This window comes from Simochromis diagramma, unplaced genomic scaffold (genome assembly GCF_900408965.1).
Source record: "Simochromis diagramma unplaced genomic scaffold, fSimDia1.1 OVJJ01000304.1, whole genome shotgun sequence".
NCBI classification, from domain to species: Eukaryota; Metazoa; Chordata; class Actinopteri; order Cichliformes; family Cichlidae; genus Simochromis; species Simochromis diagramma.
The window spans coordinates 14,786,078-15,037,448 of NW_024387030.1; the positions used below are offsets into that span (position 1 = coordinate 14,786,078).

General features: G+C 41.4%; 11 protein-coding genes and 2 long non-coding RNA genes across 20 annotated transcripts; 8 read left to right on the forward strand and 5 right to left on the reverse strand.

The window, feature by feature from the left end:
• Nucleotides 1-6,516: 6,516 nt before the first annotated feature.
• On the reverse strand, nt 6,517-10,282 carry LOC120740476. Of its 2 annotated transcripts, none has more exons than XR_005697382.1 (3): nt 10,169-10,282; nt 8,216-8,386; nt 6,517-6,944 (listed from the first exon to the last, which is right to left on the reverse strand). It is a non-coding gene; the product is annotated as an uncharacterized LOC120740476 (long non-coding RNA). The 2 variants fall into 2 exon arrangements; XR_005697383.1 differs by having other exon boundaries at nt 6,837-6,944; nt 8,276-8,386.
• LOC120740475 lies at nt 7,721-9,014 on the forward strand. The gene is made up of 4 exons (XR_005697381.1): nt 7,721-8,007; nt 8,193-8,454; nt 8,555-8,715; nt 8,795-9,014. It is a non-coding gene; the product is annotated as an uncharacterized LOC120740475 (long non-coding RNA).
• A 277-nt stretch (nt 10,283-10,559) lies between the features above and the next one.
• On the forward strand, nt 10,560-16,472 carry angel1 (angel homolog 1 (Drosophila)). The gene is made up of 9 exons (XM_040042867.1): nt 10,560-11,072; nt 11,180-11,409; nt 11,495-11,564; nt 11,657-12,099; nt 12,187-12,322; nt 12,447-12,557; nt 12,669-12,702; nt 15,598-15,758; nt 15,862-16,472. The coding sequence occupies exons 1-9, from the start codon at nt 10,583-10,585 to the stop codon at nt 16,020-16,022; spliced, it is 1,836 nt and encodes a 611-aa protein (XP_039898801.1). The 5' UTR covers nt 10,560-10,582; the 3' UTR covers nt 16,023-16,472.
• Nucleotides 16,473-17,859: 1,387 nt separating this feature from the next.
• On the reverse strand, nt 17,860-23,926 carry vash1 (vasohibin 1). The gene is made up of 7 exons (XM_040042870.1): nt 22,879-23,926; nt 22,571-22,659; nt 22,140-22,196; nt 21,700-21,774; nt 20,675-21,056; nt 20,165-20,274; nt 17,860-20,003 (listed from the first exon to the last, which is right to left on the reverse strand). The coding sequence occupies exons 1-7, from the start codon at nt 23,098-23,100 to the stop codon at nt 19,931-19,933; spliced, it is 1,008 nt and encodes a 335-aa protein (XP_039898804.1). The 5' UTR covers nt 23,101-23,926; the 3' UTR covers nt 17,860-19,930.
• Nucleotides 23,927-24,048: 122 nt separating this feature from the next.
• LOC120740474 (rRNA-processing protein FCF1 homolog) lies at nt 24,049-27,780 on the reverse strand. 2 transcript variants are annotated; one of them, XM_040042871.1, is made up of 8 exons: nt 27,762-27,780; nt 27,112-27,176; nt 26,929-27,000; nt 26,691-26,839; nt 26,488-26,560; nt 26,303-26,390; nt 24,689-24,783; nt 24,049-24,548 (listed from the first exon to the last, which is right to left on the reverse strand). In XM_040042871.1, the coding sequence occupies exons 1-8, from the start codon at nt 27,771-27,773 to the stop codon at nt 24,500-24,502; spliced, it is 603 nt and encodes a 200-aa protein (XP_039898805.1). In that variant the 5' UTR covers nt 27,774-27,780; the 3' UTR covers nt 24,049-24,499. The 2 variants fall into 2 exon arrangements, with proteins under 2 accessions (XP_039898805.1, XP_039898806.1); XM_040042872.1 differs by lacking the exon at nt 27,762-27,780 and adding an exon at nt 27,511-27,627.
• On the forward strand, nt 27,544-40,220 carry arel1 (apoptosis resistant E3 ubiquitin protein ligase 1). Of its 2 annotated transcripts, none has more exons than XM_040042865.1 (22): nt 27,544-27,654; nt 28,345-28,565; nt 28,971-29,139; nt 30,991-31,211; nt 31,727-31,798; nt 32,037-32,263; nt 32,369-32,606; nt 32,698-32,867; nt 33,035-33,215; nt 33,300-33,544; nt 33,818-33,895; nt 33,997-34,138; nt 34,239-34,360; nt 35,063-35,138; nt 35,248-35,357; nt 35,451-35,630; nt 35,969-36,094; nt 36,597-36,726; nt 36,849-36,907; nt 36,986-37,075; nt 37,169-37,344; nt 37,907-40,220. In XM_040042865.1, exons 2-22 carry the CDS (start codon nt 28,418-28,420, stop codon nt 38,007-38,009), a joined length of 3,063 nt encoding a protein of 1,020 aa, XP_039898799.1. In that variant the 5' UTR covers nt 27,544-27,654; nt 28,345-28,417; the 3' UTR covers nt 38,010-40,220. The 2 variants fall into 2 exon arrangements, with proteins under 2 accessions (XP_039898799.1, XP_039898800.1); XM_040042866.1 differs by lacking the exon at nt 27,544-27,654 and adding an exon at nt 27,783-28,152.
• An 18,937-nt stretch (nt 40,221-59,157) lies between these two features.
• LOC120740466 (latent-transforming growth factor beta-binding protein 2-like) lies at nt 59,158-148,022 on the forward strand. 3 transcript variants are annotated; one of them, XM_040042863.1, is made up of 41 exons: nt 59,158-60,108; nt 62,717-62,790; nt 74,505-74,775; nt 93,600-93,859; nt 94,772-94,945; nt 97,793-97,993; nt 99,382-99,665; nt 100,718-100,820; nt 109,696-109,770; nt 114,490-114,612; nt 114,707-114,871; nt 116,298-116,618; nt 117,779-117,798; nt 118,027-118,063; nt 118,537-118,611; nt 119,473-119,598; nt 120,051-120,179; nt 120,358-120,477; nt 120,800-120,919; nt 124,372-124,491; nt 124,674-124,796; nt 124,908-125,033; nt 125,151-125,276; nt 125,461-125,586; nt 125,705-125,830; nt 126,334-126,459; nt 127,421-127,546; nt 127,805-127,924; nt 128,060-128,185; nt 129,862-129,984; nt 130,632-130,760; nt 136,311-136,439; nt 138,029-138,163; nt 139,232-139,429; nt 139,529-139,624; nt 140,228-140,356; nt 140,507-140,647; nt 140,815-140,985; nt 141,144-141,413; nt 143,095-143,244; nt 144,710-148,022. In XM_040042863.1, the coding sequence occupies exons 1-41, from the start codon at nt 59,639-59,641 to the stop codon at nt 144,883-144,885; spliced, it is 6,240 nt and encodes a 2,079-aa protein (XP_039898797.1). In that variant the 5' UTR covers nt 59,158-59,638; the 3' UTR covers nt 144,886-148,022. The 3 variants fall into 3 exon arrangements, with proteins under 3 accessions (XP_039898797.1, XP_039898798.1, XP_039898796.1); XM_040042862.1 differs by having other exon boundaries at nt 59,159-60,108; nt 140,812-140,985; XM_040042864.1 differs by lacking the exon at nt 124,372-124,491 and having other exon boundaries at nt 140,812-140,985.
• Nucleotides 148,023-149,616: 1,594 nt separating this feature from the next.
• On the forward strand, nt 149,617-157,793 carry pomt2 (protein-O-mannosyltransferase 2). The gene is made up of 21 exons (XM_040042267.1): nt 149,617-150,552; nt 150,628-150,712; nt 150,798-150,902; nt 151,674-151,782; nt 152,003-152,111; nt 152,227-152,386; nt 152,482-152,588; nt 152,677-152,759; nt 154,155-154,264; nt 154,366-154,432; nt 154,557-154,617; nt 154,716-154,794; nt 154,933-155,084; nt 155,171-155,262; nt 155,352-155,428; nt 155,518-155,589; nt 155,662-155,721; nt 155,802-155,907; nt 155,986-156,126; nt 156,394-156,505; nt 157,087-157,793. The coding sequence occupies exons 1-21, from the start codon at nt 150,260-150,262 to the stop codon at nt 157,190-157,192; spliced, it is 2,286 nt and encodes a 761-aa protein (XP_039898201.1). The 5' UTR covers nt 149,617-150,259; the 3' UTR covers nt 157,193-157,793.
• Nucleotides 157,794-158,313: 520 nt separating this feature from the next.
• lin52 (lin-52 DREAM MuvB core complex component) lies at nt 158,314-170,432 on the forward strand. The gene is made up of 6 exons (XM_040042268.1): nt 158,314-158,406; nt 160,434-160,508; nt 160,594-160,631; nt 160,731-160,797; nt 160,987-161,070; nt 170,045-170,432. The coding sequence occupies exons 1-6, from the start codon at nt 158,388-158,390 to the stop codon at nt 170,098-170,100; spliced, it is 339 nt and encodes a 112-aa protein (XP_039898202.1). The 5' UTR covers nt 158,314-158,387; the 3' UTR covers nt 170,101-170,432.
• Nucleotides 170,433-174,035: 3,603 nt separating this feature from the next.
• On the forward strand, nt 174,036-179,981 carry vsx2 (visual system homeobox 2). The gene is made up of 5 exons (XM_040042715.1): nt 174,036-175,007; nt 175,338-175,422; nt 175,909-176,032; nt 178,471-178,651; nt 179,027-179,981. Exons 1-5 carry the CDS (start codon nt 174,590-174,592, stop codon nt 179,404-179,406), a joined length of 1,188 nt encoding a protein of 395 aa, XP_039898649.1. The 5' UTR covers nt 174,036-174,589; the 3' UTR covers nt 179,407-179,981.
• Nucleotides 179,982-192,264: 12,283 nt separating this feature from the next.
• LOC120740374 (synapse differentiation-inducing gene protein 1-like) lies at nt 192,265-199,557 on the reverse strand. The gene is made up of 4 exons (XM_040042703.1): nt 198,905-199,557; nt 196,702-197,190; nt 193,816-193,953; nt 192,265-193,117 (listed from the first exon to the last, which is right to left on the reverse strand). The coding sequence occupies exons 2-4, from the start codon at nt 197,122-197,124 to the stop codon at nt 192,959-192,961; spliced, it is 720 nt and encodes a 239-aa protein (XP_039898637.1). The 5' UTR covers nt 197,125-197,190; nt 198,905-199,557; the 3' UTR covers nt 192,265-192,958.
• Nucleotides 199,558-215,440: 15,883 nt separating this feature from the next.
• LOC120740018 (RAS guanyl-releasing protein 1-like) lies at nt 215,441-233,499 on the reverse strand. 3 transcript variants are annotated; one of them, XM_040042082.1, is made up of 17 exons: nt 233,206-233,499; nt 232,422-232,597; nt 227,819-227,924; nt 226,331-226,393; nt 226,112-226,243; nt 223,681-223,834; nt 223,300-223,473; nt 222,389-222,505; nt 222,007-222,282; nt 221,529-221,609; nt 220,784-220,888; nt 220,530-220,639; nt 219,940-220,084; nt 219,792-219,828; nt 219,278-219,409; nt 216,711-217,015; nt 215,441-216,627 (listed from the first exon to the last, which is right to left on the reverse strand). In XM_040042082.1, exons 1-17 carry the CDS (start codon nt 233,337-233,339, stop codon nt 216,493-216,495), a joined length of 2,382 nt encoding a protein of 793 aa, XP_039898016.1. In that variant the 5' UTR covers nt 233,340-233,499; the 3' UTR covers nt 215,441-216,492. The 3 variants fall into 3 exon arrangements, with proteins under 3 accessions (XP_039898016.1, XP_039898017.1, XP_039898018.1); XM_040042083.1 differs by having other exon boundaries at nt 233,123-233,321; XM_040042084.1 differs by lacking the exons at nt 232,422-232,597; nt 233,206-233,499 and adding an exon at nt 228,706-230,578.
• Nucleotides 228,717-240,991, forward strand: exd1 (exonuclease 3'-5' domain containing 1). Its single transcript, XM_040042085.1, has 12 exons — nt 228,717-228,727; nt 236,501-236,693; nt 236,820-236,885; nt 236,999-237,032; nt 237,123-237,200; nt 237,780-237,853; nt 237,935-238,021; nt 238,110-238,214; nt 238,301-238,381; nt 238,519-238,662; nt 238,746-238,937; nt 240,081-240,991. Exons 3-12 carry the CDS (start codon nt 236,883-236,885, stop codon nt 240,684-240,686), a joined length of 1,404 nt encoding a protein of 467 aa, XP_039898019.1. The 5' UTR covers nt 228,717-228,727; nt 236,501-236,693; nt 236,820-236,882; the 3' UTR covers nt 240,687-240,991.
• The last annotated feature ends 10,380 nt before the right edge of the window (nt 240,992-251,371 follow it).

Below are 251,371 nucleotides of genomic sequence, written 5' to 3' on the forward strand. Positions count from 1 at the left end.
AGGCTGCAGAGTGCAGCTGTCTTCATTATGCTAAAAATGAATCTTTATCTTTGAACAGGAACTTGTTACTTTGTTAAATACATGTGTTTAAAAAACATGCAAACAATGAAACCTTTATTGTTTAATAAAATGTAAACAAAAACCCCTAAATTAATTAAAATGTTATTGAGCAGCATGGAACGAATATGGTGAAGAAAAGTCCAAATGTATTATTTTTGAGGGCGTCGAATCTCAGGAGGCTATTTTTTTTTTTCATATACAAATAAATGCGTTTTAAGGAGTTTGTCACGGCTGGGATAGCTGTTTGCAGAAGGAGGACTCAAGTTGCAGACACAAAGCAGTGATGAGAATTACAAAGTAAACTGAACTGGGAAAGCCAGTAAGCTGACCTAAAAACATAACACAAAGGGAAGACATGAGGCGAGAAACAGAGAGACACGGAGAAACACTAAAATAACACAGACGAACCGACAATGAGCACAGACCGACACCCAGGCTATACACACACACGCACACACACGCGCACACACAGAGACACAAGGTAATTAGGAAATGACACAGAGGGGGGAAGCACAGCTGATCCTAATCACAAGATGACGGGGAAACACAAGCTAAACACAGTTAAGTCACACACGGATCTACAAAGTAAAACAGGAAGTTTCCAGACAGAATACAAAATCAGAATAAAACTAGAACACGAGAAAAATAATCAAAACAAAACCACTGCGTGTGCAGACTCAGGACCATGACAGAGTTACTTAAATACAATGAAACAATAATCTTTTTCATGTTTATTCAGAATAAAATTGTTAATTTAAAAATTAAATACCGTATAAAAGCTTCTAATCTACTGGTTGTGAAACAGAGGCTTCTCTATTGGGTTTTGGAGGTGAACATAGGCCTCAAAACACACAACAAAGGATAAAGGGAGACTGACACAGATGTAGCAATGGAACAACAGGTGGGAAGACAGCTGAAACTAATCACAGATTAAAGAGACAGGGGAACCAAAACTGAACAAAACACACAGGGGAAAAGGGAATATTAAACAGGATACCTGGCAAACATTAACAAAAAATGTAAGAATATTTAACGATATCCAGAATACATTTAAGCTGGAATCACTGCCTCGTGGTTCTTTGCATCAGCCAAATTGTTAAGTTGTGGTTTAAATTCTTGTCTGTCGAATCATGTCTAGAGTCACTTCTGGCCAAATACCAAATGGCATTTATGTCATCAATGAAGCCGAGACAACATTTATCCTAGATTAACACTGTAGGACCTCTACCTTGCAATTTGAAGCAATAGAGATGAGTTTTTGACAGTTAAGCGGTGCTAAATGAAAATAAAATAAAAATAAAATAAATAAAACTGAACAGATCTAAAGGTGTTCCCGTAATTTGGGTTTATTAGAATAAAAGATCGATGAGGAAATTTAAAAAAAAATATATGAGTTGGGTCAGTCATATACTCTGAATAAGTTCACTACATGTCTTAAAACTGAAACAAGATTATCTGATGAGGGTATTTCCAAGCTTTGTGAGGCGGTCAAGGGATCCACATATGTCAGGTGAGCAATCAGCTGAGTCTTCATCAGATGTACTGTGTGACATTAGTGATGGTAAGATATTCAAAGTAGTTCTTTTTTTTTTTTTTTAACCAAAATCCATTATGTTTCAAACTACTGCTATACCAAGATGCCTTTGAAGTTGTTAATCCTTTAGGTTATGGAAATAAATAGATAAAACTGTAGTTAAAGGGACCATGTTTTGTATGCTGTAGATAATTTGGGCTCACATTGCACTGGTGGCTTCTGCTTTAGTCGTACACTTCATTTCTGTAGATATTGTTTAATGATGCAATCTGTTTTTCAGGGTGGTCCAAATCAGTGTGGGGCAGAATGCACCATAGAGATGTACAACTCTCCTGTTGAACACCTCAAGACTGAAGGTACACCAGATATAGGAGGAGTAAAGTTTGAGTCAGTTTTCAACTGTTTAAAATATTTTCACATCTGTCAGCCAGGTTTGCCATTTTGATTAGGACACAAGATTTTTATGGCATTTTGTCATATGATGTTGTGCTGTTTCTTAAATTTTTTTGTGAAGAAAAAGAATGGTTCGCCTACTCCATTCTGAATTGGAGCATTAAACAGTTTAAATACTCTGACTCTGATACCTCTTCAAAGCCGTGTGAGGTCAGTCCTCAACAAATTCTCAGCACAAACAAAACTGGAACTTTTTAAGGCTGTTGCCTCTCATAATTGGTGACAGAGTGGAAGATGGAACAGATGACTTTTACCCCACTGCATCCAGACTGCAAATAAATCGCGCATGTGCGAAGGCACTGCTGGCATGTGATGCGCAACAGCAGAAGAAAAGAACCTGTGAGGCTCAGTAACAGAGATTTTATTAGAAAACTAAAGACATTTTGCACCGAAAAATATTATTTTTTTCCCCAATGCATCATGATAACTTCATTTCAGGTTTTTTCTTTTCATCAACAAATAAAGGAGGTTACATATAAGCTACTTTTTTTTATTGCTCAAAACTTGTCTGTACACAGGCTGCACGTGTTGGTCCACTGTGATGTATGTGGCTGACGAAAACAAATTGTACAACCTAAAAATAGCAGCAGTCCTGATCAAAAGTTTTAGACCATTTGAAAAATGGCAAAAAATCATATTTTGCATGGTTGGATCTTAACAAGGTTCCAAGTAGAGCTTCAACATGCAACAAGAAGAAATAGGAGTAAGGCAAAACATTTTTTGAGCATGCAATTTATTAAAAACAACGCTTAAACTGAAACAGGCTGTTTTACAGCTGATCAAAAGTTTAGGACCACACCTCCAAAAAACATGGGTAAACCCCCCAAATAGAAAGTTCCAAACTTGAACTCAGTAATTAATTGGTCCACTGTTATTGTTGATCACTTCATGCAAGCGTTTCCATGAGGTGAGTGGGAACATTTCTCCAAGTGGTGAAGATGGCCACACGAAGGGTGTCTACTGTCTGGAACTGTTGTCCATTCTCAGTTGGATTTAGATCAGGGAAAGACGCAGGATGGTCCAAAAGAGTGATGTTATTCTCCTGGAAGAAGTCCCTTGTCCTACGGGCACTGTGTACCGTAGCGTTGTCCTGTTGAAACACCCAGTCGTTACTGATGCTTACAGAACTTTTATTTTGAAAGGTCGAATGTAAGGCGGAAGGAGGAGATATAAAAAAGGAGACAACAGAAAACGGTAGATGAACAAGTTAGCGCTGCAGACTGTGTTGCCGCTGCAAGCCTGAGAATTAAAGAATGGAACTGAGAAATACTGAAGGTGTCATCATTGATGTTTGAGGCATGCAAACATTACAGTTACCACACAGATGAGGGCCCTCAGTCATGAGGAATGCTCTCTGCATCATCTGGACATAGCCAGCAGCCTTTTGACACTCCTGCACCTCCTGAAGCTCCATTGTTCCACTGAAGGAAAAAGCATCTCCCCAACCATTGTGGCACATCTCAGGTGGGATGTGCTTGTCATGCCAGTAAGGTTGGAAGCCATCAGGACCATCAAGGTTGCATTTTTTCACAGGAGAAAAAAAAAAGGTTATATTTTTTTCTCATCAGAGAATTTTTTTTTTGAAGCTCTTCACCACTAATGGCCTTAATTTGGGTTGAGGATTTTTTAGGTCTTCCACTTCACGTTTTTGTTCCATAACCCCCAGGATTAGTTAGGAAATGACCGTCTTAACTGCATCCCACCTCAGCAGCGATGGTGCGTTGTGAGCAACCCTACTTATGCAGTTCAACAAGTCGACCATGTTCAAAAAGGAAATAATTTTTTGCTTTTGCCATCAGAACATCCTGACAGTCTGACTACCTGACAGAAAATGACAATGAATCCACAGTTTTGCACAGATTTGGCCTTTTAAAGGCAAGTGGTCCTAAACATTTGATCAGCTGTAAAACAGCCTGTCCCAGTTTAAGTTTGTTAAATGTAAGTTAAATGTTTTGTCTCACTCCCAGTTCTACTTGTTGCATGTTGTTGGAACCTTGTTAAGATCCAACCATGCAAAAGATGATTTTTTGCCATTTTTCAAGTGGTCTTAAACTTTTGATCGGGACCGTATTTAATAATCAATTAGTTTCTTCTGAATGGATTAAGAATGCTTTATGTCCGCATTGCAATGCATCACAATTGTAAATCATTACACGATTAATTGTGTCAGCTCTATTAGATGTAAGATTGTATATTTGCTTTTGAAATGGGCAGTTTGGTTTATTGTGCTTTGTATTTGCTTTCATACTGCAAGGAAAGAACGCTAATCTACACCAAGCATCTGAAGAACAACATGCAAGTCCTCCAGCACATTGAATCCAAGACCTGTTCCAGTTCCTCAGACACCGTCAGAGACTGTTTTGAAACCCCTCTACTATCAATCTGGATAAAAAGAAACTTTGCCAACCACTGCAAGTATCAAGTGTTTTAAATTTTGTTTGACTGTTTATTATGTACTTATTTGTTTTTGGTTGTATTAAGTTTGATATTAATTAGATCAGTGCCTTTTTAGTCATTAATTTGATTATTAAATATAAACTGTTTAGGGCAGCACAGTGGCACGGTGGTTAGCACTGTTGCTGCACAGCAAGAAGGTCCTGAGTTCAATTCCACCATCAGGCCAGGGTCTTTCTTTGTGGAGTTTGCATGGGTAATTGATTAATCCAAATTGCATAGGTGTAAATGTGAGTGCGAATGGTTGTCTGTCCCTGTGTGTTAGCCCTGTGACAGACTGGCAACCTGTCTAGGGTGTACTCCGCCTCTCGCCCTATGAAAGCTGGGATAGGCTCCAGCACAACCCTGAAAAAGGATAAGCGGATGGATGGATATTAACTGTTTAATTTAATCATTGTCTCTACTGGTTTTTATTAATGTTTCTAGCAAATTATGACAAAAAGTCAAAGAATGTAAGTTTTATGCCTATTAGCCCTATTGTGTTTATTACCTCATTTGTTGGACCTTAATCTTTTTAGACAACATTCTGGCTGCAACAGCTGCCAATAATTTCGTGTAAATATGAACTTTTGAATAAAAAGGCATGTTTTGTATTATACAGCTCTTCTGTGCTTTGTCAATAGGAGACGGTAAACAAGCTTATTAAAATGTATTTTAACTGGTTTACTTTATATTAGTTTTTTATTTCTATGTAATAATTGTACAAAAACCAAAGTTCACTGTGAATTTTACATTTATCAACAAGTATACCGTTATGTATTCTGTATTATCACTATATTTTCTACGGTGAAATTTTGGCAACCACATCAGCCAGTAATTTACCGTAATATTCAACTTTTTAGGTATGATACCATATTATTTTATACAGTTTCACTATATTTAACAAAGTAAGACTGTAATCAGGTTAACGGAATGTCTGTTGTTTTCACATGAATTTATGTTTAAAAGTTAAAAGTTAGGGTTTTTTTTTTGTTGCTCTTGTTTACTTTTAAGCCAAAAATAAAATAAATAAAGCTACAAGGTAGGGCTGGGCGATATAATTTGAAGCATGTGCGGTAACGATATATATCACGATATATATTCTTTTCTTCTGTATAACCACACAAAAAATCCTTTAATTTTCTCAAAAATCGAGAGTGTGCCTTATGTATGAATTCTGGTTGTGCTTACTGACCACGAACCGATTTCTGCGTACAGCAATCTGTTAAAAATGTTTTAGTACAACTTTGGTAAGCCGCACTGCTTGATGGATCGTCAGAGCATTACGGCTGCCGTAGTGAGGAGCTTCGTGGAGTAATCTGGGTCCAAAACTCCGTGGGCTTCAGGTCCCAAAGTCAAACGAACACTGAGAGTTAAAAACGGTCTAAATTCTTTCATCTTTAATAAAATCATCAGCGTTGCTGCTTTATCGGGTGTAACAATTACGTTTAACATCCAGGCATCCATGAAAACAGAATTTATTAAATTTAAAGGAGTTAGAAGTTAACAGGAAGTTAGCTGCTAGTTTACACCTAAACATTTCATACCATGTTCTGACTGAGAGATTTTTTTTAAACTAATTCAAAGGTACAGCTCTGCTACAACTTCCAACATAAATGAAGACAGAAAACTAAACAGCAGTGGCGTTTGCAGGGTTACTGAAGTTGGACTACCTGCTATATAATGTTGTGCTACGTGATTGCTAGCGACACAGCTATGTTAGCATATCATTAGCACAGTGAAGCTGGAGGATGAACGCCAACTTTTTTTCCACTCGATAAAAGTTAACGTGAGGGATTCTGGTGGTCAGGGACAAATGCAATCGCATAGCAGGATGCCAAACTTCAGTCAGGAGAACAACTGAGATCATTCATCCACAATAAGAGGTTAGTTATTAATATACTGCAACAACATGGGAACAGAACAGCTGCGAGAGAATTCAACATTAATGAATCAATGTTACGGAAGTGGAGGAAGTGCAGTTTTTGGCTTTCCCCATATTTCAAAAGTGCTTCATCTCTTTGCTATGACTGTCGCCCAGCATAATTTGCAGATGATAATGGTTTTAGCTGCAGGATGCTTTCGACCAAAACAGGCGCAGCTTGATGACATCATCAACATGCGCTATCGGATAGAGCGTTATAGTCAAAATCGCTATCGTTGGCCAAATTTATATCGTTTCTATCGTATATCGTTTATATCGCCCACCCCTACTACAAGGTTTAATATTGAGAAACTTGAGGTGGAAAATGACTTGAGCATTGTATAATTCAAGTAACATACATTGAACATACCATCAAAAAATAAAATAAATCATAACATTAAACTCACCTTGCTAAGTTGATCAGGCTTTTTCTTCATCCCCTGAGACCAGCTGCACTGAATCATCACCAGCTTTCCTCATCTTTTTCGCTCAGTGAGGTCTTTCCTTTCCTTGGCCATTCCTCTGCCAGCTGCCTTTGCACTGGAAAACCAAAGTGTGTGATCACAGGTGAAGTAAGGGATATTTTTTCCAGTGCAGGGTTTAGAGTAGTGATGGTAAATTTGATTCTTTTTACTGAATCGAGTTTTAATGAGTCACTCACCAAAGTGAATCGGTTTTTTTGAGCCATTTGATTCACTGAGTCAGTTGACCAGAGAGTGCAAAAAATATACATTTTCACTCAAACTTAATTTGTTTCTCTTTTCATGTAAACCCCACTGCTAAGATGAACGATTCTAAAAAAAACAACCCAACTATTTTATGGAGCATAAAAGAGCAAAAACATTTCTAAAATTAAGCAATTTCCTATCAAAATTGCTTAATAAACATTTATTTTGTTTATTTTTATTTTATTAGTATTTTCCTTAAATGTGTTAAATATATATTTTCTCATCTAAATATCCACTGAGCTGTGAGCCAGGGGGCGGTAATGCGCCTTAACATTGGTTGCCAACCAAGAAGAAGAAGAAGCTGTGAGCCAGGAGGGAGGGGGTGAGTGAGTGAGTGATTCGTTCGCTGGCTCTATGATTCAGCACAGGAGGGAGGGGGTGAGTAGCTCAAATGTGTTGTTAGCATGTTAGCAGAGCGATGCTACTGTGAACCGAGGAGCTATTTTCTTGATGTGAGCTTCTACTCAGGGTTTTTTCTTCCAGTTCAGAGCAGAAATGCTTTTGTTAAGAAACTAGCTGTTGTTTTTTCCCCCCGCAATTTTAATTATAAGCTAGATATATTTCTACTAAGCGAATTAGTTTGCTAACAGAAACAGGGATGAGTCAGTGAGTCAGTTGGGCTTGTGAATCATGATTCACGAGTCAGTAAAGTGATTCTCGAGTATTGAACGATTCGTTCACGAATCGAACATCACTAGTTTAGAGTGCTCCATTTGGTGATAGCTGTTGAACAACATTTCTAAGGATGTTGAAAAAGACAAATATTTCTGTTTACTATTAGGCAAAATCATCACATAAATCACATTTTCAACAAAAGTTAGAGCGAAGGCACAATTACAGGGAAAATGTGTCTGTCTGTGACTAAATGTACTGAGGTGAGTAATTTGCTGTCAGCCTGCTTATTGATTCATTGTACTGATGCTACAATGATTTGTACAAATCTTGGAAATTTACAATAACATTTCTAAATAAAACTGATGATGTACAATGTTGTCAAACCACCTGATTTATAATATTGTTACTTAAGAATAAGAAAAGTAACAGTCTTCAACAATTGCAGATAACAAACTCACAGATTCTCACCTCACGCTCGATGATACCGAACGCATCAGCAAAGAGCTCATCAACCTCCAGGATACTTACAAGACTGCAGTAGAAACCATGAAGGATGCCAGGAAAGCAGGTGGACAGTGAGATGAGCCGTCAGACACAAACCAACTGGGAGCTTGAACACCAGACAAAACGAAGCAATGACTATAAAAGTCAGATGGAAAAAATCACAAAGGAAATTGAAGTCATGAGAACACGCTTATCAATGCTTAGTAAGACCGGTTTCATTGTTTCTGTATATGATAAAATTGTAAAAGCATAATGATTTGTTTCATTATTTTCTATAATGGAGGTATTTTCTTTTGGAAACAGGCGATGGCTGCAAACACTGTCCTGCAGGATGGATTTTAATGAACTCTGTATGTTACTACTTCCCCTTGAAGTCAAATGAATTCAAAACATGGAAGGAATCCAGAGATTTCTGTCAGCTGCAGGGAGGAGATCTTATAATCATAGACAGCCAAGATGAAGAGGTTTGTTAGTATTTCTGTGCAGCGGTGTTCATGCAGATTTCTGAAAATTTATCTTTGGTTTTGTTTCTTTTTTGGTTAGAACTCAACAGTCAATTATTTGAGAAATCAGCTACTTCCGTGCAACTGATATAAGATGCGGTAAGCTGAACACAGCTTCAACCGTCTGTTTGTTGAAAAATAGTAATGGACTGCATTTTCTTGTGAGTAACTGTAACGGCGTTGTAACAATAGGAATAGTAATTAGATTACTCGTTACTGAAAAAAGTAACGGCGTTTCTTGTAACGCCGTTATTCCCATCACTGGTCTTTCCTCATCATAAAATTTAGATTTTGTGGTAACAAACACATTGATGGCTTACATAATTGGGATAAAGAAGTTAAAAATATGTACAGCTTCTGAATTTAATGTAATTAAAAGATAAAATTCACAATATGCCCGCTCAAGTATTCACCAGAGAAAGAGAAAATGAATTAATTCATTTACTATGTCCCAGATTTAGGGGCTTCAACACAGGACTTGGCCAACTGGAAATCAGGCCGAGAAGGCAAAAATACTTTTAAAATTAAAATAGTGTTTACATTTATTAGTCAAGTTTGACTTTATATCGAGACTTAATGAGATAAAGGCAGGTTTCAGATCAAGTAGACATGTCAGGTGTGTGTTTGAATCAATGCCTTTAGAAAATGTCTGTTTGCTCCACTCATTGCAATGAAATGTTTGTAAAGCATTTTAAAAATATATAAATATTTTCCCGTTTTTTTCCAGACCAGATTATCGCAAAGTAACAACTGAAAGTAACACACTGGAAAAACAAAACACAAAAAACGTGACTTTTGCCTTCAGGCCCCTACCCTCCCACAGCTATCACCAAATTCGGAGTGCGCATGCGTTGATTTTTGTACCGCAACATGATTGGCAGTCTGATGTTTTATGTGCTCTACTATTTATCACGGTACCTGACCGTTCGACCCTCAGGTAAATCTAACAGTGGATTTGCAAACGTGTCTGAACTTATGATTGTCGGCTGAGCAAATACGGACTGAAAAAAAAAAAACTACGTATGTATTTCCCCACACACGCTGCCTGGAGCTAATAGTGCTAAAGTTTAGTTAGCACTTTTCTTGCTGTCTGCTTCACCGGCATGAGGTTCTTGGTAATGTTTCCCGTTATAAGCTCAGTGTGACACACGTTGTGGTGTCCCCAATTTGCCAAAAGTTTCCTCTTTGTGAAAACGGTAACGAAGAACATATTTAGCGGTTGCAGTGTAGCTAACTTTATGAAGTGCTACATGAGTTAGCTTGCACCTGTTCTTGAGGTCTTGACGCCCCCTTGTGACGCAAAGACGCTATCACATGACTTTTATGGTGTTGTTTATGTTCCGTAAGCACGTCTGTGTTTTCATGGGTTGTCGTTGACCTCTTAAAGTATAAGGTTTAGTAACTTTTAGCATACCTGCTTTCTTACTGTATTCTTGGCTTACAGGGGCCTCAAAAAAGGGCCTCCCTCCTGCCGTGGTTAATGACAAAGCTGCGTGGGATGCCAAAACCCGGAGGTTCACCGATTTGCAGACAGAGCAGCTGGAGCAGCGGCTCCGCCCAACCGGTGGTTCGAAGGGAGAAACGAAAGAAAGGGTAAAAGATCCAAGCCCGGAAGAGGAAAAAACTACAAGGAGCAACATGGACAAAGAACCTTCAACGGCTGTCCCGGATAAAGATACAATGAGTGACGGAAACTCAAACATTACTTCAGAAGTACCATCTGAAGTAAAAGAGGAAGAAGCTGGGAAGAGACATGGAGCAAATCAGGAGAACCTTCAAGATTCAAAACAGGAGGATAGAGAAATAATTACCCCATAAGGTGCTGCATATGGATGCAGAGAATGGGGGAATCTCACCAGCAAAGGAGATGATGCCAGAGCAAGCACTCGAGGAACAGTTAAAGTGTCTGCAGACAGAGGACAGCATAAAAGATACTACATCTCAAGTACAGAAACAAGCCATGGGAGAGTCTGGATCTCCAGCTAAGAAGAGCACACCGGAAATGACCAGCTCAGCAGAAGACCAAATCCAAATACCATACACGGAAAAGTTAGAGACTACTTTTGAAGAGTGCTGGGATGAATACATAGTCCCAGCTGCAGATGAGCCACATGGTGGAGTCAGCATTTCCGAGACGGTGTTTCCCTCCCTTCTCTCTCATCCTCAGGCCCACTTTAAGCTCAGTGAGCAGCACCATGCACAAACCAGCTGGCACTTCCCTGCAGGACCTGGTCTCACAGAAGAGGTGCAGTGCCCACTTATAACTTTTCCTTCTATGAGCTATTACCCTCCTGTAGAGCCAGCACTTCCCTTGGAAGGTGAGGATGAAGGCTATATTTTGTTTTTAATTTAATATTTTTACTTTTTTTTAAAAACTAATTTACAGTTCAGTAACCCGCTCCATGTATATCTGTCCTTCTTCCAGTGATGTGGAGAGTCTGGGTAGAGATGGATGAGAGTGCTGCTTCAGCAGAGCCTGCCCTCATACCCTTCACAAATGCCACTATGGACTTCACTGTAATGTCCTACAACATCCTTGCTCAGGACTTACTAGAAGCCAACCAGCAACTGTACACACACTGCCCCCTGGAGGTGCTGGATTGGCATTACCGATGTAACCTGCTTTTAAAGGAAATAGAACAATGGCTACCAGACGTGAGTCATGTCAAATTCATGTTTCTGAAATTTAACCTGCAAAATTTTATATCTAATGTTAGGTGTCCGCTAATACTCTGTGTAGATTTTGTGTCTTCAAGAGGTTCAGGAGAACCACTACCATGAACAGCTGCATCCTGCCCTGTCTCAGATGGGTAGGTCAGCTGAGACAAAACAGTGGAAGAGTCCTGTTGGGGGATGTTTTGACAAAGATGTTACACATATTCTGTTCATGTTGTTGATCCAGGCTACACTTGTGTGTACAAGAGGCGTACGGGAACCAAGACAGATGGATGTGCTACTTGCTTTCTTGCTACCAGCTTCTCTCAAGTGGTTGCCACTCACCTGGAGTTCTTCAAGCCTGAGACGGAGCTGTTAGACCGGCACAATGTGGGCATTGTTTTGCTTCTTCGGCCACTGGTCAACCGGGGTTCACAAGTGAAGGAGGTGGGCTCGCCGCTCTGTGTAGCCAACACCCACCTGCTTTTCAACCCCAGGAGGGGGGACGTGAAGTTGGCTCAGTTAGCAATATTGCTGGCTGAAATTGACAGCGTGATCAAGTCCTGTAAGGCTAAAGGTGAACACTGTAACGTAATAATGTGTGGAGACTTTAACTCTGTCCCACACATGCCTCTGTACCAGCTGATCACTACCAGCCAACTCTACTACCAAAACCTGCCAGCATGGATGGTAAGAAAATATAAACTAATTAAGTAACGCCTTGTCTCGATTTTTATTTATTCATGCCTCAGTAAGAGTTTCTGTATTCACTGACAGGTATCAGGTCAAGAAGATCTGTCATATAAGGCCAATTGCCACAGACTGTTGGCGCCACTTTGGCCCAGCTCTCTGGGAATCACTGGCAGCTGCCAGTACACTACTGCCAATGAGATATTTGAGAGACAGAAATCAGGTAAGGTTAAGTCAAGTGCACTGTTACTATAGTAATATTGATCCATAGCGCATGTCTCATTCTTCAGTGGTATCTTTTCTCCATAATTTCTATTGATGCTTGATGATTTCTTCTTCTTGCGTAGGGAAATGTCAGTACAGCCACGACTTCATGCTGCAGCTGCGCTACTGTCCAGCTGCTTGTGTCCGTCCTCGGGGCCTGGAAGAGATTCCAGGGGTGACTGACATCACACCAGGTAGTACAAAAATACAATACAGAAACTGCACTCGCATTTTCATTTAAAGCTCCTGATTTCCTTACCATGATATGTTGATTCTCTGTTCATTTTTTTTCTTATTGTGCACAGATGCTTCAAGGGCAAATCATCTTGATGATAAAAGGTCAGTTTACCACAGAAGCAACAGACAATAAACAACATAATATTAAAGTTACTGTAACTGAATTCTTTCTACCATTTAGAAAGTTACATATCACACATGGAGCTAATGTATGATGTACAATATTATCAAGCTTACGCTGATTTTTAGCTCCATGTTTTTAGTTTTAGACTCTCCTATGGTAGCTTTACATGGTTTAAAAAGCCCTTATTTATGTTGAAGTGAACCTCGGTGGAGAGCTCTGCATCATCCGCTGTCTGAAAAAAGTAGTTTTAGCTCCTGTCACTTTGAGGCCACCTTACCTTTAAGCCCTTTGTTCTGTTTGCTGCCCTTTGTAAACAAAACATTACGTAGCAGATGTATGGTGCTGCTGTTTACCTGGTATCTAGTCGTTTACCTGGGATGACAATATTAAGGATGCCCACACTGAGCCCAAGCTTTTGGGTCACACGGATCACATTTCAGTACTGTGTAAGCCTCTTTACATTTCTTTATATTTCACCAGGAACTTGGGAAATGCAGAGATTTATTGAAATGCATACAAAGATACAAAGTTTGTTCAATTCTAATGAGCTTTTAAAGTCAATAGTTGGTATTCTTCAGCACTCTATTAGGCAACTTTATTGTAATTTATTTAAGTGGTCTTTATAAATGGATCTTCAGGTGTTTTGAAGGACATTCAAAGCTCTTCTTTGGATGTTGCCTTTTATCTCATTCTCTGTCAAGATGATCCCACAGTGCTTCAGTGTTTTTCTTCATATCCAGGTATGCTCATACTGCATTGGTACTATGTTTGGGGCTGTCTTGCAGAAAATTCTAGCTTTTGTCAATCAGTTGCCTTCAGATAAGTGAGGCACAGTGGGTGAAAACTTCACAGTATTTTTATACATGCATAATTCCATTGTTTTGACAAGATCCCCCAACACCACTGGCTGAAATCCCACGACAGAGCCTTCCTGTATTTTACAGACTGCTTTAGAGGCCGTTTGTACCGCTCTTCTCCCTCCTCTGTGCATATTAATAATGGTTGGGGTGAGAAATTTCAAATTTGGATTCTCATCCCACAGCGTCATGGTGGTTAGGACTGTTGCCTCACAGCAAGAAGGTCCTGAGTTCAATTTCACCATCAGGCTGGGGTCTTTCTGTGTGTACTCCAGCTTCCTCCCACAGTTCAAAGACATGTAGTTAGCCAAGTTAGGTTAATTGGTAACTCTATAGTTAATTGCCCATAGTGAGTGCGAATGGTTGTCTGTCTCTATCTGTTATCCCTGTGACAGACTGGGTATACCCTAAGACAGCTGGGATAGACAAAGATAAGTGGAAGAGAATGGATGGATGGATTCTCATCCCACAAGACCTGCTACCACTGACTTTCAGTCCAGTTCTTGTGTAATTTGTCATTCTTCATCCTTTTGGTATGGTAGCTACCCTTCCAGTAATTGTTTCTGATGAGGCTTTAGCAATAAGGATCAGCTGAAGGGCCATCTAGAATTTTTTATTTTTTTTTTTCCTATTTCTTACCAAAATAATTTTCAAATACTGTCCATTTTCTGTTGATAGTTTCTTTTTGACTTGTTATTGCATCTTTTTTTCTGCACTTGTGCCGTTATCCTATTTTCTTTTTAACGACACACTGCACACTCTGCCAAGTTTTAGGCTAATAGCTTTTTGAAACTTTGCAAAAATACAGTACTATGCCTGTCAGACTTGTTATCACTGGCACTTTTTGTAGATTCAGCTAAAGAAAGTACACCTAATTATGTTTTATGTGACAGACTGCTAGCAACAAGGTGCCTAAAGAAACATCCCTTGAGTTTTTATGCTTCAGGGATCCATGGGTCAGTGTGAAGTGGCTTAATAAAGACCAAAAGATATTTATCTGAAAATGGTCTGTTTCAAGGACTGGACTAAAATGAGTAAAAAGCAGCCAATGTCCAAGTAAGAACTTTTTTTTGTTTTTTTGTTATTACTTTATTCTGAACAAAACGAGACAGCAACTTAGAAGAGACAGATCCAGGACAAGGACATAGATGACTTAAAAACACGGACGATACAATAATTGAAACACGGGGGATATAGGAGCGAGTGTAGAATTTATAATGTGCAAGGAACCTCAATGTGAGAAGTGTCTTTAACCAGAATCTGTCAGTGATCAGGTGAAAGATGGTGGGATGTGGCAGCCCAGCAAGTAAGACAGCTGTGCAGTAATCTGGGTCCAAAAGGGCTTCATGTAGGTGCAGAGCCTGATTGCATCTCGGGGTGTTCTGAGAGCGCTGTATGCAAGTATCGGTGTCGCTAAATCCAATTTTGCAAAGGTGATGCCAAGAGTGAGATGAGTAATTCTTTTTTTTTTCTTTCCAAATAGTTGAATTGAACAAGCTATAATTGAATACAAAGTCTGGGTTATTGAAGATTAGTGACTTAGATTAGTGGATGGTCTAACTACAGAGTGTGTGATCTGATATGCATCCCACCAGAGTTGACGCTATTGTTATACTTTGGAAGCATTTATGTTTTTTAAGAGGCTGGGTGATAAGCGGTAGGTCTGACAAATGTATATCTTTACAAAGTACTTGTTTGGTATCTAACCAGGTGGTTTCATGTTGGGAGTGCAAATATAACTTTGAAAGACCTTCAGAAAGCTTGGAGAACTACTGCTCAAGAACACTTTAAAAACACGAAAGTGTCATTTGAAGCAAGATATCCAGAAAGGAGGGGGTGGCTCAAGACTTTTGCACAGAACAGTACATATGTTGACCTAATTGCATCTTTGGCCAAAACTAATGAGCATCCACCACTGTAACAGGATAGACAGATGAAAGATGATAAGTAAAAGCAAAATATGTCCACTGGAAGTATAAATAAGATCTATTAATCATTAATTCTATGGTTTTGCAGGTTCAGACACACAGTCTGCCATCGGTTAAACCTAGAGTCGGTTTATAAGCACATTCTCCCAGGTTCTGGAAATCCAGAAGTGACAACCCTGCATTCGGAGGTCGGACATACAGTCGACTACATCTTCTATTCTCCAAAACATGTTCTTACTGGTCGACAAGGTATGAGGATGTCTGACACGAAGAATATTTAAGATGTTCAAGCTCTAAATGAATTATTTGTGACATTAAATATATTGTGTTGTTTATTGTTTCTTTTCCCTAGCTTGTGCTAGCTTTCTGAACGATGGCCTGAAACTCATCGGGTCTCTTTCTCTTCTGTCTGAGGATGTCTTGTGGTCAATGAATGGCCTTCCCAATCACATGTTCCCCTCAGACCATCTCAGTCTTCTCGCTAAATTTCAGCTGGACCTCAGTAGTGCTTGACGGGAAGAACTGTGATTGAATGTTGGAACATATTTTCTTTCCAACTGTTCATTTATACAGGTTTTTGTTATAAATACATTTTTTCTGCTTCACTTCTGGCAACAAAATCATAGTTTTGCAACTGAATAGACCTTAATTTATTTTCCCAAATAGCACCGTAAATAATGGACACCATTTTTCAGTCTACTTTTTTTGTGCTTTTCATTAGATAAATACTGAAATGTCACAATTCTTTAATGATGCTTTAACAGTTTCTTTTAAAAAATGCAGCCATTGATTGCTTTGTTGCTGGTGTGGAAACTACATGGACCTGTTCATGTTGCTGTTGGTGAATGTTGTTTTGTTTGGGGTGGGATTTTTTTCTTTTTTCTTTTAAATTTAGTTTAGAAACTATGAATATTTTTTAGATTGTTAATAATGCTGAATAAATATATTCCCTAAATGTGTGCATCTCCCTGTGTTTACTGTCTGGTGATGTCTGGATGACATGAATTAATATTTGTGTGGTGTTGATTTGTTAATGCATGATGAATCTTAGTGTGAAAGGGTAAAATGTAGAGTGTGTCATCACCCCTGTCAGTATGCTGTTTAGATATATAGGTTTATGATGAAGGAAAACCTCTGCTGGTATGATTTTGTTTACTTTGTGTGAATTGCAGTTAAAGTTCAGTTCATCATTAATTAGTGCACCCCCTCGATTAACCCACTGTTTGAGACGAGCCATTTTAAGATAACATACTTTATTTCTCCTTAAGTTAGGACATTCCCTTGCCCTGCTAGCTGCTTGTCCTGTGTGAGCGCACCATGATTATGATTTCTACTAGGAGTAAAACTATAAATAGATTATTCAGTTTGGGCATGGTCTTACTTTTTCAGCAGTTTTTCCAATTTGAAGGTATTCTGAAATCTAAAAGTCCAGTATGTTGAACTCTGCCATCGCAGTATGACAGTGCTTTAGTTTGCTGAGGCTTGTGTTTCCCCTGTTATAGAAGTGTTTGCTTTGTATAGTAGTCCTGACAGAGATGGTGTTTAGAGAGCTCAGTGTGCTCTTCTTATGTGCCTCTGTTCTGGAAGGATCTGCAGTGCTCATTATGAACTGCTGATAGATAGAAAACCAAAAAATTCCCTGCCTGGCACAAAGACACCAAATTACAGTTTGGCTCCTTGTTAAGTATAGAGTTTATGATCTTGTTAAGGATTAGCAGACATTTTAACCTTTTTTAAGCAAGGTGTTGCGTAATCTCCAGGCATTCAAAGTTTTTTCTTTGGTCATTTGCTGCTTTTCACAAATTTTCAGTCCAGTCCTTGTACCTGACCCGTTTCCTAAACCACATAACACTGACCTATGACTTATTCAAAGCATAAAAAAGGCACGTAATTCAAGCAACGAACCTGTCTTGTGTTTACACATTATAGAAAGCTGAGCAAAGAACCAATTTTAAATTCTATATTTAGAAACTTTGTTACTAGAAGCCTGTCACAAAAGCAAGTTTGTTTCCAGTTCTTCGGTTAAATCAAGGAAAACAACAAAAACTTGGGATATCTCAGTATAGCATACAGTGTGTTCTTAAAAAGTCTGAGGAACCTGGACAAGTAGAAGACCAAAGACGTGTCAGGCCTAAAACCGTATCTACAGCAGATAAGCACCATCTGAAATTCCTTTAAAAAATTGGACAAATTCAACAAAGACTTAACCAGGGTCCAAGAGACCCATCTAGTGTCATAAAACTGTCCACAACTTGCAGTTATCACTAAAAAATAGATATACAAACACACTAAACCACTGCCTTAACTTTCTTGTTGGAGGTAATAAAAAAAAAACATAAAGATGTGTTGCCATAATCAACGTGACTCTTTATTGTGATTCTGCAAATCAACAGTTTTTGATACAAAACAACCGTGTTATAAGACATGAGAATGGACAACACCTACTGTAGAGATAAAAACGTTGGCTGCAGCAACATTTGAAACAGGGTGATAAACAATAAGTATTTACGGGTGATCGTCAACAACGAGGGTATAAAATGACGGCATTTCCAATAAAAAAATACAAAATGCAGGTAAAAGTGCTGTAAACAAACTGCTATACACTTTTGTTTAAATGGAAGTCAGTTACTTAGGTTACCACTTAAGGCAAGTGAAACATTTGATAAAGTTGCTACAAATAAAAGTACAGTTCACACAAACTCGCCTCGTTGTTACTTTACAATAAATGCAGCTGCATTACCCATCGGCTGTAACTCATGTGAAAGATGTTATATTTATCAGTTAGAATAACTGATGACACGTGTGTTTATGTTATAGTGATTCAGACGGGCAGAGCTGCTTTGTGTTTAGTCGGGCGATAAGAATAATGGGTTAGATGTTTTAAAAAAAGTGTTTATCCTCCTCTTTGAATTATCACACAAGGCACGAGAGAAGTGGTTTGCAAACTAGTCACTACACAAGTAATGGTTGCCCAGCAGAGTCTAAGTGGATATATACTACATGACATTTATTTGCACACTTACAGTACAACTAGACAGATTGCAGACGAGCCTCGAGAGCTTCTGTAGACAGCACAGGGACCTGTGATATGTCCAGCAGCTGAGCCGGTACTTTTTGTCCAGCTTTAGCTTCTTCGCTTTGTTTTACCAAAACTTTTTCAGTCATTTATAATGTTTACATATTACTGCACTTGTGCCCCGGCTCTGTTTTATGTTGGGAGCACTGCCAGCACCAATTTCTATGCACAGTAACTGCTACAGAAAAATACTGTAACAACACAGGGAAGCTGAATGAGGCGTTTGTTTGCGAGGAGTTGCTGGTAATCTATTCAACACTGAATCCTGTGAACGGGCCAGTGTGTACAAAAAAATAAACCTTAGGTTAAATCACTGGCCCCTGGAAAATATCAGATTCACGTCATATGACATGTAACACATTAACCGCCACTTCCATGATCTAAATCTAAATCTGTGGGCACAAATTCAATGAGCAGCGTTGGAATCTGTGAGCGAGAAACAAAACAAAAGGGTAGGGAGGCATAGAGGGGTACCTGTGTGTACAAAGCTCAGATCAGCCCCAAGCATGAGGGAAATTTACACACAAGTCAACTCTGCTTAAAAAAAAGAAATTCTGCTTCTGCTTCTCTCATGACCTGATTCGAGGGTTAGAAATCTCTCGGCCCTACTGTGATTGGTCACCGTAAACACAGTCATACCCACATGGAGATTCTTGTACTGTCACTGACAGCTAATGTTACAGGAAGTCCAGAGTTAATGGAGACTCCAAATTAAGGGTCCACATAACAAATTCAAGTAAAAACATTTTTGTCAAGTAACATATAAACATTGTAAAACTGGCAGGGAAAAAGTGCATTGTAAGATTTTCTTTAGCCTATCCAAATGAACAGCATTCCTTAACTGTTTTTAAGCCTGAATAGGTAAGGCTACACAGTGGGTATAACTGTTTTGCAGCAAAACACTCAACTCACACGGTCTGCCCTTTGTTCCTGATTGGATCATTAAATTGAAATTTAATAGAAGTGAAAACATCAGAGCAGGCGTTTTTCTTTTAACCAAAACACATTTGAAAGATGATGTCACTTCACAGCTTTAGCTGTGCCGTAGCATTAACCTGTATGAGCACGTGTGTCCTCCAGCACCAAGCAGAAACGCTCTCAGACACATGTCCCATTCTTTGCCTCTCCCTGTGTTTTTTGTTTCCAGCTTGCAGCTGCATCCCGGTCATTGAATTTGTGCATGAGGACTTGTGAGTGGGTGGCAGTTAATATGTGCACGTGTGGAAATAATCAAATTTTCTAATGAACGTGTTCTGTTACGCTCGTATTCTATGGCAAAATCTAACACCCTGTGTGGCGCTTTGAAATCTGCTAATTATCTAAAAAAAATAAAATAAAATCTTCCTCAGACTCGAATCTGGTATCCGTTCATATCTGTGGAGGATTTTTGTTCCAAAACCTTCTTGTCTCCAGAGGGGCTGCAAAAAAATAAATAAATAAATGTTAGAAACAACAACGAGGTTTATTCATATAAGAAGCAAACTGTGACGAATTTAGAAGCTCCTTCTTTTTGCCTTCGATCATAAGACATCTCCAGCACAAATACTGAGAACTATGCAGAGCATGTGATTAATCATACCGCCTCTCAACACGGCTGATCCTCCGTATGGGGCTGCCTGGTCCTCTGAGGGGTGAACCCATGCTGTTCCTCCTATCTTTGGTGGGAGATGGAGGTGCAGGCTTTCCTATCTGCAAAACCACAAAAGAACATAAGAGCGTCATTCACTTGAAAACATCATGAGTGAGCTACCAGTGCTTTCACCATTACTCTGAGTGTCAGTGGCTGAAGTATGTCTCTGTCTTTAATGTGATTGTGTAATGCACTGAGTGCACAAGATCAGCTACTGATGGACAGAGCCACCCTTGAGTAAAGCACTGCAGAGCAGCGTCGAGTCATTAGTTTTATTATACACCGAGCTCAGCATCCAGGCTGCCTTCATTATATGAGCATCACAGATGATGAGAGAACAGCATTTGAGAGAGATTGCTCTTCAAACAGCAGTTCAAATCAGTGTCACCACGCATGAAGAGAGAGCACGTCAAAGGGAATTTGATAAGCAGAAAGGGCAGTCCATCTGCGCCACTCTACCTTTAGCCTCATGTCTCGAGTATGTCTCTCCAGCTCCTTCCGTAGCTCCTCCTTGGTGAGCTTGTCCACATCAAGTATCGAATGTTTCCACTCTATCTGCTCCACGCTGTGAGGATCGTGGGAAACGTACTGGCCAATCTTGACTTTTCGTAAGGTGTGCCAGTAGCCCCTGTATGCTCCTTCAAACTCCTGGACCAAGTCCAGTAGTGTTCGAAATTCCAGGGGCTTAAACATGAGGTCCTCTCTTCGGCTCATGCCCAGCGCTCCGAAGCGCCCCCCGCTGTGGACTCCCAGCACAATGTGGTGGAAGTGGTTCCCTGAGAACTGAGATTTAAAGCTGAGGGGGAAGCGCTCCACGGCAGGCATGTTGTTGGTGAGGTAACTGCATCAAGCTGAGTCAAGGAAACGTACAACTGACCTTCAAATCCTAAGTCTAAAAAACGTCTGTACAAATTGATCTAAAACCGGGCATATAATGGTGAAGCCTGCTGCTTCTTATTATGTAGAAAATCCATCTGTTTTGTTCCGCTATACTAGATAATATCTGAAGCCAAAATTTGATGAGAAAACATACGGTAGATCTGCCAAAAACAAATTTATGAATCCATTTGTCAACCCATTCTGTCAGGCTCCACTGGAGTGAAGCAGAAAACAAAACAGTAACACTTTATAATACGGCCGTGACTAAAGGTGCAATTCCATAGCAATTAAATGGAATTTCATTGAATTTTATGCATATGTATTGATGTATCCATTAATGTTTTAAAATTACTGTTTGTTTTTTCACTAAACTACCAGGAAATTATGCAGTACTTAAATTTACATACAGTATAATTATTTCTTGTTTACCTACCCTTAAGTATTTGTGTAGAAATATAATTACATTGTAATTTTAAATAAAATTAATTGAAATTTAATTTAATTACAGGGTAATTACGCCCTTAGTCTCAGGCTGCATTGTAAAGTGCTGCCAACAAAACAATAAATTAAGACCTGCACCACGTCCTCTGTGGTCATAAAGATACATTCCCAAGATCACTGCCTCCAGACATTTGATTGGCAGAGCCTCCCGCGTCATCTCCTTAGCGATGTCCATTAACCTGCGCAAAACAAACGAAAAACAAGAGTACCATTTAATGTCATTCTGAGTTAGGAGACAGCAGCCTACTGCACTACCAGTTACAGGAACACATTGTTATTGATTTCATGAAAACAAAAGCATTGTCATTGAGCCAGGGAAATAATGTTGGCGCTACTAAATCTAATAAAGTGAGGTCAGGGAAAGTGTTTTCCAGCCCTGTGCTGATTGACACACACTCCTACACACAAAGCCCTGAAGTAAACCAGAGAGATCCATATGCATGCACTCACAGCAACACTGGGTAAATATTAAGAAATCAAAGACCCTCATCCCAGACATCCTGTGATTGCTGCTGTAAATATCTGTGACTGAAGAACTCCTTACGCAGTAAGAGGGCGGCTTTTCTTTATTTCAAAAAACTGCGTTCCTGTGTGATTGTACCTGTAAAGCACAGTTAAGGTCATACTGCGAGAAGGCAACATGACAAATGTTTTAAGAGAAAGGAAAAGGCAGCTCCTTAAAGTGCTCTGTGGGAGTCATAGGCTGTTGGTTAATAATGGATGAAATCCTTCTCTGGCTGGAAATCAAGCTTTCACCTAATATAGCATCTGTGGTGGCCTACATTATATTTCAGCTGTCTGGCCCATATTTTAAACTGTGAAAAAAACAGTGGGTCAGTGGGATTCTGCACTTTAACATCCACATTTCCTATGATCGGTGTGTAAAATCTATAAACAATCTATATAGTCTCAAAATCATTTTAAATGCACCCTGTTATCACTGATTTAGTTCTAACCGGCTTGCTCAAAGGATACTGCAATTCCCTGATGTACTTCTGTATGGCTTCCAGGCGCTGTGGGATAGTGGTGGTAGGCTGGTATGTAGGCACACTTGGTATTGGAATCTGTGGGACAGAGCATCCGAACATCTGCATTACCATAACACAATCCCAATATTCATTGCAGCTGGTGAATGTAGCATTGTTTGACCTCTGTGCTCTTCTGTTTTGTATAACTAATAGCAAAAGTAGCAAAATAGAAATTTCCTGTGCAGGGAAGTTTGCACAAAACACACATTATATATTCAGTGCTGTGTGAGCAGCTGCATTTCCTTCGGGCTTTACCTTGGGCAGGTCAGTGGCACCTCTTATCTCCTTCGCCAATGCTTCACCGCTGGGATGGATTCGAGCCACATGGCGCCACATCCTCTCCCAAGTCTCCTCATCCACCGGGAAGCCACTTCTGTTCACATAGAAAGGCACCCCTCCATCCCTCAACTCTTCGTCGCCTTCATCCTCCGGCTCCTCGTCTCTCTCCTCCAATGAGCCAACTGTGGCCAAGAGCATCCCCTCCTTTACCAGGAAGCCCAGCAGAGTTCTGGCACAGAAACGTCCTGACTGATGCCTTTAAATCCTTACACCTTGATTAATCTGCTTGCAGGTTTAAGTAGGTGTCCACGACAGATGGCCAACTCATGACACCGAGTGGATTATGGCATCAGTATTTCATAAAAGAAAAGCTGATCTGCTATAATTAATATTCGCCTGTGTCACAGCACGTAAATATGAGGCAGTGGTTTAATAACGTGTATTAAAATCGTACTGCAATAAGTATTAGACACTTTGAAATAAACAATAGTAGAATAAAGGCATTCAATGACCAGAAATTGAAATAAATCGAGACAATAAGGCTACTTAAGGTATAAAATGCTTGGCCTTGCTGTTAATGTTCATCAACAACCAAACACAGGCCAGCCAACATTAACACTCTCGATGCGAGGATTGACTTTGCAGACAGCAAAGTATAAATTCCTAATTCCCCCTTTCGTTAGAGGTCATTCACGCCACAGACATCCAGCAAATCGCCGCTCTCCTGCATTTCCATCTCCCCGGCGCTGCTCACACGTCCGCTTTGTCCGTTTCACCAAACGATTTCCGTCCAAGTCCGCCGGTTCATTGTTCATGCAGATGCTCTTCTTGGCTTCAGCGTCTGCGGTTATTCACATCCAACGAGCTACTCAGACACTCCCCAAATCTCTTCTCCTGCGCATGCTCCCCACTTAGCGGATGATCTCAGCAGGGGTACGATGATGCATTTAGGTGCTCCTCGTAAGCTGTCAACCTGAGGTCTGCTTTAGCTTATATTTCAATTTTCCAATTTAACAGTATACTACAAGTAGAAAATAAGGAAATGTACTTCTTGATTATAAAATGTCACATTACTGTTAAATGTTAAATTAGCTCTGAGTAAACATCACTTTACACATTTAACATGGAAAAATGAAACAGAAGATATTTCAATAACACGTTTATTCAATGAAAAAAAAAAATTGTAACAAAATGTTTCAAGAACAAATCACTCAATTAAATTATTTTGCTGTTTGAAATGTGATCAAATACACCCCATCCTCACTAAATGAAACTTCAATCCATTCAAGGCTTATCTAATCCAGCTGACACTGGGTGAGAGGAAGGATACACGCCAGACAGGTCACCAGCTTATCACAGGGGGTGATCATCACAATCATTCACACTCAAACTCACCCATACTGTCAAACCACAATCCCCAGTTAATGTGTTTGTTATATTAACCTAACATGTACGTGTCTCTGGACTGTACAAGGAAGCCGGAGTATCCAGAGAAAACAAAATAAGCCTCAATCCTCAATATTTTTTAATACAAATGAAAGGAATAATCAACAAGAAACTTCAGTCTATTTACACTTCTTGGTCAGCTGTAGATACATTAAAATCTTGGAGCACCGTAGTCATCAGGCATCCGCTCAATGTTATACCTGTTTTTAGAATCAGAACAAATTGATTTCAAAGTTAGCAATAACATTATTTTAATTTTATATTTGAAAAACACTTGGAAAATAAAATAGCTACAATCAAAGCTGCCATATATTTTAATTAAAATGCAGAACCCTGCTACCTGTGGTTTGAGATGTACATGATGGGCACTCCAGGGATCTTCCTGACCCTTCTCTTCAGATCTCGGTCAACAGTGGCCAGGATGTAACACTTGTGCTGCGGAAATATTTTTACATAATTTACATCTCCCCTTAGCAACATAGCCAGCGTTAGAAAATGGACATTTATACACATCACAGTTACTATTTGGCAATTTGCCTTTTATCAGAGAACTGTTCCAGAAAGCAGGATTAGTGTAAACTTTGAACTCTATCACACTCCTCTTCTTACTGACTGGTTTTCTTTAATAAACCTGAACTGCTTATTTGATTCCTTCTACAAATACACACATACATACATATATATTTTATCCTGTTTATTTACCAACATTTTTAGTTTTTATGTTTTGTACCTCAGAAAATGTTTAATAAGATTGCCTTCTTTGCATATAATTTAGTTGCACTTTTACTTTTGTATAATGACAAAGATTCTGAATATATGTGCTTTGATATCAAGGCATCCATAAAGGAAAATTCAAATCAAGAGTAAATAATAAAAGAGTGGAACACACAAAATAAAATGCAATTCCTGTTTTCTAATTAATTTGATCATCCTGTTTTTTGTTGTTGTTTGTTTAAATACCACATATCACTAATATAATATACTCGGAACATATCACAACCTGAACTCAGAGTGATAACACAGAATTAACTGATCTAACTACAATCAGCTGTTCTGGAAACTGAGACTCTGAGGTGATTTTTGCACATGAGACCTGGACGATCTTGAGAAAAATCTGGTTTTAACTTTGTCTGAAAGTGTCCTTTCTCACATGTAGCACACAGCAAAACACTAATCGCTTCAGCTGGGTTCTCACTATTGGAACTACTCTGTTTAATTTCAGCCTGAGTACAGGGTAACCACTCGCCTCATCAAATCTGCAATCGGTGTCTGCAAAGTCAGACTTAAGAGATGCAGCATCATACCTATGTTTTATCAGAATCAGAATCAGACAGATAGACATTAGATATCTGACATTGCCATTTCCGGAAAGCTGACAATGAGCTGGCTAAACAACAGCAGCTGATTATAAGCTAACATTATTCCAGCTACTGTTAGGCTAAAGTGTCCTAAAAATCAATTTTCCATCTGTTGAACAGTTTTATTACATTGTCGCATTTTATGAAAGTTAATTCAGTAAGTTTCTAAGTCCAACAATGTTTGTTCCACTTCAAAGAAAGTCTTACTAACACCACTAACAGCGGCAAAAACGGCAGCACTTAAAACCATCAGTGTCACTGTCATCAGACAGAAGTGAGCTCATATACTCATATCAGATTCCTTTCACAATATTTTATAGCGTTCTCCACAGTAAATGCACAAGGACACCAGCTGAGGTAAACAGCAGACAGCAGACCTTTTCTCTACATCCTTTACCTAATTTCTTTGTTTAGGGAATAGCTGCAAAGACTCCACTCTAAAGAGTTTTGGAGTTGGTTACGTAGTTCCTTTATTTTCTGTGGTCAATTTTTAAGGCTACCTAATTGTGTTATCTTACTGTTCAGCTCTTGTGTGTGCTGACAAGCAAACAGCTGGTGCAAATAAATTAACACTGACATTTAATTGCATATATTACCTGTGTTACTCGTTGGACTAAACAGTCATCGGCATAAGTTCCCTTGTGTGTGCAAGGCAGACGCTCAAATCTTGGATCTTTTGCTATCCTACAAAAAATAAACGAGGTGAAGACTGTTTCAATAACAAACATAACTTTAAATGCATTCAAGTTTGAAACACTTATTTACATCAAGCAGCCTTTACCTGAGTGCGACTCTGTATTTCATTCCAAGCTTTTCAATCTCCGCCATTACACAGTCTGTAATATATGGTATACCTGGATGGGATGGAATTTATTTAAAAAATTAATATAAACTTTCTGTTTTATTGGATGCTGATATAAAACAAGTGACATACAGCAACTTTATTATTTTCATAAAAAATTCCCACTGAGCACTAATACTTACATTTGGCATAAAGGCAGTCCATCATAGACTGAACAATGTCCAGTTTGGCCTTGATGGAGAAGTTTATAAAGTTTGTGTCAACCAGAATGTGGTATGGTGGGCCAAGCTGAGTGTTGTATTGAAAAAAGAGGCACGATGGGTACTTAGCCCTGCACAAAAATCAAAGAAATTAAACCAAATTCATGATCAAACACTTTTTAACGATCCAATGCGTATTTCTGTTTCGTGGCTAACTTACACTTCTCTCTCCTTCAGCTGCGAAGGGTCTTTCTTCTTTTTCTCTTTTGCTTTGGCTCGGTCTGTCTCTTTTCTACAAAACAAACGATGAGTTGTGGCAGCTTTTTACGTGGGAAGTGGGTGAAGCAATGAATCACATGGCTCTAAATAAAGCAGAGACGCAGAAAGCACTGCCGAAACTTACATTCTTTGGTCCTTGAGACTGATCATTCTTTTCATCGCTGCATATCTCTTCGTTTTCTGCTTCCCCTGCATTGATGAAGCCCAAAATTGATCACAACCAACACTTAACAGCAGAAACTTCAACTGTGTTAATATCCAATTTCTCTAAATAGAGTGACAAAACCTACTAAAAACATTTTGAAACGTTAACGCTCGTTAAAAAAAGATACCGTTCACTGTTTAACCTTTAAAACGTCGCGACTAAAGATCCGATGTGGAAACATTGCATTAGCATTAGCATGTTAGCTTAACGGTAAATCTGCCAAAACTTTCTAACCTTCAAGTTTAAAAAAAAAAGAAGTTATCTAACAACAATTGTTAAGTCGGTGATGTTACTCTGATACAGTGAGAAACTACGTACCATTTCAAATTTCAGTGACTGAACCCACAGACCGGCTACAAGTACGACTTACTACCCTCGTGTTAGCAATGCGCAGACGTAATCAAAAATCGACGCCCGTTCTGCGCATTTTCCGGTGGCTACGCTAGCGCCTCGCAGACGAAGGTAACTGCAGTGTTTAATAATAGTTTGGCTATATTACAATATTGCATTTGTTCAGTTTTGTTTTGTGTAGTCGTGGTTTTGCAAAAGGCACCTGTGACGATATGCACCTTAATAACCATTTTGGGGCAGGCGACGAGATTTCTGAAAGGACGCTGACATTCAGGGCTAACTCTGCTAGCTGTTAGCGTTGTGTTGTCTGGTCGGAGTGCTACTGTAGCAGTTGTTAAGGGTAGCCTTCCCACTGTGTCAACAGACCAGAGAGAATTGATGATGTTGCAGTTAACCTTCCGAGGCTTTTGACCTTCCCAATAAATTCTAGTTAAGCTTTCTGTTTGAATGTGTTATTTCTTTAGCTAGCAGATAGTGTGAAAACGTGCTGGCAGCTGAGCTAGCGAGACCAGAATGGTTATCAATATCTGTCATAATCAGTAGCTGCACTGTTGGTCTCTCATTGGATTTGACTTGCATATCTTTGACCCTGTTTGTCCTTACTAAAAGGTTTGTCAGAGCCTCGTTTTTCATACATATTTCAATGCCACGGGTTTCGTATTATTCTGGACATTTAAATATTCATGCTTTGTTGACAGAACAGTCTACAGCCGGGCTCCTTGGTGTTTCCATCTACTGCTTATTTGAGCAACTTTTTCTTTAAAATCCCATCTGGCTAAACTCGTTTTTCCTCTGTTGTAGGAGATTTGAATAACTCGGTGGTGTTTGGTGTTTGAGCACGGAGAAGTCTGAGTGAAGGCTGAAAGATGGTCTGATGGACCGCCGTTTCTTCCTGACCTTCCTCTTCTGCTCACTGTCGTGGATCTTTTTCTGGGAAGTGCGCTGGAAGAAAGGAAAAGAGAGTCAGATCGAGGAATGGCTCAAAGGACATAACCTCTCTCAATACAGAAACTTATTTGAAGGTCAGTGGATCACCTTTGACTTCAATCCTACCTGACCAAAACAATACAGATATTTAGCTGATTTCTTTTAAAGAGCAAGCTGATGTTAGTGATATGTGTGAGAAGACTTGAGTTTTTGCAGAAATAACAGAGGCAAAAGTATCACTTTCAACTGGATTTACTATGGGTTTATTTCAGAGAGATTGCATTACCTCTAGGTTTGACTCTGATGATATTTTTGTTTTGATCAGTAAACATTCAGACTAAATTGATGCCAGTGGCATGCACATACAAACAGCACAGGCTTAAGCTTTCATTATAGTAGGTTTTAATGAGGATATAGACATTTCGGGTCATTATACTGATGTGGATTTACTGGCAAGTATGAGTATTGGAGATTTTATATGCTGTTCATGTGCCATCCAGATGTACACACACTTGAAGAACTGAGTCTGAGTGTTCTTAGTCGTTTGGAAGAGGTGGTGAAGGAACAGCAGCGCTGGAGGGAGATTGCAGAGGCTCACATCCAGCTGCTCCGAGACTTTGCCTTCCAGGAGTGGCTTTGCTCCCAGAACCTGGAGCACTATTATCATACGTAAGCTATGAAAAGTCTTAACTTGAACATTTCTACTAATCTGGTATGAGCAGCAACCCTTTGATGTAATCAATTACTTTTTGCCTTGTCATAAATATAGATTATTCCAGGTGATTTCTAAGATTTTGTTTATTTTTTTTTAACGCTTTTTAAGTTGTTTCATGTTGGTTAACACACACTAGGTTTATTTATGTCCACTTGAGGGCACCCTCTCCATTCACGGCTAGCTGAGTCTGCTGACACTGAGCTGTGTAGGCTGCAGTGTTTTGGAGGGTCACTGCAGTAAAAAGCATTCTTTAGAGACTGCATTTGTGAGACCCTGCAGTAATGCAGATGTTTCTGTATATGTGTTGGGTGCTTTATTCTGATTCAAACAGAACCAGCTATGATTAGTATTAGTTATTGCGCTATCAAAACAATAAGTGTGCTGGGATTCTTTTTTGAGTAAACTGTTATGTTTCTAGAGGTCAGCTTTGTTTCGGAAACATGGAAAATACTGTTTGTTAGGAAGATTCCTGACATTTTTAGTGGGATACAGTGTCACATTTCTGAAGGTCATGGCTGCAACACTATAGCTGCCTCCACTGCTGTTGGCTTTTATGTAAGCCTTCATTGCCCACATCATTTTTTTCTGTGCTTTTGGTTCAGTAAAGAACTGAAAAAGCCAAAGTTAATTATTAATTTTTTTTATCAAAATATAGTGTAAGTGGGGATTTAAAGTTGCTTTTAGTATTAGTTGTACCATTATTGTCAGTATGTACATATTAAACTGAGACAGCATCGCGCATGCTGATTAACAAAGGATAGAAAAGGCAGTCTTACAGTTGATTTGATTTTAGTTATTCAGATAATATTTTATACTAATCTCTATTTTTGCCCATAAAGATCATGCTGTGAAAGCGTAATTAGAAAGTGTACTTTATTGATCCCTGTGGGGAAATTCCTCTCTGCATTTAACCCATTCACTCAGTGAAGCAGTGGGCAGCCACTGGGCGCCCGGGGAGCAGTGTGTAGGGACGGTACCTTGCTCAGGGGTACCTCAGGGTAGCTGTTCAGGGGAATCGAACCCCCGACCTTCCAGTCATGGGGCCACCACTCTGAGCTATCCCTTTTCCCTGCATGGTCTCGGTGTCAGCTGACACAGAGACAGTATGAACATTTGTTTTAGAGGATTAAAGGTCTTCTTTGTATTTATTAATACACTGTATTTATCCAGTCCATTGTTGCTGATCTGATTTCGAGCTAATGTTGTCAGGAGGATTTTATAGGATGCCTCTAGCTAGTAAAAAAGTGTATGAGGGATCATTTGTGCCAGATGCAATTAGTGATGCTGTGATGTTTTTTCTGAAGTTTTCTGTTGTATATTTATTAATGTGTGCTGATAATTATCAGTATATTTATTTATTATTGATTTGTGACTTGGTGAACCAAAGATGATTTTCCATTAATCTGGACAGTAGAGTTATTATAATTCTAATAATCTTTTGCTGTTGGCTCATCCAGTATTTTCCTCCTCCACGTACACCACAGGAATTAGATTTTTTTTTTTCCTTCATTTTATTTTATTTATTTTGAAAAAGGCTTGTTGGAACATGTCATCCGATGTAGCTTTTGCAATACTGGAGTAGTTTAGGAGATAAGATTGAGGCTCCTGGCCTGAATTGTACTTAAACCAGATTTTGTTAAGCATGCCGGACGGGTTGTGTGTGGTTGGAACTGCATTCTTGTTTAACAGACCTTGAGTTAAAGTTAGGTTTCAGTCCCGAAGCCTAAAAGAAAGGCGGTTGCTTAATGCTAGATTCATTTCTATTACCTGCTTGACATACTTTCACTTTTTGTTTTACACTGCAGACTGAAGACCTTGGGTTGTATGAATTTGGATGATCTCTCTCAGTTTGACAGTCAGCTGCAGCTTTCTTTAGCTGCCTGGGGCTACTACTACGAAGACTACATAAAGTTGTCTACAGGCATCAAGATCCTCCAGACCTCCAGGGGGAGTCGTGACCAGGACTACGAGATCCGGCTGGTGCACAGCCTCGCTGAGAGACGTCTGAATGAGAAGTGGTCATTTGGTGAGACCCTGATCACGTTTTTATTGTTGCCTTTAAAGAATGTTAGTTGTGGTTGCGTTCCCCAGCTGCAAAGTATCAACAGGCATTCAGATACAAGATATAAACCGAAGTACTGTTTGCTTAGTCTTTTCAAGGGTTTTCACAAATGTTACTCAAAGAAGCATAGATCATTTGAAAGTAGCTCAAACTCTCTAATGGAGAAGTTATGTGTTACTTCATCTGTTTGACAACAAAACAACTCTCTACCTTACCAGCTTTCCTGTTGTTTAACAGGGTGTGGTTTTTCATACTAAAGGACAAAGCTGGACATTTTTGTCACACCCTTTCTTTGCATTTGATTTAAAAATAAATTTAGTGGTATGGAAGACCTACCCGAATTTACATAATAAGAAAACTATGTGCTAGAGACAAAGGAAAGTGCAAGCATTGACACTGAGTCTGCAGACAAGGAAGAGGAAGTGAGTAGTTTGTACAATTGAAGTAATCAATAGTGCATTGTGTTACTGTCTTCTCAGCGGGAGCTCTCATATTTGGCTGTAGTGTGGCACTGTGCTTCTTGATAAGGGACCTCATGTTTTACGTGATTGGTGAGTACAACATTATCTGGTAGTGTAAGAGTTGATATGGTTGGTGTTTACTTGTATGTGACAGATTTTTATTCCTGCTCACACTTTGGCTTTAGTTGGTGCTGCTGTTCTTTGTTTTTGTTTTGTTTTTTAAATAGTTGGTGATGAAACGTTGCTTAAACTTTAGTTATTTTAATACTGAAATGTTTTTTTGCAAACATGAGTTCCAACTCTTGTGATTCTTTCCTTCTCGTGGCAGGTGGAATTACTGTTTCCATCATAGCGTTTGTCTTTACCATCAAGTTCCTCTGTGAGCTTGCGGCAAGGGTGGTCAGCTTCCTGCAGAATGAGGATCCAGGGCGACGCGGTGATCGTAGCATCTACGACTATGTCCGGGGAAACTACCTGGACCCACGTTCCTGCAAAGTGTCGTGGGACTGGAAGGAACCACAGGAAGTGGGACAGACTATGAGTTTCAGAGTCCAGGTGACACTAGATTCTAGATGTTGAGAAAGGAAAAAGAGATGATAATAAAATCTCATTTCAGTATTAAATGGCACTTTTTTTATTTTTCTATTTTCGCCTTTTCAGCTGTTCTATAAGAATGGTCAGCCTTTCCCAGCACATCGGCCTGTGGGGCTGAGGGTCAACATTACCCACATTGAACTGGCCCTGGACATCCCTGTCACACAGGAAGTCCTGCAAGACCCAGAGTCCAATGTAGTCAAAGTGGCTTTTACAGTACGCAAGGCTGGACGCTATGAGGTTGCAGTCAAGCTGGGTGGACTGAATGTGGCCTATAGCCCTTATTACAAGATATTCCAGCCAGGTAGATGCATAAAATGTTTTCCTGCAGTTTACATGTCAAAACAAAGTCTTTATTTTGGATGACTATATTTCTGTTCTCTTTTTCACTTCAGGTACAGTTGTTCCATCCAAAACCAAGATAGCCTACCATTTCTCCACCCTGGTGCTAACAAACGGACAGCGGCACACTTTACAAATTGAGCCCAGAGACGAGTATGGAAACCCTACTAGTAACTCCACATCTCTGACAGATGAAGCAAACTACAGTGTCCATGTGCACTCTGTAAGCGAGTGAAACTCCTGTTCCTTTACCCATTAAACTGAGATTATTTTCTTGATGATGACGAGTATAAAACCTAGGATTAGTTTTTATTCTTAAGTTGCACAATTGCACAACCATTAGCTTTAGAACTAAGCTTGGATTCATTTGTAGTCTTTCTGCTCTTTCAGCTAGGCACAGCAGATGATGACAGTCTGGAGGGCCTCTACAGCAAATCTGTTTCAGTCAACAAGCAGCAGTGCCAGGTTCTGTTGAGACTGACCCTGAAGAAGACTGGTTGTTTCAGGGCTCGCATCTCCTACAAGGATCAGCCGCTCAGCAATGGGGAATTTGACATAATTGTTCTCAGTGGTGAGCAGCTTGTACATGCTGAAGAGAAATGTATTAGCTACTGTTTTCATAGCCTAATGCTCCTCTTTGCATGTCACATTGCAGAGAATGAAAAGGCCTGCGTGGAGAAGAATGTATCCACTCCTGGCATAAGCATCTACTTTGAGGCATACCTTTACAGTAGTGGGAACTACAGCAGTTCATCGTGGCAGTTACCAGCCTCCTCTTTGTTGGCTCCCCAGAGGAGGCCCTCCATGGGAGAAGAGGAGGATGAACATGACTCTCCTGTGGAGGGACAACCTGAGAAGGTCAAGAAACCAAAAAAGGTCTACTGTTACATATCGCCAAAGGTAAGTGACCGGTGGCAATATAATGGTTAGGTATTGGAACCAGAATCACCTTTACTGTCCTCGTCCTCTAGATCAGTGCCCACATACATACAGACCTATTTACACAAAAGCTTTAATACCTGGATTATATTTTATGAAGTAATAATTGAAACACTTCAGTTGTTCTTGTATGCTTATTGTCTCTTCCAATTTATTTATTTGTTTTAAATTCAGAGATTTTAAAACTGCCGGTATGAAAATATGAGGGCATTGAACCTGAGTTTTTTCAAACAGCAATTATCCGTGAAGGAATTCTACCTGAAAATTATTCCATGGCGCCTTTTCACCTTTCGAGTATGTCCAGGAACAAAGGTAAGCAGAACTAATGTTAGACAATCCTGGAGAATCGGTATATATTTTTAGATCGCTTTGATTTATACGTGGTTAATGTTTAATTGAATTATTTTCTTTAGTTTACCTATTATGGTCCTGACCCAGTTCACAAGTACCTAACTCTAGTAGTGGATGATGGGATACAGCCTCCTGTGGAGCTAAGCTGCAAGGATAGGAACATCATGGCTGCCACCTTCATTCGCTTCCTGCACAAGAATATTGGTTTGTTTGAGTGGAACGCCGTTACTTTTGCACCATCTGCACTTAGCAAATACCGTCTCTTTGGAAAACTGTAGTAGTAATTTAATAATGTTGTTTTTAGGCGGCTCTGAAACGTTCCAAGACAAGGTGAATTTCTTTCAGCGTGAACTCAGGCACATCCATTCCAAGAGACCTCGCACCAAGACCTGCCTAAAAGTCAGCCGACACGCCATTCTGGATTCAGTAAGTCTTACGCCGTATGTTATTCTTTCTAGTGGAAAAGCAGAAGAATAGACATAATTTGTCTAATCCAGTGTGTAATATGTGGTATGTAATTTATTTCTCCAAAACAGTGCACCAGAATGACGTTAAGCATTAAAGTCTGAGGTTTATTAACAAAAACATTTATTACCAATGTTTTCTGATTTAAAAAAAAAAAAAAAAAAAAAAAAGGTTTAGAGGAAAGCCTTTTTAAATATCAGCTCACATGTCACTCTGACCTTTTTCCAAAATGTTTTTTTCTACGATGCCAAACACGGTGAAACAGTGCTCCCTTTTGTCTCCGTGTGTGTAGTACACATGTCTGATATATTCCTGTATAAGAGTTGAACTTGGCTGGAGTTACAGGATTTTGCATTAACCAAATGGTGCGTGTTAATCTGAGGCATGATTTCACCATCTGAGTATGAGCCAGACACACACACACACACACACACACACACACACACACACACACACACACACACACACACACACACGTCAGTCCTCTGAGATTTCAGTTTCCAAGTGTTTTTTGCTTTACATTTAGGACGTTCTATTTACTCAGATTTGTTTTATTTTTTTTATTATAAGCTATGTTTTAAGACCACAGGTGTAATCATAACAGTGACGTGACCATTATGATCACAGAGACTGTTTCAATTGTCGTTTTTGTTCTTTGTTCAGTCATTGAAGGCCACGAGGAACTTCTCAGTGTCTGACTGGAGTAAAAACTTTGAGGTCGTGTTTCAGGACGAGGAAGGTAAACGCACAATCAACACGAGGCCTATTGGAGAAATGACATTTTGCCTCAAGCACTTCACTTAAAATCAGAAAAGGATTTAAGGTGCGTTAAAATCTTTCCTCTGCAGCTCTGGACTGGGGCGGTCCACGCAGGGAGTGGTTTGAACTGATTTGCAAGACCCTCTTTGACACATCGAATCAATTGTTCACCCGCTTCAGTGACAACAACCAGGGCCTTGTGAGTTTCTGTTTTCAACCCTTTGTATATTCTGTATACACCATCAACACTTAGTTTTGAAACTCACAGAGAGTATTCGTCTTCATTTTCCAGGTACACCCAAATCCCGAGAGGCCACCCCACTTGCGCCTAAAGATGTATGAGTTTGCGGGTCGCGTCGTAGGGAAATGTCTGTATGAGTCTGCTCTGGGTGGAGCCTACAAACAGCTGGTTCGAGCTCGCTTTACACGTTCCTTCTTGGCCCAAATCATTGGCCTGAGAATGAACTACAAGGTATGGAACGCAGTGCATTCCAATTAAAGAGACACTTTGCTCAGAAGTTGGAAGGTCACATCTCTATTGTTTATCCTCTAGTGTCAACTGTTCTATCTCATCACTTAAACATTCCTGACAAAGCCAAGAAACCTCATTTCTTTCTTGGCATTATTTATTTAACAGAAAACTACCCAATGTGTTTGGCTGTTTATCCAAATAACTTCACTTTCAAAGTTGAGAACTCCAGTCCACCCAGTCATCTTTTTATCCTTCCCTGCTAGAAGATGAAGCACCGTGTTTATTTAAAAATTTAATTTTTTTTTTTCCTGGGTTTTCGTTTGGTTTTCCACATGCAGTACTTTGAGACGGACGACCAGGAGTTCTACAAAACTAAAGTGTGCTTCATCCTAAACAATGACGTGAGTGAAATGGACCTGGTGTTTGCCGAGGAGAAGTATAGCAAGTCGGGACAGCTGGAGAAGGTGAGGCAACACTTTGGAAAGGAACCTCCCCTTATTTTTATTTTTTTTTAAAGTACTGATGTAGGAGATCCCAGGAGATCGAAGCAGTAAACCAAGCAAAACAAACCATATTGCTTGTTTGGCTAGAGCCTCAATTTTTCTTAAAAGAGGAAGATTGGTGAGTTTATATAAAAGGATGGACGAGTAGAGTTTGGCATTCTTTATAAACTTTGTTGTTCACTTGTAAAATATCACCCAAATAGCTGGCTGCATAAATCTGTGATGAAACAGAGCTCAGACTCGCAGATTTTTAATTAAATAACGATGTTACTTCATCAAATTGTTTCTTTAACATTAAAATGAATTGCCCAAATATTTATAAATTAGCTGAGAAGTAATGTGACATTTTTCAACAGGGTTTCTGGTCTTATATGTACTAATTCTTTCCTCTGGTTCTTGCTGTTACTTGCCAGTTTTCAACATACCTTAAATGTCATTTTCACCCCGTCGTCCTCTCCTCCAGGTGGTGGAGCTTATATCTGGTGGAGCTCAAATTGCTGTGACCAATGAAAACAAGATGCATTATCTTAACCTGCTGGCCCAGTATAGACTGGCCAGTCAGGTAAGAGATGAGGTGGAACATTTCCTTAAAGGTAAGGAAATGAAGCTAGCACACAGCTGCATTTTTGCATTTGTATTTTTCTTGCCAGTTCCTCTCATTTGAGATCTCTGGTAATGTGCACATAATTGGTGCATTTTTCCTGATCAATTGCAGGTTTGAATGAACTGGTTCCAGAAAACCTGCTAGCCATATTTGATGAGAACGAGTTGGAGGTATGTGCGATGTATTGTAATTAAGTCCTGCTGACATTTTAATCAACACCGGATATTTATGGATTTTTGTGCTTCTAGCTGCTGATGTGTGGCACTGGTGACATAAACGTACAGGACTTCAAGGCCCACGCTGTGATTGTTGGTGGATCATGGCACTTCCGAGAGAAGGTACGTCACGGACGCTTTTCTTATCTTGCCTTCTTCCCTAGCAGCTGGTGGAAATGTCTGATCGTGTTTGCTTTTCCTTTTTCCTTCCCTCAGGTGATGAAGTGGTTCTGGGCGGTGGTGTCCAGCTTCACGCAGGAAGAACTGGCTCGTCTTCTGCAGTTCACCACTGGCTCCTCTCAGCTACCCCACGGCGGCTTCAACACTCTTTGCCCCTCGTTCCAGATCATCGCTGCCCCCACACATAGCACTTTGCCCACTGCACACACCTGGTGAGTAGAAGCACACATACTGAGGAAAGAAAACATGCCTCAACAGTGCTGCTATGTGTTTTTCTGACTGCTGCCAAATCCCGCATCATGTCTAAAACCAACAGTCTTCTCACTGATGATATAAATCTTTAAGACCAGATCACACGTACAGTAAAAATCTTTAATTGTACAAAAAATGTTATTCAAACGGGAGAAAATGGCACATTTCTGTGGAACAGCTTCAGTGGCTTATTTATACATACTAATGAGTTTTTTATGGCAGCAACAGGATGGCATACATGGGACTGAGTCAAAATAAACTGTGTGAGAGAGTGAAAAAAAAATCCCCCACTGCAACACCATGGCTCACTGATATGTTTTTAATAGTTGTTGGAAACAATAGAGCTCTGTGATGGTGTGTTTTGCTGTATCACGTCTGGAAATGTTTAAAATCATTTCCGTTTTTGGTCTTTTAATTTGATTTTTTTTTTCTCTATACATAAGAAATAATGTAATATCAGCCCGTTCTCCTTTTCAAATCAACAATAGTTCAACCACATGCTGACTCTCTGTGTCTGTCTAGTTTTAACCAGCTGTGCCTCCCTACCTACGACTCCTACGAGGAGCTGCACAAGATGCTGAAGCTGGCCATCAGCGAGGGCAGTGAGGGTTTTGGCATGCTCTGACTCTTCCATCAACTGGCACTGTGGTTTCACACATACAAGAGACCAGCACTGCTCCACTGCCCTGGTTTCCTGCATTCGTTCACATTTAACGGGTGGACTTGTTGGCACTCTCACCCTCTCTAATAAATACCCTCTCTCAAGATGAGCGAGCGTTTCAGGAAGTCCCAGGAGGCTGTAGTGAATCTCGTATGAACTCTAGTGCTACTGTATATAAAATATTCCACTTTTGTATAAGGAAAAAAAGACAAAAATGACAAAATTCCAACTGCTGAAAAAGGGTGTTTGGACAATTTTTATTTCCTGATGCTAAAGTTTGCTTAGTTTTATATGCTTGAGAGACGAGTAATACTAGAGCAAAAGCCTTGAGTATAACTGTATAACTGCTTCTTTGGCATTTTGCAAACTGAGGAACACTTAAGTGCAACAGCAGCCTACATGTGACGTGGGTGACACGTGCATCTACAGCACTTTGGCCTTAATCGATCAGGGACTGATGTGTGTATGTAAATATTATAATATCACTCTTTAATTTGTACATACTAGCGCGTATACAAATGTTTTCATCTTGTTACTTTTTGATTTAATATTTAAGGAGAAGGGATTTACTTTACTGTTGCACGTCTGATGGGTTGAGATTTAATATAATTTCTACAAGTTGTTGTTTTTGTTTTTTTCTATCTGAGCAGAAGTGGTTTTAAAAGGAGCCAAGTGATATTGTTTCTATATTTACATTTTAACTTATTGTGTCTTGAAAGTAAAGTTTCTGTTGTCCCTTAATCTTTGTTTTTATGTTTTATAAACCCGCCTTATTCATGCCCTTTGCCTCTGATTGTATCCCGGGAGGTGCGTAGGTGAGAGAAACATACTCAACAATAGTAGGTAATAGTCATGTTATGATTTTTCTCTTATCACATGCAGAGGTTACTGTGGATGTGAAAGCTGTTTGGGTGTTGGAGGGCTGAGCCCTTGTATAACATTTTGTTATATAATGCTTTTGACTGACTCATTCACAGCCTTTCATGGGTTTACCTCAGAATCTCCTTTGCCACCTATGCATCCTCTGACACAGATGTGTGTTTTCATGCACATGCATGGCAAACGTGCATACGGTTTGTTCATAGTTGCCTCCTTCCAGCCCTGACTGTACAACCTTTAGCCATATGCTCCATCATCCTGTAAGCTGAGCAAAGCATCTTTGAACAATAAGCCCTGTTTCTTTGTTATATTGTTGTAAAACTATTTATTTTTATTGCTGTTAGTTTTGTCGATATCCTGAGCCAACAGAAGTGTTTCCTTGTTTATTTGTTTGTTTTATGAAGTTTTTTTCTTATTTATTAGCACTTCCTTTTGTGTTGCAGAGTTTACATGGTCATTGGCCAATTTGGAGAAGTCTGCTGACAGCTTGTAGAGCATTTAGGAAAAGTGATGTTTACTCATAGCAAACAGAAAATGTTAATAGGTAATGATTCTTCTTAGTAGTGTTTTGATTAGTTTTTCCCCGTAAGCAGTCAAATTTGATTCAAGAGATTGAATTTAGTAAATGGCAAAGAAATCCCATTTTGACAGTAGGTGTTGGATTTATTTGCATTGGCTCCTCAGTGCCAATCGAATGTCAGAGCTTTAGCTGATCTTACAGTGTTAAAGAAGTTTGAGGGTTTAGGCGCTCGTGTTTGTTTGGGTTGTGCAATGTTGACCTGACCTTCAGCACCAGTACCAAAAGCTGACATCATATTTATCCAGCACAAAGCGTGAGCATTACTTGTACGACTTGATCAGTGTAAACAAGTATAACTGAGTTCTGTCCTGTAATTTTATGTTGTTTAATGTTTTGCTCTTCATGATCATTTACTACTCTGTTTTCTGTTTAGATGCTTTTTGGATTAGATGGCCTGAGTGTGATTTTTAGCGATTTAGATGTTGTGAAATATTTGCCTATGAAGTTGAAGATGGGGTGGGGTCCAGGGGGTAATTCTTTCCTTTTACTTCTTTGTTTTGTTTTTGTTTGTTTTGGGTTTTTTAATGAGCCTCTGCTGCTGATGAATGTTTGAGATTCTCTGGATGGAGCTACTTTGTTTATGGGAATAAAAATGATGGAATAAATTCTTGTCATCTTATTTCAACCTCTGTGTTGTATTTATCTTATCTGAAGACGTGTTATTACACACCCCTATTTCCACCCAAAAACCCAGTCTATGGTTTGGTGCCTCACATGTGCTGGTTTGAAAATTGACCTTGATCTGACCCTAAAACACCCTGTAAACTAAAGTGGCGTTCATTTAGAAAGCTGGAATACGTGTAGTGCTTGAGAATAAGACTTTCTTGGCCAGATGAATGCATGTTTTAGACACAAGAGGGCACTGGCTCTACATGTGACATGAGCTCACCATGAGTGACAGATGCGTGCTGCATCCTCTATAATCCCCACAGACAGGTTGGCTGCAGTGATGAGGGAGCTTTCCTGTCTTCAGATAACCCTCTATACTTTAAGTCTTCCACACAGAGGGAATCCCTCCATTTACGAGCATTTCTCATTCTCTCCTTCATGCTCGCAAATACAAAATAAAGTTAATTTAACTTGGAGGGGTAAATTAACATTTGTATGATGATTCCTAAATGCAGAAAGCATAATGGGGGGGATGGCTTCCATCATATGGAGGCAGCCGCAGCAACACAGGATGTGATAGAAGTACACTCTTGCCCTCCTGTTTGTTTTCTCAGTTGAGGTCTGATAAGCCCTCAACTAAGAAAACATCTTTAATGCCTGTGGCTATGCAGGTCCTGTGGCCATCAGCACGATACCCACATATTCCTGGCGCGACTCCACGTACTGTGGTCTGAACACTATCAGGAGCCGGGAGAAGGCATCTTGAAGTACTTGGAGGCAGAAGTCCAGTTATTTGGTCTTGGCATGCACCTGTGGATTTGCATAATGGTCTCTCTCAAATTTCCCCCAGGAATGCTCGCTAAAGAGGGACCACAAATCAGAAAGTCGTCCTCTGGCATCTAACTAAGAATAATGTACCATGTTGGAAAGGCCTTCTTTCCTTACAGAACCCGTGGGAGATCGCGCAGCAACAGTACAGTGTTGTTTTTTTGGTGTGTTTTTTAAATAAATTTAAATCTGATGATAAAAATTCCCTAGAAAAAATATGTTTCTCAGACAAATTTTCCATGCACTATTCCATAAACAACTCCAGACCCAACTGTAGCTTGGTTTGGAGGTTTAGGGTTTGCCAAGTTCCTGGAGGGGGGGGGAGAGTCAATTTATGGGTGGTTCTCTTCGACCAAAGAATTTACTTACTCATTTCCCACTTCAGACACCCCCTGCCTTCGAGGAGATGTCCGTCGGTTTCACTGATCAAAGATAATTGTCCGCAGACAGGGATCCACGCAAGGGAGACAACACAAATGTGGCACGCCTATATGCATCTTTAGAACATGACCGCGCTCTCTTCCCTGCTAAACAGCCGTGGGGGTTGTCTGCTTCCCATTCCAACATGCAGGTCCTCATTACCTGATTGGACGGTGCTGATTAACTGCCAACTGGATTGGCTGCAGATATTTATCATCTGCGATGATTGGGCCAATTTAGACTCCAATCTTAATCAGGGTTGTTGAAGGACAGCAGCAGGCCGGGACTTCAGTTCTCTCCAGGAAGTTCACCGTTACTGTACACAATCTAGTGATTTCATGTTACATGCAAATGCATCCAAACCCTCCCAAACATCAGCTCTCTTCATATGCTGGTCCTCTAGAAGAAGCAGAGTATGAAAGAAGAGCCTCCCTCCATCCGCAATGGCTTACCACAAACGCGACTTTGACTGTTTTGGCTTTTTGGGGGAAATTCTGCCTCAGCTGTGCCTTCCGAAGTTGGCCTATCAGCATCTTAGAAGTGTGGTTCTGCTATTGACGTTGTTGAGGATTATGGAGAAAACAGCTGTAAGAAATGCACATCACAGTGATGACAATGGTCTGGCAACTGAGTGCGGCACAGGAATGTATGGATGGGATGTTACTGCTGATTAAAGAGATTTTTTTCCCCCGTGATCTCTTGATATTTCACAGATTCTCTGTTGCTCCGATCAATTCTTCTGTTATTTAAGTGATGAGATCTGGCTCTCAACACTTAGGCTGAGATGACTGCAAGTCTACCTGGAACAGCACGTAAAAGCGGGCTGACAAAGGAGAAAGGGCCTTGTTTGAATACATTCCTCTGTCGGGAACAGGACCGCCAACATGTGCTTTGTTTTGAAAGTGATATAAACGTCCATGCGTACAGCTGAGGTCAGAGACAAGCAGAAGCACGCGTATTGAAAAACGGCTAGCGCGGAGATTAAGTGTCCCCCAGCTGATGGCTGTCTATATTATATATGATGCTGGAATGTGCCTATTGATTCATGGGGTTAGCTGTCCTGCTGGGATGTGCAGCTGTACTGTATTTGATATGTTGGGAAACATTTAGTTATATTTCTTTTGTAATAACAGGGACTCTAATGTTGATTGTCTAACTGTCTGAGAAATACCCCATGCTGCTCCGCCCTTATTGTTAGCACAGTTGTCACTATAGCGTGTGTGAATAGGCTGTGAATGTTAACAGCATGGGTCGCGGTCTAGTTGAGTCTGTCACCTGACCATTTTAATCTAGACTGAAACATCTTGACAGTTTTGTACAATTTGTCTCCTAGTGACTTTCCTCAACTTTTCCCCATAACACTAGGCTTTTCTTTTGTGTCTGCTGGACTCATTGTCAGTGGGACAGACTTGTCCTGCATCCCTCTCAGAAAACTGAAATATCTCAGCACTACTCTGTACATTTAGGCATTTGTGGTTTCCCCAAGTTAGTGATGTTTGATTTCTCTTCAGCTGCTGAGTTTGACGCAGATCTGCTACAGCTCATCTAATGCTATCACTAGATCAAAAAATCTATTTTTAGGGGATTTATGATAACAAAAAATTATGATAATATCTTTTCTAGTGTAATACTATAGTACTAAAGTCTTTAGCCTGAACTCTCTTAGGCAGCTTTCTTGTCAAGCGGTCTTCAGGAATAGTTCTCCAGGCTTCTTGTAGGACGTTCACTGCTCTTCTTTGGATGTTGGCTGCCTTTTGTTCTGTTGTCTTTCAAGATGATGTTGGGTGTTTGGGATTATTGTCATGTAAAAAGAAAATGAATCGGGTGCCATTCAGATGCTTTCCAGATGGTATTGCATGGTGGATCAAAATCTCACTGCACTTTTCTGTTTTCATAATTCCATTAATATTGAGAAGATCCCCAACCCCAGCGATTAAAATGCAGCCCAACACATGACAAACCCCCCCACAGTGTTTTAGAGATGACTGTCACTCTCACTGTTGTTCCTCTCTCCTGACCTCTTGGACCTATTGGTGACGTTTTGAACCAAAAACTTCAGTTATGGATTAATTACTCTGATTTTACCACAGATTTTCAGTCCAGTTCTTGTGTAATTCTTCTCCCCATTTCCCCTCCTTAAGAATGGCTTCTTGATAGCCAAACTTCCACTGAGACCATGCTTAGTTATGCCAAGTTTTATGACTTTGGGAATCAGCTTGTTGTTTGAATGGGGACAAATGATGATTTTGCAATAGGCTGCTTGTAAGTGCCTACAGATACAATTTAACATTGGTTCTTTGCTAAGTTGTCTGTTATATGTAGACACAACATTGACTCATCCCTTGAGTTAGGTTCCTTCTTTATGCTTGAATGTTTCATAGCCCAGTGTTAAGTTTCCGTACAAACTGGACTGCAAACGAATGAAAAAGCAGAAAAGACTTCAGCAAATAATATTGCTGAAGAGCACTTTCAAAGTCACAAGAAAGTCTGACACCTTGGAAGTGAGATATAAAGAAATGAGGGGTGGCTCAAGACTTTTGCACAACACTGTCTACTGCAAACACTGTTGGATATTTAATTCCAATACAGCTTTACAGAGCCACTAGTCTGACTCTCAGCTCTTTTAGTACTTCTGTCCGTATCCTCATAAAGTTTCCCATATCAAATTGTCCCTTTTACTGCGCGCATGTAAAATGCTTCATACAGTTTCTGAACCATGAAGAAGAACAGGACTGTTTACAACAAATTCTTCCGGCGTGATAAAAAGCTGCATAACTCTGGTTTTTGTGCCACAAGGTCAGGATCAAACTAGCTGTCATGAATTCTGACTCCCACAGTTATGCAAATAGAAATATTAGGGTCTAGTAGAAAATGACCAATAATAAGCCTGGCATTGGTCCTCTTTCCAACCACATCCATTCCAAGTCAGTAGAGTGCTCCAGGCCACTGGGCTGATCCCAAGCACTGTAATTATTCACCTAGGAAGCTCAGTATGTTCAGCACAGTCGTCATATTTTGTACTGTCCTCTACTCTGTGTATCGCCTCTGTCAGTGCGCCCCAGGGTGGCTGTGGCTACAATGTAGCTGCCATCACCAGTGTGTGAATGTGTGGATGACTGGATGTGTAAAGCGCTTTGGGGTCCTTAGGGACTAGTAAAGCGCTATATAAATACAGGCCATTTACCATTTACCATTTTACAACAAACTTGGCTTATTTGGCAATTCGCTTCCAAATGACAATACAGGTGCCTTTAATATATTTTGATTTATAAACTGTAACAGTGGATTCAAGTGCTTTATTTCCTTATTAAATTAAAATAAAAAGAGCTGCTTAAGGTTTACCCACAGTTCCCCTGCACAACCTAGAGCTCCTTATTTGTAAAAAGCACTCCACTGCTGGTCTGCGGCTTGGGCCAGATCACTACAACGTGGAACTCTGACAGCTTTTAGTCATCCTCGGAGGTACGGTTTTCTTACTCAGGGGGGTAATAAATACATTCATACTTTCTCCGGTAAGAAAAAAAGAGGCTTTAAATGGATTTCACTGACCACAGCAAAGCAGATACAACAATAGTAACCACATCTGGCCAACACATGTGCCATCTTTTTTTGTGTACATATCAGCAGCATCCAGCTCACAGTGTGTTTACAGCACGGAGCCAGATATCACCTTCTCTTCTGTGCTGTGAAATTGAAACTGTTGAGAGGACAGAAGAAAAAGAAGAGTTTGACAGAAGCATCAAAAACAAGATGTCAAAAACAAGCCAAAGCATTTTATTTGCACACATCCAGCTCAGCCTAGAGGTGCCAGTTTGGGAGGGCCTAGGCCGGGACTGAATTACACTCTACATACTGCTGCAGATGAAAGAAAGGGAGAGGTACAGCACACCTGCTGGAAACTGCTGATTGAAGGGAAGTGTGTTCCTGCCTGCTGCGGTGATCTCTGCCAAGTCATACCGACAAGAGATGGTCGACACAGTTGGGACCACCCTGAAAAGAGAGAGGAACAGGGTGAGGCCTGGACTGACAGAAAGATTGACGGCATCCTATCAGCTGCTACTTCCCCAACATGTACAGCCATTTAGATAATGGCAGGCTGCTTCCTAAACCCTGTGAAAAAGAGGCTTCGTGTTCTCCCTCGTGACTGCATTTCAGCTCTCATGAATAGCAGATTCATATGGGTCTTCTTGACTGTCAGTACACATATAGAAGTCTGATGATTGTAATCTTGCTGAATAATCTACACTTTTCCATCCATTTTTCTTTTTTTACTGCTTATGCAGTTCAGGGTAACAGCAGGGTTGGAGCCTCTCCCAGCTGTCACAGGGCGAGAGGTGCTGTTCACCCTGGGCAGATCGCTAGTCTGTAGCAGGGCACTTTTCATGTGCAAGCCTTATCACGATATGATGTAATGTATCCAGGCTCCTTTCTGGGATAGCACTGTAGTCTGTCATGGCAGGGCTCGCTTCCTCGTTAAGGCTGTCATCGCCCAATGGGATGATGAGAATGCCATCCAGAAATAAGCGTGGACATCAGAGAGGCCACAGACATGGCATCAAGTGTTTGTTTTGCTCTGGGTATGAATTACGCAAGACACTGTCTGTGTATTTATCAAGGTTAGAGAGGGACTGCCACTAAGGCTCACCACACGTCTATATTAATTACATTAGAGATGTTAAAATGAGGACTTTCAACAAACGTGTGAGTTAAAATAATGTTTTTCCTTCTCTGAATGTTCTCTAGATCATATTTTAAGGTTTGTTTTACTCTGTAAGCTAGTCAAGTTATACACATAGGTTTAAAACAATTTGTAAAAAGAGAAGCATCCTCTAAAAGAGGTCAGTGTTGTGAAATGCCTGCATAGTAATAGTCAAAAGAAAAACATACAATTCTTTATATTTCACCAGGAAGATGAGAAATATGTGGAGCAATTTATTGGAACATTTGCAAACATATGAAAATACAGCATATAAAGCAAAAGCAGAATTTTTACAATTTTAAGAACTTGAAAGTCAATATTTGGTGTGATCATGTTTTATTCTTTAACATAGCCTGAAGCTTCTCGTCATTTCTTTAGGTTTGTCATACTCTTCACAAATAGGTCTTCAGGCTTCTTAAAGGACATTCAAAGCTCTTCTTTGGATGTTGGCTAGCCTTATGTTCTGTTCTCTGTTAAAATGGTCGCACATCTTGATCATCTTGATCATTAATGTTCAGGTCATGGATCTGGGAAGGCCAATCCATGACTGATAATGTTTCTGCAAATTAGGAGGCTGGAAGCTCACACAAAGTTGCTTTTACTGCGGGCATTGGGCCAAAATACAAAGGAAACAGCCATCAATAATCTTACAGTGCATCTGGGTTTATTTCACTTTACATTAAAGGTAACTAAACTGGAGAAAGAACACAAATGGAGTGCTCAACTCTTAAATAGAAAAGAAAGTTGGACCATAAGTCATTAACTGAGAAGAACAATTCTCAAAATTCTCAAAACTCATTTCAGCTGCAGGAGTGAGACGAGCAAGCTAAAGGGCCAGGTGAGCTCAACGGTCAAAGAAGCTCAGGAACCAATGATGAGAAATCAAGAGAGGAAAGGAGGTAAATATGGTAATAAAATAAGAATATTAACTGCAGTTTTGTTGTGTGTTTCTCTGTGCACTTATGGTTTGACTGAACTGGGAGTGTGATTTGGGATCACTGTTAAAAACAGAAGCTGTTGCCAATCCTACACTTCCCAGATGGCATTGCATGGTCTATCAAAATCTGACCGTACTTTTCAAGGTTCATAATTCCATCAGTTTAGACAAGAACGCCGACAACACTGGTTGCAATACAGCCTCAAAACGTGACAGAGCCTCCACTGTTTTTTTACAGATGGCTGTAGACACTCATTGTTCTACCTCTCTCCTGATTTCTTAAGTACACATTCAAATTTGCCACTGATTTTTAGTCCAGTTGTTGTGTAATTTGGCATACCTCAGTCTTTTTCGCTTCCTTAAAATTTTTTTACAGCCACCCTTCCACTTCAGTGAACAGGAGATGGATTAATCGAAGGTCCAGATGCAGCTCTCAGGTCCTGTGTCAGGTCTTTGCTGGATTTTTTCCTGTTTAGGATGTGACTTTCAGATACCGATCATCTGCTGCAGATAGAACTGGCAGGCCCAAAAAACTTTCAGGAATACGCTCCAAAACCATTCAGATATACTGTATGTCAGGGTTTCAACTACTAGCTCTTTCCTGATGCAAAAATATCATTTTATGTCGTCAAGCTCATATTGTTGCTACTTTTTGTAGAGTTGGTTGAAGAAATGGGAACAAATGATGTGCTTTTGTGACAGATTGCTGGTTTAAAAAAAGAAAAAAAAATATTTAAAACTTTTTGTTTCATAGCTTGTCTGTCATGTGTAACGATTAAACAACACAGTCTGGCTCCTTGGAAGCAAACTATAAAGAAATCAGCGGTGACTCAAGACTTTTACACAGTACTGTGCATGCATATAATCCTCCTCTGGCTAGACTGACAGACGAGAGAGATGCTGACATGCTTGTAGTTTGGTTGCCGTATTTGGACAATGAGGAAAAAAATATATTGGGTAAAGGCCCACTGTTGACATTGTCCAAGCTGTGAAACCCAGTAAATACACAAAATACTGGATATTTATTATATCTTCAGCCATTAAACTGTCACCAGTCAGCCCGGCTGTTAAGACGTTACATTTCGTGCCAGTTAGTTCACATAATTCACAGACTGGATGGAATCCCCCAATTTTTTTTAAAGTCGTCCAGGCGAACGGCAGTCGTCGTTTCAAATTCGCTCACAGTATGGGCCAGCGTCTCCACAAGGGCATGCAAAAACTTTTCAGATGTCCAACATTGTACATAAAATGCGGTTGAGACATTTTCCATCCACCAAATTCATCAGTGATGTTGTTATGGTCGTTAGAGAACGCAACAGCAACATTTTTGTGGCAAAGTAAACATTACCTCAACAAAGAATTTGCCCAAAGACTTCTCCGAGGAGGTTTCGCATGGAAATAAACTTCCAAGTAAATACGGTGTGTGTAACACTTTTCAGTCAAACTCCACAGACGCTCTGTATTTATTACAGCATAAATATGAAAGCCTCCCATTTTTGGTCCCATTTTTTTTCCTAAGAATGAAAATGGCACAATAAAAGGCTGTTATGCAACCAAAGATGTTTCTGGGTGTTTCAAACAAGGAGATTGAGCTATTTTCTGTTTAGGTTTGTGATTAACAGCCCCCAGGTTGTCTCCAGATGTGGTTTGGCCTCAGACACACACACACACACACACGCTGACTCTGATCAGCAATAAAAAAGGTGACCCCTCATGACATTATCCATCATCATAAGAGATGACGCGGTGATCTAATAAGAAGATCTGACTCTTTGTGCAAACATGAAATCATTATTTAAGCTAAATGGTGGACAGCTGGTTGAGCGTTTAGAAGCACAGGCAACAGTTGCCAAACTTCTCATCACATGCTATTAACTGGTGACATAAAAACAATAAGGTGTTGGGAAACAGTAGGAGAAGTTATGTGAATTCAACCATCAGAGCCATCTAGGTCTTTTGTACCTCCATTTATTTTATGAGGGAGACTTGGTCACAATCGATCTATAAAACAACAAATAGAGACCGAGCTGTTCGTAAATAAAAACTGCCCCCTTCCTTTCCACTGTCCAGTTTGCCCGTTCCAAAATCCTCTGGAGCCTTACATCATTTCCAAACATAAAAATCTGGTACACAACAAAAAACGTGCATGATTTTAATCCTTTTTTTAAATTGCTCTGAAATGCATCTAAACATCCCACGCACCATTTACTTATATCATGATCTATCATGCAAGTCTTAATATACAAGCCCTGTGATTGATTCCTCTTGGGTTATCTTATCTTCAGCTAAGTAGAAACAGTTGAAGGACAGTTTTATGACTTTATCATTTTGTTAACAGCTCTCCATAATTGCCGTGTCACCGTGTATTTTTCTACTCAGCTGTCATCCTGTTTTTATTCATTTAGTAACTTACCTCTTCCTATGATAAACACTCTTCCGGACCGTGCCAAGACAATCCGTGGAGAAAGGGGTCCTGGGTACTGCAGGGCGAGTGCAGAAACAACACTGCATTAGTTATCCTAAAGTCAAAGAGCTCCTTAATGACAGAGTGATAAAGTGCAACCTTGATCTCGTTTCACTGTGCTATATATTACTGGTTTCTTGCATCTTAAGATTAACAAACCAAAGCTCCCGTTGCGGAGATCCTGTTTTTAAATTTGGATTTAAGGATATAATTCCTTGATAGACTGTGACTGAACATGTAGTAGGCTGATAGACATGATACAGCTGCAGATTCGTGTAAACACATTGGAAACAGTGGTGTACAGTAACCATGAAGTTCACTGTAACATCAGCAGCAGCATTATTAAGTAAAAGGGTTCTAGTTTTATTTCAGAAACTCAATCTGATATTATTCAACCTGCAGGTGAGGAAAAACGAACAGGTAAGCACTTATCATCTGTCTCTATAGAGAAGCTACAGCAGGCAGAGAGTTAGCTTGGCTTAGCATTACTGTAAGACTGGAAACAAACAGCTAGTCAGGCTCTGTCCAACACCTCTTAAACTGCTAGCTTTTACACTTTTCCTGGGTTTCATAAAGATTAACATGTATTAAATCTTGATGAAAGACCTTCAGCTATGTTGGCAGGTGAATTTGGAGATTTGTATCTATAGCTTCACAAAATCCACTTTTCGTCACCATAACCTGGTGACTCAAGAAGCCCCCCCCCCAGCAGCTTTGAGCAGCTTTGTGTAGGAAATTGTTTCTAAACTGATTCTTTATATATCCTTTATAGGTCTTAGGACTTTTAAAGCAGTGCTTTAAATTAACTTTAAAGTTATCTGAAAAGTTCTTCCAAAACCCTTTCCTTCCTGATAAGAGAAGCAATAGCCTGGCAGCAGAAAGTTTCATCTAATTGCTGGTTTAGACTGCGTGGCCTGCTGGAGACTAATTTGAGGTAAGCAAATAAACAGATTTAACTCTCTTGGATGACCTTGAGCTGGTGTGACTGTGAAGCAAGCGTGGCACACTCAGTGAATTTTCCTCTTATAAATAAAGGTTGAAGTAAACACTGCTTAATCATTTTGTCTAAATTCATCAGCTTATACTAAGTACTTATTTACTTATTTCCATCCTGACAGTCAATCGTGTACAGTATTTGATTGTTAGGTCCTGTAGATATTTAGATGTGTTGCTCATGATGCCATGAAGTCATGAGGATCAGCACGATAAGTAAACTCACCTCTTCTGGCACTTGAGGCTGTTTAGCAGCATGTCTGTCTGCGGGCTTATTAAAACTTGGCTCCCTAATGAACATTCGCCCTTGAAGCCTGCTGAGTGCTTAGTGCTGCTCAGGAGACGAGGCTCTGGACGCACGGGGCCTCTCTTCCTGCTCCCTACTGAGCGCTCGGTATAAAACTCAGCTGTACCGGCAGGCTGGGTTAGAGTCATATGAATACTTTTACATTACAGTGAACTGGAATGTTAACAAAAGACAGTCCACAGAATAAATTCTATGCTTGTTCCTCCATGTTTTATTTCAGGAGGAAATAAATTTTGTGAGCTAATGTGGAGAAGTGTTGCTTTGGCTTGGTGACGGTTTCTGTGTGTCGTTTTGTCATTGTCATCTTGTCAGCTTTGCCTTGGGTGATTTAAACCCCACTGCTGCAGCAGCATGGGAGAGCGAGAGCAAAAAAGCTGTTCCACATGGGCTGACTGAGACCCTGCAGCCATGCCGTGAGTTCACACTACACCATGCCAATGTGTGTGTGCATGTGTATGCATGAGAACTGTAGCTGAAGCTGAGTGTGATGTGGGGCAATGGTAGACAGAGTTGCTCAATAACATAACCAGTCCAAGATTTCTCTCATGGGTGTGATTCACAAAGTGGGCAGTTATAGGAAACATCCTGTTCTTTTTATCTATCCATCCATCAAGAACATCAAACCAACAGTCAATTGTTCTGGTAGTAGTGTGATTGTCTGGGGCTGTTTTGCTGTGTGAGGACCTGGACAATTCATCAAGCCATGAATTCTGCTCTCTACCAGGAAATGCTGAAGGAGAATGTCCAACCAACAGTTCATGGCCTGTTAAATTATGCAGCATGACAATGATCAGAAATGCACCAGCAAAATCACCAAAAAAAGGACAAAGCACAGAAGAGTGGGCTGAAATTCCTCCACAGCATTTTGAAAGAGTCATTGGCAGTTTTCAAAAACACTTTATTGACGTTGTTGCTGCCAATGGTGGCCTATCTATCTATCTATCTATCTATCTATCTATCTATCTATCTATCTATCTATCTATCTATCTATCTATCTATCTATCTATCTATCTATCTATCTATCTATCTATCTATCTATCTATCTATCTATCTATCTATCTATCTATCTATCTATCTATCTATCTATCTAAGTCCTCTGGTTCTGCCAAAGATGAATGTGACGCTAATTTAAAAAACAGTTCAAAGACATTCCTGAAAAGTGCCATGATGAATGGGGCAGTTTTCCCAAACATCTGTTGGAGGCCTCAGTTTCTGTCTGCCTGGAGGGCTCTCGCAGACAGGTCAGGGTAGTCAGAGAGACTTCCTCCCTGAACCTTGCATCCCTCCAGTCCAGTCCCATGGATCCCATGGTCGTAACAAGGTTTCATTGATAGCTGTTCCACTGACTGGACTAAAGTTTAGCCGTTGTTGAATGCTGCCGTTGATGTTACCCTACTGACCTTCACGCACTCAACACTGGCGACTGATAATTAACAAAAGCCTGTGGCAGAGAGCACTTTGAAGTCATCTCTGCTAATCGTCGTGTCATCCCCTTTTTACTTGAAGTTTGCTTGTGGCAAACAGAGACTAGGCTATGGTGGGCCAGAGGTTTGTTCTGACTAAATGGACTATGGGGAAAAGGTTTAATGGATTGAAAAATAACAAATTTATCATGCTTAATAAGAAGCTATTCAGGTCAAATTGACCTCATGCGGGGGGTTAAATCGCATCGTAACTTTCTGGTGCTCGACCTTCACTGTTAATTGGGGGCAGTGAAGAAGATTTTTCATTCTCCTAACCGCTGAAGAGAGCACATGATTCTCTGCTCACAGCTAACCAAGCATAAGGCCCGTGCAGCAGGACTAGCGGGCCTTAAACACGAGCATTACACGAGTGCTGCATATGGAAAGAAGATTATTCCTTCAAAACACAGCTAGCAATTAGTTTGCCTCAAACTCCAGCGCCATACCAAGTTTATGTGCTGTCATGTTGAAGGCTGGGAAGCACGTGTCATCAGTGAGTCAGCCACCAAATAGGGTTTATGTCTCATCCATTCCCAGCAGTAAAGATAAACAGAACTTAACCTGCATTACTCAACAGGCCTGCAGTCTAATATCAAAACAACTGACAATTTGTTAAATCTTTGCTTTATGGTGCGTGCAGTCAGACTAACACATGGGTGGCTTAGGGGTGAAATAAAATAACACAGTCGACGTGTGAACTAAAAAAGCCCTGCAGCAAAACAAGGTTTAAAAAAACAACAAAAAACGTGAGTTACAGCTGACACTGCTGTAAATAAAGATAAGATTTAAAGGCAGATGTACAGTTTATTTACCACACAGGCCTATACTTTCCATACTATAAACATTACAGGCTGTTTGTTGATACTTGACTTAAATCATCGTGACCTTCTGGAGGCAATTAAAGGACTCTAATGGGAACAGCGTTTTTTCAGGCAGTTTTTCAGATGTATGGTCTATTTTATAAGACGCTACCTGACACTAATAAAGTGTGAAAGAAGAAGAAGGAGAAATCGCTGCTTTATTGCTTTTTAACTTTTCCCACTGAAAAAATAGTCCTTTTGTTTCGAGTGCACTCCCTGAATTTAGATGCCGGCTTGGTGCCACACAGTTTGCATGTACTTTGAAGTGCTTGTCTCACCTTTGGCCCAGTTTCTAAAAATACCTAATCTAATATCACCCCTTGCATCTTTCTTTGTTGTGTGTTATGAAAACGTGATGAACAGAACCATCAGTTACCATTTTTGCGAGATACACGTGTGGAGCAGTTTGTTTTTCTGCGGTGGGTAAGGGGCTGAGGGGTAAATGCAGCAGATATCCATTTCTGTCCTCCTGGTAAAGCTGCTAATGTGGAAAATGCTTGACCTTGATTTTCCACGGTCAGTTGGTAGAGACAGCTTAAAGCCGTAAAGCAACAAGAATAGGGGCCGCAGCTTTGAGCCACGGCCCATCTATAAACCCTTCAAGACAAAACAGCAACAGAGTCAGCCCAGAGCGCCTTGCGGCCAGGTCACAACCAGGGGGACCAGAAGGAAGAGAGCTCCAGGGGCTCGGGCCAGCGGTGCGAGATGCACGCTTAAATCGAGGGTAAGGGGCCAGGAAAATTGAAAGGGAGGAGACAGAAAAGCAGAGAGGAGGAAGAAAGCTCCGGTTGAAACGCCAGAATGATCTATCGCACACATTAACTCCTCCCTCTGCTGTTTTTTTCTTTTGTGAACTGAATACTCAGAATTTACAAGAATGCATGTCACCAAGGGCACTCCATCGCACTCCTATTTAGACACTCCTGCCAGTGCTGATTTATGCTGTGACTGATTTCTGAATCTTTTAGGCTACATCTGGCTAATGAGTAGAAGGCCCCCACATCTTTAGAAAAATGTATGTTTTCTGGCAAGTTATTGCATGTTCTTATTTGACCTAATTGGCTGCCAGCATGATCCACCCTTTGAATCCGCTCCAGCAGCATTTATCATGCAGCGGTGTGACATCATTCTGCATATTGTTCATTGGAGACATTTTTAAATCAAACTTCAAGAGACAGAAGGACTGCACAAGAGAATTTCAGGCTGAAGTGGAGCAGCAGACACTTAACCAAAGTGTAAAAAAACCAAAACAAAGGCAGCATATTACACAGCCTACTGAAGCCATACAAGAAGACCACAATACATGGCAGCAACTTTAATGTCATAACCTAGAATTTTACATTTGAATGAATCCAAAGGAATCTTCTATATTCTTTTTTGTGATGCAGGACTTTTGGCGTAATCAAATATAAATCTTACATTTATTATCTGATTTCTGGATCAAAATTCAAGTAGCATACATTATTCAGCAAATTAACACCAAGAAGTATCTAGACTGGGGTTGTGAAATATGAGGCCCGGGGGCCAGAATCAGCCTGGCAAAGACATTAATGAGGACATGCGTTTGAAAATCTTTCCTACTGATAAAAGTCAACGTCAAGTTATAAGCGTTATTAACACCAAATATACCTGACGATGCTCTTATCACGCGCAGTAGAAACCATCTTCCCACTGCTGCAGAAGCTAACATCCACGGTTTTCCTTCTCTTTAATCTTAATGTACCAGATTTTTTCCTGGATTGGCTGCTTTGCAAACGCCAGCCAGTAGCTTGTCAAGTCAAAAAATCTGTGAATAGATGAATTTTCCATGAATACGTTCCAGAAATAGGTGATTCTGCGAATACTGAAGCGTGGATAAAAAGACCTCCCCCATGACCGCTCATACCACACCATACCACTTAGGTTAAACTTCTTCGTTGGTTAAATACCTGTAGTCTTAGTATTATAACTAGTTGAACTGATGGAAAGAGGAGATTCAGTGGTCCGGCCCACTTAAGGTTAAAGTGGGCTCTACACACCTTTGACACACCTGGTCTAGACAAAACCAATCAGATGAAATCAATTTTTCAAGTACCTAGATTGAATCACAGAAAGAAAGACAGAGTCTATGTCAGTAGACTCTGGCTTCTGAGATATCTCAAAGGCCAGAGTCTACTGACATATTCAAGAAGTTGTGCAAAAGCTCCACGGGGGTTCATTTGCTAGCAGGTACAAGAATGGATGTCTTGTCTTTGTCTACTATACTGTTTATTATACACAGTTCTGCTGCTAGGAGTTTCTCCGTTTCACAGACTGTGCTGCAATATGGGTTATAATAATACATAATTATTTCTGTATCAAAGCCAATCTTTTGAAAGGGGGCAAAAGGATCATTTGTAAAAGGGAAGTACTTAATCTAATCTTTGTTACAGTTTTCATCATTCCAGTCAGCTAAAGGTCTTTGTTAACTTAACAACTCACACCCATAAATGAAAGAACCGATCACTCAGCCGAGGCGGACGCGTTGCCAGTGCTATGACATGCATCAGAAACGTTGCCAGTGGCGCTACAGTCTGTCTGACTGTAGCGTGTTTCTGGAGTGCTCCGCCATTTGAAAGTGTAGATGGAGCTGAAAGATTTCCCTCTAGATCCAGCACCGTACAGTATGGCTCGGAGGCAAACGCACACGCATTTCTCAGTTGTTTCACAGCTGCACTTCTAACACCCATAAAAAGTACGAATATCACGAAAGGGAAAGTGAAGGTGGTTGTCTTAAATAACACCCATGTGACCTACTTCTATTACCCAGCTGACAGCTCTTTGTTCACACAAGCTGGGAAAGACCCTGCAGCCCAAGCCCTAAGTGCATTAGATTGATCCTGCTCTATCTTTAACTGTTTCCTCTAGTTGTGCGAATGCCTGTTTTATGTACAGTGCTCAATCTATTATGAAGCGTGCTGGAGAACTTCTGTAATGATCCTTCTAAGGAAAAGCTGCCATGTTCAATGAAAAATAACACATCAATAAAGCACGTAATTCGAGTTTTTACAAAGTGGTTTTCTGCCAAAATGACCCTCCTTTTTCCACATTTTCCCTCAGGTCCTCACCACTGCCCAGTCTGAACAATGTCAGTATTATGTTAGCTCCCGGGCAAAAAGAAAGGAGAGTTGAAGTCTTTGATACAAACAGCAAAAGGTAGCTAATGAAGAGATTGGCGCTCCTTGTTGTTAGTGCTCTCTATTGAAAGTCAATACAAGAGCCCGATTCACATAGATCACTTAAAATTCTGGAGGAGAGGCTAAGAATACACAGTTGATACTTGGTTATAACAGGAGCCCTACATTCTGGTAATGATACTGCTTAGCTGTCTTGTGTCTTACACTTGACCTCTGACCCCTCACTCGTGCAGCAGTGACAAGGCCGTCAACTAAACTGATGCAAATATGACATTCACGCTGACAGCGCGGATTCAACTCGATGCAGTTAATCAGCTTCCATCTATTTGTCCAAGATTACGCCATCGAACGTGAGACAATGAAAAGCACTTAATAATGTGGAGGCAATTCAAATCCACTTCAGGCTTGCTGTATCAATCACAGGCACGCACACATAAGCGGATCGTCGGTTCAGTCATGGGACTTGGATATTTTTGCTGATTTGACCCTGCGCTTTGTGTGAAACCTCGCAGTGTAATGCAGTTATATTTCTGCTCTGCATTTGAAAGATGATAGGAGTGGCTTGGTTGTCATGCCAGAGCTTTCAAAGGACTCTTTGTGTAGAAGCGTCGGTCATAGCCAGAGACATCCTCCTGGTATTTATTCTAGAGTTCCTCCAGATGCTGCAAATTGAAGCCTATCAAATTGGGCCACATTAAAGTCCACTTTCATAACATTGTTGCTCCACAAACTTTTAATGATTCCCAAACAAGGGTTAGTTAAGGGGTATGTTAAAGACTGTATCTAGGGTAATCTGAATCTATCTATCTATCCATCTATCAGATAAACAGATATAGATCTATGTGTCTATCTGCCAAGTTTGGAGTAGTTTGCATCAAGAGTTCCTTTGATAGCCGAAGAGCAGACAGAGACACATCTACCTAACGTTCATCTCACCATCAGTCTAACATGGTGGTAGTAGTGTGATGGTCTGTGACTGCTTTACTGCTTTAACACCTGGACGACTTGCTGTAATTGATGAAGCCAGCTCTCTACTAGGAAATCCTGAAGGTAAATGTCCACCCGTCAGTTCATGCCCTGAAGGTTAAGCAGTCTTGTGTTCTGCAGGAGGCGGTGACTGTAAATGCAACAGCAAGTCCTCGTCTGAATGGTTTAAAAAAAAGATGAAAGTTTTTGGAGCGGCCCTGTCAAAGTCTGGACTTAAATCTGATTGAAATGCTTTGGTGTAACCTTAAACATGTCGCTCATGCTCAAAACCCCTCCAATGTGGCTTATTTTTAAAAGATCCTGCAAAGACCAGCGAGCCACAATTCATCCACAGCGATGTGAAACTAATGCACTTAATCAGGTCTCCCAACAACACACCTCCCAAGTTTGGAGTAGTTCAGGTGAAAATTTCTTTAGATGGCTGAGAAGAACATAAATTATGGATTTTTGACAAGAAACTAAAGGCGTTGGACAGATAACCTGTTGACATATTTTCTTGTAGCTGATAAATAAAACTAAACTAAATGTAACTGTCTAAAATGCTTGTCGATAAGTGAGAATCCAAGTGGAAGAACAATTAATAGTGTTAAAAAACTTCTAATAAAAGCATCAACTGACTGGAACACAAGGAGGTATTTAAGTGTGACACGGGTGTACACCTGCCAGGAAAGGTTGGCAACGTCTGCCCTACACAGATACAAGAGCATGTAACATGACTCAGAAACAGATTAAGACATTGATTTAAACTCAGCAAGGAACACTTGAGCAGCAGCCAGCTGCTCATTCGCACAGGTCACTGAGGAGATCTGTCTGTCCATGTAGGGGTAACCCTCATGGATGCTGCGGTCAGATGGCTGTGATCTTTTTGTTGCTATCTGCATTAGGAAAGCATGCTTGATTTAACTGTTATCAGGCAAAAATAGGGTACAGTAGCAGGCAGCAAGCTAGAGATGCATAAGACAAATGTGGCATCCTTTGTAATTAGATTAGTATGGGTTGGAAGATAAGCTGTAATCAATTGCAGTGGTCAGTCCGAGCCTTCACAGATTTAGTTTGCATGGATCGCTAACAAAAAAAAGGAACACAGACGTCACTTTTCAGGGTTTTTGGATATTTCATGGCTGGGAAAAAGAATGAATGGGTAGAAAACAGCACTCTGTGTGTTTTGGATGGCAGTTCTGTGAGTGGTAATGGTACTTAGGGAGTAAGGAGAGCGCTCATGAAAGAGACAGGCGTGCATCTTTGTGGGCTGAATGAGAGAAGCGAGCCAGCTCTCTTTGGGTAGTTTAGGGTCTTATGGGAGAAGAGAAATGTGTTATTTCCAGACAGTGAGAAGGAAAGTGATGATGCAGCAGATGAAAAGAGGAGATGAATTGGATGTTACATAACTTGACCAGTTTTCCAAGGTTTCAGTTTAAGGGAGTCTGAACTGTGAGCTTTTTACTGCCAGATGATCAAAATGTGTGTGTATGGTCAGGAAGCACGTTTTACATATATCCTGCAATCTATAAAAGCTTAACAGTACCACTGCAAATTAGCTTTAAAGTGCCCTTACACTGCCCTCACAGTGTGTCCTACCACAGAAATGGGTTAATAGAATAATAAGCCTAATTAATTAAAAATAATCATAAAACGGTGACTTTGAAATAATGAAACAATCAGCTCTGCGAAAGGAAGAAAAAACATCTGGAAGTTGTATAATATTTTCTACGCTGTCAACTTAAATTTAAATTGAAGGTAATGATTAATGCAGCTGCATTCATAAAACAGTCCTGCTCCGAAGAAATTCAGAGCAACAACATGTAACTTGGCAGAGAAAGTGCGTGTGGGCACATGGACCGAGCGATGCTGTAAGTAGAAGCAAGAATACATCCGACAAGGGGGAGTTTCTCCACGCAAAGCGCATGCAATCCCTACAAAAATTCCCAGTGACTTCAGATCCAAGGAGGTGGTGATACTCATGCGAGCACGATTCAAACTCTCTCACTTAGAGTAAGAATACAGCCTCAGAGCCCAGAGCCAGCGCGCTGCTCTCTTTGCCCCTCTTTTCTTGTTCAACATAAACTAAAGAGACGCAGATAGAATAATGTTTGCGTAAAACAGCATCTTTTTTCAGCGCGGGGGAAAGAAAAAAGCTGATAGTGTTTTCGGACTGTAGAAAAGTAAAGACTTGATAACCTGAAGACATTCTGTTTACGTCTTACCTGGGCATTATGAAGAGGTATCCGGGCATTTTTCATTGTTGGGAGAGGATGCGGTCTTGCTGAGCTCGTGTAAAACGGTTTCTCGTTTTATTTGTATTTTCTTCTTCGTTTTATTTATTTATTTTTTTGAGTTGCTCCTATTTCAGTGGCTCTTGATAGAAACGGTAACGCGTGTGTCCTTTTACGCGGTAGTTTCAAAAACCTTTGCATGCCCAAAATGGACCGTGCAGGATTTGCTCTTTTAATGGTTTTGACTGTTGTGCTCGTGCGAGTTGGTGACGGTCAAAGGGACGCGGCAGGTGGGAGGAAAGAGGGTGCGGGGGCAGGCCGGGCGGTCTGGGACCAGCTGCAGTCCCGGGGGATCAGTCGAGGTCACTCGCCGAGGGGACCGCGGGACGGTTCGTCCTCGAGAACATCCAGTGACTCTTCACCTGGGACCAGTCAGTCGAGGACTCTGGTCCGCCTGCCCAGGGGGACATCATCTCAGGAGAATCGCAAGCACATATCCAAAGAAAGACCGGTCCATGCTGCTGCCACCTCCGGGGAAGATCTTGTCTCTGCGCCGAGGGATGGTGCGCGGCGCACCGCCAGACACCCTGCCAGCCAGCAGCAACGAAACAGAGTGAACCGCAGGCAGAGCAGCAGGCACAGCTCTGCCAGCACTAAGCGACTTATCGGGTAAGAGTGACGGCCAAGTTCCCCACTGTCAGCAGTCTAAAAGTTTTACTTTGCTTTATCAAACTCTGGGTGAGCAGCAGTGGGCTACTTTAGGAGGAACGTGTGACCTATTTAGCTGTAGCGATTAGTCCATGTGATTTACTGTAAAGTGATGGTGGCCCCTTTAGCGTAATCTTTCTTCCTGTAAGGTAAATCAGCACATTCCCCCAAAGCACTCTGTATACTGCATTAATTTGTCAACCAGTAGGTGACAGCTTTAAGCCAACTAAATATGAATTATAATAACGTATGGGTTTTGTTATCAAGGTCATGGCAGAACATGAAATAATAGCTGAGGTCAAACACCGTTGATTACTGGGCTGATGTGGCGGGGGCAGTAATGAACAGCAAATGTGATGCATATGGGTGAACTGTGTTTGAACTATTTAACATTGCATTATCACCATTTCCTCCCATTACTGCACACAGTATATTCAAATTGCAGGAGGAGAGTGGCTGCAGCCTGCTTCAGTGCGAGTGCTCCAGTTTTAAGCTTTTGCCTGTGGCCATGTATTGTAGTGGCTCCACCAAAGCGTTGGCTGGTGAGCATTTAAAAAATTTGCTCGGTGATCAGAAACACCTGTTTCTCCAGTGGCACTCGCTCCAGCCTGCCAATCTCCTGTTGGGTCTCTGTTAAACTCTAAACAGGACAACGGGCTGTTTCCATATTAGACCTCTTTTCTTTTTGTTAAATGAAGCCTCCTGCACCCACTCCTGTTTGTTCCACTGGGACAAAGCTTGATACACACTGGAGGGTGAATGTTTACATAATAATCAGAGGGAGATTTGAACGGCTCATCTTGGACTGCTGTCACAGAAAATATATATAAAGCATTTCTTCTGTGTGGCATAACAGCCCTATTATTGATATGTCCAAGTAATGGAGGATTGTTTAGAAGAAATAGATGGGCCTGCATATGATATGCACTTACAGCCTGCTACCCCAGCTACCTACTTGCTACTGACTCTACTGTAATGCCTTTGGTGAGCAGGACCTTGAGAAGTAGCATGCCCCACTAAACTCACGAGGCTTCACAGACAGGATGTGATGATGTCAGCGCTCACATGTACCTTTCTCTCTGCGTAGCAGATGTGTTATGTTGTTTTGGTCTGAACCATTAAACCTGAAAAAAACAGCACATTCGGACCAATCCATCACTCAGACATCGAGGTGCTGTCTGTTTAAAGCAGCGTGCAAAGAAAATCGCTCGGCGCAGGATTAGATCCAACATGCTTTATTGCAGGATAGGGCGAATGCCTTGCTTGACGTTGCCAAAAACACATATTCCAGCGTTGAATGAATGGGGTTCTTTGAGTTTTCGAGCAACATAAAGGTGGGCGTTGCGTAAATCTGCGGGAACATTACCTTTTAGTAGTCTGCGTGGTGATTTTAACACTTATTAGTTCAGATGAATCATCTGCTGCTTGTTAGAGAAAGTGTTCGCATGACACATTTCCTCTTTGGAATTCCCACTCGCTCATTTACCGTACCCCGCAGCACTGGCAGAGCTGGGCTCACTTAGCTCTCCTTTACATTGAACTTGACTCAGTGTGACTCCTCTTTCTGTTTTCGCTGCACCTGTCAGATAGGTGATTGATCCAGATAGCTCAGCGGTGAAATAATTCTATGCCTCCTAATGTTAAGGTTTAAATAAAAATATAACAAGGTGCGAACAAGGTGTTATCTACCTATATTTTAGCCTAGGGCATGCTACTAATTATGTTGTATGAAGGTCTCCATTACATGCATAAATCCCCTGATGGAATTTGAACGTGATGACTGATGTCTTTGGCACGAGCCTGACCTGATGTGTTTGATTTATGACAAAACTAATCTTGCCAGAGGGTCCAAATAACTGCATTTTATCCCTGTGACGCCTCAGTAACACTCAGAGCATCCACTGAGCGCGATCCAACTGAGGTCAATGAGTCAATCCCCGTTATCTTCTCAAATCACCATGAGTCAGACATCCACTTACTGTAATATCTTGTGAAAAGATGATGGGGCACAGAGCCATGCCAGCGTGTTGACTGTTGCCCCAGAGTTGCTCTTGCGGTCTGGTGCCTTTTCATCTATCTCGCCGCAAAAATTGGCCTGGACTACCAGTTAGGATTAACGAGTAAAAGAATCCAGATATAGCTGTTTAAAACTTGTCATCTCTCATTTGCTCTATGATTTATAGAAGATGCAGGGTGTTTTTTCGTGTCCCGTTTGCCTCGCTTAATCCTTCCAGGGCTCAGATAACTCTGTATTTGTCTTCACCCTGGACTCTCGCATAACAGCACGAGGGACTTGTGGGTCCACACGCAGATAAAGTTTCGTGACTTGCCCTGAATTTTTTTTCCATTATTAAATAAAATGCAATTATAGCGTAATCTCCAAGTTGTTCCTATCAATAGCCTAGCCACATCAGAAGGATTTGAAACCCGTAACAGCCTTTGCAATCAGATCAGTTTGTCATGCGAGGAGGTTCACCCTACTCACAGTTATTGCCTTGTGGATTAACACCTGAGAAAAAGAACTTTTATTTCACCCTGTTTTTCTCGTCTTTTGTGATCTTTTGTTCAGGCCGAATGTCTGTGGAGGTCAGCAGTGCTGCTCTGGTTGGGCTTTGGCACCAGGAACCAACCGCTGCATAAAACGTAAGTGTCGTTAACTCAGTACCCTGTGTAAACTTTAAATAAACGTACCTTGCTTGGATATCCTTCGATTTGGCTGCTCAGTTTGGCAACCGAGGACACACAAATTGGTGAAGCGGCACACAAGCACACTGACATGCATTATATAGAAGAGAACTTCCTCTGCTAGTAAACTTTGCAGACAGAGAGGCTTTACAATCTAAGGCCCTCAGACTGAAAAATAACATAGTAAATGGCTACTAATGACTATCCTGTCAAGCGGAATTGCCCTATGAAAGTTTTCCCTGAGTGTTATTGCCCCCATGGTCATGTTCATCATGCAGTGTTTGCCTTTTTCTTTTCATGTAAGACACTCGCTTGGAAATTACCGACACTTAGCACTTGGCTGTCTTTGTGACAGCAGTCCTTAATTATGGGTGGAACTGCTGCTTCTTTTTATTCGACCGCAGCAGTATTGAATAACCAGATAATTAAAAGTGGAACAGAAGACACAGGCTGTGAATGAACGCAGAGCCATATCTTTAAAATGTAACACTGACCCGGGCTGAAAAAGCGCCTCTCAGCCCGAACAGTGTTGCTGTTTCTTTCTTTAGCTTGCATATGGACTATCTCTGGGAGAAAATCCATTTTTTAGACATGCTATTTCAGATGATCCTAAAGTAAGATTGCTGCAACTCATTCCACATTTGGTTCTTGCATGTTGTGCTGTAGGCAAAAATAACAGGTTGGAATGAAAACCTTTTTTTTTAGTAAAAGTTATCTTTAAATTTTACAAGCGCAGTAAAACCCACACTGTTAAGTGACATCTATCTAGCAGTAAAACTGGCCATGGTTTTTTTTTTTGGACTTGTTTACTGTTTTCTCTGTTTTGTTTCTGCTAATTATCTCCCCCTCACACACGCAACCCCGTTTCACGCACATTTCAGCCGGTACACAGCGAGCTGATTGGCTCCAGCGGTCTTCTTATTAGATCTGCCTCCCTCGTGCTCAACACAAAGCTTCCCTCCATTTTTCCCCCCCTCCCTCAATGCAGAGTTAAAGGCACACTTACCAAGGCATAAATTACATTTAATGTGGAGCTGGAGTTACCTAAATTAAAAGAGTAAATACTTTTAATCTGCCAGATAATAACAGGTTCAGCCTAGCGCCCCTATGTTAAACAAGGCGGAGGATCTGAGCAGGCCAGGGGACTGTCTGACCATCTGGACCCTCTTACGGCTTGGCCCTGACCCAGGTCTGACTGGAGGCTATGCTATCATCAGCTGAGTGAAGCGCCACAGCCGGCAAGGTGCCAACATAAAGGCCCCAGACTGGAGCGCGGACTGGAAGCCCCCACGTAGAAGACCTCCGTGGAGGAAAACAAGCGCAGGCTATCTATACTTCGTCTTTGCCCGAGATCCAGCCTGCTTTACTGGGAGAGGGCAACCTGAGAAAACATGTTCACAGTGGGGGAAAGAAAAGGAACAAACGTGCCGGGCGGGAGCAAGAAGTAAAAACATAACGTGGCTGAGTTGTGTCTGGGAAATTTTCACTGAAGGGATTGAAGTAATGTCTAATACAAAGTGGCGGCTGAGGGCTTCACCCGCGAGGCTGCATTGAGTGTCTAGAATCACGCTTTCCTCACAATACCTCCTTGTTCAGTTGCGTTGAGGTCAGAGAAAACATGTGACAGGAACTGGATCACAGGTCGTCCCGGGAGTGCGCCTATTTTTACGTTTAAGAGCCGTGTTTATTAAAAGGTTGACGTCTCAGTCTCGGTCGTGCGTCTGATTAGAGATCGTCATCTGGTTCACTAAATCCTCGGTCCTGCCCACATCCTGGAAGGTTTGGTGCTGACTATCTCTGTTTTCAAGTTCAGGATTGATGGTTAGCAGACTTGTTTATGTATTAAAGCAAATTCCATGTGCCAAAAATAGCCAGCGAGTTCTGGTATAAGGCTTTAAATCATTGAGAAGAACATTGCATTTCCTCTGCTGTGTCATGCTTGTTCGCCTTCTGGTGAAGTTAACTGCCTTTATTACAGATGAAAGCTTGTAGGCTTTTATTACCACAGTTTTACCTAAAGAATATTCATTTTATTTATGGTGGCTTATAACCAAAGATGTGTGTGTGTGTGTGTGTGTGTGTGTGTGTGTTGCGTTTGGCTGGTAAAGTGAGGCCAGGTGCAAGCTTGGCTATATTTCCATCTGTTTACTCGTAAGTAGAATCGAAGCTCCTGGTGAGTTAAATGGGGAATCTTGTTTCTGGGTCAGCACTTAAGACTTAGTTCCTCAGTGTGATGATTCACATCTGTTCATCAAAAGTGCAGTTGCACAGAAAAAAGGAGCAGAGGGAGCCCATATTGTAGCTTCACTACTAATAGCCAAGCAGCAGCCTTGCCTTAGTTATAAGACAGTGTGCTCCATTACCGGTGCTGTCAACAACCTCGTGACTATCTGCAGCTCTCAGATGGAAAACTGCAGATAGTTCATGGTCAGATCTCTAACTAAAACATAAGAATTTCCATCAGTTTAAAGTGTTGTTTTAACCATCAGCTCGACTAAATACATCAATAAGTAGTAAACCATAAAAAACGAGAGAAAGCAGCATGTTTGTTTAGTACCGACAAATCTGTTGCACCGGCTTCTAAATAACCACTATTTACAAAACAGTGAGATACTTAGATGGAATTAGAGGGGAAGTTTGAACTGCTGGCATGTTTTAGAATAAATACAGTAACCCTCAATTAGACGTCTTGTACACCAGCGTAAAATTACTGTTTTAAAGTTTTGGTTTAAAACACGTTTTGAAAAAAAGAACCCAAACTTTTAAAGCCCCCTGTAACCGGAATGTAGATTTAAATCACATTACTGTGTTTTTTCCACTCATATCTTTGCGCTCATGTGGCTGGCAGTAAATCATTTTGTGGATAGGGTACTACGGATTGCTCACACGGGGGGTTTTTTGTGCCAAAATGGAAGCAGTTTACTGTAGTTTGTTTAGTAGCAGCCACAGATGCTCTGTCGGGCTGCACCTAAAGCAGTCCTGCTAATATGCACAGAGTGATAATGTTAGCATGGCGACTGCAGCCCTGAGCTTGTTTGCTACAATGCAAACGGGCAGCTCAGTACCACAGGGCATTCAGTGCTTCCTAGCCCAGGATCATGCAGTCAATGTGATGTCCGTTTATGACCATGTGAGAACTGACCTGTGAATTCGAGTGGTCGTCATATGTGTTACATCCTGTGTGCTCAGTCTGAGCTCCATCCTGTTCCTCAACAAAACTGAGTATTTCAAGCAGAGAGAACACTTCTAAGGAAGGCCATCTTCTTTTGTGTGCTACATATGAGAAAGCACGGTCCCAATCTGAACTCTCTGAGTTCATGTGCTGAGTGACTATGCCGATGATTACCAGTTATTATATGCATTTCATTTAGAGCTAAACATCAAACATAAAACACAGCTGAAGCTGATGAGGATTCTACAAATAGGTGAGGTATTTTCTCATAAAGCCAAACTGAAGGAAAAGGACACGAACATCTTTATAAAATTTCATCAAATACTTATGTCACTTAAAATTGAACAGTGTACACCTCATTATGGCAGCAGAGAAGACGGGAGAAGACAGATGTTCTTTATTTAAAAAAAGACATAGAAATTTATTCAACTGCTGTTGAAATATTTCAGTCCGCGTGCTGAAAAGGATGGCTTTAAAAGAGCGCACTAAAGTTGTTCTGGGTTGTTCTGGGTTGTTCTGGCTTCGAAGGTTGATGGCTGTTTTACTAATCAGATTAATGGCATGGTTTGCCACACACAGAGTGAATGCATGGGACAATATAGAATACTTAAGGGCAGGAAACAGTGGGGAAAGGGTAACTGCAGCACTGACAGGAACTACCATTCTTTATACCCCCGGCTCGTAGTGCTCCCCGAAGCATACGCTTTTGGATTGAGCGGCAGAATTAATTTCACCACACTATACATCACAGTGTTTTGACAAAAGCACGTGATACATATGGCAACATGCTGCAAGTACAGCTAACAGTGAGAGCGTGACCCCACAGATGGCTCCTGATTTAACCCTGTTGTTTCTTAGAGAGGGCAGATGAAAGGTGCTTCGTTCACATGGAGGAATAAAGTTGTTGTCAGTCTCTTAGGCTGTTGTTGATTGACAGAGTGTAAGGTGGTAGAAAGGAGTTTCTTTTTGATTCCCTTCCAGCTTTCTTTGGCCTGCTGTGCTCTTCAGAGCACCATCCTGGCTCTAAAGTAACTCCTCATGCAGAAACATCGCTCTCCCTCAGTTTTTACCTTTGCCACCACAAGGTAACTTTCCTCTCAAAGCAAAAAAACAAAGCAAGCAACATTTTTCTCTGATTCCATCATGTCCCCAGGGTAGCTTGAGCAGGATTACAACTTTCCTGTCTGGAACACCGACAGTACAGTAAAGGCTCGACCCTGCTGTTTAAAATTTCATGGTTATCCCTTCCTACAAAGCCTTTTCTTCATAAATGAATTCATTAATTGCATTCACCGTAAAAGTATAAGACCATGCCTTCTTCTTTGTCTATTTATTCATCACAGCACTTCATTTTTGAACCTGATCTTATGTGTGAAATGCATTTAATGCTCATCTTTGTTATAACATGTGGGAAGCAGCTGGCAAAGAAACAAGTACATGCACGTGTCTTCTGACCTCCAAAGCAGTTCCCCGAAATGCAGGTCTGCCATCTTTGCTTCAGCATATTTGTTGCATCACTTTCTATTTTTTAAAAGTCTGTGACTCCCAATACTTTGACATATTTAGATATATCAAGTCAAATCTTTTGACATATGCTGAAATGAAGAATCTGGACTTGCACATTAGTGTTATTGTGATTTGCACCCTTGTCTACACACGCCACATACACACTGCATGGATAAAAGTACTGGGCCACACCTTTCAATCTTTGAATTCAGGTGTTTTCAATCTCACTGAATAGGTGCCTGAATAAAATCAAGCACCTAGCCATGCAGTCTGCCTTTACAAACGCTTGTGAAAGAAGGGGTCGTTCTAAAGAGCTCTCTGAATTCAAGCCTGGCACTGTAGTGGGATGCTACCGTTGCAACAAGTCAGTTCATGACATTCCCTCCTACATATTTTCCACAATCAATTGTAAGTGGTGTTATTGTTAAGTGGAAGCATTCACAGCAACTCTAAACCACAGCAACTCAAGTTGCAGACTATCTAAAGTTACAGAGCGGGGTCACAAAGTGCTGAGGGCCACGGTGTGTAAAAGTCACAGCGGCTCTGCTGATTCATGAGCAGTTCCAAACCTCCTCAGGCATTAACATCAGCACAGAAACTGTGTGCTGGGAGCTTCACGGCATGGCTTTCCATGTCTGAGGAGCTCCTGTAATGTGTAGGTGACCTAGTTTGTCTATTATGTGCAAAATGAGAATATTTTATTTATTAATGGCAGCAGAAGAGTTACTGATGATAGGAAAATGTGTAAATGTGAAGCTTCTATGGGATTTCCAGGATCCCCTTAATGTAGAGCACTAAGAATTTAGTTCCCAACCAATATGATGAAGATAAAGACACTAAAGAAATCCTGCATTTCCACTGATTAGTCATTCAAATTCAAAAAAGAAGACTCATTAATACTCCGAAGGAGTGAATTTTAACTGACATCAGGCCTAATACCAGCGAGATCCTGGCCAACATAGCACTATTCTCTGCTTTACAAAAACAGGAAGAGGTTTTTAGGATGCTTGTGTTTCTGTTGACGTCATGTGTCATATGTGTGGATTTGTGGGGGTTGCACAGTTTACACTTCTGGGGCATGACACTCCTTTGGCAGTCCTGTAGAGAGTTATGGCCTGTTAGACAGATCCTGTAATCAATACACACCCCACTGTCCCAGACCCCATCATTAACATAGACACTGGACAGCCCGCTCTCAGTTTGTCTTCCCAAACCAGGAGTGCTGTTTTCTCCAGTCCAGCTGGTGCTTCTCATTGTAGGTTGCAATTGGGCCCTGTTTTGGCCTCCTACACCACATGTTTTTCTAATTGCTACCACAGACAAAAGTGTGGTGAAAATTATGTACTGCTCAGTGTCTGGACCCAAACATCTCCTTGTAAAATGCCTCTTTTGTTTATCATCGTTGATAAGCTGCTAAGAATTAAATAGAGAGGTGAGAGGGAGAGCGCAATTAGTCACACAAAGCTACTTCATTAACACGCGACACTTTATTCGTGACATCGTGTTGCGAGAAGTCCATCTGCTGAAGTAGATCGTCAGCGACCCCAAGAAGAAAGCCTGAGCTTGAGTGACACTTAGAGATGAACTTTAACAGCAAGCACCGCTCTCCTTCAGTCACACACCGACACACACACACACTCTCACTGAGGCCACAGCCCATAGCCAACCATATATCACAGCACCCTCCTGCTTAAAGACCATATGGAAGTTGTTGGGATTGTGATCCCTCACGAGGATGGGGTTTGTGGGTTTTTGGAGAGCACCACGTCTCACAGAGTCAGCTTTACTAGCTGCAATCCCCCCCCGATCCAGATATCCTCAACAGACTGGCCCAGCATGTGACCCATTAGGGGCTGAATGTGGGAGATTGAGGGGCGTGGCAGAGGCACACAGCAGCATGGCTAAAAGTAATGTATACATTGTTATGGGTCAGATGTAGGTTAACAAATCCCCCCCTTCCACACACACACACACACACAGAGATTTTGGAAAAGAAAAGCTTTTAACTACTGTACTGGAACAAACAAGCAAAGAAAAAACCCACATTGTGACTGTAACTGCACGTCTATGACAGAAGCACCTTAATTTAGTGAAATATTACCCTTGTAAGCTTCACCACAAAGAGAAAATATGGGATCAGTCACACAGCGTCAGGCGCACTCCCCCTATGGTTTTAATTATAAAAATAGAGATGTGTGTTTATGAGCATTTAATGAAGGCTTGCAAAGTTACAGTAACAGCAGTTTGGGTATAGACAGCAAAGTTAGCATTCGGGGAATGCATGAAATGATGGCACTCGCTCCAGCAGCCATGTGGAAATCACATGTTGCGGAGAGATTAACACTCACTTGAAATGGTTAGCATTGAAGGTCAATTGTATTAACTGCTCAATAGACCAATTCTTACTTCTTCAGTGGACAGGGAGTCCAGATGAGCGGAATTTTTTTAAGCTTGTCTCTTCGCCGTGGCCCCCGCAATCCTGAACACTCGACCTATTTCATGAGATCTGTCAGGTTCTGTGGTGACTCCTAAAAAGAGCCTCCTGCTGTCATCACATGAGGTTTACCCCACTACATGTTGAGTCACAAGATTTTTACTCATGCCTGCGATGCTCTGAATGCCTTTCAGAATCTTGAGCCTCTTCGCAAACATTGCATCCGCATGCATGTGGACGGAGATTGCAAACTTGCAGCAAGTTGCTCAAATTCCACTTTCATTCTTATTTTCCAACTTCCTGCCTCTGAGATTCAGGGTTTGTAGTCGAGCCCTTTATCACATTGTACTAAATTCTAATCTCCAGAGCAGCTTTCAGCCTCTAAATCTCATAATGGTGCATAATGCTCTCAGCCTGTAGCGGGTCCTTCCCGAGATTATTGTGATTAGGCTTTCAATACTAATATTATTTTCAGAAATGTCAGGTTACCTCTTGCTTGCTCTTCTGACCTGTGTAAAGTGAGGAGATTTTTCTACAAGTTTGTATTGTGTCAGATATGGTTTCAGGTCACCCTTTGCAGAATGAAAGGACTGTAAAGATTTAATGGGTTGTGTTACTTTGAATCAGAGAGAAGGGAAAGCAAATCTCTGGTGGACTGTAATGCGCTGGAAACGAGCGCTGAGCTGGAAACGAGAGACCAGAGGAAGAGGCACAAGAATCTGTCTGACTTACGTGCACATGCAAACCTGAAGTTATGAGGTAACTGTAACCCAATAAAGAAACTATAAACAGTAAAACCCCTGGCATTGCTTGTATATTGGTGAGGAGTTATTATGCAAACAAGAACTTTCCCAAATGAAGCAATTTAAAGGAAAGTGTTTCTTCACTGCATGAGTGAATTTTGGATGGAGATTTGCTTTAACCGTAGCTGTCAAGCACTTCCTTGAAGATGCCACTTGGACATTAAAGACTAAAGATTTTTTCCTTCATTTCTCATGTGTGTGGATCAGCGTGTTTGCGCTCATCGATCAAAGCTTTCGATACCCGTCCAGCAGCCCCCCTCTTTTCAGATGACTGGATGTGGACGCAAACTCCAAAAACTTGGCCCGTCTGCCTCACTCATAATTAAGGCTGAAGCGGCAAATGCCAGGAATGTTTGCCATTTCTCCTCTTTTATTTCCAATGGATTCTCATTTTATTATTACTCTCGCAAAGTAATAATTGCTGCGCATATTTGTGAAATGGATGGAATGCGAGGCAATTAGTTTTAATGATGTGCAAGACAAATCTGGACGGCAGCAATTACTGTGACAATGTGCTCAACAGCCCAGAGGCAGGGCACAGAGACAACACAGATACCCACGGTATACGGCGTCACGGCCTATGTGAGGTTCGTATGGGGCATATGTCGGGTCCAGAGTCACTGACCTGCCTGTGCTGCTGTCAGCACAGGCAGCATTTGTTTGTCTGGTGTCAATTATGCGCCTCGCAGCTGAAATCGGGTCACGCAATTGAACATATCTCATCGTAAGCCAGCCGTGAATCGGTTATTTTTCTCTCCGTGCACTTTGGTCATTTTGTTTCTAAAAGCCTATTTGAAGAATACAGTTTGATTATACCTAGTTTGTCCCTCCAGCATAATGTCCCGGGAATCTGTGGCCTAGTTGATCCACTGCTTCATCCACAAACTTGAGGTTAAGCAGACTCCGGACAAGACGGTGGCATCCAGCCAGCTCGTGCTTTAGTTAGATGATGTATTTTGATTCTTGCCAAGTAGAGCTCAGACAATCCCTGTTTTATCCCATGATGGAAAATTCAGATCACATACCAAGTCATACAAATCTACAACCACATTTCTTCCCATGTGTACACTTCATCAAATGGGGTGTACATTTTCCTCAGAGTAATTAAAAAGAAATGAATTAGGTGGTCTAAATAAAATGTGCTCCACCATGAAACTGAAAAGAGCGGTGAATGTCTGATATTTAAGCCGCAATTTGTTAGGATTTCTGATCATACCACAGCCTGACGATGCATAATGTAGTGGTTTTCAATTAACTATTCAAGGGCTTTAATGTGAAAACCAACATACAGAGCTACAAACGCAGATTTGGCACTCATATCTTATCTTTGAAAGTAAATGTGTGACGCCACAGTTGTTACACAGCGCTGTCGTGTTTCCTCCTGTCAGTTTGATCTGCTGTCATCAGAAACAGCATCCTCGGGGTCCTCTTGTGCTTTTGCTCAAGACTAAAAGGAAACATAAAATGTCCAAAGTCATACCAGTATTGCAATAACAGGAAGTGTGCAGCAGGTAGAGCGCCGTTCGCACCCAGTGGGGTCCATCTGACTGCCAGCGCTCCTCACTGCCAAGAGCTGTGGCTGCGTTCCTGCCTGTGATTTGTCAGTGTCCACTCCAGCATCTGTGTCAATAGCATTCCATAGCCATGTTGACAGAGCGCCGCTGTTTGCTTTAGCCACTACAGACCAGTGGCTCGATTTAGTGTTTGAGGATAATGCCATGAATCCTCGAGGGCCGTCAACTGCATACATTCGTATCCCGAGATTGAGAGCTTATTATCTGTAAATTAGAGCTGCTCGATATTGATATATATATGGTATCAACATAAATATCCTGTGGTACAGTCAATATGAAAACTTTGTGGAGCAATTCGAAAACAAATTTTGACATCACCACATAAGTTTGAGCAGCCCTGCCTCCACTGAGCGCTCTCTGTAGCACATGTAGCAGAGTATGCAAATCATTGTGGTAGCATCTTTACGGCAAGTTGCTAAGGAGTCCATGAAATACACTTCTGGAAAGCTAATAAGCAGTTATTGCATATTTGTTTGTGTTTAATACATCATATGTGCAATAGACAGGACTGAGTCTTGTTCAGGGTAATTTGGCATTTTTCGACTAAAGAAATGGGAGCAAAGACTGGCATGTCTTGGCACAGTGTGCAGTGTCCTTAAAAAAGTCTGAGGAAACTGGGCAAGTGACAAAACAGGAAGTATTAGGCCTAAAAGAACAGTATATCTGAAAGTCATTTCCTTAAGAAAGAGAAAAACCCCCCAGCAAAGACCTGATATAGGACCTGGTCCTTCAGCTGATCCATCGACTGTTCATAGAAGCCTCCTGAGAAATGGTGTCAGTGGAAGGGTGGCTGTCAAAATGCTGTTCTTAAGGAAGGGAATGTCTCCAGCCATTGGTAAAACATGGTGAAGCTTCTGATGGGCAACAGGTTCAGTTTTCAGCTTGACGATGATCCCGAACACAGTACCAATACTGTAAAAGTACGCCTGCACAGAAAAACATGGACTGGCCTTCCCAGAACCTGGACCTCAACATTACTGAATCAATGTGCGATTGTCTTTACAGACAATGAAACAAAATGCAGCCAACACCGAAAGGAGACCTTTAAATGTCCGTCATGAAGCCTGGAGCACTATTCCTGAAGACTATTTAAACAAAATTGGCAAGAATGCTTGGATAAGAGAGTTTAGGCTGTCATAAGGTGGTCATACCAAACATTGACTTTCGAGCTTGTTAGAATTGTGCAGACTCTGTTCTTCCATTTATGTCTGCATGTTTCTAAAAATCTCTGAACCCTTTTTGCATTTTTGTAAGAAAATATGAAGAAAAGAGGGATAGCTTGAGACCTGCACAGTACTGTATGCATGTATGTCAAGAACATTGCCTGATAAAACTGTAATATTCAAATATTAATACATCAAAAATTTTTAATTGCTGAAAATTGGTTTCAAGTTTCACTCCAAAATATCAGTATAATATTAGTATCAGTCAGAATTTCCTGTAAGTTGCGTGCCACAGTGTTTTTCAGTATTTGAAGTGTCTGGAGGATGTGGGTGGGCTTGTAGAGTGACATAGATTATTTTTCCATGACCATGAAATAACCTCAGTACGTTGTATTTTCAGACTATTGATAAATATTATGCACACATTCATCTCTTAAGTACCGTAAGCCCCATCAGATTTAGTTTGTTTTTCAGCTTTACAAGACATTTCTTTGATGAAGTGTCAGATATTTGCAGTTGGCCTTCTGTACAGTTTTTCCTATTTGCTCATTTTTTATGATTGCTTTCTTTTATTACCTTTTTGAACTGGCTGCGCTATAGTGAACGCACATACTGGACTCTAGATCAGAGACAAAAGGTCTTTTTAGGAAAGCTCTGTATATAGAAATACCAGCTTCACTGGAAAGAGCCATGAACTTGTCTTAAAGGCTTTACCTCCGAGTGAAATTGGGTAAGGATTTAATCTAAGTGATTATATACATTTAGACTAAACAGGTCAGTTTAAAACACAAGAGAAATTGTACTTGACAGCCCCTACAGGCTCTTAGGTCGGGGCTCTGCTGAAGGAATAGGAGCAACTTGGTCAAAAAGTGAAACTAATGGCCCCTCGATTAAATCAATTTAAAGTGGACCCTTGTGTTCAGGCAAAGCCTTTTCTGTTTCTGCCCTTTCGTACACAGGGGGTACATGCCTTGACTTGACCTGCTGATAACTTGATCTCCATCTGTGGTCTCTCTTCAGCTGACTGTCAGCCCCCCTGTCAAAACCGTGGCTCATGCAGCCGGCCACATACTTGCGTGTGTCGCTCAGGCTTCCAGGGCGCCCGCTGTGAAGAGGTGGCTCCAGAACAGGTGTACATCCGTGATAGAGGTGCCCTGAGGCGTGTTCAACCTGGCACCAACCCCTTCCAGAAAGACCAATCACAGAAAAGGCCCTCAGAAAGAGACACCATTGATACCACAAAGGCCAAGACCACACGACCTTCGACTACAAGACAGCCAGCCCACACTGCGTAAGTGATTACCTAACTCTTCTTATTTTAGGCAGAAATAGCCCATAGCTTTGCCAGTGCTCAGAAGACTAAAGCCTTTTCTCAGCTAGAAACTGAGGCCTGCCACACTGGAAAGGTTATGACATACAGCAGGTGCTACTCGTGGTTTGCAAGCTATCAGCTAACAAACTAGCAATAACTTATTATTTCATTCATTAGATTTACTGAAAAGTGCAAGAAAGTGTAGAAGGTTCTATATCAGTTTAAAAAGAAAAGAAAAAAAAGCTGAAAATGAGAAAAGCTAAAAAATGTGAATTCATAACTGGCCACTGGAGACTTGTGAATGAGCTCTGACTAACTCTCATGTTACAGGGAATTTAAAAGCATTTTAGCAGCCTGGCACAAAAAATGTTTTTGTCACTTTAGTTTATTTCCTTTCAGGACAGTGATTCATGGGACACGGTGATGCACTGGCTAGTAGGTTGATTATCCCCCCCCCCAAAAAAAACAAATGATATTCAGATTATTAAGATACTCCTGCAGCAGTATTGATGCCAACAGTGCCATCTTTGCATCTTCTACCTTACTCACAACTGCTACAGACAGACGAACACAAAGCTCCTCTGCTCACGAAAAGCTGAAGTAGTTAATGTTTATAACACTGAACACTTTATGAAGGTTTTCAGAGGTCAGTAAAGATACCGTTTCAACAACACCGAAACTATTAAACCGTTATCTTTAGTGTTAACATGTTGACGTTAGCCGTGTTACTATTAGCAATTACCAGATTAGCCATCTGTTGTCATTCGTGTAGCAGCTAGCAGACTGTAGTTAGATAAAAGACGAATAATTATTTCAGGCTGAACGGGACACAGATGGGATATTGAGACGTGACAGAGCAGATTATGGACACATAGAGAACCGGGCAGGTTGCTGGCTGTGCGGAGCAGCAGACAAACCGTAGCTGAACTGAGCAGCGAGCTGAGAGTGTGAAAAACTAATCTGAGCAAATAAAGAATAAGATTTCAACCTGCTTTTTTATCTCATCATCAGATTTTTCCTTTCACTTCACTGTTGAATGCATGTGAATATACAGCTCTTGTGGTTTTGAGATATTTATTTCAGCTACAATTGCTCTCATACAGACAGGCTTACAGAAAATCGACACGTTGTGCTTTTAGAATTTATCTAAAGGCTCGTGAACAAACAGCAGTTCATTACCAACAACTTTAGTGCTGGATATGTTTACCATTGCAATAAATCAAGCCAGATGACTGGGTTCATATGTTAAATCCTTAATACACACTAAGTAGAACTAATATCAAATAAAGCAAGTATGAATTTTCTGACTTGCTCTGAAAAGTATTAAGTTAAATCTGTAAAAGGTAGGAAAACCTAACATGGTGCGTGGTACAAAAGTATTAACCCATGCTATTTGCTCTTAAAATAGTACAAGGAGATTCTTTTCTTTCTTTAAGCTTTGACCAGTTCTGCTTGTTCTTGGATTTATTGGAATAACTTTGCGACTATAATGTATCCAGCTAATAATTGCTCAGATGAAGGCCTCTTGCACAGCGCATTCAGCAAATTCTCCAAAGACTGCTAATCAGACAGGCTTAATAGTTTCTTGGCTTGGATGACTGACTGTTTTAGTTCCAATCTTGTTGGAAAAGGCTTTTTGGTTTGATTAATCACTTTACCATGACTAGAGCCATATTTTTGGTCAATGATGTTGAAATGGAGTAATTGTTTCCGGGAATATTTTGATGGATTTTTATTGCTTACAGCTTCAGACTTATCTTGTCAATTTGTGCTCTACTTTGGGCTCGGGCCCAGTGCTTTTCTAATCCGCTCAAAGTCAGTTTAAGTGCCATAATTCGTTTGGGCACTGAGGTCATCATTTCCTTTTTTGGACAATTTGTCATTTGGGTAATTTCTCTCCACCAACCCACTGAAAAATTCTCAATTATGTCTGACATTTATGGCGCTCCTCTTGCTAATTGCCAGGGTCTTGTATCTTTTTGGGCTTTTTCGCTAGTATTATGGAATTATGCTGGATGAACTATGCACGTGTTTGTGGTAGCACAATAAAACTTAACGAAATGTTTTGGCAGATGGTTCATAAAAGAGTTTTTTTCCCTTTCCTCCTTCCTAAAACAATTATCTTGAAGACATAGTAAATCTTTTAATCAATACAAGACTTCTGAAGATTGCACAGTTGCTATGCATATGTTTGCTTTGTTCTTGACTCACAGGACATATTTGCGTCCTGACTCACCGATCTGGGATAAATAGTGAGACTCGGCTGCAGGTTCAACATTGTTTCGAAGCCGACAGTGTTTCTGAATCATGAATACCCCAGCTATGACTTTTTCACTGTCGTGTTTCTGCCGAAGCTGACTAACTGCTTGTAAGAAGTGCTATTAAGTTTCCAAATTTCCAAGCATTAGTTGTTGTGACCAACATATTTCTCTGTCATTTTCTGAACAGAATAAATGCTTCGGCCAACATTATAAAATGTCTTCATTTAAACATTAATCAAATAGTTATTAGAATACTTGACTCTGAACACTTCCAGGAAGCTATTTGAGCGCTTGTATGATTCACATTTAAAGCTTAGCCCTTGTGAACTGTTGCAGATTTTCTGCATTGTCAGCCTAGAATGATCTTTAAGGGGTGGAACAGTGCTCCCTCTGGAGAAGTGGTAGATGCAAGTCTCGGTTTCATATATCAGCCTGAGGTTCCACTGTTTTCAAAGCCAGGAAAGCGTGAGCAACGTGAGGTCACAGAGAGTGAGAGTAAGCTAGAAAGACTGGTGCCAAGGCTCAATGAAAGAGTAAGAAGACTGGAGAGGGGAGGACAGATGCTCAGGCTGAGATAGATCATGCTGGCCTTGCCCTCACTTATATACTGAGATAGCAGCTTCCCGGTGCATGCAGCATCCAGCCAGTCTCCTGTAATTATTCTACTACAGAAGGTGTGAGGTACTATATATGTCTTACTTGGAGCAGGGTTGGCTTGTTATGTCAGCAGCACCCTGTTACTAACCCTGCCTGTCAAGTGGCGCCAAGAGTAAGAAATAGTGTAGAAAAGGAATGAGTCAAACAAGGAGGGAAAGAACAAAAACAATGATAAGAAGAGAAAAAGTCAACAAGGTAACATGAAGTTCCAGGATATACTGTAGTCGGATCTGTTGTAATTCTTCTGTCCAGACACGTTGCTTGGCCTCTTCACTGTCCAGTCAATACTCAGCTTTGAAGCCCAACTGCGCAAATGTCAGGAGGCGGCAGACAGGGAAAGTGTAGTGTCTGCGGCTGAGGTTTGTCAACATCTCTGAGAATCTGATACTTTCCTCAGTTTTCGGCAGGCCAGCAAAACTTCTGCGTCTGGACTCAGGCTTTTTTTGATTAGGCACCGAGTAACCCAAATTCATATTGTGGTTTGGTAAGTTTGTTACAGAGTGTTTTTACTTAACTATTTACTCAGTAACCAAATAGAGAATGTTGCAACATCATCTTTCAAATTGCCATTGCATGAAAGAAATTAGGATGTCAACACTTGACTAAAATATTTATTTTCTTTGGTTTTCCATTTATGTTTTTAATTGTGTTATATAATAAATAAGTAAATATGAAATTACTTAGGCCTCAGACACACAGGCCTAGAGTGTAGCTAATGAACTCCTGCCAACTTCCTGTCTAGGGAAAAAAAATGCATTCCCCACCCAGTTGGTGAGTAGTTGCTAGCTGGAAAGAGGGTGCGCTTGTGATTACTTTGGTCACTAGGAGATTGCTCGTAGTTTGCATGGAAGACACAGACTTGTCTGTATTTACTTTTCAAGCTGTAGAAATGAGGAACTTCAAAGTAAAAGTTTTGCCTTACTGCTGCAACCAACACTTTTTTTCAGTGAAAACTACTAGCAACTACCAGCAACCAACAACAACCACTTGCCAACCAGTTGCGTAATGCAGACGTTGCCCTAGTGATGGTTAGTTGCCAGGGAGTCACTGATTAGTCTCTAAGCCTGTATGAATGGGGTTGTACCGGTTTTACAGCAATTGGCAGCGACCTCCAGCAATCACTCGCAACTGGTCAGAGAATGCACATTTTTCCTTAGAGACCGGAGGTTTCCAGATGTTCGCCAACAGGTGTGACTGAGGCCTCACTTGAGCATTGTTATGCACAAACAACACAAAATAATTTATTTTGGGATTCAAAATACCTTATCATAATGTTATAATGTAATATTACTCAAGGTTAAAAGAGTCAAACATCACTCTGGAGGTATTCTCACCTTGTGAGGCAGCTGGATTGTTGCAAGACCCAGGAGAAGTTCATCTTACAGTCTACGTATGACTATTCTGCAGTCAGGCTTCTTTTAAGAACTTTTTTACACCTATCACCCTCTTTTTCTTAAAAGGACCAGATTCATCTGACAGAGCTGCAGTGACTTCTTCCTAGCTTTCAAAGCTCCTCACACCTCGGCTTGCTTTTCCTCTTCTGCACTCTTTGTATCCCACTTTGCTGTTGATGTGGCTGGTGGATGGTGATAGCCAGGTTTTTGAAACTGCTTGCCCTTTGTCTTCCAGGATGGTTCAGTGTACAGTCCATTCCTATTACACGCCCCTGTTAATCCATATCAATTTGATTCAGTCTTCTCCTAAGCTCATGCATGGGTCAAAAGTATGTTGTTTTTTTCATGCAAAATTTTACGTTTTCTTGTTGCAAGTCACAGTATTCTGTTAATTTCTAGGCTTCCATCTAGCTTTTTTTTTCTCAAAAAAACCTCTTTAAGTTTGTTTAGAAGAAAAAAGAATTAAGCTCATTATTAGCTCATTGTGTAAAAATTGTTTATTCAGTTACCTTTTCAGATGTTTAGCCCAACTAAGCCAAATAAGCCAAATGTCTTTACATCTGTACAGGCAGCCAGTTAGCCAGCATCATATACAGTATGCCAAATGTGTGCTTATCAACAGTGCTTGACTGTTTGAGCGGCAGCTCAGCATCTGTCCGAACTCATGACCAACCAAGTTAAGGTCTTATAATTTTGTCCTCATCTCTCTGCATTTCCTTCTAGTCTTTGTACATTTATGAAGTAGAATAAATCAAAAAATGTGGAATATTTAAAAACCTTTCACATGTCTTCTCTTCAGTTAAGACCCTCACCTTCTATTCATGGCCATGTGTCTTTATGTTGACCTAGGTTTGACTATGAATAATTTATCTAAATTATTTTTATCACATATTTTTTAACTTCTTATTTATTAGAAATGACCTCATCCATGGTGATAAATTCTTCCATCAAGAAAAACTGTTTCTTTTGTTGTCTGCCTTTTTTTGTGGGGGGGGGGGGCTGAGAATAAAGTGCACCATGAATACCCCCACTGAATGAATTTATGCTTGACAGCATAAAATAAAAGTCTTGGTGGGATGGACAAAACATATGAGGAGCCTCCTTTGCTGTGGGATTCTGGGAAGCACAATTCCTTGTCATACTCCCTCCTCCTGTATTCCTGTCTTCAGTCTTAAGCCTCTCTTCCGACCCCCTTCAGCTTTGTCCCAAATGTCCTAACTGCCTGTTTTGTGGGATTAACCATAAAACGTAAAACTCAGCACATTGTATATGGCAAGCCAATAACTGCTTCCTCCTCTGACCTGTAGAACAAATGCATTTCAGTGTTTCTTGTAATGTCTGTGGTGGGATGTCAGCATTATCACAGTTGGCCCCTGGTATGAAGGTCAGGGCCAATGATCATGTGTAAAGGGCGTATTCACCACCACCACCATGAGTCCTTCATATAATCTTCGCTGCCTTGCCGTTCTCTGACATCAGTTCTCTGCAGGAAACAGAGCTGGGTAGAGCAGGATGTATGCTGCATGCAGGTTACCCCTCTAAAGGTCATCTCTCTCTGGTCTGTTACATGATCTGACTCAGGGCCAGCGTCGGCAGCTACATAGATAACAAAGCTGCAATTCATACCACATAGAATTCAAGCCGTTATGTTTAGACTAGACTTCAGGTCTGAAGACTTTCACAGTAGCAAATAAATGACACACTTTCAGCAAAAGAAAGTACATTATTCTAGCTATAGTGATACATCGTGGTGCCCATGATGGTACTGCTACTATACCCTTCTGTAACATGGTGGTTTGTACCTTACTGAGATTATGCTTAAACCTCAGTTTTACACAGTGCAGTGACATTGTACAATATGAAACCTTTTAGAAACGTACAAACCAATTAACCTCACATATATTTGAACTGTGGGACGGAAACCCACCAGAAACAGGCCCCATAATTTGTTTTTGGTCAAACGTAATGTCTTCTAATTTTGGAGAAAAGGCAGATTTCTAGGCCTGAGGTAGAGTTTCCACTTTTATCTGTCCAAAGTTCACTGTTTAATGTGAGAAGAAAAATCAGACCAGTAAATTAAAGCCAACACTTCAGTTGATTTTTGATTGTCATCCATCGTTTTCCACTTACCCAATGCAGGGCCTATCCAGCAGCCATAAGGCAGGAAGCAGAGTGCACTCTGCATAGGTCTAATACAGAGAGAAAGACAACCATTCGCTCTCACATTCACACCAATTTAATTTTAGATTGTGGTGGCACACAGATAATTTGACTGTTACAGTGAACCCTAAAACCTCTTGTTCATAGACAGACAATGTGGGCGTAGCCCCACCACACTTCACTGAAAAGCAAATTGAACAAAGTGATCACACTGATTATATTGAATGATTGCAGCCACAATGCTAATAGTAATTTAATCAAATTTATTATCATTGTTAGAATAAGTATAAAACATATAATACAATCAATCTGATCAATAATCACTATGATGTGCTCAAAATGTACAACAAAGTCGTTCAGTATTGTCAGATTCAGTCTTTTCACAAAAAATGATTCAGTGCAGTCAGGTAGGAAATATAACTTTGGGTTTAAATGCCACTAATATTGGAAGTAGTGGATAAAACGAAATTGGATCATTGTGTCATCAACAGTGGTTCTTTGTTTGAATTTCCTCACAAGTAATTCACTTGAATTACTACAAGAAAAAGAAAAACGCCCAGTGTTCTGGTCATACGTACAGGTTCTCTGCTTATATCGGCCCCACCATTTTCCTGGTGACTAATAGGGCTGGCGGTTATGTGGCTTGTTGACTCAAGGCTTTGTACATAGCCACACAGCCATTTCTCAGAGGAAACTGTGGTTGTAGTGGGAGTTTTCCATGTTAATCATGGATCACTGGTTGCTTTCACTCCCACTCCAGACAAACCACACCACCAGCGCTGCTGGGACCTGTCAAAATCCCCTAGGTGTACTCTGCACCTGCGCTGAATTATTGTTTTGCTGTTATCGCCAGTTTTCTTAGGAGCAATGATCACAATGCTTGCCGAGGAATTTCAGGTATCAGACGCAAGAGAGACAAAGAGCTTAAACGCAGAAAGGCAGGAGTGGATATTCGCTCAGGAAGCCTCTGTTAATACAACTGAGTTGAGAGGATAATAAATTAAGAGCAGCCCAAATCCCACATTAGCTTTACATCACATGTTGCACTTGAAACTTATAACTTTGATCAGATAAGTGTTTTCTTATGACTGAAACATATATCCAAGGCTCAGCCTGGGAAAGTTTTCTGACTGTATCACCTGGCAGTCTGCTTTGCTACTCAAAGAAGAACTGTATAGAATCATCCTCTTTTTTTGGCTGCTCCCAAAAACAAGGAGAGCTACACAGGAAGTATGGTTAAAGTATAGTAAAGGGGTAAAAGTTAATTCCAGCAGGTTGTGTGTGCTGCTCTCCTCTGAATAGGGCTCTCTTCTAAACCAGGCATATGACTGCATGTCTAGAGGACTGATTTGTCTCCCGGCATGGGAGTGAAATTGTGTGGAGTCAGGTTCACCGGCTTTCTGCTTGTTTATACAGTATTTTGTGCTGATGTTGCAAACTTGACATGTACCCTGAAGCTCAATCCCTGGTGAGCTTTTTTTTTAATTTGTGAATGGCCCAGGGCTTTCTGGAGTATGGCTTAAGGTCATCTGTTGTGGTTTTACAGGACTTGATGTGGTATTGGAGGATGCAGGGGGTCCCTTTGCTTTTGCATTAATATGCCAGAGTAGAGCTATGGAGGCTACCCTGTCCTTAAGTGAACCCTCCACATGATAGAAATTCGTCTCAGCGTGAAATAGTAAAGACTGATCAGCTATTTTTCATTACACTTGTTACTATGCACATCTAAATGTATTCTAGATTGCTGTATGTGAGCAGTTTTAACACACAACAATACTAACCGAGCCAGGCCAGGAAGAGTTGGTGTTTTTTTTTTTTTCCTACAATCACAGAGCCAAACGAGTCCCATGAGTGTTTGGCTTCCTGCTAGGCCAGAGGGAACAAAGGACCATAGAGAACTCAGCACTCAGCATGGGACAGATATGTCTTTCTCTCCCCCGTCCCACCTCTCCTAAAGCCCCATCTGAAACACTCTCTCTGAGTCGCCGTGCCAGCGGGCTCTGCGTCCGTGGCCAAATCCACCTCATCAAGCTGGCCTGTGCAGATGCAGCTGTCGGACGGACAAATACTGTACAGCAATTATAGAAAGAAAGAAGCACGCCTGTCCCGGAATGCTCTCCGGCCTCCACCTCCGGCACTGAGGCAGATGGAGATAGCATCAATCAGACACATCTCCCAGATATGGGGCATGGTGTTGAAAGCATGAATTAGCAGTATGGCTATGCATGGGACCAGTTAATCCATTCAGATGTCAGGATGTAGGGTTCCTGTGGGTTCCACTGGGGGATGAAGTAGACCTCCAAAAGTTTAAAACTATACAAAAGTAGACCTCCAAAAGCGGGACTTGTTCATGTCTACATTTCTGCCCTGTGGTCCCTGTAAAATTTCTTTTCAAACCAGCATTATATTCCAATTCAAAAATTTGCTTAATCACTCTTCTAAATGGAAACCCTTTTTGGCTTATCGTGAAAGCAGTCTGACATATGACTCTGACCAGCATATATAGCCTCAGTCAGCAGTTGGTAATGGCTCTTCCTGCTGACCTGTCTTGCGGCGTTTTTACTAAGTTAATGATCAGAGCAACTACAATAAACGGGAGAATATTAAATGGCTTCTCAGCTCACCAGGCCTGCAGGCATTTTGGTTCTGGCCCCTGAACCACAGCAACCACACTGATTTTCTTTCATCCAGACTCACTGCTTCCTGGATTTGAAAACCCTGCTTTTTAAATGCTGAGGCGAAAACTTGGCACATTGGCACGGCTACTGCCTGCCCCCTCCCACCCCCCGGAGATAAAAAAAGGGAGCTGATTATTTCACAGGTGCTGGCCTGCGCTGCGTTTGAGCAGACGGCAGGAGTCATGTGTTTTGATCATGTAATGTCGGCAAACCTCAGTGAGGTCAGATTTACAGAAAATCTATTTTCATGCAGACGCTGGGGGAAGTTATACCTATAAAATTAAGTGGAACTTCATCTCTTCATTTGTCTGCGCGGCACTTCGGCTGATCCGAATAACAGTCTTTGCTCAGTCAATTTCTCAAGACCCTTTTCTGCTTTCCATGGTGCACCAGGCCCAGTTGTTGCACTAATATAAGACTCTTCCCCTGGGGGAGAATAAAAAGCTTTCTGAATCAATCCAGCCCCACTGTAACTCATTTCACCCAGGCTCTGGCTGCTACTAGTGGGATTCCTGGAAGGCCGTCCAGACAGAGAGAACATGATTTAATCCAGCCTCCGTGGCTGGTGCGATAAGCCCTTAGACACACCCATATTTTCACAAGGGGGAATATTCTGCCAGGACCCACAATTATCCAAGTCATAATGACTAGAGATGTTATCAAAGAAAGACTGGGCCTTAATTGCTCACTGATGTTTGGCCTTATGCGGCCACGTATACGAGAAAAACCTGTTTTAGTAGAGAGGAGCTTATCGTTAAAGCAATGCACATGTTCCAGTGACTAGGTGTTTCCTTTTATTCATACTTTATATTATGGGACAGATGTTGGACCACTGGCACTTCTGGCGCATTTAAATTGAATTTCAAAGGTGCACTCAGTTAAAATTTGTTCATTTTCATATACATTGGAAAGAGAAAAAGTCACGAATATTGGAAAAATTCTTTATTTTTTCTTGCCACAACTTAAATGAATAGGCCGTTATCACTCTCTTGCCTGTGCAGCACATTTAAGCTTGGTCGAGGAGGAGATAAGGCATATTTTGTGACCCGTTAAGATATTTGCTTCAATCTAAGACTCAGATATCAGCATGATTATCCTGCAAAGGATGCTGCTACAAACGCCAAGACTCTGGAGGTCAAAACATTTACTACCAGACATTAAACATTCACAAAAAGCTGTAATTTAGGGTAAGACTTTAATGTGACAGAGGCTGGTGTTGAGTTATTTTTGAAGTTTCACTGAGCACAAACTTTACCACTATGCCATTGCATGACCTTGTTGCTATGAGGAAGGACACAACAACAATAAAATGAAAGTGTCCTTGGGGTTGGATATTATATTTATTGGTGCATGTTTAGGATCAGACCTCAGGGTTTTATTGAAAGAAACACACAGGGACCTCGGTGGCGAATGATGAATGGATGAGAGTGTTCTCCATAAAGTCTGAGGAATGAGATGTGTGACCGCAGTGGGGTTTTGGCCACCGGTGGTGCAGATGGTTTGGTGCGTTGACTGGGTTGGTAAGAAAGAATAAATTCTGTTTCAGACTTCTTTCACCTCCTAAAATACACCAAGGCTGTTAAGTCAGACCAAAGTCTCCTAACCAAGCATCTCCCCCATTTTCCTGGGGGGCGGGGGAGATCGAATATGGCAAAACAAGGCTAGGATTTCAAAGCAAAAACCAAAATAGACTCAAAATATCCAATGAGTAATTAATTTCTTATCAAATAGCAGATACAAACAGCTCAGATTTAGCTAAATCAAATTCTGAAGCAAACAAGTCATAGTTGGCAACGAGACTCTTAGCCATCCTTCAAGTATCATTACTGCTAATCTGGAATATTTTCTATTTTCCTTGCTACATTGTGGTTGGAGTCTTGGACCATCACACAGATTCACAACACTACTGGGATTTGAATAGCAAAACACGAACAAGAGTCAAGTGTGTATGTCTTTGCTAATGTTCTTGAATAACACCTCCCGGGACTAGTTTCAACAGTGTGCACTCTCCCTCCTTGTCTGCAGGCTTTAGTCTGTGTAATGCGGAGCACCATCTGCTGTAGAGATTTTGCTGAAAAATGTCCTTGCTGACGTTCTCAATTGTAAAATATTGTACACAAAGATGGATGATTTCTGTCTGTTTCAAAGATGTTCTCGGTTTAATGTTTTTTTTTTGTTCGTTTGTTAGCTGCGTGGCTAATTCTTTCCGAGTTCAGATCTCGTAACCGTTACTTTGCCGCATAGTAGGAACCTTTGGAAAGCTTTGGAAAATGGCCAGCATACTTTGTTATACCCCAAACTTTTTGTACCCCCTCGCAAAGTGCGCCGTACAGTTCACAGTGCTCCCTCTTTGACTGCGAAAGTGCACGTCTGTCGTGAATACGCTCATAAATCTTCTCTTTTCTTTGTTGCCAACAACAGTGTTTGCAGTGGTTGAGTAGTACAAGGTTTTCATTGTTTCAGCTGCTGTTTGCACATTTTTTCCCAGTTTTGTGCCCCCCCCCCCCCTTCAGTTTGAGCGATGATATGCATATCCAAACATAACTTTTTGAGCCGAACAACAGCGTTTAACGCTTCCTCTGAATGAAATGGATGTGAGTAAACTTTGATTTACACTTGGTCTTTGATGACCGTCATTTATTTCCCCATTTAACAAGTAGGCTTCAAATTGCCCTAATTATGTTCAGCTCTTATGTAATAAGGGTTCTTTTGGCTGATGTTCCATGTTGGAAAGAGGTAAATGGAGCTATTTAACTTTTTGTTTAAATAAGAAGAATAATGACTCGATTTTCCTCAGCGCTATTGAGTGACTCTTGTTGATTGGTTTTAAACCTGCTGATGGATTCAGAGGTTTGCCACTCATCGCTCCAGAGGTTATGTCCTACTCCACAGAAAGAAAACTAAAACTGGACCGAGTGACAAGGCTGAGAGCCGCTGTGACCCAGACTGGGATGCTCGTGCCAGACACTTCTGCCTACTGTCAGACTGTCTTGTTTTGACAGTCTCGTCAAAGCCAAATGGCTCCATCTAACAAGCAGACAAGCTCTTCGTATCAGCCTATTTTCTGCATTAGCTACTAGAAGTCAACAACCCAAGCCATTACATGTGGCTACAGACTTTGGTATTCTCAAACAAATCAAAATGAAAAATGTGCTATACCAGGTTGGACATGTGCTGAGCTTCAAGTAGGTGAGCAAGCTAGTGAAAAACCATTTAATATCACACAGTCCTGACCTTTCCAACTTATTCAGCATCCTGAGGCCAGAAAAAACGGTTTCTGCCTGAAATACGTTAAACTGACAAGTGTGCTTTATATAGCAAGGAGATTTATAGAGACAGTGGGTAATGAAAGCGCCTCAGAGACAGAACTGTTAGTGAATGAATCAGCTGTGGCCCATACATTACTGCGCTGTGCTTCACATAAACACTTATCCGGCGTCGTCATGCAGTGTGGGCTACGGAGACAGTTTAAGGTGTAAACAGTTCTTGAAGATCTGGGTCACTGCATGCATGTGTGTGTGAGCGAGTGCTCGGGGTGAGCAGGATCATTAGATAAATCTTGAATTTCTGTCGGAGCAAAAGGCTAGACACCGGGCAACTTACAGAAACAACAGTCACCGCTGGGATGGTTGGAAGCGGTGCTTTTCGAGCAACTGCTGTTGGAGTTTCCTGGTGCTTAAACAAATCCAGATAGCTGACTTTATCCACATTTATCCTCGCCCTTCCACAGATCACAGTCTTAACATGAAAATTCATGCTACACCTGCTATTTTGTTTGGAAGCGTCACTGAGTTGGAGGATCTGTAGTCCTTTTGACTGTCCTCCAGTTCTTGATATTGGCTTGTTTTCACAGTGCTTAACTGTGTACTGTTTGTGCTCCAAAAATGCCTCCTCTCCAACTCATTTGAGCCTGACGAGGCTGGAACAGGCATTCACGCCGGCTGTCATGCCTTTGTGAGAGCTAATGTTCACATATTGTAATGCTAAATGAGTTCAAAGATACAGTATGTCGCAAGCTGAGTGCCAAATAATACTTTTTGCAGTGTTTTGGAAGTGTTGCAGTGTTGATTCATGTAGAGCTTATATTCTTGGCCCCGAATGTGATTTGTAATTTCTTCAGATGTGATGAGGTTTAGCTTTAAATGTTTTCCATGCATGTGAAATGAATGATAATGAGTGATAGTGGACACTGACAGTTACTTCATGTCTTAGTTGGAGGCTTCCTTTGCTGTCAGATACGAGCCGATGCTTTGATCAAGTGTTTGGATCAAGATTTATCAGAATTCGTTCTCTCTCTGTGAATATAATTACCGAGCACATGTTGTGAACATGAATTATTTCATTTCATGGGCTTAACTCAGACAAACTTTGCACTATATGGTAGTGTCCAAGCACAGAGCATCTATAACTATAAAATGGATATAACCTCATTTTACTTTATGATTTCAGAAGCTTGCACTACTTTGGGCCTTGCTAGTGAAATCATAAATTACATTATGTGTGCTTATTTTGGAGAGTGATATCTGATGACTACCAATTTTATGTCTGCATGTGAAGTGCTGCAATTGTGCTTTAGGGAGATGGCGGGGTCCTTCTCATGCTATAAAAGCATCTCACCAGAAAGTCAGATTTAATATCTGGAATACCGGCATGTACATATTACTGATGCTTTAGCATACGCCCACCCACTGCCTGCTTCTAAAGCTTGCATTGGATTTGAGAATGGTATTTCCAGTCTTGGTGTCAGTTCATATTTACTGTTTTTGTTAAAAGGTTCTGATTATTCAGAAAAGGAAGTAGATGTCCCTGCAACCTTTCAGTATTTAAATAACATGAAGCAGTACTAGTCAAATTTCTGGAGATCTGAGTAAGTTCTTATCTGTCTTTTGGTGTCAGCTCTTGGGTTTCTACACTTCATTATTAGTACCTGCTTGGTGCCGGAGTATCCCTCAGAGATTTTGGTCCATATTGACATGATATCATCACACAGTTGCTGCACATCCACATTATTACTCTCCTGTTCCTAAGGTGCTCTATGGGATGCAATGCAGTGATTGTGGAGGCCAGTTGAGTACAGTGAACACGTTGGCATGTTCAAGAATCCAGTATGAGACAATTTGAACTTCAGCCATCAGAAGATGGGTAAACTGAAGTCATAAAAGGATGGCTATGGTCAGCAACAGTACTCACATTTAAATGATGCTCAACTTGCACTAAGAGGCTCAACACAGCAGGATAGATTCATACTTTTATGTTGTTTTCACTCATTTCTTTTTTTTTTTGATCAAGGTCTTTTTATTGAACAAAGAATTGCTTCCAACAACAATTATGGCAAAATTAACAAACAGTTGTGCCCCCACCCCCCCAGAACAGTGTAACTAAAACCCAGCCAGAGAGGAAAGGAGAGATAAAATAACATAAAATAAAATAAAATTACAGATACAAAGTAAATAATAAAATAAATAAACAACAGCAAGAGAAAAAAAACAAAAAAACAACAACAACAACAAAAAAACCCCCACTCAAACGCACATTAAGCAATAGTATCCGGACTTAATCTTTCAAAGTAAGCAAGAAAAGGTTGCCATGTGTCATAGAACCTCCGAACCGAACCTTTTACAGTGTAGCAGATCTTTTCCAGCTGAGTATAGTACATGACATCCTTAACCCATTGCCCATATACAGGTGGAAGTGGCTCTTTCCATTTCAATAATATCATTCTACGGGCCAAAAGAGTGCAGAAGGCCAGAAGATCAGAGTGTGATTTGGAAAGACTGGCATCACAAGGCGTCACTCCAAAAATAGCTATAAACGGGCAGGGTGGAATTGGAACACCAAATATGTTGGATATGGTTTCAAATATGCTTTTCCAAAAGCTACCCAGTTTTGGACACGCCCAGAACATGTGAAATAGGGAAGCAGGCTCTCGTTTGCACCGGTCACATGTGGGGTCAAACCCATCTTTGATTTTGCTCAGTCTAGTTTTAGACCAATGGAGACGGTGAACAACTTTGAACTGAATCACCACATGTTTAAGGCAAATAGATGACGAAGAAATTCTATTGATTATCTTATGCCAAGTCTCATCTGTAATCCGTTGGCCAAGATCACTTCCCCATCGTTCCCTAAGTGATTGCAATGTGGACAGCCTAAAATTACTTAACAGCTCATAAACATCACTTATAACCCGCTTAGCATTTGGTTTAAAATCAAAAATATCATCCAAAAGGGATGGTGGTGGACAGGATGGAAAGCAGTCAGTATTAGAAGCAACAAAATTCCTGAGTTGTAGATACCTGAAAAAGTGTGACTGAGGGATCTTGAACTTGTTCACCAGCTGTTCAAATGAGGAAAAGGTATTGTCCGTGAAAAGAGCAGTCATTGACGTTATTCCAAGCTTTGTCCATATGTTAAATGCCTCGTCCGTCAAGGATGGGGAGAACATGCAATGTCTATGCGGTGGTGCATTAAGAGAGAGTTCAGTCTGTTTAAAGTGCCGTCTGAGCTGATACCATAACTTCAGTGAGTGGACAACAAGAGGATTCGTGGTGAAGCTGGAGATCGGTCCCGCCAGAGGTAATCTGGCACACAGCAAAGACACCAGGGAGGATTGACTCACCGACAGCCGCTCCAGTGTTACCCATGATGATGATAAATTATCATGGTCTTTTATCCAGTACAATAATGCTCTTATATTAGCTGCCCAGTAATAGTTTTCACTCATTTCTGATTGTAACATCCTAATCTTACTGTAGAAACTTAGACTCATCTGACCAGGAAATATTGTTCCACTTTTCTGCTGCCAAATTTTAGCGAACCCACGTGAATTTTAAGCTAAGTTTCCTGTCTTTAGCTGCCTTAGTCAAAAGTTCAGCTTTTTGTGCATTCAGAGATGCTCTTTTGCATAGCTTTGGTTTTGAGTTACTGTTGCCTTCTGACCATTCTGCTTTGACCTCTGTGATCAATAAGGTCTTTTAAACCAGAGAACTGCTGCTCACAAGGTTCTCCCTTTCTCACCACAAACCCATGAGATGGATGTGTAGAAAACCCCCAGTAAATCAGTAGTTTCTGAAATACTCAGAACAGCCTATCTGGCACCAACAGCTATCCCTTTAGAAGTAACAAAGCCACTTAAATCCCCTTTCGGCCTTACTCGGTTTGAACTTAAGGCAGGTTGTCTTGACTATGTTTACTTGCCTAAATGCATCGAGTCACTGCCATGTGATTGGCTGATTAGTAATTGTTCTTGACAGTTGAAAGGTTGTACCTAATAAAGTGACCAGGCAAGTGAATGTGTTTCCTCTTTACCAACCTATATTACATGCTAGCGTTGTCTGTTCTGTGCTTGGTGAGAGCTTTTTGCATTTCATAAATGCTAAGTAGCTTTGTTGAACTGAAAAGTGTCAGATGATACCAGCTGCTGAAAGACTGAGAACTACGCAGCTATTATTATTTTTTTCCATTCATTTTTATTTGCCTTATTTCAGACTTTGTACCATGTGCTCAGCAGCTCTGTTGTTGCTGACTTAAGTGATTTAATTAAAACTGTATGGCCATTGCTTGATACCCCAAACATTACTTCCATCTGTCTGTACAGCCCATGTCCCATGTAAACTTCGAAATTGCTTTCAAGTCACCCAGAACAAGGGAGGGGAATGATTCCGCTTTAAGCCACAGAGGCCTTGACGTCAGGGTGAGGTTGTGCTTGCCCCGTGTGCTCCCTGATCTGCAGGCAGAGAGGGTAAACATGAGCTCACACTGGGAGGAAACCACTTTGCCATTGAACATACGAGAGGTAGACAGAGCAACATCTGGCTAGGCCTAGGAAGTGAGGCAGGATGCTTGCAGGTCAGGTGTCACTGTTAGTGATGGAAAAACCCAATCACATTTGAGCATGGAAGCGTAACGGTCTTTTGCCACCTCCTGTCCATCGTTATTACCTTGGCAGTAGCACCTCTTGTTTCCCTGTGTCACATCCTTTCTCCAAAATCTGCCCATATCTACGACAGCTGGGACATGGTGTGTCTGTGTTTGCTTTTGTGTGGACAAATATGCATTTTTGTGCGTGTGCGCACATGTTTATTTGCTTGATTATTGTTGTGAGTGTGTGTGGGGGTTAACAGAGCTGATTTGTGATGTGTGGTTTAAAAAAAAACACAGTTTTGTACAAGTGTTTATTTGATCTATCCAGCATAGCTCATCTTTGTCCTTCACTGCCTGTCTGTCAGGGCAGATCAGTGGGATCCAGATGTTTTTTTGTTTGTTTGTTTGTTTGTTTTTTTGCAGGGCTGAATCCCAGCATTCCAAAATCAATCTTAGACCCAGGTAGGCTTGTCTGCCTGCCTGTCTGAGAGGCACGCGCCTCCTCCAGGTCACTCACATGAGCTCAACTTCCAGGTCGTGCAACACTGGCTCAGTAATTGACCCAAATGAAATGCTCACTGGGGAAAAAACTTGGCCCCTTGCAGCCCTGGTCGAGCTTTGTTCGTCGACCCCAGTTTTAATACTTCCTCCAGTTCAACGCAACACTCAGGATGTTGCTCTCTGGTTGGCCACAGTCAGACAAAACAAGGAGTTCATAATCTAGTCATGCAGACACAATGTGTGATGGAAAGGTTTTGGAGTTGTGATGGAAAGATCTGATGTGTTTAATCACACACTTTTCTAAGACGAGCCACACACAGACTCTCTTTGGCTGCCTAATATTTTGTTGGCCAATCTATTCCTGTGAAATGGCTTTAAGATGTCTGCAGTGTAGCTGCAAGATGTACACTGATACAGTGGTGGGTGGTCATTTTAACCATGTTCAAAGATTCAAAGAAGAAGGTCCGCTTGTGTGAGCCAAAAGTTCGACCTTCAGACTGCCGTTACTGTTTTCTCCTCTTGGATTCGTGCAGGAGAGGACCAAACAGAGATCTCTGCATACGATTATTCGACACGTTTTTTGTGGGTGACAGTAGAGACTTTTGTTCTCATACAACATTTGACTGAAAGACTAAATCCACTAATAAGCAGGTAATGAGCGTAATATTTACAGAGAATAGATGTCCAACTGATTTGAGAAGCTGACAAAACAAGAAACTGAGTTTTGTTTAAAAGATTTAAAGTTTGTTTTTGGAACCTCAAAACCGGGAAGTTGAGGATGTGGTGCTCACAAGCACATGAGTCTGTTTGCAGAACCCGACAGCCAATCAGAAGTAAGTTTGCTTACTGAGAGGATGGCCTGAAAGATATGGGAGCTAAAATAACTTGTTTCTGATGGTGATAAAACTGAGGGATTGCATACAAATAAATAATAGCTGTTCTAGTGGAGATCCAGAATAACAGTATGGCGCTGAGAATACAGTGTTAGGTCCACTGTTATTTTATTTTAGCATTGTAGTGCTTAAAGAATGATTCAGTAAAATCAGTTCCATTAAACTTCAATGTTTTATTCTATAAAATCGATTAAGTATGATTAAGTAATCTATGAGCTAGATGCCATGTTTGTCTCTTAGGAGTCCTACTTTCTGTTGCACACACTGAGCACACTTACACTCATGGTGACGCGTATAAGATGCTCATGGGTGTATCTTTGTGACTGCATGTATGTGTGTGTGGGACGTTAGCTTTTGTCTGAGGTCATGTGTTTATGGCCTTGTGATAATTTACAGGACCCAAGTGAGACGGGGACCCCCTGACTCCTCCCCTCAGCAGACCGGGACCTCCCGTACTGTGAAACGTTATCCATCATCCTCTGGGCCTATAACCTCCAACGCTCTGCCCAATGGCAATGGCTACTCTAACGGCAACGAGCACGGGAACTGGTATGGAAACAGGAACGGGCATACCAACACACATTCCCACAATACTCACAGGCCAACCAGCAACAGCCAGCTGCACAGACAGTTCAGCAATGCATTATTACCAGCAGGTAAGTGTAATGAGACTGAATACATGTATGTCTTCCACTTGAATATTTGTGAATATCATAAATCGTGGCTCTGTTATCATTTCACATCCTCTGCCCCTAGCTACCTCAAAACAAATGCAATCGCTACGAATGCCTGACGAAATTCAGAGTGACCACAATACATGCATACACTTCCTGTGGTGTCATTGTTCAACATTAGCCACGAGGAAAAATTGGCAGCGTCCCAGGATGCACTTCCTTTCTCCCTCTGTCCAAACACCTCACACCCTCTGTGGTCTTCATCACATGCACAGACGTTTCGTATCAAAGCTATCGCAGTTTGAGCATGTGCGAGATTGCGCAGTTACGTACTTCGGCACCTTTGGGAATTTACTCAGACACTTCTCTGACATGATAGACACTGGACCCTGGTTGCTGTTGGAAATGTGATGTGAACGTCACCAGTTTTTTTTCCCCCCTTCTCTTTGATCCAACGTGCACAGCTGTCTGCCGTTCCACATCCTCCTGTTTTTAGCCACGTACCGCAGCGACGGCTGTTGAACAGCTTCCCACCATTACACAGTGCTCACCTACACTCTCTTTGTTTCCTTCACCCATACACATATCCAAAACACCTTCTGTCAAAGATAAAGGGCTTGGAGCCTAGCCCAAAAACCTAATAGCCTTCTCACCCCCCCCCCCCCCCCCCCCTTTTTTTTTTTTTTTATTTCTTTTGCTGGTCTGTGGCACATCGCACGTTCAGCTGCAGCGTGCCACTGGCCAACCGTCAGCACACACCCTCGCACTTATAAACCTCCCTTTTGCCCAGACGGGGAGTGTGTCACAGTGAAGCTGAAGGTGGAAGGATGCAGCTCGTCTCTAGCCTGTCTCTGCTGCTGCCCCTTCTCAACCAGGTGTGTGTGTGTTTTCCAGGGGCCAACCTCACCTCCAACCTGGATCGCATCAAGATCGTCTTCACACCTATGATGTGCCGCAGGGTGTGCTCTGGAGGGCGTTGCTATAATAGCTGCGAGAAGGGAGACATGACCGAGGTCTACAGCGAGACCTCGCCCCAGCAGCAGCCGAAGAACCAGGGCTTCCGACTCTGTGAGTGTCGACCCCGGCCCTCTGACTATCAGCAATGCCTGTCTGCCTGCTTATCTCTGTGATACTGCTCTGTGTTGTCCCTGAGTGTCTCTCGTTCTCCCTTTCGATTCTCACACACAGTCTGTGTTTGGTATCTCATTCTTTTTTTTATTGGGTGAGCTAGATAAAATGGGCATGCTGTCTGTTCTGAATACCAATCTTAGACAGGAGGCAGAGTGGTGTAGATTAAGCATGAGAGCTATGCTGAAAACTTTCACTGTCAAAGAAAAAGACGGACAGGGGAGAGCAGATTAAAAGCAAGCTCTGTAAAAGGGGCCTAATCTCCCCTCGTACACAGACACGTGGACCTAGTGGTCCCACGCTCCCCAACACTTAGCCCCATCCCTTTTGCGGTTTACACCTCGCGGTTGGCCTCGCCGTTAACCGTTTAACATGCTCTCTGGGAGGGCAGGAATGGATGAAAAAGGAGAGGGAGAGGCTGAAAAGAGAGAAAGAGTAGCAGCATGAACAGGGTTTTACAGGGATTACATTAAACCTGTCATTTATCCAGAGGGCTTTGCTCCAAATTCACACAGGAGTGTCCGTGGGATAGCAGGGGGCGGCTAGTGCCAAGGCGAGGGTCGTACCCCCTGCGTGTTTCTGAGTTTTCTCATCAGGTTTAATGGTCCAGCTTAGACCTCAGACTAATTATGGATTAGAGATGAAGGGCGCGCATACCACACACATACATATATAGATCCGCTCCAGTTACAACTCTCATAAATATAAACTCAAACAACGATACAAACATGCAAACAACCCTCACCGAAATGCACTAGCCTATTTAGGGAGGACATCGCAGGCTTATGAATATATAAACAGGTCGATGTTGCAGATTTATGTGCACATTAGCAGGGTTTTGGAACACGGTGTAGATATTCTAAACACTTCAGCATCCTGGCAGAGACCCTTCACGAGATTACATTCCCGGCATTTCCACTTTTTCCTCAGTGGTTAGTTTTTATGTCCCACTTTTATTCTCAAACAAAAAACAAAAATCCCCTGTCTTCGTTATGTAAAAGCATGCGTTAAAGAGCACGTTAAAAAGAGATTGCTTTCCATTTAGGCTCGCATCCTGTTATTGCTCGGGCCTGCGTGTTCGTCCAGGAATGTCAAGTGGACAGCAAACAGTTATCTCATGCTGTTGTTACGTTGCTTAAACGGCGCAGTAAAAACAGCGCAGTAAAAACGGCTGGATAATTGCAGCAGTGCCTCTCGGTGCACACCCTGTGTACAACACTTACTTAAAGCTGATATTAGATTGGTAGAAGTCTGTTTATTGGGTGAGAAGTGTGTGCGCATGTGCGTCTCGCTCGTTAGAGGTTGTTAAATGGACAGAAAGATAGGCAGACGTGGAACCTGCTGCGGAAAGTCGACAGTAGGATGTTGTCTAAGAATAGTTCCTGCCCCATACCAGGGTGGGACTGGCCTTACACAGACCAGTGCAGACATGCATCCAACACTGAGAGGTTTTAATAGCCCTCCTTGAGTTGATAATTTAGCCCGCATGTCGAATCACAGGAGGTCTTTCTCTGTGTCTGGACATATTTAGTCTTTCTGCCCGTCTCTGTCCCTGCATTGTTTCTCCTTCGTTTTATTTCTGTTTCTTTTTATTCTGTTTTTAATCTATTCTGTTAGCATTCTCCTGCTAATCCTTTTACTGTCCCATCTGATACACGATTCTATTCTTGTTCTATTCCTCCCTCTTTTCGTCCTGTGTTCCCACTCTTGTTAATGTTATGTGACAGGGAGCTCATTCCCTACATGCCATCAGAACCCGCCAGCATCTCCCTGTTCCCTGTTTGCACCCTGTTAGCCTCAGTGAGACACAGAGGATGAAGTTCCCCGTTTGTTTCCATGTCTGGCATTCTCTTTAATCTCATAGCATGCAGGCCATTTGAATCTGTATCTTGCAAAACAGTCTCTTGTTTTTGTAGAAGTGCATTGCTTCACTTTCTCATCCTTCATGCTCCAGAATAGTTCTATATTCGTCACAGCTGGATAGATTTTTTTCCTCATTTGATTGTCTTTGATGTTTTCAGTTAGGAGAGGTCAGGTCAGAGTGAAACTGTAGATGGGAACAGGCCCAGGTATGTAGGGCGCTGGGCTGGCACCCATCCCTTATGCCAAAAGATAAGGCAATGAAAGGGCTGTTAAAGCACTACTGTCAAACACCATCTGGCCACTACTGGTCTGTTCTGTTTTTCTTTCCACGGCAAATTACAAAATATAAATCAAATTGTAGACAGAACACATTTTGGACTTGGATTTACTTGGATGGCTATGAGCCAGTTGCACTCCTTTCAATTTCTGGACAATATTTGATATTTAGGGGAACTTTTTCGCCTTTTGTCATCCAAACACGTGTCCCATATGGTATGTTGTTATTATTTTCTGCAAATTATTACAGCATGAATCATGCATCATCACTCATCATCCTGCACAGGAGTATGTAATTACTGATGAGAGGCAAAACATGCCATTGAAGGAGGCACAGCGTGAGGGGCATGGCTCTGTCGCGAGGACAAAGTTGAGATTTTATAAACGTCATGTGGAATGAGGTGTCTGGTAGTGCCAAAGCAGAGAACAGCATGACTGTTGCTAACCGTTTGCAAACAAAGGCTGTCCACAGGAAGCCCTAGCACATACCCTTCTTATTAGGACTACGCCTTCTGTTTCTTATTACCAGATCCTTGTGTGTAAGGTTAGATGATGCTGTGCAATTAAATGTGGTATGTTGTGTATTCTAAAGATTCCTCTCATTCATAACCCCTTTTTTTCTCCGTTTCTTGTCCTTCATCTTTGCAGTCTTCTGTCAGATCCCCTGTCTTAATGGAGGCCGGTGCATTGGCAGGGACCTGTGCTGGTGTCCGTCAAACTCAACAGGACGGTTTTGTCACCTGCCAGTCCCTCCTCCTGCCCGACCCACCCCTCAAAGCCACAGGAACCACCAGAAACCAAAATCTCCATCCCATTCCATGTACACTCTCCCACTGTCCAATCAGCCAGGTAATCACGCTCCGGCACGCCTCCCCACTCACTCTAACTTTATTAGCATGTCTTCACATTACGAGTGCTGTTAGCTTGACACTGTGTGTTTACATTGGCCATCACTTTTCATTTAGGATACTGTGCATATTTAAGAGACCTCAGAGTGACTGTCAGTTAGCTAACGTGTTCATTTCTTGATGACTCTGGCTGTAATCGTGCCTCATAACTGCAAGGTTTCCATTCTTCTAGTAAAGCTTACACTTTAACAGAGAAGTGTCGAAAAAAGAAGCAAAACACAGGTAATAAACAACAATTGTGGGTTTCCTGGCTGTTCCTTTCTTCCAGAAGCAAACGATCTCATGAATGCCTGCGATTAATCAGTTTCATTCAACATAAAATAATCACCTGACTTGAATTTTGCAACAGAAGTTGCCTTAATAAAAAAAAAAAGGAAGAAAAAAGCATAGCTTCATTTTTAACATTGTTTATAGTGTAGTGTTATTGCTTTCCTTGCCAACAGCAGAGGTCACTTTCTATTTTAAGCAGAACAGCTCATAGATGACTCAGTACAAGTCATCTTATTGTTCACACAATGCCGCGTTCACCAGACAGAAGATATTAGAAACAGAGCACGGCAACAATACGAATTGTTGTGAATAAAAGAGATAAATTCACTCTCATCTCCTGGTGTAAGCTATCGTGTCCTCCTTTCTTAGTTTCTCATTTTATGGAACAGTTAAGTAGAAGCAGAAGGTCAGTCTAAATTCATTTAAATTACATTCAGACACATTTCATCCTCTTCTGAAAAATTAATTACTTAATAATTGCATTTAATGACAAATCCAGTCAGTGTGTTATCATGTTACAGGAAAGACGCTGTTTGTCCTGCCTGTATGCTTTATATATGAAATGGAGCCATTCTTGTCCTGGACTAAGTTTTGCATTTTCTCCTTGGATTCTGCTGTCTGTGTGTGAGGTTATGATTCATGAGAGTGGGTCGGGATTCTGGGAAAAAACCTGGCACTCCCTGAAGATGGATGCTTACCCTGTGTCAGAAGGACAACAGAGCCTCACATTGCAACATCTTCTCAACTCTTCAGCAAAACTGTTTTCAGTCTTTAAAACGATTTGATTTAAACCAGAGAATCCGAAACGCTTTGTGTTGTTGTTGTTTTGTAGCATCTTAAGGGCCTCTTCACTGCCGGGAACTACCAATATGCACCAAATCTCATGACTTGATGATGAAGCAAGTGTTTGTGTAAGACTTTAGCTGAGATCTCATGCACTGCAGTATGTATATACAGATTTTATCCCTTGGCAGAGGATGCTTCCCCTTAAACGGTTCAAATTTTGACACTGTAAACTATCTACCATGCTGTGTAAGCTTTGGATCTCTTCTTCTCCAGTGTCTCTCCACCCATCCTTGGTCAACGTCCACATTCAGCATCCTCCAGAAGCTGATGTCCAGATCCACCAAGTAGCTCGAGTCCAACCTGGGCAAAGACCAGCCACCACAGAGGGGGCTCACTCTGTCCAGCAGCGCTCCCAGCCTGGAAACGGACACGAACACGCCAGCGAGCACAGCAGCAGACACCCACACGCTAACGGGAATGGCCACGGCCACGCCACAACCCACATCCGTCAGAACGGAAATGTTGGAAGATGCTTTCAGGAGACGGTCGATGGACAGGTACCGTGTACACTGCTATCTCAGCTTAAATCAATACACATAAAGTATTGTGGTCTAGGTGTTGAAACGACTGGAGCGCAGAGTTTTAGCCACAGCTGCCATTATATAGTCACATCCCTTAACCTTCTCTGCTAGCTTTTGCTTCAAACAGGAAGTTTGTGAAAATGATTTATGTGTAAAGTCCGGGATTTATGAGGCTTGGCCACACTGGCCATCTCATGTTCCACCGCTTCCTCAACAAAAGCATGTTATGAGTTAGGATGCATTCAGAGGAGGTGAAGGTGAGGCTTGAAACCTCCCCATGTGGCCCAAACGGTGAGATTTTCATCGCCTGTGTGCTCAGAGTGTGGCACATTTTGCAGATTTACTGTGCTTTGCTTTAATGTATCCTAAAGCACTTGGGAAAAGGAAAGGACTTTAAGTGGCAGTGCGTGAGCTCGGCTAATCTCAGACCTCATACAGCATCTGTTAGCTTGGCTATTGTTGGGTGTTATTAGTATTTCAGTTGCAACAACACAACGAGTTGTTTTTGCCAGAATTAGTTCTTGAGTTTGTTTGTGCTCAAGTGCTGTTTCCATTATTTCCTCTCTGGTTAAGTAAGGCAATTTAAATTAAACCACTTAGTCACTATGTCAAAGAAGAACTAAACTTCAGCAAAAGAGCAGATTCACCCTGCAAATTTCCATATTATTTAACCATAGTAGATTCAATCTGGAGGAAAAAATATCATCTCTTAAGTTTAATTTCTATCAGACAAAATCCGACAAGTAGGGTTTGATAGGACATTTAACCAAGAGCCCTTAATGCAGCACACCAGGAGTTTCTTAGCTGTTCTTAGGACTCGGTGTGTTTATGTCCACCTCTAACTAAACATGTGTCTGGTTCTCTCTGTCCTTGCAGAAAGGTACATACGCACACCCTGACACAAAAACATTTGCACCCTTGCCAGCGCACATACGCGCTTGCACATAAACAAGCGTGCCTACCCAAACATGTAACACTCATTCTCCAAACTTGTTTCATAGATTTAACACAGATGTGTCTTGTTGTAGTGCGGCAAGCCTCTTCCAGGGCTAACCAAACAGGATGATTGCTGTGGAAGTATTGGCGCCTCTTGGGGCCTAAACAAGTGCCAAAAGTGTCCGACCAAACCAGGTAAGCTGTTCTGACTAATCCACCAGAGTTGTGTCACTTTTTTCATACAGAATTAAACTAATCTGGTTTAATTCTGTTTTGCTGTTGATGTTTGTCCTTTGGTAATCTTGCTCTGTGCCACACATCGACTCAAAAGGTAGAGTTTTCCCACTCTGATTGCTTCATATTAAGGTGTCTAAAAATTAATGCCTTAGCAGCCATTGTTTATGGTTGGTGGAGTTTTATCAGAGCATGTTTTACAGGCCTAAACAATGCTAATGAGCGGTGATGACTAGAACATAGCGGCCTTTGTTAGATTTCTAAAAACCTTTGAAAGCGGCTGCGTGACTCGCCCATGCTCCCAGTTGTTAAAATGAAGCTGTTTTCACTTCCATAAAACCAAAACCGGGAAGCAAATGAAAACACATTTAGCATGAAGATGAGAGCCTGGCAGGCGTGCCACCCACCCTGCGGGCAAAGCAAGCCAATGTGGCCTTGAATGAATGAGGAAATGAGCAACTGGTTCCCAACCAGAGATGCGGTAGGTAAGTGAAACAGCAACAGGGTGGTTGTATGTTGGCAGGAAGGCTTGGTGGTGACACTGTCCACTGTAGATGGGGGCTCTGACAGCTCTTTTTACTACTCAGAGAGCACGATGTGGTCCACTGGTTTTGGCACTCCCACAGCGTACAGTGCCACACGGGAGATTCAGTTATTTCCCGCGTGTCTCAATCATATTATGGTCATACCCCGCAGATTTGCTAGTTTCACTGTTAGATTGACTGTACCCTCTTTAATATCTGACCAGATGTTGATCAGAAGCAGACATCATCTCTCTCTCTCTCTCTGTCTCCTGCCTTGATAATAGATGTCGATCTATTCTCTTCCCTCCCACGCACTGTCTCCCCAGGCATGCCAGATTCCAATTCTTTCTAAGTCCACGGCATGATCTCTTTTGGCTCCCAGATGTTTTCCCCTGCTCCCTCCTTTGAAGTTGGGGGAGAAAACAGAGTGAATACCCAATTTGCTCATTTTTGTGGCTCCTTTTGGGGGGCAGCGTATCGTAGGCCAGGGTCACACAATGGCAAAGAAAGAAAGAAAGAAAGAAAGAGCGAAGTTAAGTAAAAAATGAAGTCATATACTCTCTCCCAGAAGTCTTTGGGTGAGTTTTAATACGAGAAATACTTTGAATTCCTCTAAGAGTGCTATTGTTCTCAGGGTAAAGACTTGGGCTTTATCTCTAAGCTACATTCCCTGCTTACTCGTCTAGGTGTGTGCTTTCTCATGCGTTTGACAGGAATGATGTGGAGCTCCTGAAGAATGATGTGTGTCTCTTTATTTTATAGCGACTGAGTCAGCCGTCGGCTCGCAGTGAGGAGAGAGGTCGTGTAGCTTAATAGGACTCTCCCATGTGTCCTGTTGAGTACGTGATAATGATGTCATGAAAGCCCAGTTTGTTTCTAGGCGTGCATTACTACCATTGGTCAGTTTATTGCTAAACATGCTGTTGACTAAGAGCAAGGCTTGCTACTTCATTTTTTATGATATTGGTAGAAGATGCCAGAATGACCACAGTTTAATGGGGTGCTGTTGCAGACAGGACTGCTAAGTCTTTGCTGCCTGCCTGCACATCACTGTCAGTATATCTGCATCGCACTCACTCGATACAGTCATATAGATCCAGAATGCATTGCTACTGTTACAGTCTGGCTGTGTCTCAAGTCCGTAAATGTACAGTTAGTTGTGTTACACAGCTGGATATGATATATTATTATGCACCAAAAACACTGTATCGCTTAGGGATATTTTGTGGGCTTGCTTTACTGTTTGTGCATGTGTTTGTGCGTTCATTATATTAAGAAGGTCTGACATTGCAGAGGCATAAATGCCAGTGTGTCCCATCTCAGTGGGAGATGAGGTCTTAGCAGTTAGTGCCTTTAAAAGTCACATGCTGAGGATTCCTGGCCTGTAATGAGTTCCAGATCGACCAGGCTGAAGTCAGCTCCATTTCTTTAGTTCGGATGATGAAGTGGAGTAACAAAGCAAACCCTGTGCTTTTCTTGGATTTTAAACCATTTCATTCCATCACTGCAATTTCTTTCAGCAATGCAGAGGTCCTCAAGTTTGAGAACTAACCAGTGACTTGTTAAGTCAAGTGAGAAAGAGAATAGGTGAGTTGGACAGGAGGTGATTTGGTTACATGAGTCCCATTAAGAGAAACTGGATCCGTTATAAGCTGAGAGGAATTTTATCCTTGAAAAGCAAGTGATAGGGCTGTTTGTGCAAATCTCTGGGTTAAGGATACATTTCAATCAGAAAATTAATCAGAGGTTCCCAGTTATCTGAAGGCAAATTGCTATGGCCCAAGTCTGACCTATACTGTCGTGTTGGCATCACACTCTATAGCTGGCAGCCTTTTCCTCACTGTGTTTCACTGCTCATGGAATTTCACAAGCCATTTGTCTCCCCATCTGTCACTGATGGGCAGCTTTCCTCTCAGTGACTCTCTCCATGAGCCAGGCTGAAGCCTTGGGAGGCTTCCCAAGGAGTCGGATCAGAGGTCCCCAGGGACTTTAAGTAACCACCACACCCACGGGAGCCTTGGCTTCCTCTCTCTAACCCTACCTTCCTGGGTCACCGAGGTCACCGTGTTGTCACTGCCCTCACACTGTTTTGCCCCACCCTCAATTCGACCTCTGTCTGTGTAAGTCATCTGCCTCTTTTTGCTCCCCACTCCTCTCTGTTTTCTCTCTGTAATGAGGAAGCTATTCTTCATGAGGTTTAGATCAGTAAAGTCAGATGAGGCGAAGGAGGGGCGGTGGGGGTCGGGGGGCACTCGGAGAGCTCCACAACTTCCAGATCTTCCCACATGAACTCATCCCTTCCTAAATCTTCCATCTATTCCTGAGACATTTAAACTGACCAGCTAAAGCCTGTGCTTCTTGCTTTTTATTAGCGCTGATCAAACAAGAACACTTGTTAATGACCAACAAAAACCAGAGATGCGATTACTTTGCCTTAGAAACAAGCAGCAACAGAACAGATGCACTGGAACAACTTCACGGCAGCTTCTCGTGGTGATCAGATAGAGATGTCGCATCTCTTTGACAGCATTTGATTCATTGATGTTGACTTAGCGTTATCCCTTAACAACTCAAATTATGGAATCTATTAGCTGGGCAGCAGTGTAGCTAATCAGCGCTGAGCCGACCTAACCACTACGAGAAATAAATCCCAGTTGGAGGCGCATGGATTTGAAATTTGCGATGCTTCTTAATTCGATACAAGCTACGTTAAGCATGTTTTTTTATTGGGAATGTACCGTGGCATGCCTTATTTTGGAAGAAGCCCAGGTGGTAAATAGTCCACAGATATCATGGAGGAATGTGGTTCTGTTTTAAATGTGTTTCATGCGGGTTACACTGCCATCAGCATCTTGGAAAAGGACATTAAGCAAAATTGTCAAACTACAAACACTGACATGACATGCATACTTTCGTGAATAGAGACAATGAAAAGTATGTTTTCAGTAAAAGATTTAATGTGGCAGAAAAATGAAATAAACTCCTCATCAAAGCTGTTTTTGTCATTGCATCATATGTCCCATGGGATCGTTGTGTGAAAGCAATACTATACAGATGAGACTGCTGTTGATTGAGCAAATGCAGTATGTTGCAGCTTTTACATTGGTATGCATTCGCAGTGTGACGCTCATGCTAACCGCACGTATCTTTGCTGATTAGCTTTAGCTTCACTTGCAGGGACGTATTTACAGGCCGTGTGATATGGTCTGTGCCAGATTGACAAGTATGGCTTTTGCCAAGGAAACATTCTGTTTTGAGAGAAAATGACTTGTCTTTAAGCTGTGTGCTCCAATCAAGTATTGGCTCAGAGGCCAAGAAGAGATGGCTCTGCCATCGTTGCGATTCAAAAGACCTGAAACTCTGTGATGATTAAAGAGCTCCGTTTGCTCCTTCTTTTAGTTCGTCCTGTGGCGGAATGTCAGAAAGTAATTTTATGGAAAGGATCATGAGGTCTTGGCTTTGCTCTTGGGTCTTTTCTTAGAGTATACCCCGATGGAAGAGAAAGGAAGACTGTCTACCGTTTGCATCCTGTGGATGGCATCCATCCCTCCTCCCTCTTGTCCCACAAGTTCTCAGGTTTTCCAGTTGGTTAAGAGAAGAAGCCCAACACTGAGGCAAGTCCCTGGAGAAGCTGGTGAAGGGCTCTGAGCCCTGTGATTGATGGACCAGACCACTCAATCGTCTTAGAAGAACTGCCTGCAGGCCGGGTGGTCTACATTGTGATCGCACCAAAAATCTGCAATTAAAGATTTCTGTATGGCTGAGAAACCCATCTGACTCTAAGCTTTCTCCCTTCTCAGCTTCCTGTCTCTTTTTTTTTCTTAGCCAGCTCTCTTATTTTGCATAAGCTGTCCTTTCATTTGAAATCCCAGCAGTGCTTTTCACTAAACAAATTTTACTTAAGGGATTTATTCAGATTTAAGTTGGGATAACACCAGCTATCAAGAAGTTTCAAGGAATCTGAATTACACTTTCAGGTCAGGGAATTTGAGCAAATATTATTGAACAGCCTCCAGTGGAATGCACAACACAACTGAATGGAGATGGACAATAAATTAGTGAGGCGTGACGAAGTCTTTTGTTGAACAGGGCTAAATGGATAGACAACAATTGAAAGGTTTTGTCTGTTCCCTCTGTGGATACAGACAAGTCTGAGTTTACAGTCTTTGTAACCAAGGGCGACACTAATGATGCGCAGCTTGAGCTCACTCTTGCAAGCCACTGGCTGTGGAGCTCTATATTTTCTACACAAATGATTGTAGAAACAAGCATGGGAACTGGCACGCCATTAAATCAGGACACAATCATGCTTTACTTTTTGGATATTAATGAAAATTACATGGCCAAGTTGTCACCCATTTTTAGTTTTGGGGCTGATTATCTTTTCTTGAGGTTAGAAGACAAGGTTCTGATTCGCAGATACAGTTTCAACCAGTAATTAGGAAAGTCATTGTGAACTTTGGCAGGCAGAGCGCTTTTATGCAATTTTTTTTTAAACTAGCCACAAACAGCTCAACCCTGTGGACCAATAAAACTTTTACTGAACTTATCTTAAAGTTCAAGCATTTTTAAGTCCAGGATATGCTTAAGGAAACTCTAAGTACTATCCGCCTGTTAGCTTGTAGTGAGGAATTGATTTAAGTGCAGGATACAGAATCTAAAGCTTTATTAATTAATAAATGACACTTCAAAAAACTGGCAGAAGAACCTAAAAACCCAAAAGAGGAGAAAACAGACCTTTACTCAGCAAACTAAACTGACATCTAAGGAAACAAACGGGAATTTTAAATAAATAAAAAAGTCAAGGCAAAAACTTGGAAACCTGGTAGACACACGAGTGCAAATAACAGATAATCTAACAAAGACACAGAGGAAGGAGGACTCTAAATACACAGAGCAGTGATTACATGATGAGACACAGCTGGGAGCAGGCAGACAGGTGAGAACAATCAATGACAGGTGAAGTCAGTCACAAAGGAGGAAGTAAAACTCACACAAGACAGGAAAGAGAACCCTTCAAAGTAAGGAACTAAAGGTCAATTGAAAAATAAAATGAAAACACTAGAACGGGGATGTTGAACTCGTTTTACATCATGGGCCACATACAGCTCAGTTTACAATTGAGTAAAATTTTTGGCATCACTGTCAGTGAAAAAGAGTTTAACCATGAATTTAATCCCTGAGATATCTTATTATTAGAAACATAAGTACAATTTCAACAGCATGTCTCAGTTTTTTCAAAGAATTCAGCTGTAGCAAATCAAAGACATTTGTCAGCACAACTGTTTGGGCTTCACGTCTAAGAAATAAATGTGTAAAATTTACAGAAAAAAGTTCTGGTAGCTCATTGCCTATACTGTCCTGTAATTATAAAGCAGAAAACGTCCTTTTTGGGGGGTGTGGTCCCATTGTAAGAACAGAAATTTCTTTAGTTAGTAGTGAAAAAACAGGAAATTTAATTCTTTAATCAACATTTAATTTAATGTAATTATTTTGGTGTAGTGTGAATAGCCATGGGTGAGGTCTTTATCAGCAGGAAAATCTGTAGAACTTGTTAAAATACATTTAAAAGTCCAAATGGCCTCCTTCACAATTTTTCAAAGCCATCCACTGAGCCAGCTCTAGCCCTTGGGCCTTATGTTTGACACCCCTGCACCACGAAAATAGTTACCCAAAGACGCACCACAACTAGATAAACATAAGAAAGGTGAACTGGAAGTAGAATTATAATGATAAACTCACCGTTACTAGAATAAAAATGACATCAATCGAGAATCCAAAACTCAGATACACGGAAAAACCCCTAAAACCATAATGGCACCAAAACAGAGTCTATGCTAGCAGTACTTTACTGTTAGCATGCCTGTATATGTGCCTGTATATGTGCAAATATTTCAGTTTTTCACCACTGTTACTCAAATAATTAGGCTTTAAAGATGCACAAGCACAATATATTACCTCTCTCTCAAATTCATCTTAAAGCTGTTCATCTCTGCAGGGAGTCTTCTTCTCCCTGCTAATAAGCTTTATTGAGACTCCCGGACCTCCCCCACTGTGCTTCCCTTGGCATGTGCGCCCTGCTGTCACTCAGGCCAGACTTTCCTTGATCCCATCACTGCGGGAGGACGTGCCCGTCGCTCCTACCACAACATCTCATTACTCAGAAACTTCGGAGGGGGATTAGGAGGGTCTGGAGGAAGATGAGGAGGTGGGCAGGCAGGAATAGGGGCGTTGCTTTGACACAGTTCCCCCCTTTTCGAGTTGCCCGCTTCATGCTGACCCACTTCTGCTCTGTCAACCCTCAGGTACATTGACCCTGCCTGGTCGACTGGGTCACAGCGGGACCAAAGCACAACTCAGCTTCCAGGACTTCATTCCCAGAAGTGCCACACATTCCAGTCACTCCTGGGAAAATGACACAAACTCATGACTGATTGCTGGGTTTTGGTTTGATGGATTGCTGTCTTGGCATTTTGACTCTTGTACACTATATAGTAAATAAGGGAGCAGCTGAATCAATACTGGAAGCATGTATTTAACACTGGTGGCATGGACAGACAGAAAGAACTGATGGATTATAGAGATAGGTTCTTTTCTGGTTCTTCTTACCCTGTCAGGCATCATTTACATCTTACTAGAGCACTCTTTCAGTCAACAACACATTGGTTTTCTTGGGCTGAACCGAATTGACTTCTCTCCCTTTCCCAAATACCTCTGCTGGCAAAGCAGTGGTGTTTTACGTTCTTGCGTGCGTCACGTCTTTTCTAGACCCTTCATCACTGTGGCAGCAGATTCAAAGCAATGCATTGCTGTGGTATAATGTTATTTTTTACGCCCATAGTGTGAATCAAAAGATTGTCATTGCTGTCATTCCTTTCTTGAGCAGAAAACCTTCATGTTTTTTTTCCTCTCAGTGGATGATGACTTGAAGAGGGCGAGTCTTTAGCCAAATCTGTTTGGTTGTGTGGGCGCTGAGTGGCAGTTGTGTTGGCATGGTTAAAACTCCTGACTTTTCATGTGCTGTATGCTGGTGCATGATCACTTGCACTTAATATCCTCCCTCAGATGCTTAAGGCTATTACACAAATTCAGCCTTACCAGTCTGAGAGAGTAACGAGCATACTGGTGGTCATGCTCTGCACCTGATGCCCCATTTTCAGGCTTAGAAGTAATGGAAGTGCTCCAGAGGTACACAAGGAGATGACTTTGAATCAGACAGTGACCAGATTTAAATAGTTTTTGCTTTTTATGGGCAGAGAGAGAACTTTTGATTGCACCTCATATAGTGTATATAGCACAGGGTGTTATAATCATTTCTCTGAGCTGTCTGATGTGTGTCACACTGTACAGTCTATAATAGCTAAAGACACTTCTGTCTTGCTAACAAGCATATTGTTATTCTTTACAGTCCTCTACAGCCAAAAATACATGTTTTTTTTATTTCAAAATCAGAAGTTAGATATTATCTTTTCAACATTCATAGAGAATCTGAGTCATCTGAGTCATGGAAAGATCTGGTACCAATAATCACTGTCTATGTTAAGACTTTCATAGAGTTCCCCCTAATCTCTGTTAAAAAACACAGATATGGATACACACACATTTAGACACTAGCAGACTTACTCTTTGCCACATTGACCCCCTGTACATTTAATGGAGCGTGCCGGGGCTTGACTGGGTGCCGAATAAGTAATGACACCATGTTTTCAGGCTTCTAACACTGACAGTTTGCCCGCACTGGGGCAGTAACCGAGAAATGTGTTATTTACTGCAGCACCTCTCAAGCGCACACCTGAAACACATACATGCCACGTGATTTGTACTGCTTTGGCAAAAAACAAGCGTTAAGACATTTTGGCCAATCATTTTCCTGTGAGCAGCACATTAATCGTCATTCCTTGTGCGCACATTTAAAGCTTTAGTCTCTCGTTTAACTAGATTTGCACCGTGGTTGATGAAAACGGTCAGGGCTGTCATAAAGGCTTAGTCAACAAATTTATGATGATGTGCCTAGGGATTTACACAATTATGAATGGCATAGAGCATTATTACATTTTGTTGGATGACAAAGCTGCCTTATAAATGCAGTTGATGGGGAGCCCATTTGACTCTTGCTGGAGTCCCTCAAGGCTCAGTTGTGGGTTCCTTGTTTTTCCTATTACTGAGACCTTAAATTCCCTTAAATTCTCCTAAACTTGAGCTCCTTCTCTTCTCCCTCTCTGATGAAAGCAGTCCTCTGTACCAAAGAAGCATAGCACATCATTTAAGATCACTGAGCTTCTCTGAACTGTTGTTTTTGTTTCTGTTTACAGCATATGCAGTGATCGCGAATGGACAGGTGGAATGTTCCAAAGGTTTTAAACGAATGAATGTCACACACTGTCAAGGTAAGCCTTTGCATGAAATATGCTGGAAAAGGTTTAAACATTTTATGAGCTTTAAGTGACTGCGTGTTTATTTTAGCAGTAACAAAGATATATTAAAATAATTAAATCACTGTGATCAAATAAACTCACTGTCCACTTCATCGGGTATATCTTGCTAGTACCAGGTTGGACCCTCTTTCACCTTCAGGACCTCTTTAATCCTTTGTGGCATAGATTCAGCAAGGTGCTGGAAAGATTTCTCAGAGATTTTAGTTCATGTTGACATGACAGCATCACACTTGCTGCTCCTCCATTATATTAATTTACGGTTCCACCACGTTGGATCGAGGTCAGGTGAATGTGGAAGCTAGTCGAATAAAGTGAACTCATTGCTATGTTCAAGAAATTAGTTTAAAATTGTATGAGTTTTTTGACATGATGTGTTCTGATGGCTTTGCCGAAAGCAGCCATCAAAACATGGGTGCACTGTGGTCATGGACAATACGTAGGTAGGTTGTGGCATTTAAATGATGCTTGACTGGTACTAAGAAAACATCCATCCACCATAACACCACAAACACCAGCCTGAACTGTTGATACAAGGCAGGATGGATCCATGTTTTCATGGTGTTTACTCCAACTTCTGACCCTACCATCTGAACGTCTCAGCTGAAATCAAGAGGCATTAGACTAAGCCCATCTGCTTCAAGGTTTAACATTTTGTGTGATCAGAGATGGTCTTCTGCATACCTTGGTTGTACCAAGTGTATCTTTGAGTTTCTGTTGCCTTCTTATCAGCTCATAGCAGTGTGGCCATTATCTAACAAGACATTTTCTCCTGGAGAACTGCTGCTCCGTTGATGCTTTCGCTTTTTCCTGATCATTCTCTTTTAACCCTAGAGATGGTTTTGTGGGAAAATTCCAGTAGATCAGCAGTTTCTGCAATACTGAAGACCAGACAAGCCTGTCTGGCATCAACAACCACATTCAAAGTCACTTAAATCAAGTTTCCTCCACATTGTGATTCTCAATTTAAACTTAAGCAGGTTGTTTTGACCATGTCTACATGCTTAAATGCCTAAATACATGCCTGTTCTAGTCATTGATAGACACCAAATCCACCATCTTGAATGTTACTCGTGATAGCTACATATGAATCATTTCTCCACCGCCTAGAAGGGCTGCTTATAGTGGCCATCTAGCTCACAGCACATTTCTAGAGCAGAAGAAGGACTGCTGTTGTCATTTGCAGGTAACAACACAAAATGACATAGAAGACCTCCAGCAGCAACCTGGTTAGCCCCCCAGTGGGGAAACTCAAGTTTGCAAAGAAGTACTTTCAAAATCTTCAAATGTTCAGATTATACTGTGGTAACCGATGATGTACCTGGAGAACACACTTAATTAAAGTCCTTGCTTGGGAGACTGAGTTTTTTGCCCCCCACTTCCCATGTCTGGGAAACAGGTCAAGACCACAGTTAGGGTTTGTCTGGGGTCAGAGTTCAGCAGTCAATAAGCACCTGGGGCTCCTGTTTTAATTGGTCTTGGGGTTCTGAGTTAATGTGGTAGGCTGTGATCGTGGCATGGATGGCTCTCTGAGTACTTGTGAGCATCAGATTGCTGCTTTGCCTGCTTTTCCCGTCCATCTGTATGTAAAACAAACATGGCTGTCCCTGAACATATACACTGTGTTATCGTCCATTTCAACATCCCAGCAGTGGCTGTTTGTCAGCTTGTGTTTGGTTTAGGAATCAGTACACACCCACAGTGTCAACTCTCCCGCTAAAGAATTCCAACCATTTGCATTTGTTGGTGTCAGTAAATAGCCTTGGAAATGGCTCAATAAAGTGTACTTTATTGATCCCTGTGGGGAAACTCCTCTCTGCATTTAACCCATTCACTCAGTGAAGCAGTGGGCAGCCACTGGGCGCCCGGGGAGCAGTGTGTACGGACGGTACCTTGCTCAGGGGCACCTCAGGGTAGCCGTTCAGTGGATTTGAACCCCCGATCTTCCGATCATGGGGCCACCACTCTACCTACTGAGCTATCTACCTAACACTGACAACTGAGGCTAACAGTTACAAACTGCAGCTTTTCTGATGGCTCACATTATCATGTCATGATCCAAAGGGCAATGCTTGCTGAGGCATATGGAGTAGAACAACCTAAAAGTCCAGTTTTGACTCTCCGTATAGAAGACCTCATCCTTTAGTTCAGCAAGTTCAACATGTTTTCTGCAGAGAACAATCACAATATTGATGTTTTCAGGTAATTATTGAGCAGGACGCTCCTGTTTTCCAATAATGTGTCGAGCAGCCAATGAATGTAGAAATTTATCTTTCTATTATTCATGCTTTTCTTCTGTGATTGCTTCAAGATGTTTCCCTCTTCCAGTTGCTCCTTTCCTGAGTTCCAAAAAAGCAAAGCTGACAGTTACCCACAATATTTACTAAAGTGCTTTAAATCTGCGTTCGGCTGCTGCTCCGTTCCCCCAAAAATTATTTCTAATTTAAGGACTTTTGCTATCTGCCAAGAAGGAAAAAAAATCAGCTTTTTCTGAGATTTTGTCATTATTATTAGGACGGGGTCAAGCCCTCCTTCCTGTGGCTCCAGTCTCGAGCTGCTTGTAATGTGTTTTATTGGAACAGAACAGGGCTTGTCTCGTATTTGGTAATAGTCCTGATTTACTGCCAGTCTGCCTACATCCGCTGACCTTTGCGGTCAATGACATCGTCGCCACAGCACGATAAGATTTCCTATCAGCGTCATGCTCTCAGGTCTCAGACTTCAGAGATGATTCCTTATCTTCAGAGGCTTCCTTCTCAAAAATTTAGGTCACTGAATTGGCCATTTGTAGCTGTGGTTGTTAGATGAAAAAGCCCGCAGAGATGCATGTGCAGGCCCTGTTGTGTGTGGTAAACTAGTGCTGGGAGCAGGTCACATTACTCATACACCACTTCAAAGAGGAGATTAATGAAGTCTTATGCAACTCTTTGGACATTTTTGATCAAGTTAATAAAAGCTGCTTATGATTTCACAACACTGACATTTGACACTCATCGTGTCGACTTGCTAGCCTGGTATTCAGGCTGCAATACTGATAGAGAAATATGTTGAAAAAGCCTGGTTTTCCCAGTAATGGCGCTTTGGCTAAATTCTGACCATGTGTATTCACTTCACAGACTTCCAAAGTGGTCCAAAGGTGCTCTCTTTACTCACAACCCAAAATACACAGTATAGGGAGCAATGTTGCCAGTTTGCTTTACATAGTTTCTGTAGATAATTCTGTAGGTGTTCACATGGGTTTTGAACAAAGAGGGGAAAGGTCAAGTAAGCAGCAGACTGTTTGACGCTAAAATCAGGGAACTTTGTCATGTGCTGGTAGACTATAAAAACAGTCACGCTAAAAGCCGTGAGCTCTTACCACAAGGGATGTTTGTCAAGAAGAGCAACCAAGCATAAATTCAGAATAGATGTTGAGATTAGCGCTGGTCACGGAAGGTTGCCACGGAAGCCGGTTTCAATTAAATCAACCCACCAGCAGACTGTAACAATACCACTAATCTGGGACTCGACTGAATCGTGGATTAAAGACCATGAGATAAATGGTGACCTGATTTCAGGTGTCCAGACGCTACCTGAACTAAAGTGAAATCACTACAAAAAGTGTAGACTTGGGGGAAACCGGCATGACATCAGTCGTTTCTTCACAGTACGTCACTGTAAGGTGGAAAAGCGGAACGAAAACCCAAAATGGAAACGAAAAAGGGGCGACAAACAACAAGAAAAACATTAAGGCTTTCCCTGGATTTCCTTCAGCCCATTGATTTTATCAGCCTCGACCTTTTGTAAGCTCACTTTTTCCAGCAGGAAGGAAAACAACAAAACAAGAGCAGATTCATTAAAATTGGGGGAAAATCTGTGGTGGCAGGTTGTCGGGTTCTAGTCGTCAATGCAATGGGAAAAGACCTAATGATGTACTCTTTGTTTAACACGGTAGAACAACAATCCTTGCCTGGTCCCAGTGTGATCACATGACTAAGCGCCTTAAGCATGTCCCCCTATGCTTCTGGCTGGCACACTTGTTAGCTTGTCTCCGTTTACCTTAGGGACTCAGGAGCTCTTGGAGCGAGAGGCAAACTCCTCTGGCCGCTCTACCATTTCTGCATGTGGTTTAAGCCAGACAGAGGAAAAAATAAATAAATTTTAAAAAATCTCTTTAATAACTTTCACTTATTGACGTAAGCTGAGGATCCCGTAACCATATTGGACGCTGTGAAGGAAAGATGCTGAGGATGATGACAATCTGAAACTCTCAGTGATATGCTCTTTGTCTACATGACTGCACGTGTTCCCACAGCTGCAATATTTTACTTTCCAAGCAAGACAGGATTTTGAGCGTGTATTGTTTTACACCCGTCAAATGTGTACGTCTCCCTCCTGTCATCACGATTTCATGCACTTGTGTAACCTTAATGTTTCCATATTTCATCGCCTCCCCACAGCGAGCGGCTTTGCTTACATGATCTGTTGCAATTTTCTGACACCTTTCAATGTGTGAATCATTGCTGCCCAGTGTATTGGAAAGAAAATGCACCAAAGTTGATATTGATATGTGCAGTTTTGGTGGGGGGTGAGACTGAAAATCGTTTTTTTTTTCTGGGAATAAACATGACTTCATGAAATTTCCATAAGCCAGGATATATTTGAAATGACTGATGTACTCTGCCTATTTCACAGACATCAACGAGTGTCTGTTGCCTGGAATATGTAAAAACGCTGAATGTCTCAACACCAAAGGAAGCTACAGGTGCACATGTAAACCAGGCTATATGTTAGATCCTGCCAGAAGCCACTGTGTCTGTAAGTATTGCTTGTTTTTTTGGATTCGTAACACACACTTTAAGACTAGGCTTTTTTATGCCTTTCTTGTGTTCCAATTTCTCTTCTCTACCAGCGGACAAAGCAGTGTCTGACCAGAGGGCGCCGTGCTACAGGTCTGTTTCAGCGGCGACATGCTCTCTGCCACTCACTAATCACCTCACCAAGCAGATCTGCTGCTGCAGCAGAGTGGGCAAGGCCTGGGGAGCTGGGTGTGATCGTTGTCCTTTACCAGGATCAGGTACAGCCCCAAAAGCTACCCTGTGCTCCTCTTCTGCTGACCCAAAAAATGATCTTGTTTTCTATTTCTGCATTTACTGTACTCCCCTTCTTGAGTTAAACGCTTTTGCAGAAATAAAGTGTTGCATGCAATCTTATGCAAGGGCTAGCAATGGTAATGAAAGAATAGGGGGAAAAAATATTTACCGCTCAGTCACCATTCTGTTCTTTGCCAGGCGTGTAATGCAGTTCAAAATAGCTAACTGTGTTTGGAGTGGAAAAGGACCAAAAACATAACAGTTTTCATATTTTGGAGGCTACATAAGAGTGGGAGTCAGTCTTGTGTTATCGCTCCAACCCTCAGAGAGAAACCCCACTAATAAACCGGCAAAGCTTCACAGCAGAAATGCGTGACCTCGCCAAGTGAAACATGGGAAGTAGTTGTCGTTTTTTCATACTGATTTAATCTTCAAAGTCTCTGAGAGAAACAAGCTGGTTTAATTGAGTGTCTGTACTGGCCAGTGATTCATGGGGATTGTCATAGATCAGATATCTTAGACACAGACCTCCACGGTGCTGCTCAGTTAGGACCGACGCAGTGCATGGGCGCACGGCCTTTGATTATTTCGGACGTTAGCTTTTTGGATGGCCTGAAAAGCTGTTAGACCCCTGAACAGAGCAGCCAGAGCCATTACTTGTGACTCGGTAACAGGAGCCCAATGAGTTTTATTCCATATTTACGCCGATTCTTCAGATGTGGCTTCTGATCATATATAGCCCCATTTCCCTCCACTTTAAATTCATCATTCAGTAGCCTATCATATCCACGTTTCCTGTATTTACACAAGCGTTTACAGTGACCGCATATCTGTCATTACTCATATCTCTATTCCAGACTCTTTTGGCATAGAGTAGCCGGGTTTCAGGTCAGGTAGGGGACAAAGAGCCTCTCACTTGTAATGGATTCACCATTGCTGAGGCTTTTTGGACTCAGATACAAAGAGGTGCAGTCTCCCGCCTTTTATCTAGCCAGCCAATCCTCCATTAGCCTCTCACTCACATGCCTTTCCACCAAAGAGTTCAAAGGTCATTCAGCATTACATGATCCTCTACTTCCCACAGTTTGAGAGTGCCGATATGCCCACATGTTTTCAAATCCCGTCGCTGTTGGCCTCCTCTGACAGCTGTCACTGGCCTGGCAGCTTGCTAAGTTCTGCAGCAGTCACCGAAACCCAATCTCCCTGTTCACAGCAGAGCATAAAGTACAGCGTGCCTGTCGTAACTGTATTACATGGATGGCTTGTGGTGTTACTTTGAATATCAGATAGAAATAAGAGCCACGATTATGCTGTCAAAAGTTAAATGTCAGTTTTTCGAGCTGAAGCTCAGAATGCAGAGGTGATGTTTTCGATCACTTACTGGTCGCTCCTGTGTCTCCTGTGCTGCAGACCACTTCAAGGAGATCTGCCCCGCTGGCCACGGATACACTTACTCGCGATCTGACGTCCAGATTTCTCTTCGACAGCTGGATGATGTCGAGCTGCAGAGCATGGGAGTGTCACTCGAGGATGAGAGCCCTACTTATCCGCAGTTTCCATTTTCTCAGCCTTCGTTTCCCAGTGGGCCCCAGTACCCCAGCTACCCCGAAACACCGCAGCTACCCCAATACCCCGAATACTCTGAGACCCCACAAGCACCCCAGTACCCTTTGACTCCACAGCATCCCTCACATCCAGCCAGAGAAACACCTAGACCGCCACACACAGATGGTAAGAATAAGTTTTATGTTGGTAAATATTTGCACTGTATGACAAAGAGTTGAAACAGTGTTCTTGGCGAATGCGTAGGCCTTGGATGTTACCTAAACATGGTATTCATTTAAACCCGAGGATGTTTCAGTCAGGACCACCATACAGTGGTCAAAAGAAGATTGTCACTTCTCTGGCAATGATTTACATTTGACCGTATGGCTCCGATCTGGGACCTGGAAAGCACAAGTCAGCCTTTCATGCCAGGCAAAGCAGCAGCAGGGCCATTCAGATCAGAGCAGGCATCACTGAGAGCAGATGACATTCATTAAGTCAGACCCAGAAGAAAAAGGGGAAGCTGGGGTGGAGCTGTTCTGCAAAGTGTCTCGAAGATGCAAAGCAACTATAAGTTGGCTAGAGGAGCTTAAGTAGTGCTTAAACAACACATACCAACTGGATGCATCAAAGGGGATGAGCTGACCCATCAACTGACATGGGCTGGCACGTAGATCAGCTGATGAGTTTAGTCTGTCAGAAGAGCGACGAGCTTGATTTTTGCCACAGCCCGTGACATAAACAGTTCAGAGCAGATGCAATGATTGCACAATGGCAGTTTTTTATATACAGGATGCAGTGCATTAACATTATTGTGAAAATGTAAACATCAACAAGCTGCTTTGATCTCCGTGAATAAAAGCTTGATAGATGGAACATATTCACAGCCGTCTAAGTGAAACCCCAGCGAGCATCAAAAAAAGCACACAAGTAATCCACACGGATCATGAAGCTTAATCCTCAGGATTTTAAGCAAATGCGTCTTCCTGATTTAAGGTTTGTGAGATACTGTATTGGCAGTGCTGCAACATTTTGATTTGTATGTGGAGACAGTTCTTTAAATATTTTGGGATTTTTGTCTTCATTATCGGAGATATCTAATTCCATGTTTTTCTTTCATTTTTCTTGGCCAACAGTGTACACTATCTCTCACAAATATTTGAAAAAAAAAAAAATCTGGCCAATTTTTGTTAGGGAAAAAAAAGGATCACCAAAGCTGCAGACGAGTGTCTAAAGGCAACATGCGTGTATACATAATTGAACAAAAATGTGTTTTGTGATGGCACATGTTAATGCAGATGCAATGTGTTCTCCACTGATAAACTTTTCCTCTTTTTTTGCGGTAGATGTGGAAAGTCTGAGCCCGGTAAGTTCTCCCTCCTTTGGTGCATGCTTCTTCTCGGCATGTGTTCTAGCTATTTCAGCTGGAGGGTTTGTTATGATTATATAACTTCTTCAGACCACATTTTGGTAGATGCGCACATCTAATTAGCACAGAATTTACCAACAAATACCGGAATGCTGTGAATATAAATATGGTGGTGAAAAATGTAGCCCAATGTTTTTTAATGAGTAATATTTGCTCGTTTTCCAGCCAGCTGTTGTGACGGAGTTACCGCCGCAGTATCCAGGTATCTTCTCTTTTCCTTCTTTATTCATACAGATCATACGAGACTGGTAGTTGAACAAGTGCCTCCAGCTGTTGTTTATTGCCTCTTTGGGTTTGATTTACAATCTCTAAGCTTTCTGTCAAGCACAGACATGTTGTGTAATTTCTATAAACTGCTCCCACACAGTAGTGGCATTCACAGTCCTTACTTTGCCCTCACGCCAGGGAAAACACTGACATTCAAGTCTGAAGGCTATGTTCAATGAGTCTACCTGATTTATTTTGGTCATTGTAATTTGTTTTAGCCCGGAAAAATGAGTAGATCGCTTTTATAGTCTTGAATAGGCAGCTAAGGCATTAGAGTGGCTGGCAAATCAAGCGGCGTCTTGTTTTGGTTGTAGAGACTAGAACCTGTCAAAGTTTAAGAGAGATTTAGTTGACTTTGTCATTTGTGCTTATCTAGTGCCCCATGACTCACCTTAACTGTCTTAATAGATATTTTTCCGGACTTCCCGAGCATCGACCCGAGGCCGGATTCAAAGGAACCATCCCATACTGATTCAGCTACAGGTAAACAATAGACTAAAAAGTCACATTATAGGAAATCAGATATATTCAGCCCCACTTCATACATCTAAAACAAAACAAACAACATGACAATGAACAGGTGGACAGGAAGTTGCTATGCGAAAGAGCACCACAGGGCTCAGCTCTTCATTTTTTATACACTCTGTAAACTTCTGGCAGACAGCAGCACGACTCATAAGGCATTTTTGTAGGCTTACCCAAAGTAAAGCTGGAGAGAGCTTAATTTGACCTCTTTTCCCAGAGCCAATTTGGCTTGAAGCTGCTATTCTGCACAGAGGGTGAGAGGGCGAGAAACCAAGAAAGAGTGTGCCTTTTGGAAGAGGAAGCTACTCTGAGTGGACAGAGGCCAGATTTATGAAAAACTTAGGAAGAGCACGGGACATGGTGAAAGCGTGTTTGTGTGACAGACTCAGCGAGAGAGTGACAGAGAGATTTAGGAAGTGAGAAGAATTTTTAGTAATCTTATAGAGAAATGGGATTTTTGTTTTGTTTTTTCATCAGCCAGACCCAGAGGCCCAGTTTAACATGGCTCTTTTGGACAGAAAAACACAAGTACAAACTAATGTCAGGCTCTACTGTGCATGACCTGTTTCTTGCTGAACACTTTGTACGCGCTCCACACCACCTGTTGGAACGCTACAGTGCTGTAAAACCAGCGCTCCCATCCACGACTCCACCTATAAAACAGCACGATGAGTTCCCATGGAGAACAACATGTGTTCGTGGAATGCACATTTATATAGTTTGTAGTTTTTTTAAACCAATGTTGCGCAACCTTAGGTCACAAATAATCTTGTTTGTTTTTCAAGTGACAACTCTGCACATTTTTGTTCCTATCCATAGGTATTGACAAGTGTGCCACGACCCCCTCTATATGTGGCCGTGGGAGATGCGTTTCTGTGCAAACGGGCTACATTTGCCTCTGCGAGCCAGGATTCAAGCTCAGTGCACTGCAGACCAACTGCATTGGTAACTAACAAATGGAGCAAGAGCGAAAAATGAAGCAAAACAGGGGTAACAGTGGGACACTCAAAGAGAAGGAGGAGCACACAAACACACACAGACATGCTGACACCAGATGCCACGGCAGCTCTGTCCGTCATCATCACAGTAAAAGCCAGTCTTCATCACCAGTGATTATAAACCTTTGAGAAATTAAGTGAGCCAAAATGATAGGTCTCTGTTTGTTTATGCTACCCTGTCCTGTGATGCTTGACAACAGCTCACGTCCCATCCAGAGAGCCGATGCTGTGGTCCTTTTTTTTTTCACAAAGGCTTTTGGACACAGCCTCTGCTCCACACAGCTGGGTTTTGGCCCGTGTTGTTTCTGTTTCATAGAGGAAGCTCTAAAGTCGGTGCTTTAAAAGTGTACTGTGCTGGTGAAGTGCAACAGCCGCGTGCTTTCCTTTCTTTTTCTGTAGATGTGAATGAGTGCGATGAGGATCCATGTGAAGGAAAGGGACGTTGTATAAACAGCTATGGGTCCTACACCTGCCACTGCCACAGTGGCTACAGCCAGGTGATCACTCAGAACAGGAAGTTCTGTCAAGGTGAGACACAGCCCCAATCAGCAGCAGGAGATATAAAGTTTCCAATGGAAACTAAGCACTGCAAGTCCTCGTCTGTCAGCGCCGTTCATTTTAAAAGTATTCTGCCCTAATTAATGCTGCGGAACACAACAGTAACTTTCTTTTTTCCCTTCTCCTTGGTTTTCATTCAAACTGGCAGACATTAATGAGTGCAGCATGCCCAACAAATGCCAGAATGGCAAATGCGTCAACACAGAGGGATCTTACACCTGTGAATGCAACGCTGGCTACGCCAAGTCTCGGAGAGGCGTGTGCGAAGGTAACTTGCGTGCGTGCACAAGCAGCTACGCACACAGGCTCAAGTTCACATAACAGGGCAGTCCTGGCCAGGCCTATTTGTTTGCTTCCATGAATTAGCTGAATGAGCTGGGCACTAACAAAACACATATTGTATTTTCCTTTAGTCAAAGCCAGGAAGAAAACTTTGCTCATTCTGTGACAGACGGACTGTGTATGTGTACATTTGCGGCCTTACACCCTCTCTTTCTTCCATGCATGCACGTATTGTCTTAGTAACATTGTTTTAGCAACAACTCATTCAGATTTTTATTTTTCATATTTTCCACTTTGTCCCGGAGCAGATATAGATGAGTGCAGAGATCCCAGCTCCTGTCCCAACGGTGTCTGCGTCAACACTCTCGGCTCCTTCCGGTGCCAGGTTTGCGGACCAGGGTTCAGGCCTGTCGGTGAAAGATGTGTGGGTAAGGCAACCTCACACCCCATTATAGCAGTGGCACCAGTACCCAGGATCCTAAGGGTGTTTCCAACCGCTGCATGGAAACAAACAGGGCTTCCCTATTATGTATTAGGTAACTTTTACCTACTTGAAGCTGCTGTTCCTGGTTGGCATCACTCGAAAAAACCTAACAAAAAAACAAGGCAACAGGCCATGCCATTAAAGATGTGTTGACAGCCGATGATGCAGTACAGCTCCCCAAATATCACAAGCAGAACTAAATTTGCAGGATTGTGGCTTTTTGCTCAAAGGGACTGCTGATGTGCATTAAAATGATAAAATAAATAGTATTTTCGCTTCAAACGACTTTATATTGGATGTTTTATGTCGAGCAAGGAGCACTTCTGGGCCCCAACGACGGCCCAAAAACCACAGTGATGATGGCTATATAGCATGGACTGAGAGCACGACTCCACCGCCTTTGTCTATTCAGTGCTTCCACGTATAATAAATCGACTCCTCCACCCGAGCAGCCCCAGAATATCCCAAATATTGTTTAAACACATCCACCGTGCTATTGCTGATCTTTTGATATCACTGGCCCTGTAAAAAGATTGTTTGTAATACTTCAATTTGGGAGAGTCCAAATATTTTCTCTTGGCTACAGCCTTGAACAAACAGTGTATTATTGTTGGAGAGCTCTCCCGGCAGAGGCGAGCGAGGCTTTATTACCACTGCTGGGCTAGGTGAGTGTTTCAGGAGACGTATGAGAAGGTCGAAGGCTCTGTTCCCCCGCCGCTAAAAGGTCCCGGCACGCAAACAAATTTTCTCACTCACCCGTGATGTTGTCTGTGGCCCGCTGTAAAGGTCTCGCTGCAGATGACTAGACGTGACCACACAAATGGCTGACAGATTACACTCGGTATGTGTTTTGTTTAAGATTACACGCCAGCGGCTACCAACCTAAAAGTGGCCCTGTTACATAACAACCCAACTGCTGTTAGTTACCACATCCCCTCCGTATGACCTTGCACCCCTCTAATTTGTTTGGAAACTTAAGCTCCCGGAACGGAGTAACGCAGAAATGCTCGCACGGCGAAAAAGCACGACGGAAAATATGGAAGTGAACTTCAGTGACACTTCTGAGTTCTTTAAAAATTGATTTATCAGTGAGTCAGTTGAGCGACGCTCAGGTTTAAAGTCTCACAATTTCTCGTGCTACCAAAGAAAACACCGCTTTAGCCGCTTTCATGTTTCTGCCAGTCTGCTATTATTATACATTCTCTGTAAACCCGTGGTGTATAAATAGTAACTGAGAGGAACTTCGTAAATGAGGGATAACGCCAGAGGTAAATATTTTTGCTCTGGACATTTGCACAAGCAGCACTAACAGTCCTGCGGCATAGGTCTGCCGCTTTGGGAGTCACATAAAACATACAGCATCAGCAGCAAGTTTCCAGCGTTTGCTTCAGTCAATTGCCGACAGCACAGTGCAGTAGTTTGAATCCAATTGGCCAAATCGTGGATAAGCCTAATTGTTGGTGTGATTGAGAAAACGGTTCCACTCCCTTGTCGGGGCTTATCGCAGGCAGGCCTAAGAGATGCCGGGTGATAGCAGAAACAAAACACTGGGCCACACTGACAGACATCTGGCAGCGCCCGTGGTTAAGCAAACAAAACCCGCTCTGTGACTCTCGTGCAGTTTCCAGCGTGTGTGCTCAGTCTCCGAACATTTATCACCTCTCAATACGATCTTCTCTTCTCCCTTCCTCCTTTCGCAGACCGCCTCCTTCCTCTTTGATAGTCTTCTTCTCAGTCGCCCACACGATCACACTTCACTCTCATTCTCTTCCCGCAATTTAATCTAACCTAAAAAATAAATAAATGCGCCACTGTTAACACTTGATAAATTCCACTACAATGCTATAAAACACTGTTTCTACATGAGGTTTTCCACAATTATGATTCCTGGGTCAACAGCTCTGACTCATGAGGTGGAAAAGACAGCTACTTCCACAAATAGTAAAAGGCTTTCATGAATGAGGCATGGTCTGCGCACTGATGTAATTTAATGACTGCTGTTTGTAGTCATTACACACACTAATTATGCGGTAATTGTTTCCCTTTTCCTGCTAAACAATGCTGACACGGCCCTTATTTTCAAAGGAGATCTAGAGCGTTTTTTGCTGTGTTGTGCTTTTTTCATTTTGTCAGACTTGTATTTTTTTAAAGGCTTTATTTACATAAAAGTATATTTTTTCATTTACTCCCAGTGTCATCAAGCCAAACAGAGACATTTTTTAATTTTATATCCAAAGATTTTTGTGTGCAGAGGCCAATTTCTGAAAGTATAAAAAACAAATCTATAATTTTAGATTCTGCAAAAGTGGTGAAAATGTGTGTTTTTTGTTCTATTTTCAGTGAGCTAAGCCTTTTAATTTATGCTCGTCCCACAGTACAGTTGTGGCAGGGTGAAACCTAAAATCTGTTCATCCATCCATTTATCCATCCATGCATCTGTCTTCTTAACCGCTTTTCTAACTTATGGTCAGAGTCGGGGCTGAAGGTTATCCCTGCTCTGATGACCGGACCATCACAGGGCAGCAACATGCCCGCAGATCCACACGTGTGGCCTTTTTAAAATCACCAAGCAACCAGAAAGCCATGTGCTCGACGAAAATCTTGCAAGAACAGGGGGAACATGCAAACTCTACACCAGGGATGCCAAACTCATTTTAAATCATAGGCCAGATACAGCCTGCTTTGATCTTTAGTGGGCCACACCAGTGAAACACTTTCTGTCAGTGTAAAGAAATTTAACTACATATTTAACCCCTGCAATATCTTAAAATAGGAAAAAAGAAGTGACATTTCAGCAGCATGTCTCATTCTTTGTGCATATTAAAGACATGCTTCTGTAGTAAAGGAAAGAAATCTGTTAGCGTGGTTTTTTGGGCTTAAACTGTAAGAAATAAATGCATAAAATTACAGAAAATGTCATTGCCCAGACTGTCCTGTAATTATAAAACAAAGTTTTTGTTATAAAACTTTCTTTTTTCCCTTTTAGTCTGAAATCACTGTGAAAATTAGAAAATTCTTTATCAGAGAGTAAAAAAAGTAGGAACTTTTCTGTCATTTTATTGTTTAACTATCTCTTAATTACATTGAATGTATTAGTTATTAGTATGAGTGGTCTTGTGTGAGGTCTTTATCATTTGGAAAAGCTGAAAAACTTGCGAAACTACAGTAAAACATCCAAAACGGATCCCAACATTTTCCAAAGCAGTACAACGGGATGGATTGGAGTCTTTGCTAGGCCATTTCTGGGCCCCCGCACCTTATGTTTGACACCCCTGCTTTACACAGTCACCCAGGAGGTGGTTTGAACCCAGAACCTTGTATGGGGTGTCAAAGCTAAACGCTGCACCATGCTACTGCCCTTTAAACCTAAATAATCCTTCCTGTATACGTTTTCAGATATGAACGAGTGCTTGAACCAAAGCGTGTGCGGCCGTGGGCGGTGTGTCAACACCGAGGGCTCCTATAGGTGCAACTGCTTCCAAGGCTACAAACTCTCACCAGACAATGTTTGCCAAGGTATATGTCAGTCAGAAGATCGGTCAGACATTATTCACACCCCATGTCAAAGTTACTTCTCTGTGAGTAGTTCTCCACAGGGCAGTCGTGGAAGCCTTGCAGAAGGTTTATTTAAAAAAAGAAATCTAAAAGAGTTAGAGGTTGGCTTTATTTTCGTTTTTCCCCCTATGATTTCTCTCCAGATGTGGATGAGTGTCTGCTTCCGGGAGTCTGTCTCAACGGCCGATGCGTCAATCTGGACGGAACCTACAGATGCACCTGTAACCATGGCTACCAAGTCACCTCAGACAGCAAATCATGTGAAGGTCTGCAAAGGATTATCTAGAGCTGTTGGGTGTAACTCATCACCGCATACTTTTCTGCTCGTGGCGCACTCTCGACAGCAACTTAATGTCTGCAAATTATTTCCCTGCTAGATGTCAATGAGTGCGCAACTGGTAATGCCTGCCCTGCGGGAATTTGCATCAACTCTGCAGGTTCCTACACTTGCCAGAACTGCAGGCCTGGGTTTGAACCATCTGCTGACAGACTGAGATGTGAAGGTATGAAACTGGCCGCCTAATGGTTTACACTAACGTGCCGTTTTAAGGTAACACCGGTAGGCGGTGATGATATTTTTGCCCACTTGTGATGATATTCGCCCCTTTTTCGCTTTCCAGATGTTGATGAGTGTTCCCAGGGCGACTTGTGTCTAGGTGGGGTGTGCGCCAACACAGAGGGGTCCTACATTTGCACCAGGTGTAAGGCTGGTTACAGAGTGTCTCAAGACCAGCAGAGGTGTGAAGGTAAAAACAGTCTCCAGCTGTTTCCAGCTGTTCTCGTCATTCAGCGAAAGTCATTAGCATTGTTATGACTATTAAAGGCTTACTCAACACGTTTGAGCTGCTTGTCGTTTCCCTGTAAAATTGACTTTCCCTCGAAACTGCATTTCCTGTATGTACACTGATATACACGGTGTGTTTTTTCCAGATATTGACGAGTGCCAGTCCCTGTCTACTTGTGTCAACGGGATCTGTCTAAACTCAGAAGGTTCTTACACCTGTGAGAACTGCCCCTCGGGGTACAGAGTGTCGTTTGATGGAGAGCTCTGTGAAGGTTGGCTTATTGAATATTACTCACTTAAATGGAGCTTTTTCTTATTTTTGAGTTTGTTGTTGTGAAAACATTGCAATCTGCCAGTGAATGTCTAAGTCCCCATATTGTTTCCTAACAGATATTGATGAGTGTGCCCTGCCCACTGCCTGCCCCCAGGGAACATGTACAAATAGAGAGGGTTCGTTCACATGTGTTGTCTGTGAGCCCGGTTTTAGAGTCTCTGAGGATGGACAGCGGTGCGATGGTGAGAGTTTGTGGTGGAATGTCCTTGCTTATGTTTGCATGCTTGAGTCCAGGTGTGTGTAGATCTGGCTTTCCAAACATGCCAGACTTCACCTCTACACCTAACAGAATCTCATTTGCTCTGCAGATTTGTTTCTCAGCTGCTTTATGTTGTATGTAAATAACATGAGGTGTGGTAGCATGAACCCAAAGTCTCCTCATCTGAGGCAACAGCTCTAAAATACTTCTAGACATCACATCATAGCTGGATCCTGGACCCCTCTGGCTCTGGCACCAATCATCTGCTCCTTGCTCAACACAATGAGACACCATCCCTCAAATAGAACAGGATGATGTCAGGCAAATATCCTGCAGATAGCTCAGCTAAAAAAGATAGAGGTGTCGACATTTGTGATTCCTAGCCCTAGTGATTACCCATCTAACTGATTACCACTGGCAAGCTTTATTTATTTGAAGCCAGAGATGGTAATCTGTGCTATGATGTGCCTTTGTATCTGTGTCCAGATGTGGATGAGTGCTCAGTGGCTAACTTGTGCCCGGGTCAGCTGTGTCTGAACACTGAAGGATCGTACACCTGCAGGAGCTGTGAAGCCGGCTTTCAAGTGAATGAGGGCGGTCGTTACTGTGAAGGTAAGAGGGCATCTGTACTTAAGTACCTGCCTAGAAAAGTTTGATATTTCAGTATGCTGCAAAATTGAGCCAAAGTTATAGTGGACCACAGTACAAGAGGAATGCATTAGGCCCAGAACATGATTACAGAAAATCTTTACAGCATCTGGTAATTTTTCATGACATGATTTATGGGATAAATGCAGGGAAATGGCTGCTTTGAGGAATCCAGTAAAGTAAAGTCTGTCATGACTTCATGGGAAGCAGAACAGGAATGATTATTTAAATGGATTAAAACATGGTCTCAGTTAGCCTCATATACTTTGGTGTGTTTTTAAACAGAAGTGTGGATCTAGCCTCAGAGGAAGATCCCACCCCCCCACCGATGTATCTTAGCGCTGGGAAAAAGTCGCACAGTAAAAGCCCGACTCCGAGTCAGCCTCTGATAGGATTTTAATGGATGTCTCTGATGCCATGGAAAATATTAAGGACTTAATTTGAAATGAAGTCAGCCACTCCCCTGCTTCTCACTTATTGCAGCAAACTCGCCCTGTTGAACTCACTCTGTTCACCCAAAGGCAAAAAAAAATCGAGCCATCTCAATCACTTAACAATGGCCCGCACTATTTTCACCACAAGAAATACAATCCGTACCAGCTCGAGGAATTTCGAGAGATCACATAACAGTGAGCCAGTGACTGTTTGTAGATATAGTAATTATACGCCACCTGTAATAGCTTGCTGTTTTGGATTCAGTGACTGTCCCACATACTTATCTTTCTACCCTTTTTAATAAAACACTGTCAGTGTGATCTAATAAGGAGGGCTCTGCTTACTGTACATTAGGCAGCACAGTAGGTTAAGCTGAGCTCATTAATGATTTTTAGCAGATAAGACAGTGGAAGCACAAAAACGGGGCTCTATATACCTTTTTGTTCAAGATGATAACCTACAGCCAATCTTTTCTTCTTCTATCTCTTAGACATCGATGAGTGCCAGTCTCCGAGCGCTTGCCCCACAGGTGTTTGCGCCAACACAGAGGGCTCCTTCTCCTGCATGGCCTGTGATCCGGGCTTCGAGCTGGCATTTGACCGGCGCTCATGTGAAGGTACACTGAAATGGGCGGCTCGCTGCGGTCGCTCGATTTTATGATCTCGATGCAATCATTTTCACAGTCATCTGTTCCAATATAGTAAGTCATTACTTGCCGTCTTACATGATGCACGACTTCTCTCACATGTTCAGTGTGGTCTGGAAGTTTTTCGGTCTAGATGTCAAAACTTGGGCAAATTTGAAGTGACGCACGGTGATTTACAGCTGGTGTGGATATGTCATGCCGGTGACGTCTGTGTGTGTGTCAATTCAGATGTCAATGAATGTGAGGACGCCAGGCTGTGTGTGGGAGGTCAATGCACAAACGCCATCGGCTCCTATAGCTGCTCCTGCCCCTCTGGCATGGAGCTGGTGGATGGGACGTTCTGCAGAGGTATAAACATGCAAATGCACTATAGCTCTAAAATATGAAATTAGTGGTTAGCCGTTTCTCGTGGCTTACCTCATGTTGGGATATTGACACAGCTGTGTAAATGTACTTATGTGTATTTGTGCTTGTTTGTGACAGATATCAATGAGTGTTTAACCGCTGGAGGGATCTGTGGGGAAGGAGACTGCCTGAACACTGAGGGCTCCTACTTATGCATCTGTCCTAATGGGTATACCACCACCGATGGAAGCCCCGGCTGCCAAGGTGCCGTATAGCACTGGAGCTAGAACGCTTAGAGCAGTGGGAAATCTTGATTCTCTTGGGCTTTGTGTAAATAAGTGGAGTAGACTAGGGATTGGAGCAAGTTGTTAATAAAGTAATAATGGATTTTTCAAATATTGCTTAAGTCATTTTACAGTAACATTATTGGCTTGCTTCTTTTTTTTTCATTGAGTGCAGACAGGCTGTTCTCGCCATGCTCTCTTAGGAGTTGAAGCCAAGCCTGGGACACCTGGCATGGGTGCACAGGCTGTAATGGGCCATGGCTTCATCAACTATCTCAGCTCACCCTCCCTCAGCCTTAGCTTGGACAGTTTGATGTTATTCCAGCCGCACCCAGTGACCCACTGGTAGTAGCCTGATCATCAGCTAAAGGAGGGCTTTACAAGAATCTGGAGCAATTACTAAAACAATACATGAAATAACTCCGGCTAGGACGTCAGAATTGGATCAGTGTTATTTCTGGTGGGTCTTGCAATCTGGTGGAGGATGAGTTAAGTAAAAGATGTCTGGCAGTGAACTGTTCTGTCATGATATGAAGCAGGTAGGCTGGCCTCTGCGAGATGCTGGCATGGTCATGGAGTTGGCAGAATTTACTTGCAGCAGAGGACAAGGGTCACTCCTCGTGCAGGGGCGTTCTTTTGGCCTTGGAGTGCTTCAGATATCACAAACTGAGCAAGTTGCCCAACATGGATCAGGTACTTTGGCTATTCGCCCCAACAAATACTGGGCCCTAATTATCCTATAAATCAGCAGTTGTCATATATTTTCTTGCAGTCTGCCATTGTGTGTACAGTGCTGACACAATAAAAGCCAGGCCCCCTTCTGACATGAGCCTGAAGGACGCGAAGAAGGGAGGACGAGGGTTTGTGAGGTTATGGGAATGAAAGATACGTTCAGTCAGGTGGGGCCAAAACGACGCTTGGCCTTTCCAGACCAGCAAAAAACAGCATGAGCAATAAAAGACTGACAGCGGACTGAAACATAGCTCAGCTTAATCCAAATCAACAACTTCTGCCATGGCCTTCCTGTTCCTTTCAATAAGACTTTGAAGGATTTGAATACACTCCAAAGCTATCCAGTCACAGCATATTTATGTATTTACCTAAAGTCTGGAGTGCTGCTTTTTTTCCCTCCCTATCGTTGCAATCGGGTGTTTACCTTGTCGTCTCTGTAAGATTCATCTGATTATCAAAAGACTGGAAAAGGAAGGCAGGCATTTTCCTCAGTGATGAATTTCCTCTGGTTTCTTGCGTTTTCCCTCACCTTTCACCACAAGTCCAAGTACTGTATAAGCTATGCTGTAATGCCGCAATTATCCACCCATCTACAGCTAATCAGGCATCGAGCATTCGTTATTAATTTTAACGAGTCTGGGGGAAATGTTCTCAGCCTGAAAAGCTGAGGTAGATCTCTCTTCTGCTTTGTTTCCTGTTTGCAAGTATACCATGAAGCGCTCCAAATGGCCAGCACGCCTAGTGTTCAGATGAGCGCTTGATTACACATTCTTTTTCTGATACGAGAAGAAGCCGCGCTCCCCGTGGACTCGCTGAAGATGGAGGATCCGTGCGGATAATTGCTGTTAATCAATCTGTAAGATCTTGAGCCGCACTTTCCGCTAATTTGTCTGCTTTTCTTTCCCCACTTTTTGTCCGTCGTAGACGTGGATGAATGCAGCAAGGATGATGTGTGCATCCGAGGAAAGTGCATCAACGGCGAGGGCTCGTTCTTGTGCTTGTGCGAGGCCGGCTTCAAATTCAACACTGATACGGCTGACTGTGAGGGTAAGACTGATTAAAACTTCCTTTTGTTTTCAAGTTGTGTTTGTCACGGTTGTTATTGACCCTACCTCTGCCCAGAAGTTTCATCTGTCTGACTAAAACAACATGTCAGCTTTAGCTGTTTGATTGTCACGCTACATTAAGGCTCAAACATACGCAGTATAGCACAGTTGGATATGATTGATTATCTATAGCACGTCAGGCTCCAGTGAAAGTGTCCAAGCCTGGCTTAGAGGCTTTCCTCCGTGGTCTTGGGACTGAGGGGTGCCTGGATTACATGGCTGGAGCCCTCAGCTCCCTCTCCCCAGTGGGAAGCATGAATGACCCCATTGTGAGCAGGAGGTGTTTCTCCCTCTGGAACGTCTCCCTTTAGCTCCTTCACAAGTTCTTTGGTTGCTGTGATAATATTGTTCTTGGCCATTCCCTTTGCCTGCTGCGTTTACTGAGGACAGCTACACCACAGGCCTCCTGGCCGACTCCTGCTTTGCAGCCATTACACCGGGAGCAGAGGAGCAGTGGTGGGAATACGAGTTTGCGTGCGGGGGTGCGCGCATTTGTGTCTGATTGCACATGTGGTTACGTTTGCGCCTCTGTTTGTCGGTTACTGACAAACTTCTGTCTCTCTCTCTCTCTCTTCTTCTTCTCTATAGACCAGAACGAGTGCAAGGAGTTTGGGAGCTCAGTCTGTGGCACCTGGCGCTGCGAGAACACCATCGGCTCTTACCGGTGCTTTGTGGGTTGCCAGCCTGGCCTTGAGGGAGAACTCGCCACAGGCTGTGGTGAGTTTTCAAAATTGCACTGTACTTAAAAAGACTAGCACGCTCAATTATGTGGAGAAAAAGAATTAAACAGGCATTTTTAGCCTGTTTTTGTGTGTAAGCAAATTTAATTGTATTGAAAGGGGGTCGATCTATTTATAGACTGTGCATGACCTAATACTTCATTACTCCATGGCTGTAGTTTAGTATTCAAATCAAGTCACCACCACCACACCACTCTACAGGTCTCTCACCCCATCGCACATATCAGGTTGGCATGCACACATAGGGACAGATGCAAGTTAAAAGCTATCAAGACCTCTGGGTCTTCCTGCACAAAAGGCCACCATGGAAGATAATGAGAAATAGCCCAATATTGAGGCCCTTTGAAGACAATACCGCACTGTCATTGGAAGCCAATTGTAAGGCCAGAAGCTGATAGAAGTCATTCACCTGAAAACAGAGATAATGGAGCACTCTGGCAGAGTCCCAAAGTAGAACCTGATCGCTGCAGTTCTTCTAAGAGAAGAAAGATGAGATAGTCAGGCAAGGCCAGCTTACTGTTTGTCCCCCCCCCCCCTCGTAGAGAAGCCACAGTCACCTGGCATTGGCTGGATGGGTTTGTACTCACGCTACATCTGTGAACACAGCTAGCCAACAACAACAGGCACATGTCCATGACTTCCAGAGTCCACGAAGACTTATGTATTTCCTGGCAGGACTGAACACCTTGGGCTCAAGACATTTGCAAAGTTTGTTGCACAACAAATTGGATTTTTTTTTTGCTCTTTATTTTGTAATGTGGTATTGCTTGTCTTTGTCACTCTCATAGCACCATAAAACAACAAATGGAGTTTATGAGCAGAAAAAAAGAAGGTCTAGATATTTTCCTCATGTTTAGAGAGGATCCAAACAGTCACTGGAGAGTGACAGGCGAAGAAGGGAAAGCAGACTGAGAGCATCAGAATGGAATGATGTGTTGGACCGTAGATTGAAGCTGTGGGTGTTTGTGGCCGATTGCGTGTGCATGTCAGCGTGACTGTGTGTGTGTGTGTGTGTGCGCACGTCTGTGGTTAAGTGTGGGGTTATTTTTGGTTTTTTTTTGGCATCCTCCCGTGTGTGTTTGTGTTGGAGAAAGAGAACCAGAGACTGTGGTGGTTGCAGAGATGCACTCAGGGCAGAGTGTGGCTTCACATGTTTTCATGACCCAAAGTTTTTATTAGACTATCAAGTGATGCTCTGGAGAGAAAATGCTGCTGCGGGCAGTGTTGACCGGTGACAGATCGTAGATCTGCCCACCACCCCTCGTCTACTACACTGATCCTGGCTACGTGTGGCTGCCTCCTCACTGCACTTTATGATCTTGTCTGTCTGGCACCGGCTAAAGAGTGCAGAGGCCTTTAGTTCAATAAGACTTGATTGAAGCCAGCTGCTCACCTCTGCTCTTTTGACTTCAGAGACAAAACACTGCTAAGCAGCTCACACAGGTTAGATTTTCATCATTGCTTGCTGTGCATTAGGGCTTAAGGACTTTGCCTGCCATGATATATGCATTTTATTTAAATCACCCCATGTGCCCTTTAGTTGCCTCTAGTGTGATGATCCCTTTTATACCTTTATTTTCCCAAAACCGTGAAATTCTTGATGCTGAAAGTATCTTTTGAAGGAGTTGTGCTGGAATTTAGCAGAGACACCCAATCTCCAGGAGAAAGCTCATACAGACATGTGGAGACTCCACACAGAGCTGCCTGGGTTTGGACCTCTTGGTCTGATTCCACTTCTGAGCCACTCACCCAGTTGCTAACATGTCTGACATGCTCCTGAGGAGTCCTGAGATGTGGCCTGATTACAAAATCTTCTTTTATAGTTCCACAAAACTCTATTTATCTCATCTCTATGGGTGCTTGACCATTTTTCTCCTGTTGCTATGTTGTGATGCTGTTTTCACTAGATGCTACAACAAACACTCGCACAGCTCAGCGTTGACTCACAGCCCCGGTTTGAGAACCAAGCCCTCTTACGTTTAAAATCACTCAGCGCTACACACAATAGTGGCTTGTTTCACCTCGCGAATGGAAGTTTTGGGAGATGCTGCCGTCACCTCAATAAAAAAATGTTTAAAAAAAGCCTAAGGATGGAGCCCAATTACTCCCGGGCATTTTTTGGTGGCTTGCAAAAAGAAAATCATCAAATATTCAAGAAGAGACCAGACGTGGTAATTTGCAGTTTCTGCGAGGGGGTATTGCTTTATTTTTACTCAGCCGCCTTTGAAAGAGGCAGCGGTTGTCGTTGGCTCTGCTCCCTGCGCTCATTTAGATTTAGAGGCCGTGACACAAAAAGGGAAAAACAGAGGGGCTTTTTTTTGCCACCGCAACTGTGCTATAAGGTCTACGCTCAAATCTAACATGATGCCGTACATAAGTGTTTGGACGCATGTGTGTATGCGTGCTGCACATCATTGTTTTTAGCTTTAATTCACCATCACGCTCGTAAATTCCCCCGAGCTATGCCTCGTCTTTAATAAGGCTTTTACCCAAGGGCGGAAATTGTCTGCGGTCTCACTCTTGCCAGCCTCCCACCCCTGTAAATGTATAGAAATCTGAAGACTTTAACATGTGTGTGACTCCTCGTGCAGTTGTACTTTCTTTTTAAGATGTACACTGGTCACACCGCAGGTTGGTCATCAGTGTAGTTAACCCAGGACCGGTTGTTGATGTAATATCTGATAAAGCCCACAAACATGCTTCCCTGAAGTTAAATACCTCACCTTATCCTTAACCAATCATGTGTGAAATAACCTCTGCATATGGGTCCAATCAGACAAGGGGTTGCCCGGAGAACAACGGAGAAGTGTGGACTGCGGCGGGGTGAGTCAGCAGTCATTGATGTATCCCTGTATTCTCTTTGCCTGCCGCCATGTGCTTCAGATTAACACATGGCACAGAGACCAGTTTTTAACACTCCTCCACACCCAAATCCACCATCACCGGATCCAGGAAGCATGTCCTCCCGGGTCAGGCCGTTAGAGTAGGTTGTTTTTGGGCCCGTGCTGCCCCTTCATCTCAGCTTTCCCGCCTCACTTCTTCCCCCCAGGCAAATTACAGCGCTGCATGTGTCCTGACGTAACTGATGATCGCATGGAAAGACTAAGAAAGGCAACCCCATGTCGTGCTAGTGTGAGACTCGCTCTTGGTGGAGTTATCTCATGCTGTAATATTCATTTTTTCCCACAAATCATTAGTGCTGCAATTATCAGCCTGACTGTCTGTGGTTGACAGACCTAAATGGCTGGTCAAGTAATGCTATCACTCAAACACTGCAAAAAGACGGGCACAGCAATGACAAAATTCCAGTTTTCGTTTTGGTCCAGATTTTCTTGTTCCTCTCAGATATGATACTTTGAGTGCATCTCATGCCAACATGTGGTTTGCAACAGATTTTCTTCCATGTCACACACGAATGAAAATCCGCCTTCAGACACTGATTATTTCACATATTAGCAGAGAGCTTTCATCGACTTCCCTCCCCGGACCTCCCAGCTGGTCTCTGCTGTCAATTCCAACATTCCTAACTCCACTTAAGCTCTTCACACTTGAGAAAAATGTTCCTTAAACCTTGATATACAATACTCCCCCCCTTTAATAGAGAAACATGGCTAACTAGGCCTTTGAGATGTTATTCCCTAAAAAAATTTTCAATTGTGTGCAATTCCTTAAAGTATTCAAAAGCACATCCAGTAAGTTGGCGGTTCTTAGTATGTGTCCGTCCATTTGAGCCCACAAGTCTATTCTAGCAATTTCAGTCCTCCTCAGCCCTTCCAGGGAAACATTTTACAAATGACAAAGGCAATTTTGTCTCCACAGTTTTATTAGCTGGTGGGAGACCCTGTCTCTGACCCCAGAGGCATGTTAGAGAAATGTCCAAGTCAGGACAGAAACACTGGTAGAGGATTAGTTCCCCCCAATGAGCCTGAGAAAGGAGATTTCTGCGTTGGAGGAGAGGACGGGGCCCTGGCCAAGCGTGCTGTTCAAATCAGATGGATTGCGGTTTCTCTGTCCCACTTTCTTCCCCCTTTTTTTTCAGCTGAAGCGGCCTGTATTAGTCCTCATAGGCAAAATAGAACAGGGTTAGACAACATGTGAATGATGGCGCTTTTTACACCATAAATCATATTGTCACAAAAGTTTAAGGTACCACTGGACTTAACATCTTGTCTTTATTACAGTTACAGGCAGATGTATGAGAGTTTTTAGTGGAACGGATCAAAAATCATTTAAATATTCACGATGTCGTGATTTTTTCCATGTTCAGAATGTTTTTTAATTTCAAGTTTTGTTTTGTTTTTTCCAAAACCTATTATCACTCCAGTGGAGTTACTATTAGTCATGGAAACTAATAGTTTCCATGGAAGGTTATGAAAGTTAAAAAGAAAATATTAACAAAATCAAATTACGCTTACAAAAAAACAGACACAGTAAAGTAGTATTCTTTAATTTCACCAGTACAATTCATATCAGTTGTGAGGCCTTGTAATGTTTTTAACTTGGTGCCTTGCAGAAAAAGTACAAGCACTTAACTTCTGGCTGTGTTTGTCACTTTTACTTTATCCAAATTGTTGATCAAGTTACCTGAATTTATATTCCAGCAACCCAAGAAGGAGGGAAACTGACCAGAGAATAATTTCATGTCACTAAAGTGTGACCATTAAGCACTGTGAGCGTTTTTTAAAACAATTATAATCAGCTTTACCCCCCTCCCTGCAGCATCAGTCTTTGGCTTCTGCTATGCTGGCGATGCCAAGAAATACTAAATCATGTATGTTAGAAATTGCAAACAAATGTTACCTTTCAAACAGCAACTGGTAGGGGGAGTCAGTGCGGTTACGAGGTCCGCTGTTAACAGTTTCGACAAGCCGAACTGACATAAAGCATATAGTTTCTCTTGTGATTTTATCAACCATGTTTTATGATTTAATGCCTTGCAAACAAGAAACTACTGCAGACCCGCCAGATTCCTAACTTCCATTTCAGGCCCCCACAAAGTCCCCCTATGCTCTCAGTCCTTTCGTAGTAAGAGCCTGTTTTTCAGTACATTCATTGATTAGATTGGAAAGTGGTTCATGCCAGAGAGCTGCTCTTAATGCCAGATCTGAACTCTCCAGCTGCTTGTAAAGTCTTGGTGAGTACTGAATGTTGGCTGGATGCTGCGGACTCCTCTGTCACTTCCCACTCGGCTGACACAACTAAAGAACATTCACCCGCAGCTTTCCAGACCCACATTACGCTCACTTTACACTGTGTCCATGCAGAGAGAGAGAGCGAGTCCCCATGAATCAATCCATGAGGAGCAAAGTTTGAAAAGCTTCTTAACGAATTGTCTAATCTGTACACTGTCCCTGACATGTTATGATGGCAGTGATTTCTCTTGTTATTGTACGGTCAGAATGGTAGTGGTGTTTATTTTGGAGAAAGCGGCGTAGTGTTTACGGAGGCAGTCCGAGAGTCTGTTGTGCAGAATGACACTGTAAATATTAACGCTGCGCTCACCTCTCTGCCTGCTCTCGCCTCGCAGATATTGATGAATGTGACAACGAAACCATCTGTGGGAGCAACGGCTTCTGTGAGAACACAGACGGCTCATTCCGCTGCCAGTGCGACCGAGGCTACACCAACCCTCCGGGAGATGTGACCAGATGTGTCGGTGTGTTACTGCTGTCCAGGAAGTAGACAAGCTAAACTAACCTGTTCATATAAATGTGTTTTTCAAAATTAAATACGCTATGTTGAAATATATTCCAATACAATCCATAATTCGTTGGTCAAAGTAGTAGCTATGCCTCTGTACACCTCCATGGTGGATGTTAAATCAGACAAACAAAGATGCAGTTTAAGTGGAAGGAGTTTTATAAAGATAGTCTATGAACTGTTTAGGAAATACACTCGTTTTTATACGCAGTACCCCATTTTCAGAGGCTCCAAAACCTAAATCTTAAATATGATATATATATTTTTTAATACAGATGAAAATCCTTTGCTGTCTTGACTTCCTGAGGTTTAGAACCCAAGGCCCAAATGCTGTGTTTCCTCCCCGGAGATGCTCTCCTAGTTCTTTACTGCAGCCACTTTAAGCTGCTGCTTGTTTGTGGGTGTCTCTGCCTACAGTTTTGCCTTCAGCAACTAAAAAGCGTGCTCTGTTGGACTGAGACTGACTTGGCCATGAAGAATATCCTATTTCTTTCCCTTGAAAAACTCTCGCAGTATGGTTTGGAATTCATTCAACGCTGTGAAGAGCTGTCTGATTACTTTTGCAGCGTTTGGCTGAATCTGGGCAGAGAGTGTAGATTTGTACACTTCATTTATCCTGCTGCTTCACAACATCAGTTAGATGCTATAAAGTGTTTGTTTTTTTAATTATTAGATATGTAAGTAATTTTGACATGATTTAATTTAGTTGTCTTCTGTGATCTTTCAGCGCTTTTGTTGTTGCTGAGCTGGTCAGTGCATTCATTCTTTTTAAAAATGCCCCAGTTTGACGATTCGCCGACTCCTAAAGTTTTGGTTTTTGCCTATTGGTGGCGTCATATTCATATTTAAACACCCTGCATCAGTTTCAGCGATTATGTCTGCTTCATTTTTCATGGAATAAGAATGGAGCAGGCCTCTCCTGGACATGAACCTGCTTGTCAATTGTCCAATTACTTTTGAGCCTCTGAAAATGAGGGACTGTGCATAAAAATGGGTGTAATTCCTAAACAATCGATGCAGCAGTTTTGTTAAACTTCTTCAGTTAAAGTTGGAACTTCAGTCACATCTTAACTGTTTGCTTTAAACACTGCAGCGGTATACTGAGACAAAACTACAAAAATTGTATCTTTGTCCAAAAGATTATGAAACTAACTGTTAATAGTCATTCTGAACCACTTCCACGTATGCACTCTCATAGTCTAAATCTTAAAAGTACATCTTTTGTGTACAAATCTGCAAATGAAAGACTTTCTAACGCATACACTGTTAACACTCATGGTAAAAACTACATCCTCCAGCTGAGAATTTATTTGACTGGTTATTAAACAATAAAAATTGACATTTATCATCTATTTGTAAAAAGTCAAATCTTTCTTAACAGCGATAGATAGATAGATAGATAGATAGATAGTATATGTAAGATAGTTTTATAAAGAAATGCATGAAGGACTTTTCTTTCATTTGAATATCAAGTACTCTTCTGACAACCGTGTGCATGTTCCCGATCCTTTACTGACCTAAAGCTTCCTCTCCTGCTTTTCTCAGACGTGAATGAGTGCGAGATGAGCTTGGCGCTGTGTGGGGAGGCCCTGTGTGAGAACTTCGATGGCAGCTTCCTGTGCATCTGCCCCAACGACAATGAGGAATTTGATCCCCGCACCAGCCAGTGCCGTTCCATGGGTAATAGAGCAGGACTAGAACTCACAGTGACTCACAGGACTAAATTCTCAATCCCGTCATTGGGAGACGAAGTTTTCCCTGATTTAATGAGCCGTCTCTCATTATCCAAACAAGGGCGACTAGGTGGACATGGCTTACTCCACGTCTCTTAGAGTATCTTTTGACCTGCGTGTTTCCTTTTTTTTTTCTTTACAGGCTGGGGTTATGGTTGGGTGGGTTTCCCGCAAAAATTTGTATTAGCCTAATCCGCCAGACAAACGATGAAGTAACTTCTCGATCGGAGCCAAGCAAATGCCCTGGGGCCTTAGTTACCGTAAACCCATTTCCCCACCAAGACAAACAGGGATAAGGTGTAGCTATTAGCAATTAGAGCTAAAGACACATTGCTCTGTGCTCTTGTGCTAAAATAATCAGAAAGTGCAGAGGTTAAAGATATGCAATGCAGTGTAATTTCAGGATGACTAAAGCCTTTTGAGTCATGGAAATATCATCACATTCCCAGTTTGATAGGCACATGTGTACACAAATTGGGGGTATTTACATTATTAAGCTACGTGCCCTCAGCGGGGATGTTTTTTCTTCTGCCTGGGCTCTAAACCCCAGTTATGCCTTTGTGTACCTTTCTGCCACATTCCACTGTTTGCTTTCGACGTGTGTTAATCAATCATGTGAGACTGAATGGTGTGTTGACTCACATGCCAGTGTTTCCATTTGGCTAAGCCAGCAGCTTAACGGTGAAATGCCTGAGCCCATGCCTTTGGACAAATGAGCAGGCTCAGCAGTGGCAGGCGAGGGTAATGCACTACCTGCTGAAGGGATGTGGACGGATGAAAGAGCGGAGGCCCTTTGACGCTGTTACGGTGTGATGATGTGCACCTCAAGGTTAGGATTTATTGTAACTGTAGCTTCCTGGAGAGCTCGTCTGTGTAGTGAGGTATGACTTCAAAAAGCTGTATCAGAGAGCATTTTTCCTTCCTCAAACACCAGACCGTGACTAAATCCACAGATGCTTTCACGACCGTGATCTCTGACATCGCCTCACCTGCTTTATTCTTTGTTCACCTACAGCTGAGAGGGACACCAAACCCATTCCTGCATTCCCCACTTCGGCAGAGGAGAGGAGGGAGTGCTATTATAATCTGAATGACGCAAACTTCTGCGACAACGTCTTGTCTCACAACACCACCAAGCAGGAGTGCTGCTGCACGGCTGGAGCAGGCTGGGGCGACAACTGCGAAATCCACGCCTGTCCCGTCCAAGGAAGTGGTACAACAAGAGCTTTATTATCGGAATAAAGTGAACATATTGTAATATTAGAACAGCGTTTTTCTGTGTTTTGTTAATCTGCTTGTCTTTGTTTTTCAGATGATTACAAACAGCTGTGCCCTTACGGCAGTGGATTACTACCCTTGCCTGTTTCCTCTGTACAAAGTTTTGGAGATGAGCAACGGGCTTACATAGGTACACACTCTTCGCTTGTAAATGCTACCTCGTTTTGTAGATTTTCCCTGTTTTAACCCCTCAGCCGTTAAAGCATGATGGGGTTTTGTTCTCACACTGGGGTTGGGCATGCAGCATGGACTCCCAAGTTTGCAAATGTGATAACTCGAGAAAGACACCAGGTTAAATAATGGAGGCCTTGAGTCAAGTATTCTGAAAATCTCTAAAAAAGATGTCACCTTAGTTAGTTAATATTAGTAACCTTGACCTCAGAGTCAGGGTCACAGGGTCAGGTTTTCTGAAAATCTTGTGCAATAACTTGAGAAGGAAGTCAGGATTTTCAAATGTATACAATAAGTGCATCAGGGGTTAGGACTGGCTGTCAACAGCATTTTTAATGGCACAAAAAGGTGAAATGTTTTATTTTCACCTGCAGCAACTTTTAAAGCCAGATGGACCGGCCTCATGGTAAACGTGCCTCTATACCTGAGTGTTTACTGTAATTGCAGCTTTAAAAAAGAAGCGAATGACAGTTCTAGCACAGGGTCAGGATTTGAAACTTTTTCAGCTCACACATCACAACGTGACGCACATGACGCAGCTCTCTCTGTCTTTGCCCCTTAGATGCAAATGAATGTGAGATTTTTGGGCCCGACATCTGTAAGAATGGGCAGTGTTCAAATCTCTTTTCTACGTATACTTGCTACTGTCGCTCCGGCTTCTTCTACGATAACATCCGGCTTGAGTGTGTGGGTAAGAAAGTCTTTTTTTTATTACCTATTATGTATGGTGTATGTATAAATGTATGGTCGCATTCGTGGTCTGCTTTGTATTACCATGCTAATGTGCTAAAAAGCAATGATTTTGGTGACGTCTGAGTCTCTTTGCACTAATTTTTTTAAGATTATGATGAGTGTGCATTTGGAAATGTCTGCGAGAACGGGGTGTGTGTGAACACGGCCGGGTCATTCAACTGTTTCTGCAGTCCTCCGTTGGTTCTCGACAGCACACGGCGACGCTGCATTGATCTCAACACCACAGAGGGTGTGACACACACACACAAACCGATTCAATTTTTTTTTTTTTTGGACAATTTATTCTTCTTGGATATTCAAAGAAAAAGTATAACTTGGTTAGCTGACTCTTAAAGTGATATTTTTCTGATTCTCTTATTTTTTCTGTTAAACCCTTCTCATTGTACATCCCAGAAGTTGTGGACTCAGAAGATGACGTGCACGTGGATATTTGCTGGCAGCAACTCGAGGGCGACAACATGTGTGCCAAACCGCTATCAGATCGCAGAACTACATACACTGAGTGTTGCTGCCTGCACGGTGTTGCCTGGAGTGAACACTGTGCCCTCTGTCCCAGGAAAGACTCTGGTGAGAAGCAGGAATCAGATAAGATAGTGATTTTTTAGCTTCATAATGAATCTATGTACCATGTTCATAGCATATTCATACAGTAATGATTTTGTAATTTTCCATTTGATTTCAAAAGTAAATGATCATTTCTATCCCTTGTTTGCTGTTGTGTACAGCTGACTATGCAGTAATGTGCAACGTAAGAGGAAGTTCAGATAGTCTGCGAGAGCGAATAGGATATGAGTACGGTGTTGAGGGGATAGATGACCCTGCAGAACATTTTGGCCCTCCATACTGGGATCATTACGGCGGTGCTGGTGGACCCTATGATATTTCTGAAGGTGAGAACTACTACGGCGTTCAACAGCCACCCCTCCACGTCCCCGTCCGCGTGCCCAGTGTGCAGCCGAGAGAGTACCAGCCGCAGCGAGTGGATCCATATGCTGGTGACTATATGCATGCAGTTTTGTTCTGTTTTAGTAGTTTAACATAATATTTCATAAGCTTATCAGGTATAGGCAAATATACCTACCTGGGATTCAAAGTAGCTTTAATATATACAGCAGCTACAGTACTGTGCAAAAGTCTTGAGCCGCACCCTGCTTTCTTTATGTTTTGCTAGGAAATCAGTGCATCAGTTTATTAAATTGTGCAAACATACATGGATATATAGCATATTAGGGAGAAACTTAGCAGCTTGTACACTTCTAACAAGCCTGAAAGTCAGTATTTAGTATGAGCACCTCTATTCTTGAACACAGCCTGAACTCTCTTAGGCAAGCTTTCTTGTAATTGCTTAAGTAGTCTTCAGGAATAGTTCTCCAGGCTTTTTGAAGGACATTCAAAGCTCTTCTTTGGATGTTGGCTCATACTTGTTAAGCATCATGACAAGATGATCCCACACCGCTTCAATAATGTTGAGCTCTTGGCTCTGGGGAGATCAATGACTGACAGTATCCCATTCTGTGTTTTTCTATCCAGGTATGTTTTTACTGTGTTGGCAGTGTGTTTAGGATTATTGTCATGCTTAAGAATGAAGCTGTTTCCAATCAAACCAGATAGTATTGCATGGTGGATCAAATCTGATCTGTTGTTCATAATTCTAACAGTTGTGACAAGATCCCAAGATGATCACAGATGCCTGTAGACACTCACTGCTGTACCTCTCTACTGTCATCTCCTTTGTACATTTTGACAAGTTGAACCAAAAATTTCTCATTTGGATTCTTTACTCCATAAGACCTGTTATCTCTGATTATCAGCCCAATCACTGTGTCATTTTGGATACTTCAGACATTTCTCCTTCTTTCCCTTCCTTAAGAATGGCCTTTTGATAGCCACCCTTTGAATGAGGCCTTTCCTGATAAGGCTTCATTGAGAAATTTGTCCAGTTTCTTAAAGACGTAGCTTAAAAAAACACTCTTCATCTGCTGTAGATCATTTTTTTGTTTTAAAGACACCATTCCAATACATGTCAGTTTTTCATCTAATAGCTCTTTGTAAGTCACCTTGTTGGTGCAATTACAATACAATTTTATGCTGTCAAACATCATTATATTTAAAATTTTATGCAGATTCAATAACAGAAATTAGAGCAAATTATGTGTTGTTGAAAGGGTTAATAGTAGCAAAATGGCTGAAGAAATGACCTAAAATTGGTTCTTTGCTAAGTTGTCTCTTAAGTGTAGACACAACACTAGTTCATCCCTCAAGTTTGGTGCTTTTTTAATTTTGAATGATCGATGGATCAGTGTTAAATGGCTTAAACATTGCTGAGAAAATGGTCAAGGACTGGGGTGAAAATGAGTGAAAAAGCAGCCAATGTCCAAAGAAAATCTTTGAAAGACCCTTAAAAGCCTGGAAAACTGTAGCTCAAGTACAAGATACAAGTCTGGCTCCTTAGAACTAGGATGTAAAGAAATGACGGGTGGCTCAAAACTTTTGTACAGCAACGTATAAGCCAGAATATTTTATATTAGTTTTGTGAACGAGGATATCAAATGACCCATTAGTGGACTGGATGTCCTAACAGGTCAACTGACATCTAGCATGATGAGAGTTTGAAAATATTTTCTTTAAATAAATGTTGCAACAATATCATGTCTGTCTGTATATTTGTCCAATCAGAACGCTATGAAGGTTTTGAAGGTCTCCGGGCGGAGGAATGTGGAATCCTGAACGGGTGTGAAAACGGTCGCTGCGTTCGAGTGCGAGAGGGCTACACCTGCGACTGCTTGGACGGTTATGAACTTGATCTAGACAAGATGGCCTGTATAGGTGGGTTTTTCCTGCAGCATCTTTAGGGGCCTTCTCAGTAGGCTGCCCACATTTAGATCATGTTTTCCTAATAAAGAATGTTCAGGGGCTTCCTTGGATCAATAGGAGAATCAGTCACTTCATATAACATCATATCTCATTTAAAAATATGGTGCTGAATCTTGAAAACAAACCACAGTGAACTCTGCTTTCATGTTTCAAACTTCTGGAGCCAGTAGGTTAACTCTTCATGCAGTAAATCTTTGCCCTGAAGGAGAAGCTTTAAATTTAACAACCTTGCATTAACTTATGTTTTATGGGAAACTAATGAAAGCCGTGTACTCCACAAAACCATCGTGTGTTACCCTTTGGTTTGACATTCCCTGGTTGTACACTGCCAAGAGCAAGGAGGCCTTGAATCTTAGCCACTTGTGTGTTACATGAGATATTTTTTTAAATGTACTTTGTTTGTTTTGTAAGAAAACAGAGTCTGTCTTTTCGTAATGAAATTCTATGATTGCAAGATTGTGTCCGCTACAGGCTTATCGACTTCAAGGTTAGCCAGTTTTCCCAAGAAAAGTCATTGAAAACCGTGGAAACATGTGGGAGCTATGCAACTCATGCCCTGCCTCCTTTTATAAATCTCACCGCTAGCGTTTCCCCAGCAGAACATGACATAAACACAAAGAGGGTCATTTGAGATTGACTGCTATGAAATGACAATCAGACCTCCCATGCTGGAAAAGAGAAAGAACAACCTGTTGAAGGCCAAAAGGAAACACAATCCAGTGGATTGTTAATTTTACCATCATTCTTAGAAGTCCGGCTCTCAAGATGGCTGGGAAATCGCGTGCAGATCCTGTCCAGCTGACACGCAACATGACGGCATGTTTGATTAAAGATATATGAGATTCTATGCAACACGTTTATCGTGTTGAGGGAAAGTAACTCCAACAGCAAACCTTTGTGAAAGTAATTAAAACACTTGTGTTGTCACTTGTTGAGCAGCTACGGCTGAGGAGATAGGATGAGCTGTCCACTTATCAGAAGGTTGGTGGTTTGATCCCCACCTCCTCCAGTCCACATATCGAGTGACCTTGGCAGGAAGCTGAACCCCAAATTACCCCTGATGCATTCACTGATTTGTGTACTGTATGATGTGAGTCGAACAATACTTCAAGAGAAAGGCAAGCACCTAATCCTCACATTTGAGAACTATTAGCTGTTTGATTTATTTTCTTGAAAAACAAGTAATTATCAAAAGTATTTTCATGTGTTTAAATCATAGTTTCTGATGTGATCATTTATCACGATGAAAAGTTAGAACAGAACTCAAATTTGTTGGAGTTTAACATGGAAAGGACGGGAAAGGAAAGGGAAGAATTATAATTTTGAGGTGACCCCTCAGCAGCAGGTGTGTCATAGGCAGCTTTTCCTTCTTGGATTCTCCCTGCTGACTAACTCATGCTGTGTCCTTTCTCCTCAGACATAAACGAGTGTGAGGACATCAGCGACAAAGTGCCTTTGTGTCAGAACGGGGAGTGCACAAACACAGAGGGATCGTACAAATGCACCTGCTTGCCGGGCTTCGTGGCCTCCGCCAAGCCACACAAATGCATCCCGGCGATCCCAGAGTCTAGGCTTAGGGAGGCAGGAAACTGAGTATGTTGGAGTGCCGGCTTCTCTGCCCACTTTCCCCCCAGGGCTTGACTCTAAACCTCCAACAGTAATGCTGAAACGTCCAGTCTCGTTTCCCTACATACCACACGCACACATACTGACACATGTACATATAGAAAACACACACTTGCATTCAGCACAGGATGCATTATATCCCCCTCACACACATTCAAGAGGACCAGGAATTGTGCAGTGAATGTATTACATGGGATTTAGCATTCTCCAAATATCCATTTGCCTTAAAGGGATTTTGTGGACTTTTTTTATTCAGTAAGCCCAGGCAATTTGATATGCAGATATATATATTTCCACTTTATTTTCTCTATCACCTTCTCTTTTTGTGTGTTATTTATTTCATTTACATGACGGGCCTCTGCTAACTAAGAAAGCAAAATATTTCAGATGGCGTACTTGATTCGTCTCGTTTTACTTGTCTCGGTAATTGATGTCAGAGACAGTGTGGGGAAATAATAAATGTATTTTGTAAAAGAAGGAATGTCATCAGAAATCAGCCATACTGTATATCGGGATGCTCATCACTGTCAAACCTCTCATCAATTTCTCAGTCTCAGTTACATTGGACTAAACAGAAATTCAACACGGAACTTTTCCCACAGCTGTCTTTCTTTAAGATGACCTACAAGCTGCCGTTGAAGAAGCTCTGGACTGAGAACTGGGAGGTCAAAGCAGCGAAGCTTCCATAATACCAGCTTCACCCTTTATGTGGGCATGGAGAGACTGTAGATGTATAAGATGATCTGTGTGACACATGGAAAGCATTGTGATGTACTCTCACTGACCAGATCATTAGGTGTACCTTGCTAGTACTGGTTTGGGCCCCCTTTTGCCTTCAGAACTGCCTTAATTATTTGTGGTATAGATTTAACAAGGTCCTGGAAACATTCAGCAGAGATTTTGGTCAGTTTAAGTGCAGTGATCTCATTTTCATGTTGAAGAAACCAGTTTGAGATGATTAGAACTTTGTGACACAGAGTATTTTCCTGCTGGATGCAGCCATCTGAAGATACACAGTGGTCATAAAGGGATGGACATGATCAGCAACAATACTTTGGTAGACTTATTTGGTGCTAATGAGCCCAGGTGGGATCTCTGCTTATGCTCCTGAGACCCAGCTTGTTCATTTATGTCCTCTGTAGTGGACAAACAAATCACAAAAAAAGTTCAACTAAAAGATTTTTTTTTCTCTCAGTTCTCAGGAGTAGAAATGTGCCAAGAAAATATCCCTCACACCATTACACCACCACCACCAGAACCAACGATCCATGCTGTCATGTTGATTATTCCAAATTCTGACCCAGCCATCTAAATGTCATAGCAGAAACGGCGACTCATCAGACCAGGCAGCGTTTTTCCAATCTTTGTTTGTCCAATTTTGGTGACCCTGACAGGACTAGCGCCCAGTCTGGTCGTTTGCTGCCGTAGCCAATCTGATTCAAAGTTTAACATGTACATAGACCCTTCTTCTAAAACCTACAGATGGTCATGTGGGAAAAATCTCAGCAGCATCTGATGCGTACTTTGATCTTCATCAACTCGTCATGACCAGGTCTATTTACTAAATTGTAGAGTCGCTGCCATGTAATTGGCTGATTAGCAAGTTCCATTAAGGAGCAGATAAACAGTTGTACCTAATGAAATGGACAGTGAGCGTATAGAACCTGTCTTCTTATGTTTGACTCCATTTTCATGCGATATCAGCAGCAATGTAGGAAAACAGTACCTTTCTTATTAACAGTATTAAGCTTGTTTTACAGTAGACGATCACAGCGTTGATTCTCTTTGTTGGCTTTGAAAGTGTGCGAGGGCAAATTTGTTTCATGCAACCACATCAAACAGGCAAAAGGATTTCTTTTTCCACACATAACATATTTGGTTTCGAATCTCACATCCAGACACTTCCCATGTCTGCATCTCTGAACACATGTAAAGACAAAGGCTTCATTTGTTGGAGAGGTTTGGTATATTTTGTACAGATCTAGTACTATGTATTATTTTTGTTATATATTCTCTCATTGCATTATAGCACAACAAATATTTTGTTCAACATAAAACATAAAATGTAAGAAATATCTGTCATTATAGCTTTTTGTAGATTTATATGTCTGTAAAAATGTTTTTTAAAGCATTTCTTTTTATGTATGAGGAGAGTGGCTGACACTGTACCAGAGGAACTGTGTGAATACCCTGCCCTGTGGAGCAGACAATGAATTATATTTTTTGGAAGTGGCAGCACTGTTCTAATTACAGACATTCTGACTCCTCCATTGCAAAGACGATGCTTTTGGAAGGCGAGCACCCGCTTCTGCACATCACAACTTTACAGCTAAATATTAGTCGTTGTGAGCTTTAGTCTCTGGTGGATCCTTATGTCATGAATGTATCATAGACAGTATCAGCTTTCTGGTTTCTGAGTAACCACACGTGCCTTGTAGTCTTGTATTTTCAGGATGAAATTGCAGCAACACAGAAACATTAAAGTCTAATTCAGAGTCTGGAGGATGACTAAATTTTGCCATTAACCTGCTTCCCCAGCCTATAAACCTACAGTTGTATAAATATTTTGTGTTGTTTTCTACATCCACTATTCTCTTCTGGTTAAATCATCACCTGAACCATAACTTTAAGATTTAAAAGAACTAAAAGAATATTTAAAATCTTTCAAAACCACAAATAACCTGAGATAAATGTAAACCTGTGGTCAGTGGAAACATCATGCTCATTCATTTTGTTTACCTCTTGACTGTAATCACTATCAGTCATCAAAATAAAACATAAAAAAAAAGATCTACACGTTTGATAATTTACTTTGACAAATAGCACCCAACACACATTACATTCATCATGTGTATACGCGCAGAGTAATTTGGGGAGTTTACTGGGATAAAACAAGAACAGTAAGTTTGTTTTAGTATGCAATATACAAATGATGATCATTAAAGTCATTAGGGCTTATTGCTACACAAAGCTGTGAGGTTCCCAAACAGTGTGGTTAAAGTATCTACACCAATCATGGGCATATTATTTTGTAATCATGATATGTTTGGTGGTAATTGTTGGAACAATTTAAATCAATAAATAAAAACTAATAACTTATTTTATATTTTTAAAATAGAGTTTAATTGTACTATAAGCTTTCAAATCATTCTGAAGTAAAAGTATTGATGCAGAAACACATCTTGTCGTTAAACACGTGTAGGATTTCTTTCTTTTTCTTTTTTTTCACAAATGTCAGTGTTTTCCCCTCTAAAATAAATTAAGCCTTTTTAGTAACTACTGATGTTACTGAATTATTATTAAAGTAAATTTGTTTGAGAAGCCATATAAATTGAAGCAGAGTTATTTTGATTTTTTTATTACTTCTGCTAAGGAGGTTACGTTTTTGGTAGCATTTGCGTGCATGTCATTCTTTCTGTCTGTAAACACATTAGCTCAAAAAGGCTTGAGAAACTTTGCAGGGGTGTAGAATGATGTGATGTTTAAAATCCATTAAAATCTGGCTTACACCCACCAAGGTCTTCAGGGTCAGCTCAATGATTTATTGGTCAAAAATGGACAAAAAGCCTTATGACTTCGATAAATACTGTGATGACTATGATTCTTACACGTATGTTGTGTCCTGTCAACATATAGAAAGCAACATAAAACAATAAAAAATATCTTGTCACATTTGACCTCTGACCTCAGCTTCAGGGTCAAAAGATTGATCTGAAGGCCAAAGTTTTATATAAAGAATGATATATACGTATATTACAGTAACAAGTTATAACAATATGAATACATGTTCCTGAATGAGTATTACTATTTTCTGGAAAACAAAAAAAACCCTCTAGATTTTTATTACTAAACATTTAATCGAATTTTATTAAGTAATCAATTGAATCCTACCCATATATAGCTATAGCCACGTAAATAAAAAATAATAAAAAATAATTGTACTCAAAACATAACAAAAGCCTACAATTTGCACCTGTTTCTACTGCACTACAAATTTCTTAAACTACGTTTAAAAATACAAAATAAAGCTAAATAAAGATAATACTTTTCCTTTTGTTTTGACAACTATTTGTTAGGATGATCTATGACAAAATAACATTTTATTTAAATTAATATACTTGTTTTAAATGCAGGGGTTGACAGATATGAACACACACAAACATGCTGACAGTTTTTCTTCAAACTGTGGTAAATTAAAAGCTTAAAATGTCAAAGAAAAATGATTCAACATTGCAGCGCAAGACTGATCAGTGATGGACCAAATCCAGTTCCTAAAAAACGTGTATCCACTAGGCTAACGAGTGTGGGGTCAGCAAGTGCATACTGTGTTAACAAAATCTACCGTGAGATGTTCTCTTATTAATTAAACGTACTTATTATACTATATTTCCCTCTAGTGGGCTTACTTCTGAACTACACCTACGTATTCACGCCTTTCCACATTGGCCAAATTTTAAATGCGTTTATTCGCAGTCTAAAAAGCGGCTCCCTGATCTGGTGAGTATACCATGAGTGTATTAAGGAAAACGGAAATGTACAAACACAATATTAAACAATATTAACAAACAATAATTTAGAAAAATCTCAAAGAAAAATTCCTAACATGCCAACATGACCCTTTCAGGGATCCGTAGGTATCCCTACGACATCCCAGAAGGATTTTGGGAGGAACTTACGGTTAGTGGTTAAACAGCCAGGAGATGGCAGTAATGCAACAGTTTTGGATGCAAGCTGCCGTTAAACTTGACCGAAGAAGAAGAAGAAGGATTTTGGGAAATTTAGTTTATTCTTTCATCGTCCGTCGTCCACATAAATACGTGGATGTATTACACAGAAATACATCTCCTAGAAGCCAGCGTGTCTCAAACGTGTTTCATTGACTCGAGCTACAACCTCCCGTAAGGTGTCGGGCTGCTCCTAACGTAAAACCACTGATTAATTAAGCAGCAATTGTAGACTGTTAGCTCCTAGCTAATATCGTTCTAAATGTCGCCATTGGACCAGCGGCGTACTTAGCTAGAAAGTTAGAGAGGGGGGTTATTGAAGAAATTTGTCATTAAGTTGGGGGCAGTGTAACTGATATCATGTGTTGTAATTTGTTGAGTAGAGTAGGTGTGACGTTCACTGTCGGTATCGCCTGTTTTGACACACAGCTTTGAGAAGTGCTGCTAGCTGTTCAAACGTTTCTTCCTATTAATATCCGTGCTGAGTCTAGCTCCTCGCCCCCTGACAGCGCAGTTAGGTATCACCACATATCATATGGTTAGGTAGTATCACCTAAATACTGAGTTACCTGGTGGGAAAGGGAGCTAGTCGTTTGTATTACAGGGTTATTTTCCTAATGGCAAAAGCAGAATGCTCTCCAAAGTGGAACACCTTAGCACTACGGAACAGGAAAACATGCCCCACACCAGAAAAGAGCTTTCAGACCACATTCACTCCTGTGTCCAAGGACAAGAACAGTCAAACTGCTGGACACTTAGCAGGAGGTGACACACAGTCCTCAAACGGACCATCTGGTCAGTTTTTGGCTCGAGAAAGCATTGAGTCTCCAAGCAAAGTGCTGCTAATGCTGGCGGCAGGGCTGTCTTTTTCTACACGCCTCTACAAGATAACTGAGCCCCCTCATGTGTGGTGAGTGACATTTACTCCATGAAGCAATGCTTACTTTGAGTCTTGTTTACAAGATGAGTGATTTGGGTCTTTCAGCTGGGATGAGACTCACTTTGGAAAAATGGGGAGCTACTACATCAACAGGACCTTCTTCTTTGATGTCCACCCTCCTCTTGGGAAGGTGAGATGGCAGAGTATGTCTTTGGTCTGTCTTCATGCAAGGCTCTTCAGTCCCGTACCTGTTGACCTTTGACACTCTGTTGCAGATGCTGATAGGGCTGGCTGGTTACATGAGTGGCTACGATGGCACCTTTCCTTTCATAAAGCCGGGAGATAAATATGAAAACCAAAACTACTGGGGGATGAGAGGGGTATGCTGCTTGTCACACTTGGAAAACTGCTTTTTGGGTCAAAACATGAATTGACCAAATATAAGAATTCCCTGTCTGACACTCTCTGATTTCCCTGATTAAAAAATCCTGGTTTATGATATGATTCTTAACAGTAAATCTGCTAAATTAAATTTTTATTGAATTGAATTGAAATTAGTTTGCATGTTAATACAAAAAAAGACTTTTTGTGCTGATCCCAGGGGCCTTTTCTGAAGTGCATTTTCTGCGTAATCACCAGTTAACCTAACCCCACAAACTGTATCTTTCTGGATTGTGGGAGGAAGCCAAAGTACCTGGAAAACATGCAAACTCCACTCAGAAAGGTCCCAGTAGGATGGTCGATTTGAACCCAACGTTCTTTCTGTGAGGTATTGCTAACCACCATACTAAATGTATGCTCTTTTTCATAAAGTCTGTCAATTTCACAAGTATTGAAATATACCCTCTGGGGCTGTGCTTATAAAGAAAAATGTAAATATTTAAAAAATTAGTTTGGGGAAAATGTATAATGCCCCTAACTTCATCACAAAATATGTATATTTTATATGCAAACTTAAAATATTAGAAAGCTCAAAATTGGTAGTTTCTTTATGAAGAAATGTCTCAGAGATTGTCAGACTGGAAGCATGTATGCAGTCGACATGGAATTTCCTAATTGATTGCCGATACAGTTTTAATAGACAAATGTAAGAAATACCTAAGAAATGAATTCAAGGTGCTGATTTGTTTGTTCTTCCTCCTTTCCTGCAGTTTTGCGCCACGCTGGGCTCCTTCCTCCCCATCTTTGCCTACCTTATAGTGCTGGAGCTGTCTAACTCCTGCACCGCTGCTATCATCGCTGCTACCTTGCTCATATTTGGTAAATCATCATTTAATTGTCTTATGATGAAAGTTGCTATGGATTTCTTACACACACGAACAGTATGTAAGCAGTGAAGAAATGACTACACTATGACTCTGACTCAGAGTGACTTAAAAATGATTTTCCATCCTGGCCATCGTCTTCCTTTTCAGCTGATACCTCCTTTGATTACTGTGTATGTTGAGGTGAATCAATGTGTTCAACACCTTTCTGACAGACACTGGCTGCATCACCATCTCCCAGTACATCCTGTTAGACCCTATACTCATGTTTTTCATCATGGCAGCAGTGCTGAGTATGGTGAAATTCAACCAGCAGAGATATAGGTAGGACACCAATAGAATCTCAGTTTGTCAAGAGTGAAAGGTTCACTATGGCCTGTTAATAATATTAACTACTTTCCTTCTTCCCTACTGAATCTTTTCTTTCTTCTTTTTCCAGGTCCTTCAGTGCCTCCTGGTGGCTTTGGTTGGTACTTACTGGTATAAACCTTGCTGGGGCTTTGGGGGTAAAGTTTGTGGGTCTGTTTGTCATCATCCTGGTGGGACTGAACACAATCTGGGACCTATGGAGACTTCTGGGAGATATGAGTCTCTCGCTGGTAAACAGCAGGATATTACTAAGCTTACTGGTGCCGATATCGTCAGTGGTTATTGGAGGTTTGACCGCCCTTTTCCTCATGTTTCCTGGCACCAGGTGGACATTGCAAAGCACTTTCTTGCTCGGGCTTTTGCACTCATCCTGCTTCCCCTCATCCTCTATGTTACAATATTTGCTGTCCACTTTGTTGTGCTGAACAAAAGGTGAGAATGGGTGTTTAATAAGTACACATATGTTGACATTCACCGTATTATGTGAGTAATCATTATGTTTGTTTTTTTTTCTTGCCAGTGGACCAGGAGATGGTTTCTTCAGTTCGGCCTTTCAGTCTCGTCTAATTGGGAACAACCTACACAATGCATCTATGCCTGAGTGTGAGTTGCAAACAGAGCTCTAAATAAAACCAAATGTCACTACAGCTGTGTTTACTTAAACGCTACTCAGAAAGTGGAAAAAGAGGTCAAAGAGAAACGTAGACATTCCTCTAATATGATAGCCAGATGGGCTGAAAGGTTTGCTTACATTTTACTGTCCTGGGAAAGTTTTATAAGGATTTCACTATCAAGGGTTTAATCCCTTAAGCGGTTGGTGCAAGGACCACTTGTTACTTTTCAAAACATTTCAATAGACACTCTGAATAAATGTAATTATTTTACTTGTTTCCATGATGTAACACTTTGACATCAACTGTTGCTGATAAATGGGAAATCCATCGTTAATTCAGCAGTTGTTAATAGTTATTTACCGTAAATGTCAAATGATATATTGATTACTAATCATTATTTACTAATTGCTTGATCATTTGTTTGTAGAACGCAGTCCGAGTCTTTATTACAAAGTCGAAGCCGTTGCAATACTACATTGCATCACACAAATTTATGTTTGTGATATTTGCGGTGGCATAAATCACAGAAGACTTGGAGACAGCAATTTGGGTTCTGTTTCGCTCACTGATAAGTTCTGTTTTCATTTTGTGCTTTCCTCTAACTGTTTGGTTTGGTTTCGGGAAAGGCTGTGGGAAGACAGATCGGTCTCATTCTCAGGATCAGTGCAAAAGCAAACCTAACTGCTTTGACTAAATGCATTTCTTAAGGACATGACTTTTAGATGCTGTTGATCTCCTACAGTTAGTTTTTAGACCTGGCATTTCTTCTTTTGTCCTCCACTTGTCCAGTTTCCTCAATTATTTTTACGGCACACTTCACATGATGTATGCCAGGTTTTCCACTTTTACTTTGGGAATCACCTTGGTGCAATAATTTTGTGCCTGTCAAACTGTGTTATCTTTGCTAAATAAATGGAAACAAATGGCATGTTATTGTACCAGAGTTCTACTAACAGTGTGCCTAAAGAAACAATTTAAAATAGATTCTTAAGTGGCTTAACAGACAAAAAATATTGCTGTGATCAGAGACAAGGACTGGACTGAAACTGAGTGAAAAAGCAGCCGATGTCCAAAGAAAGACTTTTAGAAGAGCACTTTTAAAATAAGGAACTGCATTGCAACAAAGTCTTGCTCCTTCGAAGCAAAATATAAAGAAATATATGTTCTGTAAGATTACTATAATATAAATATTATTAAATGCAAATTAATTGTTTAACAGTAAAATAATTGGACTTTATTAAGTCTCTTAGCTATTTAAAAAAAATTTTGATTGTGTGCATTATGTGGTTATGTGAGACATAACAAAAAAAGTTTAATTTAACTTATTAATTTACATTTTCTTACGATGGTAGTGATCCTATGATTTGTTGATTTTCTCATGCAGACCTGGCATTTGGCTCTACCGTTACAATAAAAAACCTCCGTATTGCTGGAGGTTATTTGCACTCTCATTGGCACTTATACCCAGAAGGAGTTGGCGCAAGGCAGCAGCAGGTCAGGCTACTTGTTGAAAACTGAAATATTTTATATATTTATATTTGTAGTTTCTTTGTTTTTTAACTTTAAATGTTTTCTTATAATTTCTTTGCTTACAGGTGACAGCCTACCTGCATAAGGACTACAACAACTTGTGGGTGGTTCACAGACAACAAGATAATAATTGTGAGGAACTGACATTGATATATTTAACAATGTTGCCAAATACAATGTTAAAATCCAGCTGGGATAAAGAGTTGTTGTTTTATTGTTCATATCTATTGTTTTGGGGTTTTGTTTTTTTAATAAGCTCAATCTGGCAACCCTGATCTTGTTCGCCATGGTGATATCGTTCGACTGGAGCATAAAGAGTAAGTATTATGAGTGACGAGAAAAATGCACATTTTATTTAAAGTGATTCAGTCTCAGTTCTATCCCAAATCTCTTTGTGTGTGTGTTTTTCTTTCAGGACAACTCGTAACCTTCACAGTCACCTCCATGAGGCGCCTCTGACCAAGAAGCACTTCCAGGTTACAGGTTATGGCATTGTAAGGAAGGCTTTAACATAACATCTGCACTAAAAATACAGATTCAGTTGGACTTGACAGATTTATTGCACATTCTGTTTTGGGGTTTTATGGGTGTTCTGTACCCCAACACTAAAATTATTTTTGGTCTGTTCTTAGAATGGCACAGGGGACGCCAATGACCTGTGGCAGGTGGAGGTGTGCGGAGGTCGGAAGGGTGACCCAGTAAAGGTGCTGCGCAGCAAAGTTCGCTTTCTACATCGAGCTACCGGCTGTGTGCTTTACTCCTCTGGCAAAACTCTTCCAAAGTGGTAAAACGAGCATACTTTTAAATTTGAGATGACTTTGTACACAACCGATTTGTACACAACGCACTACAAGTGTTGTTTCTGTTTAGGGGCTGGGAACAAATAGAGGTGACCTGTAGTCCCTACTTGAAGGAGACCCCAAGCTCTCAGTGGAACATTGAGGACCATATTAATCCAAAATGTATGATTAATTCATTCATTCCTATTTTGTGTTTGCACTTCTTGATGTCAGACAGCAGCTAACATGTTGTGTATTGTGTGTTCTGGCAGTACCCAACATTAGTCTGTCTGTGCTGAAGCCCAATTTTCTGGAAATCTTACTGGAGTCCCATATTGTTATGTTTAGAGTAAGTAATAATAAGAGAATAAATAAGCTCATCTGCTTTAAAAGAAAGTGCATCTTCATTTCTTTTCATTTTATTTTATTGTCTTTTAGGGAAATAGTGGCTTAAAACCCAAAGACAATGAGATGAATTCCAAACCTTGGCACTGGCCAATCAACTACCAGGTGCTTTAAATATAAATAAATAAAATTATTTTTTTAATATCTTTTAACTTCATGTAATTTCTTTCCGTGAAGGGCTTGAGGTTTTCAGGAGTAAATGCGACAGAGTACCGCGTTTACCTGCTGGGGAACCCTGTAAGTTTGTTTTTAAGTTTTATGCTTACAATCTCATTTAACCAGCAGATCAGTGTCCTCATGGTGAAAATGGTTTTCAGGTGGTGTGGTGGATAAATCTGGCCAGTTTGGGGTTGTATCTCACCATGGTGGCGGTGGCTTCCATAGCCACCCAAAGAGGTTTTTCATTGGGCCAACAAAGAATAGGTATGGTAAATAATGGTGCCTTAACAGTATGTGTTTGCAAAGTGACTTTAAGTAAAGCGTTATTGTCCTGTGATTCAGAGCATTCTCTTGTGCTTGTGAGAGGAGGTGGACTGCTGATGCTCGGTTGGCTCCTGCATTATGCACCTTTTTTTACCATGGGTCGTATCCTCTACTTTCACCACTACTTCCCTGCAATGCTCTTCAGCAGCATGTTAACAGGTACCAAACTGTGCTGGATTTCTGTATTCCAACTATAACGTGTAGAGGGGAGTGCAGAGGTACAGAAGTGAAGTAGAAGCCACACATAGGAACCTTTTTTCAGCAGGTTTGGTGGGTGAAAGTGTCGCCAATACTTCACTTACAGCTTACTTCACTTAATGGCTTGCATTAGAGTCGACAGTGTTTAGGACACAGTTGTCTCAGTTTTGCATACTTGACAGACAGTTTTTGCAATTTTGGTTAAATAATTGTATTTTTTTCCTCCAGGACTGACGTTAGACATCCTTTTCAGAAGTGCTGACCTTCTACTCCACCCACCTTATTCCTATTGGTTCCAGCGAGCTGGGCAGCTGCTGCTTCTGTTTAGTATTCTTTACAGGTGAGCTGAGTACTGTGAAGAATCAGCTTGTTCTTAACACTGTCAGAAACCGCCTATCATTACTGTGAGATATCTGCTACATAATATATCTTCCTTATGATAGTCCAACTATTGTTTTATACTTTGATTGATGCTCCTAATGGTTTAATTAGCCATGAAGTTCTTGTAGCAGACTGTTTGCTGTGGATGAAAAGATTATGGATTATTAAAGGATTGTTATTGTTTTGTTGAGAGTTAATGACAAGATTAATACCTACAGTCCATCATGATTGATAAATCATTTAAGTTAAAGGAAGCAGGTGCTCTTAATATGCTATATATATTGTCATGTATATCATGTAGATTTAATACAGTTTTCAAGTTTGGATGGACTATCATACAGATATTCTAATAGGATTACAACCTTCTCATCTGGCTCTCAGAAAGAAGCTTCTCTGCTAATTCTTACTAAATATTAAAAGAATAATTACACTGAACTTGTTGCTGCTGTGACTTTAGATCTCATAGCCCATTTTAGCACAAGAATGGAAGTATTTCATCTACTTAGTGTAACTGACTGTGATCCATTCACTGTCTGTCAGTTTCTACCTGTTTCATCCGCTGTCCTATGGCATGACGGGTCCACTAGCACACGAGCCGGGCAGCGCCATGGCTGATCTGAAGTGGATGGACTCCTGGGAGTTCTAGTCTGCTTTGCAGGAAGATGACACTAATGATGTGACTTGCACCTGTTCTGAGTATAAGGGACTTAAAACTGACAGAGTAGTGTTTGCACAAAGAAGTGATTCTTAAAAGGTACTGACTGAAATTCTACGTGTCTTAGTATTTGTGTCACAGCATTTGCACCTGACGTTGTCTATCATGCATGAAGAATGCTTGTTAAGGCAGACCTAACTCAATGCAATGTGAAAGCCAGATTGTGGTGTAAGTGGGAATCTTAACTTTGTCTCTGAGAGGCCTTAACTAACATCACAACTTCTGTTCCTAGATTTAACGTGTACTGTAATTCAAAACAATAAGCTAAAGTGCCTGAAAGGAAAAAGTTTCTAAAAAGTAAGTTTTAAAGGTTTAAATGCTACATCTCCCTGATTTTCGTTTTGAAATTTTGTACAGTTAGAAACTATTAGACTGTATTTTGATTAGGGATTTTCTGATTTTACTCATTACTTAGTATTTTGGTACTGTATTTAGCCATTAGAGCTGTGTGTTACACACTATTTTTATACTATGTAAGACTATTACCGACTCCGTTTACATTTTAATGTGATCAATAAACAGTGATACTGCATTCTGTATCTATACATGTAAAGTTTTCTACATTTTTGAAGTTGAAGGAAACCTTTAAATTGTTTTTATGTTCTGTACAATAACATGAAGCATGTCTTTACTAGACATGGTATTTTCAGTGTTGATAATTAAAATATGATTGACTACTTGAGATATCCCCAAAAGCTCAGAAATGTTTAGAAATCTGATAAAAGTCATAGAGTTCAAAAGATCATTCCAGTAATATCCATGTAAAAACATAAAAAGTAACACTGCAACAGCTTGATATTGGTCCCCTTGAAAATAATTACATATAATATAATACATTGCTTTGGTTGCAGGTGTATAAACATATTCCTGTGCTCCCCCAAAGTTATATTGTTAGTTTAAATGTAGGAACCGAAGTCACCCCGACCCAAATATAACCGTCAGTTACTTAATGTTCGTTGTATTTTTTTCTCACTTGAACTTAATGCTGGATATATGCTGGATATAACAATAAACCGGCGGGCCGCCTGGTGGCGTGTTTCTGAAGTACACCACATACACTCGTCAACTGTCAGAGCTGCTGCTGCCGCTGCCATTGGCTGTCGTTTATCACGTGATTATTGTGAAGATGGCGTCTCCAAATGGAGGTAAATTCTAATTCTTTACCCTGCGACGCTGTGTATAAAATGTAAAATTGAGATCTTTAAGCACATCAAACCGTTAAGAACTATAATCCTGTTTTATTTGAAGACCCACAGACGACAGAATACGCATGTTAGTGCCGTATTTTTGCTGTTTGGACATGTTTTTTCCGTTGGCTAAAGCCCTCACTAGCCCCGGTGTTCGGTCCAATAAATGGGGAAGAAGAGCGGGTAGCAAGCTTGAATTCTTTCGTGTAGTCTGACTCACAGAGCTGAAGCTGTGCATCCTGCTAGCTAAAATATTAGCTGTTAGTTACTGCTGTACTACTAACAGGTTAAATCATCCCTCCTTAGACCAGTTTCATAACAAGTATAGTGTTTTTGTTTTGGTTGTATTGCTTTCTTCTTCTTCTTCTTCTTCTTCTTCTTCTTCTTTTTCCAACGTTTTTTTCTGTGTTGTACATCTCGTTATTCTTATTACTGGAAGCTGTGCACTTGAAATTGATCATCTTGTATGTTTAACAGTAAAGCACCGTGTGTTTTACAGATGACTGTAGACACTCACTGTTGTACCTCTCTCGTGATTTCATCCATACAAATTGAGAGTAATTTGACCCAAAATTTAACATTGCAATCCATCCAATCTAGTCTTTGTGTAATTTGACATACCTCAGCCTTTTCTCCCCTTTTCCTCAAATGCACATTGCATTCTGTAAATATGCCAGGTTTGGGGGTAATAGCTCTTTGGGTTCCTTGATGTGCGAAATGCTATTTTATATTTTCAGTCCGTGTTATATTTGTCATTTCTTTGTAGATTCAACTGAAGAAATTAGAGAAAATTATGTGCCTAATACCTCTTGAGTTAAGTGCTTTTGTATGCTTGAATGAATTCATAAATCAGTGTTAAGTGGCTTGACAAACAATCCTCTGAAAATGGTCAGCTATTAATCATAAGGTGGAAAATAAGGGGTAAAGTAACAAATGGCCAAAGAAAAACTTTGAAATATCTTCACTAAATCTGGAAAACTACTAGCCAACACTGGTCAAAGTCTGGCTCAGTGGAAGGAAAATGCAAAGAAATGATGGGTGGCTCAAGACTTTTGCACTGTACTGTACATGGCATTAAACATGGAAGAATATGCCCAGGGCAGACCCAATTTTCTGCCTGTATTGTCACTACTGTGTGCAGGTCATGTTACTGCTGAGCAGATAATGGTGCACAGTCAATCAGTGTTTGTGAAAGTTTGTGAAATACATTGTTGGAAAGCTGGTAAACAGCCCAGCATTTTCCACTTTTTATATAATTGTGACATGCTGTAAGTATACATAGACAACTTATTTCTATGTTAATTCTTAAGGCTATTACATCCCTGTAATTTCACTGAAACACCATTCTTGCTAAACATAGATCCTTATCTGTTATTTTTTAATGGAGCGCCTTGTGACTTATCAGTCCAAAATAAGGTTTAGTGACTGTGAGTACCATAGAATCTGATATAGATGGGACCATTGTTATTCTATAATCAAAATAGAATTGTTTTTAATTATATGATAAAGGTGATTATTAAACACAGCTATGTATTGATTTTAGGAGACCCATATTTTTCTGAACAAGTGAACCCGAATCATGCTGACAAAATTCCCTCCTCATAACAGAGACACTTAAACCCTGCTGGCTACAGTTTAACAAGTATCTAAAAACCACTTATTCAGGATTATTCAGTGTTGCAGGGAGAATGGACCCTATCACAACTGTCACTGGGTGAAAGATACCCAGGGATTTTTTATTTTTTATAAAGATGTTTTTACTCTGTAAAAATCCATCCATCTATTTAGTGCCTAGCTCGTCAGATGCCTGAGGTGGCTCCTTCTGATGCAGAGGAATATTAGCTCTAAGAAAACGCTGAAGCATCATTTTGCCACTTGCACCCACAATGTCGTTCTTGTATTCGTTGCCCACAGTTCGTCCCTCGTGGTTACAGTAGTAGGAACATAAATCTACTGGCTCTAATTTGTTTTCTTTGTCTTGATAGGTGATGATTTTGAGTCGTCATTGCTGAGTTTTGAGAAGTTGGATAGAGCGTCACCAGACTTGTGGCCAGAGCAGTGTAAGTTTATCTCCTGCTCCTGTGTGACTGGTTACCGTAGCTTTTATTATGCATAAACTTTATTATTCTCTGATCTCTCATACAGTGCCTGGAGTCGCAGAATTCGCTGCATCTTGTAAAACTGTGAGTTAGATTTAATGTGGCTGAGTTTGAGTTACACATTAGAAACATAAATAGGCTTGTCACACTTCATGATGTGTGATCTGTAACTCTTTATCACAGCCCATCTGCAATTCACCCCCAAAATGGATGTCAGATCTGGAGAGTGAGGATATTGAAATGTTGAAAGGTTGGTCCAAATAGCTAAAATTATGGGGTTTTTTTCCAGACAGATTTTTCAATTTACTTGTTACAGTTGGTGTTAAACAGAAAGACTGGTGGACAGAGGCAGACTTCATATATAATCCTGTCAAAATGGTTAACATTTTGCTGAAGTTAGGTTAGCGCTTTTATTATGGGTCTTATTATTGTTCTGTAGAGCTGGGTAGCCTGACCACAGCCAACCTGATGGAGAAGGTCAAAGGACTTCAGAATCTAGCATACCAACTGGGCTTAGAGGAGTGTAAGTACACAAACAGCACACACATGCCAGTGTACAGATAATCCAGCCTTTATACCTTTAAAATCACTGAGAGTGCGAAAAGGATGTGGTCACATGTTACCACTAGATGGTGCTCATAGGCCTCTCTTGGGTTTTGCTTCTCTGTCTGGAAGAAGTAACTTCCCAGCATCTTTAAGAATCATAACACTGAGAAATCCTAATAGATTTAAGTTCACGTGGGCCTGTATGCTTTTGTCCAAAGACAGAAAAAAAAAAATGAAAATGTAACTTCAACTCCCAAAGCTTGTGTCTAACAGCAAGCATGTTGACCTCAACGCCTTAAATACCGTATTTAGGGTAATATTGGTAAACTTGAATGGTAAGAAAGAAAAGTGTGCCCAGAGGAGACAAATGCCTAAGCATTTGATGGATGCAAAATCTATTTTTAATCCATTCCCCCAGTGCCACCATTGTCATAATCCTTGTGGAGTGTGGATTAGAGAGATGTAGCTAAGTGCTCATATTTCCCGAAGAGAAAAATCGGTTTTAATTTTTCCAGTTTAGAAGCATGCAAGTGGTGAAAAACTGTGATATACCCCTGTCATGGGAATACAACCTTAGCATTTTTTTATGTTTACAAATATACATGGAAAGTTTGCTAACTCAATTAAATTACCACCTAAGGGCAAAATGGTCAGATTTTGGCTCAATTACACTCGAAGTGCAGTACTTTGTAAAAGTCAATAAAGACAATCTGAGCCAAATAATGCAAAAAATAATATGGATAGGCTTTGATAAAAATTTGAAAGCAGCACATATTCAACTGTCTAACAATGTGAGATTTTTAGATGGTTGAGTGATTTTAATGGCAAAGATTTGCTACAATGCTCTGATCTACAAATGTCTGTCGGTACATAAATATTAACAGGGTGCCTGTGCTTTAGTTGCATAAGCCATAACTTTAAAATCTATTTAGTTGAAAAATGTCTGATCTCCCAGCCTTTGCCTAAACCAGGAGAAGCATGTAATCTGGCTGGTATAAAGATGTTAGCTGTCATAGGTGCAGGACTGCAGGCTTTGCAATCATGTCATGTACCCCGGGATGACGGGACGCAATGACGGTTATTATTGGTGTCAGAGCAGCCCTGTAATCGGTGCCTGTTTAATGCTCTCTGGTTTAATTTTCTCCTTTTCCGGGCTGTCAGGGGAGGCCTTGTAAATCTCAGCTACTTTTTCATCATGTTTGTGCACTCTTCAGTACCCGTAAACATACTCCGCAGAGGCATGGCAGAGCGAGGGCAGAGGACAGGATTTACTGCCCTCCCCCCTTCAACATGTGGACCATTAAAGTTGGAGCTGGTTAATGGCAGAGCACAATCAAGTAGTGAAAACCCGCCCACCATACTGCAGTGAGAAAGGAGATTTGAACCAGAAATTTCCCTTTTCCTAGAATGCGCTTAAGCAGAATTAGTGTAGGTTTTTGCTTTTTCTAATATTTGTACATGTGTATGTAACATGGATATGAGGGGGATAAGGACACACCCTCCTCCCACAAGCAACCCAAAAAAAGGGCTGTGTGATGCTGGCCCAGTTAGTCCCAGAGGGTTTGGCGCGTGCCTATTCCTCAGGCCCCATCTGTTACTCCGCCCCATGATGAATACCCCTGTCGTGGGCCACTGAGCGTGGGCATCAAGCCTGTGGTCTCTAGGGAAAGCTGAGGACTCTGATAAGTGCTGTTATTGGAGGTAATTGAAAGCTGAGTGTTCCTTTGGGATGCACTGAAGGGCCTCAGCTACTGACACGACTGGTAACACGGCTGCTGGAGCTGGTGGGATTTTGCACTCTCACACTTGTGGCCTCAACTGACTGCCGTTTAACATGTCTTCCCTAGAATGTGTCATTAGTTGTTGTTATTGAAGATTCATATTACACAGAACAACAGAAAATTTGTTGTTGTTGTGGTTGTTGAGTGTTTTCATGAACTTATAACAGTGACATCAGATGTTTCTCAGCAGTGGTTACTATAATATATTCAGAACATGCACCCTTTTAAAGTTTTAAAGTTAACCCTAACTATATTTTCCTCCCTCAAAATTTTGCCAGGCGCTAGAACTAATCAAAATAATTTTGTCATCTCCACATTGTTATAAAAATTGTAAGGAAAAATATCACTTATAATTCAATTCCAAAAAAAGAAAAACGACACGACTCGTTGCCTTCTGGGTGTGCAATCATATGTCGTGGCTTCTGTTGCACCCTGCGTTACCTCTCTCCTGCCATGATGCCACCCAGCACATACCCCGGCCAACTCTGTTGCATCTTCTTGTGTGAAGGTGAGACTGAAGGTCACCCTGCTTTGACAGCTCCTAATGGGGCTTCATCCACCACCACCTCCTCCACACCCTTAGGATCAATCTCCGGCCTATTAGAAGCATGCCGCTGCTGAATATGATTGCATTCACTGGGCCCCACTAGTGCTAATGTGCCTCCATCAATCCATCAGGGCGGGCTGACCGCAGGGCGGGTGGTTATGAAGTACCTCAGCTGACAACAGCTGAATGAGGAACAGAGGATACCTCCCCACCACCGCTACCACTCTTCCTCCTCCTCCTAACCTCTGCTAGTTCCCTGTGCTAGCCTTTTTACCTGTCCCCTGCTTTTCTTTGGTCTCATAGTTACAATGAATGGCAGCGTTGTGGTGCATCTCATTCACAGTGGCACCTCATGTGTGCTGAAAGTAAAATAAGCATCTAGGATGGTTCAATTCTTACCTTCTTAATCATCTTAAGCACTTAGTACCCGTAGGCTTTCTGTTATTAGCTTTCTGAAATTGGCTCCCGCACAGGCATTGCTAAAATATGGATGGGTTTTATTTCGTAACTAGCACTAATAATTATACACGTCATCATTCGTCATCTCTTAAGTAGTTCAACAGACATATTGCAAAAGGCTGACATGAGCATCTCCTTCCATGGTAAGCATGTTGCAGCTGTATCTGACAGAGCTTCGTCATATCTTATACAAGAATCAGTGTTGGGGCTGTGTGAGAGAGGCAGAGCTAACACACAAACACACATACTCACTGCTCCTCAGTCCTGCCTGCCTGCTGCTGCCTCCCTGAGCAGATCGGAAATGACACCTCATTTCCATAAAGGCATTAGGAATTCATTGGATTTTCTTTCCCAGCTAATCATAGTGCGGGTGTAAAACCTTTTAGGCTTTTTAATGAATGATTTTTGACTGATTGCCTATTAATAAGGACACCTCTTGAACAGGCATAGGCTGGGGCAGGGGTTGGGAGGTGCAGATGTGTTTGTTTTGGTGTGTGGGTGTGTGTGTGTGTGTGTCAGCCGGGCGAAAATGCATTGGAGGTGGAGGAGGAGGAGGGGTGGGCCTCTCTCGGTTGGGACATAAAGAGGAACCAGTGGCTCCCCTGGGAAATCACAGCTCGTGTCTGCATCTTAAATATCCCTGTGAAGTATCAATAAGTGGGTAATTGAATTTTGAACACAAACATGAGCGTCAGGTGTATGTGTAGCAAGGCGGGTGCGTTGGATGAATATGTGTGCCTCCAAGTCCTTCCATGCTTGAGTGTTTGTGTGTGTCATTTCCTCTGTGTCTCCCTCATCCCTGGGGACAAGGGCAGTGAAAGTGGATGTTAAATCCATTAAATAAAGCTTACACCCCGTAATAGCTGAGCACCTCTCGGCGATGGTCATTGAGGGTCAGATAAGTCCTCTTAACGCTTAATGAAAGTGAATCGGGTCCGTCAGACTTGGGGTCTGCGACTTCAGTTAACCCAGGTGGTCATCGGTCCTGGCTTCTAACAGGCATCCGGGAGCTCACTGGGAGCATGTCATTTGGGTGGTGGGGGGGGGGGGATTTGGGTTGGGCAAAGTGATGATTACTCTCATTTTATACACAGGGGATTGGTAGGAGGGGGGCTGTTACAATGGCACGCAGATCACTTGTTGTAAATGAGAGGAAAGTGAGATGTTACACCACTGCGTTTCCTCTGCATTTTCCTTTCGTCCACATGGGATTTGGCAAGTGAGGATGATTTACCAGTGTGGAGCAGAAAATTGCAGCAACATTTGGGTTGCAACAGTGCAGGCTCTGATACTTCAGAGGGCATATTTCCTGGCATACTTAGCCGCTTGCAGATATAGGTTAATCTCCATTGTTTCAGTGGACCAAATCAGAGCCAAAATCCACATCCAGAGGGTATGGGGCTGATAAGGTACAATTTCTTTTTTTTTTTTTTTAAATTTGCAAATCAAGCCAAGGGGAATGTTTAATTTAGGTAAAATTGACATATACTGTATGTTGTGGCTGTGTTTGATAACCTACTATAACATATGATGATGGAATCTGTGGCCATTAGGGCTAAATGATAATTAGATGGTAACAAATCAACAGGACAAGGCGATGGCCTGCAGAATCCATAAGGTGCCATTTAGTATGGATGGTAGTCGTAACAAGATGCTGATTAACTTAGTGCAAAATTAGTGATTGACCTTTCTAATCAACTAAACAAATCTCTAAGTCTCCCTAATCAGTATTGATCTGATCTCTTCGGGTGTATGACAAAGCCTGTGTGTATGTGTTTGTGTGCGTTGGTCAGCAAGCTTTTGAGTGAGTGTGCACTTGTCAGGTTTTCTGTAGTAATGCTCTTTTGTTTATTTTCCAAAAATGAACAGCTATTGGAGTCTCTTTTGATCAGTCATAGAAAATCTCGAAAAGACAGATCCAGCAAAATAAACATTGTAATTAAGATCAACCACTTATTGTTACATTTTATCTGAGATACATAATTTCGTCTGAGTGTGTTTACAGTATATGGTAATCTGTGTGTGATTTTTGGGTTGTGAGGGTACCACTTTGGTCCGTCTATACTTTGTAAACATGGATGCTGGGCTCAAATCCAAAATGAGTTACAGGGAAAAGAGAACATGGATACGAAGTAGAAAACACAGGCTGGATCCCAATTCAGGGTCTGCAGCCTTAAAGTACGCAGCCTCAACGCAGCCTCAACAAGGGCCGCGTACTCAAAGACCGCTAAGGCCGGAAGTGCGAGGCTTGTGAAATGGGACGGTCTAGCCTCCGTGGCGCTGCCCAGGTTGCCTAGCAACCATGATACTAACAGCTGGAAACGTGTCATACAGCTTTGTTTGACAGAAATGAAGGAGAACATCTTTTGTTCATTTGTTTGTTTCTACATGAGCTTTGGTCATTCTCTGTGAGATTAAGCTCAGCTATTGGACGGCGTGTATTTTAAAGTAAAGGCTTTAAAACCAAGTTAGCACAAACGTCACTAATGTCACATGACTTTGCCGACATGTGGCCAACAGTAATGTTTTGATGTTCTTCGTTATTAAACATTTGCACATAAATAAGTGACATAATATTCAGTACTTACTTAAAGTGTACTCTTCGGGCGCCCCTCATCCGCCGTTTTTTTCCGGCAAAATTATCCACACCCACCGCCGCGCTATGCATTCTGGGATATGTTGGGCCACGAAGTCTACACCGCCACATCCTTAAAATTCAGGGAAATGAAGGACGCATTTGAGGGCCGCATTTCGAGCAGCCCTTGAATTGGGACAACCTTCGTCGCATCGCTGTGACGTAATCGGCCTTGAAATGCGGCCTTTAAGGCTGCAGACCCTGAATTGGGATACAGCCATTGACGTGCAAATGCAGTCTGAATGGGAGAAGACAAAGGCTGTCTTCAAAATTTTATTTATGTCTAGTCTACTCAGTCCTGCAATAAAAAGTGTGACTATTGTGCACTAACTAGATAACCACTGCAGACAGCTGTTAACATATATCTTCCCTTGCAATAGTTTTTGTCTTGTCTTTCCCCTCAAACCCCCAACCAGTCATGGCATCTGGCTGCTCTGTCCTGAACCTTGTTCTGATGGAGGTCTCTTCCTGTTAAAAGGGAGTTCTTCCTTCTCACTGTCACCAAGTGCTCGCTTATATCTGATTGTTGGAGTTTACTCTCTAATATTGTAATGTCATTACCAAACAATATAAAGTCGTTTCAGGTCACTCTTGTTGTATGTTGGCGCTAAAAAATAAAATTGAATTGAACTGTGTGACTGAGAGATTTTGTACTTTGCTTGAATATATTATCACTCCACAAATAGGCATAATTTTTATTATCCCTGTTGCATGAACAGCAGAATGCTGCACCACATTTAAGGCCATAGACTCTGCTACGTTGCTGTTTTTTCTGTACATTGTAGCTGTCATATCTCTGAGCATTTATAATATTACAGAAGCATGCTGGAGACTGCAGCTGTAACAGTGCTGTAAATTTTCAGTGGAATTGCAGAGTAACATTGCTCATGCAAAAGAGCCAAATCCTTTAAAATAATAGCAATAATAGTAGTAGCTCTCTTGTTTTATACTGCAGATGCAAAAAGCTTCAACTAAAGTCTTAAACATACTTTTAGAACTTGTTTTAATAGAGGATTTTTAAACTGCATTGTTAAAACATATGAGGAGTGTTAAGCTGTTTTGAACCAAAAATAAGAGAAAAAACGACAGAGAAATAAAAAGAGGAAAAAATACAGACAGTTTTTGTGGATATTCTCAGATTTTGTTAACTTTTTTCAAACATCATACTGGCTTTTGTTATCTTTTAGGTTAAGGTACTTTCAGTTTCAGCTGGACAGAGCCTGTGGTCTGTCTGCAGACAGTAACAGTATATTTAGTTACAGTTTGTTCTCGCTTTGCATTTTTTTTAAACTTTATCACTAACACACAGAGCCCCGCACGCTGCCAGCACTTCTCGTTTTATGAAAATAAATCCCACATTACTATTTCATAACTTTAATTTAATGTCTTTAATGTTATGATATTAGATATTTGAGTTTCTATCTGAGAAAGGGGAGGCTGAAGTGAACCGTAATTAATGAGACATTCAGCAGGGCGCGTAATCTCAAGAGAGGCACTGCTATCTTTGATCTGTTTTACAGGTTGAGCTCGTCACGGGTTGGAGAAATTGATAATAAGAAGGAGAGAAGCATTTCATGTTAAAAATGCAAATATTAACTGCTGCCCTTTTACCGTTCCTTCTGATGCTGCTTCAAATAATAGTGACACCATCTTTCTGCCAGTTTAAGGGTCATCCCAGTGTAATTGCTTTCCCTTGCCTAATTTTGATGGCTTCACTTCAATCTAAAGAATCCTATGCGTGGCCAGAGGTCCGTTGATGACTCCGTTTAGGGTGATTTGAAGAGATGGAAAATTGGAAAATGAACCCATCCCATTCCAGTTAGCATCATCTTCAACCTAATGATGGACACCTCAAGGTGACATGGCCCCCACGCCCAGATGCACCATTATCATTCCACCCTGGGCAACTCATCTAAATTACTAACTGCCCTGGCTTTTTCATTAGCCACATTGGGCAGAGGAGGCGGGGCCCCTCTGCACCAGCACACGCAGACACCAAACAGGCGTTATGAAGGTGGGCGACTTTGTGCTTAAAGCCCATTTAAAATAAGTGCTGTCTGCTGCTCTGTCCATCATTTATTTGTCTGATGTACAACATTTGTAACAGTAAAGAAGGCGATCTAAGCTTTGTGCTTTTTAAAATCTGTAGTTGAAGCAGAGAGGCTGATCGTCTTCTTATCTCGAGTAGAGTAATTACTGTACCAAGAAGGTGCCTCTGTGGGGTTTATGATGATGCTGCAGGAAACTGTCTGTAGTCTCTATATTCACACTCGGGTTTGTCTTTGATAGAAAAGCCTCAGCAATGATTGGTCTCCCAGAGAAAGCCATTTTAATAAAGGATCTTCAGCAGGGACGATTATGTTTCAAGACTCGGTGCCAAGATGCTGGCAAAACCTTGTTCACTGAATCCCACTTGAATACATTTCTTTATCTGGTGCTATAGTGACAGTAAGCGACGGTGTTGGTGTGTTGGTAGGGTTGGTCTTTTATTAGTGTGTGGATGTGATAAAATTGCTGTTCATTATACACATTTCAAATGAAATAGCTTACACTCTGTTATAATGGAAAATCTAAACGGTATGAAGACTCGTCTCCTGTAGATACAATATAGAAGGATCTATTGTGCTCTTTTCCAGCTCTTTTTTTTTTTTTAATTTTCACATTTTATTCTATTTTCAGAGTTGAAAATAATCCTCCTTACTGGGCTCTTCTCTTCTTTCCTCAATTCTCCCCTTCTTTCTGATTGGCCGCCCCTTAATAACATAACATTTTAATAGCAAGTGAGGCTGCTGCACTCACCGTGTATTATGTTTAAATTTCTTCTCATCTGAAGCATCAGCTTCCACAGAGTTAAATTATAAGAAAAAAGGGAAGAAAACCAACAGATTTAAAACAGTTGTATCCAGAGTTTTAACTAAACTAGCAACTCATAGTTTTTTAGGACAGTGTGCATCTTGTCTGAATAATGTAATATATTTCTTGGGGAGGATGACCTGTCACAGCCCCGTACATTTATCAATGGGACCTCTAGGCTGGCAACTACTAAGTTCATTGCGCAACCCTAACAATGAAGCCTTCACTCACTCAATTATTCATCTTAATACTTGAATGAGTATTATGTTTCTGTTAGTGTCTGTCACTGTTCATAACCTGTAATCATTTTTGCTTCTTAAATCACATACACATTAATACTTTTATACATGCATAGGTCTAAGTACCTGTACCTCACTACAGCGAGGCAACAATTTTGTAATCACAAGACTCTTTGGTAGTTACGTCTCAATTTTATGTTGATTTTCATGTCCTGGATGAACAGATGTTTGTATAAATTGCCTCCCGATGTGACACTGGAGATATTAAATACATGCTTTGCATTACTAACAAGCTTTTCTGAAGTTGTTAGAGCTGTAACCAAGTGTTGCACAAGACTGATTTGTTTCTGATTTTAACAACTTACTAAGAAGACTGTTGAAAGGTCTCTGACACTGTGCTGTAGTTTATCTAAAATATGTGTTTTCTTGTTTTCCAGCCAGAGAAATGACCAGAGGAAAGTTCCTAAACATCTTGGAGAAGCCCAAGAAGTGATTTATCTTTTCTTTTTCAGCTGAGCGAAATGTTTGGATTTCACAGTGATTGCAGTCGTTGCATTCACCAGTACGCTATGAACATGTTCAGACATTCACAGTCAAGTTCAAGGACTGCATTCTGATTAAATAGAGCAAAATGCTCACTAACATTGCTGATGTCTTCTCATCAGACTCCTCTGTACAACTGCTGTTCTCTAAATAATCTTTTTCTTTTTTTTGGAAAGTTGTGACTTTTCTCTGGATTTCTCTCTGACTTGTAGATCTACCTTGATTAAATGTTCCCTAATTATTCATACTTTTGAACATGAAACTTTTTTTCAGTTTGTGAAATTATTTAATAAACTATTAAAATGAAAAGATCTTTGCTTTTTTTTTTTTTTTTAAGAATTTAAGTCTCCTGTGACTTGATTACGTTTGCAGCCAAAGGAGCCAACTGTAGTGATGCAAAAGTTTTTAGAGACTGTTCAACTTTTAATTAGGGCAATAACTTCATGCCTCTGCCACTCCACAGAGTGCAGCACCTCTCTGCTGTGGACATGTAAGGAGCTCCGACGTGGGAGTACTTTCTCGGCTATCGGGGCATGTTTTCTTTTTAATGAGCATTGGAAGCAGGGTCCCCTACACAAAACATTGCGTAAAAATAATATTGCTCATTGTCATCGCCGTTAATAAGAGTTGACATAATTACTAGGACCATTTCTTTTCTAATTAGCACACTTCAACGTTGTCGGAGCTAGCGGCCGGGCAAAAAGAGAATCAGACAGGCATGCCGAATGGGAAACAAAAAGAAGTCCATCCGCCATAATTAGGTAAGACAATGCCTCGGACTGTTCTCGGCTGGAGATGTCGCAGGGGCTCTGGCCGCTCACTCCCAACAAGTTACACTTCTCCCCAGGCCGGTAATAAGCCCCCAGTCGTCTTTCCGATTCACACGGACAGAGGCCGCCATTGCCTCACTGGCTTCACCCCTCGTGACCTACACGGACCCTGGCTCACCCCTCCGAAAGTATGTATTCATGCAGCACTTTGGCTTTGTCCGTGTTTCTTACTGCAGTGTCCTGGGACGCGCAGTCTGGCGAGCCGCTGACGGAAAGCGTGGACAGAAAAGAAGCCCAGCCCGTCTTTATTTATGGCCTCAAGAAGCTGAAGGCCTGTGCACGCTTCTTAAGCTGGAGTTTGTCATTCGGGTGCTGAGAAACATTAGAAATAAAACCAGGGATTAAACTGAAGAAAATTTTTTTAGATCTGATCCCACCAAGTGTCACCAATGACTTGTGACGCGGTGGCTTTATGAAGTTAAAACATTTACTGATAATTTGTAGATATTTTAAAGCCACAAAAAATAAACTGAGTGTTTCCAGTTTTATCGTCTCTATTCTGTTTTCGGAAGGCCTTCGTTTATTAATGCATTCAATAACTTTAAAGCGCATTACACTTCCTAGTTTGCTAAAAGGTGAAGTCCCTCTAGATATAAATATTAAAAACGACTTTCATATTATCTGTGAAAGCCCCCACACAAAAACGCGTAATAATGTCATTTCAAAACAGGACAAGTTAATAGTTTGTGAGGGGATTGGTTGAAATCATGCAAATTCTATTCACATTAAAGTGCAGAAGCTTAGATTATGCATTCTTTTATTTATGCTCTACAGAGTGCATTTGACGATGTTGTGATTCTAATCGTAGGCTGTCGCAGAACTTATACACATTATAAAAAAGTGCATTATTTTAAAGTCAGTGTGTCTGCATTTCCCGCATTTATGCATTCAGTGCAACAACTGTAGTGCCCATTTGAAGTGCCCCTGCCGTCTGTGGGACTGGCTGAATGTAGACACCTGTTGATGCTGACTGGCGAACATTGATCAGTCTGCTGAGCGCTGACGTGTTAAACGAGCTGACATCCTCAATATGGTGTGCGCACTGTGGCTTCCTGTCACCCGTATAGCCTCAGTCCAGCCAAGCAGTCTCTTCGAGAAACGGGTCAGTCCCCGCAGAGCTGGTCATCCATATGGAGGGAGAGAAAAAAAAGAGAAACACTCCATCCATCCGCAGTGCGTTGCCCTGACCTCACGTAGCCTCTGTGCCCCGACAAACGTCAATCCGATGTGCCCAGAGTCCTTAAATTAGCTGTCAATTAGTGCAAATTAATCAACTCCTCGCCTAATTAAGCAATGCCGACGGGCAGCTACCAAACATGCCATTGTGGAGGAGCCATGAGAAAGCTGCGGGGCTTGCAAACTCTTTCAGTATACCGGGGGAGGAGGGGAGGGGAGGAGGGCGTCGCATAACATCACGCCCTGGAAGTGCTTTGGGAAAGCAGAGGCTTTTGGCTGAGCTTTAGTAGTCCCCCCCCCCCTCCCTGACTCGGCGCTACATGTGCGCTGTCATCAAGTTGCCTGCACCTTGTTTCAACACCGAGGATTCAAACTGATTGAGCACCCACACCTCTTGCATAAGACGTTTCTGTTTTGTTTTTTGAACAGTGTGACAACAGTCAGATTGGACACCTCAAAAGAAAGCCACAGGCAGTCCATGTGACTTATCCATTCACCAGAGTGTGTGTGTGACCTTCCCGTAAATACGCTGCATTGGCCTTTTTATTTTTAACATTTTAAATCTCACAGCTGTTTTAGCAGAGCCTCACCTTCTGCAGGCCACTCCTCTCTGAAAGCTGCTTTCATTTCCAAATGTTTGAGGACACGCAGCACGGAAGCACGAAGAGCGGGGGGGAGAAAAGAAATGATGTAGGGTGTGTGTGTATGTGCGGGGGGGGGGAATAAACAAACTGAAAAAAACAAACAGTTCCAACAGCCAACAAATCCAACAGCTGTTTTCTTTTTAATCTACATGCGTTAGATCCTGCAGGTCTTTGATGGGCAACCTAATCTACACGAATGACTGAACTAAATCTTCCCTTAATCTCGAGCCTTATTAGTCATCCTCTCTTCTGGTAAATCCGCACGGACCAGTTTTCAGAGGAGATGGACTAATAAAAGTAAACACAAAGGAGGAACCATTCTACTACCGACAAAATCATGAGAAGAGAAGAAAAAAACGTATAGATTGCAACAGGAGTGATGATTGAGTGAGAGGGAGGGAACTAAGTTCCCTGTAGTTGCCATGTCTCTGTGACTCGCACTCTTCCTTGTTAATAAATGACTCGATCCCAGCGGGCCGATGTGCCATTAGCATATCCTAATAACATTGACTTCGTCATTAATAGAATTTCCACCAAATAGGGCCTAATTAGCTTCAACTGGCCAACCACTGATTGCAATAAATATTTTTTTCTCCTTCTTAATAGTCAGATTTTAAAGTCTTGATCAGCTGAGGCTCTGAGCTCCACCAGACTCTTCTTTCCATAACGGAGACCCACGCTTACACCACCCACATGACTCATTCCCACAGGTTTTAATTAGAATGATATACCTGTGACGATGCTGATTTTACCACACAGATTGCTTTTTTGCATAATACTGGCACGTTTACCTCAGTAAAGAAAGTAAATGAAAACCATTTGCATCATCTCTGCACACAGCGGGCAAATCCCTGTCCTCTGTGCTTCCCAAATAAATGTATCATAAATATTTTTTTAAAAGAAAACGGTTAAATTATCCTTATAAGATTTTTTATTTTTAACATTTTGGTCCGCATCTTTAATAATAATAATAAAAATAAAGGTCATTAAAACCGTAACGCAAAGAAACATTTTTTCTTTTGTTGTGTTATTGCAATAAAATGAATGAAATTATTATTTTATAATTTATTATTATTATAATTTATTATTATTATTATTATTATTATTATAAAACAAAAAAACATGCTGTGGGAGTTTCTTGTTAGTTTTGTATTATTTTGTGTGTTCGTTGCTCATATTCTGTTTAATTTCCCACATCCTCCAAGAAAAATCCCCCTGTGGTTTATAATCTGTGTAGTCTGCTGCTGCTGTGGGATTAACGCTGTGCAGGACCGTGCAGCGCAGACTGTGTCCATGTCGTCCAGCTGTCGTTTTTGGGAGGGCCTTTGATTTGCGTGTGATGAGTTTCCCACAGCATCTGGAGATCAATTATCCACTCCTATGAGCCAGTGGTTAGGCAGAGAGAACTGGCTTTGTGTGTGTGTGTGTGTGTAAAGAAGTGTGTGTATCTGTTCCATCGCTCATTGTTCGTATTTCTTCCAACAGATTGCAAACTTAAAGATCGCTTGTTCCTCTTTACCGCGGATCTAGTCTTCATTTATCCACGCAGTCCTCAGGAAAACACAGATATCCATTCGGGAGGGCGTATAATGCATCCTTGATCCACAGGAATCCCGAATCCTTGCAGCTGATTGGCTGCTGGTTCTGCCTCTTGTTGGGATGGACCTGTTGGATAAAAGGACCATTTTCTAAAGAGCTCTTGTGTGTTACGCAGAGGATCATGCACTGGGGACCGTCCTGTTAGACGCCGTGATAAGAAATAGGCCTTTCAAGGAACATCGGAGACACTATGACGGGGAAACAGGGCTCCGTGTTGTCGGAAAGTTTAAATCTATCGGAGAAAACCTCTCTGGGTGTTAATGGAGGGAGTAACAGCCACCAGCCGAAGAGCGGCGCGACCAATCCACCGCCCAGGTGCACCGGCTTCGGCATCCAAGAGATACTGGGTCTAAATAAGGAGCCATCCGCAGCCCCGAGGAGCCCACTGGCCTCGCTGCCGGCCGGGGCGCACCTTATCGCCGCCAGGTCCATGCTGGGCCCCGCCGGCGTGGGTGTCGGGATGGGATTAATCGGCCCTGGTGGGATTCCATCGTTTTACAGCCAGCCAGCGTTTTTGGAGACTGTGCTGTCTGACGGGCAAGATGTTCACCTGCAGCCCCACAGCAGGTCCGTGGGCCCGCTGGACACCAGCCAGTCTGCCAGCTCAGGTGATCTGCAGTCACTTTCTAATGATTCATAGCCGTGAAATTATTACAGCAGTTATATTATTATCGCATTTCCACTCACTGTGTTACTGTGGATTAAGACAGATTCCAGATTTCTTCCATTTCCTCCTCCTCCTCATTATTATTATTATTATTATTATTATTATTATTATTATTATTAATAGTAATAGTAGTATTAGTATCGTGTTTGAACTGGAATCTTTTAGGCTGTGACAGGTTTATTTAAACCTGTGCTGTGTCGTTGCAAACATTTGCTCTGATCTTTTAAAAACGGCTTTGCATATGTCATTTAACATTACGTCTTCTTCTCAGACTCTGAAGATTTGTCTTCTAATGAACGAAAACTCTCCAAGTCGTCAGTAAGTCAGAGCAAGAAAAGGAAGAAAAGACGCCACCGGTTAGTGCTGATTTCTGGATTTCAGGGGGGAAAATGATGAAAATGTTAAATTTCATGTTAATACAACATTCCTTTGTTCAACTTAATAAAATAAAATAAAATGCACAGTGGCTGTTATTCTTACATTTTTAATTTGTAATTTTTGGTCCTACTCTTTCTTTGGCACTCACAACTGTGCACATAAGGATTTACTGCACGTGAGCTTTTATTTTCTCAAATTATTGCCATCCAGGCAAATTGAAAAAAAAATTATCTGAAAAACAGGGTAATGTTATGATTAGTTTTTATTTAAGTTATTAAAACTGGCACTTAAAGCTGAACGCCTTTTTAGCTTTTCTCCAGTGCAAATTGTGTGTGTTAAAACATGCACATGTATTCATTAGTTTGTCAGAAAGAAAAAAATCGGGGTTTTGCGTGTGCGTGTGTTTTTTGTTTTCAAAGCACATTAATATATATTTCTCGCCTGTATTTAACCCGTTTCCACAGGACCATATTCACCTCGTATCAGCTGGAGGAGCTAGAAAAGGCATTTAATGAAGCGCACTACCCGGATGTTTATGCCCGAGAGATGCTGGCCATGAAAACAGAGCTACCTGAAGACAGGATACAGGTATAAAACCCCTGATAATTATAATAAGAAATTATAAAAAAATTATGAATATTTATTGAATTAGAAAAAAAGACCATGGAGCTTTTCCAATTTTTCTTTTTTTTTTTTTTGCTGTTCAAAGAATTTTATTTTATTTTATTTTATTTTATTTTATATGAAGTATAAAGTTGTTCGGTTATTTCAATCGACTTTTGCCCAGTTGTGCCTGTAAAAATGCGACGTTTCATATTATTCATTTAAAATATAAAGGAATGCTTCATATGAAGCATAGTTTTATTTGTACATATATATTTTTTTCATACAGTTGCTTTGCACATACGAACAACTGGCTAATCAAAGCAACAGCAGAGTGAAAGTATCTCATAGTGTTTCACATTCATTTCGTTGTATTCAAAGGATTGGATCTAATTTTACATTTTTAAACAGCGCATGCGGGCTTTGTGGGCCATTCTGAAAAATAAGCAACAGTCTCTTTAAAAACGGGTTCGTTCTGAACTCATCTGCTGTAATGATTTGTGTGAATATTCTAATCGCTCTCCTCATGAATATGCACCTGTTCGGGCGAATGCGCTTCGCTCATCCTTCACCTTTCCATCAGTGCTAATAACCCGCTGTAATATTTGAGTGGAGGCCGCCAGCTGCCCCTGATGCTGCTCTGATGTTAAAGGGACGATGGTCTAAGTGAGCCCCAGCAAATCGATCAGCGATGGGCCCCCCTTCCTCCTCCCCTTCCTCCCCTTCCTCCTCCTCCCGTCTGAACAAAGACTGCTCTCCTCCAGCATCCTCGCCAGGACAGATAATCTCTCATCAGGCGCAGTTGGATGTGAAACAATTTGTTCTCAGAGAAGGAGCCGCTAACGACCTAATCAAGCTATCAAGGCGGAAGAAGATTGCAGTGTGACCTGGACCATCCATCTGCCGGGGTGCCTTTTAATCTCGTTCTCATTACCGGGCTGCAACAGTCGGGCCTGGAATAAATAATAAAAGGAAATAAATAAATAACCCCGGGGCCTGCTCCCATCCTAAATAAAATTAACACCCAATTTTCTCATTGAGTGTAATTAGTTAAATCAGACGAGCTCGGGAGGCTGGCTGCTGCTGCTGCTTGGAGAGAGACGCAGGGAGTTCAAATGAAATAACTACATTGAATTTATTAGCATGGGTCAATAGCGCTGATCCCACGAGTCCCGGTAGTTTAATTTCCCGTGATATTTGCCCGCCTGCCCACCATCGATTGGGCCTGAAATTAACTTATTTTTCAATCAGCCTCGGCGTGCCCCTGGGTCGCTCCTCCTCGCGGCTTACACACTGGCTTCTTTTTAAGGGGCACATAAGCAATTTCTCATTAAAAAAAAGTATCTTGTATGAAATAAGGGTTATCCATCAGAATTACCAGAAGAAAAAAATCAAATAAAAAAGCTTGAAAACGATTTGATCGCTTTCGATTTAAAATCTGTCCTCGCTTGAGTCTTCTTTCTGCCCTCCCACCTTCCTCCTCTCACAGAGCCAGAGGTGCCTAAGCTGAGTGCTTAACAATCCTGTGTTGTGCTATACAATCAATTTGGCCTCTCTCTTTCTCTCAGCGCACACACAGACACTCCGGGCTTTAAGCAGTTTGCTGGCTGTAGCCAAGTGAAGTGTCTTGTTGTGTCACACCATCTATAATGCCACCAGGTAGTTTGAGATAAGCAGTGACAGGAGGCAGAGATCTGTTACACCTGGAGCCTGCAGGCTATGGGAAATCAATGGACTCAAGCAAAACAGGACTTAAGTTGTTATCTTAAGTCACTTTGAATCGCACTGGATTCCTAAATGGATCATCTTTAAAATAGCTAAGACTAGGCTTAACATTTCTAAAAGGGTGCTTTTAGAAAAGCCTAAAATGACAGTAAATGGATGGAATGGATTAATTAGTTACATTTTAGGAGGGTTTGAATATCCCTTTTGAATTAGAATTTCTTTGTCATCGTTAAGCGTTTATTATTGGACTAACAGCACGTTTTGGCTGGATAAACACAACTCAAACCGATTTTTTCCTCGATATTTGCTCTCATCGGTGGCTTAGAAGATTAGCAGACGATCCATCAAAAAAGCCCAAACCTGTTTAGGATACAAATTGTTGCATCTTGCACATAATGCAGCAGATTCAATAAGATTGCCACTGTGAAACTCCTCTGATTTCCTCTTCTTGTGGTTCCCAAATTACTGAAAACTCATTCCCAATATCCTCTGTAACAGTAATCAAAAGCCCCAACACCATTCAAGTCCATCTCGGCTGTTTCCAAAAACTATTCATTCAAAATTAAAAGGTTATTTGAATGAATCAAATTTAATCTCTTGCACGTATTTTGGCCTCTGCTGCAGTGACCTGAAATCTGATGAAGATGATGACTTAAGCGATATAGCTAAAAACTGGGGAACTTCTTCCTGTGTTACAGGTGTGGTTTCAGAACCGGAGGGCCAAGTGGAGGAAGAGGGAGAAATGCTGGGGTCGCAGCACAGTGATGGCTGAATATGGACTGTATGGAGCCATGGTGAGGCATTCAATCCCTCTGCCAGAGTCCATCCTCAAGTCTGCAAAGGATGGTATCATGGAGTCCTGCGCCCCCTGGCTGCTTGGTGAGGCTTTTGTTTTACTTTTACTGATTTTTCCGCTTTTGTTTTTCTAATTCATCCATTTTTGTAGATGTAAAGCACATCTTAGCTGCACAGTTCAGTCAGTTAGTGATGACTGAGTAATCATAATTTTAAATAATCAGAGGTTGCACTTCATTGAGTTAACAAGCTGAGATTAATGCGTTTATTCTGACTTTCCACAAGTACCCCGTGTCTTGTTCCCTTTCCCCCCTAAGCATGACCTTTTAAAGCAAATATATTTCCTAAATTGAAATCAGCATGCAAAATATTTTTCATCCAGTACCCTGGTCATGCATTGCCACTGTCCATTTAAACATTATTTTCTAAACCGCAACTGTTTTTGCTTGCTATTTTCAGTCCAGGATGGCTTACCAATCAACAGACGCTATTCTAAATCTGAATACCCGCAACTCTTTGCAGGGATGCACAAAAAGTCCGTGGAGGCTGGAGCACCCCCGCCGTCAGGAAAGGACGATGCACCCCAGCAGCCGAGCTCTCAGAGGGCAGAAGACGCCGAGGCGGAGGAGAAGAGGTCAGAAGGCAAGTCCGTCATTTCTAAAGAGGAACTGAGAGAGAACAGCATTGCCGCGCTCAGGGCCAAAGCACAGGAGCACAGTGCCAAAGTGCTGGGAACAGTTTCTCATGACAGACAGTTGGAGGGCAAACCGGAGAGACAGGAAGCCGAGGAGAAGGCCAGCGATCCCCTGAGTTCACCAGAGGAGCAAAAAAGTCCATAGAGACTGTCGAATTCGCTGAGGACTCTTGTTTTCACGAGTGAACCCAGTGGTCTGGCTGCTTTAAGCATGGACTTACCTGGTATGACTCGCTGTCCTGCAGATGGCCTGCATCTGGACTCCTTTAAGGAGAAAACTCATCTGGTTTGCTGCTGCACACAAGATGCAAATGCACTTTCCCCCCTCCCTGATTCACTTCAAAACATACAGCTGTTGCTTGATCATCATATAGAAAGGTTGAAAAGAGCAAGAGTGAGAAATATCCCTGTATATAGATCCCGCAATTATATAGAGACAGCCAGATGAGCAGAATTTCATCCAGTGCAACATGAAGTACTTGCAACGAGCAGTCAGTGTGTCAAAGTCTGCATTTCATTTTAACCTTTGCTTGTACAGTTACTAAGTGCTGGCGTTTTAGATAAGAGGCGCCCCACCGACAGAACTCTTTCAAGAGAAAGAAAGTAAATGTTGTCCTATATCGTGCTGTAAATAATTGATATATTAATCGCTCCCACTAAAGACACAAATTTGAAATATGTTTTCATGTAGTCCTAAAAATGTTTGTGTTTTCATTTCAAAATATGTATCACTCAAAATACAAAGCATAAAATAGAAATCACTGTTTATTAAATGTGGGTTTTGGTGTCAGTTCTTTTGCTTTAAATGATTCGATTACCACCCTGTCGCTCTAACTATTGAATGGCATTGAAGACCCCCTCCTTGCTGGAGTAGCTACTTGCTGTCACTTGCTGCTCTGCTGGCTGGGCTCATTAGGAGACCGCCCCTGGCTACATGCTTGGGTTAGCCCCCCATAATCCGTCGCAGTTGAGAGCCTTCAATTTCAGATTAAACTAGGGGAACCAGAGCTTTTGGGACAGGAGAAGAGAGTGAAGCAGGATGACCTTAGCCTGATTTCAAATCACTTCAATAGATGCTGTTAGCATCCAACACTCAAGCTCTTTCATCCTCTTATCTGAATACTTAGCCAAAGTCTAACAGCTTCATTTGTTGGTAATCTTCATTTCTCCCCCGGCTGTTTATAAAACTTTCTATCAGGGCATTTGAATTCGGCTTTACAACACATCTACGTGGCCGCATTAGCTATAATCCATATCACATTTCACACACTTTCTAATGGGGCTTCTTAATGAGTTGAACAACTGAGTTCCATTCCAATTAAACAGAGAGCAATTTCAAAAGGCAAGGGATGACTGCGCTCAGTGTGGCCCCAGAGTGAATGGCTCTCAGTTCGAAATCATGATGTCAGTCGATAGGGAAAAGGTTGTTAATTACTTTGTTGACAGAGATAAGTATACATACAATCAACAATGATGGGTAAAAATGCTCTGGGATGTGCCAGGATAGCAGGAAATGTTGATGTTAAGAAGATTCTTCTCCACTGATGAGTTAATTTGTGAGCAGCAATGTTAAGGAAGGTTTAATTCTTGATTATAACCTTAGAAAGATATTTCAGATGTCATCATTTGTGATATTTGTTCCCTGCTATATTTTCAGGGCAGAGCATAAAAATAACCAGCTGCAGAATAATCTTCAGACCTGATAGATCTAGCATTAAGGGACACTGCAGCAGATACATTTCATGCTCACAAGAACCATTACTAAGCTACAAGCTAATCTTATTTCGTATCCTTTGCTAACCTAGACATATGTTTCCAGTTTATGTATCACTAAATGATATCTTATTTTAGCTTTATACCCTTCTGCTGGTCTCAACAAACTGTTGGATGAACTGCAATCAAATGTTGCACTGACATTCACGATCCTCAGAGGATAAACCCTGCTGGTGGTCTCATGACTTCTTCTGTGGTGCCAATAAGAGGCAACTGCCAACCAATTAACAGTACTTAATTGGCGATTGATGGTTCCTGTCTTTCCTAAAGCGCCCTGAAGTTAAACTCTTGAACTCTTACAAGTTGCTATCTCTCTCTCTCCTTCTCAATCTTCCTCTTTCTTACTATTCTGAAGAATTTAAAGCTGAAAATAAACATCGCATTAAACTGCATCCTCCTTACTGCACCATCCTTAAAGAAGAAATCGAGTGAGCGTAATGAATGGCAATATACATACACCTCTACTGCACATACCCTCAGCCCGTTTCAGTTATTGAGGCCAAGACATATACAGAGCTAGGATTATTCCTCTAAAGTGCAAAGCTATTTAATCCTCTGAGAGTGAAATAGAAGGTTATTATAGACCAGATTTGGTGAAGATCAAGCTGTTTACATTGGATATGAGGAGGTAATTCACAGTATCCCTTTTGATGGGCAGTCTGCTTGTTGAAGACCATGATAAGATCATCTCAATCCATGCAAAGTGATATCTGGGGGAGCTTTATGGAAAGATTTCTGACTAATGCAATATTAACATTCAATTTCTTTTTGATGGGGTTCTGAGCGATATGACTTTATGAGTGAGATTAAGTGCATACAGATCATTTTGGAAGCCTCTTGGCTCCAGTTTCATGCAGACTTGAAATCAAACGGAGATATAGATAAACCGCAGTGTAATGAAATGTGGTGCTGTTCTGCCCCCTGCTGCATAACCCTATCAGTACAATCAAAAACCTGAGCATCTGGCTGAGCAGATGGCTTTTCATTACATCTTTATTTGAGAACATGATGACAGGTTCTCTGGTGGGTTTAGAAATTGCAAAGTATGTGGTTCAAATGTCAGCACACAAGCAGGAGTTAACAATGAAACCCCAAACCATAGAAATAAAGCCACTGCACAACTAAAGAAGTCAAAACTCTCACCGCAAGTGATTCTTCATGTGATGAATAACATGCCTTTCTCTTGTGCATGAAGGTTTCGCCACAAGCTAGATTTAAAACAGACAATAATACTAATAGGAAATAATAAAGCTCCAGGTGAAAAAGGAAACTCAATATCTGCTCAGGAGATTTCATTATCAGCACATGGCTGAGTTGTCTGCAAACTTGCAAAATTTCCATTTCTCTTTTTTTTGTTTTCCTTTTTAATCTGAACGATCAATCCACATCTCATAAAATAATCGTTATATGCCCATAACCATAGCAAAAGCATGTGTGCCATGATTGGTGCACGTATTCATGCACTGGTATTTTATTTTCCCACATACTATACACTAACATAACATTTATAAATACAAACAGTGTGCATATACAGTCTGTTAACATAGATAGGTAGAGTATTTGCACTCTATCTATCAATACCATAAAATGTAAAATGCTCTGGGTTGATAAAGAAATCGATTATTCTGGCCACACGGTGGCAGTCTTGAGCTTCAATCTTGAGCATTTAAAATCAAAAGCCCTGAGTTCACGTATGTCCATGTAAATTTAATTAAAACACAGCTTCTCAATTACATATTTCACAAAATCCTGTCCATGTACAAAAATCCAAGAAAATCATTTCCATCTTATCATCGATTCATATCTGTCAGGATGAAGAGAAAAAGGGTCGTATTACAAGCTTCTGAGCAGACAGGATCTGATATCTTGATCAATATTTGTCATCTCTTGTCAGTCTTCTGGTGCTCTCTGTGATGAGGCTGTCTGCTGTGGGTTAATGGAGATGGAATTGATACTGTGGCTAAATGATCTGTGCTGCCCGGGGACTGATTTCATCTCCAAGGTTCTTTTTTCTTTTTTTTTGGAAAGCCACACTGACCCAGCTGGCTGTCTCTTACAAGTCTCTGGATTAGAATTATTATCTCTTTAATATTTAAATTTCACTGAAATCAGTGTTCTGAGTGTCTGCATGATATATTAGTCTCTTTGTGCAATAATTATGCTTCTTTAACCCTCAAATCATTTGATTAATCTGTTGTTGAAGTCTGCTGCATTGAATAATCCTCTATTTTCTCCCCAGTATAGCAGATTTTTTGAGTAGCTGGTGTAAAAAACAAGAACATTTCATTATGTTTCCTCACCTGCTCACCTGTTGACATTTCCTATAGCATCAACATTGTGAAATTAAGCAAGAGAGAATGATTTTTTCACAATGTTTCTCCTTCAAAAATGTTATACACACATTTCCCTTGCATAAAACACACTGCTGGATTTTAAATCTCTCTAAATGCTGTGTGTCAGATTTATAGCCCGATTAAAGCAGCATGATGGGAGTTCTTTGTCTCTGGATGTGTGTCCTCTGTCTCATCTGAGTGCTACAGACAAAGACTGCTCTTTGTCACTGCTGCCTACTCTACTAATGGATATCAGTTATCTCTTGAAGTTGGACTTGACTGCTTGTCCCAGAAAGATTTATGATGTGTGGCATGACACCAGCAGCCATCCACTGCAGCCGCCCTCCAGCCTTCGGTGCTTGGTATTTTCAGCAGGCCATCTGTAGATAGTTTCAGATGCCAGCTCCAGTCATCTGGGCAGACATAAACTGTGTTAGACTCTGTTTACGTTAAAATGATCTTATTGGCTTTTATTACTTGCTGCTTCATATTTCTTGTCTTGGAAAATTACATTACCACTACCCGTAAGGTGTCAGGCACTCAGGTTGCAATTAAAAACCATCACATCTTCTAGAGTCTTATCTTAGAGCTGTATTAAATGCTTTGGCTGGCATAAGACAGCAGTTTTGAGGAATGCTCTGAGCAAAGAGGCAAAAAAGAGGGAAAAAAGTGTCCAGTCTGTTCTTATCAATGAAGAGAACCATGAATGCATAGACCGTGCTCCCTTGTTGCTCAAGGGTGATAAGTGAAGCCAGAAGATGAGACTGCGAGGCCCTTATCAATCCAGTGTGCATCCTGGCAAATGCCGGCGCCACAGAGAGGGAGGCATGTTGCTGTGCGACAAAGGTGCGAGGGCAGATAAGCATGAATGTGTGAAATGCTTCAAAGATGAGCTTAACGCTGATGTGAAAGTGGGGTTTGAAGGGAGGGAGAGAAGAGAAGACAGATGGGTTTACAGAAATGGATGCTGACAAGTGTTGTGCTAAGAGTTGTGGGGATGTCTTTATTTCCTGATGCATGCTAAAAAGTGCCTTGGAACACCTGTTTGGAATACAGATTTTTCCTACTAAGTTACATGGATCTCAATTACAAGGACCGTAGGTTACAGTGTGAATGATTAGGTGAGCCTGGATCTGCTGGAGGTTTCTTCCTATTGAAAGGAAGTTTTTCCTTCCCACTGTGGCCAAGTGCTTGCTCACAGTCTCATTGTTGGACTTTCCTCTGTATTATTGTAGGATCTTTACCTTAAAGCTCCTTGAGGTGACTGTTGTTGTGATAGGGTGCTATTTAAATAAAACCGAATTGAACTGAATTGAAGTAAAGGTGGGCTATCCCACCAAAATATCTATGTTGTGTAACATTGTTTCCCACACATTGCAGTTCAGAGCCCAGAAAACAAGTACCTTTATATACAGGAAACACCAAAATGAAACACTGAATATGGTAACCTCTTTAAATCCCTTAAATTCACTGAAATGAAATAATCAGAGCAGCAAATGAGTAAAAATACTCATTTGCTGCTTCATTTCAAAGGTAGGAAAGGTCGTAAACCAACAGCTTAAAAGAACAGCCGGTGTAGTGTTAAAAAATGTAGTGGCGTGACAAGTACAATATTTCTCTCTGAAAAATAATGAAGCACACCCATGAAACAGTATAAAGTGGAAAAATAAAGTACTGTAGAAGTACCTCAAAACTCGACTGAAATAAAGTACTTGAGGAAATGTATGTGTGCGTGTTTTATTATGAAATATTACACTGGGTATTTTCATAAGATTGTATTTTAAAAGGACTCAAAATGACTGTGCTTCATTTTAAAAGCTAGAAATGTTGCAAAGTACTAGTTAAACAACCAAAAGAGGAAAAACAGACTAATAAATTACTCAATGATGTCACAAAATCTAGTGTCATTTCCCTGTGAAGTCTAATGAAGTAAAACCATGAAAGAACTTTAATGTAAACTCAACTGTACTCATATATGATACTTTAGTAAACGTCCCTGGTTCATGTTCATAACTTATTGCACTGAATATTTGATATGACTTTTTTAAATGGGTGCAAATAAAAAAGTTTTGATATTATAATTGATACATGTCATAGCTTTGTTTCAGTCCATTACAGACACAGAAGCATAGCACTCCTTCACCTTGGGGTGAATTTCCTGGGATGACCACTCCTGGGTCACTTCTTGCTCACTTGTGAATCATCTTTCTCACTGAATGATGGACTTTAAATTGTTCAGAAATGACTATATAACCTTTCCCAGACAGATGGGCAGCAGCAATTGCTTCTCTTAGACAAGCGCTGATGTCTTTGCTTCTCGGCACCAAATGAACACACACCTCAATATACTGCAAACTAAAGCTCGTGCTTTTATGGAGGCATTCATACTTGTTTGCTGATGATCAGTTAATCAGATGTGACTGGTTAGCAGCAGCTGGCTGCTACTTATCCTCCTAATTCCTATCGAAGCAGTTAAGGTGTGCTTAGTTTTTCAGACATTATTTCTGCATTTTGGTTAAATTTTTGATAAATAAATAATGGCACGGTCTAATATGTCATGTGCTGTCCATCTGATTTCAACCTAATTTTAAGACCCACCAATGATTATTTTTATGATAGTCTGAAAAGTACCTTAGAACTGATGTAGGGTGTGCTTTCTTTTTGCCATAACTACAATACTGTAACCCAGCACTTAAAATCAGAAGGTTCTCTTTGGACTTGCATATATTCAGCAGCAAACACAGTTTTAAGTTCAGTGATCGGAGATTATTTTATGCCTTTTGAGGACACATTGCTAGTACAGTGTTGGTCTCCCTATATTGTCTTCAGAACTGCCTCAAGTTTTCACGGCACAGACTCAACAAGGAGCCGGAAACATTCCTCAGAGATTATAGTCCATGTTGACATGACAGCAGCACACAGTTGCTGCAGATTTGCCACCTTTACACCAGCAGCAGTAGCACCAGCAGCAGCAGCCTGAACAATTTATACAAGGGAGGATGGATCCATGCTTTCATGTTGTTTACTCATCGACCATACAATGTTTATCCAAACTTCTGCTGTCCAACTGTGACGAGCCCATTTGAATCATAGCCTCAACATCTCAGTTTCTTGTTCTTAGTTGACAACCTGTGTGGTCTTCTGCAGCTGTAGCTCACCTGCTCTAAAGTACAACATGTTATGCATTCAGAGATGCTCTTCTGCATGCATTGCCTATGCATGCAGAAGAGGTTATTTGCATTACTGTTGCCTTCCTGTTAGGTTGAATTAGTTTTGGTCATTCTCCTCTGACCCCTTGCATCAACAAGAAGTGTCACTCATTAGACAATTGATCTTTTTTACAGACATTTCTTTGTAACCCCAGGGATGGCTCCAGTAGACAAAAGGCTGATTACATATTTGTAATATGTAACTATTAAAGTGGCTGTGTGTTTATGTAAAAATATAAATAAAAAAATGCATCGTTTAATTAAGCAATCAGAGTATTTCTCTCCTGGCATATGCTGTGGATTGTTAATCCTCCTGTTCTCATATTTAATAAATATATTTAGAATGAGCAGCCAAAATGTATCTCAAGTTAAAAGGGACCCTGCCAGACAAAAAAACACACAAACAAAAAAACTCTTCTTTATAACTTTGTCAGTGACAGACAGCAACTTTAATCTCTAAGATTTGGGATTCCTTTTGATAAATTCTTTATCTCATAAATAAAATAAAAAAATAATATTTTCTGGCTGTTATGTGTTTCCTCTTGCAGTATTTTAATAAATAAATTCTTCCATCCATTTCCAGTATCTACCTATTTAATGCAGCATTGTGGGAGGTTGGAGCATGTCCCAGAATATTCTTAAAGAGTGTGTATGTGTGTGGGGTTTTCAAATCCTACAGGGAGGACATCAGTCTGTAAAATAAATACAAATGGAATATAAATAAACACATTTCAGTAAAGAGAGGAAGAAAAACAGCTTTTACATTTGAATCTGAATGTGCTTGAATGGCACCATCAGAAACTGCTGGCAATGTCGAAATGCTGACTGAGGACTATACCGCTCTTTGCTTCTTGTGTCTGCATATAAACAGCTGAAATCTCTGAGGTTTCAGACATCAGTTTAGTTTTACCCATTCCAGAGAAGTCATTGGAGCTATTTTTGACCTAAAAAATGTCTCCGGAATAATCAAATATAGATAAAATTTTTACATTTATCTGTCTACATGAAAGCTGATGAACTTCAGACAGAATGAAAGAGTCTATAATCTACCAGCTGAACTATGTGCTTTTGATTTAAGATCCGTCACACAACACCAAGCAAAGAGGTTTTGCCACTTTAATGAGATAACTGCCACATCTCAGGTCACAATGTCCACTTCCTCATTTACAACGTCCCTTTGAATGGTAAGTTTAGATTGTGGTTTCTGTTGAGTCTTATTTCTTTTTCAAAAGAGAAATGTCCACAATTTTTTTCTTCAATAGGTCAATAAAAAGAAGGGGGAAAAATCACAACATCTGTAATAAAAGATAGCAGGTATCGCTCTTTCTCGCAACCACTTCAGCCACTAAAGATATCGCCTACTCGTCGGTCGTCTAGTTGTGAGCAGGAAGAGGTGACAAGTATTTATTAAAGCGGTGATGATAATCTGAAAATGCCTTTCAGTTGCGTGATGATGCTCGCTATTTATGCAGCACTCAGCTTTAATGTGTTTTTGTGTTTCCACTCCATTCCAGTTTATTGGGCTTTTTGTTGCAGCTCATTCATCACTGTTATTCTTCTAGAAATGTGATTGTCCCACTTTAGTTCTGCGTACAAGACGCATTCAGTCTATTTTCATGATGTGATGTGACAAGGTGGGGGTGTGACTCGACAAAATCGGATAATTATAGATGCGATTATATTTAGAAACTCGGTACAAAGAATGTAGTGTCCTTTCAAAACGAAAAGCCTGGATTGCATACAGTGATGCTTACAGCGCAGCTCACATGTTCGCTGCAATATTTGAAGAAGTACACGTTCAACCTGCTGCCTCTTGGAAAGTTTTTATTCACGTGGGGGTGGATGACTAATAAAATCAGTTTGCTTCTGGTGGTCTGAGCTTGCTATGGATGCTGTGAGTGAGCTAGCAGGCGTGGGTGAAGCTTCCTATCTATTGAGGGAGAGAAAACACATGCAACGCTGCACTTTCTCTCAGAGTGAGCCCACTTCAGCACCCCATACAGCTCCCATTGATGAGAGCGGCACTTTCGCCCCCGTCTCCCCCATCAAGCCACATTTCATGCATTAGAAACTTGCTCGGGGAGAAGCTGAAAAAGAGAAAGCAGATGAATTTAGAAAAGGTGCAGGCTTCCTGTAAGACTTGCTATCTAGTCTATCTGATACAGAATGGGGTGTACATACATGTATATATATATGTATAAAACAAACAGAGGTCAATAGTCACTCTTCTTAATTGTGCTTAAAATAGTAACATAGGCATTCCTTTGCCTTAATTCAAGACAAACAGGTATGTATATAAACTTAGCACAACATAAAGTAAGAACATTTGCATTTGTATCAATGATTTCTATGTTGTAGCAATGCATCTTGGCAATAAATCTTGAAGATTTGACCAAGTTCTTCATGGGTGCAACCCACATGCTCAACTCTGCTGCTCAACCCACAAACGCATTTTCCTTACAAATGTGTCACCATTTAAGTGGATATAAATAAGCTTTCCAGTGATATTGCCAAGATACATTGTTTCAACAAAGATATAATCTACACAAACACAAATGTCCTTACTTCATGTTGTGCCTGTCCAATACAGTCTTGATGAGCAAACAAGATTTTGCTAACACAGGCTAACATGTTCTGCAGTGTGGGACATGGCCAGCTGCTGTTACTTGCTTGTCTGGCAGTGGAAAGCCAGCTAGGCCTCTGTCTTCCTGTATTTGGTTCCACAAAGGTTTGGACAGCAGCTGAGGGCCAGTTTGAGACTTATTTTAGTTGTTCGTCCATTTTCGCTTCTTCTGTTCCTCTTTTTATTGTTCGCTTCAGCACCTGAATGTGAAAGGTGGATGCAGTCTCAGTGTCTGAAGCTATTAAAGAAGTGCCTTGAACTTGAATCCTTTCTAATGACTGGGAATGGGGGGCAAAAGGATGTGGAATTGTATGTGGAAAATTAAAATGCACTCTGATTTATGACCTCAGTAAACGCTTTGCTGATAAGGCAGGATTTATTATATGAAGTGGTTACCTATGCTGCTGCTTTAAAGCAACATCATGTGCACAATTTGTCTGTTGCAGGACTGTGTGTGCTTCATATGACTCAAGAAATTTTTTCATTAATGTGCCAGATATTTGCCTGAATTGATTTTATGATGGGTAGGATTCTTAGCATTTAAATATTAGTGTCTACTACATTTGTTTGTTGTGATCCGTTTTCTCCTGCTTCTTGGCTATGCTGTCTGCAGAGTTGAACCTGACAGCTATTACTCTGAGGCTAATGAACTGTATGCATGGCAGGTGGGGCAAGAGAACAGGACGTGCGTGGTGGTGGTTCCAAGTTTTCGAGCCGAGTGAAGCGCTGGTCTAATTTTGTTTTGACATTCTGACTTCAGAGTGTAGGCACTGTTCCTGTTCCTGCTCACAGCATTCTGGCAGCTGAAGTCACCTCGAGCCCCGACAGTGAGTGATGCCAAACGACAGTGAAGAGACATGCCAGTGCATGCAACAGTAAGTGGTCAATCTAATGCTCCGTGGTCGACAATAAGCTTTGACAGGCTTTGCAAACCACACAATCGGTGTCCCGTTTACTTGTTTCCAACCTTTGTTCTCTGATGTACCTTGACAGCCTTATAAATAAGCCAAGGATGCCTCCATCAACCGAGACTTGGAGCTGTTTTAACAGACGTTGCAGACTACATTAAAAATACATCTGCTGCAGAAACGGTAAACAGTTTTTACGTTGTAACAACATAATCTCATACATTCAGAATGCCGGTTCATAAAAGACAGAATAAATTACCTTGGATCACTTCTTTGAAAAAAAAAGTTGTTAATTTTGTCAAAGTGTAACTATCTCAAAGGATGAACCAGCATTGTGTGTTCACGTAAATATAAATTGTGTCTTAAGGTACTGTGTTGCTAGCAGCGACATAATTTGCTCCCATTTCTTAAGTTGAATCTATGAAAAATCTCAAAGACAGCATTGTTGGACATGCATAAAATAGTATTAATGTGCCAACAAGGTGATTCCCAAAGAGCTATTAGCTGAAAATTTGTCATCTCTTGGCACAGTGTGCCGTGTGTCCGAAAAGAAACCAATTGAGGAAACTGAATAAAAGCACGAAGGCTTAAAAACCTTTCCACAGCAGATGGGCAGTATCTGAAAGTCATGTCCTTAAGAAACAGGAAAAACAATTCTGCTAAGACATGGCACAGAACCTGAGAGATGTATCTGGCCCTTCAGATCCAATCTACTTTTTGCTGAAACCTCATCAAACAGTTGAAGGGTCGATGTCAAGACTTGGCATATCTCTCAAGAGTGCAGTGTGTCATTTTAGGAAATGGAGCGAAATGGCTGAGGTATATCAAATTACACAAGAACTGAACTGCAAATCAGTGGCAACAGTTCTTATGGATTGATGAATAAAAATTTTACATTTTTGACAAACTCATTGTCAATATGTACTGACGAAATCATGAGAGGTACAACAGTGAGCATCTAAAGCCATCTGTAAAACACTGTCATGGTTTGGGGCTGCTTTTCAATCAGTGACGCTGAACATCTTGTCAAATTTGATGGAAAATTGATGGCCTCCCCACAGCCTGATCTCAACATTATTGAAGCAGTGTGGGATCATATTGACAAAGAAGAGCTTTAAATGTCGTTCAAGAAGCCTGGAGATCTATTTCTGAAGACTTCATAGAGTTCAGGCTGCCTTACATGCTGTGATTCAAGACTTTTGCGTAGTGTTGTAGGTTTTGATGCAAAATTTTTCACTATGACTAGCTTGGATGTTTGAGCCATTTTACCATTACATTTTTCCAACCAATAGTTTTGTCTGTTTGTTGATTGCATTGAGGTAGCCGTCAGCTCACAGGGGTAAGGCAGGTCATCTAATCAGAAGATTGGTGGTTTGATCCATGGCCGCTCCAGTCTCCAGTTTCTCTCTGATGCATACATTAGGAACGTTAGATAGAAAGAACAAGTGCTTGGATGAATGCGTTAACGAGGCATGTTGTATAAAACGCTTTGAGAACACAGCTAGAGTAGATAAGCGGTGTAAGAATGAGTCCATTTACCAACCATAGCTATTGCTAATCTTTCATCAGTTTAGTTATTAGTTTAAGCTTTGCTTATCAATCACCTTTCGTCAACAGCTATGTCAAATGTAGCTTAAGTAGTTTAAGTCTTTATTGTTCACTAGTTTAGCTAACTATTTTAGCCCAACTAACTGCTGCAACTTTCCATCATTCAATACTTTTAGCTAACCCCTTTAGCCATTTAGCTGTTCAGCTGTAGTGCAAGACTCTCCCCTCAGTCCATTCTGTCTCTGAAACAAACCATTTTAGTTCCCTTCCAGTTAAACCAACTTTGTCGTGATTGGCTGCCCATCATAAACAGTGTGTTTGAACAGCAGGTGCTGCGTTCACATCTAGAAACAGAAATCAAGCAGCTGAGACAGTCTAAGCTAACTCTGAGCTTTTGGTCCACTGGGATTTTGTACACAATCACATCCCTTAATATGTGAAACTTTGTGTTGTGAATGGGGTTTTTAATTTTGTTTTTTTAAATCAAATTATAATCTGGAGTTCAGTTAATTACTTGCTTTTTTCCTAGCCCCATGCCAGTGCAGAACTATCCCTGCTCTGAGGCGCACCTGTCAAAGAAAATTGAATAAGGGAATATGAGACATTAGAGTGTTTAATTATTCATGCCAAATGTATTTATTGACTAAATTTACAGTACACAATAGACACTAATAAATTTCTAGTCCACTGCTTGGCATCTTTGTGTACACTTGACACATTTGTTGTCTTTCTGTCAGGGGTCCACTTATCACGTCTTACTAACTGGATCCCTTTCGAGTATTCCTTAAATGAACAATCACCCAGAAATCCATTGGCTGACTGTTTTTCCAAGAAATTCATTTACAAAGAGAATAATACACAATCTGCAACAGTAAGGACAGATAGTACACTGAATGTAAAGGTCAAATAAAAATGCTGTAATGATTAATGTGATAAAAGGTAGGTAGTGTCATACTCTATGAGTTCATTTTTTTCTTAGATAAGTGTAGCACAGTCTTTGTGGAAGAGTAGTCATCTTTCTCAGCACTGTCTTTTTGTGTTTTTATAGAGGGATCGGGAGTGTTGCATTCCAGAAATAAAGATTCAATCCAGATCAATATGCTGTCCAAGTAATACTCCATCCACACATATTTTCTTCTCTTGCTCTCCTTCTGTTCTTTCTCTTCATATAGCTTCTGCTTTTGCAGAGAGCCAGCTTCGACAATGACGCACACCTTCAGGAGAGGCAAATATCTGTCCACCCTTTCCCTTCCTTTCATCTTTATGTCTACCGTCTCCACCCTCCAAGCATGTGGTCCTAGTGCTATACATGTCCAGGCTTGGACAGGTAGGCTATGAGGGCCACAACCACCCCCACATACATCCCTGTTCCAATGGTAATGGAAAGTGCAGCCAGGAATAGGGCTCTTCTGGAGCTCATCCCTGCTCTGGAGAAGTCTCCCTTTGCAACGGCCTTGCCAGTCTGACAAAACAAAGCAGAGAGTGAAATGAGCTGGTGTGTTACTCATCAGCACCGAGTGTCTGAGTAGGTGTAAAGCCACAGTTAAAAGAGAGAAAACAAGAAATGCTCTCAGGGAGCCATTAGTTACCATGGCAATTAGGTCATTATCCCTCTGACAGTGACAAATGTGTTGTTTGGGTGTTTTGGTTTCCTATCAAAAATGAGGCTGGCCTTTATTTATTCTTTTGACACATTATTTTCTGTTCTGCTATAATTGTCTCTGCAATTATTGTGTTTCAAAACTACAGAGAAACACTGTGCTGCGTTTGAGGTGAAAAGGCTTGGAGCTAATGGTTTTTTAGACCAGAAGGATGCTAACCATAAGACCAACCAAAGGTGCTGCTATAATTGCAAATGAGTTCTCAGCTATGAGCAAAACAAGTTAAAAAACAATATAATGGCAGTCGGTCGCTCACACAGGAGCGCACTGTGAACCAAAACCTTAGAGTTAATGGTTTCCCAAAGTGAACACAGGTGACTGATAAGTGGGCCGAATCTGTTTAATTTACATAGCCAATCATCTGAAACAACTGCAAGGAGGGTCACAGGGTGGAAAATAGGCTGCGGCTGCACTTGTCTGAACGCTTGTGCTCACTGACCTTAAATAGAATGCAGTGTAATAAGAGTTGATGACATCCTTGAGATCTCTGGGCCTTTACCTTGTGAGAGTAGTAAAAGGCAACGATGCCCAAGGGCCAGAAGCAGCAGAGCATGGAGAAGATGGCGAGGCCCAAGTAGTCCCGAGGGGGCAGCACGATGAAGTTGTCCTCACTCTCACTGTCACTGGAGCTGTCACTCTGGAAGACGTTGATTTTATACAGAAAAATCAAAAGTCAGAAAAAGAACGGATGTGGAACCTTATATATAAACATAATAACAGAGTATGGCTGACGTATAAAAAGCCAGGTGTACTTTGGACAGCTTTATGGTGTCGTAGCTTGACATCTCATGCTCCCTCTCTGCTGTATCTAACCTTTTCTACAACCGCCCAGGACAGGATGTGCTCAGTCAGCCAGAGAGGATTTGGTGCCTCTGTCAACACACATGAGCGGTCTGACAGATAACACAGGATTAACGGATTGTTCCATCATTGCAAGGTGACAGGACAGAGCGTCATTTATGTGCTAAATTGCTTTTACACTCTGAGAGACCTCCACCATCTTTCCTTAATGCACCAGGCATCTTATGAGGTGTACAACAGGAGCCTGTTGAACGCATCGTACCTTGAAAGTCAGGGCCACGGGAGCTAATGAGTGATAGATCTGAATGCCACTTAGGCCACATGGGCACACCGAGCCTGCAGCAACGATGGCAATGTGACTACTACACAGGTGACCTTTAAGAGAAGGTGGCCTTACTTCTCTTAGCTGTCCCAGACATGGAGAGGATGTTTGTCTAAATAAACAGCCCCCACAGGACCAAGGTTTCATTTGTTAGTCTTCCTGCCTTCGGATCAATCAAAGCAGGGAAAAAGGAAAGTGCAAAAACAGAAATCGATGTGTAAGGCGGGAACTGAACCAACCATTTTAGAGGTAATTAAGGAACAGACAGTGAGGCAAGCAAGAAAAAAAGGAACCATACTTGTAAATAGCCACATTTCACAGAATATTCTAAACTATTTTCTAGCGTCTGATCGCATCCGAATTAACCAAAACACTGGATGCAATGTAATAACTTTGAGCTATATTCAGAGGATTTCCGCTCAGAAACCTTATTTAGAGGTCAGCGGGGGATCCGAAGAGTTTACAAACAAATACCTTTGCCAAGAAAGAGATTACGAAGCTCTCTCTTATCTGCTTTATGAACACTGTCCACCTAGACAGACGGGTACGATCTATCAAAACAGCAGCTGGTGGTAACTGCATAATCTGACATCACATGAATAAACTGGTGAGTACAAACAGCAGTAATCTGCTTTTATCTCTGTAGCAAGAACTGATAACAGTTCTGAGTGACTGCTGCATTCAGTCTTACTGACAGCTTGCCTGACACAGAGTCCGGTCGGCTGGGAACATGCTCCCAGTCTGGTCTGCCAGTATAACTGATGGGGGTCCGCCGAGGCTCAGTGCCTTTAACAGCCCTGTCACAGCTCTCTCCCAGTCCGTGTTAATGTCTGAAGGGGACAGACGACTCAACACCGGGGCGTGCACACACACATACGCACGTATCTGTGCGCCTTGTTAGCAGGGGCAATCACAGTGGCATCATGCACGGGGTCTTGTTACTTTGTTACCTGCAATTTATTTTGTCTGTATCACCCAAATGTCAAACATCACCTGCCAGAGACTTGGTCTACGTTTTTTCCCTCCTCTCTGTTGCTGATTGTACACAAGGCCTGCAGCAACATGCAACTGTGAAGGGAAAATGTGTAAACACAGCTGCCACAGACAATATATGGGTAATTTTGGAACTATATGGACCTTCCCCAGCTGCTGCTCTGTTTCTCTTATTTATATTCCCATAGCTGTAAAAATCCTCTTAATCACAGTTTCTCTGAGTCGGCATGACTCGAATATTAGTGCTGCGGCACACGGATGCACGCACAAACACAAAGGCAGGAGGAGAAAGTAAAGAAATGTAGGTGCAAAAGGTCTCATATTCCATTTGGAAAGCCAGCTTTTTATCAGAGCACTGTTAATCACATTCATTTGCGCTTTTGAATTGACATGGAATAACTTTGGCTCCGGGCTCACCTGCTCTGACGGCCATGAATCAGCACAGCCTCGCTTAACACCGTTAAAGCACGACATTACTTATGGCATTAATGGCAGTTGCTGCTATGTCTCAATCTATCTGCCAGGCCTCCGAGTGACGGGAGCTGGCGTGATCATCAGCTCGGTAAGGGTGCTATACTTCTTCCTCTGCCAGCTCAGAGCCCTGAGTACTTCACAAGCCTCCCTGGGTGAAATTAGATTTTCACCACTTCTGAAAAGACTTTGCTCTTTTTTGCTGTCATGTTATCTTTTTTTGTGACTATATTAACCCCAAAAAAGAGGGGAAAAATTGCCGACATAGATAAAAATCAGATGTGTCATTTTCTTGGAATGTAATTATAAGACAAAAGCGAACAATTACCCCGCACCGCATTTCAAAGAGTCACAAGCAGATTGACCATTTGCAGAAAAGAGTGAGAAATGAGCGTGAATCACGCCGACAGTCTATTAGAACAGCAAATGAAATAATAAGCATCACTACAGCACCGTGACTCATTTTCTGCTGAAAGCTGGCCCTGACAGTTACAAGCAAGTGTTGAAACGCATTTAATTTCATATAGTGACTCAATATTCAATTACTCTGTCAACACTGCCAAACGGTTCTTGCTTCGGTCTGCTGCTTAAGCATGTACGGCTACAGTAATCATTCCTGTATGCCTTGTATAAAAAATGAAGAATTATAAGTTTATTATTTCTCTAATAACTTAATAACACGGACTTCCTCATGTTGCATCAGATGCTTGGAGCTATGGATAACATGCCTATAAAGCATGGTGCCCTGCCATTTATGCAGACAACATATTCATGTTTTCCTTTCATGTGACCTCTGACCTCATACTCAGGACCTTGCTGCTCCTCCTCCACCTCATAGGATACCGTCTGTATCTTGGCATCCTTCTCCTCTTGCGCGCTATCCACTGTGTTTTCCGTGGAAACGCCATCTGACGCCTTACTCTCTGTGAAAGTGGTTTCAAAGCTCTCGCTTTTCGAGTCCTTGCTATGAAGGCTGATGTCGTCCTTGCACAGGATGAAGCTGGGCCTGTAGAAGGCCTCCACTGCCAAATGGAGAGAGGTGGCATCCAAGAATTGCTGAGCCTTATGTTTGCCATTGGCCCCAGTGCAGTAGTAGCCAATTAGGCTGTCCTGATATGGCTGGCTCGGGTAGTCACACTGGTAGCCCTGGTAGTCGTTAGGAACTGCATGACTGCTGGTTTTGTCCAGCAGGGGGTTCTGGAGCTCGCTGAGGCTCTCCATGAGGGCTGGTTCAAACGTCTTGTGGATCAAAGGATGGAGTCCAGAGAATATCGGGCAGTCTGGCAGCTGAAAAAAAAGTCATCTAGTTAATAAAACCTGAAACATAAAGAAAGAAGTCAAGTCTAATCACAGCACATTCTAGGGAATATAGAGTTAATCTAGGTGTGGTATAGGTCTCCAGTTTGATCTAAGCATGAAAATGTGCCCTCAGATTTCTAATGCAGGAAATATTTCATCTTGTTTGACAATCAGGATTCCTCTCCCAAGCTCTCACCAGTCTGAGCCATAAAAATCACCATCTGGTGTATGTTCAACTGTTGCATCTCACACCCCCCCTCCAGTTTTATATAAACATTTAGTGAAAAAATATCTTCCATGTGTCACAGCTTCCTATAATGAAAACGCGGAGAAAGGATGATAGTTGGTGCTGTATTTCACGGTGCATACTAATTTGACAAGTCTGAAGTGGCCTCCTCGACTCCGCCTGGATGTTCAAATGCAGCTGAAGAGTGGGACTAATGAGTAGAAGATAAAAAAATAATAATAATAAATGACTGCTTTATGTAAAATAATAGCAATTAAAAAACAACAACAACAAAAACAAGAACGCTGTCAGGAAAGGCAGTCACTAAGGCAACGAGTCCACCAATGAGAGGCTCTGTGATATGAGCGTGTCCAGATTTGGGGTTAAGCAAATACACTACTTTGTTTTGCAAAACGGTCAGTCCCTGTGGACCTCGTCCATCAAATTCATTTTTTTCATCCCGTGACTAATGGCGAAATGAGATAAAGGGGCTGCATTATGTTATGAAAATAAGTCCGAGTTATGTCATGTGTTTGTTTAGTTGAAAGTCTGAAAACTGAGAAACAAGCTGCAGGGATGGAAATGCACAAGCACATTTGGATGCGATTGTGATTTTGCCCAGAGATTTTGATTTTTGAGGTCTGGGAGGTGACTGAGTGGAGCATAATGGCATACAGAAATACATGAGTTTGGCGAAATATCTATCTATCTCTCTATCTTGAAAATAATAGTATACAGTGTGGCATAAACTACACCCTTTAGACTTCTCTGGCTGCCTCTGACAGTCTCCACAAACAGTAAACAATAAAACAGGCAGAGGGTGTTGTAAGAGATGCATTATTTCCTCCATATGCAGCGGTCCTTAAACACATGCAGATTTACAGGAGAACTTTGGAGCCTTTGACCTCCTATGATTAAAAAAATAAAAAGCTCATGCATCCACAGTAGCTTTCACAGTTATTTGCCGTGGGGAAGCATGAATAATGTGGGCCAGTGGCTGAATGTGAGCCCACACACTCACACATATGTACACGCGCACAACACTCAGCTCAGTATCTTCAACACTGTGTCCATCCTCATATGCTCCTGTGCCTGAGCCGCTCTTCAGATAACAAGGAATTCCATTACACACTACATTAGACAACAAAAATCACATCTCACATCCACAAATAATTCATCAGATTATTAATGACCACCTCTGTCCCTCTGTCTATCTACCTTGTCTTTGTTTAATCTGCTATGGGTTATTCATACATGACACTTTCTTAGCCACAAACACAAACAAAGGCACAATATATTTCCCCTATTGTGGTGCGTCCGCTTCACGTAAAATTGGAAAACTTAATTTTCAACGTACAATGGAGGGAATTTTCTATTTGTTCCCACTCTACTACTCTCAGATATACATCTATCCTAGAACAGCAGCCTAAGAACATATTGTGGCAACCAGCAGCTAAACATCGACAGTCATCTTACCTGTAGTTGAAAATCCTCCGGCAGGTTTGCTCAGCATCATTCCTCGACGCAACTGAGTCGATGTAGACGGAGCAGTGGACCCACCTTCCCACTTCACATTAACAGTTTTCGCAAAACTGCCATCGTAGCAACAACAACAGCTCCCCTTCAAACGGAAGTAAGTCCGTGTGTGAGAGAATGGACTCTGGATGCTGTGACAGTGCCGCTGCTGCGTTTAAGGCAGATTTTACGCACAGTATCTCACCGAGGCTCGGGCTCCAAACAACTCCAACGGAGGCTGAGCTGACTCCAGCCAACTGATTGGCTGCGTGAACTCTATTGCCGACTAAGGATTTGACATTTCTAAACTTCCCTCTTGCTTGGTCGTCTAACTCTATTCAGCATCTAAAGTGTCGGCCGGTTTTCTTCTTTTTTCTTTCTTCTACGCCTCCTCCCAGCGGTTCTATTTTGCATTGTTGCATAAGAGTCCTTTTCGAATCAGGTTCTTAATATAGCCTCTGAAATGTGTGATCACGTGAGCCACCATTCCCACTTTGCAAACGCATCTGATTTGTATCGTGAAATGATCGCCCTGCTTCTAACTTTCGCACCTTCACAGTGAAACGGTTAGGTGTTATTCTCGCTGAGAGCGCCCACTAAAGATGAACACAACACGGAAACATTTTTGTAAAGCTTTCCTTCTGCTACATTAATTTTTAGGGTTTCCCATTCTTCGCATGAGTCCAGCTGTATCACTAGTTTCGAGAAGATTTGCCAATTTAATTTTATTGTCTCCTGTCCCAGCACGGCTCTGAACTGGTTCCAAATATAGCCCAGGAGTAAGCCACTATCAAATTCATTGCACATTTAGATTTGATTAATATTTTAGACAAATCCCATGCATTTATCATGAGACTGCCAATTTGGATGTGCCTTTCACCCCACTCCCAGGAGCTGCTCTTGATTACATACTGCAATTTATCATTGTAAACACAGCTTACATAACATTCATGTAGATGTATTTCCCATGCAGGCAAATTTGTAACATAATAGATTACACACAGGAAAAATGGGAATCAGATCATACTCTAGAATAATATAATAATTATACTGATCAGAGGAGCTATAGCATTTACAGGGACTCAGTCTGTAGTTTAGGGGCATGAAAAACACACTTAAATCTGTCTATCAGGGGACATCATGCTGTGGCAAAAAGTAAAAGACTGATATAGTGCCATTGAACACCGGACACATATCTTATTCAGAAGGAGCACTCTGTTCCACAGGCTCATAAAAATGTCTGGAGTTAATAATGTGCGAGCCCAGGCTCTGTCACTTTCACTGGGAGATGCATTAAGGCGCTGATGGACACTTTATGGGGGAAACATGGGGCTGCATTCATAAGACTGGGCTCACATGAGCTGCTTCTCTTTTAGAGTCACCTTGTGTTCACATGCACGAGGCGACATGGCATAACAGCCCAGCCGTCTCTGTGATGGATACCACTCCCTCAGGAGACGAGTATATTAGAAGAGGGGGTGAGGGGGCGAGGTGGAACCTGTAACAGTTTCCTTCCTCCTTCTCCTCCTTCTTTCTTTATTTCTTGTTCTCTGTCTCTCTCCTTCTCATTCTCTCCCTTCACTTTCATTCACTGCAGGAAAAAGGAACATTGTCTAATGAGGATCTGATTCAAAATGACCCACCCCTCCCGAAAGAAAAAAAATCAAGAGAGGAAACATGTAAAATATGAAATCTTGAGGAAAACCAGTCAAGCTCAATGGGGGCACATTAAGCATGGTTTATGACAAGACAAGATTCCTCTTTAGAGGGCGCTTTTGCCAGTCTTCTTTAGATGGACTGTGAATATTTATGGTTTTCTCTGTGTCCCTTTCTTCTGCTCCATTTTCCGCTCTATATTTAGGCACTGTGTCACTACATGGCAGATGCGCTATTTGTCGAGCATCCCCCCCACCACCTTTAGAGTCATCAAATTTCAAGAAACATAAAAGATAATTAGAGCTGAATATGCAGATATGTGTGTGCTGTTAATTGGCAAAAAAAAAAAAGGGGGGGGGGGGGAGCAAAGGTAAAAGCGATTAGGTTTTCACATTTACCTTTTTGTATTGATTCTCCTTCACCTGTGTTTGATATCGGAGCCGACTCTGACACCGTGAACTTTCCTAAGGCCCATTAACCAGCTTTAATCATTTAAACACTTTTGAGAATTAATCAGCTTAATCCGATTGGCAGAGAAAGTATCAAACCACTTAATTTGATCTGGCCTAGCTGGCTTCTGCGAAGAAAGGGGGTGGGGGTGGGGGGGGGGGGTTGAGGATTTAAGCGGCTTTTCCCACGTGACCATTCTGTGTGTTATTTCATGTTTGATTAAGCACTTTTGCAAGGTCTATGCCAGCAGTGCACCTCTGACCACAGAAACAGCCCATGGGATTAGTAAGAGGCAAAAATAAACCATACTGACTGTTAGTACTTGACAGATTGCTTAATTTAGACATGTTTGTGTATTTACTGCACTGTCTCAGACCAACAGTCCTACTTCTCTTCATTACAAGTGTGAACTAGTTCATATTTGTGGTTATTTTACCGCCCATTTTTCTGCTCCCGGTCTTTATTGTAGACATTAGGTGCTGCGTGAGAAAGTCATCATGCACAGAGAAGTCAGTTCGAGGAAAACAGCAGGACTTCACTTCCTGCAGTGCCAGATTCAGGTGCAGGAGCAGGAGGAGGCTCTGCATATGGTGAAGGTTTTGGCAGGAACACAGATTGGAGCTCCTTCCAGCCCCGGAGGCATAATGCAAGCCTCAAACTTGTGAAGCTCACAGAAGCGAGTAAAGCTGCAGGTAAACACTGCCTCATACTCACACCATATTCAGGGTGGAATGAGCTGGCCAGGAAGCACATAACAGAGTTGTGTCCTGTCATGGTCAGAAAAAAAGAGTAGATTAATCTATGAAGGCCTCAGATAGAGGCGTTTTCTTTTAAAGAAGCAGATAGCATTAAGACACAACACAAGCCCCCCCTCTCCCCTTTTTTTGTTAAATAAAAGGTCCATTTATTTACCATAAAGTGACCTATCAGGCAAATTAATTTCAGCGAGCCATATTATAGAAATTTACTTTAGTATTTGTTGGGTTTGATAATAAATCCACACGGTGCAGAGCATTAAAGGAAATGGATTTACTGCCCTCTTACATCCAGAGAAAATGAAAATGAGCTTGACTCCCACGGAAGGTTGTCATAATGAAAAACATAATAGTCAGTGAATGCCAACATTATGAGAAGCAATTTCATTAAAGCGTTAGAAAGTTGCGGAGTATGTGACTTCTCAAGGTCCCTCCACAAATGTTCAATCAGAATATTAACAGTGTGTGTCTGGAAGCTGGCCCGCGTCTGCGTGCCGGCGCAGTGGGAATGGATGCGCCGGAAATCCCAAGAGACCGGCAGAGGCTTTTGGCTTTTGCAATTATCTAACACACAAATGCAATATGTGTCGAATTAGCTGAAAGCGCTCCATCAGGAGGGGAAAGGTCGGAGTTTGTCATCCACAATTTGAGACAGAAGCACCACTTTGTGGCTCTACCCTTCACCTGCGAGCACGCTTCCCTTTAGCGGCGCATAACAAATGCAAAGTGTGCAACTTGGGAGAGATTCAGTCTGGAGTCGCAGCAGTTAACGTCACTTATAATTGGACTTCATCCAGCAGACGGAACCTGAATGAGGACAGTGGGGAGTTTCTCATCTTCACAGATCGCTGGCACCGGTACAGTAGCCAACTGTCCTCTAGAGAGAGACGCACTGTGCAGATTAATGGCATCACTGTGCCTAGATTTGAAAACTTCCATTAATGGAACACCAATGATAATTTATTTGGACAGCAGAGCTGCTTCTCTGTGAATAATGAAGTGGCCTCAGGATCATTAATATGATGGATTCGCTCTAATGCAGTGATGCTGTGCCAGAAGTCCGAGCTGTGAAGGAAAAGACAACAAAATAGAAAATCAAAAATCACAGCTTTGTTCATTGTTCGCTTGGATTCACAAAAAAAAAATGCTATTAAGCACTGACACTGCTTCTTTACAGGGATTTAAGGGTTTCCAAGAACCGATACCTCAGATGATTTTTTATTTGGATCTCTCCTAATGAACTACACACTGTTAATCCTTCTGAGTGTATTTGCAGGTATTCCAGGTGATGAGTCAGCCAGGCATGACAGTGTGCTGTATGACTTGCAGAGATGTGGTTTTACTCACTTTTACTCTATCCCATCAGTCTAAAAAGGAGAATTACCAATTATGCATGCCTGCCTCTGTCAGAGCTGCTGTCCCTCATTTGTCATGGGACCACCGAGCATATGTTACAGCTTTCCACTTTTTAAGATCATACACTAAAGCGTTTATTAAACAGCTCATGAATTAGCATTACAACTTCAATATGCTTCTGTGCAAAAGAGAGCTCAGACGAAAGCAGACTCCACCGTCTGTCAGGGGTTGTGGGACTCATGCGGAAGGGTTATAAATAGGTAATCGTTCAGGAGCGGCTGCAGGTTAAGGCAAGGGAGCTCGCTGAGGGCGGTAGTGACTCATTGCCCTGTCTCATTGCATCATGTCAGTTACCTGGTGTTTGCACCTGTCACTGCAACCCCACCTCAAAATCCCTGACTGAAGAACCTGCTGGAGGGCACATCACTGAAGTCTATTGATGAAATGATGAAATGAACGTGTGAAATGCAAAAGGAGTTACTTTCAGTGACGAGCCCAAAAGAAAATAATACTGGATTGTGCAGTTTTCCTCAGCTCCTCGGAGTGTTTTGGCATTTTAATCTAATTGCTGAGCCCCCACTCTCAGCACTCTTAAAGAGTGGACTCAACAGACAGCTAATGCATTTTCATCTGAAAGAAAAGAAAAGTTATGAAACAGACAAACTGCATAGATCTAGGTGATCAGTAGTTGATGATTTGGTGTGAAGTGACTCATCTTTAACACAAAACCAAAGTTGCACAGATTAAAATGCAAAAAGACCTTGTAGCACATACATAGATATTACTAATGAAGTTTAAGAAGGACTCATTTCTACTTTATCTTAACTAGCTGATCTCCTCGGCTCTATTACAGTGCTTTCATTTGATCAGGACTGTATTTAAGAAAATCGAATGCTTGGGTAGATTCAGTGTCCCAGATAAACTTTGTATTACAGCTTCTGTCATATATATGAAATCTTTTGGTGTGCAGCAAACACTCAAACTAAAATGCTGATGTAAAGGTTGTCATAGATTTCATCACGTTCTGCAATCTAATGTAGCTGAAAGCCATATTCTGCCGGAACAAAAACTGTAAAACTAATTATTTCATTTCATGAAGCTTATATTATGCATGCACCGTAAAACTCCTCCACTGATCTGGATCAATAGCCACACACTCCCTAATGTTCCTCTTTAATGTTCTTCTCTGAGCTGTAATTTCAGGAGGGTTTATTATCTGAGCCCTGCCAGACTGCTGTGGCTGCCCTTATTTAAAAAGCTATTTTCAGCGCGCGCTGTCACTTTGGCTGGTGTTGTGACAAATAAACAATATAACCCAGGGATTCCTGTGAGTGTCAAAAGATCAGGATAGGACTACTTGTTTGTGAGCGCTAGCCAGCCTTTCATTTTCAAAAGCCTCTAATGCACCCGCAGGAGACGTGAGTCTTGTTTCCACAGGACGAATATGGCTTAACACCCTGCCAGAAATCCACGATGCTCTGCCACACGATCGTTTTCTGTGTCAATGACATCTGAGCGCCGCGCCACAGGATGTGCGTTGACTTGGACAGCCTTTTAAGAGAATCAGTGCACCTGCGTGTAACCCCTGGGAGAAGACTGATCATCAGGATCTAAGATGAAGGAAGTGCTTTCTGTAACAGCTCATCCATCGGAGCACTCTGGTCCAAGGCTCATTAAATGACCGGTCTCCTCTACTACATCATTTTGGTCATCTACCTCGCAACAGCTGTCTGCAGCAACAGAGCCCTGAAAAGCAATGTAAAGGGATCCAGCTGGTATTTGTCTTTTCAGTGAGGTCATGATCTTATTGCACATGCAGGATGCTGTAATTAGGACAGCAATAATTAAGCTAATGCGATGTATGTTGGCAATACGTTCAACACGACCCTGACACAGTTTGTGAAGAATTTTTTCCCACATAAGATAGAATGTCGTTGGGAGAACAATTACCGAAAGCTTCTGCACGAGCTGATGTGACTATGGATGATATGTGACAACATGTCTGCGCCATAATTGACATTGCTTTTCCTTGTTAGGCTGAAAAATAGATGTCTAGCTGTGCATAATTCATTGAAATGCATTTTTTTTCCTGCATTCAAGGCCAGAGTTGCCACATCCAGTGTCTGTGTTGTTTATTCTCGACATCAAGAGAGGAATGGAGGCGATCTGCAGGATGTAATGAGAACCTCACAACCACAATTGGAGCAATCAGAGCATGCTAAACCACAGAGGAGGTGTTGTTTTTTTCTTCTCCCGTTTGGTCCAAATTCTGAGCTGAAGATCCACGTTTGTGAATAAATATATGCCCAGAAGTCTGGCCCGTGCACCCACTTACAGATTTATTAAGGGTAATGGAAAATGAACTTGTGACTCCAGAGATGCTGGACACTAAAGTTAAGTCAGTTAAACACTAGGAACTTCTGGAAGTATACATATTTTATTGGCATATCCATATTTTATTGAAGTGCTCATTATGCTGAGTGATGGCTTTGATGGAGATTTAATCAGGTCCTCTTTAATCTCTCATTCATTTCATAATGACCTATTTTTTCACATGACATTGAGCCAAAGGTGCACATGGTGTTTCATTGTGGCACTGCAAACTGTCAGGAAGAAAGTCTCATGTAGATTTTGGCTTTGCAAGCGAATAACACACACAGGGAGCTGCTGGATACTGATGTTTACTGATAGCTGGAAAACCCAGGGACTCTCCCTTCATTTTCAAGGACATTTTCAACTGAATAGAAGCAATTTGCTGCTGAGGTGCAGGATATAAAAAGTTATCTTAGTTAGATTTGTGATTTTTGTGCTGAATCAGTGATGTATTTCTAATTGTAATCACTGCTTCTGGTTTATGCCCATTTGATAACGTTTTGCTTGAAATCACCTGACACGACGGCCAATAAGTTTAAATGATACACACTGAGAATCTAACATGATCACAGTGATGAGGCTCACATGTTGAATTTTAGCTGAGGTAATGCTTCCCTTGTTGACCATCTCATTTTACAGCATGCCAGTGTTAATTAGCACAGACCATAAAGTATGTCCACGGCTCCATTGTGCATGCATTTAGCTGAACCTCAGACAGTTACTTAAAGTTAGTGCAAGTCTTAACAGAGAAATTGCCTGTGACAAATCCAATCATGTTAAAACTAATAGTTGCCAAGGCAAGAAAGCCTGCAAACGCATTTGTTAAATTCATCCAGGATTTTAAAAAAGCAACTTTTTACTGGATTTCATGATATTATTGTCACTCTGGGTAATAACTTTGACCTATTAGATGTGAGGCTACTGTGTCGTTTCAGTACAGTGAATGTCTGCTTTCATTTTCATGAAAATCTATCGCTATACTTGTTGAGATATTTCAATACCTGGGATATGAAAGATGGATGACACTTGCCAGTCTGAAAAGTCTAGCCAGTGTCAGAAGTGCCTTAAATATGCAATCTTTCTAAAGACTGACAGGGGGGGGTTGCTCTTCTGGTTTCAATTATAGTGGAAGTGGAAAAATACACTCAGCTGGTCCAATCTGTGACCTCAGTAAACACTTTCCTGATCAGTTAATGGTCTCAAACACATTTTCTTAGAGTAAAAGGGGAGAATGAATCAGGTTCCACTTTCCCACTTGACTGGCAAAATTAGGTTTAAATACATAGTTGAGCTAATACCTGCTAACATGTGCATATGTTTAGATTAGCCTCAAGTACTAAATAAAGTTACTGCACTCAGTCTTGATGGAGAAAGGAATGGCTGTAGTAAATTGCATTATCTTAATGAGTGTCTTGTACAATGAACTTAACACGGCCTGGTGATGTATTCACACTGCATGCACCATAAAGAGATTAGCTAGTGTTACACAGTGCATAACCGAAAGCATGACAAATAGGGTGGTTTCCTCCTACAAGGTGTGTGTGTGTGTGTGTGTTTGTGTATGTGTGTGGTACTCTATATAGGGGCCGATAGTTTCTTAAAATAGGTTGACAATGTGACACCCAAGGTAACCATGGTTACTAAGGAAGAGGAAGGAGAGAGGGTGAACCTGTCGAGGAAACACATGGGTTTTCTGGGTTACTACAACTGATGCACCAGAAACGCCGCCATTATCACAATATTTAGACATATGTTTCCTACATCTGACATATTATATTGCAGAAGTGTTGTATGTATATGCACAGATCTAATTTGGAAAAACTAACCCGTGCACACTGCAGCTGATGTTAAAACTACATCTACTAAATGTCATAGTTCCATGCAAATGTTCCAGTAACTGCAGGCTTGCTCGCCAAGTTTCATTGGCAAGCAAGCGTGAGAGAAACAGGAAATCACAGAGACAGCAGACGAGACTTTTTTTTCTTTCAGGTGTATTTGATCTTCATGACAAAGCATAATTTGCTTTGTTAAGTGATGAAATAATTGATTGTTCTGCACCAAATTATCAAAGAAAGGAAAATTAAAAGCTCTTACCCAAGGAGAAAGGACTGATATGATATTCCACTCAACACTCACAAAGTAATAGTGTTCATATGTGTGATGGCACCACTATCCAAGCAACACTAGAGTCTCAGAATGATGAGAAGAGATGACAAAAAAGTACCATCTATTTCCACAAAAGTTTTCTTTAATTGTTATTCAGAAATCTTGTAAAGTAATAACTTTGAATTATAATTAGAATTAAAGTGCATATTTAAATGTATTTAACGTAGTTCAAAGTCCATATTTAAGTGAGATTATTACATGTTTTTACTGATTTTTTTTTTAACTTAGAGTAGCGCCTTCGCTACATAACTGATATTAAAATGTATATTTAGATATATTTAATGATGCTCTGAGTGCATTCCAAAAAGTAACAAGGCCACAAAGTTCTTCCAGTGATCCTCTAAACGATGGTGGTTGCATTGTGACCTTGTTTTTGCTCATTATTTTTGTTTTTCCCTCTCTCATTGTCCACTTCCTTCCCCAGTTTTAAAGTATGTGTAAGGAGCTCTTGCAAGTAATTGCAACACTGCTAAGTCCAAAGAATAACATCTTTAACCAGGCGGTCACAAAAAAAAGTATTCCAGTTGGGCTGGTAAAAGTGGGACACTCCTGGTGATGCGTGCCTTCATATCGTCACTCATCAAAATATCCCAAATTCTGGAGTTGACGTGGTCCATGCCTGATGTTGTGCAACCATTCATGGATTCCTCTGGGATTTGAGATTTTGAGGTTTCTGACATGTCAGGAGAAAGGTTCCCGGGCGATGGGATGTATAAATGAAGAGCTGTGGCAGCGCTGTCTGTTCAGATTATCCGTGGTCCTCCCCTCATGCAGATGAAGGTCGTGATTCAGTCATATTTCTCAATCTTGCGGTTCGACTGGAAGACATTAAATTGTTATAGAAATATATACGCATGGCTCTTAAACAATACGGATATGTCTGCTTTTACTGCCGATTAAACCCACTCCAATTATTAGCATCAAGAAAAAAAAGATGACCATCGTTCACTTCCCATTATCCTGCTCTGAAGGGAAAGTGGTTACGCTGCTAATGGTCACTCTCCGGGGACTCGTGCAAGGAGGAAAGCATCAAATCACATTAATCTGAACAGTTGGCTGGTCCCTTTGGGCCGGATGCTTGCAGATGGCAGAGAGCTGTGCGTGAGGTGTTTAACTTCTCTCAAGTTGACCCGAATTAACTTGCGTTTTTGCACTACTGACTTGAGGGATCAACAAGGCGATCCTGGATAGTGATTATTGTGAAATACAGCATCAGAAATGTGACAAATAATAAAGCTGGATCATGTGATTGTGTCTGGCTTTGACGCTGTTAGCACAGATCACCACCTTGCATATATATCAAAATCTCTCTTTGCCTTTTGTGCTGCGCCAACACAATCAAGTTTGTTGGCTTTATAAATGTTTCTATTTCCTCCAGTGTGACAATGCAGCCTCCTCCTCTCCACTTTTTTCTGGGTATCTGACCTTCAAAGAAAGCAGATGTGTCACATGAATGATAGAAAGACCTCTGCTTCTGACCTTTAAGTGATGCATGCCTCTGAGCAGTAAGTGATATTAATGGTTTTGTGCTGTTATGATGCACCAGGTTCAGATGTCACCTCAAGGCATTTAAGGTAGACTGTGTTGTGCACCTGGACATGTCCTTACATCTAAGGTCAAAGGAGAATGCAACAGGGGTGGCTGGGTGATCAACAGTAGCTAAAAGGTTTTTAAACAGCCTGCTGGCCTTCATTAAAGTCTTTTGGCTATTTCAGCCAGCCTTCACGGAGAGGTGCCGCTGATGGTGCCAGTAAATGGATAGTCTCTCAGTCTGTGCAGCAACAAACAAACTTCTAGCACATTCCTGCAACGGAGCGAAACTCTGTTTAACAAATGATCACGTTGGCGCTTCCTCGTCCCTGAAATCTGAAACTAATTTGGTTTGATTGTAGCATTAACGTATCATGTGCTGAAGGGAACATTACAGGCTCGGTGAAGTTCCTGGGTCGTGATGTTCAATCAAAAGCCTGAAAAAAGCCCCTATCCCACCCCCACCCCCAAACTACTGCCTAATTAGAGAATAAAATCACAGAGAGATCCCTTTAAAATGTGCAACTTGCTTCCAGATTGTATCCTTTCTTTAATAGTAGACTAATAAATACAATTTCTACTTTCACTTCCTAAAGGGATGCATTCAGTGGCCATGGAGCAGTTACTGCTGATGATCCATTTTACGTACTATCACATAGTGCTTGATTAGGTGTAAAAACAGTGTTCCGGTTATTTAATTTGCCCACAACTATGAAATCTACAATGAATCTCCTGCTGCTGGAAAGCACATTCTGGAGCAAGCAATGATTGTTTAAAGATTCACTGTGCCAATATGTTGTGTACAAGCTGGAATATGCAAATTGAGTGCAGCAGCTATCTCAAATAAAGTCCTGTCGGTATTAGAGGAGATATTCGCTTAAAGTAAGCACTGTTTTAATATAGCATATTACATAGTAGTAAATTCATGCAACTATATTGAAAACCTACTAGAAAGATACGTCTTTATTGTAAACAGCAACAATCACAAGGCAACACAGACAGTCTGACTAAGGAACGGTGGAAGAGGTAGGGTGATGACAAAAACCAAGGGCAAGTAAAAAGACATGGGTGAGAAATAATGAGCACAAGGGAAGCAAATTACAAAAGGATACAAAAAACATTTGTAAAACAATCATGGACACATGAGAGACGGACCCAGTGACCGGCAAGCCAAGGGTTTAGATGAATGGCCAACAAAACGGGAGCAGGGGACAGAGGATTACAGGAGCATGGAGGGGCAGAGAAATAGCAGGGAAATCAGTGGGGCAGACTGCCCAGGGAAATTTGTTAAACATGATATATAATTTGTTTTGGATACATCTAAAGGGTAATATTTGGTCTGAATATGGCCTCAGTGGATAAATCTATTCCCAAGCCAATCAATTTTACAAAGGGCAAAGTTAAGGCTCTAGAGGTTAACATCAGAGCCGGAGGCAAATTTCAGTTGATGATGGCTTTTCCTTGTGGGGTCTCATGTGTGGTCATTTTGATGGTTTCAGATGCATGTTGGCTGATCCTTTAATCACATCTCTGAAGAAGCTGCAGCAAAATTCCAAGTCAGCTTAAGTAATGTTAAGGCAGATGTTTCAAATTTAAATAATTAAATTCTTGTCCAATATCATCAATGCTACACGCAATAACAGTCTTTTAAACATTATAAATTGCAATTGCTGCTTAGCTTTTCCAATGCCACTGGTTAGGTCAAGAGGCCTAATTATTAAATTATGAAATATTTATTTATTTAACTCTGCTGACTCGTGACTCGTGCTCACCACAGTTGTGGTCAGAAGTTTACATCAACTCATTATGGCAATGAACGTTATAGTAATTTGGGGCTTTAAATTATTTCTTTAAAGAGCTTTTTCAGAGTGGAAGCCTACATCTTTAATGGCTTTGAAATACAAGAATTGGTTGCACAAGTTTGAATTTATTTCAGATTTTCTAAAAGACACACAGGGTTAAAAGTAGACATACAGTCTCAAGTATATACATACACCCCCACTAATATTTGGTTGGTTGGTTTTCGGCAGGCATCAACAAGCTTCTGCGGTAGTTCTGGATATTTGATTACTCTTCTTAAAAATTTGGTTGAGTTCATTTTACTTGGTTGGCTTCCTGGCACTGATTCAGCCTTTGAGTGCAGCCTGCAAATTTTCACAACTGATTTGACGGCTCTGGGAGAAGCACTTCAGAAGCTAGTGTCAACCTGCTTTATCAACTGGAAAAATAAGTTTTGTTTGGGATTCACTTCATTGTATCCAAGTTTCAACCCTCTACCTGCTCATTTGAGGTGAGGCTAAAGTATTTGGAGGTCCATCCACTTTGTACAAAACAGATTCAGAGCATGATGCTACCAACACTGTGCTTCACAGCTGGTACGGTGCTTTTGGGTTTCAAAGCCTCACCTTTACTCCACCAAACATGTCGATGTGTGGGGCTTCTATTTGTGTCTTCAGGATCAGATCTTGTACCAGAGGCCTGAGAATTTAACCGTTTTTAAACAGTGTCTTAGTTTTTCCTGTGGACTGCACTTTTTTTGCTCAGGTGCTGTGCCTTTCTCCCAGTTTGGGCTGTTTATAGCACTGGTCTTCACTCTTCATCTATTCCAGTCTTTTCTGGTTGTTCTGTCAGCCCCTGGTGTTTCTCAGTTGCCACATCTTTTAACCTCCCCTGGTGTGGCTCAGGATCTAGAGCAGATTGTCTATTAACTGGAAGGTTGATGGCTTGGTCCCCGGCTTTTGTAGTCGGCATGTTAAAGTATCCTGAACCCTTGTGTGAATGTGTGAACGTAATGTTAAAAGTTCTTTGTTGTAGAAAAAGGCATTTGAATGAATGGCTTTGAGCGCTCAGATGGAGTACCTAATCACATTCAATCTGCCTCTGTTAGAGCATCCCTAAATACGGCCTCACAAATCTGGTTGTAGTATTTTTTAATTACTCTAGAGTTCATGTTGTAGTTTATAGTAATGGTAAACTGTATTATTAGATTTTCTCCAATTCTTATTATAGCTCAGCTGTTTTTGAGCACCCCTGGTTTCGATGTATTAATAAACACGAAATAGCATCGAAATGAAATATGAAGTGTTTTATAGTTTAGTGAGTCTTTATTGTGTATCCTGCAAAACACAAGCTGTCCACAGTATCACAAACAAAGACAAGTGATTTCTCATTTTAGTCGTATATAAAGCGTTTATGGCTTTTGCATTAATAGAGAGAAGGCTGCTGTCACACGTGGGAACTCCCACTGTGACTCCCTGCTCAGAGGGGATGTTGAATTCAAAAGTCCAGGTGGAGACTGGCTGAGACGGCTGCTTGATTTGTTCTGTCTCACCTTCATAAGCAATTCCCACTGGGAGGAACTCACTCCCTTCCTACCTCTATCTCCCATTTCTGCTCTATATCTGGAGCTTGTATGTTGCTCTGCATTTGCTGCAGCCATGCTTTGCTTCATATTTCCTTGATTTTGCCAAGGAGTTCTGCTGACTTTTGAGAGCATTTCTGGTTGCCCCAGCACTGCAGCATCTGTTCTCTCAGCTCTCATATACCTGTGATTTCTCTTCTTCTTTTTTTAAAATCACCACCTGGTTTCATTTTTTCATCAGTTAATCTGCGTTTTCTCCAGGCTGTCTTTGAAGTACTTGTTCTGTTAGATGCTATATAACCATTAGTGTTTGCCTTCAGATGTCTCTTGTTTTTTGGCATCTTTGTATTGTGCAGCTTAAAACAAGACATAGATTTGCCAACAATCTGCTTTTCAATTTCACACAGATGTGAGCCAATATAAAAGTGTTTGTTTCGGGGCAATTATAACTTTTAGAGTTTCTTTTTTTGTTTATACCACTCTCACTTTGCACCAAAGTACGCCTTAGGGAACAACAGGGGAGTGAATATCTATCATAAATCATACTGGCAGCTGCACTGGTGAAGCGTGTACATCTCACATCACCTAAACAGCACCTAAGTCTTTTCCTTGTGATGCAGATCACTGATGCTCTAGGTTACAAGTTGCAGGAATGCACTGCAAACACAAAACAACCAAGAGGAATTATGTATTTTTTGGCTTTTCACACACACCATTCTGTCACTGTGCCTTTTTTTCTAAGCCTCGAAAATATATGCCTATTCCAAAGCCGCCTTGCTGGTATGCCAGCAAGATGAATAATATGAAGCCACTTCACTGGATATTTACAGGATATGAATTTCCTCACCCATAGGTTGCATTGTGTGTGTGTGTGTGTGTGTGTGTGTGTGTGTGTGTGTGTGTGTGTGTGTGTGCATAGCTTCTTTATTTGGAAGCCAGAGCCAGAAAGGCCAGCCTGATGTTTCTCTGTGTGTAAATGCACACACAGTGGTGCCCGCACATTCATTACCTTCATATCAGGTTCAGACTTAACTCTTCTCTTGCTATTCTGTGTTTACCTTGAGCTCATAGGTGCATTAGCTTGCATTAGAAACCTAAAACTGACTGTTTTAGGTTTCACTGACAAAGGTTGGAAAGAGGGGGAGGCAGCTGAGCAGTACTGTTTGTCTTTGCAGAGCAGAACTCCTCCACTTCTCTTCTCCCGTTACACTCCTCCGCTATCATCAAGGTTAATTAAAAAATGTAACCACAGCTTCAGTTTTAAAGCCACCTCTGGAAGATTCCTTAGAAAAAACGTGTCTTTCTCTGCCTTTCCTACACCTTCACTTGGGGTTTCTCTCTCTCTCTGCTCTTCCACAATGGTCCTTTGGCCATCATTAGAACTTGATGAACTCTGTTTAATAATCAAGGGAATATGTGGAGCTGAGTTTGGCTGTGGTGTTCCTGTATCCTACAGGCACTGCGGCGGTGGCGCTTGTTCGTGTTTGAAAGGAAAGTCCCCTGTGTGTGCTCCCGATGTGTTTTCTGCATGCTATCAGGGGGGACATAAAATGGTCTGCTCACATCTTTGTCTGATTAGTTTTAGAGAGTGTGTTCATTAGACTTAGCACATTAAGTTAACTTATGGATATCTCACAATGGCCCAATTCCCCCAAGTACACAGCAACTGATGTCTGGGTGATAAATCATTTCAGTCTGCCTGCTTTAATTGGTTGGTCATATTTTGATCTTAGTGTACGGAGAAGGAAGTCATACTCTGTATCACTTAGCCTACATGTGTCTTGCGGTCTCTTTCAGACTTAAATGCACCACAATGTGTTATGTTTACAGTCTCTGTTGGGTTTGTAAGTGGATTTGTGTCTGATATATTTATCTTTTTGACGACTACTTTAGCACACCGGGGCAAAGACATTTCTCCTCTCGAGCTTTTATCACAGCCTTGATTGAAAAAAAGCAGCCTTTGAGATGACATTTTCTCTCAAGTTTAACACGTGTTCTTTCTGTCACTTTCTCTCAGCCAGCCATGGTATTGGAAATTATTCAGCATTAGTGTGCATGGAGCCTGGTAGACTCGAGGAGCTACTCCCCAGCAGCTGGATGTCACATTCAAATAAAAGTAAATTAGCTGTCACCACAAGGCTAGGCTTGGGAACTGCTGCTGTGCCTAAGAGGCTATCCTGGTCCAGGCAACAATACAGATGCAATATATGTGGAAATGCTTTATACTTTCAGATAGCTGCCTTCTTATCTGATGAAATACAGCTATAGAAATATAGACATGCTGAATCACAGCACCGGGAATATAGTAGTGTATAAATCACCTGCTGTTTGCAGTGAGCAGTGACAAAAAAAGAGAATTATTAGGTCCTTCGTTTGAGTCCTTCCTCCTGCAACAGCAGACAGTTGCCCTCTCATTATCTACTGGCCAACATGTACTGTGGAGTCAGACTCATTACCTGCAGCAAAGCTCTAGGGACAGGCCAGATTGGCACAGTTGGCAGACGGGGTGATACATGCTGTCTTTAACGGTTTGTTTCAGCACAAGTCTGTGGATTCTTGCAAAACAATGTGTTGGAGATGTGCTACTTATTTTAACTAGTAGTGGATGTTGTTAAAAACGATACATTTTAAACCTAGCATTAAAAAAGATGTTATTGAAGTTAACTACCACTCATATTATTTGCAGGGCACATTCTTAGAAATAGACATACAACAGCTAACTCGAGCATTCGCAGAATACCTCTATGTTTAGAAACTGAAGACCAGCAATCACCAAAATGAATCTGAAAACCTTCTTATGGTGATGCTTTGGTGACTCCCGGTGGTCACACTGAGTAACACAGGAAAATGTTTACTATAGAATATGAATTATTTATTAGAACAATAAGAGAACAATACTGAGAAATAGGATGAACCTCGACATGAGTACAATGGAACAGTGTATACGTTGTATTTACAATACATTACATGTACATCACAAACACATATCTCAGCTCACAGTACAACACTCACACGATGGGCCACACTACATCAAAATAGCATGGCTGCACCAGCCATTTTTTAAGTATCAATATGAAGCCAACATAAGCATAAATAACTCCATGAAAGTACCACTATACTGTACAAAATGTTCCGATATCTCACTGTTCTTATGAAGTGTGTAGTGTTTCACACAATAAATATTGACAGAAGCATGTTGTGCATTGAAATGAGCAGCGAAAACAATATAAAGCAATCTGTACAACTTTCATTCTGCTGCTCTAAGCTCAGTGGGTTCCTGTCATTGCTAGCAACGACATGCACTTTTTGATGACCTTCTCCGCTGCTCACACATTTTACTGCAGCCTCTGATTTCCATTTTATGTTTAACATAAATAGCTAAGCTCATTAACTGATCAAGAATTGATCAAACACATTCTGCAAATGCCTTTTCCCCCCCTCTAAAAATACTGCATTCCTTCATTCAATGATGCCTTGTGTTTGCACACTAGCTAAATAAATTAAGTAATGCTCAAGCTACTGATTGTCACCTTTCCAAGCTGCTGAAAACATTAAAGGGGCTTGTCCTGTTTACTTCAGATTTGCAATTTAAAAAAGCCTTTTTTTAAACCATCTTCCCACTAAAAAGTAATTTGGATAAATGTGCATTAAAAAAAAACAACAAGTTGTTAAATTGCACCGTATTTAGCTTTATAAAATTGTTAAATTATTATTGGTGACACACAGATTTTCCTTCCTTGATAAAAACAACTTGTGCAGCGTATTCCCTTTTATATCACGTTATCTTCATCTCATTATACTGATAAATACTTGCACTGTTCATGATCAAATCAGGATTCATACCTGCTGCCACACGGAGGCAGCACCAGTCCCCTTGCTGAAGCATCAGTGTATGTATAAGTCTAAGAGGAGGAGTCCTCCTCCACTGGGTGGAGAGCGTGCCTCTTCAGCAATGTCTTTAGTATCTCCACCTCCCGCTCTGCCTCTTTTAGTTTCTTACGTAGTGTCTCATTAGCTTTACGGAGCTTCTGGTTCTCCTGTTAAAGAAACCTTATATTAAAATAACAAGTGGGCGATATGGTGCATAAAAGTAGAGTATAATTCATAGTGTGATACTCACCAGTTCCAGAGTTTCGTAGGTAGGTTTGCTCTCCTCCTCTGGCTCTTTAGGCTTTTGCACAACAGAAGCTCTGTTTTCCCATTTGGCACAGTATCGCTGTTTTCTTTGGGGTATTGGGCTGGGACATGAGGTGAGGGTGGGTGTTGCTGGGACTAAGAGAGAAGCTGAGGTGGGCGATACTTCAGGTCCATCTGTCTGGGTATGGCTATGGACTCTCCTAGGCCTCGACCTGGAAGTGACTGGGGAGTCCGGGCTCCAGTCTCTCCTGTCATCCGGAGGGTAGGGGAAAGGACATTCTTCTGAACCTGGGCAGAGGGACACGCCTAGTAATTATTTCTGTTAATTTCAAAATGCACATTAACAGACGGAAATAGCTATTGTTCTCATAGCCCTGTAAAACCTGAACCATGAGCTACATCCAACATTTTTGTGCAATTTATTGCTCACAGTAGCACTGCTTGTGTCTGATTGTATACAACACATTTTTCTAAAAAAACAAAAATAAAAATCACGTTGATGATGTAGAGATCTCAAAAGCTCATGTATGAAATATGATACAACTAAAATTAAAGGGCTAAAATTGTCTAATGATTCCTTTTTGCTGATCACGGTCGTCTTACAAAGCTTACCAATGCGTTTGACTTGGTTCATCAGCATCTTCTCACTGACAATCTCCATGCTATTGTTCTTTCCCAACAGGCATTGATGTGGTTTAAGTCCTATTTGTGCAACAGAAAGCAGCGTGCAGTTTTTAAGTGGGTGCAAATCGGATCTGATTACTCAGCAGCAAGGGGTGCTGCTAGTTTCTATCCTAGCACCACTTCTTTTTGTGTTCTATTCAACGAATTACTCTACGCAACTTTACGCAGATGACACTATTGTCTATACATCAAAGACCTCTGTTTTACAACCTCAACAGTTCTGCACTTTGACTTTAAAACTCTTCAAACCTGGTTCTCAGCTAACAAATTATTGCTTAGTAGGTCAAAAAAACTTACTCTATGCTCTTTAGCGTAAAGACAAACCTTTAACTAAAATCTTTTGCCATAGCCTGAATATTTTCTCCTTCAGAAAGCAGAAAAATATTTACATTGCACTGACTCTAAACTTACTTTTAGACCACGTATTGACTTTAATATTGGTATTCATTGTTCCAGACACTGTCTTGTTCACAATATTAAACAGAGATTTGTCTCACTTGCCACGTTACTAGGCACACCTGTTCACTTATCACAAATATGTTTTAAATGCAAAACACGTGCTCTTCTGCATACAAATACAAGCAGATGGGCATAAAAGGAGCGGTCTTCTGCTGCCCAAAGGTCCCATAAAGCCCCTACTGCAATGTGGCTCAACGGGAGCTTTGCATGATGTATATGAAACCGACACATCTGCAGCAGCTGTGTGACACTATCATGCAAATAATGGACCTAAACCTCTGAGCAATGTTTCTAGCACCTAGTTGAATCTATGCAATAAAAAGGCCAAACCACTAGTGGGAACTGCTAGTGTACCTTATAAAGTGGCCAGAGAGTGTATATTACCAATTATGTGGTGGCTGTAGCTCAGGAGGTAGAGCAGGTCATCTACTAATTGGAAGGTTGGAGGTTTGATCTCTGGCTGCTCCAGTCTGCATACCAAAGTATCCCTGAATACGATCCTGAACCCCAAGTTGCTCTAAGATGCGTTCTTTAGAATGTGAATGCAAGTGAATGCTAGATATAAAGCACTAGAAAAGGCGTAGAATGAATGGGTGTGAATAGTTGAATGAGGCATGTTTTACAAAGTGTGCAAGTAGAGTAGAAGATCGCCCATTTACCATTTGAACTACAGTAAAATGGATCTTCATCCTCGTAATATTATAAATAATTGTAGTAGATTTGGACATATTTTGAAATATAACTTTGATTACCCTCATAGTTTAAAACATTCTTTGGTTTCTTTTATTTCATGTTATTAACTAAAAAGCTCCTCTTTAAAGTAACTTTTATGCCTAAAGAGCAATCAGTGATCCTTAAAGAAAATGGCTCAGATCAGTTATCACACCATATGACAAAACAGTACGTCAGAAAGACTAATTTTGAAAGAGCCTGAGTCTCTTAGTTAGTCAGCCTATAATAAGCAAAAGCGAAAGTTTTTCTGCTCCGAATATAGAAGCATTTTTAAAGCAGGTGGGCAGCTTGAGTTTTACTGTAAGTGAAACTGTTCCTAGCGATAGATGGAGGGAAATCACCCTCACAGCAGACCTGACCTTGCGTTCAAGAATTGTTTTTTCTTACAGCTATTGCAAACTCTTTTTGGCACAGATGAGAAAAAAACAACTTTATTTTCTGTGCAGTGTCGGAGGCAGTGATTACAGGAAACAAAAACTGTCTCACCAATGAACAAGTGGCTTAAAAACTTTCCGCCAGCAGATGGCACATGATACAGAAAATTAGTGATTACTCCATGCCGGGTATTTGTTATTGTCTACATATTTGAGGTGAGATTGTGCGGTAACATGTGCAAGAAAAGCATGGCGTGATTAACAGTACTGAATGCGGGTGTACCCCATCAACACAACCCACCCTCTGAAGTGCCTGTGGTGACCGGCGTGGAGCTCGGGGTCGGACTGTCAGTGGCGTTGGTCACTTTGGTGTTCTTCTTGCACTCAAACGCCACCTGGTCCTTGCACAGCTTGTGGCAGTTCATCCCGCAGTCTGTGCAGGCCCAAAAGAATGCACGACATGTCACAACAGGAACCGAAGTTGATCTAGCTTCAATAAACTGACTTCTCACTTCTCTTTGAACACTATCTGTTCTGCAAATGCAACTCTCAGACTCTTGTTTTTGCATGCTTACTGTCAAGCAAACAAATAGTTCTCAGATCTTTAGAAGGACGGGGGAGGGGGAAGAAAATTGTGGTTCTCAGTGCAGTCTCTTTCTGTCATGTGCTGCAAGGTTCAACTAGCAACATGCAACGCAACGAAAAACCACACTCCATTTCACCTGCTCCCCACAAGACAGAGTGTACCTCTCCAAGTATTTGAGTTAACTGACATTTGGCCAGAGATACCAAAGTTACACGAGCACCATATTCACCTTTGCATCTGTAGCCTTGCTTGATGACACCCCATAACTGTGAGAGAAAAGAGAGAGAACAACATTTATGTGACTAAACATAAAAGAGCAAAACCCAAATGACATTTTTTTTTAGAAAACAGCACCAAGGAGGTTTGTGTTTCCTTACAAATCCTGAGCAGTTGTCACAAAAGGTGGGTTTCATGTAAGTGGTCTCCTGGAAGTTGTGGACAAAGCCAAGGCCCAGCTTGGAGCAGATGACACTGGCCCGCATAAAATAAGCTGTGATCTCCTCTCTGCTGACTTGGCCTTCCCTGAAAAAAACCACAACACATATATTGTAAGCTGATGTTTAAAAGAGGAAACAGAGCTGTGATACAGGACGATTGCAGAAGAACCTGATATACTAAAAATCTATTAATAGTAATAATTTACATGTTATTTTTGTAGGTTTTTTTTAAATTTTTCATTAATGTCTCTCCATATTTATAGATGGCTACACCCACTCATCTGCCCAGTGGTTGTAAAAAAAAAACATATACCACTTAGTGACAACGTTTTTTACAGCACCGGTTGCCTACCAGTTGTGCTGGTTTTCATGTACATATTTAGCGGCAGCTTTATGGTTAATTCCGCAGCTATTTTATGTTTCCGGTTGCTAAACTCGCCACTACACATCTACAAATGCCACTTTTGCTTCCTCTCCCCTGAAGTCATAAATAGCCTCTGAGCGAATACATGACCTGTCAAGAGACTCACTTCTCTTTGTCCATGACACAGAAGGAAAACGGAAAGCTAGCAGCGATTTTCTCAAAGTCCTCCTGATTAATGAAGCCGTTCTCGTCGTGGTCGTAGTTCTTGAACACGGACTGCGAATGACAACAAAGCATTGTTGCTCAGTTGTTAGCGAACAATAGCGGGGAAGGCAGGCTGTCAGGATGGCATCATGCAAGAGAATAGTTGAAATAAGGAGGCTTGAAAACTGTGGAGGCTTGAAAAAGGGAAGCGCTTACATCGACCATTCTTTGCACGTGTTTGCTGATGGTTCGAGGATCGGGTTTAGGAGCCACTCCTGATGCCCAGTCCACAAACACGGGAGGTCTAGAAGGTGTGGCTGGCTGATTAAAGAAAAAGAAACAGTCATTAAAAACTAAGTCTCAGGAGATATGCAAAATAACATCTGACCAAAGGAGTTTCAGTTATCATACACTCCATAAAATAAGGCCCAAATGGCGACAACTTTAAGCAATTTAATTCCATTTAAATTATGAGGGCAAAGACTCTTTTTCTGAGTGCATGGGTGAAACAACCAAGACATTACAGGCTAATTACTGCGCTTAAGTTAGTCAGTTTAACAAAAGCATAAAAATTCACTTTCAACAATGTTGCACGGATGTCAGGCTAGATGTCAGGCTAGGCACTTTCTTATTTTCAGTCTTCAGACTAAGTAGTTGCTTCATTTTTAGCACACACAAGAGACAGTGAAATCTATATTCTCAGCTCTGAGAGAAAGCAAATAAGCCTTTGCTTCCGTTAAGCATCATTACACTTTTGCTTAACCAATCTCAGGTCCCAAAGAGGTGAAAGGCTTGCGGTTTCTGTCTCTTTGCATTAGGCCAAGATAAACAGCTGCTCTCTCTAAAGAAAGAGAGTGAATAATCCTGCTTTCCAAGACAATCTATTAGTTTGTTGATATGCTGAATTTTTCCAGCTGGTAAACAAATGTTTACTTAAATCGTGTCTGTTGCCATCACTCACAGGTGCTTTGCAGTTCTTGGGTTCCCGTGCATACGACAGTTCATAAATCTCATCCTCAGTGTAGTAAAGATCCAAGGATAGCTGCAAGACATTAAAAAGCCACTTATTGCTGCATGGAAGGTAAACAGAATGAGAAAAAGGTCTCTAGATTTCTCCTTGAAACGTGTTTTGGTGAAGGTGAATTCAGGTTGCGGGGTAATTATTATCTCTTCACGGGCATGCTGTCATTCAAGTAGGATTAGCACACTGCACTCAGATAATACAACAATACAGCAATCTGAACTCACTCTCATTCACATTCAGCTTGTCACCCACACACTCATAGATCATAGACTCTAATCACACCCACACGAGAAAAAGACAATCCACATGCTGCACTCATTTGCATCTTTGTATGTGTTCAGCGCTACTTGCTGAATCACATGAAGCTGCATAACAATTTCAAATGAACCCAAAGTTGCCGCGAGCAGTTCGCTACCGTCAACAGGTGAACCAGGTCCTTGTTGGCATCCAGCCTGGGTGGGATCTGCTGGAGTTGGATCAGCTCGTTGATGTGGTTGTACAGGGCCTGGAGCTTCTGGACGTTCACCTTGTTGTCCTCGACATAATCCGACATGGCCTCATTGACTGAGATCAGGTCTTTGAGGTGGACGCCCAGGATGGGGATTTTAAAACCTGTACACTTGTTGTAAGCTTGTCTGTAGTTGTCATAGTTTCTGCAAGAGGACAGCAGGTCTGTCATCTCGTTCAGTACCTGGGGAATGAAATCATTTTTATCATTGTGCTACAGTTATTTTTCTCCAGTATTTTGATCCTTGACTCTAAATGAACTGGACATCGCGTTGCCAGTTACCCTTTACCTTAGTGACTTCACTCGGTACGTGCGACGTGGTGTCTTTCAGTCTGGAGATTGAGCTGTGACATAGGCCTCCCACCACCGCCATTAGTGTGTTGTAGTTGTGCATAAGGTGCAGACTCTGGCGGACACGCACAAGAAACACACGTCAGTCCATTCACGCACACACACACACACACTTATAAACGCGCAATTAAACTTGTTTCAGGTAGCCTTGGTTATATAATCCGCAACAGTGGCATTACATAAGCCACTTAGATCGTTGGCTTTTTCTTACTGCACTCTGATGGTTCGCTCTTTTTTTGGAAATGCTTTTCCCTCTCTTATTTTTTATAAATTCTCCAGTTCTTGCTGTCACTGGAGCATTATGGTGTGAAATTCGTTTCCACACCCGTGGGTTTTGAGGTTGACAGCAGTGAGCAGCAGCAGACTGGTGCATTAGTGTTGCAAGAGGTCCTCCAGAGTACAAGCCTGCCTAACGGCTCCCCAAAGCCAGTGTATCACTTCTCAGCAGGCTGCACACAGCTTCACGTTGGAGTGGTTTTAACAAGCCAGCTCTGATCAGAGACTACACTCACGAGTCATTTCCTGCTTTTCTTCTCCTACAAAGTCCTCATTGTTTAAGAGTGTTCCACTTGGTGACTTCATTAGCTTGCATTCAGATAATATTTTTCTATCGGTAAGATATTTGGATACCCTAAAAGCCTGCAGCACAGCTCCTGAGAATCACTACAAGCTCTCTGAATATGCATTACACAATTACTAACATGTGAGGGGCTTTCAGAGTGAGACAAAAGTCATGTTAACACTAGTTAGATAAGGTGCTGGAACAACCGCACATAGATTTAAGCGAAGAGGAAATGTAAGCACAGAAAGTATATGTGTAGTGGAAGTGGGGGTTGATTTAACCACTACCTGTGCAACGTGGATAAACTTAGTGAAAACCTCAGCTCTCAGCTGAGCAGTTGGCCGGCTTAGCACCATCAGCTGAACCCACTGGGAGACACCGTTACACAGCGCAATGGAACGCTCCATCACGGGGATGTCCTTCATGCAGCAGCTGCGGATGTAATTCTGATAGTCTACAAACTGGCAAAGAGAGCAGAGACAGGAGCATAAACCGCTGCACGGAAACTGCAAAGCATTTCCTGTCAGGAGGAAACACTTAATGGTTCTTAGTAAATGTAATTTAAAAAAAAAAAAAAAACAGAGAACAAAAACAAAACAGCAGAGTGTTAATGATAAGCTACAAACAGGTGCGCTTGTTCTTTTAAGTTGGTGTGTGTTTATACTCACTGATATTCTGCAGAAGGATTTAAATTCAAGGTAGGTGAGATGCTCGGCCAACTCAATGGGCTCCAGGTGGTCAAAAAGGAGCGACACCTTCCTCTTTTTACTGCTGTTAGCTTTAATCTTCTGGCTGGCTTTCCACGACCAGTCTCGTTCGGTTCTGGAGTACACAACGAAACAAAACGTGACTGCATCAGAAGAAAGGTTATGTAGCAGCAAAACTTCATAAACTGAAAAGCTGCAAATGGATTTTTTTGTTTGTTTGTTGATTCATGGAAGTCTCCCACAGAGCGTTTCATTACATTTATTTGCGGTCACTTCCTGGAGAGAAAAATGGTGCAGCTATAAAACGTGCAGTTTGGATATGATTGAATCAGTTTGTTCCAGTTTTAATCTTTTAATTCTACAGTTCAATGATTTTAGCTTAACAAATGTAAGTATCTACCACTTTTATTAATGTTGCTGCTTTAGTATTGGGCTGTTGATCAGACACAATAAAGCATGTGATATGCGTGAAACTGATATTTCTCACATATATATAAAACAACTCTTTGCATCACTATTTATTAATTGGCAGATTATTCTCTAAATATACAGGGAGTGCAGAATTATTAGGCAAATGAGTATTTTGTCCACATCATCCTCTTCATGCATGTTGTCTTACTCCAAGCTGTATAGGCTCGAAAGCCTACTACCAATTAAGCATATTAGGTGATGTGCATCTCTGTAATGAGAAGGGGTGTGGTCTAATGACATCAACACCCTATATCAGGTGTGCATAATTATTAGGCAACGTCCTTTCCTTTGGCAAAATGGGTCAAAAGAAGGACTTGACAGGCTCAGAAAAGTCAAAAATAGTGAGATATCTTGCAGAGGGATGCAGCAGTCTCAAAATTGCAAAGCTTCTGAAGCGTGATCATCGACCAATCAAGCGTTTCATTCAAAATAGTCAACAGGGTCGCAAGAAGCGTGTGGAAAAACCAAGGCGCCAAATAACTGCCCATGAACTGAGAAAAGTCAAGCGTGCAGCTGCCAAGATGCCACTTGCCACCAGTTTGGCCATATTTCAGAGCTGCAACATCACTGGAGTGCCCAAAAGCACAAGGTGTGCAATACTCAGAGACATGGCCAAGGTAAGAAAGGCTGAAAGACGACCACCACTGAACAAGACACACAAGCTGAAACGTCAAGACTGGGCCAAGAAATATCTCAAGACTGGTTTTTCTAAGGTTTTATGGACTGATGAAATGAGAGTGAGTCTTGATGGGCCAGATGGATGGGCCCGTGGCTGGATTGGTAAAGGGCAGAGAGCTCCAGTCCCACTCAGACGCCAGCAAGGTGGAGGTGGAGTACTGGTTTGGGCTGGTATCATCAAAGATGAGCTTGTGGGGCCTTTTCGGGTTGAGGATGGAGTCAAGCTCAACTCCCAGTCCTACTGCCAGTTTCTGGAAGACACCTTCTTCAAGCAGTGGTACAGGAAGAAGTCTGCATCCTTCAAGAAAAACATGATTCTCATGCAGGACAATGCTCCATCACACGCGTCCAAGTACTCCACAGCGTGGCTGGCAAGAAAGGGTATAAAAGAAGAAAAACTAATGACATGGCCTCCTTGTTCACCTGATCTGAACCCCATTGAGATCCTGTGGTCCATCATCAAATGTGAGATTTACAAGGAGGGAAAACAGTACACCTCTCTGAACAGTGTCTGGGAGGCTGTGGTTGCTGCTGCACGCAATGTTGATGGTGAACAGATCAAAACACTGACAGAATCCATGGATGGCAGGCTTTTGAGTGTCCTTGCAAAGAAAGGTGGCTATATTGGTCGCTGATTTGTTTTTGTTTTGTTTTTGAATGTCAGAAATGTATATTTGTGAATGTGGAGATGTTATATTGGTTTCACTGGTAAAAATAAATCATTGAAATGGGTATATATTTGTTTTTTGTTAAGTTGCCTAATAATTATGCACAGTAATAGTCACCTGCACACACAGATATCCCCCTAAAATAGCTACAACTAAAAACAAACTAGAAACTACTTCCACAAACATTCAGCTTTGATATTAATGAGTTTTTTGGGTTCATTGAGAACATGGTTGTTGTTCAATAATAAAGTTATTCCTCAAAAATACAACTTGCCTAATAATTCTGCACTCCCTGTAATTAGAGTTAGCTGCAGCATCAATCTGAGTATTTAACTTAAAACTGTGCAGTCCAGTTTCATCACAGCAACCTAAATGATAAAAAACAACAACAACAACAACAACAACAATAAAAAATGGAAGATTTAGCATGCTTACTACGGGTCTGTGTTCTTCATAGTGAGAGTCTCTATTCTTGATCGTGACTGATTTCAGTACTTTTATGACTGCAACAAGCAACCGAGAGTTCTGTAGACCTAATGTCTCAGTTGGCCAGCTGGCCGGAGATTAACACTTACATCCATTTGGTCTCTAGGAGAGAGCAAAGTCGCTCCTGTCCGTGCTCTCGGATCAGATCCCGAAACTCATCCAGGCTGTCTGACAAGCTGTGGTGCAACCGGAACATCATCCAGAATTCCTGGATCCAGTGCCTGTAAGAGTAAAGAAGGATACCAGTGTGAATGAGATGTAAAAACAAGCCAAATTGAACTCTGAGTCGGTGTATTTGTGGGACTGACCTGATGAGGTAGCATATCCTCTGGCACTCTGCTGGCTGCTCGCTGTCTACTGCCGTTTTAAATGTGAGGACTTCAGTTAAGGAGCAAGTGACATGAGCATAAACCTGATGAATATGAAAGTTAAAGCTTGGATTCACTGCTGCTTGTCTTGCCAGCAAGTTATTCTAGACTATTTTTTTCTGGAGTAAATAATGAACATATGGTTGATGTGACTGTGCAACTTCTTTCCAGCAAACAAACTCATTAATAAAAAAAAACTAAACTGAAAAGGCAAACACAGGTGACATTTGTTAATGTGGGAGGAGGCGACTGCATGAAGCAAAACTCCCGATGAGCATCACGGAATGAATCACTCTGGCTTACAGAGGTAAGAGAACAACAAAATGCACAAAGAAACCGCAGAATCGGTGCCTCGTATATTGTAGCAAAACTGTTTTGCGACGGATCTTTAAACGCGCGGCAGTTTAAACAGTGCTGTCAGCTCGAAAGGCTATTATTCATTGCGGAGGTCACTCTGCCTTCCTTTTAGCACATGTTGCTCAGAAAAACACCGCCCTGTGAATTTATATCCAACCGACAGTATAGCTCTGCGCTGGCAGGAACGAGATTGCGGTGAAGCACATAAAAAGGCTAATTGCGTCATAGGAGCAGAAGAAGTGCCCACGCAATTCCAAGGCCAGACTGTGATGAAGACTGTTAATGGCCCCCTGTGCCTCTTCCCTGATCCTAACCCACACACTGTATTTATTTGATGCATCCTTTTGGGTCTCGGGCACAGAACGAGAGGGTTAAAAATAGCAGAGAGGGCCATTCGGCCGTGCGTGCATTGACGTGGGTCTGCGCGAGCGGGGGGCTCTTTAGGTCTGTGTTTATATATAGCTGGAGAGAACTTGTATGTGAAAGAGGCAGAGGTAATTAACACCTGAAACCACAAGGCTTTCTCACCGTGGGGCTGATAAGCTCCTCTGAGGGGCTTTGTGATGCCACTGCTGTTTCCTGAATGAAAGCTGAGATTATAGATCCTCCCCACAAGTCACAAGGCATTAAAAAAAACATGGGTTTTTTTTTCGGTGTGAAGCAGAGAAAATAAAAAAGCACTGAACCAAACATTCTGAAAGAGACCAAAATGCAGAAAGGTAATAGACTCCCCGCTATTGAATACACCAGCTCAGAATAGAGGAAAGTTGCACACTGAAAGCAACTGATGTACAAAATCTAAAATGTCTGACAGGAGGAGCAAACACGAACTGCCACTTTCCTATCACATTTTACACACTGACAGCTACAGGCTGCATTGTGAGCCAAGTATGAACTTGACTGCGTGTTGCTGTTGACAACCAAATGAAAGCAGCACACGGCAGAACAAGTGGTCTGATCTTGGTCTACATTTTCTGCCCAGAATTGGCCGCTGATTTGTTTGAATCACGTCCCTGCCTTGTGACAGCAGCTTCCCCCCCCAGCTTTTATGATGCACTCCGCAAAGGATATAAAGAGACGAGTTTGTCCAGCAGATCACCGGAGGAGATGAGGTGACGGTGCATGGTCAGGGTGATGTTCAGCAAGTGGCCGTTCCCGTTTACACATCCGTTTGCGTCTGCAAAAGAAAACGAACGCACACGTGCTCGAGTTAGGCGTCGCCGCTGTAAAGAGGAGGAGGTTTACAAAAACACACGTCACCCTCTCAGATAAAACCTGCTCTGATGGTTAGAATTCTTCTGCCTGCCTTTCATCAAATACAATCAACCAGAGCACATCACATTAAAATGTACTATTAGAGCTGCTTTTTTTGCTGTTGTTGTTTGATTATCAGAGATCAGATGGGGGTTTGTGGCATGTTTTTTGTTGCTTTTTTGGGGGGCTGGTGGGTTTTGAATATCAAATGAATATCAAATGACTCAAAGATGGCATATATGCAGTCCGTTTGGCCTCTCAGGGCCACCGTACACACACACACACACATATATGTATATACATATTTTTTTAAAATACAGAAGCCGCTACTAGTACTAAGATAAACCCCCTTTTGGTTTCGCATCATGTTTAACTCAAATGTGGTTTTCAGATCCATCACACAGTTTTCTCACAGAAAGTTAATCGCATAGCTGATGATGTTTTGAAGGCAAACAGAATAACATGTTGCCATGATGTTTCTTGCTTACAGCAAATAAATCTGGATCAAAATGTATATTTATGTGGGAAAATGCAGGCCAAGCTGAGGGGGGTAGTTTGAAATTTTGATATTGTGAACTAACAGAATAAACACACAAATTTTGCAAGCTATATAGGTTTTGCATTCATATAATGTGAAGACCAAATATTGTATTTCAGTGTTTTCACAACTTTACTCAAGTGAAACTTCGTGTTTATAGACTCACGTAACAGTCTTTGTGCTCTTGCGTCTTCTGCTTTTTCTCTTGCAGCATCTGCTAAAACTGCAAATTGTTATTTCAGCTACTTTTCTGTGTGGTATCTTTGAGTTTCAGCAGCGATGCACACAAACATAAGCCCCTCATTTCCTATAATATGTGTTCACTTTGCAAACTGGAGCCAATCAAAATGTGGGACATTATGTCAGCATGCTGAACAAGAGATAAAGATGCTGTAAAGTCCAGAATAATATGAGACGCTTGGCCACCCTATCCCCAGCCAATAGTCTTGCATGCTAGATATGTTGTTGGGATGAGGGTCTATGGATCAATAATGTTAAAGAAATACCCTCCTCCTTCTTCATTTACTTTGTACTACATAAATCCAGCATAGACATTTTCATCACTTTACAAGAGACAGTTAGCTTAAACTTATGCCCACATTCTCGTGCCATTACCTTTCCGTTGAACGCTTACCTTTTCCTCTGATTGTGTTTACTTCTGCTGCTCGCCTGTCTCACTACCTTTTTTTTTTGCTTCCTTTTTCCTTGCATGTATCTGACTTCCTCTCTTTGTATGCAGACCACCTTTTCCTTATATTGCTCGTCTGACTCCACGCTATGACTGACATCTCGAAACCGCGAAAAGAAAGACAAATTTCTTATCAATGACCTCTTAAGCACAAAAAGTGATTTTCCCACACACTCAAACAAACCACTCATCTTCAGCACAAATTCAAAAATGACTGTATCGTTCCGTAAATTTGCAGTTGACGTAAAAAGGAAGTGAATTTAATAGCAGCTCTAGACTATTTGTGTCTTTCTTCCCCTGTGGTCCCTGAAAATGGGCTGAAAACCTTAAGAACAACATTTGCGAAGTCTCAAGCTGCGTGCTGTTTCCCTTTAAGCTTTGCCAGTGTCTTTACACCATCAAGGACATCAGGCGTCTGAGGACCCACTTTTAAACAATATCACCTTGGAAATACCTTGGACGCCATGGCAACATGTTTTCTAATCTTTGTTATCTGTAAGCAACTTGCCACTGCTGCCGCAGCTGACTAATCCATCCCTCATATCCTGCATCTGGTGTGTTTGTGTTTGTAACACGCAGGCTCTGCCATCTAAACCCAGCGAATGTCAGTGACCTTACCCTCCAAGTCATTAAGAGAGTAAAAGAGACAAGAAAAACACAGGGCTGCTTATAAAATGACACATGTGATACAGGTTGCAAAAATTTGGTGCAGTTAAAGTTAAGACATATGCATGCAGAACAATTCCCACTCCTTCTTGGCATTTCTGGTAAACACAAATATAATAAGATTGCTTTAATCAAATTATCAGTTAATACTCTCTTAACTTACTAACACTCAGAGTCAGACCTACTGTAAAATAAAGCACAGCAGGAGGCTGTGAGTCTCCATAAGGCAAACAATTACGCCATACTTTTTTCACAACTTTCCAACCACTAACCCTCCCTGTGCAGGGTTAATTGTGGGAGGAAATCCCCTCCGGACTGGCTGTTAGTGACTGGAACATTAGGAAAGCTGCTGCCCGGCGAATGATGATAAACACTGCAGTGGGCATGCGGCCGGTGGCCTACTTTTAAGGTTATCTTCGACATTCATCGGCCGATCCAAACATGCACTTTATGTTTCCTTGTTTTGACAGAGGCTATCAGATTGGACGGTCCTTTTGTTTTAGAAGAACCCGAGTCAGATTGCCATCTCTATGTACTCTGGGCAAAATCTTCCATATTATTTAGGACTCTGTGAAACTGTGTCTACAACACTGTTTCCATTCGTACTTTACAACAGTGATTCCCAAGCAGGAAAAAAGCAAACAAATAAACAAAAAAAAACTACTTAGATGGAGAAAGTAAAGTAAAAAAAAAAAACTGCATATAAACAAATAGAAAAGGATGAATTAAAAGTGGATTTAAGTGGTTAAATAAACTAAAGGCTAAAGCTCTCTGAATATAAACAGCTTAAAAATGAAAGAGTAACTTAAAACGTTATCTAACAGCAAAAGATGTGAAATAGATGTTGTGATCTGTATGCAATATGTAGTTATGTAAAGTCATGAGCAAGCAAAATTAATACATTTTAACAGAAAGCCAGTTGCAATGAATTAAAAAAAAAAAAGCTAAATGTCATGGCTAAATAACCATTAATGTTACATAGCTACAAATTGGGATTTGATGTCAGTTAATGAAGTGTCCAAGCAGTAGATACATTGCAACAAAAACATTAAAATTAAATAAATACTGAAACATCTGCACCCGCGTTTATGTGGGAGTAGATGGGTAAATAAATACAAAAATAAAAAGATTCTTATGCGATAAACAAAGTGTTGTTTTCTTCACAGCTGTGAAGATTGAGACTTTCCATCAGGCCAAAAAACCCCACCACTGTTTCTTGACTTATATAGCGCGTCTTATTCTATTGGCTTATAAATATTTTGCCAAATTTGCAAAAAAGAGGCAAATTAAATGCAAGCAGTACTGTAATAAACAAAAAAGAAAGCAAGAACAAAAACAGAAAAAAAATATGGGTGTGTTCTGAGCGGTCGGCACAGCCCGGTGTGGTCCAAGGAGAAAGATGATGTCAACAGCTATTGATCCACACCTCGCAGTGCTCTGCATTTCAAAGGTTGGTCAGCATCTGAGGACTACCGTTCAGGGATCTGACCTTTCAGCTCAGCCAGGCTTGAAGCTGCCATCCGGTAATCCTTCAAATAGCTCTTACGTGCACTCTCACATTTGAAAAGGTGGCAGGACTCGAGGACCTTAGGGGTCCCCTGTGATGTGAGTCAAGAGGACCAGAACTGTGATGCATTTTATCAGGAGAGGCTGTGCAAGGAAAACCCCAGTCATAACACATTATCCTGACAGAGAGACACTGTCACACACTGAGGGTGTAACTTTCAAGCGTACGGGGTCTATAGGGCTAAAACCCCTCCCATTGATTCTGTATCCTGCCAACGGGAAGCCGACTGTGATTAATACCTGCATCTCTGCAGATGAATGTAGTTATGAGATGTCATTTTATGTGCAGTCCATTGTAACACTTCTCCACTGCTCTTGCTGCATTTGCGTAACCAGGCAACGGCAGTTTGAAAGCTTGTCTCTTCAGAGATGCAATCACCATAACTCAAAGAGCACTCCAGACAACTCGATGAAGCCAATGATATCTGCTTGATTGATCCAACTATAGCCTACACAATCACTGCTGTGCTGTTCTTTCATTTAAGTACGCCCTCTATATATCATGCAGCCAGTGAAATATTAATGCACAATTAATAGAGTGCAGCAAAAAGCATTTCTAAAAAATTAGCAAGCCTCAAACACCGTGTCCCTCAACATTAAGGCACAAAATCAGACCGACAAGAGACTTTATCTTCAAACCATGAAATCTTACACTAAACAAAAATAAAGTCAGCCTTGGTAAGAAATCACTTTTTTACTTTCCAACACGAGGCACTCCCTTCTTTCTTTAGAGGCCTGCCTAAACTTGTTGCTGGTGAGAGAAAGTGGTGAGAAAAACAGACTCCTTAAGCTACAACATTCTGTGATCTCGCTTAACCTGAAGGTTTAATGTCTTCTGATATCCGAAGGACTGCATAACCTGTTACACAACCACAGAGCACAAACACCCTCTGGAGTCTTTTGTTCACTGCAGGACTTCACCTTGTAAAACAAACCAGCCAAGAAGGTCAGCGCTAACTTACCAAAAGACTGCAGGCAGGCTTGGATGAGCTCCTCCCAGGTTGCGCCCTTGGTGAGGTGTCCCAGAGGCATTACTGATTTACTCGGCGGGGTATGGGCCGGGCTAGGTTTGTGGAACCTGTGAGGCCGACCTGGAGGAGAAACTCTAGACCTGGAGGTGCATCCTTGAGTCACTCTCCTTGAGAAACACCAACACAAGAAGAACAGTGAGGGGCGGAGGAGGTACAGGAGGGTTAACTGCAGTGAAAGCGTGCCTTTCTCCTTTTGCTATTAACATGTATGACTGTACATGCACACTCCTTAAACCATGATTTTACGAGAGCACGGGTTATTAGCCCACACGCATGAAAGGATTTGTCCCACAGTCACACAACTCGAAGGTGTTATTTACACTTAAGAAACCCCCGTGGTGTGTTTTGCTATTCATTGTTCTCATTTCCTTCCTTTAACTTGGGGAAATACCGGCTGATTGCGGACATCCACATAAAACTCTCGAGTGACCAGAGCAAAGAGCTTACAAATGGAACAGTTTTACGCATGTAAGCGCTTCAAGCGTAGCAGGTCTGGCCGCAGAGAAGCGGGTGAACTTGAACACGCTTGTGCGCAATAACAAGTGGAAAGCATCAGTTTTTGACACCATTTTGGCCAAAATTCCACATTTACTATTAACAAATAGCTGATAGTAGGAATAACCTTCCTATACCTTCGAGCAGGTGCCCACGTTTTCACCAGAGAAAACCAACCAGAAACTCCTCAGTAAAAGCACAAAAAGATGAGCCGACTTACGCTTCGTCTCTGCCCTTTTCCTCTGATGTTATACTTTCGTTTTGGTTTTCTTTTGACTGACATCCCATTGCGAGGTACTGGGCGACGAGCGGTTGAACTAGGCTGTCCATCTGTGTCCTCCTCGATGGGAGCATTACATCGCTCTGCTGGGCTCGGTGCGCCTCCGCGGTCTCACAAGCATTGTGCTGACTCGTCAATGAACGTTACACAATTAAGATTCACCCAGCCTGTCTGTGAGTGGGCGGCCGTGCTGCTGCTGTCGGGCTTGTCACTCACACGGAGTGGACTCCGCGCTTCACTAGTCATTATACTTGCGTCAAAAGTCGTGTTCTAGATTTATACTTGAAGATTTTAATCACGGAAGCGGCGCAGGGGGGGCTCGTTGAAGTCATTCCATCCAAGAAAATGAAAAGCACATGTTCCTATTATCTTTTGGCACTCTAACAATGATTTAGAACTTGATCACATATTATTTTTCTGCTATTCCATAACAATTCACATTATATTCACATAACCAGAGGTTAAAATATCCCTTTAATATGAGTACATTCTGGATAATCACTGCGTAATGTGATTCTTCCTTTGGTTTACTAAAAGATGTTGTTTGTTCATTCTGCAGAACAGGAAAGGGTGGATCTTCCTTTAACAGATAACAGAGGTTGCAGGTTCCATTACCACTACAGCTTAAATCAGGGATTGTGTTATTGTGCTGTAGGTGGTCCAAAGAAGATGTTTCCTGAAATCTTTCAGGAGTTTTAAGAAGTCTTATCACCTTCATCCAAACGTAGATAGGGGGATTATGGCTGCTCACATTTTACTCCAGAGGCCACGATTATATGAGATCTGAACGTTTTAAATTGAAAATAGTCTCATTAATTTTAAACTGGAGCCCATTTCTGAGATATTTTTCCTCAAGTGAGAAATGGGACGTACCTGAGTTGGTTTCTAAATTACACTCAGGCCAGCTGGCAAGTTAAAGGTAAGAAGAAAGCCTGGAGAAGTTTGATCCTCTAGTTCTACCCCCTGTCATAAACAGATAAACAAATGATCATCCAAATCATACTAAATCAGCTCTGGAGCTTTGCATTTGAATTTTCACAACACCATAAAAGAAGGATGCATACACATCTGTGAAGACTGTGATGTAAGAAAAGCTGAGGCATCTCTGTCATGAAACCTACTATCTCCACTCCCTGTACGTAGTTCCCTTTAGTCTGCATGGCTGTGAGGGGAAGGTGCACGCCTGAACCTGAAAAGGGGGAGTTTAAAAACATCTTAGTGGATGATTATTGTTTCCTTCTGTAATGCTTGTTCATGACAAGAGATTTTTTTCGTGTTTATCAACGTCACTTGCAATGTGAATCATGCCCCTTGACTGAGTGAATTCGACTGGCATCAAAGCGCTATTAACTCCACATCAACGGATTTAAACACATGAGCCTCCCCCATTGGCCAGACGACAGGTATGAGTATAAAAGGTTTTGAAATCCAGTTATTATGTATTTGTCTGTATTCATTTTAACTGTGCAGGTTTAATCTAATTATCTATAATCTTTAAAAAAAATGATTTGTACTTTTCTGTGTGTGTGTGTGTGTGTGTGTGTGTGTTTGTTGGGCTATTTTAAATGTGAAAATTAACACACTGGTCCATTGTTCTCACTCACACACCCAGGATTACTCAGGTCAAAAGGTTTTCTGCTTCCTGCACACCGGAATATCCTCCCTTTGAATAGATGACTACATGCATGCCATCTACAGATGACCAGCAGCTTGGGTTCATGTGTTAGTTTGAGCTCATGGGGCAGAGTGAAGTCATGAGAATATGTGTAAAGACCAGCTGGCTGCTTGTGATAAGATAGTGTATCTGCACCCTTTTTTGTGTCTCTGCTGTTATCGGACTGCTTGGTGATACCTTTACAACTTGCCCCCATGCATCTAAGTGCACTTCTGAAGCAAACTTCTCACTCATCTTATCCCAGTGCTACTTGTAGAAATGTGCTGCTTGAGATAAAACACACACACACACACACACTAATTTTCTATTACTTGAAAATACTGCTGCTCTCTGAGTCTCCACCCAACCTTAAACAAACAGAAAAAGGATCCTGATGTGAAAGAAAATGGTAGCCTTTTAAACACATGCCAGGTACTTTTCTTTGATAAGCTGCACTGTTTCAGACATGTGATAAATTTAGGTATATCTGTTGATTGCCATGCACTCCAAGTGAATGTGCAAATTTAGAAACATGAAAATGACATTTGATGATTAAAGAAAATAAGACACCGACAGTCACACAGTACATCAAGTAGGCTATGTTGCTATTCTGGTAGTCAGTGGTCATTGGTGTAAATGATGTCACAGAGCGTCACATTCAAGGAAGAAAGAGTCAAATACCTTGGACCTGCAGCCGTTAACTCAATAGTTGAGCTGTGGACACCCCCTGGTGGATATATTGAATCATCTGCTGTCCAGCTGAGAGGATGATGTCCTTTTGCAGGTACTGGAAATTAGCCTCAGCATCTTTTGTACAAATACATCAATCACCATCCAGGAGAAGACAGTACTTTCTGTGCAAGCTCTTTTCTTCAAATCACAGTTTCCCTTCAGCAGGGAGATTAATTGAACTTGGGTCTGACCACCAACCTCTGTAGCAGCTGTTTTTGTCGAGGTTTTTATGCTCATTTGACGAAAATTGAGCTGAACTCGTGATTATGGAGGGTCACGAGTGAATTTAACAACTGAATTGTTAATTAAATGGGTCATTAATTAATTAAAAATGGAAATAGAGTACTAAATAATTTATCAAGTGGTTTAAATGATGATAACATAATTGTAATCATTTATTTATATATTAAATTAATTAATAATTTCCCATTTTAATTAAATTAAAAATAATTATAATAATAATTTTGGCACTCGTTGCCCTCAATACTCTGTCATCCTTGTTTTAAAATGTTGGAAATACGTAAGCACGACCCATAACTGACTTTACCTGAGTTACCTTCATTTGTCATGGGAAACAAAAACATTTTTTAATCCCAGAGAGCGTCCCTACAGTCAGAAATTAAAAAAAAATAAAAAAAAAATCGGTTTGTTGCTTTACGCAAAGTTTCCGATAGCCGTAAATGTAATTTTAAAAACTGTGTTAGTTGTTTTTTTCTGGTGATGTTTTTTTATGGAGTCAAGGCGCTCGAACAATTAAGTAACGACGAGCTCATGAACGCAACATTCCCGGCCAGCGCGCTAATCGCAAGCAGCTAACAGCCTAGCCGCTAACCGTTGATTAGGGATAAGGATATCTCCAAGTCAACAAATACACTGTTTTATTCGCTTGAAACAGCTCGTACATGATTTAAAATGGTTGTGGATGATGTAAAACTACTGACTTACTTCAAGGGAGCGAGAATCAAATTGATCCTCAAGACTTCATCGTTCTTCGGGGTCGTGAAACGTATTTACCCCAACAAAGCTTTGATTTTGGCGGACGGTTAGATGTTTTTAATTAATGTTGTACTTTATTTATGAATTCTTTCTGTAATATAAGAGAGTAAAACTGCTAAAGACTTTATATTAGTGTCTTGGAAAGATAGTTGTGGTTTCTGGTTTGTTGCAGTTGTCAGTAGTGATGGCTGGAGGTTTCCCGGAACAAAAATTTTCTTTGGCCATGAGATTCTGAATGGTGAGTTCACTCATGAAAAGTAATACCTGAACAGGTTTGTACCAAGCTGCACAGTATTCTTTCATTGTCCATTCTGATATCTGGCTTGACTTTTTATATAATTAATTCAACAGTGGAATTTACCAGTGATGGGAACGGTGACCGTGAGTAAGTAAGACATGCATGAGGTGCCACTTTTGGTGAGAATGCCTTTTGCCCCGGCTTGTGATAAATTTCAATGTACAAAACTGTGCACAGAAATATTCACCATCACAGACCTGAGGGACCACTTGGATGTAGCAAAGTTTCAGCCATACAGGAAGACAGGCACATTGGGTGAGTTCATTTATTCCACTAAAGCTAATGATGAACCAGTTACACCAGGGGTGTCAAACCTAAGGCCCGGGGTCCTGAATGGGTTTGGAAAATATGAAGGAGGCCTGTATGCTAATGGTCATTTATACTACACCAAAGTAATTAAGTAACAGATGAACACCTAAATTACATGTTTGCTTGTTTTCTACCCACGGTAAAGAAAAAAAAAAATCAAAGTAAATTATTGAAAAATTTAAATTTTATAATTAAAGGAATATCTGGTACCAGATTCTTTTCTATAATTTTATGCAGTTGTGAAAACACAGTTGTTTGTTTCTTACAAATTAAGCCAAAAAAGATGTCCTGACAGGATTATTTTCCTTTATTACAACAGCATTTCTTTATTGTGCAGAAAGAATTTGACGTAGTGTTGAAATTGCCCTTTTTTGCTCATATTGAGTCGTCTCGGGGGTTACATGTGCCGTTCGCATTGACACGAGGTTGTCCGGCCCACTAGGTAACGTGAGTTAGACAACCCTGAGCTACACATTTGTTTTGAACGTCTCACTTTTGAGAGGATTTTTCTTTTTCTTTTTGCAGATGATGACGAGGAGGATGAAGAGTACATCAACTACGTAGTTGTTGATGAGTTTCATGAGAAGTTCGGACCTACTGTAAGTTGATTTGATGTTTGCTTTCTACTGTGTAAATGACTCAGATTTCTTTGACCCATGTACCGTATCCAAATGTGTTAGATAATGCACATCAAGAAACAGCACGTGATCGGTGTGGGAGCAGAAGGAGTTGAGGTATTTAAGAATGGACGACTGTGTTGGCTGCAGGTGAGAAGGTCGTCGGTCTTTTGGTTTTTTGTTCCTTCTCCATCATGAGGACAGAAAAAGGAAAATAACTTAAACCTAATTCTTCTAGATTGCCACTAAAAACAAAGTATACCTATTTGATGTCCTGTTACTCGGAGCCCGGGCTTTTAAGAATGGCCTCGCTATGATCCTGGAGAGCAAGGACATTTTAAAGGTGACAAATAACTGCATTAGAAGCTCTCTTAAAATTATGGCAGTGATTATGATTACCGTAGCATATTGGTTTGATATTTGTTATAGGTCATCCATGACTGCAGAGCCATTGCTGGATGTCTGATCGCTCAGTTTGGAGTAAAGCTGGCAAATGTCTTTGACGCTCAGGTACGTGCGCAGTGTGCACATTATTGCTAATCTTTAGATTATTCTCTAAATTATCCATATTGTTCTTTTCATTTTATGTGTCTCTGTTTTGTCTGTTTGATTGAAATCATTTTTTTTGTCTTCTTTAAATATTTTAGGTGGCAGATGTCATGTGCTTCTCCTCAGAGACGGGAGGTTTCCTTCCTGACAGAGTCAGCACTCTCCATGAGGTGTTAAGTCTCCATCTGAGGGTGCCCCCCTCCCAGCTTTCGTCTCTTCAGATGAAGTCACAGTTCACTAAGGTACACCACACAGACCTATCCAGGGTATTTTTTTCTTGTGCTGTATAGGTATTTGGTGCTATAACAGGTTTATGTTTTTGCAGGAAGAAAGCAAGATGTGGCACATGCGGCCTTGTCCGTTACCCCTGCTGAAGGTGATGGCTCTATCAGTGATCCACCTACAGCCGCTCAGACTGGTCCTGCTGGACACGCTCATGAGAGACTACATGGCTCTGGTTGATTCCTACCTCAGCAGCAGCCATTACCAGCCCGATGAACTGGCGCATGTTGGCATGGTGGGTAATTAAGAAACAATTAGCTGTCTTCAAAGAAATAATCCTTTTCAGTTTTTTGCTCCAGTCAAAAGTCGGTAGCACACAGAAAGACATTTCTGCATGTTATGTACAGTATTTTCATATCTGGTAAAAATGTATGGCATTGATTCTAGTGAGATGTAACTGCACATTTGTATGTTTGGTTCTTTCCTCCGTCATCAGTAAAACACAGAGTATGGGCCTGTCTCTTAGAAAGTGTATAAGACGGACGTGGCCACTTTGATGTCTCAGTGATTGCTGTGACGGCTACACTGATAACGGTGGCTAAATAATGCTCAGAATTCACAAAGTGGATTTTATATTTTATTCAGCATGATTCGAAAGTAGTGAGTGAGCCAATATAGTCATCAGTAAAGTGTTTGGTGAGCTCACAGAGCAAGATCCGAGGGCTGCTTTCCTATAGAGTACAACTGGAAGAATTTTCAAACACAGAACCCACATCCATCTTTTAAAGTGTCAATGCTGCCCTCTGCCCTTGTACAAGATGTCTGAGAGAGATTTCTCTTCCAGATTGGGAATAATAAGGAAAGAGATGATAGCTGAGGTAAGAAACGGGGTCTATGCGATATGATGCAATTCTCAGATGATTTTTAAGCTGTGCAATTCACAAAAGCACATGAGATAAATGCAGTCTTCTCGGTTGTGTCTACATATTAATGATCTGCACTCACGCAGACTTATGCATCATTAAATAAATGTTATTGTAGACCAGCGTGGTAAGGTTGTCCTTACCAGTTATTGGTAAGTCCACAAGTCATTGTCAACACTTTTCATTCAATTGTTCTTACAGTACCCTGCGTTGCATGTGAAATGGCTAATATAGCTAATATAAGTTTATGTGAAAAAGTTAAAAATAAATGCCAAAAATAAACATTTTGCTTTTCCTTTTATCAGCTCTAATGTGTTGCAGGATTTCAGATTGAAATATAACATCCACAGATCACAGCGGGCTAATTGTGTGTCTGTAAAGGTCTTAAATCTGGCGTTTTCTTTACTCAAGCATTGCACAGATTTAAACTGCTTTGAGTATTTAATTGACATGTGAGGTTTGCAGAAGTTTAAAGGTTAGCAGTAACCGTCCCAATCAACTGTTTGTATCCACAGGAAAGTGTGTTGGAGTTGCCCAGAGAGCTGAGGCAGCTGGAGGTAATGCGTCGCGAGAGGCACGAGTGGGCTTCCAGTCACTATCCACTCACAGAGCAGGGTCTGCTGGCTCGCTTTAGCCCCAAACCTCAGTCTTCATCCCAGGCCTCACCTGCTGTAGAAGAAGACCAAAGGAAAAACCATCCAGATGTGTCTGAACCTGCAAGTGTAGAATCTCCTTCACCATCGCCACAGGAGCTTCTTGTTAACCAGTCTGCAACTAGCCCTTTGAGGGTCACCAGTGGGCCTGCTGTGGATGCTCAGGATCCTGCTCCTGCCACTGTGTCAGACCTCACCAATAAAGAGTCCATCAACTGTTCTCTGTCAGCAGGTATGGGCAGAGGGGACGCAGGAGTACGAATGGATCTCATGGGAAGCGGAAGGCTCTTTGGGAAAGAGCAGCCATCCAACGGCACTTTTCCTTTCTTAGGAAGAGGAAGAGGCTTCCTTCTCCACTTACCACCCACTCAGATCCCCATTGAGAGTGCTGGGGACTTCAAACGTCAGTGTAGTGTGAAAGCGACTCCTTTTCGGAATAAAATGTCAGAACCTGGCCTCGGAAAGTAACCCACCTAAAGATGTTTGTGGTTTGAGTGGAGAAGAATTTACATTAAGTCCCCAGCCTATCTCATCAGCACTGAGCCAATCATTCAGATATTAAAGTAGTCATCGCAAAGCCTTTATGGAAAAGTCACAAATGTTTACTCTTTTCCACGGTGTAATTCCTGAGCATGGCCAGTAGGTGGCAGTAAATGTTCTTTGTTTGTTTGTTTTGTTTTGCAAAGATTTGTTTGACATTTGTCATTTATGTTTCTGGAAAAATAAAAATATACAGGAGTTCTTATTGTTTAATACAACTAAATGTTTCATCTTGTGTTTTAAGTCGTAGTTGACCCCCTTTTTATCGCACACGTTATGCTCTGATAGCATGTCACAATATGTCATGTGTGACGAGAAATGATGGGTTTGGCTGGTGGAACACCAAGTACACCCAGACAACTCCACAACCTCATTAATGTGCTAAACTTAGCGTGATTGATTGCCTGTACAGCCTGTGTTGCAGTTAATTGATTGTGAAATGCAGAAACAGGCACTGATGGATCTGCTGTTAATTGAGCAAAAACATTGCTGGCTGACACTTCTTTTGATTACTGATAATAATAAAAGGGGGGAAAAACATTAGACTTGGTGCAGAAGGAACACAGAGAGGGATACAGATTCTCTGTATCTTCAGTCATTGCTGCTGTTTTAGACGTACTTTGATCACAGGTGGTCAGCACCTGCCGTATTTTGTAATAACAGAAAAAAGATGTTATCCTGTTAATTTGCTGCTTGACATGCCTTGCAGATTTTGTGCAGCCATTTTTGCCAGAGATCAAAACAAGCCATGGACACAACAGCAGGGCATTTCTGCAGAGCAAGCCCCCCACCAGTATTAATCACATCTTATTGCTATGGTTATCTACATGCAGAGGCTTGGGCCCTTTCCAAAGCTTTCTAATTGAAAGCATGAAACAGATAATGTAGGATTTTAATTAACTGGGAGGCAGCCTGACACAAAGCCCTGCTTCTCTCTTAGCAACCACCCTGCAACAGGGTGGATCGTACCCATATGCCTCTTTCAGCCCTCTGAAACGCTCCCGTTACTCGGTCTGTGTACGCGAGGTTTCAGCAAGGAACAAAAGGGTTATCGCATCATCTTAATACCGATTTGTGTGATGTTATCTTTGAGCTGCTGCTCTTAAATCCCATCCCACAGCGAGAGAGGATTCATTCCATATAATGTGACTGGAGCTTGCTCCCCTCTATATTTATCTGCGTCAATCAGCAGTGAAGTTGTGGAGGGGTTGTAGTTTGTTGGGGGGGGGATATACAGGTCTCCGAGGGGCCATGGAGGACAGGCTCCTGTCATTGACCACCAGATTGGAGCTCTTATTTTAGAGGACCTTGCATTTCCTCTCCGTCACAATAATGCCTTATGTGCAGCACTTCCTGTTTCTCAGGCCTCTGAGGAAGGAACTGCGCGCTTGTCACACGGTAGTCACCGTTTCCTCCCTCCCCCTCGGCCTCCCCTCCCCTCCACCCACAAACTTCAGACAGTGTTATGTCCTTCAGAGAGGAAAGATGACTGCACCTTCAGCATCACAGCAGGATGCGGCCGAGCTAATTTTAGACTAAAAGTCGGAAAGGTAGCGCACAGACATAAACACAAACTTTAGGATGTCCAGCTGTGTTGATTTTGCATCCGAAAATGGAGATCTCAACCGCGCAAGACCATTTATTGTTTTGACTGAGCAGTACGAGCCACGAGGCCTGAAGGTGTAATGGAAATGGGTCACTCACTGAACAATGATGAGCACTTTAAAAGTCACACTTTTACAAACTGCATACATTATTCAAAGACGGCAAGGAAGCCACCCAGACACGTGCCGAGCTGCATTATTGATCACCAGAGCTTCAGGCGCTGTTGTGAGAGTACCAGAAACAAAGGTGTTTGTCCTCCTTCCCACCCCACCAGCTTACAACTCTGAAAATGACACGACCTGGACAACACCTTCCCTCCTCCTGATCGGGGTTAGGCTCGAGGATTTGTTCATAATTAATAGGCCCTTGTTAATTATTAAAAGTGAAAGGACAGTTTAATGAAAACCTTTGCTGTTGTAACACGTCATTAAAATTGATCATCATGTTTGCTGACTAAGTGCTCACTCAGATCATGGGAGATATAACTCAGCGCTGAAAAAGAAGGAAAGCTAATCAGAGTTTGGACCAGTGGCTCATCAGTAATCAGATTGTTTGTGAGCTGTTTAAATTTTTCCTCTCGGCTTAATCCTGCTACTGCTTTCCTCTGGGACTTTGTTTAGCCTGGGGTGGCAGACTTGGCCAGAAGCGACTTGTTTGATTGGCTTGTTGAAACAACACAATCAGCTGGTCTTACCTGAGTAGCTGCACTACAAAGAACCAGACTGATGAGCAGCATCAGCAGTTCTGACCGCGCCACGACAGGTTGTGTAGACACGTGTCAACAGAATAATATGATTTTCATTATTAATGTAACCACATGTAATCCTTTTGTATTTATAGGCAGGGAGGCATACAGTCAGATATCAGGTTCCACTGTGCCACTAACCGCATCCCTGCAGCCAGTCTTCCATCTGTTAGGAAAAACCTATTGAATCGTGCGCCGCTCCCCCACCCCCTACAGCCCCCCCTCCTCTCCCTTTCTTTTTCTCACGTTACAGGCAACCCTCCTTTACTCTCCCCAGGTCATATTCAACGGGACAATTAATATTTAACGTGAGAAAGGCCGACCTATCCAGATGGCCTCTCGAGTACAGGCGAAAATGAGAACAAAACACAGCATCAATATTTCAGCCGGCCTCACTAGTGGCATGCACGTATCCCCGCAGTCAGGAAGCTTTGCTCAGGAAGACCCCCTTCAATAAGCACACATTCATTCAAATGCACACATACACAGATGCAGGCACACAATACGCATCTTTATGAACTGCTGCGCCATGTTTACTCAGGCGGCGTGGAGCATCGGGACCTGGGAGGGCCTCTCCAAAGGAATCAGCCATATTGTGACCTTCAGCTGGGATAGACGTGCACAGACAGGAGATGAGTGACAGGTGACGGAGCAGATGATAAAGGCCAGGATTTAGGAATGTCAGCCTTCATTTGGCTGGAAACTATACTTGATTTAGTCCACCACTTTGGTCCAGTCTAATATATTTCAGTAGCCAGTGTATGGGGCAGCTATGACATAACAACGCTTCATATAGACAGCAAGAGGATGAATTCTATTAACTTTGGTGCAAATGTAGCTCTTTATTTTGGATGAAATATGATGGAAATAGATACTTTCTGTTCTTACCCAAAGTACTCCATTCATCCTCTGTAGAAAAAGCCTTTCAACCACAATCAGCCCAAAGGGCCGAGGACACAGCAGGATTTAACTACAGAAGCTCTCCATCACATCAGAAGACCAGCTGAATGTTTCCGCATTTTGGCCGTCGCTTAACCGACCGCAGAGCAACTGGCCTGGCCGCAGTCCCTGAGGCTCCGTAGGTGCACCTTCACTCGCAGGAGATAATGACAAAACGAGCGGGATGTTAATGATTTGTGCAATGAACGTGGACATGTGTCAAAGACAAGCATGCAAATGACTCATGCAAGACCCCCCTTCTACCCCCCTACCCGAGCCTCTGATGCTGAGCAGCTTTGCTGTTTTTATATCATGTTGAGTAATAAATTATAGCAATTATGGAAACATTTAGAAATAAATAATAGCTGCGATGGGTCTCTTCTTTTCCTGTGTTGTTGGCTTTGAGAGGAGAGTTGACGATAAAAAACAAAGGTGTTGTCAAGGTGGAGTTATTAAATTATTGGCCACCCCCTTTATGTAAGAAAGTCTTTGATTCAAAAGATGAGCTATTAGCTGTTGGCAAGTTTGTCATAATTAAAACCTGCATTGTGTAATGTGGGTGTGTGCACACAGATGACGGGGTGATTGTAGCCACGGGAAGGGCCTGGAGAAGGAAGAAACTGCGGAGGGGAGGGGAGGGCTCCCTGTGGCTGGCTGAATTAGTGCTCGATGGGTTTGGCCTGGCAGCTGCTCTGGGGGCCTGGCATGCTGACAGCCAGCACTGTGGCGTTGTGTTGTCATGGCCAGCCAGCACACAGTAAGGGAGGTGCCAACGCCAGGCACACCAACGCCGTCACCATTGCGGGGCTTTGTCTTCCAAGCATACTTGTTTTACTTATTATGGCAATATCATTGGATTAGTATGAGATTAAGCCGGGTAATGAAAAAGGGCAAGTTGCGTTCATGTCATCAGGGAAAACGTAAATGCCACACTAAGCTGGTTATGACATTTGGCCGTAATGAAAAACGTGATCGTTGTGTGTTTTAAACAGCTGTTGGTTCAAAAACCAGCCTGCTGTTGCTTTGATTTATCAAAAGAAGAGGCTGACGTAAAGTAAATGCCCATATGACTCACCCAAGATAAATTCGATTTAGTCTCCTTTGTCAAGATGTGCTCAAAGAAAACAAAACAAAACAAGGTGGTATATTTAATGTGATACATAAAGCTGTGGGAGCTTGCCTTTAGCTCCACTAACACTGGAAACACTCATCAGTAATGTCAGTTTCACAGATTTACACAAGTCCAAGCCTGAGAGGATGATGGAGAAATTTTATGATTAAGGTTGCAATCATCTTTATCCTTCCTGACATTAGACAGCGAGCCATCTGACAGAGATTCATTGCAAAATAGTGACGTACTGAAAGTGTCTTCGTGTATCTCCTTCAGGCTGTTAAAGGCCTTCATTGACTTTGACCACCCTTGTATATTAAACCTGTCCTGCTTCTGGGATTTGGGCAGATTCTGGGCCTGGTTTGCCAGAGCCGGCTGGGCCCATTTTGGCCCAGATGCCACGGCTTCTATCCAGGCATGGCACTGGGATATCTGTGGGGCCCAAGCACACCAGCTGCTATCTCTGTGTCACAGACAGCTGTATCTGAATATTCATACAAAGTGTAGATTAATGTGTATTTGTTTGGCCCCCTGTGGTGCGCCTTCAAACAGACCCAATTGAGAAACCACTCAAAGAAGTCATAGCAATAATGCCTGCCACAGCGCAGATGAAAAACCTCAGCATTCCTGTAACCTGTGCCTGAAAGCATGGCTAGAGAGGTTGATGGTTGGTGCATGCAGCAACAAAACACTGAGGTTTCTATCATTCAGTACCAATCTCACTGACCTAAGCTGTCGTGGCATGTTTGCTTACTAACTATTAGTAAGTATGTTTTGTCCTCATGCCTGATTACGAGAGGACAGGAGACCAGCTGCCCATTCTTATTTTTTTTAAGTGAAGCTACTCCTGTGGCTGTCACGCCTGAGCTTGTGCTGCTCCAACTTTTCCTTTTGGCTCAAGCCATTCATGCCAAGCCAATAGGAGATGTGTAGGAAAGGACCTTGCATTCACATTCTAAGCAACGGCCACCTTACCCAGTAGCGGCTCAATCAACCTTGGCCTTCAGTGAGACGTGCTTTGAAGAGAGCGTTTCGGTGGGTGTTTGGTCAAATATGCTGCTGGCTAAGGCCAAATAGAATTGATGAATGTGCACTGGTGAAGGTTTTGAGGGGGAAGTTCTATAAAACGAGCAGATGGGCTTTACTTCCCCGCCTGAATAAGTGGAGTGAACCAGTGTGCACACAGGGGAAGATTTGTGGGTAAACTGTTTTACCTCCCCTCTCTTTGTTTTGTAATGAGAGAGTCGAAATGGTTGCTAACTGCTGACAGACAATGGCTCGCCCCTAATGAGAGCAAAGTGTTTCGGAGCCGCTGGTATAATGAGGATGAAGTGGTGCGGCTAATTATTGCAACCATCTGAAGCTATCACAGCCTGTATTTTATTATTTCCTGTAAAACTCATTATACCGACCAATATGTTTTAATTCTCTAAAATCGAAATAAAAAACACCCAATCTAATATATTTTGACCATAATCAGGAAATACGTGCACGAGTGTGATTGTGAAACAGAAAGGAGTATCTTATCTCTATAGTAAGCAGCCTACTGTATGTTAATCCATTACGAGATAGTGGAAACAGGTTACTGGGTGTGCAGTTTCTTTCCTCACGCAGGTGTGTTACAGCTCTTATCTGCTGTCTGGCTCTTTGTTGACCCTGAGAGTTTGTCAGGCTCAAACAATAACGCCGGTCGTAAAAAACCACAGATAGCAAAAAAGCTTTGACTTTTACTAGAGAAGACCTCCTAGGCAGCCATATCTATCTAGTGGGTGCTGTGGTAATTTATGGAAGGAAGTGGTGTGTGTGTTCCTCTTCTATTTTAACCAGCGTCCTTCCTTCTTTCACACTTGGGTGTTCTGGTTGTCTATGGGCAACCAAAATGAATAGTGAGCTAAGAAAAAAGGTTCATAATTATTAAAGGGAGAAAAAAAATCCCTTTTACTCTGCCAAAATTCTGATCTCAGACAGTTATTATCATACTAGTTTGTTGTCCAGAAAAACAACCAACTTTATTTTGTTTTCAATCTGTGATTCATTACACCATTCCACGGTAATGATCTCTGATAATGAGCTTGATTTGGCTTCTGGAACAAGATGAACTCTTGGTTGATTACAGGGCGGGTTATGAGCAGAGTGCAAGTGATTGCAGTGCTAAAGCACAGGCAAAGTCAGTCCCAATCTGCAAGGTGATTGCCCTTGCATCGTTGGTGCAACACAAACAGCATATTATTCACAAGCAAAAAAGACAGTCTCATATACATACATATCAATGATATGTATGTATATGAGACTGTCTTTATACAGGTTAACCTTTATGGCCCTTACTTACTTTCAATGCTTCTTTAAATGGATTGCAAAAAACTGTAATTCCTTAATTTAAATCTACCCGCAAAATCTATAATTCTCTGCATTTTACCTGCAGCGTGCACACTTTGAGGATAAAAGTTTTTCGGACACTAGCAGTGCTCACATGAACATTCAGCGAGGCAGAAAAAACACTGTTCTCTTTCAAACAAAATTATAGAACTAGTTCAAGTTGATTTCCTCCATGAGAAGTTAGGGCTTTCTAGACTCTAGGGGTCAATTTTCTCATTTTCCCTTACGTAGATAAAATATTTTATATTGTGTAAATAAAGATAAGGTCCACATGCTATTTAATCTTTTGAAATTTATGGTTGCAGAGTGTGGGTGTAACAGAATTCACAGAGCCCTAAAAGGAGAAATTGATGCAGAGGCTTACAGTTTCCCATCAAGCTTGTGCCTTTGCTCTCTGTGGCACTGGGGCCAGAGCACTTTCCTGTCATTATGAGGGCTCCAGAGGAAAAAGAGTAGCAAAATGGTTTCCAGGTTTTACTTTAATGTGAAAAAGGAAGGTCGATGATGGGGATGGGTGGGGGTTGTGCGGGGGTTGCTTGGTCACAGGTAGTGGTATCGGTTGTAGCTGTGGGGCGGCCAGAATGAAAGTGAAGGCAATATGGGTCACTCGGTGACTGGACGCAGAAGCAATCGTCTGTAGTCCAGGTCATACATGCTTTTAAATACAGCAAATACTCACACGTGGTTCAGCAAAAACTGAGGGCCTTGCATGGCCATTGTAGTTTAGAATAGCTGAACATATTTCACTTCTCAGATTATCACTCACGTATCAGTCTTTCAGTTATTATTCTTGGGCTGTCAGCCAGAAGCAGCCATTAGAACAATGCACATTGTGATGTCTGACGGCGACATAACCTCACAATTCTATGAGTTATACCAGGGGATGATACCCATATTGTGGGGGGAAGTGGGTGTAGATTAGGAAGGAAAATGACACAATTTCCAATTTGAATTGTGTCACAGACAAAACTACAGCAGGAGTCTCGAGTATCACCATAGTGTTGTATCAGCAACATTATGTTGTCTGTGGAGTTTTTCTTAAACTTTTTTTTTATTGCACACGATGATGGCAAATTTCTTTAGAGTATGATTAATTAGTTTTTAATGATTGCCATTTAAACTTCAGTTCAGGATACTCAACAAGGTAGGAAGGTTCCTACTATTATTGTCTCAGGGGAGCCATGTTGTCTACAGAAGGCCTCCTTCCCCTTTGTGCCCTGATACCAGCAGCAACATAGACTCAGGAGCCACTCTCTCCAAAAGGACAAACAGGAACCAGCCCTGTATGTGGCCCTGTTGTTTTATGCTAGGACTATTTCCTCTGTCTTGAAAACTAGAAGCCAATGATTCTAGAGAAGATCTATACCACTATTATGTCCATTTAGCTCTTTCCCCCATAAAGATGACATTTGACGACTTCTCCAGTACCCTTTGTGACCAGTTTGACACCTCATTATATACCAATAAAGTTCGATGACCATTAGAATGGTTTAAGGGGTTTTCCAAGGGTGGCTGCATATTCAGAAAACATCCTCTAACTTCTGATGAACATCCAGTCCTTCTGTTCTATAAGCAGCTTCTAACAATATGACAGAAACCACTAAGTTCGGAAAAGAGCTTCAGCTGTTACTCTTAGAGTGCTTTGAAGGAGGCAAAGAGTTGAAGCTTCAGCCAGGTTGGCATGATGACTTAAAACAGCAAGGCTGGCTCTTTCTAAATTTGCCTCCAGGCACCTCTAATATTAATCATTTTACATGTTTTCCTGTACCTTACTTGCTATATATATAAAAAAACAAGCACTTACAAGCTTTAACATTAATAACCACTGGCAGTTAAATTGAAGAACACTGCTCATGGCATTATAACGCACTGTTGTACAGGAAAACTTTTGATTGTGGCATTCACTTGGTTTCAACTTCCACCCACATGTTTTTCCCGGCAGCACAGTTTATCCCATCCACAAGGTTTAAAAAAAACTAACCAATAATGCCTGAAAGAAGAAAAAAAATCTCCAAGTTTATCTGGCATCCAAACTCCCCAGATTCCAGTGTGATCAAGTGTCTGCGTAGATGCCCCACCCAACAACCCACAAAACCCAAATGATCTGCTGCCAATGTCCAGACACCACAGATATCGCCAGAGTTCGATTGTCCATTCCTTAATGGGTCAAAGCTAGTCTGATATCAGGCTGCGGCCTGCTGTTACACGCCGCTGGGCGGCACGGTGATGCAATGGTTAGCAGTATCAAATCCCAGATGATGATTCCTAGTTTGTCCTGTGGTTTTCCCCAACAATCTAGGATCTTATGAAAGCTGTTGATTCTGAAGTGGATGTAGGCCTGGCTGAGAGGTAAAAAGTTTGTAAGCATATTTTTTCCATAATGGCTTCTCTTTACTGGCTTCTTGTTAAATTTAGAATCAAGTTTAAAATAATTTTCTCACATAAAAGATCTTGAATAATCAGGTCCATTCTTATCGTAAAGACGTCATACTACCATATGAACCCAAAGAGCACTTTGCTCTCAGGCTGCTTGTGGTTTCTAGGGTATTTAAAAGCAGAACGGGAGGCAGAGCCTTCAGCTTTCACTCCCTTCTTCTCTGCAACTAGCTCCCAGATTGGATTTGGGAGACAAACATCCTCTCTAATTTTAAAATGAAGCTTAAAACTGTCCTTTGTGATAAAGTTAGGGCTGGACCAGGTGATCCTGAACCCTTCCTTAGCGTTGTTCCAATAGGCCTAGGCTGCTGAGTGTCTCTTCTTAACTCAATACACCAATCTACATTTAATCATTAGTTGTTGTAAAACTCTGGCTGTCTTCCACAGCATTTCTTTTGTCCTGTCTTCCTTTCCTCACCCTCAACCAGGCGCAGAAGATGGCCTCCCCTCCCTGACTGGTTCCCCTCCCTGATTGGCTGCTCGGTTTTGCCAGTTTCTTCCTGTTAAAAGGGTGTTTTTCCTTCCCACTGTTGCTGGGAGTCATCTGATTGTTGGTGATTTCTCTGTATTATTTCAGGTTTTTTGCCCTGCATTATAAAGCACCTTGTGATTTGCTAGTATATAAATAGATATATAAATAGGGAATTTGCACAGAATTTAGCATGTAGCTTTAATGTTGTAGCTGATTGGTTTAAAGGTTTTGTTTTTTCTAAGAAAATATATGAACATATTCTAAAATTATATGTTAAACTATTCTTTTAACCCATAAAAAACAGCACCTTAAATCTTTTGTTGATCTTTTTTCCTTTACTCTTTCAGTGCCTTACATTTTATTCTCTGCCCAGATTTTGCATCTGCAGTCCTTCTGATATCTGGCCAGATTTGAGACTTAAAAACCCTCCACCTCCCATGCGTGGGATGCCCAAAGAGCACCGAGCCAAATCAGCAATCCTGTTCAATTTGAATCCGTTTGTCTCTCCGGCAGACACACCTGCTGCAAAAGGAAAGGGAAAGGAGCCAATCGATGTTTGCTTGCAGCGTTGTCCAGCATCACACAAAACACTGGTCACTTTAAAGTTGTCATCCTGCCATCTTCTCCTGCAGAACACAGAGTGCCATGGAAACCGCTATTAAAGGAGATTGATGATGGGTCAAAATAGGCCTGGCGTAGGAGAGCAGAGGGTGGCTATCTTCTCTTTTGGGTCTTGGTGGCAATAAGTATCTGAAATAGGTTATTTGATATTTCTTGGTATTTTCTGTCTTTCCTTATGCGCTCTAATTCTGCGAATCAAAGAGGACAATTTAAAAAAAAAAGGTTTTAAAGATAGTTTAGATAAAGTAAAGATATGGCCAAAAAAAACCTAAATCCTAAAGTAAATCAGAAAATAGCCAAAATATACT

Coding starts and splice junctions, on each gene's coding strand:
- vash1 (XM_040042870.1), bottom strand. CDS start 23,100: ATGCTCTTGGCCACAGTTGGCTCATTGGAGGAGAGAGACGAGGAGCCG. Junction 21,775..22,139: donor AAAAGCCGCCCTCTTACTGC/GTAAGGAGTTCT, acceptor TGTTTTGCGCAG/GTTAATGGACATCGCTAAGG. Junction 20,275..20,674: donor CTCGAGACATGAGGCTAAAG/GTAGAGTGGCGC, acceptor GTGGTTTTGCAG/ATAGGAAAGCCTGCACCTCC.
- vsx2 (XM_040042715.1), top strand. CDS start 174,590: ATGACGGGGAAACAGGGCTCCGTGTTGTCGGAAAGTTTAAATCTATCG. Junction 175,008..175,337: donor CAGCCAGTCTGCCAGCTCAG/GTGATCTGCAGT, acceptor TCTTCTTCTCAG/ACTCTGAAGATTTGTCTTCT. Junction 178,652..179,026: donor CTGCGCCCCCTGGCTGCTTG/GTGAGGCTTTTG, acceptor TGCTATTTTCAG/TCCAGGATGGCTTACCAATC.
- angel1 (XM_040042867.1), top strand. CDS start 10,583: ATGGATGCAGAGAATGGGGGAATCTCACCAGCAAAGGAGATGATGCCA. Junction 11,410..11,494: donor TAGAACAATGGCTACCAGAC/GTGAGTCATGTC, acceptor TACTCTGTGTAG/ATTTTGTGTCTTCAAGAGGT. Junction 12,100..12,186: donor AAAACCTGCCAGCATGGATG/GTAAGAAAATAT, acceptor ATTCACTGACAG/GTATCAGGTCAAGAAGATCT.
- LOC120740018 (XM_040042082.1), bottom strand. CDS start 233,339: ATGCTCCCATCGAGGAGGACACAGATGGACAGCCTAGTTCAACCGCTC. Junction 219,829..219,939: donor GTGACAACTGCTCAGGATTT/GTAAGGAAACAC, acceptor TTTCTCTCACAG/TTATGGGGTGTCATCAAGCA. Junction 217,016..219,277: donor CACCACAGGCACTTCAGAGG/GTGGGTTGTGTT, acceptor CCCTCTGCCCAG/GTTCAGAAGAATGTCCTTTC.
- LOC120740466 (XM_040042862.1), top strand. CDS start 59,639: ATGCCCAAAATGGACCGTGCAGGATTTGCTCTTTTAATGGTTTTGACT. Junction 114,613..114,706: donor TGCCAGAAGCCACTGTGTCT/GTAAGTATTGCT, acceptor CTTCTCTACCAG/CGGACAAAGCAGTGTCTGAC. Junction 129,985..130,631: donor TGATACGGCTGACTGTGAGG/GTAAGACTGATT, acceptor TCTTCTCTATAG/ACCAGAACGAGTGCAAGGAG.
- arel1 (XM_040042865.1), top strand. CDS start 28,418: ATGGACCGCCGTTTCTTCCTGACCTTCCTCTTCTGCTCACTGTCGTGG. Junction 32,264..32,368: donor CTATGAGTTTCAGAGTCCAG/GTGACACTAGAT, acceptor TCGCCTTTTCAG/CTGTTCTATAAGAATGGTCA. Junction 35,631..35,968: donor GCCTGAGAATGAACTACAAG/GTATGGAACGCA, acceptor TTCCACATGCAG/TACTTTGAGACGGACGACCA.
- lin52 (XM_040042268.1), top strand. Junction 160,632..160,730: donor TCGCTGCATCTTGTAAAACT/GTGAGTTAGATT, acceptor TCTTTATCACAG/CCCATCTGCAATTCACCCCC. Junction 160,798..160,986: donor GGATATTGAAATGTTGAAAG/GTTGGTCCAAAT, acceptor ATTGTTCTGTAG/AGCTGGGTAGCCTGACCACA.
- LOC120740474 (XM_040042871.1), bottom strand. Junction 26,561..26,690: donor GGACTGCCTTTATGCCAAAT/GTAAGTATTAGT, acceptor CATCCCATCCAG/GTATACCATATATTACAGAC. Junction 26,391..26,487: donor AAATACAGAGTCGCACTCAG/GTAAAGGCTGCT, acceptor TATTTTTTGTAG/GATAGCAAAAGATCCAAGAT.
- LOC120740374 (XM_040042703.1), bottom strand. CDS start 197,124: ATGGAGAGCCTCAGCGAGCTCCAGAACCCCCTGCTGGACAAAACCAGC. Junction 193,954..196,701: donor AGCAAGGTCCTGAGTATGAG/GTCAGAGGTCAC, acceptor AACGTCTTCCAG/AGTGACAGCTCCAGTGACAG. Junction 193,118..193,815: donor CCTTTTACTACTCTCACAAG/GTAAAGGCCCAG, acceptor TTGTTTTGTCAG/ACTGGCAAGGCCGTTGCAAA.
- exd1 (XM_040042085.1), top strand. Junction 237,033..237,122: donor GATGGGAACGGTGACCGTGA/GTAAGTAAGACA, acceptor AACTGTGCACAG/AAATATTCACCATCACAGAC. Junction 238,215..238,300: donor AGAGCAAGGACATTTTAAAG/GTGACAAATAAC, acceptor TATTTGTTATAG/GTCATCCATGACTGCAGAGC.
- pomt2 (XM_040042267.1), top strand. CDS start 150,260: ATGGCAAAAGCAGAATGCTCTCCAAAGTGGAACACCTTAGCACTACGG. Junction 151,783..152,002: donor TGCTACCTTGCTCATATTTG/GTAAATCATCAT, acceptor CCTTTCTGACAG/ACACTGGCTGCATCACCATC. Junction 155,590..155,661: donor ACTGGCCAATCAACTACCAG/GTGCTTTAAATA, acceptor CTTTCCGTGAAG/GGCTTGAGGTTTTCAGGAGT.